Below are 284,623 nucleotides of genomic sequence, written 5' to 3' on the forward strand. Positions count from 1 at the left end.
CCTTCGCGATATCTACGGAACTATTAAAACCATTTTGACTCCCTCTTCATCTTGATTGCTTAAGCTTCTCCGCGCTAGGTGCCATCCCATCCTAAACCCCTTGATTATCGCACAGAAATGGTGCCGCTCTGTCCAAAGATTGATTATCTTTGGAGGACGGAGAAGAGGCAGCTCGATTCGTGTGAGGGAGGTTGATCGAAGAGGTCCTCTTAAATTTCTCATGAGGTGCGTTACCTCTCACTCACGTATGCTTGGAGCTGCTCTTCTCGTCTTCGTCGTTTGACGCCTCCGAGTACTTGCCACTCTGGTGTACCAGAAAAAGAACCCGAGGTACTACCCTTGATATTTGACGTGTATGGTGTTACTTTACCATTGGGGGTGAGAAACAACAATGAGTTTCAGCGAGCCTTTCCTCACATAAAATTAATTGCCTGTGATTGCCTATGACATTGTTACCAGGGAAAGAAGGACATACATGTACACCAAGTTCAGCTGTCATGCAACAGCAGCACCATCACAATATTCAGTTGTTAATCTCTCGATGTGAAAAGCACCATGGCAAACAATTTGTGAATGTACCCATGTTTCATGTATTTTCAAAAAGTGCTGTGATAAATGCCGTCAGCCCCACCTCCAGGGTAGTTTCAACGTAAAATGTCACGATTATCGGTTGGCGATGTTGCCCGTGTCAGCAGTTCCCATCCCCGTCTCCAAGATATACAAGGTGCTGTTGCATAATAGAACCACCGTACCTGCAGCCCCCACCCCTACTCTGAGGGCGCCTCTTAGGGTAAGACGTCATCGTACAGGAAGGGAGGGAACGGTTATAATAGGTAGCTCGATTATATAGGTAGGTAGGCTATAATATGTCCGGCGTATAATTTCTCCACTGCGTCGCAGAGTCCGACGGGAGGAGATGTTGGATTATTGTCGCCCTTGTGTGGACCAGGCGGCGGGTTACCTAAGGCGACGCAGGCGGTGAAGGCGGCTGTCAGTAATGTGGGTTACTCCAAGCCGCGCATAGTGGCTGATGTGGGGGCAGACGGCGTCTTGGAACATGTATCTGGAGATATCCTTCGTTCCTTTAAGGAGATGCGCTCATAGGTGAAACGGGTCGAATAGTGGTTGAAGGTTCCAATAAATTATTTATATATATTTATAAGTATTTGCAGTATTGTGCCTCGCATTGACCGCGGAAGACTCGTCTGGAGCCGAGCAGAGGGTTTAAATCAAAGATTGTTGGGATTTTGCCGGGAAATCGGAGCGGACTTCGTTGATCAGAGGCCTGCCCTCTCATCTTGTCGGGTATCCCTTTTAATCGCTCCGGCGTCCATTATACCGCCGAGGCATCGAAGTTGACCGCGGGTAGGTTACACGAACACATTTCGAGGGTTTAGCGAAGTTCGTAGGGAAGAGTGCGGATCATATATTGGGGAAAGTAAGGTAAGGTCCAGCACTTTTTATCACTTTCGATGACGGGCTATGACCCTCAGATCCCAAAAATAATAGAACAAATAAACGCTTGTGTTAAAACGACATACGAGGGCGGTTCAATAAGTACCCGTGTTAGAAATGAAGAAACCATTTTAAAAAAACATTTTTTTTAATTTTTCAACATAGTCCCCTTTTAGAATAACACACTTCTCCCAACGTTCCGGCCATTTTTTTAACCCCTCTAAACAATAGGATTTGTCGAACTCTCCAAAATACGCCTCTGTCTCGGCGATAACTTCCTCGTTTGAGCTAAATATTTTCCCGCGAGCCATTTATTCATGTTGGGGAATAAGAAAAAGTCACAGGGAGCCAAATCGGATGAATGCGGGGGGTGAGGTAGCAATTCATAACGTAGTTCATGCAGTTTGGCGGTGACAACTCCGGATGAATGCGCTGGTGCGTTATCGTGGCGAAACAGCAATCGCGGCACCCATCGGGCCGACAATTGTTTCATCGCCAACTTATTATGTAAAATAATAATTGCCGTTCCGGTCGACACACCCACGGCCTCTGCTACTTAGCGCACTTCCGTTCGTCGATCTGCGAGAGTCATGGCGTGGAGTTTTTGAATGATTTCCTCGGTAGCCACGTCTGCCAGGCGTCCTAGTCGCTCCTCATCAAAAACAGATATTCGCCCACGTTTAAATTCGTTGAACCAATATCTAACTGTGGTCATAGATGGCGAAGTGTCCCCATAAATAGCATCCAACTTTGCTTTTATCTCCTCGCATTTTTTCCCATCCAAAAACAAAAAGCGAATTACCGAACGATACTGCTCTTTTTCCATCTTAGCGAAAATCACGAAACACGTCTTACTCGAATGGCTGCCAAATCCAAACTAACCTTTAAATCAGTCTGAAATTTATTTCACCGTCGTTTGATAGATGGGATCACACGATGATAAAATAACTTCCCTCATGAACGCCTTTTGTCGTCAAACACGGGTACTTATTGAACCGCCCTCGTATAACCCACGTAGAATCATATTGAAGTCGAAAAATAAACAACTTGGCTTTTCCACATAAAAATTTTTATTTACGACCTAGGTTTCGTTATGCTGTAACATGTACAGGTCTTCAAAAAAAGTCTTTATTAGGAAAAGCCAAGTTGTTTATTTTTTAATTTGAATATGAAGATTTTCCATCAAGTCACGCCAGAAACTGTTTTATTTATCACGTAGAATCATTTAAATTGTTGTCCCGAAAAACAGTGACGATAGTCTTGTGAGTGAATATAATATTAGTGTCTCTGTTAACAATGAATCTTCCAGAAACAGTTTTGAGAACAGAAAACCCTCATACAAAAGGTGGCCGACCAAATAAAAATTATAAAATTAAATTGTCGTAGCATTAGAACGAAAAGTTCGGATATTGAACATATTTTGTCTCTGAAGAAGCGCTGAAGAGGTCCACCTTGTGGTCGAAATACGCCTATCCGCTTGTCACACGATTATGTTTCCATAGTTTTTAATTGATGTTTTGCCTTCTTCCCTTATTTTCCATTTGTTTCTTTCTTTTGACTGAAGGGCTTCATTCCCTGCCATTTTCGGTTTTGGCAACGACGTCAAGCCATCCGGTATTTTATCCACTTCATATTCCGGAGTGTTGGTATTGCTTTTCTGTAATACCTCAGTGAGTGAGAGTAAGTATGTATTATTCCCCCGAAGAAGTTTCCTGGCACCTGGATTAATTTCTTCTCAAACCTATTCGGTCTCTTCCTAGTTAACGTAAGTGATTAAGGTAGCCCAGAGCCGGTCCCTGGCGAGGGAAAAACTTCCCCATAGACCACTTGGGGCAAAAAAGTATAACTGTATTTGTAAGTTCCCAAGTACGGCCCCTGGAAAAGGATTTAATTTCCTTGTTAACTTATTCGGGAAATATCCCCCGTGTAAATGTGAACGTGTTCTTATTTTGAATGCATGACAGATCACTGGCATGAGAATAACTTTCACCTTAAATCACCACACCAATCTCAATATTCCCCTACTTTTTACTTTTACAAAGGTGTAAAAAACATTTTTATGGCTTAAGGAAGTATTATTTAATAAAGTCAGTATAAAAAGAGGTCGTAAGAAGCTCAATTTATCCTTCCCACATCGTGCTACGGTAGAGGTCATAAAGTAAATTAGAGATATTAAGTGTAGAGCATTGAAGATATCATATTTTCCACGAACGATAAGATATCAGTATAATAACGTCCGTTAGCGAGGGAGGGGGAAAGTATTTTGGGTCAAAAGTAGTCTGGTGTGTAAATCACACCTGGCTTGCAGGTTGCTATCTAAAATAATATTATTTTCGCCAATCCGTCGCTCTATTCCCTCCTTCCAACGCTGTAGGCTTCAGGCCGATCTCAATCGCGGCATCCCTTCTCCTTCGGGGCGATGGCATGGGATCGCTCTATGGGCTGCAACCACATTCCGCCCACCACTATAGGGACCATGTTGACTTTGTCCAGGACGATGGGATCTGCCATCTTAGAGCTCACCCTGAACTCGAACTTAGATAGCAACGCAGTGAGACCAGCTTTGGTTTGCATATTTCCGAAGCGCATCCCTGCAATAAATATTGTAATAATGTATTTCTACAATAGTGCGTGCATTAATATATAAGTAAATATATACACACATATAATTTATATATAATTATTAAGGATTAAGTGATCTGCCGGTTAAGGTAGGCTGGATACAACTACCAAATGAATATTTTGTTTCTTCAAACAAAACACAACCCAACATCCTACTCGACAAATCCCTTTTCATCTTAGTGTGTTTTCTTCCTCCCTTCATCCCGTCCAACATCCCTATCCTATACCTGCCCTTTCCTCATTCGCCTAACATTCTTCAACATCCCACTGCCGATCAATATGCTTTTCATCCATTTTTCCTGCCTCCTCATGATTTCTCCCAACAATCCCCTCTCCTCCCCCAACATACCAAGCCCTTCCTCATTTGTGTCCCTTTCCGTCCATTTCACCATCTCCATCCTTTTCCATACCCATATTTCAAAATCCTCCATAGGAGAAAGGAGAACAAATGAGGATAAGCTAGGTATGGTGGGTAAGCAGAGGGGATTTTTGGGAGAGATAAGGTGGCAGGAAATATTAATGAAAATCATACAGATTGGCAGTGGGATTTTGAAGAATGTTATAGAAGGAAGAATGTTAGGGTAATGAGGAATGGGCAGGAATAGGTTGGAGTGTTGGACGGGATGAAGGGAGGAATGAAGTACACAGAGATGAAGAGGGACTTGTGGTAGAGTAGGATGTTGGGTTGTGTTTTGTTAGGAGATATTTCTTCGGTGGTTTGTCCGTTCATTACCTACCTTGACCGGTAGAATGACTATTGAAATATATAAATATATATGTATGTGGAGGGGAACAGATAATAAAAATGTAAAGAGATACTCGCCGATGCATATCCTGGGGCCTTCTCCGAAGGGCAAGTAAGCGAACTGGGGCCACTTCTTCCTCCCTTCCTCGGTGAAGCGCTCAGGGTCGAAGCGATCGGGATCCTCAAAGTATTCCGGGTCGTAATGGAGCCCAATTAACGGTATGTGGACTTTAGTTCCCACTTCCACAACATGGCCGCCATCCCTCGTCTCCGGCTTCCACTCGGACGCGACTGACCCCGTCTCTTGAGCCGAAGGAATCGTCCACTCCTTGGTACACTCCCGGAACAACACCGGCACTGCAGGATACTTCCTAAGGGTCTCTGGAATCAAAATTGTCCCTTTTAGTTCTTTTATTATCTGCTCCACAAATTCGTCTTAGACGCAAAGATTATTTCAAAAGAAAATATTGCGACCCAAGTTCCACACTGTAACCACATTCTCGTTAATAACATATTGGTCAGAAAGAGAGTTTTTTGATTCATTGATTGTCTTCGGGACAAATAATGTTGAATAGCAATGAAAAGATAGAATGAATAACAAACTTCATTTTCTTTTATGTGAATCATAGCGAGAAGTATAAAAACTGTTATTTAACCATAGTGTTCAACCCGAATTTGGATAGCTGTGAGGGAGGAGCTCACCTAGTGCCGTCTAATTGCGAGTGAAATTTACCCATTAACGGGGAAGGCCAGTTCCTTTCCATTCACCATATTAGCCATCAGGACGAAGAAAAATTAGTGAGGAATTCACTCAGCTTAAATACTAACGCAGTGCATATAGAGCTGCGACGAAATGATGATATTTCACCCGTTATTTTGCCTCAAATCCCCTAATATCGACAGCGTTGAATCTCTCATATTCTTTTGAAAATGTTATTACCATAATTGCGTTGAACTGTAAAAATATTTTAAGAGAAGGTCTTTTCCCAGTCACAGTTGAATTTCATCGTATCCATTTCCAAAATAATATGTGATTTTTCCCTTTTTGCTGAGAGAAAGTATGCCTCCTACATCCCAATCAACGAAGTTCGAGATACTGTGCTGTATTGGGAGGAAGGAGGTGCTCGGATTGGAAGAGGGTGTTATTGTAGTGTTGGATGTTGGATTATGTTTTGTTAAGAGTGAGATCAAGATTTGTCGGCCCGGAACAACAACCAACCCAGTGACCGGGGAATTGTCACTGGGCCGGTTGGTATCTTGTGCCCATCAAAAATTTACCTTAACCGATAGATACTGATATTAATATGGAAATACTTGCTTGGAAGTGAATTTTGGATATGCCAAGATAAGAGTTATTGATTGAATGCTGGCTGCCAGTTTCTTAAGAAGTATTTGTGTTGAATAAAGGAATAATATGGGAGATCAAATAATTAGATGAGGAATAAGGAGGTCATGAAAAAATTTAGCTTGGCTTGACCTGTAAAAGAAAAAGATGGAATAAGGATGATTCGCCATTTTGGTTATGTTGCGAAACGATGGAAGTGCCAAATTACGAAACAGATGCATGATAGAAGGGTAAATGGTGTAAGGGGTAGACCAGAGTCTTCGCTTCTGTGGTGGAAATTCACTCAAGACAAGGTCTGTTTAAATCCCACGGAAGAGTAGAGGAAACGTGTATATCAAACTATAAATAAATATGGCGTGAGTGAAAGGAGTGTTAATAGGAGGAAGAAAGTAGTGAAAGGCATGAAATGAAATGAAATAACTAAAAGCTAGGGCTCTTGGCCTTGCCTACCCAGACAGGGAAAGATGTGAAAGGCGAATTCATGTACGAGAACTGCCCCTATTTGAAGAAATAGCAGCTACCAACACAGGAAGAATACTATGAAATCATTACGCATTTTATAATAAGGTGTAATCAAACAATCCCATTAAAGTATTTGATTCTAGTTTATAAGAGGAAGCAACAGAAAAAGGGATATGAGAAGTGAATGAAAAACGGCAATGTGTATATGCTACACTAACTACTGCGAGCTATTTCATTACATTTTCCCATGGAAATGCGGAGTCAAGAGAGGCGACGAAATGTTAATCCTGCGCACATCACACTGGACTTGGAGAAATTCAAGAATATTCTCTCGATTATATCTTCATAGATTAAAGTTTATTTCAATAAAATTAAGCTTTCTGAGAAAATGGAGAAAAAGGCAAATAAAAACAGTCGGGTAGTTTTCGGACACACCCCGCATATAATATAAATATACGGATGTAGTACAATAATAAAAGTTATTACGTCGAATTAGTGAATCGAGAAGAAATTCATGCACACAATTAATAGGACAGATTAAGCACTCAATCGAAAACAAAACGAACTGCTGGCTTCGGCGTTGCATCTATGTAATGATCACTCGCCTCTTCTATGCATTTATGTTTAGTCTATGTATATTAATGTCTGTAATTAGAATTGGTAGTGTATATATTTTTCGATATCCTTCATATTATTCCTTTTATTTAATAGACTCATCTTTTTAACAGCTCTTCAGAATGATTTGAATATACATATCCTGTTAATGAATATTTTTACATGTAAGCACTTTCTTTCGCGTGATTAAAATTTTTCGAGATCATGATGAAACTAATATTTGTGTATAGGTAACATGATGCGATTGTGCATGCATGGCTGGTGACATAAAGCCTCACCCCTTACGGCGGCTTACGGGGTATTGTGTAGATGTAGAGATTTTATGATTAGGGTAGGGTAGGAGGAGAGCAGAGTGCTGCACGACGGCATCTCATTGTGTATAAATCACAGTCGGTGAGGGAGACTCGTCCACGTATTAGGACGGAATGAATGAATAAGGCTGCTCACCGGCGATGACGCAGTCCATGTAGTGCATCTTGGCCAGCCCCTCGTATGTTATCTCCCCTTCGGACTCTCCCAGGACCCGGTCCACTTCGTCCAGCAACTTGCGCTGCACGGCCAAGTCTCTGCTCAACTCGAACAGGGCGAACGAGAGCGTGGTGGCGGAGGTCTCGAAGCCACCGACGTAAAAGATGAAGCACTGAGCCGTCAGCTGGTTCATAGTCAGCTCGGCTGGAAGTGGAAGAAGTGGTCAAATCTGTGTAATCTGCAAATAATCTAAGATATATATATTCCCATTGCTGCCTTGGAGGGACTCTATGGTTGGACGTTTTCCCTGCAATTCACTAACATATGACCAGAAAACCTTAGGGTCAATAAATGAAAAAGAAACACTTTGTTCCAATCCACCACTTTATTACAGGTACGGTTAGTTTCGACGCTACGGCGTCATCCTCACGAGGATGACGCCGTAGCGTCGAAACTAGTCGTGCCTGTAATAAAGTGGTGGATTGGAACAAAGTGTTTCTTTTTCATTTATTAAAATGAACTTCCACAAAGTTGAGGCTGAAACTATTGAAATAACTTGGGGTCAATCTCCAAGTAATCGCGCAGAACCTTTCTTTTAAACTTGATAAGGGCGCTTTGCACGATTTTTTTTGTCTACCTTTGATATGGTAAGTATTTTCGTGCACTTTCAGAAGACGTACCTAGGCCGTTCTTCAAAGTTTATTTTTGTATTTCGAGTGCAATTCCCTTTGTTGCCTTAAAACCCTTCTAACCTAACTGTTGTACCATTGAGGTCCATTACTATCGTTTTTATTTTTGGTAGGGATAAATGTATTTCTCAATTTACGGTGTCTAATTAATTCCAAGAAGTTCTTCCAAGTGGACTCAGTCCCATTTTGCGTTTTCCTAATGTGCGATTGTAGGCGTTTTCTAAGATACGCAGCAAAACCCTCCAAGTTACCCTTCTCGAATAGTTCTACCTTTTGGCTAGATTTTACATTTTTTTTTCGAAGCAGGCAATTGTATCAAAATTGCATTGTGGTCACTTATTCCTTCCGTTACATATGCACAGGCCTGTATGTTAGACCATTTCGGGATGGTTAATGAAGCAAAGATCTCTAGAAGGTTGTCGCTCTTGGTTGGTGTTCAAATTATTTGGATAATTGTGTTGGCGGTGAACATGTTAAGGGTATATTTGAATGAATCTCTGGGTCTCGTGGCGGTTTAAATGCAGTGTTTATTCCAGTCTATTGAAGGAAGATTGAGGTCACCCCCAACTATAATATCGCTGTTCGTGTTCTTGCGGATAAAATGTGATATTTGGTTATTTGAGGCCTCTATCGCATCTGAAGTACTATATATTACCATACAGTACTATATGTATATACTACAATATATATATATACTATTATATATTATATATAGTACAATATATACATATAGTACTATATACTATATAGTACTATACTATATATACAATAGAGTATATATAGTATAGTACATCGTTGCACTTTTTTAAGTTGAATTCGAAAAAATGTGTCGCAACAAAGTTTCATTGCATTAAGGTCATTTCCTAATGCCTAAGCTCTGTAAACTACAGTGTCGTTGACAGATAAGCATATCTTACTATTAACCGCGGAGTCAATGCCAGTTACATAAAGGAGGAATGACCGAGGTCCGAGGATACTTCCCTCGGGAATATTTGAAGTCACTTCTACGCCATTAGAGCTAACACAATCCATTACTACTCTTGGTACGCGATAATTAGCCAATCTTGTATTTACGTATTAATTAATAGCCACCATATAGTCCTTTGACGCCGATAAAGTAGCAAAGGGGCCGACAGGAACGAAGGATTGAAAGCATCGTTCTCACCCTCTTCGTGGTCCTTGGCGGTATCTTCTTGTGATCCAGCCTTCAGGCCGAGAAGCAGCTGCAGGAAGTCTGCCCTCTTCACGTTGTTCTCTTCCCGGTAGGTCACCGTGTCTTTAACGATTTTCGTGAAGAAGTCCTCGGCCACGGGATCCGCGCTTCTGACCCCCAACTTGATGGCCAACGATGGGGCGAATACGAACAAGAACGAACGGATCGCGTTGCTTAACGTCGCCGATAAAATCCTCCGCCCTATCACCCGGAACTCGGACTCAGGGTTGTCGAGGGATCGCACTTCCACGCCGAAGGCGGCCGACCCGATGACATCCGTAGTGTACCTCGCCATCAATTCCTTCACCTCGATGGAACCACCCATCCTCTCCGTTTCGGCGGCAGTCTTAAGGTGGAGAGGAAACAGTGCAGCTTTGGAGTTTATGTGGCAACGACCAATGATACTGAGGAAGGAACTTTTCAACTGTTTACATTTATAACAGATAAAATAGAACCTTCAACTTCTCACATAAACTATGTAGGTTAATATTAATTGTATGCTTCATTTGTTCATGAAGTTTTAGCGAGGGAAACAAATAAATACAACAATTAGCTTTCCTGGTGTATATAGGCTGTATAGTTATTATGTATGTCCACTGGTATTAGTCGTGTCCCTTTTATATCATGTTAGGGCTGAAATTATTAATATAGAATTATATTAAAAGCCAGTCTTCTAATTCATGATCGCTTATAATTATTTTGTAATGTAACATGTTCAAGATACAAATTAGTATGCCGTCGAGTGACAGTCGGTTATTTATCATCGCCTACAATGATGTCTTAAGTTAATAGCCTATACATTTGTTCCTTAGGAAATGTTATGCACTATTAGATCTTTCTAAGGATCCGAGAAAATTACTCTCTTTTTAGACGCATGGATTTCAAATAGTTGCCTGGAAGGACTCTGATTTTAGACAGGCTCTGGTGTACCAATAAAGAAGCTCCGTCAGCCGTGACTTCCGTTGATGCTCACCGTTTTCTGTAGATGCTCTGCGCAGGCGTGCACGATCGGGAACATGTACTTCATTTTGCCGGACGTGAAAGTCGGAGAGAGCTTACTCCTCAGCGAGTGCCAGCGACTCCCGGGCAAGTTGAAGATGTTCCCGCTCATTGGGTCTTTGATTTCGTCCACTGGAAATCCCCGATCGTGGAAGTGCGAGAAATCCTTGATCAACACATTCTTTATGAGCCCTGGGTCTTGCACTATAAGTGTCGGCTCCTTGAGCATGATGAAACCCATGTAGCGCTGACCCTTGAAGCGATCGTATATATTCCTGTAAAATTCTATTATGGATTCCTTCCCCAATATTACTCTGCCAATATTTCCAAATGGGAAGTGAGGCTTTTCGTGAGGTATGGATCGCTTCTTCCAGTGGTCATAATTCCAAGTAAGGTAGACATAGAGTGATCCGAAGCAGAGCGTGAAGAAGATCAGCAGCCATATAAGTAACGGCGGCATTTTGAATTAATGGTGAATCTGAGAGAGAAAAACGAGATCATATAAATATTAATAAGATATATAAAATGAATCGATAAAAATTTACTCTGCGGAATTCAGGCAAGGTACAGAAACAGGTACATGTCTATGGGGTAGTGGAATTTACCCTTCTTACTTTTCAATTCTAATTTGCACGTAATTGGATACATTATTACTACATTCTAAGGTGAATGTTAGTTGATAGTATATGTATTTACAAGAGTGTAAGTTAAAAAGGTTTTTGCATGAGTACATACGCCACTGTGGGTGTAGGTTTGCATAAATATATTAGTTTTGCATATGGTTCTATTCTCTTTTACGGGGGTTGATCTAACACCCCCACCACACGCTCTTTCGGCGGCTTGCGGGGTGTTATGGAGATGAGATGGGATAAAAATAATTTAATCTGGAGTCAATTGGTGGAATTTCTGCACATTAAATAAGCACAGCACTCATTCACGAAAAGTACTTCCAATTTCGTGCGACCCGGGTTTGCTTCACGACACATTATCATCAGGCGCATAGTAACTTTAATACAAGGATTTAATAGTTTCAACAAGGGGGCTTGGGGATTGGGCAGCGGGTTGTGGGTGAGGAGAGGAGCAGAAGGGGCATGGAGGGTTGCGGGGAGAGGGCTCTACCACGCCTTGACCACGATTCCTCTCAATAACTCCGGAATAGACTCGTATTTCGTTATCTCCACAGCGCCGTTTAATTTGGAAATCCTTGTTTTACCCAGGCGTGGAGGGAGGTGGTTGCACTAAGACTGGTGGGTGCAGGAGGGACGGGGTGTGGCGAAGAAAAGGGGCACGCCAACAGGAGAGAGGGTCACACGAAGGGGAGAGGGAAGCGGGGGGAGTGGGGGCAACATTTATTTATCTTTCTGCTTATTTGGATGACAGCTTCCAACAAACGCTTGACGGAGTGAAAACCGGGAGAGCACTGAGTACGGAGAATAAGAATGATATTCCCACCCTTTTACAGTTTTCAATTGGAACAAGCCACTAGCAGAAAGCAGCTCACATATAACCAACAATCTTTAAATGCTCATCTCCAATTACCGAAAAATTGCTTTTAATATCAAATATCCTGAAACTTTCACAAATTAAAACATGTTGTCGGTTATAAAACTCAACTGGTCAGCGGGCAAGCATGGGTGGCGCTATCTCGACAGCGCCGTTCAACTTGGACGCATTTGCTATACCGAAAGATGCCCAAAATAAAATGGCGAGCGTGTAACAGGATATATGGAGTAGTATTCTGATTTTTTAGTCACTTACTTTGCTTAATTTTACGAAACGTACACAAAAACAAGGCTGAAATTAAAGATTTCTATAATAATCACTTGCCAAGGGTTATCATGCATCGTAAGATAGCTCAAATGCAGTAGAGGTCACTTCAGGTGTTACCTCTTTTATCTCTTATTTACGGCAACGACATTAACTCGGTGGTTTACGCAAATATCCGTAGTCCTGACGATTAAGTGGCGTTATCAGATGACCTAAATGCAATGAAGCGCTGGTGTGACGCAGGACAATCAGTTTTAAACTTAAAAAAGTTGCGTAGTGGTGAATATTTGGAAAAAGAGCCCGAGCGTTCCCTCCCGAGCGTCTTCTGCATCGGAAACAACGAGATTGAATTTTTATTTATTTATATATTTTTTATTATTTTAATACCCTGCAAGCCACCGCTAGGATGTGTGGCAGGGGGTAAATACACACGAGATTAATTTTTACTTGAACATGACCTTACCGCAGTTCGACAATGTTATTATGATCCCTTATCGTTCGTGGAAAAAATGACATTTTAATTTTATTGGCGTGATCTCTCCTACTGTAGTACGATGGGGCTAATAATACATTTTCAGGATCATTGCTAAAGATAAATCCTTCCAATTTTTGCAAGAGCTTCACTCTGTAATTTAACCTTCGCTCCGAGAGTAATTCCCAGCCTAGCCCCTCTAATAATTTTGATAGGCTACTCAGTTTATCGCAAAAACGTTTTACAAATCTAGCTCCTCTACGCTGCATGCGATCCAATTTGGCAATGAATCCAACTTCATTAGGATCCCATATACTTGGAGCATATTCCAGAGACCTAACCAATGACAGACAATATTTCTCTTTGACCTTTCCATCATATTAACTCGGTACTCGTCTAATAAATCCTAATATTTTGTTAGCTTATCCACATATTCCCCACATGTACTTCATTCAGGTGAGGGAAGCCATGATCGTTCGCCGTGAGCGAAGGTAACGCCTAGGTATTTAATTGTGTCTACACATTCCATTTCGGCGTTCCCGATGCAGTAGGCGTCCGGGAGGGAATTGATCTTACTCAAACAATTCATCCATACGCACTTTTTTAAGTTTAATTCTTATTGCCAAGTATCACATTGGCATTGTATATCATTACGGTCATATTATAAAGCCACTGCATTCTCAGGATCATGGATATCACGGTAAACCACTGCATCTTCGACAAATAAACGTATCTTACTAGTGATTACGGAGTCAATGCCGTTAGCATAAAGTAGGAATAAAAGAGGTCCGATGACACTTCCCTGGGGAACACTCGAAATAACTTCTACTATATGTGAGCTAAATCCATCTAGTACGGTAACTACTCTTTGAACCCGACTATTCAAAAAGTCTTTAATCCAACCCAGTTTATTTTTCTAAATGCCATAAGCTTATAGCTTTGCGAGGAGTTTACTATGACGTACTCAGTCGAAGGCTTTCTTAACATCTAGAAAAATCGGGTTCACTGGAACATTGCTCTCTCCCGAAGAAATAATATCATGAAAAACAAGAAACTGTGTCGATTTTTCATTATTAACTCCTGATTATCGAGGTGTCTCACAATCGAAATAGCAACGACGTATAGCCTTGTTCCCCTTCCATAGCCTTGCACGAAATGGATACGAGGGAAATAAGTTTGTAATTGCGCGGTTCCTTCTTGTCTCCGTTTTTAAATATTGATGTTACGTTAGCCGTTTTCCAATCTCTGGGAACCTTGTGATCTACCAGCGACTTCTAAAATATTATTTATCTAGAGAAGCTAGATCCTTAAATATACGAGTAGGTATTTCATCGGGCCCGGAGGAATTTTTAGGCTTAATATTTTTCAGCAAACGTTCTATGAGATTTCAATTTTGGGCATCGGTTAACCAGCACGATTTGGTAAGCTATCGGAGGTATTCGGTTATATATTAGTTAAGAGGCTTTGAAAGAAGGAATTCAATGAGTTAGCCTTTTCCAAACTGCTGGTTACTCTTTCGCCTTTATCTTTTTTGAGTGAATTAACAATTAACTTTCCTTGAACTCCTCTGACGTAGGACTAAGATCATTTTTGATTCTCTTTCAAATTTTCCGCTAACCTTTTCCTTTTGCAGTCGCTCAAAGCTTTCAGAAATTCGTTCTTTGCATTCACCCTAAATATATTGTAATCATAAGTGATCTCATTCTTTTTGCCGCTAGAGATATCATCCCCAATATTTTTCATTTTGGCATGACATAGCCTTTGACGTCGCAATGCCTTTCTAACATCCGCGTTGTACCTTATAGGTTCCGTGTTATCTTTTATAAATTTACTGTGAATGAACTTGTTGACTGCTGAGCGTGTGATATCAAGGAAGTGATTCCAAATATCCTCAATGTTTCGGTGATTACTATCTTTCTTAAAACTTGCGAATTGATTCTTTAGCACGCACTTTAGGCCATTGTAGTTCCCTTCTTTCAAGAAGTGAATCTTCCTTTTAGGCTTCTTATTTCGGACCCCAAGAAGTGGAAACTTAGCATATACTGCCCTGTGGTCACTAATTCCTTTTATAGTTTCTATAGTTGAGACTTTTTCGGGGATTCGTTGCTAACAAATGAAGAATATTGTCGCCTTTAGTTGGTGGCGTGGCAAGTTGATGCAATTAGTTCAACGTAAAAGAATTCCATAGCGATTCATGGATATTTTGTCTTCACACCCCGTTTTAAAACTATATGTGCTCTAGTCAATACATTGGACATTGAAATCTCCACCGCTTATAATGTCACGATCGTTCTTTTTTGGATTGGAAACTTTTGATTTGCTGATCTAGTTGTGATCATTGTGTTCGAATATATGCAGACTCGATTAAATACGATACTTAGGCGTTACCCCCACTCAAGAGATCTCCTGGGTGAAACATATACGAGGAATACTATATGTGGATAAGCTAACAGAAAATTAGGATTAATTAGAAGAGTATTTGGTAAATGCGATGAAAAGGTTAAAAAGTAATATTACCTTTCGCTGGTTAGGCTTCATTCAGAATATGCTGCTAGTATATGGGATCCTCATGATGTTGGACTGATTGTCAAATTGGATAGCATGCAGCGTAGAGGAGCTAGATTTGTAGAACGTTGTAATGATAAACTGAGTAGCGTATCAAAATTATCAGAGGGGCTAGGCTGGGAATTACTCTCGGAGCGAAGGTTAAGTTACAGATTAAATATACTGCAGTAGGAGATATTACGTCAATTAAAATAGAGAGATGAAATGTAGAACAGATAGATTTATGATGTCATTTTTTCCACGAATAGAAAGGGATCTGAATAACATTATCCGACCGCGGTTGGGTCATATTCGGGTCAAAATTAGTCTGGTGTGTATTCACCCCCTACCTCACACCCTAGCGGTGGCTTGCAGGGAACTAAAATATTTATCAAAAATATATCTAAGTATAAAGTTAAAACTCGAAGTGGAAGCATGGCTGTCGCTCTAACTCCAATCGCCCTTGTTCCGGGTTTCAGAATGTCGTGTAAATAGTTGTACGATTCCTGTATTTGTTGATTGTCCGTCCTACGTGATAATTAGTGCATTATTACTGCGCTGAATTTGAGCTCGCTCTTTTTAATGGGTTTCCTTATTTCTCTTCTTATTGTAGTCAGTAGGGTAGCCACTAACAGTGTTATATTCGAAATGATTTTCAATGAATTGTGTCCGGTCGACCCGCTTCCATGTGCGATGGCGGGGTGCCATGTGGATGAGGAAATACAATGGTGGAGTCGAAGTAGATTGACTGGTGACCTGACACCCCCTGCCACGCGTCCTTGCAACTGCTTGCGGAGTATTGCATTGATTTAAATCTACATCCTCCACACAATACCCCGCAATCAATCCACAATACCCCGCAAAAAGGGCGTGTGGCAGGGTGTGTTCTTCAATCGAAATTACCTCTACAAAAATATGTTAATCATGCACTCGACTAATTTTAACAACACGGAAGAAAGTGCAGCGGTATTCAATAATAGGATACGTATATTCAAATCATACTGTATAACTGTTAAAAAGATGGGCCCATTAAATAAAACGAATAACATTCAGGAAGAAACATGCAGGATATCGACAGATATATGCTCTACCAATTCTAATTGTCTCCTACGCGATTGCTTTCATATCTATTTTGAGCTCTAATGGTTCGAGGAAATAATGACATTTTCAATCTATCCGTTCCTCAATAAATATCTCTCATTTTAAGCTGGTGATCGGACCTACCATAGTAGGTCGGGGCCTGTAATATTAATGTCGATGCATACATATCATTACATTAAATTTCCGAAGCATTAAAAAAGTAAAAGATCGGATATATATGGTTTTCTAAAAAGGCTTACGTCGCCTTGGTTACTAAAAGATGGCTCACATATTGGAGACAACGAGGTTTTCCTCAAAAATTTTATAATCGGCAGAAAAGACAGACTAGGCAAAGAATGGGCGGTGAAGTACTAATCGCAGTTAACCCAGCACAGCGCATTAACAATTGTTATGAAGGAGACGGCAATGGTATAGAAAGTGATATGTTAAGTATTAATGTCCTATGAATTTTATCTTATTTCATGCTAAAGACCACCTTATTCAAACATACATAAATGCTCAGGGATATTTATTTAGTTGGGAAAGATGAAACAATGGCGATTTCTTTTGACAATGGCGATTTAAGAACTTTTGAAAATATAGGAAACTTGAGCTCTACGGCCTCGTAAATTAACAAAATAAAGGAAAACTCCTATAGGCATAATAAGTAAGCACCACTCGTCCCGTAATGAAAACAAATTTTGCTGTGATGGTTTGTGGGAAAAGTAATCCCACGAGAGTGTTCAACCACAACCTCTCAAACAGAATACCTTTCTCTAGTAGTTTGCGGGAATAATCCTAATGGATTCTTGGGTTTATGAACACACACAAATATTCCGTGACTGTTTACGGGAATAAATTCCGCGCCAGGAACAACCACAGAGCTGACACATTCACGAGCACTCAGGAAAACACTCCCTCACTACTGGCAGAATATTACTCAAATTGAGCAACGTCAAGAGATAACAATGCAACAATTTCAGAGTGTAAAAATCATTCGCCTGTTTTTACTCTGAAATTTTTGCATTGCAATGCATATTAGCGGATGATTCCGTTAAAAGTCACTGTTGCGGCATCTCCCGCAGTTTCCTTGGAATTTGTCAAGAGATAACAACAAAGAGGCGAGGGTGTGCGTCGGATACGCGTATTTCGGCTATAATGTAGCCCTCCTCGGTGAACTGAAGGAAAAAAGGCAGTTGTAAGTGAATCAGGAAACGGACAAACTGTCAAAACATACACTAAGCTGAAGAGGGGGGGGGGGGGTCCACCAATATTTGCTTTTCCACGCCGTACAAAACTACGCTCCACATAACGTTTTGACTAGCCTTTTCTTATCATCCTCACTCATCTTTCCTGTCAAAAATTCCCTCTTTGTGAAAGCTCTTTTGCCTAGCTCTTCTCCTTACGTCCATACCACTTGGAGCATTTTGATCCGAAACACTTCCGAGATACGTAAACTCTTCCACCTGCCTTAGTTTTTGCCATCCTATTTTAACATAGCTTTGACCTTCCTAAAAACCACATTAACTTTTTTTAAATTTCTATTTCTCCTCAGTCCATGCCTATTGCTCTGATCTTCCAATGCACTCAGAAATACTTGTAACTGCTTTGCCGACTGGCAAACTAGAGCTTGGTCATCAGCAAAACTAACTGATTTAACGGATTCCCCGCCGAAAAGTTACCAAGATCGTCGGTTCTGCTTTTATTCCTACTAGTAATAGTCTATAAGTGGCTTGCTCTATGCCTACTATGGTTCTGCCTACCTTCTTGTTTGATATTATTGCCTAGCCTTGCAGGTTCTCTTATCTCCAATGTCTATTACTCCATAATTATCACTCCAGTAATACCCGCTCTCCTTCCATTTCACATTGCACAGACATATACATCTATGTATCCTCTCTCTACATCATTTCCACCATGAAAAGCCAAATAACAGGAATTCTAAAAAATGGCTCCTCTTGAATGATGAAAGCGAACGGCACTTGGAAAAGCAGACAAGAAGGAAAATGAAACTTACTGGCTTCAAGCGAAAGGAATCCCCCGTTATCAGCGACTTCTCCATTCATTTGGCGATAGGTCGATCGGAACTACGCTAATGGGGCGCCACGGACGGGGAGGACGGCGATCGAGCGGAAAGAATGATACCATGCTGGAGGGGCGACTATTGTTTTTTATCTGCACGTGAAAGTCTGCAAGTCCAGAGTCCTTTGCGATATCATCGTCAAGCTTGTTCTATGCTAATAACAAGCCTAGAGATGTTTGGCGAGGCAAGAGTGGATGAACTTGAAATGTTAATGATTTCACCGTAGTCCATTCATAGTGTCACGATATTTTCTTCTGTAAAAATCATTGAAGTTCAACATCCAATCGTACTAAGAAGACGCAATTTGTACAGATTTCCTTACCACGAGATACCGTTTCAGGCTTGATGAGGTCGACTACATCAATCCTGAAAGTAAGGAGAAGAACTATAAATTCCATATAAAATTTTTGCTGAAAACGTGTTTATATGCATCGGATAATCGCACCACGATGAGACCATGGTGTGCACAATAAATGTTCGGTGAAATTTGGATTAATGTCCTTCTTCATCCTTTTAAGAATTTATTTAACGGTGCAAGGACCGTCCTTGGCTTGACTTGAACTTCATCCACTTGCCACATGTCATAGTTTTACAGAAGTCCTTTCGTAATCTAAATTCGATCATACGCTGCAAGTACGTCACGAGATAAGATAAGATATAAGAAGTAAGTTATGACTGAAATATACCCATAAATAGGGACTTGTAGAACTATGCTCGAATGCGCAATGCAATACAATTAAACTCATCTTGTCCAGTTGACTTGTATATCACGCGAGCACACACGCTAAATTTTCTCAAAATCGAGGATTGCGAGGGAAACTTATTTTTACAAATTTTTCATCTAACATGAATTTATTTGCCAAGCATCATTTAGTGGTCACTTTTTGTGTCTCTTGACATTCTTCTCTCTTTTTTTGAAGCTACGGACTATTTTGGCATAGAATTGCCTGGAGAAAAGATTCATCTCTGACAAAATCGAGCCCTTCCTCGGAATTTGAACACGTAGGGCGACTGCACTGTTGGGGAAGGAAATGTCGAGTTTCTAGCGCCGCTTCAAGGGTCAGCGCTACATGGGCTTCTACATGTGCACTATACCCCGCAGGCCGCCGCAAGGGCGTGTGGCGGGGGGTGTTAGGTCACCAGCCATGCTTACACAATCCCAATATTGTCACTTCTAGACAAATATTAGTTTGATCATGCACTCGACAATTATTTATGCCACGAAAGAAAGTGCTCAAATGCTGCAATATCAAAAAAACAGGATGCGTATATTTTAATCATGCTATAGAACTGTTAAAAATATGGGTCTATTAAATAAAGAAAAATAACATACATGAAAGAGCATGCAGGATATCGACAAAATAGATTCACTGCCAATTCTATTGATCTTTGCGATTGCTGTCATGTCTTTTTTGATCTCTGATGGCGTGAGGGAAAAACGACATTTTAAAGATATCCGTTCATCTATCTCCCTGATTTCACGTACGTGATCTGATCTACCATAGTTAGTCGGAGCCTGTAATATGCCTTTAACATCCTCAGATAAGTAACCTGCCTCAAATATACGTCTCATAATGCACCGACCCTAATGGTTCGGTGTTCATCAAATGGCTCTTGGTCAAGGACTTGCCTGGGAGTCGTTCTCACTTGCAACTCTCGCCGACTTCCACGCCTGGCGATATGTAGCAGCCTTCAAAGCGGCCAAATTACTTGAATGTAACTGATTGAACATAAGCTTACGACCAAGAGGACCTCTTGGGTCCAAATCGAGCCTCTCGGCACCAGCTCCCGACACACCTTCCATGATTAACGTGAAATACAGTTTATAACCTCAGTATTACTATTTAGTACGGAATGTATTCATGTTAAATCTTCCAGAGCGCAGATTCGAAATCTAAATTTGCTTCCAAATTTTCCTCAACTGGGTCTCTAGTCACCTGGACCAAATATATAACCACATATTGGCGGAGGATTGTCAGGTACATTACAGTTCTTGCTGTACTGTTAAACAGACTCTTAGAATTGGGATCTCAATATGTGTATATTTACTTACATATCAGAAATTCTTGGAATTCTGAGGTGGATGCTTAAATAATCACGCGGTCTTTTCAGAACACGCCATGTAAATGCCGAATATGGGTACGCGAGGGCTGTTCAATGAAGAGTTATTATTAATTTTTATCCAAATAATTTACTGTGAATACATTTAATGTAATATTAATATTAGCCTAAACATATATGCAATACAAGTTTCATTGATTTTACTCAAGTATGGTTGGAGTCCAAATAATATGTGATGAGTAGGTTTTTATGCAGTCATTCTAAACCTGACTGAAACTCTTAATCCACGAATAAACTCATCTCGTGTCTGATGCCACGAAGAGATGAGAGAGTCGGTGACCGAAGTGTCGGCGGGGATGGAAAACCCAACCAGGTGGAAGACCCAAGAGGAATCCATTCAGCTCTTTGGCCGAGAAAACACCCGATTGGTCTGTCATTTGATGTGTGAACTTCTTCCTCGCTCAAAACTTTTGTTTTAGGTTGCATTTTGGCTTCCTTTATCGACAACAATGTTTATTAGAACACAAGCTATTTTTCTAACAAAATAACTAATAAGAGAGAAAAGATCGGGGAATGGGAAGAAATGTCGACCTGCACAGAGTCATGGGATTGTGTCCATGGAAGGCTTATCTGTTACCCTGAGGATAAAATTGCATAATTGGAATTAGGTTTGATAAGTTTATCTACCTTATTTTCCCTTGTAAATATTAATTTTGTCATTTTATTTCCTCATTATTGGTTTATCATCTCAATAATTGAAATTTAATCTCTATATCTATATGATACCCCGCAAGTCGCCACAAGGGCGTGTAGCGGGGGGTGTTAGGTCATCACCCGTAAAAGAGAATAAAGCCGTATGCAAAGCCAACAATTTCATGCCAATCGACACCCATAAAGGTGTATATATTCATGTTAAAAACCATTATAAGGTACACCCATGCAAATGTATATATGCACCTACGAATATATTTTATGTCTAAGCAGCGTTTGATCTTGTACTGACTTGCAAATCGAATGTCTTACTATTTCTATAATGACTTTGATTTCTTACTATTATAATTCCTGATTGTCCGGGGAAAGAGCAAATATCTGTATATATCTGTACTGGAGTCTATCTCCCTTATCTTATCTTTGTGGTCCGACCTACCTTAATAGTGGGGGCCATAATTCCTTTCGTGATATTTTTAAACTCGCTTGTTCTGAATCTTTCTAAAAGTCGAAGTCTCGATTGCTCTCTTTGCTTCTCAAGCGGTTCCCGGGCTAATTCCTCTAAAAGGCCTGTCACTCTTGTCATCTCAACGAAACAAATTTTGACGAATCTGGTGGATTTTCTCGGGACTTTATCTAATTATTTTATCCACACTTCTCAACTACATCTTCACAATACCCTGCAAGCCGTCGCAAGGACGTGTGATAGGGGGTTGTGGGGCACCAGCCATTCTACATGTATTCCCCTTATTTCCTCATATACATGGCACCCTGCGATCCACCAAAAATCTTTCTCCCAAGGTTTCCATGTACTTGGAGCGTATTCCAAATGTGGCCTAACTAGAGCAAAACAACACCTCTCTTTTACTTTCTCGTTACTCCATTCTCCCTCGTCGCAAGGACGTGTGGCTGGGTTGTTAGGTCACTACCCGTCAAAGAGAATAAAACCGCATACAAAGCCAACAAATTCATTCTATTTTACATCCACAAAGGCGTACACACTCATGCGACATTTAATGATTTAGTCAAACACGCAAATTATTGCATGGCATACGGCTGGTGACCTAACACCCCCCGCCATACACCCTTGCGGGGTTATGTGTTAATATTGATGCAGACAAGTAAAAAATGAAAGCGTGGCACTCTTGTGGGAAGAGCGTTGGGCTTCCTACCGGAAGGCAAGGATTCCATTGCCAGGGATTCCTCTGGGCACCTTCAGATTCACCAAATCTGTGTGATTTCTTGGGTACCACCTCTCCCTAGAAGACCACACTTTGGTACAGGATAAGGAACTGGCCGCCATTGTAAACCTGTGAATGCATTAATTCCACAGGCCACATAGGGCTTCGTATTTAAGTAGTCTCTGCCCTCATTAGCTTACCAATCCAATCTTCGAATGATCAACTTGTTTTTTCAGCGGCAAATTATATTAAAACAGCTATCGACAAAAAACTCCGCGATCCACCAGAAAGATGTGTGACAGAGGGTCCAAGCACCAGGTGGGAAGGTTGAGTGATAATGGAAGATATGGGAGAGGAAGGGGAAAGAGAAATATATTTAGTAAAAATCTATCAAATAAATTTCCAAATCAAATTTTGAAACATAATGGTGGAAAACCAATTCAAAAAAGGGTTGCATCACTTAAAAAGTTAGTCGTTTGTTATGCAAGAAAAGGGAATAAAAATGAACCAACACCAATTATACGATAGGTCTCTAACAAAACAAGACAGGTCATGCAGGACTGGAAGGGTGAAAGGAGAAGCTTGAAAACAAACCAAGCTAGGTAAGTAATACTGTAACAAGTACTATGTATTTTAATGGTAGTCCCTTGCGATCATGCAGGAAGGGTTATGACAACAAAACACATGAGATTAGTGAAGGTGCATGTATTTGAGTAAAATTACTCATTCCCTAGACACTGTCGATGGAAAGTGGGATTTTCACTATTCACAATCCTGCAGTTACTATCCCATATTTTTCGTGGAAAGAATGATTTCTTGAGTCTTGTAGTTCTTGTACCTATTTCCCGAACTTTATATTCATAATCCAAGTGACCAATGTATGTAGGAGTGTGAATAATTTGCGAGACCTCAGCACTGAAATATGGGGCTCTGAAATTACTTAGCAAGTTAAACCTAGCATTGAATCGTCTTTCTTCTAATGATTCCCAACGCAACTCTAGAAGTATTTCTGTGACGATTTTTGTTTTATCTTTACAGTTTTTAACAAAATGGGTTGCCCTGCGTTGAACCTTTAAAATGAGTTGCATGTCCTTGTGTTCGTAGAATTTCCCCTCCTCACTTTTCAATTCTGCATGACCTGTCATAATATGGTGGGAGCCTGTCATATGAATGGTTGTGATTAATTTTTATTCCCTTGTTTCGAATAACAAATTAATAATTATTGATGAATGTAACCCTTTTTTTTAATTATGTCCACCTCCAGCGTGTACACAACTTTGCACGTTAATTGATAGGTTTTTTCTACATTCGTAGGCGCATGTGTATGTTAGTTGATAGTACATGTATTTGTATTTCGTATATGTATTTGCATGCAAGTAACTTAAAAAGGTTTTCACATGGACATGCACCCCTCTGTGGGTGTAGGTTTGCATGAATTTGTTGGCTGTCTCAAAGATAAATGCAAAAACGTTGCATATTATGGAATATTAACATCTTGCACCATGCCATAGTAACTGGTAAAGCAGCCATGATTAACAGTTTATGGGGCTTCTGAGAGATTGTTTTTTAAGCAAAAAAAACAATATAGATGAGAAGATTCATTTTTCATGCGTTAATAAAGTCCCCAAAAATAGTACAAAAACTACATATTATACTTACCGCTAAAGTTACTCAACTCATCCGAAATCCTGGCTTGCTTTCATCTTAGTCGCTTTCTTTATTTGCTCTTATTCTTAACTTGATTGTTTATCTTTGTATCTTATTATAGAATAAATAAGGTTAGTCAGAGGTGTGACGATGGTATGAAAACTTAGGAACAGGTACTCAAAAAAGGTACTCAAGATTTTGTTTTTTTTTAGCTTTTCGGTGACACAACCTTCCCTTTCCAACGGAAAAAGCTAGCAAGGGAGACAGCATGGGAGATGGGCAGGAGGAGAAGACAGAAGAAGGGGAGGTGAGAGGTTTAACCTCCTAGTGGTCAAGTTTCAAGTCCGGGTCCTAGGATGCTTCCCGGAGCCAAATGCGCACGCAGTGTGTCTGAGGGGGAAGGGAGGCGATAATCGTTTTGTTAAAACGGTCATTGAAGGAAAAATTTTTGAGGGTACTTTAATCATGTACATTTATCACTCTTCCTCAATCTCAACCAAATGTTTTACTGATATCTTCCTGGATCCCCAGGCATTTTCTATGTATGTATAATATGCCTATGCCTCAAGTGGTGTTTAAACCAAGTGTTTGATATGATAAGTTGGTCTTCTGTTGAAATGTACAACTTTGTCACATTGTTATTTCTTGTTCCTAAATTGTAGTCCTCACTGCCATCTTTTCCTTCACCTAATGTTGTATTTCACACTTCATCACTATTAAATGTTTTCCTAAACGAACACCTGCAATTATGCCATTCAACTGATTGTAAACCCTGTTGACTTCTTCCTCCTTATGATTGCATGGCAACATGTAGACCTGAACATTGGTCTATTGCTTACTTATCCTAATAATATGGTATCATTCACTTTCCTATTGTTTACTAGGTTCTTACTACCTTTTTCGCTCAATATTATTGTCACTCACTGGTTTTCTTCCCCCCCATTACAAATAAGTCTACTTATCAATCTCCTGCAGTTTCTTGGATTTGAAGTCCATATTCTGACTAGTTTAGCTGTTTTATATGGTTCTGCTATCTCTTTCCTTTATATTGCTATGATGGAAGAGAAATTTTCTCTTTGACAAATGATATTTTTCCTTGATTTCTTCACTCAACCATACCAACCTGTAATGACCCATACGGTTACAGTGGAGCATCTTACGCGGCACAATTTCTTCGATGAGTATCAGTCGGGCTTTTGTAAGCTCTATAGCACTCAGTCGGCTTTGATAAAGGTAACTGATGATATACGCAGATCCATAGATGCAAAAAAGGTAACAGTTTTAGTCCAATTCGATTTGAGCAAGGCTTTTGATTCAGTAGACCACGGCATACTACTGGAACGTATGAGCAAACTCAAGTTCTCATACTCTGTCCTTTGCTGGTTTCGCTCCTATCTGTCTAATCATCAGCAAGCTGTTAAAGATGAAGATGCGAATGTATCTGTTTTCCAACCTGTCCTATGTGGAGTTCTACAGGGGTCAATTCTCGGACCTTTATTATTTACTATTTTTATAAAAGAACTAGCTACCATAATAACTCATTGTAAACATCACTTTTATGCTGACGATCTACAGATATATCTTGAGTCCTACCCCTCTGAATTTAACCATGCCATTGACTTGGTCAACAAGGATATCCAACTCATCTGTGAATGGCTGACTGAAAATCGGCTGAATCTAAATCCCAAAAAGACCAAGTCGATAATCTTTGGAAGCACCGCCAATGTACATATGCTGCTTGCAAGTGATCTCCCTAAAATAAGTGTTTTATATATTCAAATTGACTACTCAAATATAGTGAAAAGCCTAGGAGTTTATCTAAGCAGCACCTTAACCTGGTGCGAGCAAGTAAATGCCATTTCTAATAAAGTTCACAAAATTCTTTACACAATGAAGCATTTCAGACACCTAATCCCTATAACGTTACGCCGGAAGCTTGTCCAAACGTTAGTATTACCACATCTCGACTATTGCTCAGTTGTCTACGCTGATGTGAATAAGGAGCTAAGTACAAAATTACAAAGGCTCCATTTCTTGTCTACGATTCATCTTTAATATGCGTTTTAATGAATGTGTAACTCCTTACTATAAAATGTTGAATTGGTTAAAACTCGATCAGAGGAGAATGCTTCAAAAGGCCTCACAATTATTTAAAGTTCTGAATTCAAAAACCCCTTCATATTTAAATGAAAATTTTATATTCAATTCACTTACGACAAAGAGATCAACCCGCATTACAAAAACATTCCATCTTCCCAAATACCGCACAGCTATATATGAAAAGTCATTCAGTATTTCATCCTGTAAACAATGGAACTGTTTGCCTAATAATTATCCAGGAACACATCCCAATTCAACAGGAAAATGTTTGAATATCTGTCTACCACTCTACCAAAATGACCTTATTACTGTTCTATCAGGCTAAATATTTAACTATTGTTCTTTGTATTTGTATGTATGTATTGTACTATATGTTTCGTTCAACTGATGTTAAATTATGTCTTGTTTCACTAGTTTAGAACCAGTTTCACTCCATAGGTTTCAAAACCTAATGTAACCTGTATTCTGCTCCAAGGGACTTTGCTCCCAGAGCAATGAAAAATTGTTTATATATATAATATTGTCCAGTTATTGTGAGTCCTTTTTGCTAGCAATCAATTCAGATGATTCCACCTACACCCCAAAAACTGTGGCCGTCATCTTGCTGGCCGATTTCCCCATCTTTGCCTTCTTTGGAGCCATATCACCCTTAGAAAGCCGTGTCTCAACTGTACCTTGGTGCTGGAGTATAGTAGTGTATTCATGTTTTGCCCACAGTAATTTATTTGAGTAAAAACAGAACACTTTTATTGAAGTTTCTTTTATTGTGGGGGGAGGTGAAATGGTTGGTCATAGGGAAATGTAATAATGGGGAGCAAGAGGGATATAAATATTCATTTGTCAAAATATCTGCTCCAAAGTTGGTGTGCTGCAGGATCTGTAGTTGTTCTAGTGTATCCAGGGGGTGTCCTTTCTTCTCGGCATGTATTATGCTGGGAGAGAAGTCACCTCCGTGGCTGCAATCGCTCAGGTGTTTGGCAAAGAGGGATGAGGAGATATTCTTCCTGAAGCATGCCTAGTGTTCCTTCACCCTTGACTCAATCCACCTCCCTGTTTGGCCTGCGTAGACTCCGTTGCAGTCACCAAAGTGTAGTTTATATACTCAACTCCTGTGCATGGGATTGAATTTGTCTTCTGTTTAAGTTAGTCCTGTCGTAGAAGGCAGGCTTCACTTTGTCCTTCGACAAGATCCTTTGCACTCACAATGAAATATTGCTTAGGAAAGGATATCTTCTCCATTGAGGTTGTTGTTCTGTGGTATTGCCATAAATGGTGGAGTTGGCTAAGCTGGACTTTTTTCCTATTAAGTAAGTCGATTACATTATCCTATAGCCATTACTACTTGCAATCTTTTGTAGAGTGTGCAATCCCTTCAAGGCAAGTATGATCTCTTGTGACATAGGGATAAGACATAACCTATGTAACATGGAGTAGAAGGCTGATAGCTTCTGAGAGACAGTGTCTTGAGTTATTGTGAATTAGCAAATCCATTGTCCATTATCATCGGTGCTGTTCAACATATATGTTGAAGAAATTATTAAAGAGAAAAACTGGAGGCAGGAATGAAAGTTGGCAGGAGATTCATAAAATCAGTTAGGTTTGCTGATGACCAAGCTTTAGTTTGTCAGTCAGCAAAGGGGTTGCCTGCATTGCTGAGTGAATTGGAAATTCAGTGTGAAATATATAGAATGAGAATCAATATAAATAGAACTAAGGTAATATGGTTTTCCAGAAAGAGAAAGGCTAAGTTAAACATTAAAATAGGAGGGCAAAAAACTAGGGCAGTTGGAAGAGTTTGTGTATCTCAGAAAGGTTTGGACCTGAAAGTAGTGGGGACATAAGGAGAACAATTGTGTTAGGCAAAAAGGCTTTCACAAAGAGGAGGGTATTGTTGACAGGGAAATTAAGGGATAAAGTGAATGATACCAAAAGTCTTGTCAATATGGAGCGTAGTTTGGTACGGTATGGAAACATGTTCATTAAGGCAGGATGATATGCATAGATTGGAGGCTTTTGAAATGTGGTGTGGAGAAGGTGAAGTGAATAGAAAGGAAAACGAATGGGGAAATGCTAGGAATGGTGGGGGAGGAGAGCGGACTACTGGGAAAAATTCTAAGGAGACAGAAAAAGTGGATGCAAAGCATATTAATTGGCAGTGGGACATTGAAGACTGTAATAGAGGGGAGAATGTTGGGCAAACGAGGAAGGGGCAGGAACAGGATAGGAATGTTGAAGGGAATAAATGGAGGGAAGTATATGGAGATGAAGAATGGCTTGTTGCAAAGTAGGACGTTGGGTTGTGTTTTATTAGGAGATACAAGATATTTAGTTGGTAGTTGTTTATCCAAAACCTACCTTAACAGGTAGAATACCTATAATAAAAATAAACCATCAAAGGAAGTTTTTCTAACAGTGTGTAAATAGATTAAGTCACTGTGAATGTCAAAGCTTTTTGACTTTTTTGCTATATTATTATTCAATACACAAATTATGTTTTCTAAATGTTTCCAGGCAAAAAATATGTGGACTCTAAGCTAAACTATTTTATTTCAATATTAGTGCTTTCTTTCACTAGGGTCACCCATTTCTTTTTCTCAACCATCATAAATGTAAATTGCATGCCATTTTGTGTTGTCAATCTTAACCACAGCTGTTTTGTGAAATAAATCATTTACCGCAGCAAAACCCAATCTTCATTTTCCTAATAATACTATCACCTGAGATAGGATACATCTGTGTTCTTCAAAATAAAATTATCCATCTAAGAAACATCACATCATATGCCTTTGCTCACCAGCCAAATAAATACAAGTACTGCCAAATGGTACTTATCCACCATTTTTTAATGTTTTTGCACTGAAAAATTGTTCAAACTGTAAAATATTTGCTTTAATGAATTACAATATCATCCAGCTAGAAGGTGCAGTGAAAAACTTTTAGCCAGTTGGGTTCTTTTATCCAGGAACAACTGACTGAAAGGAAGGCTAGGATTCTTTACTCTGTATACTGCAACCAATACTATTTTCAATCCTCGGACTGAGATATTAATGATACTATTGATCAATGTGTGAGAATAACTATCAAAATCATTATAATTTCTTTTGTTTACATTCTGAAATGAGTTGATTGATGCTGATGCTCTAAAAGAGAAGTTGAGTTATAACCAAGAAAAAAAATTTTGAGCGCTTAGTATTAAGATAAAACTTTCTAGCTCATATGATTCACCCATGAGATATTTCTTGTGTTAATGCTATATTTTTTCTTAGGCGAAACAAGATGTTGATGAATGCAATTTTAATTCAAGTCTACTGGATTGAAGTAAGGTTTTATGTCCATTGTTGAAATCCGCAACCAGCCAACAACTAAGTGTTATTGATCAACAATTAATGTCCTGAATCTTTTGAAAAAGCAGAGCTACACAACTTAATTACACATCCATACAACAGAGAGTACTTCAGCAAGATGACTTATTGTTAACGCTACTGTGTGTTTTAATTTTTAACAAGTTATTGGCTACCAAAATATATTAAAACTATTGGCAAACAATATTAAATTGGGGTAAAACAGTAATCTTGTCACAACACTATCATCCAGGTTTACCACTAACCTTAGCAAATACTTCTATAGGTTCCTAAAATAATGAGAGGGGGGCTAAGATGAAAACAATAGAAGGACCACTGAATCTACTAAAAATTATTTAATCTACAATATTGGTTATATTTACAAAAACATACAAACTTAAATCACTGAAAAACTTTGCACATTTAAAAGAACATTACAAAAATAGCTTATATGCATCATTAAGAGATAACAATAAATAAGCTGTCCAGAAATAACAACATTTTACTCAACTGAGCAAACAATGTCAACAGTAAAATTGTTATGTACATATATATGTGAGTCTCAAATTAGTTAATCTCTTCATTCAAAAAGGCACAAGGTGCCTCAAAAACGAGTTTCAAAAATTTGTGCACAAAGCATATAAAGGCATTGTATGGCTAGTAAGGCAGCTAAAGTCTAATGCATCATAACTTTGAGTATTAACAAACTTGAAGCTAGGCACTTCTATTACATATTTAACCTCATTTTGCAACTACTTTTTCTCAGCTTCATGATCCAAATAACATGGAATTCCAAGCCACTTCCGAAGTGAATTATCCATTAGAAAATGGACACCATGGTCGATCGGCGTAACAATCAGAGGGATACAAAAAATACCTACACCTGTCGCCGTCCACTTTCGAACAATTTTTGGCCATTTTGTCGTCTTACGCAGGAGATATAAAGTTCCTGCGCAAACCCTATTAATGGTGAATCCAGGAATAATAACTGAAGCTAATCCCTGCCACACGAGGGTATCAGCAGAAACTTTTAATACTTCTGACCTTCGAACTGCATCACTTATGAATGGATTCTGCAAACATATTAATACATATTTCAGTGAATGTACTAAGAATCCGGCAAAATTCATTATAAAATGAAATCAACCTTAGTAAAACTAGGGTCATCACTAGATGTAGCATTTTAGTTTGTTACGTTCTGATGGCATTGTGTTGAAATGTTAATTGCATATTTCAAATCACAGCAAAGCCCCAATTGCGTAATCCAGGTCAAAATAATTTCTTCTCACGAATAACCATGGCTATTGATTACAGGATGCTTTACTTACGGAAAGGTAACACCGTAAAAATAAAAGAAATCAGTTTAAACCCGTTATTAAAATGAAATGATTAAGGGCTGGCTTAGCTAAAAAAAACATGCAACTTCCAAAGTTTAACTAAGTGAAATCCGCTGCCTTTCCCCTGAATTTTCCATTAGATCTAAATTCGAAATAACTCATATTAGTCACAGTGAGGAGTTCCTACACTCTTTGCTGAATTTAACATGAAATGGTATTCAAATTTCGTTTTTCCCAAGGGTGCAGCTATGCGTTCACGGGATTACCGCTAATAATTATTGAGACTTTAAGCCCCGTCTTGCGTTTCCAGCGAATAACAGAAAAATTACTGAAATCAGCCATTAAAGGTAACATTTTTCCGTCATTTAATGTCGGGTAATGCCCTAAAACAGTAAGTGTAACATTTCTCAAGTCGCATGTGAAAATTTCCATTTGGGTGAGAACACTAACGATTTAATAACCACCATCTACATTTCATCCAGAATATCACGACTCCGGGTAGTTGCTGTTTACTATGGACACATTGATTAATTAAAAGGCCCGGTTCCCTGCAAACGCCGAAATAACAACACTGAGCTTCACAACTATTTAATGAATGTAATAAGTTACTAATGGGCACGGATTCGACAATCAGCATTACTTTTCCGTAAGTTATTCGATTCCAAAAATAATAGCCATAAGGTTTTCAATTTACATTTAATTGTCCAAAAACGGAACTCACTTTATATGTTTTACCCGCTTTATCAAACGTATCAGCAGCAACGTATGATATGGCTACTCCATAACTAGCATGAACCCATATCTTCTTCACCAATGGTCTGAATGCTTCGCCGATTTCATTGGCATATCCTACAAAAGAAAAATGTGAAAAAAACAAACTAGCTATGCCTAAACTAAGCTTCAGATATCAGTAATGATTACAATCACCTAACAGTCGAACCGGAGTATCCCGGAAGATGTCAACTTCTTTATCCGAGCTCATCGTAAATTTTTGAATTTGAGAGTTTGCTACCACACACCAATTATCATCATTCAAGTTTATGAGTCCAAGAGCCAAATTAACTAATTATGGATCAAGGCGCATACCATTCACAACAGTTACATCACCTTGGGGCCATAGTTACCGCGCCATCACCTATCGCGACCTTCCCGTCAAGTATCGATTTAACCAATACAATCCGGATCCAACAGAGCAAATCGAAATTAGAATCGAGAGTTGCAATGATGGTAATTGTTGCAATTCAATTGCAATGCATTGTTAAGTGATCAAAATTACAAACAAATATACGTGCACACTAGTTTTGCTGATGTTATAAGTTGGAATTTTAACTGTAAATCAAAGACTTGATTTTCCATGTGGTTGTAAGCAATGAAAATAGTAGATTTAATCACTAAGTAGAATCGGCATTTCATTCAGTCTACTTGTTACGGTGAAATTTTGCGATTTGACGGAGATTGTGTTTACATAATGATTTAGTATCCACTACTTTCTATTTGCATGAATTGGTGAACATCAAGTTGAAGCCTGTCGTGTAACTATCAGCGATGGAAGTTGGAGCAGGAGATTCTCCATCCGTGGGCCCACGATGGCAAAACATTAGAAAAATATTGAGAAGAGTTGGGCCATTTTGCCATCCTGATTTTGATGCCAACTCTAACACATTTGAATTTTTACAAAAAGTGAAACTATTAGTGATTGGTGCTGGTGGGTTAGGGTGTGAAATTTTGAAGAATCTTGCTTTAATGGGTTTTGGTAATTTGCACATCATCGATATGGATACCATAGATTTGTCCAACTTAAATCGACAATTTTTATTTAGACTTAAAGATGTTGGTCGCCCCAAAGCGGAAGTGGCCGCGGAGTTCATTAAGAAGAGAGTACAGGGCTGCCACGTTAAACCATATTATAATAAAATTCAAGACTTTGATCAAGAGTTTTATCGGTCTTTTAATTTAGTTATATGTGGGTTGGATTCAATAGCTGCTAGGAGGTGGGTAAATGGTATGCTGTTGTCAATTCTCTCCTGTGATGGTATTGGTGATGAAATAGATGTGTCTACAGTGATCCCATTTGTTGATGGTGGGACTGAGGGGTTTAAAGGAAACTGCCGAGTCATACTGCCCGGGCTAACACCCTGTGTCGACTGCACAATTGATCTGTACCCTCCGCAGACAACCTATCCATTATGCACTCTCGCAAACACCCCCAGACTCCCAGAGCATTGTGTTGAATATGTTAAACTTGTGCTTTGGCCAAAAGAGAACCCATGGGACAGCAACGCAGTCCTAGATGGTGATGACCCGATGCACGTAAGTTGGGTGTATGAAAAATCGTCAGAGAGAGCTAATCACTATGGCATTTCAGGCCTTAATTACCGATTGGTTCAAGGAATTGTTAAAAATATCATCCCTGCTGTTGCATCTACAAATGCGGTTATTGCTGCTGCCTGCACAATGGAGGCATTCAAAATTGTTACTAATTGTTGTTTGCCTCTGTCTAATCAAATGATTTACAATGATGTGGATGGTATATATTGTTATTCATATTCTATGGAGCTGAAAGGGGATTGTGTCTCATGCAGTAGTCACCCCAAAGAAGTTGAGGTTAAGCCAGATATTACCTTAAGTGATCTCATTAAGCACCTTTGTGAGTATCCAAGTTATCAGTTTGTGTCACCGGCTGTTATGGCAAATATTGGAGGGAAGACAAAAACACTGTACATGCCTAATATCCCCAGCATCGAAGCAGCAACAAGAGTAAATTTAAAAAAAACTCTCAACGAACTTGGACTAATGAATGGAAGTGAAATTGCTGTGGCAGATAAGACATCACCAAATACAATTACTTTCTCGTTAAGATATGCAGTTTAGTGACTTCTGCAGTTCATAATTGTATAGTGTTTTATTCTCATTTCTAAAGATTATTACTTTGATTTCTTTTGGAGAAGGTAGGTAGAACTTACATTCTGGTTGCAGATCTGTGGCATTTGAGTAGTCCTCAGTTTTTAAGTGTTGCTTAAACATCATACTCACTGTTAGTATTTTATTTGCCATTTTATTGTGAAATGGTTTACAGTGTCAGAAGGGCTGGGTTCATATGACTGATGTTGTTGCTTGAAAATAAGTCAATCTTTGCCTCCCAATGTATTCATCAGCTCTCCCTCATGTTACACTTAGCTCAAGTAGCCTGATAACAACTGTTCTGAAAGTTTTTTGTTCAATTGCTCATGGCTAATGTTTAATTTAATAGGTCGCAATTAAGTTTGCCCCTGACAGTGTAATGTTATTCATCATGTGATATTTGACAGTGCAGGGTGTAGAACATTTTTCACCTGCATTTGGAATGTATACATTTGACCTTAGCATCGCTTCCTTGTAATCTCATCAACCAAAAAGAAATAAGGATATCTTTTTACATGAGAACTGCGATGTATATAAACATGTAGTTTGCAGGTTCATCTGCATTTCACTTTTTGGGTCTCAATTTGTACAACGAAAGTGGCACATACGTTTGGATTTTTTTACCCTCGTAAATATGCATGTTTGTGGTACAAACTGCATTATATTAATGAGAGGACTTCAAGTTAAATAAATGTTTTTAGGCCATTGCAGATAAGGTGCATGTGGGAGAATTGGAAAGTTTTTTGGTCAGTGCTACGTTACAAATGGGTATTTTTTCAGATACAGTTTTTCTGCTTTAAATAAACTTAAAAAAATTGTTGAGAGAACTTAATGGGTTGTTGTTTTCATATATTTTTAAAGCATGTGTTATTGAAATTTATAATTTTTAATTCTTTATAATGAATTTTTTTTTGATTATGAAATTAAGAAAAGAATTCACTAGTCCTCAGAAGAGGTATGAATGAAATGTGATGTAATATACCTTTTTATATTTGTTGCGGATTGCTAAGCAGTATTTGCAATTGTATATTTTTATTAGAAATGAGGTCTTATGTATTAATGCTGGTATAATTACATCATGAAGTTAGAGTGAGCATTTTTTCTAATTGAAATGTGTGTGTTGTAAGTTTCATCCATAATTAATCCATCTTAGTGGTGATTGATCTGTTCTCGGGACTTTTTCTCTGAAAGCTTCTTTACAATTAGAACATTCTGTACACATTTAAGATGCAAAGCAAAGTGTGATCTGAATTCATATTGTTCTAATGGCCTAAATTCATGATTGTTATTTGACTTTAATAATAACTCCTATTTCTTGTAAAGTAGTTGCAGATAATGTCTCTTCAATTAATCTTTTTTTTTTCAGTATTTAATTTGGGCCTTTTGTTGGCAAAATACATATGGGAATTATTTCATAATATCATCACCGGAAGCCAAAGCCCAATTGATTTTTCAACATCAATTGAATGAGCAGGCTCATATTCATTTGAGTTTCAACTTGAACCTTAACCGAGCCGAGTCCAATAATAGTGACACTGTAGGAAAACTATAGCTTTGCAGATAAAAAGAATAAATTTGTGTAATTGTTAATGCTGATATTGACTAATGCCTCTAGTGAAGACTGACAATACTCTGTGACTTGCTGTACAAGGTCTTGAATATTGTGTGTCCAGTAGTGTATTTTTATTTCTTTCCTGGCAGAATATTATGAATTCAAGAAATAGACTTCATTGGTGTACATCAACTGTGCCTCACCTCAAAGCCTATTGTATAGCTTTATTTATTTTACCTCTTGATGTTTGATGCACCTGCCAGGACTGGTGAAATTCAGGAAATTATACAAAGCATAGTTGTTCTTGAAAATGTAATGTAATTTGAGCATGGTAAGAACTAATGAAGTAAATTTGTAATAACCCTCTGTCTTATGTTTCTGTTTCTACTCATTATCCGGTTAAAAAATGGTGCAATTATGTTGTTTGTTAGAATACATTAATCATGCCCATTCTCTCTTTTACCGTCCATTCAAACATGTTCTATGTAATGGTAACCTATTGCGGTAAAGCGGAGATCCTGGACTTGATATCTATGTGACTTAGAACATCCCATAGTTTCTGTTAATTACACTGGCCAACTTACCCTGAATGTATGGATAACTTCATAAGCCATAGGGCATGTGGAGCCTTGCCTTCAGTTATCCAATGACCATTCAGGATGATTGCTGTTATTTTGGTTTGTGTATGCTGCGTACAAAAATTGCCTATTTGTGAAAAGGTTTTAAAAAATGCAAAAATTGCATAAAACTGAAAATTCTCCAGCTCTGCATTCTCTGATGATGAGTATGTATTAGGTTTAGTTCTCGTGGGAGATGTTCGTCATGCTGGGCTAACTGTGCATGTTGAGCATGTATAACAACTAAGTTCAGAATCATGACTGGAAGGATAAAGAGATATCATCTGATGAATTGCACTCGTGGAGTGAGACTGAATTTTAGCAATGGAAGCAAGAGTAAAGTGTATGTATATATGTGCTTACATTAAATAGTAATTGCCTAGGAATAACCTCACCTAAGTAGTATGTACAAAACTGGAAAAACCAACTACAAAAATATAATAGTTTAAGCATATAGTTTGAGAATAGTAATGCATATAGGTATGTGCATTATTTATATACACACACATATGTGCATTGCTAGCTGTGTTAGTGGGGAAAGTAGTTTATGACCCTAATTGGTGACTGGAATAATTCAGGTATGACTTAAGGCATGGATGCAATAAAGGTTGCGTGATTGGTTGGTTCATGATAAATCAGTGTTGCTATATCAAAGTGGTTGATGGACCACCAGATGTATCCAGAATGCCAAAGAAAATAATATAATATATTACTTGGAAAGGAAAATGCAATTTAGGAGGATAGCACACCAAACCAGCGCCAACCACAAACATAGTTTAACCTGATGTGTGGTAAATTCTACCTGAGACCAGGGGCAATTTGAGATCCTGGAATGGAACAACTATGCCTCATTATTGGTACAGGAAACTGACCACAACAGGAATGAGGTTTAAAGAGATAACTTGTATCATTTGATTATCAAATTTCTTGTTCTCTTTACATTAGCAGGGAAGAATAATTGCAATATTTTAAAAATTGGTAATCTACTGGTCGATGTAGGTTTTGGATGTTACAATTGTATTCTATGTTTCTCTCTATTATGCATATTACTTAAGTGACATCATGTGTGCCTCACCCCTTCCTAAACCCCAACTGATCATCCCCTAAGTAATCAATTGCCTTGCTCTCCATCCTTTTGTTGATGATCCTGAGTACCACTTTAGCTGCATGGGAAAGCAAACTTATTGTTTTACAGTCCTCACATGAGAGAGCCTTTTACCTTTTTCGGACTAGAAACTAACACTGGATTCACAAAGACCTCTGGCCAGATTCCTTCATCATAGATGCTACAAATTAGTCCATAGACTCTTCCTCTTACATTTTCCTAAACCTTTTAGTAGTTGTACAGTAAAGTTTTCTACCCCCATGGCCTTATTTGATTTCATCTCCCAAAATGCCCTTTCTATCTCATCATCGAGTGTGCCTGGACTTCAGCTCTCTTCATCTATAGCATATTCACTTTCAATGTCTAACCTTGCTGGCCCAAGTTCTTTACGTATCATGCAGTTCTCTATATTCCCTCCATTTTTCTTGAATCGTTTGGGTTCAACTAATATTTCCCTGACTTTTCTCTGATTGTTAACACAGATTTTCCCTTTTTATTTCCCAACAGTGTTTTAGCCTTCTTGTTTGGTGAATCAGTTTCACCCTTTCTCTCAAACTTTCATTATCCTTGCACTGAGTCTTTCACCAAGATTCTTTTGCCCTAGTTTTTACCTGTCTCAATTTTATGATTTAACTCTTCGTACTTCCTTCTACCTAGCTCTGTATTTACATTCTTCCATTTCCTTCTCTCATCTTTCTTTTGTAATTATCTCATCCGTGATCCATGCTTTTCGCATTAATAATTCCTTAGTTTCTATTGCGACTTTTGATATCCCTTTTTTATGTACTTATTCCCATTTTTCCTTTTGGTTACTCATCTCATTTCCCTTACTCTAAATTTTCCCTGCAGCCGGCTGATACTCTTTCTTGTCAATACAGTTAATGCTTCTAAATTCCATTTCCTTACCTACCTCCCTTGCCGTTACTTTTTCAATCGGACTCAGCACTTCATAACTTCTAAATTGTGATCAGAGTCTGCACCTGCTCCCAGGAAACTGCAAATTGGTCACGCAGTTCCTAAATGTGTGCCTAACCATAATATAATCTAACTGATACCTTTGTGAGTCACCTGGCATTTTCTATGGAAACCTATACCTTTTGTGGTGTCCAAACCAAGCGTTGGTGATGAGTAGCTCTCTTTCCTGTTGAACTCAATCGCTTTATTCCTGCAGTCATTCCTTGTACCTAATCTGTAGTCCCCCACCTCATCACCATCTCTTCCTTCGCCTACCGTTGCATTCCAATCCCCAATCACTATAAAATATTTCTTGTAGGAACACCCACTATTATATCCTCTAAGCTGATTGTATATCCTCTTGACTTCTTCCTCCTTTTAATTGCTTGGTGGCATGTACACCTGAACAATGACCAAGTTCGTCAGTTCTGCATTTACCTCTACTAGTAATATTCTATCTGTTGCCTGTTCTATATTGACTACGCTCAACATATCTTCCTACCTCTTTTTTTAATACTATGGCAACCCCTCGTTGGCTTTCGTCCCCGCCACTGCTATTCTATAATTATCACTCCAATAATCCCCACTATCCTTTTATCTCACCTCGCATAGACCTAAGATATCTATATTTCCTCTTCCCATTTCTTTCTTTGTATTCTCTAATTTTCCTATCCTCAACATTGTCCTAACATCGCAAGTTCCTATTCTAATTAGTTCGGTCTTCTTCTGCATCTTATGTCCTGCTGCTGTCGGTTTTGCTTTTCAAGGGTTTCGTGTGATGATGACACCAGATATTACACTAGCACTATGTAGTCTTACCTCTCCCGCTGCCAGGCGCGGCACAAAGCCTGTTGGGCCGAGTCCTGTAGTTTCCAGGACTAATTTCACTAGATCATCCATCCAAAAAACCTTGAGTTTAAATAATTGAGGTAGTTTCCTGTTGCCTTCCTCAATAGTGTTTTTAACGGGGTACCATCACACTATAGCCTCCCCACTGAGGTTGGACGTTGTTGCAGCCGCCTCACTGAGGAACAGGTGCCGGGTTATCTACCTTTCTTCTAGTTTCTAACCTTCGACCTATCTGGCATGTGTAACCCTACCAAGAGTAATTATCATTGTTCCCGCCAGCACAGCTCAAGGGTTCATCGGGACGCACAAGCTCAACCAGTGCACAGAGAAAGCTGGCCAAAGGGAGAAAAAAGTTACTCTACCGCATAATATGAAACATGGGTATCGTAGGTAAGGTCCCCATCGGTAAGATAACGCGACAGGCAGGTATACTATATAGGTTCGCTGCTGCCCTCATGAAGTAGATGGAAAGCTTCCGCCGAGTATAGAAGACACATCGAATCTCAGCCTGAGCGGACCTAGTCTATTTTAAATTTGTTTCTTGTAAGCTGTTTCTGCGATTTCTAATATGGAACATGGAATCGACAGTGCAAAGTAAGTAAGAAATTATTAAATAATCGTTGACCTTCAATACTAGGACAAAATGGCATAATTTATGTGCTAAAAATTATAATGAAATTTGTTCAAAATATTTATTCGGTAATGAAAAAGTAATATCATAGTATTTGCCGTATAGTGTAATCGATTATCTTCCTAACTGTGTAAAAAAATTCATTACAAGTACACACGTTCGTTATTTGATGAAAAAAACGAGCAACAAACTACTTTTAAGGCACAGTCAGATACAAAATGCATCGACAGTGCAGTTGCGTTGTGGCTAGGGTTCTCAAATTCCGTGGCTATGGTCACCTATTCCCCTTGTTGCTAATCCTCTCAATTAAGTTAATTAACTAAAAAAAGACAATACTTATTGTTCTACTAAACAAGAATACTATCGATACATTATTAAACTGGCACACGGGTAGAATAACTTTTTTCGAATAAATATAATGCGGGTAATTCAATAATGTTTTTAATTGACCTACAGCAAAAATTTAACCACTCATTTGATATTATTAGTATAAAGTTATCTACCGCTTAAGGTAGGTTTTGAATGGACACCACTACCAAATAAATATTTTGTGAGTCCTAACAAAACGCATTTCATCAACCTACTCATCAAGTTCTTCATCCCTGTGTACTTCCTTCCTCCTTTCATCCCGTCCAACCTCCCTATCCTGTTCCTTCCCTTTCCTCGTTTTCCTAGCATCCTCCCCTCTATTAGAGTCTTCAGCATCCCGTTGCCGATCAATACGCACTCCATTCATTTTTCCTTCCTCCATAGGATTTCTTCCAACAAACCCCTCTCTTCGCCCGCTATACCAAGTACTTCCTCATTTGTTTTCTTCTCTGTCCATTTCACCTTCTCCATTCTTCTCCACACCCACATTTCAAAAGCCTCCAGTCTACGTCTATCCTCCTGCTTCAATGACCACGTTTCCGCCCCGTATATAGCTACGCTCCATATCAAAGTTTTTACTACTCTTTTCTTAATACCTAGTCTTTTCTTAATATACTAGTCTTTTCTTAATATACTAGTATTTTCTTAATATACTAGTCTTTTCTTAATATACTAGTCTTTTCTTAATATCCTTACTCAACGTCCCTACCATCCACTCCCTCCTCCTTGCGAAAGCCTCTACCTAGCGCAATTCTTCTCCTTATGTCCCTACTACTTTGACCGTGTTGGTCCAAAACACTTCCGAGATACGTAAACTGTTCTACCTGCTCTAGTTTTTGCCTTCCTATTTTAATGTTAAGCTTAGCCTTTTTCTTTCTAGAAAATCGCATAACCTTTGTTTTATTAATTTTGATTCTCATCCCATACCTGCCGCACTGAATTTCCAATTCACTCAGCAATGGTTGCAACCCCTTGGGTGGCTGACAAAATAAAGCTTGGTCATCAGCGAACCTAACTGATTTTACGAATTCCCCGCCCACTTTCATTCCTACCTTCAGTTCTTCCCATCCCTCCTTAATCATTTCCTCTACATACAGGTGGAAAAGCAACGGTGATAATGGGCAACCCTGCCTTACACCTCTTCCTAACATTGCCCATCCGGACTCTCCGTTCCCTACTCACACCTGAGCAGTCTGAGAGATGTACAAGTTGCAACAAGCCTCCTGCCCCTAAAATCTACTCCTATTTTCTACAATATACACATTATTTTTCCCAATTCACTCTATCAAACGCTTTTTCTAAATCTAAGAAACAGGCAAATACGTCCTGATTGCATTCTATATTCCTCTCGATAATTGATCTCATTACATGGCATCACGAGTACCTCTACCCTTCCTAAACCCAAACTGGTCATCCCCTAAGTAATCATTTGCCCTACTCTCTATCCTTTTGTTTATGATCCTGAGAACAACTTTAGCTGCGTGGGATATCACACTTATTATTCTGTAGCCCTCACATGATGTAGCCTTTACCTTTTACGGAGTAGGAACTAAAACTGATCTCACAAAGTCTTCCGGCCAGATTCCTTCCTCATAAATACTACGAATCAGCCCATATAGCCTCTTCCTCCCACATTTTCCTAAACCTTTTAGTAGTTCCGCAGGAATGTTATCCACCCCCACGGCCTTATTTGATTTCATCTCACTTAATGCTCTTTCTATCTCATGGTCGAGTATGCCTGGACCTAAGCTATCTTCCTCTACGTCATGTTCCTCCCTCCCCGTCCCTCATGCGGACTATTGACGTGGTGGATGGGCTTGCGCGTTCCGACGATCCATAGACCTGTGACGGCGGGAGCAATGATAGTTGCTCCTGGTAGGATCCCCTATGCTGGATAGATCGAAGGTTAGGAGCCCGACGAAAGGTAGTCCACGCAGCGTCTGTTCCGCAGTGAGGCGGCTGCAAAGACGTCTGACCCCAGTGGGGCGGCCATTGAGTGATGGTGTCACGTTTAAAACACTATTGAGGAAGGCAATAGGAAACCACTTCAATTCCCAAGATTAAAATGAAACACACTACAGAGAATATGAGTCCTGGCAACTAAGGGGCTCGGGCCAGTGTCTCGTGCCTGGCAACGGGGGAGGCAAGGCTTCCGCGATCGTCATCCCACGAAACGATTGTAAGGGAAAACCGACAGCGGCAGGACAGAAGACGCATGAGAAGAAGACAAATTTAGTTAGGTGATGGTGGAGTTCATCCAGTACTAAGCCCGACGGCGTGTGAAATTCACACATCAGGATAGGGGGGCCAGTTCCTTTCCCTGTGCCGGTTATGGTTTCCCTGGAGGATCTGGTACCCGAAAAATCACATAGCTTGGGTGGAGCTGCAGGTACCCAGAGTGGCTTGTTCTACCCCCTGGACCACCGCTTAACGAGTAGTTCAAATCACCGTTTTCGTTCCTGGTTTCTCGTTCTAGGGTTCACTGCCCACTGGAGCCTTGCGGCCAACCAATTAACCCCTTGCGCCTAGTTGATTGGCGCATGCAACACTGCATATCGTATATGCAACTGGGAGAAGAAGGTATTCCAGGATATCACCGTGAAGGAGACTTCGCCCTACCGTAAAAAATTACAAATGTCAGATTGAAGATGATAGAAGTATACTTTTAAAGCGGGACGCTCTGATATTCATGCATGAAATAAACATATAGCATAAAATTCTTAACGTATACTGTACCTAAACGGACTGAATGCAGGAGGAAATCGTCAAAAGGGTCGAAACATGGCGAAATGCGCATTTGGATATGTATTCGGTTTCATCAGAGAAAAACTGCAGTGTTCAGGCTGATGAAAATTTTACTGATGACAAAAGAAGCTGTAAAAGTACCGATGGTGCTTGGACTATGAATGAATGAATATCGATTCCTCCAAGAAGTATCAAACCGTTGGCAAGATCTCCACCTCAGCCCTCAGGTGTTTGTTTTGGTCGTGAAACTACTCGCAAAAACATATTGGTCGAATTTGTTTTGAACCTTTCGCATCATGCCATCTATTGAGTATATGTATGAAGCTCTCAGACTCTTCGTAATACTTTCTATGCATTACAACACACTTTCTATGCATTTCTACTCGTTCAATTCTGAGTAACAATAATAACGAAGAAAACCCTCGGCATAAAAACTAATCAGTGTTGATTTTTCCAGTTGCTTTCTGGAAAACTGCAGTGGACCCATGGAAATGAGGTGCCCCGCTTTGAATATCTTGGTAGCATATCAACTTACCTCTCAATGCTGAGCATGTAAGGTAGACACTTTCCACTGCCAAACTTACCTTCAAGATTGAACACTGATGGTGACTAATTCCTGCTTCGGAAGATAATTTCCTGATCAGGCAAGCGCCTCAAATTACGCAGAACAGAACTTTTCGCATGCGTGTCTCGAGTGTCGAGAAGCGGCATTTCCTTGCTGTCGTTAGCCGAATGAGGCCAGCGAATTTAGAAACGAAAGCGATATGTCAATGTAAAGCCGGCCAGTGACCATTCCCATTCTATTAAAGGCACACGCTGTCTTTTGCTTGATATTTTGTTTTGGATTTTTCAAAGAGCCTTGCACTCTGCTTGAAATGGATTTCAAAGCTTTATTGAATATTTTCATGTTTATTTCTCAATCTCGTGGGCATTTTTTATTCTTTGTTCCTATTTATTCAAAAATCTTTACAATGTTTACGACGGATTTCACGCGCTTGGAGACTTTAAACGAACAGGCTGTGACACGGGATTCGACAACGTAATGAGGTTTCTTTGGCTTAACGTTTTCACATCTCAAGGCGCAGTGTAAAATAGGCCAGCTACCAAACATGTGCTTGAATCCTATTCAGGCTACGTTTCTCAAGTTACGACATTCAATCTGATCAGGCCTGAAAGTGTGTATGGCGGGAGAGAGGGGAAGGACGCGTACAGAGTAAAGGTCTGTCTTTCAGAATACTACTCCAATCGACTACTTGAAGCAAGTAGTACATACACTTCTATGAAGATCACAGTCCCCAAGCATAAGCAGACATCCAGAAACATTAGCAAACACCCTCTTTTCTGCCCGGAGCCCATCGGCCAGGGACGACAGCGTCCCCGAGAGGCACAGCGGGCCGTGGACAGCCAAATAATTTTGCCAATTTGGCGTCCTACGGGGAAACATTGCTTACATGGGAAGGGAATTCAAGTTCGGGGGAAAAAATCACTTCAGTGTTATCCACGATGGTTTAATTGGACTGGTTTATACATTGTGTCAATGACATTTACAAGCCAAACGTTTCGCGGATTGCGTGGATGTCCCAGCATTTTACCAGTCTTCTCCGATCCGTCGAGGGCTCGGCTTTCGCCATCGGTGGGGCTGGGCCCTCATGGGCGCGCCTGGACGGGTAGGACGTGTTGAAAGGGTACCTCCTTCCTAGCAGGCTCCCTCGTATGCCAGCACATAGTCTGTCGAAGATGAAAAAGAAAATGGACAAATGAAGAGACGTTCGTCCCTCGCACCATTCATTTACGCTGGGCATGACCGTTGAAAATCAACCATCCCAATTCTATTCTACAACGAATCAGAAATGTGTCAGTATCAATCAAAGGTGATTATCCCTCTTGCAAATGCGCCCTTATCGAGTGTTTCTCTTGTCTTTCGTATGTTGGAAGCCATCATTTTCAGCCGTACGTGAAAATCAGTTCGAATCCATCGATGAAATTTCACTCAAAGGGTTTTGGTTGGTTGGCATATGGGGAAAGAAATAAATAACACGGGCCTAAAGTAGCACGAACGGATTTCAGAAGCATTGAAACTTAATTGACCAATTATGCCTAAAGGATACAGTGGGAGAAGATAGTCAGGACCGAGCCAGCGACCACTCTCCAACCTCATCGGGCTTCGGGAAATACTACGTCTCTCTCCGCCACACACACTTTATCCTTTGTGCGACGAACGCCTCAACCTGTCAAAAAAAAACACTTGCTACCATGGGTAAATTGTTGTTCTTAAAGAGAGGAGGAAATTTGGCGAATATTGAGACCCTTTGCACTCACGTAGCATTCGAATAAGCAATATCGTGTAATCACTGTACGCGTTACCCTAATGTCGTTTTATAGTGGAATCCTGTATACCAAAGTAACTCTATGAGAAAATGTGTTACATTCATTCAAAGTAATAAAGCTACTTTAAGCTCACCCTTTCGTTGAAATAACGCTGAGAAACGAAAAAGGGCCCATGATATACGTGTCCTCACTAAGACATAAATCTGAATACACAAGTATGTAATATATTTTGTATGTTTGTGAGAGATTGAGTTGAAATTTAACATGATTTGCGTACTAGTGAGACTAGCCTACTAGAGACTAGATGACTAGCGTACTAGATTCTACATCGAAATTTTAATATTTCAATTCCTGGCCTGGGTTCGAACCCAGTCCACAATTTTTTTAAAAAACATTTTACGTGTAGAACCATTTTTATTTACTAATTAAAATATAAAATAATTTAGTTTAAAGCATAACATTTGGACAAATATTCAATTAATAGATTAAAATTTCCGATCCCGTCAATAATTTTTCGCATCTCTATCAAAATTTGAAACATATTTTACTCTATTGTAAATTTTTTACAACATATTAATTCATACTCTTGAGATTGCGATAAGGAGTTTTTCCTATGGCAAATCAGTCTGCAATGGAATTGGAATGATGATTTTTGAATGCCTTAAAAAGCGATTGGTTGTAAATTTTAAAGGCTTCACGATGTTTTTGATACTTTTTTAAGGACACAACAGACCGATCTCTAAAATCCGAGAACTATGCCTTTTTGTACCAATAAGTGAAATTGGCAAGAGAATTTTCAGGTTTGTTCGTAAGGATGTTGCCTTCCCTCTCTCCATCGGAATATCAGCATTATTTCAGATGGAGCTAAATTTATGATGTGCGATTGAAATAAAAAGATATCTAAAAAAAAGATATTTGGGCCAAAGTAAACAGAAATGTAATGGCTATTATTGGTATAGGGTTGGTACGCTAGCATGGATGTGATAGAGTGGTATGGAAGAGAAGGTTAATATTGACAGAGCCTAACTCGATAAACGGGAGATAGGGGACTTCCTTGTCTCTGTACCGTTTTATAGCTTTTGTCCACCCAAAACGAGGTCCGATAACATTTCCCTGGGGAACACCCGATGTGACTTCTACTCAATTTGAGCTAACTCCATCAATGACTACTCTTTGTACCCGACCATTAAAATGTCTTTCATTCAGCCCAGGATATTTTTATCCATATTAAATGCTTCTAGCTTTGTGAGTATTATACTATGAGGTACTTTGTTGAAAGCCTTTTTAAAATCTAGTCTGCTGAAACATTGCTCTCTCCCGAACTAAGGATATCGTGATCCAAATGCGCCAGTTGTGTCTCGCAGGATCCACCCTTTCGCAAACCGAGCTGGTTTCATCAATTTCTTTTGGCACTCGAGGTGTCTCACTATCGAACTAGCAATTATATGTTCCATGACCTTACATGATATGAATGTGAGGGAAATAGGTCTCTAATTGCTTGGTTCCTCCCTATCTCCGTTTTTTAATATTGGCGCCGTTTTCCATGACTGGGAACCTTGATCTGCTAGCGATTTCTTATATGTAAATACGGCGCAATTTCCGACGCCGGTTCCTTCTAGGTATTTGATCGGACCCAGCGTATTTGTTATGGTCAATATCTTTCAGCAGATATTCAACTCTAGAATATGAAATTTTGATATTGGGCATTGGTTGGCGGGCACGATTTCTTAAGCTATTGGAGACGTTCGGTAACATTTGTGAAGACGTTTTGAAAGAAGGAATTTCATGAGTTGACTTTTTCTAAACTGCTGGTTCTATTTCCCCCTTATACTTTTTTTGATTACTGATGGAATATCTCAGTAATTTATCGTAATGTTGAGACATCACAAAATATGACATAGCGTTGTCAATTTTTTTAAAAGTAATCTACCAGTTAAGGTAGGTTTTGGATGGACACAACTACCAAATAAATATTTTGTTTCTCTAACAAAACACAACCCAACATGCTCTCTTAGTGTTCAATTGTCAATATTAAGATATAAAGTTAACTTTATCACTCATAGGCAGAAAATTAACTTGTTAAAATAAAAATTGATTATACTTAATTTCTCTTGAATTGAATGATAAAAGATGGTAAAAATTGACTTTTACTCGAAATATTTTCAGGAAAATTCAGATGCCATCAAGCATGTGTTTGGAACACAAAATATGTTGGTCAATCATAAAGACTTTGCGAAATATAACACTAATTTATTGAAAAAAATCATCAGCTGAATTACGCGAATGTGTCCAAATATAATTGTTTTTATGGGACCTGCAAAATTTGCTTGATAGACATTTTCATTGCCATGTTACCATAACTAAGAAGCATAGGCCACATGTCAATGAAAGAAAAGCGCTCAAAATCACATTCCCTACCGCCTGGCCTGTGGCAATGGACACACTTCGCGAATCGCATTGGCCAATTATGAGAAAGTACGGGGAGGGGGAGACTGCGCATTTTGTGATTCGTTTGGACTACTCTCGCACGATTTAGAAATTACTTTGGATTGATGCAAGGAGTGCGGCTCAGAATCAAACCTTAAAAAAAATTAATAGTTATTAAGTTTTGGGAAAAGGAAAATGAGAAACTCCACGCCGAATACACAATTGGTGAGGTCGAAATACAATATTCACAACAAGTAAGGTACTTGGACATTTTTGGGAAAAGTTATAGGAGAGCACTCGATTTAACCTTGGACACGGAAGAAGTCATGAGACCCCCCCTTATTACATCTGAACTGATTGGACCATTCGGAGGGAGTAGAACACAGCACCAATTCAGATTCTGAGACCTTTATTTCCTTCGTACTATTTATGATCACAACAAAAACAAAGCTAAACAAGGAAAAAACTGTCTAATGTACCTAGCTACGAACCACAGACCTTGAGCACTCATCCTTTCAGTTACTGCAGACTGGTGATTCATACACTCTGCCACAAGCCTCCTGGACGGTTTGCAGGGAACGTCGTAAATGTATATGTAAATACTAAAAATATCAAAGAGCCGAATTTGACTAAAATTCAGTTCAGTTATCGACATATTTAATTGTTGTCATTGTTGATCATATCTGCGTAACAAAAGTGGTTAAAATCGCGATTGTTTTCCCATTTCCTCGCTCTATAAAGTGCGGTAACATGGCTACACCATTGTTGTACTCTCTCTTTATCCCTCGCTGTATTGCATTGACGACACGCTGTGTGACTCCTTCCACTGGTTTTCAACTGGAGCATTATGTAACGAAATTGTGACCATTTTTCCGCGGCGCTTCATACTAGAAAGGGAAATGGTGGATTGAAGCTACGGAAAGCTGAGTTCACGTTTGCGCTATTGCGGACAAATATGTGGGTGTTTTGGCAGAATTGGAATTTCGGAAGTATCAGGAATGAGGGGAGAGGACGGGGGAAACAGAGGAACCAGGCGTTGAACATTAGCCTACGGATGTCGCCAAGGGGTCGCAAACGACGACGGACGGTGTATTATACTTGAAATACTCGAAAATGAATAACAAAAATTAATTCTCAAATATATTTTTGGAAGGAAACTCTCCTCCTCTGACGTGTGCTGCATTAAGGGGAGGGGGTCACCATATTGCATCATCGTGCGCATGTACTGACACGTGTTCCGGCATTCGGACCACATCTCCCTGTGGCATCGACTCTGGAACGTCTTGGGCATGCCGTCGTCACTGATTCCGCACTCGGGGGCCTCCGCCTCCAGGGGCAGCAAGCAGTCTTTCATCTTGGGGCACAGGCTGTCGTCGTCCAAGGGAGCTGCGGAGACCACCACCGCCAGAACCGCGGCGGCAGCCACCAGGAGAACTGCGGCCGAAAGAAGGTTCTCTGTTACCCAGTGCATGGTCACGTGTGCATTCCCATCTCATTTTAACCGCGTCCTCCACCCGCCAAGGCGGGATATGGGAGATTGGAATTGTAACTTCCCGTGCTATGAAAAACACGCGCTAGACATTGCTGCGCGCGCACGTACTTAATAGCACCTGAAGTTTACTCGGTATATGGGGGCTTAGTGTTTTATTTAAAGTCCAGAAAAGAATAATATTTTGCTATTTTGATTCAAAAAGTGTCATAATAAGTGAATTTAATATCTAATATAATAAGAAGCTATCGTGAATCTGGTTGTTCATCATCATTTATGGCTACATGTGTACGAATCTATACATGTATATCAACATCAGATAAAATTTTAAAAATCGTCTGGTTGCGTTCGTTCCTCTGTTTTTTGACTTTTTACACCCTTTCCACCATAACTATTTGAGTTTCTGTATGGTAAGAAATTTCAAGATATAATTTTAAGATATGTGCTATAATTTTAGGATGTAAAAGCAATTTCAATATGAAATTTATTTTGAAAATGAAACGATTTTTGAAAAATTTTGATTCTGCAAGACAGTACCCTTTAAGGTGAAGGACTAAAGAAAATTTGAAGAATTCTGAAGGAATCGGACAATATTGCTTATGAAAAAATAACCGAATGATACCACGAAGCATCAATCGAGACCTTTAAGAGAATGAAAAACATGAGTGCGGACAAATGATTTTGTGATTTCAATACTGCGCCCCATTGCTTTTTACTAAAACATTATATTTGCTGATGGACAATATCATAGTTGCCTGACATAGACGGGAGGCGTAAGTGACTGACCTCACGAGTGACTGACCATGAGTGACAGATCATCTTTCAGAACTAAATATCAAACACAAATGATAATTATCGTATGATAACGTAGTGATTTTTAAATAAAATCTAACACCATTCCTCCATTACTTTTCGGCAGTTTGAAGTCTAGGTTAATCCTATTCTCGCGCCTCGAGACGGTAGATTCATTCAAGTACTTAATTTCCTTTCCAGTGCTAATTGATTCAACAAAAACAAAAAGGTAACGATTATTTTAGTAAACTCCATTTCAGCTCCCATTCGACGATTTTCTCAAAGTCGAGAAATAACGCAAATCACATCAGCGCACTCGAAAACAGTGGTCTTTCCCAGTCCCATTAGACTCCTGAGACTTAATTTTCGCGGACACATTTTGAAGACTCGCTCGCCTTTCGTGGCATAGGATTTCGAAACATGTGCTTTGCTTCGGAGAGGTCTCGAATAAACATGAGGTGGCTAACCGCTGGAAACAGGGAAAGGAAACTGGAACGAATGACATATGTCGATGCATGATGAATGGATGTCGTAGAATAAATGAAAGGTAGAGGGAAATGATGTAAAGTTAAATGAATGTTGAATTCTCTGAAGAAGAAAGAGAACACTGATTAGAGGGTTCCAGATGTCTGGCAAGGACTGCGTCATCGTAACTGCGCCTTAATTGAATGCATATTTTCCCGGAACGGCGGAAGTCGGCGATGAAACCGCGAGGCGAGATACGTATCGTCGAAATGAAATGTTCAGTCGACGTGCTGTTCATTAATGTCCTTATGTTTTAATGAAACCCCATTTTCCCCTCGTTTGGCAATGAAATGAAGGAGGATCTTGAGTTACAAGGGCTTGATAATTATTAACAATTGAAAAACTCTAAAAATCTTAAATGAATTATCCTGGAGGTCGTGTTAATTCGATTCCTTACTTTCTTACCTTAAAGGCCTTGCCAAAAAAATCCTCTCTCGTCGTCCTTTAAGTTTCCTTGGATGAAAATTCTCCAAGTTGAACTTTTGGGTGTGCGAATTGTTTTTTACTCCTTTTGGAAACTCTATTCGGTAAAACATGATATAGGTGGAATATGGAGAGGAATTGTTATTTTGCTTTCGTCCCATTGCGGTTTGCAGGTGGTTTTCCTTGACAATTGTATTTTTTGAGACGAGAAAGAGAAATTATCAGCGAAAGTGAATCACGCAGATTACTTTCGCTCGATGAGTGCAGGGAGAGCTGAGAACGTGGCCTATCAATCACTAAAGGCTTAACTTGGGTCACCCACATACGCAAAATCTGCGGGAAAGGAAATAAAAAATTAGGATTTATTTGACGCATTGTCGGCAGGAGAAACGAAAAGGTCAAGGAATGTTGTTACCACGCTCTGGTAAGGCCTCATTTAGGATATGTATGCAGTGTATGGGATCTGACTGAAAAATACCTCATTCGGGAAATGAAGTGAGTTCAACGGAGGCCATTGAAAGCCCCATCCGATGACCCATTATGCCATCGTCTCGTGAAACCAACCCGCGAATCTGGTATAATGGAAATCAGGCACGATTCATCGTAAAAAAACAAATTTAAAAGCAAATAGTACCAGCAGAAGTGCAGAGGGGAAAATTTTTCTGGAGAAAAAATGTTGTCTTACCGTTATTTCATTAATTGCTGAAAATAACATATTATTGGAAGTGATCAAGAAGTACGTCTTCCAGAATATAACGGCCACGGTCGTCATGAGATTAAATTCTTGGGAAGAGAAATCGATGGCATTATGCCGGGAAAGACAAAGCATTTTAGGACAATGTTGACGCCAGTGAAATTACGTATAAATTTTAAATCGAGAAATGAAGAGAGGAGGCATAGGAGATGTATTAGGGCCATGATGAGAGGTGAGATGGAAGGAGCGGAGTTTACTGCAGTGATAATTATAGAATATTAGAGTTGTATAAGCGGAGGGAAAGAGGTTGCAAGGGATGGCAATAGAATTGAACAAAAAGTAGGAAGAAGTAAATTTAGAATCTATTCTGTAAATATACTAGGCCTGCAATTAAAAACAAAGAGAAAATGACGTAAATGAGGATAGTTTAGATCCAAGTTTACTCAATGACGAGAGAGGAGAGGGTATTATAGGAATTGAAATCAAATAAGACCGTGGGGGTAGGTAATACTCCTGTGGAACTACTTAAAGGTTTTGGAAAATATGATAGGAAGAGTTGGTATTTTGGGTCAATTCGTAGAATTTATAAGAGAGAAATCTGGCTGGAAGACTTTGTGTTTGTTCCTATTCAAAATAAGGGAGACGCTACTTCATGTGAAGACTGCAGAACAATAAGTTTGATTCCACACGCAACTAAAGTTGTTCTCAGAATTATCAACAAACGGATGGAGAGCAGGGCAAATGATTACTTAGGGGATAATTACTTTGGGTTTAGGAAGGGAAGAGGTACGCGTGATTTCATTGCAGTAATGAGATAACTAATCGAGAGGAATATAGAATACAAACAGGAGGTATTTGCCTGTTTTGTAGATTTAGAAAAAGCGTTTGATAGAGTGAATTGGGAAAAACTCTTGAGTATATTGCAGAAAATAGGAAAAGATTGGAGGCACAGGAGGCTAAACCGCAACCTGCAAAGGTCTCAGACTGTTCAGGTGCGAGTAGGGGATGGAGAGCCCTGATGGGCAGTGTTAGGAAGACGTGTAAGGCAGGGTTGTACATTATCACCTGTACTGTTCAACGTGTATTTGGAGGAAATGGTTAAAGAGGCATGGGAAGAACTGGAGATAGGAATGAAAATCGGTGGGTAATTAATAAAATCTGTTAGGTTTGCGGATGATCAAGCTTTCAGCCAAGTGGTTGCGAGCTCTGCTGTGTAAATGGGAAAGTCAGGGCGATAGGTGTTGGATAATAAATGAAGGAAATAAAACTAATATTAAGTTTTTCTGAAAAGGAGAAGGCAAAGTTAAACATTATAATTAGACGTCCTAAACATGAGCAGGTGGAACAGTTTACCGATAATGGCAGTGTTTTGGACCCTGATGATCATAATAGTTCACTCATCTACATCGATAAAATGCCTTAGAAGCCGCTGCTAGGGCGTGTGGCGGGGGGTGTTGGACCCTGGCAATAAACGCAGAATATGTACGCAGTACATACATACACTTGAATACATGTTATTTCATACACAACTCTCGTGCACATACATACCTGCATGCGTCATACAATAAATGTTGCGCTTGAGCAATTTATCAAATTCTAGTATTCCAGTTAATTTTAGCAGTCCAAGTTATATATTATTATTAGGTAATCTAACGGTTAAGGTAGGTTTTTGGATGGACATAATGAGGGGAGAATGTTAGGAAAACGAGGAAAGGGAAGGAACAGAATAGGGATGTTGGACGGGATGAAGGGAGGAAGAAAGTACTCAGAGCTGAAGAAGGACCTGATGTAGAGTAGGATGTTGTGTTTTGATATGGGTCACAAATTATCTAATTAGTAATTTTAGTAGTATGAACCTAAAAAGAAGCATTGTGTTAGGCAAAGAAGATTTCACAAAGAGGAGGAAAATTATGGCAGGGATGCTAAGGATAATATGTGAATTGGGCGATAATATAGACTAGTCAAAACGTTGATATGGAGCGTGGTCATGTTAAGCGCAGAAAAATGGTCTCTGAAGAATGATGATAGGCATAGTAGATTGGCGGCTTTTGAAATATGGCTATGGAGAAGAATGGAGGAGGTGAAATGGACAAAGGAAAACAAATAATGAGTTTCTAGTAATGGTGAGGTGGGGGAGGGGACTGCGTGTAGAAATCATAAGGAGACAGAAAAAATGGATGAAAAGCATATTGATCGGCAATCAGTTGTTGAAAACTGTGGCGGAGGGGAGAATGTTAGGCAAACGAGGGAGGGCCTGGAATAGGATAGAGATGTTGGACAGAATGAAAGAAAGAAGGAAGAACTCAGAGATGAAGAGGGACTTGTTGTGGAATTCGATGCTGGATTGTGTTTTGTTAGGAGGGGTAAGGAAATCATTCGTTGTGCAATCAATGTCCACCGAAAAGCTACCTTAAACTTCTAATACTATTGTAAGACTTCCTAATAATCATAAGAATTCGTAGCGAGCAAATTTCCGTAACTTGTACAATTCCTGTTTAGTTCTCTTTTTTCTTGCGGTAAAATTTCGATTTAAACTCACGAAAATGGTCCTTTTTGCGCTCCGAAAGGTGAAAACACTCTGGAAAATGTCTCCATATAAATTCAAAGTTATTACATAGAAACGCATATTCTGGGTGTAATAATTTATTTCAAGAAACATTGTTATAAAATATGTTTGTGAAATATTTCAAACAAAATTTAGCGCAAAGGAAATACGCATACTATAAAATTAAGCGTTTTAGCGTCCAATCAATGGGAAGGAGTTTTGGATCACATGTCTTACATTTTCAGGGCACATCTCAGTGGGAATTATTGATCTTATTGATCCGCATATATACTCTTTCGCCTACAGCAATTAAATACTAAATTAACCATCGACGTTAACAATCAACGTCCAATCACAGTGATTGCTTTGGCCACAGCTGGCGACTCAAGAGGACCGAGTCCTGACCGAGGGCTGGCTATTCAGTTCCGTCCCGGAATGGTCGCCCTCTGACAGTGCCTTGATTGTGACGTCACGGCCTTGGACGCAACCATTGGGATTCTATGAAGTGGTGACGTCAGACCTGCGCCATTGTCGAGATTCGACAAATTCGTGTTCTCATATAATTGGAAACCCCCGCGTGGCCGTCGAATGCCTTTATGCCGCTGGAATGGATTCAATGACGGAAGGAAAGGCATGGTTGGATATCTGGCCCTCACTTTCCTTGAGAAAAAAGTCATTCTGCGAACAGCTATCCGAAAATTTCGGCGAGCAACCGAGCGAAGGAAACCGAATCGAAGTGAAGATTGAATCGAATCTAGAATTTTACATCGAAGCTTGATCGAGAACCAAATTCAATTTAGAGGAGACGTTCACGTCAAAATCCATGCCGGATAAATTAAGCGTCGAGGCCAGTTTTATATTACCGAATTTTTTCAGTCGTTATGGGGCCAAGTTTTCGGTACATTAAAAAACTGAGTAACTGTTTGTAAAGAAAGAGTAACTTAGAAAATGAGAGCTAGTTAAGTAATTTTGCTTCGTCATAAAAATAAATTGCATTCAATACATGAGATATGGAATATTTTGGTTTAAGTTGTAAGTGACTCCGGGCTTGTTCCCCCTGCCCCAAACTCGCGGGTCCATAGGTGCCTGCGTAGAGGGGAAGGGGGCTCTCGTCCCTCGCTGCGGACTATCAATCACGAGTTTTCATCCAAGGGTGGTCGCCACAGAGACATGTCGTAATGCGCTGGAACGGGGTCGCTCGGGGGTCATCAACTGACCTGCACTATCTGCGTGCTGGGTAGTCTTGGAGGGGTGCACTTGTACAGCGGCCCTCCCTCCCCTCAAGACACAGCAGATGGGAAGGGTGCCGAGAAAAGGTACGGGACCCTGGAGGCATTTGAAATGTGGGAAATAAGAAGGTGAAGAATGGGAAGATTGAAATGAACGGAAAGGAGAAAACACGATGGAATCATGGACATGGTAAAAGGGGAGGAGAGAGAGAGAGAGGGAGAAATTTAAAGAAATCCGTCAAGTGGTTTGCGTTCTGATTGACTGAATGGTGGATAAAAAGCGGAATTTTCTGGTAAGCGAACACGTAGGGGAGGAAATGAATTTTTGGACGCTATGGAGGCCAATAAGTCTGCGGAATCGAAGGAGAATTTAGTGCTGAGTAGTGTGTCGCGTTAAAATCAGGCGTTTAGCGGTGGTGGTTAGTCTGTGTGTTCATCCTAAACCTGCATTAGTCGGTAGACTTCCATTTTAATAATAATATGCGTATGGTGCCTACTTACCTGCGGTCGAGCGTGGCGGCATCTCGGGCGCGGGCGGCCAACTACTCCCTTCCCCAGGGCATTAACGGCCGCAAGGGTGAGACACGAACGCCACTTCTTCTTCCGGCGGAAGTGAGGCGGGAGGTGGAGGGAGGGAGGGGGACTTAAGCTGCTCACCCAGGAAAGCGTCTTCCACCGGACATCCTCTTCCCCTCCCACCCCCCACCCGCATCCTTGTGCAACTGGCTGAGAAAAGACACGCCCATTTCGTCTCCGCGCCCGCTTGCGAAACCGCCCTCAATTCCTTGGAATAGTACATATAGCATGGAGAATGTAGTCTTGATGTTTTCACCCTAATCGCACATATGTTAGCGTACAGACACGTTGGTGGCCGAAGTTAAGAAAGCTATTGCGGCTTTTCATCGCCACGTTGCTTCCCTGTCATTCGAGGATAACTCTCTCTGGCGTATTTCCAAATCCCTTCGCCTCTATTCCAAGCGTACCAACCCCCCACTTCAATTTAATGATGTCTTCATCTTCGATCCCAGCCATAAAGCGGAGATTCAAGCGGCTCACCTGGAGTCAATCATGGCCGCTGATCCCGCTCCCTCTCCTGCTGACCGTAAAATTCGTAAATTCCTTGCCAACAGTCCCCCAAATCCTCCCTCCCCTCCCTTGATTACGTCTGCGACCGAAATGAATGATGATGATGTCCTTGCCTCACTCCCAAACCATGAGGCGCCAGGATTTGATAATGCTTCCAATCGCGAGCTCAAGCTCGCCGCCTCTGTCCCCGCTTTTTCTCTCATCCTCTTAGATTTAATTAACCATTGCTACCTCTCTTCCCATTTCGCTTGTCTATCTATCAGGAATTTCTGCTAGAAAGGGAATTTTGCTCTCGAGCAAAGACTAAGATTCTTGCAAGTTCCCACGTTTATGCAACTATGATTCCAGACCTCGATCACGGTATTACCCAAGGTACTGGTATTGGGGCATAGATACAAGGTCTGTCCAAAAAGTAGTATGACTTATTTTCTCCCGGATAGACGGACGGACGGGCGCGGTTTCTCTGGCTGGGTTCGAGGGAGGGGAGTCTCAGGAAAGGCTGGAGGTCTATGGCAATTAGTTCCCATTCTTTACGGAGTGCGACTCGTCCGTTTGCGAAACCTCTATAACGTGACGTCGTTACGCTCCGTCATGAACCGGTTTTTGGAATGCTGCTACGCCTTCAAATTTTGCTTGTAAATGGGCAAAATCTGGAAATAGGGAAATGGCATGCTCAATTCAGTTTACGGTGATAACGCCATTGTTAGATCGGGTGTTTTTGAGCGACACAATTCGTTTCGGGAGGGTAGAGAAGATGTCGAAGACGCCAAATGTTCTTCGGCCTCAAAAAAAGACAAAAATCTTGCAAGAGTGAAGGTTTTGTTGGACAGGGATCGAAGGTTAATTTTTGGCATGGTTTTTGATGAACTTGGCATCCCTAAAAGGGATGTGGATCGCATTATGACCGAAAACATGGGAATGAGAAAGGTGTATGCGAAGTTGGTGACACGAGTGCTCTCGGACGAAAAAAAAGAAACTCACACGCGGGTCTGCCAAGAGCCCCTCGACCATATGCGTGAGGATCCAAATTTTTTAGACGATGCTCCACCAGACTTCTTCCTCTCTTCCCCCGCATCAAATCCGTGCTGAAAGGACGTCACCACGGCTCGGTGGAATCGTTACAACAGCCGTGACGGAGGAGCTTTCCAGCTTTTCTGGCGACGCTTGCCAGAAGGCGTGCGAAGCGTGGAAAACCGGCTGGCAGCAGTGGGTGGACGCAAAAGGGTGCTACTTCGATGAATTTTGAGTGAGTGTATCATTTATGGAAATTAATTTTTTAAATCGACTCAGTGCTACTACTTTTGGGACTGACCTTGTACTCAGTAACCTTCCCTTGATATGATACCGAGAGGATCGAGATGGTGCGGGGGCTACCGTTCTGGCTTCCCACCCAGAGGGCGCGGGTTCAAATCCCGGCGGTGTTGAATATTTTCAGTGGTATCTCGATCCCTACTTGAGGTACTTTGTGGAGGGCACTTTGAGTGAGCACGCCGTCCGTCGTATGGGATGTTAAGCTGCGGACCCCTTGGCACCTTTCGTAAAGAGTAGGCTTATGCCGACGCCGGGTTTCTCTCCACCCTTCACCCTTTCCTGTCCATCCCCTACGGCGCAAATGACCTCAGCTGTAGGTCGCCTCCCCTAAATACTATTACATGATATCGAGGCAACCTTAGATCCTTGTATCAATGCCCTTTCACCTCCCTTTTGTACCCCACCCGCCCAATCTTTCCATCGCTATTATTCCTTCATCCCCTTACGATGCATCTCCAACAATGACCCACCCCCCAACTACCTCCCACTCACCCTCCTATATATAGTGACTCGTTGAATGGTAGCAATATTGAATGGTTTTCGAATAGGGGTACCCTTTGGAGAAATTAAACATTTATGTACGTAATAGTTAATAAACCAGAGAAAAAGGAGCAATTTACTTATCTGTGAAGTATCGTGGAGGAATATTAGCATGCTAGTGGGTATGACAAAGAGAAGAACAATTTTGAAGAAAGAGACATTCACGAGAAGAAGGGAATTGCTGACAGGTAACACTTAGTAAAGTCACTTAGTGGAAAGTACACTTTGGCGCATACACGTGTGTGATTGACGGATGAATCGGATCTTTTGAAGCAGACCTATTCCATGGACACTTTCTGTATTTTTTCGATTGCATCTATTTTCTTGCACGGAATTGCACCCAATCCCGAGGTAAATCGCCTGCGATAAGATCTGACTGCAAGGGAGAGGCCTTCGATTCGACTTCTCCTCATGTAACGTGTGCGAGGTAGAGCAAGAGAACCTGAGTGCTCAATTAATTTTGAGTTGAAATTCCAAATCGTACGTTGCATGCCGACGGTTTCTCAGCAGAAACCGTCGCTTCCGAAGCGACGCCGCGATCTATGTTGACTTTTCCCGCAAGTCAATCCTCGGCCGTCGTCCCCAGGAAAAGTCGGCATAATACGAGTACGACTATTATTATGCCAACAGGGAATTTAAGGTCGACAAGTGATCTTCTAATCTATCTGGACTGATGGTATGGCATTCCACACTTTCGACAGTCGACAAATGACTTCTTGAAATGGGAAACGTTGGCATAGGTCGTGGGGTCGCTTTGCAAGGGACATTCTCTACTCGATGTAAATTTTTTAATTGCCCCTCGATGGTATTTCGAATTTTCAATGATGGAGTCGTCGTACGGAAATCGTATGACTTGTTTGCTGGGCGTGAATGTTTGAGAGAATCCAACGCTCACACGTACATTACACAATAGAGAACTCTTAGAATGTGGAGAATTTGGTTAGAGGTTTCACGTTTATCATCACTCGAAGAAATGGTACTCAAATGGGGTTCCAAATGCTTGGAGACTTCCTCATAGGAAATCCTTTCGGAGATTTCGAAATCTTAGGCGTGGATAGGTGAATTGTGCGCATGTGCGTTGTAGTCATTTTTTTACAAATGGCAATTGAAGAAGTTGGCATTAATCATCGTTTAGATATTATTGTTACGACAGACTCCAATAGCCGCATCCAGTTAGCGCGTGACTTATTCCGAGTCACTTGATGCGTTTCAAAATTACCGTCGGTGCTGAACCAATTGGAACGCAAAACGGTGCTGTCACCATTGTGGCACGACATTTCGGGGCGCTCGGCGGCAGGGTTATGTGCTTCCCCCTCCCCCTGCTACCTACTCTGATACGAAAGAATTACATTAAGATGGGCCATGATATGAATTTTTTATTCCTCTATTTCTAATGAAAAGTACATATATGTGTGTGGTTGGTTATCTCCAATATATATCTCTTATGATTTGCACAATGGTGTCAATGGATCAGGTGCATAATTATGACTGTGCAAATATTTTCATATCCACCTTCTGAAAAAGGTAAAAACATATCTGCCAACGGTTAAAGCGAGTGTATTATTGATTGCAAAAAGATTACAATTATTCATCTTGGATCGTATTGAGTGAAGGAAGAATAAAAAGCGTGATATTATTTTTTCTCGTTCGCTTTTGTACATGCAGCGTCTTTGGTGCCACCCGTCTCATCTCAAGAATTTTTCACTTATCTCTTTCACTCGTTAAAAATGGTCACCATCAGTTTCTCGCGGAAAGGGAGGCAAGGCGTATAAACCACATATCTCTACCGCCAAATGTTGCGAAATCTGGTCACACTGCTTCGGTGGCAGCACAGTTTTGCGTTCCAAATTAAGACGGCACTTGGTGGGGAATTTCGGGGCATAAACATCGTCTCAAGTGGCAATAAATGTAATCGCTGTTCTTCCATTCGAGAAAAATGAGTGAATTCAGAGAGATACCGCAGGTTTATTGAGACTGGTTACTCGCTTGACGACGATGGTGCTTTGTTAATCCCATTTTCCTCCACGCCCACATAATAAAGTGCATACTATGTGTGCTCCTTTTGAATCGTTTTCGCGTCTAAATTTGTTGAGATGCTGAGCAGGTCGCCGCACAGCGCTGCATGAGCGCACGCTATTCTTGAGTGAGCGAGCGAGACGGAAACGAATGCTCTTCCTGACCACCGCAGGATTTAATAAAAGCCCGTGGAGAGCTTCCTTTTCTAGATAATGATAGAGAGCAGTCGTGCAAAACAATCGTTATCTTTGTGTAAATGTTGGTTGGATATCTTTTCCGACCACTGAAATATGAGAGTGAAATGAACGAGATAACAAGGCAGCGCGCTTTCAATAACCTACGTTAAATAGCCATTTAGACCAAAGTTAAGAGGTTGCGGAGGTGGATAGGGGTGGATAACAATGAGGTATTCTTTGACATGCAATCGTTATCCCGCCGTGCCTGATTTCAAACACCGGAAGGGATATGTGAACAAATGGTTTCAGTGGGTCTTATTTTTCATTTAATCGGGATTGATAGTGCTCTTGGATTTGTGAAAAAAAGAATTTTTCAACTAGAAAATGTGATTTCAGAGTAACGGGTATACGTGGGTAGTAATATATTAAATATTAGTTAGAGAGATTGAAGACATTTTATAGCAACTATTTTCAAATAAAATAAGCGCGGTTCTTGACAATATTTGAAAATAATAGATTAAAAGTGTAAAAATATGCACGTCAAAGGTTAATTCGTCCCACAATATGGGGATCCCCATCCCATAAAAATAATGTTGGGTAGTATCAGTGTGAGGCGAAGGGTTGGAGGCCAAAGAGAGTACGAGAGTGGATTTCAATAAATGGTTCGTCTCCCAGCTTATTCGCAGGGAAATCAACAATAAATACTAATTCAACTCTGTCGGTGTTTATCTTCGTAGTCTAACCTCCCCAACTCTAATCTCCGCATCCGTTATTATTATTTTTTAGCAAATGTAACATTTAAGGATTGGATGGACACAAGCGAAGCAGCGTTACATTCCACAGCCCCACCTAACAAAATACAACCCAACATCCTACTTTACGACAAGTCCCTCTTCATCTCCGTGTACTTCCTTCCTCTCTTCATCCCGTCAAACATCCCTATTCTATTCCTGCCCCTTCCTCGTTTGCCCAACATCCTCCCCTCTGTCACAATCTTCAACATCCTACTGCCAATCAATATGTTTTTCATCCACTTTTCGTGCCCTCTTATGATTTCTCCCAACAATCCCCTCTCCTCGCCAGCACCTCCTCATTTGTTTTTCTTTCTGTCCACTGCACTTTCTCCATACCCACATTTCAAAAACCTCCAATCTACGTCTATCAGCCTACTTCAGTGGCCATGTTTCCGCGCCGTTAAAACAAATACACTCCTTATTAAAATTTTCACTACTCTCTCCTCACTCAACGTCGATCAGAGAAGGGGGAAAATCAACAAAAACATTTCCAATGAGCCCGACTCATTATTAACTTCACGCTAGAGCCATTTCTCTTTTTAATAGTAACTTAAAATGTTGATTAATCTCAATTTATCAATAATCAATACGAGCTTTATTAGGAGAGAAAGGTGAATTCCTTTTTTAAATGATGTGGTTAATACTACGATTCAGCTAGGGGAATAATTTTCTGCTCGAAGTCCAATGCCATCTTTATATTTATTCCGCTGCATCTCCACGTTGGAGACGGTTAAATAAGTCTATGCTGTAGGATTTTTCGAGACGGCGAGTGATTCTATCTTCAGACGCGTCGAAGGCAAAGTCTTCGATCATTAATAATAACAGTGAGATACCATGTAGCCTGAGTGAGTGAGTGTTCACGCATTCCAGTTTTCCTGTGGATAAGTGAGTGCATCAGGACACACATTTCAACATTCCGGTGCCCTCACCTTCACCAAGTTTATGACGAAGCCGATGCCGCGACAAAATATTTTCCCCTGAGGAAAAAAATGATTTTCATATGCTCATTGTGATGAAATAACATCGCATCGTGTCGCAACCTGCTCAGTTTCAATGCTGAATGACTGAACAAATATCATCAAGTGCTGAAGTCTCTGTTACTAATAAAATGCAGGTCAAAGAGCTTAAGGATTTTGAAATAGGGGTCGCGAAACTTAATTCTCCGCGTTTTGGTACCTGTATTAAATGTCTATTGATATTCGTACATCTTCCCAAAGCCCTCTCCTTGCAACCGACAACAACCCCCGCGCGGCCCTGAAATTTCCATCCGCGCAGCGAGATCAGTTCCTTATCAACACGCAAAGAGCTTTCGCCGACAACGTGTGCTATAAATTGCTCAGGACGTAGCCAAATGGAAAATACTCCATTTCAAACTCGCATTGAAGAGGAAAACGGATGCCTCTGAACACCGCCCGTCGACGGGAACCTCCTTGGTGATGCAATGACGACGATTTTCTGAGAAGCGCTTTAGATAACGATGTCTGGGTGAATTCGTTGACCTCAGTGACAGCGCCCTGCTAATAAGTTAGACGAGTGACTAGCTGTTCACAGAGAGACGGATAGATACGAGCGCTTCTCGACCCTCTGACCCCACGATGAGTCTTATGATTCACCCCGGACTCGTGCGTGGGTCGTATTCCTATGAATCAAATCGTTTTAAATTCGAATTCAAATCGAATAGATCCGCTTCACATAGTTTTGACACGTTCAAGTACGAGTGACAATGTGCCAATATTTATTACAAATCCTCATATATCTGGATTAAAATCTACATAATACCCCGTAAATCACCGCAAGGGCTGGTGGCGGGGGGTGCCAAGTCACCACCCGGAAAGCAGAATAAGACCACATGTAAAACTAATAAGTACATTAATCTTAAGGATTCCGCGACGTCTTTCTGATGAATGCTGATTTCGGGAATTACCATCGTGAAGGTTGGATTGTTGCACAATAGTTTGGCCCCCAGTCCTGGAGGCGTCTTCAGGTCCAAGTGATCATCGTTGATTTTTTTTCGATTTAAATGGTTTTATTGCCGTTATGAAAAGATAAGTTGAAAGAAGTAATAAACTATGAAGTGAATGACAATAACATAACAGAAACCCCATTTTAGAATAGACTCCTCTTCGGGGTGGGAATCCAACAGAATTACAATACAATACATAAAGTTAGTGGTGGTGCAAATTGGCCACTATATATGTATGGGAGAGGCTGGCTGGTTTGAGCGCTCTGATTGGCTGCTTCTTGCCGGTAGGATGAAATTGCCCTTTTATTTGTCAAAGTTAGGTTGTAGCCATCCTCACGGTTAAAATTATTTGGATTGTTCATTATTTCGACCACTTCTAATTTTACCTAACCTACTCATAAGAGAAGCGGCAGAAATAATGGAAAAAAAAAACAAATAATTTCAATACAAAACACCCACAGAGACGTATATTTTCGTGCAGAACCCATTTTACCTTATACGCATGCAAATACGAGGTCTGTAAATGAAGTAATGAGACTGATTTGTTTTAATTTTTTCATTCAAATAGAATTATAATTTTATATTGTCACCCTCGAAATAACTTCTTTCTGAAGCCACAAAGCGCTGGAGACAATTCTTCCACTCCTCATAGCAGTGCTGGAACTCCCGATACTGGAATAGCTTCCAGCTGGTCGGTTAAAGCCGTTTGAATGTTTTCGACTGTCCCAAAATGAGTTCCCTTGAGGTGATTTTTCAACTTAGGGAAGAGAAAAAAGTCAGAAGGACTCAAGTCAGGCGAATAAGGAGGCTGAAAAGCCACAGGAATGTTTTTACTGGCCAAAAACTTGTTTATTTAAATTGCTGTATGACAGGGAGCATTATCGTGATTGCAACACCCAGTTGTTCTTGATGTTTGGTCTCACACGAATGACCCTTTTTCAAAGTTTTTCAAGAACCTCCCAGAATAAGTGTTGATTGACCGTTTGGCCTTGAGGTAGAAACTCATTGTGGATGATTCCATAGATATCGAAAAAACAAATAAGCATGCATTTGATCTTCCACTTCCTCATCATTGCTTTTTTGGGTCTTGGAGAAGTTGAAGTGTGCCACTCCATGCTCTGGCGCTAGGTTTCTGGCTCGTACTCAAACACCCAAGACTCGTCACCAGTTATTACACATTCCAGAAAATGAGGATCATTTTCAATCGAATCCAAAATATCAAGGCACCTTTCCCTCCTGATTTCCTTTTAGCCTCGCAAAAGGTTTTTTGGAACCAGTTTTGCATAAATTTTTCTCATCCCCAATTTATTGGTCAAAATCTGATGAACGGTGGTGTGAGTCAAATTCAATTCTTCCCCGATCATTCTGAACGTCAACCGACGATCTGAACGCACAAGACCCCGGATTCTTTCGTAATCGGTTCTTGAAGATGAAGGCCTTCCGCTTTCTGGTTCATCTTCAATCGACTCTCTTCCTTTTGAAAATGCCTTTAACCACCGAAAAATCTGGGCCCTTGACAGAACACTATCTCCGTAGGCCTGTCGATATTTAGCAAGTTTCCGTTGCACTGTGCCCAAGTCTGAAGCAAAACCGGATAGCAATCCGTTGCTCGAAATTGATGTCACTTATTTTTAGAACACAATAGAAAAAACTGTTTCACAAAAGAATCGCAACGGACAAGCAAAGGACTCGAGCGAGTTCAAACCTGTACTGAAGGCGGATCACATGTTTCCCTGCCTAGAGGGGTTTAAGCCCAGCGCCTCCAGTGTTGCCAGATCGAACGCTATGTTGCCAGTCTCATTACTTAATTTACAGACCTCGTATATATACTAGCAACTGATAAACACATTCACACAAGAGACACAAGAAAGAATTTCGTTAAATGGAAAATTTTAAATTTTAAATTTTTCGTTAATCCGTTTCGTTTTCCGTTAAATTTTTCGAAAATTTTAAATTTTTCGTTAAAATGGAAAAGCTTAAATTTCGCAATGTCATAAAATTCATTCTTGTGGATGGATTAATTTCCCTAAGGAAATTCATCCGAAGTTGAAAAAAGTGTACGGGGACTCTGCTCCCTCAACGTCAACCGTTAAAAAGTGGGCAGCTGAATTTAAACGCAGTCGAATATCCCTCGAATTTGACCCACGTTAAGAGAGGCCAAAAACCTCAACCGCACCGGAAAGGTGTACGATATGCGAGTTAAGGTGATTGAGATAGCTAAGGCCGAGGGGATATCGGAGGAAAGGGTTCGAAACATCTTGCGCAAGGAATTAGGGATGCGAAAGCTCTGCGCATGGTGGGTGCCACATTTTCTAAATGCCGATCAAAAGCAAATGCGCAGACGGTTTTAGCAGCCCACCAGGGGCAGGGTTCGTTGTCCCCGAGGTGTCACTCACCGCAGAGGATGAGCCCGGCGAGGCGTTTCCCGGTGCTCCCCGATGCACGGTCATCTTTCAATGCCAATACGATCTACGGCTTTGAATGCACAAAGCCGACAGTTTAAATTCAGCACTTCATGTACACGTTAGGAAAAAATTGTTACCCATACTTCATATGCGAGTAGAAACCTTATATAGAAGGCCGAGGGAAGAGTGTATTATGGGTTGCGGCTTAACAAAGGGGCAACTGCATCTCTGATCCTTACATATTTTTTTAAATTAAAATTTTTCTTTTAAATACATTTGAAGCATGTTTATATTAATTTAAAGTTCAATCTTTTTGTAATAGATTATTGTAGCCAGTTCAAAGCATCTTCTATTCAGGTGTCCTCGCCATTTAAATGATTAATTGACTTCCAGATAAGTTTAATTTAACAATGGAGCATTACAATTAATCCTATTTTCTCAAAATTCATTTGTAATATTTGTACTATTAAACCTTAGTTGGTGGTTAACGACGAGTTCAAAAAGAAATTATTCCTACTCTTTCGTGAACTTCATCCCTATTTAGGTGACATCAATTACGACTTTTCCTTTGACAACTTCCAAGTGCGCTTTATAGGCGTGCGCCTTGACCAATTTCTAAGGGAGGTCAAATTTCTCGGGCAATATTGAATTTTTATCATAATTGCTTGGATTTCTAAAAAAGTCTCAGTTATTCAGTTGTCATGTCTATGAAATGTTCTAAATTATTCTAGTATGCGTAACATTGTTTCATCTAATCGACTTAGCTTTCGGTTATGAGTCACAAGGCTAAAGACATTCTCTTTTTGGGTGTCTTTCGTCACCCTTTCATCGAACTGAACTTCATTTTCTGCGGGTGAAGATACTAAAATGGGAAATATTTAATGGTCATATGGATATCATGTAGAAGAAAAACACTATGGGAAAGAAAATATACCAGCGAGATTACAGAGAGAGAGAGAATATGACGTAGATGATGATAGTTTAGGTCTAGACTTACTCGATTGTGAAATAAATATGACATTAAAACAATTATATTTAAATAAGTCCTAGAGGGAACAATTTTCCCGCGGAATTGCTTAAAGATTTACTTAAGTGCGGGATGAAGATTTTTTATAAAATAATTCGTAGAATTAATGAGAAAGCAATTTGTCCGGAAGGCTTTGTGAAATCAGTGCTGATTCTTATTCCAGAAAAGGGAAAGGTGGTCATATTTGAGTACTGCAGAACAATAAGTCTGATTTCAATCGAGCTAAAGTGGTTCTAAGGACAATCAACAAGAGGATGGAATGCAGAGAATATGATGATTAGGGGATGATCAGTTTGTGTTTAGAAAGGGGAGAGGTACGCGTGATGCCATTGCAGTAATGAGATCACTAATCGAGAGGAATATAGAATGCAAAAAGGTCGTGTTTATTTATTTCGTAGATTTCGGAAAGGTGTTTTATAGAGTGAATTGGGAAAAACTATTGAACATATTCCCGAAAATTGGAATAGATTGGATGGATAAGAGGCTAATCCGCAACATGTACATGTCTCAGACTGCTTAGGTGCGAGTGGGGGATGGAGAGTCAGGAGGGGTAGCATTAGGAAGAGGTGTAAGGTAGTGATTATGGCCTGTGATGTTCAACTTATATGTCGAGGAAATGATTAATGAGGCATGGAAAGAAATGGAAGTAGGAATGAAATTCGGTGGGGAATACATAAAATCAGTTAAGTTTGCTGATGATTAAGCTCTAGTTAGTCAGTCAGCCGAGGGGTTGCAAGCATTGCTGAGTACATTGAAAATTTATTTCCGTAGTTATGGAACGGAAATCAATTTAAATAAACATAGGTAATATGGTTATAGAAAGATAAAGGCTATGTTAAACGTTAGAATAGAAGGGTAAAAATCAGAGCAGGAGCAAGAATTTACTTATCTCAGAAGTCTTCTGGACCAAATTGGTCAACATAATAGGAATTAAGGAGAATAATTGCACTAGGTAAAGAGGCTTTCACAAGGGGTAGGGAAGTGATGACAGGGACATTGAGTAAGAATGTTAAGAAAAGGATCGTTGAAACATTGATATGGAACATATGTACGTCGCGGAAACATGTTCATTGAAGGGGGATTATAGGCATAGATTTGAAGGCTATTGAAATGTGGGTGTGGAGAAAGATGAGAAAGGTCTAGTGGACAGAAAGACAAACAAATGCGGATATGCATGGTGGAGGAGGAGAGAGTATTGTTGGGAAAAATCAAAAAGGGGAAGAAAAATGGATGAAAAGCATATTGATGGTAGAGAGATGTCGAAGGCTGTAATAGAGGGTAATGTTAGCCAGACGAAGAAGGGGCAGGAATAGGATAGGGCTGCGGAGGGAATGAAGGGAGCAAGGAAATATGCGGAGATGAAGGGGCTAATGTTATTGTTTCAATGTCGGGTTGTGTTTTGTGGAGAAAGAAAATGGAATTGTTGCTGTACCGTTTGGTAGCTTGTACCCATCCAAAAAACCCACCTTATCTGGTAGATTAGCAATAATAACATGGCTAATTTGTTGATAGAATTTGCTACACATGGGAAAAGATTTCGTGTAAACGAATCCCTCCGAGGATGGCTTTTCTTTGCTAATACAGGCCTCCACGAATACACGCACTAGCAATACGCACACATGGTGGCTTAGCTGTTTTCTTCTTCGATTGATAAGAGGAACTTCTCGCGGGGAAGAAACATTTTTGCACTGAGAAACAACCCGGGAATGCGAATTTATGTTTCTCTATTAGGAGCCCCCCCCCCCACGAATGACGGTACAGGGAACTTTCGAGAATCTTATTTTGCTATGATATATTCATCCTTTTCAGCGTCCTCCGGTCTCGTCCTTAATCTCTTTTTAAGCACGCTGCCTTGTAATCCAATTGTAAAATGCCACCCTTTCATAATCCTCCGTTAACGTCGCAGCACTATTATAGATGCATTTCTCCTGTATCTAAAATGCGTACCGGGAACTCCTAGAAGGTTCTTCTTACAGATAACGATAACCAGCGATATATCCCAGAATTCCTCGAGCATTAACGGGGGAACTGTTTATCCATCTCATGGTTTTCAAACTGCATCTAGCTCATTTTTAGCAAATTCGCATACGCTTGTACCTTAACCTGCACGAAATCACTCAAGGAAGCGAAGAAAAGACGATCAATTGATACTAAATCATCAAAATTTTTGTTAGCACTTCATCTCCTGCTGTTATAATAAGAAATGCGTCTACGCCTCTTGCCCAATGCTGCTTCGTTGCAATAATATCAAGAGTTCCACGAGTTATTTCCATTTTCGGGCTTTGAGTGCCGGCCGACGGCAGCACTGTCCCTCAACGGTAATTTAAATTTCATGGCTTCTTCCCCTTTCAAACTCCTTTTAAAATATGTCATTGTAATCGTCTCAGCCATGATCAAAATAAAGAAACATTTAACTATTGAAACACAAAGTTTTGTGAATAATCACCAAAATTAAACATATTTAAGGTATTACATTTAGTTTTTTCGATAAATATTGAATATATTATGAAAACATGTGTTTTCGAAGAATTTTGTCTAATTTTAACTTTATTTCTATGTAAAAATTATTCTAATACGTATACTCGTATTTATTTTGAAAATGTATTTCGTTGCATACTATATGACGCGCTTTTCAAAGAAAATGACTCCAGTTAACATAGTATGAAATATCGTGGTATATATGCGATATGTAATGATGATGCTGAATCAAACTGACAACTTTTTCAAAAATTTAGATAGCAAAACCTTTTCATTTCCACATATATTTTGTAGTGGTTTGTAACCATTCAACTTTCGGCTAAACATTTAATAAATTTTCTCCGAAATACAATTTTTATTATGGATGAAGGGTCACAAGGGAATGATAAATACATGTAAGTTTGATTATCAATTAAATTTAATGAAACCGCATCCGGTATTAAATGGGCCATCTTTGAAATGCACCCGCCATCAATCCTCTTTCTCTCTTCGAAGATATGTTCTCCTTCCTCTCTGACTCAAAAGTTCCCGCTATTTATTGAATCTATTGTATCAATCAGATATTTCATTTTGTCACTCGTGGAGGAGAAGCGACTTGTTTTAATTAGCTAAGCGACCGTATGCACACGGTCACACGGTATGCACACCTCTGGTCATTGCCTTTTCTAGAATAGCGGTCAACACTGCCCATTCCTCGTCGCGTCTTCCCAACCATCTTTTCAATGCTGAGTCGATGCTTTCCAAATTCATTTCGGGTTTTCTCCTAAAACATTTCACCTTCATTCACCATTGAGTTGGTACCAGAACGTATATTTAAATTCACTTTCCGTGTATTTAAGGAGGTATCCTTTACACTTATTCATTTAATGCCAACTTAAGGTTAGCATTATGATTCATCGCATGTCCGATTAACGAAAGTTTTTCGGCTCTTCTGATTGCCATTTTAACACTTAAATTTTTCGCACAGACGAGTAATTACACAATTTGGCGTGTCTGTTATGGAGTCTTAACTGCATCGTAAGACTAATTTCTCACACTGCACTGCATATTTCGCAGAATAACAGCCCTGGGAATATATTTGAGAACCCATTGATTGATTTATCATTTTTAAGAGAGGGGTTCCACCTCGATGAATAAAATTTTCACTCCCGGTGCGTTGCATACTGGGAGGATGGCTAAAACCCGCCTAAAATTTGAATTTCTAAGACATTTCATATTTAGTCATGAATTGTTTTTCCCTTCCAAAACTGTTAATCGCTTACTCTGCGTTTCTACTTGGAGAAATCAATAACATTGATGGCACTGCGTCGCCTCATTATGTATCCGTGAGACGGAAAACCTACATATTTCTCAAAAGCAGATTTTTTCATTAAAAATATGAAATTCGTGCGTATTTAACAGAGTATACTTAAGGAGCTGCGAGCCATCAACAAATATAAATATTTTTGGAAGTTAATGGTGGAAACCCTAGCGAGACGCGGGACATAGGAAAGGAGAGAGCCGAGATGTACCTGTAGTTGCCCCGTGGCAAGCCGCAATCGACTCTACAGGCTTATCTCTGCCTTATATACGTTTATGCATGTGATCACCAGATGGAAGATGCAAATGTCCTCGTAGGATTGCCTAGAATAAAACAAAAGTAATGAGGTAATACAGAAGAAGGAGAGTTAAGTTAAACATAAAAGTAATGCAAGGGCCTGGCTACATACGTAGATATACTGGTTCCCTTAAGAATACCGAAGTTAAGCAATGTCGAGGCCGCAATGGGGCTGCATACCCTTATCGTGGTGCACTTGTCCCCATCTGTCTATCTGCATGTGTGGCGGCAGATCAAACATGGGCTGGCACAATGGACCAAGAGGTCTAAGTGCCAAGGGCACCTCACAGAAATAATTATCAAATATTAAAGTAGGAGGCAATATACTAGGGGAACATGTCATATATTTTGTGAGTATTTAAGGGAATAGCAATGGAAAATTAATGAAGAATTGCGTGAATAAAAGGGAATAGCATTGAAAATAGCCAGTAAGTGAGCAAAGGGAATAGCGAGAAGAATGTTTTGAGTAAAAGGGAAAGCAATGGAGAATTAAAGACGAATTACGTACGATAAAGACACATCTTCCAGAAGAGGAGAATTGATGGTGGGTACACTGAACAAACATGCTTAATAAATATGCAAAAGGTAAAATAGGCAAAGAATTTATCATAGACTTCATGGATGGGAGGTCTGGTCTTTGAGGCAATGAAATTACGGGCGTATTTTAGAGTGTTTTGAGATTTTGGCGAAGAATGGAGTCCGCAAATATGATGCTGAGGTTTTAAAGAGGGTGAAGACAAAGGAGGAAGCTGCTGTAGGGGAAATTCGACAGAGACAGAGGAATTGGATCGAGTAAATATGGAGAGGTAGTAATTGGTAGTCCGTGATACGTAGAAGGAAGTACAGTAGGAAAGCGGGGAAGAGGAAGGAAGACGGAAAGCTTGTTTGATATCATGACGTTACGCAAAAGTGAAAGGAATTGGAAGTTCACACAAAATGCATAGATTCGTCAGGGATTGTTCAAAGCATGTTTTTCTCGTGAAGGGCTGATGATAGTGTGTGTGATTCCCAGGTATGTCCCTTGATGGGCCTCCGTTCTCATTCCTGCCCGTCTGTTGCTACAACGGTGCAAAGAGTTCAAAAAACAGCAACGATTATATTCATTGGTTGATTGAGTACGTTGCGAGATGTCCTCCCTGCAGTGAGCCTCCCTTCCACTGACTACGGATTCTATTCTGTTGTATTAGTCTACCTGTTAAGGTGAGTTTTCTATGGACCAAGGCAATCAACACATACTACTACTTCACTTCTATACCTTGCACCCATGACATCGGCAAGACTCTAGAAAACATAAGTGCATAGATCTGTTCTTTGATTATGGAACCTATAGAACGATATTCAAATCTCGCTCACTGCCAATGCCTTGAGGTGTTACGTTTAATTGACGCGGATATTATGTCGGCGAACCCTTTGGCTAGAACACTGGCTCGTAACTAATACTTAAATTAATAATCCGATGAATTTATCGAGACATAGTACTCACACCAACACCGGCGTAAAAATAAGGTGAAAAGCTCCAAAAGAGATGCGCAATCGATGAAAACACCAATGCGAATGGCTAATTATTAAATTCGATTTCGATAAATAATGGAGAGTCAGTACCACCTGCGCTTTCACTATTGATGCGTCATTCTGTCCGATCACATCTCGCATAACAGCGTTTTATTGAAAGACCTTTGACCCCCACACCTGGTTACTCTCGCGGATTCCCCGGGGACGCCGGACGGAAGGAGATCACCCCCCCCCCCCCATGGGGGGGAAGTCCGGAAAGGGAGCGGGGGAAGGAAACGGCAGCAGTCGATGAGGCAATGCACAGGATGATGGCTAGGGTGCACCTACATCCCCTCGCCCCCCCCCCCACAACCCTTCCCCTGCCCTCCCCTTCGCTCGCACAACCACAACCACACGAACACACGCGCGCGCAAGAGGGCCGTCTGCGATCTCGGTAGGAAAACAGGAAGTCCGAATGCCTTAGAGGATTGTTTTGAGCAGAATTTAAATGCCAGAGGTGTTTATTTTGCAACGTTGATAATTGGTACCGGCAATGAGAAACGCATGGGATTCTAATCTCAGATGGCTGCCCACTGGAGTGGGAGCGATGGTAGTTCTGTACACTGGAAGCCAGACTCATGCCTTGATTGTGACGACGACTAACGGTCGCTGGAAATACAAGCTATTGATCAATCATTTGCCTTCTGCGTAAATTAACTAATTAAAAAAGCTGGAATAACCGCGTGGTTCGATAAATCGTTCGTAACGAGAAGGCCAAACTCGAGGGGTTGAGTGATATCAACTCACTGACCATCTGCGACGGCTGAAAGAAGTGAATGTGTGCATCTTGTTCATGTGAAATTTAAAATGCACCCTTTTTTGTTCCTTATTTCCCTTAAAGTCCTAATGTTAAATATATTAATGTAGTCTAATTTTAGGAAAAATATGGGCATTTCATTTCCACCATTGATAGAACTATGATTATTCAATGCTTTTTAATCATTCGCGAATTTTATTATCCTTTGATTTCGAAAAAAGCATTATCATTTATTCTCAGGAGTCTACTGTGTTTTTGAGCTATTATCCTTTTGGTATTCAATATGTCACTTTCGCTAAAGTATTTCGATGGCAAAACTGCCACCAGCATCATTCCGGGGGTGTTTGGTACCCTAGTGCGCCTGGCGGTTGTTACTAAACGGCGTTTAAATTCGAGTGAATCGGAACGCTCACACCTTTGCCCAAGCTCTGAGTTTGTTTCGGACTACAAGATATATGGGTACTTTGGACAACAGCAGGAAGCATAGAGAAAGGGATTGGTCCCGTATCGCCATGTTAATACAAGAATTCCTCATCCGCTGAGATTAGTACGAGATCTTGGCGGATCAAGAGTGGTCATACATTTTTTATTCGTATTATTTCACCATCAGCTCTTCATTCCGAATATTGGCCGCCTGCGCCTACAATTCTTCCCTTTCCCAAACAATAATATACTATAATACCCTGATGTCTCTTCTGTCCGAAATCCCTCATCATTGGACTGTAATTAAGTTCCTTTTCGGACCTTTTCATCTATTCTACCTTCTATTACATATGCTTAATATTTTCGTCTTAGCTCTCAAAGTTGGTGCTCTAACACCATCGCCACACGCACCTTCGGTGGCTTGTGGATTATTCTATAGCTACAGATATGGAAGTGCCCACTCCATCTGGTTCTTCCATACCTCAAGGCCCTCCAAATTTGCCTTTGCCTCTTCCACTCTTCTGTATACTTCTTCATTTTTTGCTCTATCTGTCCGTGTAGACGCCATTATTCGCCTCTGGCACCACGCCACGCTTTGAGACCTCCTTTTCACCTCTAATTCACTATTACTCCAGATCGTGTCTCTAATGCACACACCACGTGAGTGTCTGCTCTTCGCTTCCTGGTTTGCCGTCGCGTCTTTTTCGATCATAGGAGTTGCCTATTCATCATAAACTTCGGCGTTTCGTATGCTCTTGATGCGCCACTGAGCTTCTGACATCCCTTGCTACGGTCCTTCCGAGGGAGCTTCCAATCTGTCTCCTGCTAGCACAACATCTGCTTTACTCTTTTGCAAATTTGGATTTTTGCTTTATTCCTATGTATTTTCAGGCTATATATTCATGTAACACTTGATTCATTGTGTTCAAGGGTGTTTCCTGATGCTTTGAATCATACATTGGTCAAATATTTAATTTTATATGATAATGTCAGAATAGGTGACGGTGGGCAAAGGAAAAGATGATAGCGTGGTAGGGAATTACGGTTTAGGAATAAGGAATGACTTAGGGGAGAAAGCAATTAAGTTCTGAAGATGGCAGGGGAAAATTATCACCAACATTTGGTTTAGACACCATTAAGGGCACCTACGCCTTTTACACCAAGTACATGGAAAATCCCCGTGGATTCAGAAGTACGCCAGTTAGACTATATTATATTTAGGCACAGAATTAGGAAAAGTGTAATTAATGTGCACAGTGTTTCAGGAGTGGTTGCGATTTCAGTTGTAAATTTAGTTTTAACGAAGTGCAGCGTCCGATTTAAAAATATAATACAGGCAAGACGGTTCAGGAAACGGAATATATGTAGAGCCATCAACCGGGACGATGAGGCATTGGAACGACGAGAAAGAAGTATCAGAGAAGTATAGATAAAATCATGAGCGAGGAAAAGAAGACGGATACGATAGTGTAAAAATAGGAGCATTTCATGAATGGGAAGTCGAAAGCCGCGAGCGAAACAATAAGAATAGGTAAACAGGAAAAATACAAGAAAACCATGGATTACAGACGAGATGCTTAGAGAGATATCCACAACCTGTACGCGTCTCAGACTGTTCAGGTGCGAGGGGGGAAGGAGGCCTTACACCCATGAATTTTATTTATTAATTTATAGGCCTATTTTTCCATTATCACCTGTTCTATTCAATGTATATGTAGATGAAATGATTAGAGAGGCATGGGAAGAACTCGAGATAGGAATGAAAGTCGGCGGGGAATTCGTAAAATCAGTTAGGTTACTGACGATTAAGATTTAATTTGACAGTCAGCCAATGGGTTGCAAACTATGCAGACTGCATTGAAAATTCAGTGCGATAATTATGGGATGAGAATAAATGTAAGCAAAACATGGTTTTATATTTGCTCAAAAAGATAAAAGCTTACTTTAATGTTAAAATAAGTGTTCATCAACCAGATCAGGTGAGATCGTTTACATATCTCGGAAGTATTTTGGACCAACATGGTCAAAGTGATGAGGACATAAGTAGAAGGATTGTGTTAGGCATAGAAGCTTTCACAAATAGGAGGAAATTTATGACAGGGATGTTGAGTAAGGATATTAAGAAAAGGCTCATCAAAACTTTGATTTGGAGCGTAGTTACGTACGGTGAGAAAGTATCGTCATAGGAGCAGGATGATTGGCTTACATGTAGGTTGGAGGCATTTGAAATGTGGGTGAGGAGAAGGATGGAGAAGCTGAAGTGGACAATCAGGAAAACAAATGAAAAAGTTCTGGGAATGGTGGGGGAGGACAGAGGATTGTTAAGAGAATTCCTAAAGAGACAGGAAAAATAGATGCAGGGCATTTGATTGGCAGTGGAACTTTTAAGACTGTGATAGAGGTGAGAATGTTAGGCAGGCGAGGAAGGGGCAGGAATAGGATAGTAATATTGGACGGAATGAAGGAAAAAAGGAAGTGTAAGGAGATGAAGACGGGTTTATTGTAGTGTCGAATGACAGGTTGTGTTTTGTCAGAAGAGGTAAGGGGGTTATCGTTGCATGACCTGTGTCCATCCAAAGCCTACCTTAACCGGTAAACTACCAAATAATAATATTAATATAATGTTATCTTCATCAACATTGATTTCCTTAATATTTCAATAGCTGTTTCCTATTGATCGGATATGGGCTCGGAACGGAACCCATGCCCGCAAAAATACGTCTCATTTGTAAATTTTGTTACGAATAACGCGTGACTGCCACCCAATCGAATCTCTTGACGATTCTGATAAAGCTTTTCGACGATCTTCTTTCTAGATGGCAGCAGTGGTGTTGATCTTTACTACCGTAACAGCAGTTACTGGAGCTCCGGGTTCACCAATCCTTTGAAATTGATTATCTCTCCGCTTTATACATTTCTATTGCTTTATTATTGCTTTATGATTATGATTGGTGTATTACTTCGCTTTGGTGTATTACTTCGCTTTACTTGCCGACCCCGGTGGCGGCGGGGTAACGTCCTCGTCTGCTATTCCAAGGGTCGCGGGTTCGATTCCCGCCTGGGTGAGTTTTCCTCCACCTAGGGCTTGGGTGTTTGTAAATGTGATCATTGTTATCGTTGTTAATAGTTCGATGTAAAGGCCAGAATGTGCTATTTTCGGACTTATACTGAATAAATAAATAAAATAAATAAATTTCTAACAATCTTCCAGCTGTTTCATAGTGAGGAAGAGGTTCTTCACGAGTCCCCTGTAGCACACGATGGGTCACGACGGATGATTTGTTCGACCCAAAGCAAATTATTAACGCTATCGTGCTCCATCGATGCCATTTCAGTCCAAAGGAGAGGAATTTTCTTCGCGCTGAAGCAAAATTTATAAATTGTCATCTAGAGTCAATTGCCATTCGAAATCGTGTGAACAGAAGAAGAGAGGAGGCTTTGAAGATTTGCCGAAGGGAGGAAGAATAAAATGGACGGTAAAGAAAAGGAACGATGAGTGCCAGTCACTGCAGGGGAAGAGAGACGGTTTCCAATGTTAATTATTAGAAGGAAATAGGATAAGTTGATGATGCAGGAGCCACCCGAGGCTCAAAGAGATGCTGACATTGGCGATACGAGAAGGGAGAATGTATGCCAAGCAGGGGAAGGGGAGGAGATTAGTTATTTTGGATGGCATCAAGGGAGGTAGGAAAGCATGCAGAGTTAATAGAATTATTGATTTTAATCGGTAATATGGAGTTTAAGTGCCTTTTTATGTCGTGTTATTTTGGACTTAGAATTGCAGAAGCAGGGTCAAATGTCTGGTCCCATCAAAAAACCTACCCAAACCGGCAGTTTATTGCAATAGGATAGAATTCACGTACGGAAGAACTCTCCAATCTGGCAAATTAATTCAGAATATACTCCATAATCTGCCGAATATAGGAATCAACTATTATTTGTCATTATTTTAACTTTTGTTAGGCAGCCATAAACCTGCAATCAGTTGAGTTGGAAATAAGGGCGGCAAATTACCAGAACCTGAAGTGACTTCTCTTTTCTGTTTGCTAAAGGAGGTTTTTCTAAAAATGCGTCTTTTCGACTGCAGTACATTGAATACAAGTGAATACTGCGAGCCGAGTATTGTTCTCGCGTCGCCTGTTACGGGCGAGCCGAAGCTGCCTCCACTTTAAAAGGCCCCCACTCAAGAAGGTGACCGCATGGCAAGAGGCCTACCCTCCATCACTTCTGACATTCGCAGGCTGCGCCCATGATGAGGACCGAGCAAAGGTTTATGAAGGAAAAAAACGCAATATTGTGCACCCCATATATTTTTACTCCACCGGTTGATATACTTACATTATGTTACCTCAAAAGGGCATGCGAACTACAGACAAAAACAGGAAAGGTGGAATCGAGTAAATCACAAGCACAAAAAAGTTTCCTTGACCTGCTCTTGAACTCCGACTTGCCGACCTGATGCTCTTAATCACTTCAACTAGCGAGGAAATGTAAATTACACTGAAATCTGCGGAAGGTTATGCCACCAAGGACACAAATTCTTTGGCCGGGAGATGGCGTTCGGCGGCTATTTCATCCATCGAAGGAGAAATGGACGAGGGCACCAAAGGAAAGGATAGCAGAGAAAGCAATCATAGAATGCCATAAAGGATAGGAACAGTGCGTTTCATGGCACGCATAGCCAGAAGAATGTAATTGGCCAACCACACACTCAGCACGTAAACCCGCCAAATGACGAGCACATATTATTCATTCATATGGATACAGATATAAGGAAAAGGGATAGGAACACAAGACGAATACAGGAAAGGTGATGAAGGTAGAATCGAGCAGACCACAAGCGCGAAACTGCTTCCTTTACCGGGATTTGAACAATTCATATATATGTAAGTGTGCATATATATAGACCATAAAAACAGTAATCAACCCTAAGGTCGGTTTGGTAGGTGATGATAGTTTGTTATATATATATATATATATATATATATATATATATATATATATATATATATATATATATATATTACATATATATATATATATATATATATATTACATATATATATATATATTACATATATATATATATTTTATTTTTGCTTCCTTCTCTAATTCTTACACTTATTTACTTCCTAAGATTTCTGATACCAATTAAAGGGGTGTTTGCTTAGGTGGGAATTTTTTCACAATAAATCAAACTGATAAATGTCCTCTGGTACATTAAGTACATGAGCATCCACATTAGGTTCCGCATGTCACATTGTTTCAAATGTTTGATGCTTAAAAACACTCCTTCTGTTGCTTAATTTTCACTTTAGCACTTCGTTATTTATAATTAATTTTTTCAGTTTTTTATTTTTGATTTAATTTACTTTTCAATTCGGTTTCTCAAAAGAACCTATCCTTTTCCTGCGATATGTTCTGATTTCTTTCCGAATATCTGAGGGTGTGTATGATCAGGGACCATAGAACTAGACCCCCTAGGATTCGTACTTTGTTAGTCAGAGATGATACCAAAATATAGGGAAATGATCATTTTTCATAGACCCCTTGCAATTAGGAGAAAATATCCCACGATAACTAAAGTGCAACAAAATGAGAAGAGTTATTTCTCAGCATTTTGAGATTCAAATGTCTCTCTCTAGGTAAATGACATGAAGATCATTGTGCATCAATAATTTGGCTAGCAATTTATATCACTTGTTGTGATCAGTACACGCGGCACTTAAATCAGCTTTTACTTCCACGGAAGCGAATATAATCAAAATCATCATCTGACATCTATCTGGACGGGAATATTTTCTCCTGCATCATTTGGTTTCACAGTGAATCTCCTCTCAGAATCCGTAGGCATTTCCTCTTTTGGCTTCACACTTGAGCTTGTTGCTTCTTTTTGTTTACAAAAACGACGTTGCCACGCGACATGTGACGGCACGGCTAAGTTATCGTGTAACTGCCACATCGTGTTGGTTTAGAGGGCTCTGCCTAGGTTATGCGTGTCGTGACCGCGTCCACCCTGCCATAGTCCCTTCCTTTCCGACGGACGAGGGCTCCGCCTAGGTTATATGTTTCGTGACCGCGTCCACCCTGCCTTTACCCTTTCCCAGGTAATGTTCTGCCATTTCACCCGCACTCGCGTTGATTTACCGAGGGTCTAGCCATCCATAATTTGCTTATACCTATGTAAATGGTGCATTATGACTGTATGTTGTATAATATACGATTGTTTGGGTAAGACTCGGTGTAGTTATTCTGACTTTCCCCGATACCCTTTGTGTCGCACCATAGAAACGCCCCTTGCGACACTTCACACAGATATTTAATCAAAATTCTAATAAACCGTATCTCTCTTGGTACGATGTTTAGTTTTCGGTCACCTTCGTTGCATGGAAATCCGTTTGCTAGGCATGATTTCAGCTGAATTATATTATATCTACAAATGGAATTGTATGATTTGGTATAACGTGTCGATACTGCTTTAGGGTCAATATGCCACCGCGTACCCTTTGCGTCGCAGTGAAGATCTTTGAAACGGGGCTCCTCCGTGCGAGAGTTCTCTTCTCACCCACCTGCCCACTTCCCTTCATCCGTCAGCTGCTCATGTTATAGGCCCCTCACAATGCGTCCCCTCTACATTTCGTTTAATAATATCGCAATCCATTCGGCAGGAATGTCCTGTTATCGGAGGCTGAGTTTGTTGGCCTTTCGCAAGCGGGGTTCAAGTGGCCTTTAAGCCAAGTAGCCGCCCCGCAGTCGCAGCCGCGCAGTCCTCCACTTCCCTTCCTGCATATTTATCTCCCCTGCGGCGAAGCTGTGTTCACTTCAGTCGAGGTGGGAGGGGCGGGGGAGAAAACGAACGCACCAATCGCACCGCGCTCTTCTCTTCCTCCTTAATTTCCTCGAGTCACCTTCCATTTGCCTCCTCTCCTCGCGTGTGGTCACGTCTTTTTATTTTCTGTGAAGAGGTGGCAGGAATGCGACCTGTGTTTATAGGAGCTCATTATTAGTAAGATGTATCTCCATAATACGAGTATCTTAATAAAGATGCACGACGCCACAATTGGCCTAATGTTACAATATTGGTGTCAGGGCTATGTCTCGCTGTACTGTTTAGCCAGGCACGATCATACTTTCTTGAGATTACTTCAAAATTCGTCGTTTGCATGACCTTAATTTAAATGGCAGAAGTTACAGGCAAAATAAAGTTGATGGTCAGAACCGAGTGCGATGGAGAACTTGCCGTTGAAACCACCCATAAAAGAGTCCCAATAGAGGGAGGGAGACAATAATTTTATCGTTTTAATAGTATTAGCAATAATCGACCCTAAGCCGACCATGGCGTCGCGTGCAACTTCGAGCTTACTTTATCATCCAGGGAAATTTAGCGTTTCATCGTAATCATTGTACGTGTATTATACTCGTACCTATTGAATAGCTAAGATTAGGGAAAATACGACTATTCATTCCTATGCATTCCTTTCTTCGGCACTTTCGCCTTACGTCAAGAAGTAATAAAGCTTTCTCTCTTCCCTCCTCTTCCCTACTTTTCCAACTTACCTCTTCCTTCTACATGTAATGGCCTACCACTCACTACCACTCCATATTTACTCGATCCACTTCCTCTGCCTCTTCCAGATTTAACTAATAACAACTTACTGCACTTACTTAATAAAGACTTTCTGCACCGGTTTGTGACGACAGATGAAACTTTTTTAGGATGCGAAACGAAACGATCGATAGAAAGATAATCTATGAAACGATGAATGAAAGAAACGATGGAAAAATAATATATCTGCTCAATCCCTTTCGCATCCTAGAAAACGAAACGTTTTCTAGGATGCGAAAGGGATTCAGCAGATAGATTATCTGTCCACTGATCAGACAATTACTGAACAATACTACGCTAACCTTCTGGATCAAATATAGCAAAATATAGACAAAAAAAGGCCAGGTTTGGCAAGGAAGAAAGTCATATTTCAACTCGACAATGCACGCTCACACACGAGTGTCGTTGCTATGGCAAAAATACATGAACTAAGTTACGAATTGGTGGCTGACCTGGCCTTATTCGTATGATTTGGCTCCATCAGATTTCTATCCCTTCCTTTAGCCTAAATTTTGGTCTGGAAAACTTTAAAATGTTCTGGAATTTAATTTCAAGATTTCTGCGAACAGCTTGAACGGCCACGGCGCCCCGGTCGAACTGCGACGACTCAAAGATCGGCGAGGGCCCGCTTCGTCCTTTCAGCCCATCTGATCTCCCCTTTGCTCATTTCCGTGCGTGACCTGTGTGAACACGAGACCGAGCGTTGGCTGTCTTCGTCCGAACCGCGTGCAGTAAGGCACGCTCGACGCTCTCCTGAGTTGCCTGAGCGCCACTTGAGGTCAAAGTTCGACCCTTCAATGAACTCCATAAAAATATATCTTTTGGAGTAGTTAGTGAGTGAAACGTTTAGCTACACAAATTTAATGAGCAAGAGCCACCGCATGAATGTAGGTGTTCTTCAAAAAATTTTAAGAATGTAATAATTATTCGTAGAAATAGAGCATTGCTGTTTATGTTTCCACCGTACATCTCAGTCAATCTAGCATTATTTTCCCATTGACTACGATTCAAATACTTCTTAATTTAGGAGTGAAAACTCAATTAGTGCCATCTCCGCACAGAATTGAAATCCCTTCAAATCGAATCTTAATAATAACCACAAAAAACTTCCTGTCGTCGCCACATACCTCTCTTCTCTCTTTTGATAAGTAATTATTGTTATTCACCATGGAACCTCATCTGAAATTATTATTATTAGGTAATCTATCGATTAATGTAGGTTTTGAATGGACACAGCGAGCTTCGATGGCTAGCGAGGTCGCTAGCGATCGAAGGATGGGGGGAGAATGTTTTCGGAAGGTACGCCAAGTCACACGGGGAGGGTTCCCGTAAAACATATCGCTCAAGAGAGCCTCCGACTGAGTGCGTATTCAACTCAGCAGGGAAAAAGTTTTCCTTGAAGTTGAAAACTAGGAGGAAAGAAGAGGAAGGATTTTGCCGGTCCTTGAAAACCGTCAAGCGGCACCGTGGCATTCTAAAATCCTCTTGCAAAGATCGCAAACACATTCCGCTGGACGACATTTCCTTATCGAAATTCTTCATTATCAGCTTATACCTTCAGCCTTTCTCATTCTTAGTTTTACTAGTTCTCTCCCTCCCTCCCTTCCGCCTCCCCGCCGCCGCAGCTTCCTGTGTGTCCCCTCCCTCCGGCGACCTTCGACGTCCAACTTCATTCAAATAGATATCCTCTCCGCCCGCCTCTCACGGGAGGCTATCGGTATTACGTAATTATAACTAAGAAATAACCGAGATATCTGGATAAAATTTATTCTGCAAATCAGTTGGTCCTTGTATACATAGTGTCGTAAAAACATCTAATAATGTTGATCTGTTATATTTTAGGAAATCGTAGATTGAAGTAACTCATGGTATGGAGAAGATAGTGGCTCGCAGTGAGATTAAGTACCTTCATTTGAAAGGTTACAGGGCTCGGCAAAACCACAGTTAAAATTATTGCGCTTTATGAAAACAATAGCCCATTTAGCCCATAGCTGACACAGTTGCGAGGTGAAAAGGGAATTTTCAAACTGCTACATGTCCCTCACAGAAGACAATCCAAGAAGTAGATGACCATCATAGTGGAGGACTCAATCCTTATATTGGAGCGAGGAGTAACCATCCGAATAATAATGAATGAGGCTGATCTTATTTTTGGCAGTGTGTGGCGGAAAATATTCACGAAGAACTGCGCACGTCAAATGTGTCAGCAGGCTGGTTTCCATGGCTACTGGCTCCTTTTCAGAAGCAAACAAGGCGCGACCTGTCGAGAGAGATGTTGAATCTTTTGGATCAAGACGAAGAGAACTTTTTGGTCACCTGATAACACCGGATGAATCTATGGATCAATCAATGCGATCGAGAGAGCAAAAAGATGAGCAAGGAGTGAAAGCACAGCGACTCACCTCGCCCCAAGAAGACTAAGGAGAAGAAGTTTGCAGGGAAAGTCATGATATCTGTTATTTGGGACTGTCGTGGAGTCATCTCAAGAGACTACATGGAGAAGGGTCGGACCTTCACTGGTGCCAATTACAGCACACTGCTAAACGAATTGTATCATGCTCTGAAAAAGAAACGGCGCGGTATGATCACCAAAGGTATTCGTCTTCTTACCGGCAATGCAACTGCTCACTCATCTCGAGGTGCGGTTGAGGAATCAAAGCGACGTGGCTTTGAAATTGTGCCACATCCGCGCCACTTTTCCAAACTCGCCCCAAGTCACTTTTCTTATTCCCAGAGCTCAAAACACCACTGTAGTGTAGATTTGACAACACAAATGACGCCATTCAAAAGATGGAACAATGCTTTCAGATTAAATGTATAGTTCTACAAATGACGGCCTTCAAAAGGTCAAGATACTCTAGGTGAATGTCTAACTTTGGCCGAATACTATTCAGAAAAGTCTCGAGAATAACAAATATAAATTAAACGTCTTTATCGATGATTTTTTAGCAAATAGTTAACAGTTAACGATGCCCTCTCGTATTTCGACTTATTTTATCGTTTTCCGGTCTTTCTGGTTGCCAACGGAGTCGTCATTCCAGTGTTTGATTGCCATTAATTGTTTTCCTGTTAGTACAGACACTAAGCGTATTAGACGTTCGCTGCGATGTGTCTCGAACATTTACCTTGTCCGTCCGGTGGTCACCTGCAGTTCATGTTTATGAGGCCGATTAATGGTTAGCAATATTTTAAAGTGTACGACGCCATCTCGTACATCTACCCATTCCTCTGTCCTTCCAACCACTTACTCGCCTCCCGAACAGTTGCTGGCACTTATTGGTTTTCTCCTCAAGAAATGTTAACTCATCGATCATTGAGTGGTTTACATTTTTTCTTTATGTATCCAACCTACGTCCTCCACATGGTCTGCAACATTGACATGGTGTGAGGGTATCTGCGTTTCAATAACCCCTAGAGCTTTGTTGGCGGGGGCAACGATGATTGCTCCTATTAGGGTCACCTATGCCCGGTAGGTCGAAGGTTAGGAACCAGATGAAAGGTATTCCGCGCAACGTCTGTTCCTCAGTGAGGCGGCTGTAAAGGCGTCTGACCACAGTTGGGCGGCCATTGAGCGGTGCTGTCACGTTAAAAACACTGTTGAGGAAGGCAACGGGAAATAACCGCAATTTTTATCCCATGATTTTTTTGATTGACAGTATAGAAAAATGAGTCCTGGCAACTATGGGATTCGGCCCAATCGATCGTGTGTCGTACCTGGCAGCGAGAGAGACTTGGCTTTCGCTCTCGCCATCACACTAACGCCTTGCAGAGCGGAAGTAAGAAAATCAGGAGAGAAGAAGTCACGGATTAGGTCCGATTCCGTGGGAATATGAGCTTAAAATGCTGGGATGATTTTGAAACCAGGGAAATCAGAGAATATAAAGTGAGAGATGGAAAGATGAAAGAATAATGATTTAGGTCTGCGCGAGGTGAGATGGAAGATAGCGGGGATTACTGGGGCGATACTGATAGAATAATGTACCGTGGAGGGGAAGATATCCAGCGAAGGGTGGCAACACTATTGAACAGAAATGTAGGAAAATGCTTAATAAACATAGAGCAAGGAAATAATATGCCAGGGAAATACCAGGGAAAGTCCAATGAAAATCATCATATGTGGATGAAGAAGAGGGAAAGTGATTACTTAGGGGATGATCAGTATGGGCCCCGGAAAGGGAGAGTCATGCATGATGCCATTGCAGTAACAAGATCACTAATCGAGAGGAACGAAGAATACAAACGGAGCGTATTTGTCGGTTGCGTAGATTTGGAAAATGCATTTAAAATAGTGATTTGTGAAATCTAATGAATATATTGCAGAAAATAGGAATATATTTGAGGGATAGGAGACTTATTAAGAACCGGTATATGTCTCAGAAAGCACATGTGCGAGTGGGGAGAGAGTCCAGATGATCAGTGATAGGAAGAGTGAGTGGTAAGATAAGGGTGCCCATAATCACTTTGACTTGTATTGGCATATATATTTAGGAAATGGTAAAAGAGGCGTGATAAGAATTGGAGATAGGAGTGAAAGTCGTTGGGGAATTCATAAAATCAGTTAGGTTTGCTGATGACCAAGCTTTAGTTCGTTAGTCAGCCAAGGAGTGGCAAGAATCGCTGAGCGCTTTTGAAATTAAGTGCGATAGGTATATAGGATGAGAATATAAATGCAAGCAAAACAAGCTTTTGAATATGTTCAGAGATATGATAAATAAATAAATGCTAAAATAGGAGTTCAGAAACTCAATCGGGTAGAATAATTAACTTATCTCCGAAGTATTTTGCCCTAATATCGAAATAGTAGAGCCATTAAAAGTGCAATTGCCTTAGGCAAAGAAAATGTCAAAAAGAAAAAGGGATTGATGACAGTGATGATGAATAAGGATATTAATAAAAGATTAACATTGAAACAGGATAGGAGGCTTGTGAGATGTGGGTAGGGAGGTGGCGAAGTGGACACATAGGAAAACAAATGGGGAAGTGGTAGGTATGGTGGGGGAGCAGAGGGGATTGTTGGGAGAAATCCAAAGGAGGCATGAAAGTTGGATGCGGAGCGTTTTGGGTTGGGATATTTAAATAGGGTGGGAGATGTTAGGCAAGCGAGGAAAGGGAGGAGTAAGATAGACACGTTGGATGGAATAAAGGGAGGAAGACAGTATGAGGAATTGAAGAAGAGCTTAATGTACGTATTTTTGAGCATTTGTGTTTTGTTATGAGAGGTAAAGAAATGTGTCCTAGTGTCGTTGTCTAGTCTGGGTCAATCTAAAACTTACCTTGGCCGGTAGAATACCAGTAACCATACACTTACGTAATTTTCAGAACCAAATACATTATAAGGTACTAATAGACTAATGACTTTAGAGAATATCCCTTTTTGTTTTCATTCTTTTCTTCTTTTTCTTGGCTACAAGTGCTAACCTACTGTTGCTAAAATATCTGACTTCACCTGTTCTCCATTGTTGATTCTATTTTTTCTTTGATATGTTCTCGCCAATTATTATTTTTGCTTACCATACAAGAACATCTTGGTGATAGATAATTTGCTTTCTTGGTACATCTACCAATCCTGATAGCCTCTTCTCCAATAATCGATTATCCTAATTTTTCGTTGTCATATATGATTGTTTATTTTTGTAAATAACAGTCTTTCATGTACGGTAGGTGACCAAAACTCTTCGCGCACCGCGTACGTGCGGCGTGAATACACCCCTTCACCCCCTCCCCGCACTCCTCGTCGGTGGTTTTGGGGCGGGGAGGGTTTATTTTCATTTACATCCACATGTCGATGTAAATGGATATAAAACAAGGTCCGTTGGGACATTAGCTCATACACAGTGAGACTTGACCGCTCTCCCCGTAATGGTGTGAGCTTGGCAAGAAAGACGATTGCCCGGGTCCGCCTTGCAAGGAAGACCTTGACGGGGCCTCAACTCAACATCGTCCGCGGGACGTCCTGAGCCTCCTCGTGGTCCTCCTCGGGGGCCACGGCCCTGGATGTCCGTCTCTTTGGGCATCAAACCTTCCTTTTCCTCCCTCCGTGGTCGCGCCGACTACGGAGCTAGCGTAGTGGACTGCCGCTCGAATGCCTCGTGACCTCGGAAGGGGGGAGGGGGCGGCGAGTGTCACAAACCGCCCCGAACCGGTCGGCTGGAGGGGAAAGGGGAGGAGGAGTGGGAAACTGCGAGCGGTCGCATTGAAAAACAGGAAAAATGCGCGCGGGGAAGAATTAAGTAACTAAGCTAAAAAAAAGTACTTAAGGAGACCTGTCGAAAAATAATCCGACCTTGAATTTTCCCAGCGTACAGTAGTCGTGATAATTTTAGATAAAAACTCTCTTCAAGTCTTGCGGCCTATTGCCCTGCCGTGCGCCCTAGTGCCGAGTGTAGGATAATATAGGTGAAGTCAATTGTATTTGTCAATTGTCCGTCCGGAATTCATAGAATACTAACCGGTAATAAGTGTCTGAATTGCATATGTGCGTGCCCTCTTTAAATGTTTTTCTTGCTCTCTTTTTGTAGGCACGGGAACAGCTACTAACCACGTAATACTCGTAATGTGTGTAGGCATGTTGCATTAATGCTGTTCGGTCGCCCCTTTTCCACTCGGTTTTTGGCTGGATCGCGGGATACCATGTGTATGGGGAAATACATGTAGAATGGCTGGAGACCTACCACCCTCTGCCACACGTCCTTGCGACGGCTTGTGAGACATTGTGTAGATGCGCAGATGTAGATGTAGTGGAAGAATGTTTTTCCCCGCCTTCGGGTGAGGCAGATGCTGCCTGCTGGTGGCCCCGATTAAGGGCCCTTTGGTCACACACATGTGTCCATCGCTTTTTCTCAAGATTACTGAGCGCATTGAGTAAAGATACTGCATCACATTTTTTCGAAAGCTTGGTGACTCTCAAAGCGAAACAAATCGTGAGACTCAGTCGAAATTCTGAAATTGAAAACGCCATTGAAAAGGTCCCGTTTTGGGAGTGGGGAAGGGATAATGCCAAAGGCAACGACGATGGAGTTTGAACGCCATTCCTCCCATAAGAAGCCTCTCCGAAGTGCTTTCGTTAGTGCAGGGATCGATGGGCCGAGTGTGGAAGTGCAAGGAACTTAGGGGTTTCTTTGAAGATGAGTAATATATTTTGTCAAGCCAAAGGTCGGATACCTTTCAGACCACCCTGGCAAGTGTCATTTTACCTCCATTTACAATCAAGAGTCATTTTACCTCCAAATCAAGGGATGTTTGGACCTCTTCCTCCCTTTTTTAAGGATCCATAAAACGTGAAACCCCTCTTTCGTAATTATCGGCGTGATCATAAATACGTCAAATGGGTACCTAATTCTATAATTACAGTAATCGAATCGAATATAGGTTCAGGTAGATCTCACCCAATACTAAGCCCGACGGCGGGTGGTAATTCACACAGGGGAGGTCAGTTCTTTTCCCCATACCGCTCGCGTTTCCCCAGAAGATCTGGTACTCGAATAGTCACACAGCTCGGGTGAAGTTGAGGGTGTACAGAGGTATCCCCGGGTCCTCTGATTAATAGCCCAGCGCTCTACCAACTGAACTACCACGTCGTTCAAAATGAAAAATAAAATAAAAAATGCCGTTCAAATTTGATGGAAGTGTGTCTCACAATTGATCGGGTGGGTTTATAATCAAGAAGTTCCCCATCTATCTTGAAAGATAACCTATTCTGTATTTTAAAGTCATTATAATATATGCCATGGCATCGTAATACTAACATTTTGGAAGGCACAATAATAATTCACGATACACTGACCGATAATCAAGGGTAACTGAAATTCTATTTTCATAAACAATGGCCATATTTGCATCGTTTGGCAAGTATTCGGGAACCGTCGGAGAAAGTTCAATGAATAAATAAAGTGGTTTTTATGAAATACTTTGGACTTGTGGAAAATTGTTATGAAGAGAAAGTGTTAATGGGGTGACTAGGATGGGAGCATCTATCAAAACTAAGAGGGTAAGATAATAGGGATGATATGAAGGAAATACTGAGTTAACTTGTGACACCAAACGGGAAATTATTAGGGCCCCGCATCATACGAGCGTACTACAGGATAACGGTGGTAGAACGAAAGAGAGACCGCGGCTGCAGCACTGACGCAGATCTAAATGTCTTTTATTTATTTATTTAGTGCTGATGCGAAAACAGCACTTTTGGTCTCACATTGGACTTAGAACAAATGACATAGCATTAATGACAGTTACATACACCAAGCCTTAGGTGGTGGAAAACCCACGTAGGCGATAAACGAACCCGCGACCTCTGGGTTGGCAGACGATGACGTCAGTTCGCCGCCGGGATCCAAGTCATCCCCCACTCCCTCTACTGCCATATGTTCACTATTCATTAGGTTTGTTTGTGATTCCTATTTCAAATACTATTCAGTCCATTCACTCTATTAATACGAATCCTTCAGCAAGTTCTTAACTAAAAATAGAAGAAAAAAATATTTTTTTAGATTTTTATCAAAATGATTTTATTTTAGCTCTATGTACTTTTCCCGGCGTTTCGCCAACTATTTCAAGCCGTTCAAAGAGTTTGAATGCGGAAGGTCATCGAAATAGGCATCCATGTTGGCAATGATCTCCTCGTTCAATGTAAATCGTTGTCCGCCGAGCTATTTTTTTAAGTGTGGAAATGAAAGAAAGTCCATGGGGGCCAAATCCGGTGAATGCAGCTGATTTTTTAATACAGTAATTCAAACATTAATTCCATAATTTTCGCCATCGAAACTGCGGAGGCGTGCACCCATGCACTGCCTTGATGGAAGAGAATTTCTTCTTTGCCAAATGAGGACTTATTCCTTGATTTCTTCGCTCAATCGGTACAATAGCGATGCATAATACTCTCCATTTAATCATCTGCCCTTTTTGCGAGTAATTTATGCAAATGATTCCGTGTGCATTCCAAAAAGCCATGGCCATACCTTGTCGGCCGATTTCACCGTGTTCGCCTTCCTTGGAGCCGGATCGCCTTTAGAAACCACTGTTTTGATTGTTCCTGATGAGCATTCAATGGCGGAAATACCTGGAGCCTTTTTCTCTCTCTCTCTATCCCTCACTCTCTAAACGTGCTTTTACCTTACGGCACGGCTGCCCGAGGTTTCACTCCTGTTCCCTGCAAATTGAATCAGCTTCCAAACTTATTTCATAAAGTGGTTTATTGAGGTGACTTGCGAAGGGATCCCTACCCAACCACCCAGGGGGAAGCCTGGGTTCAAATCCCGGCGTTGGCAGGATTTTAATCCATTGTCATACCTATCCAAATTTTGGGAGCTATGTAAAAAGAGTACTTTAAGTGAGTACGCCGTCAATTGAATGGGACGTTCAACTGTATTACCCGTTGGCGTCTTTCGCTAAGAGGAGGCTAATGCCAACGCTGGGTTTCTCTCCACACTTCCTCCATTCCCTGAGCATCCTTGACCTCAAATGACCTCACTTTCCTGTCTCTTCCCCTAATAACTAGTACTACTACTACTACTATTTTCGTGAATAGCTGTGACTACTCAGAAACACTCACCATTTTTTATCTCCTCTTGGTGTGAGTGTCACCGGGAGAATGGCGGATCGAGAGAGGACTTAAACGTCGAGTACCGATCAAAAAATACAGCTAATCTCAAATTCGTGCGATACGATGAAGAAGTCTTCAGTTCTATGATTGACTTTCCCACTCCTGACCAAGGCGAGCGAATGGTAAATGTGTGACTGCGGTAGTCTTGATACTTGACCTCAGAATAACAACTCTTAATTCGGGATTTCGAAGGTCTCTCTTTCTCTTCTCATAAAGGGCGGCAATTCCCCCCGAATATCCCCCTCCTCCTCCTCTCGCTACACTCGCACGCCATTCCACAACAAGCAACGAGGATCTCACCCACAAAACTGGCCTTCAGGTGACCTTTCGAAGGAGCCATTTTATTCGCAGCGCGTCCCACGAGCCGCTCCAGGACATGGCTCAGTTACGATGGTTCCCCGCCGACTCTCACGAAAGAACTGGGCGTGGAAAAACCAGTTTAAAATCCAATGAGAATGTGAGGAATATTTGGGCGGTAAAGGGAAGGTATACGAGAGATATATATGTTTTTTCACAACGTCACTTGATTCGATACTCTCATCCATCGATGATTTTCAACCCCCCAAGTGACAATCACAACGGGAGATTCAGTCCACACGCGGAGGTCGATAACCTGTGACCACTTGGATTCTAGACCAGACTCCAACTTCCAGACTCAACTAGCTATCAATATTACCCCCGGGATAGATACTTCGATTTTGAGTGACTGCTGATTTACACAATGGCCTTCATCCAAGAGTATATCCGATTGCTTCGAGCAAATCACTTGGATCGAAATCACTAAAAAAGTGTAAGCGTTTAACTACCTACTTGCTCTCAACTCCGAAAACAAAAAAATAACACGTTATTAAATAATCAATGAATTATCTAATTATTGGTTATTTATTTGTGCGCAGATTTTATTTAAGCCGCTGTTAATGTCGCAACCACCGCCCCAATGTTGACAATAGTTATGAACGTGCGCACACGATTCGCCCTCCAATTTGGCATTTGCTTCGATAGAAATCAGTCAGTCGCCGGTCAATCCCAGCGGTTACATTCGCCATTTCGCATACAAACACCTCAGTCAATGTCAAGATGTGTATGAGTGTATCCAATCCGAATTTAGATACTGCTGATGCTATAAACATGACTCCTATTTCGTATTTATAAAGGTCCATTGCTGGAGACATATACCTATCTTTCCATTCCGTATGTGTGATCATATCTGGATATAATTAGTAATTTTGCCCTGTTAGTCCGTCTTCGTGCACCGGCATAATCTTGGCAAATACCTCTCGGCCGCACCGCCCCATCCCCCCTCCACCACGACCCTCGCTCCCGCGATGCGCCGTCGCACGTGGGAAGTGGCCTCTGGGCTCGCGGGTGAGAGAGGGGAAGAAGGGATGGCGGAAGCGGTGAGGAGAAGTGGGGGGGGAGTCGGCGGTCGAAGGAATCGGGTTGTTTCTTCCTCCACGGTGTTTGCTGCTGTGTGTGTGTGTGCGCGCGTGCGTGCGTATCCACCCCGGGAAGGTGACGTCAAAAGAATTGCAATGTTATGGGGAGGGGGGTTGATGTGCGTGCCCTTGGGGGTTGGGGCAGGTGGAGGGGAAGGAGGAACCGCCGGTTCGGAGGCCTCCGCGCAGCCGAGATGGACGGAGTGAGGGGGGAATGGGGGGGAGGATGAAAGGGGGCGCACCTTGCAATTGGTCGCCGATTTCCCTCCACTCCCCCCGGAGTTGGATAAAGGAAGAGCGGAGGTAGAGAGGAAGAGGGTCGTCTCTTCTCGACAGTCGAGCGCCGTCCTCCGCAACCACATATCTCCGCAGCCACCTCTCTTCGAAGGTACCTCTCCTCTCCGAGTGTCCTCCACTCTCGCCGCCGCCTCCTCGCAGCCGTTGCCATGGGGTCGGGGAGCACCCGGAGCCGCCTGGCCGGTCTCATCCTCTGCGGTGAGTGACCCCCCGGGAGACAACGCCCCCCACCCCTGCCTCCCTCCCTCAGCCACGGGGGGAGGTGCCTTCGATCTTGCCCTCCCTTGACCCCCCCACGAGAGCACGTGGGAGGGGGTCACAGCCGGAGGGTTGAGTGTTTGGTGTTTGATGGGATGGAGGTTCAGGTGACCAAAAGTTACGCTTCCTACGCCTCTCGTGCCAAATGTGCGAGAGACGGGTAAGCCCTCGCACGTCGTACACTTTTTCAAGACTGTGGTCCATTCAGAGAGGAAAGGGGTTATGCGAAGAGATGCCAAGATAGGCACTTCGGACGGAATCAGGGGAAGTAACTGGAGTGGAAGGGTTGGTTGCTGTAATTCAGGGAGTGTTTCGTGTCGTGACGGGCCGGGCATCCATCCCGGCATCCATCAAGCACCATAACACACATAAATGGAGCATGATAATCCACCCCGGGCGGTTCTTTCGGTGCGGGAACGGGGGATTGTCACACAGAATGGGGTTAAACTGAAGACTCCAGGTAAAACTTTAGCTCTTGAAGTACAAAAATAAAATTTGGCATTCATACAGATTCGACATTGGCTTAAGTACATTGATTATTTTCTTCTCTTTGTTTCTTGACGCGAAGTTATGGTATTTTTCAAATTGTTTACCTCAAAATTTTCTTCATTACGCTCACTGAATACTTTGATACAGCTTTAAGTCTCGAGCGCGGTCTAATTATCTCCATCCTTACGACTCCTTGTCATTGATCGCTACCTCACTAGATGTAGGTCCCTTACCTTTCGAAGGGGCAATGCGACGACGTCTATCGATAGGGGAGAAGCAGACTCAAGCCACAACACGTAGGCCGTAGCGAAGGCCGGTGGGAGTCGGACATCATCCCTTGTCCAATTTTAGGACATTACCTCAAGAGTCGATTGAGGAAAGTCATTCCGTGATTGTCCCCTAAGTATGCCGGCCGTGTTCAAATCATTTAAATTCCGCCTCCATTTAATCTGCGTTTACATTTTGCCCTGCGGTGCCCTCGGAGAATTGGAAATATTCGCAATTTGCGTGTGTGTAAAGTGTCAATTGGAGAATTAGTCCGGGGAAGATCCGATGGATTAGCGGATAATTATGTTTTGGAGGAATGTTAAATGTGACTCTAGAAAGCGCGACCCTCCGCTGTCGTCGAAAGTCGGGTGGCGGGCAGTCCTGCACCAATAGAGGAATTAAACTCCGGCCTAGACGGAGTTGAATGTGTTTAGTTTTATTCTGCCTTCTCCTTCAAGGATTCGCCAAAACCAGTGTTGATATACGAAGAACTTCGGATCGAGTACACTTGGTTTAGTAATCAGAAAATTATTTGTATTTTGAAAGAAATGGAGATAGAAATGTATTTATCTTGGATATCTACCGACAGATAACAAAATATAGGGTACAGTAATAAGATGACAGCTATCGAATAAATTACTCGATGGCGGGATGCTATTAATGTTAGCAGTTATTCTCTGGTTATGGCAGGTTAGCTTCGATGGGCCGTATTACTGCACACTCACGCTGCGTTTCTAAGCGCTGCCCAAAATGCAGTAAATCCAATGCTATTATTACATGCCAGTTAATATAAATCATTTAATAGCTTAATGTATTTTCTACATCCCTTAACCTGCATCCAAAACGCCGAATTCTTAGTTCCTCCTTCCACCTCTCCCTCCCAACATTCTCCTCTCTTTCACTGTTTTTAAAAATTCATTGGAATTATACATACCCTGCAATCACTTTTCCTTCCTCCTCGGAATTTCACTCCGACCACATTCTCTCCCCCCCATTTCAAGCAATTCCCTTCTTTTCTTTCTGGCCTTTTTTACATCCTCTATTCTGCTCCACACCCAAGAGTCTTCTCTACCCCCTTCTTGTAACCTTCATGGCCTCATAGAAATCTTCTTCTAACGTCCCCTGTGCTCTAGCTTGCTGATGCCATTTAAATGAAGACACCCCTCTGCCCTGCGTTCGCCCTACTCGACTCCCCATCCAGTTTGACGACTTCCTTTTCGAGCGGGGGTTGACCCGGCTTATATCGTTTAAGGAGCCCAATTCATGTGGAAGACTGGACGAGCGATGTCGTACGTTACGGCTATTAGGCGGCTTTTTCTTTGATTTTGATTAATCGTTTCGACTTACAAAATGCTTTGGTAGCATTTTATTCCAAATTATTTGCAGTAAGTGAGAGTTCGTACCTAGGCTTTAATGGAGCAGAGTAGTTCCTACATTCTGAAGTTTCTGTGTCCCAACACCTCCCAAAACACGCCCTTGTGATTGCTTTCATGGTTTCGTGTGGATTTATACGTTGAATAATAAGAAATTTTCAAGGGATTGCATTGAAATAAATAATTCACTTGCCGCAAGTGCGGTAGCGTAGCGGATGGAGCATTGGGTCACCGATCGTAAGATCCCGGGTTCGAATTCCATCTGTTATCCTCAAAACACTCGGTATAAAAACCGTGGGATGCCTTTCTCTAGTCACTAGAACTTCGAGGGACACAGATTGGTGTCGAAAGGGGAAGGAATACCCCTCCCTCTTACCCGTTAGATACTATTATGAGTTGATATCATATGGCTTATTTTGAGATGCCCTTTGCCCGCTCCTCGTAAACCAACCTTCTGGTTGTTTACTGGAACGGGAGATAACTAAAGTGGATACGAGAAGTACTGGTTGGTATGTTACTCACTCAATTATCCAGCTGTTTATGTCTGTATTAAGGCAGTACTGATAACTGTACTGCATTCTGTGTTAGCAGTTTTCACTAAATGCTATGATTGCATTAATATTAGTGACAATATTTTGCATACAAGCCAATTAATCATAAGCTCTTACGTCGGCAATTTTTCCGGTGTAGATTATGCTCTGTCCCTTTCCCTCCCCTTCTCCTTCCCCCTTCAACCTCAGCCGTTGGAATCTCCGAGGCAGGCGGCGCACGAGTTGATATCAACGACCGGAGCAGAAAGCCAAGTGCCAGTGTTAGGCCATATATGTTATTGCATATCGAGTAACCATCTTGTTCTTTATTTCGGAAGAAAGGGCTAGAGGAATCTATTTATTCTGGACATATACCATCAAAGTAGAAAATATAATATTCAGTAGTACCATAACAAATGTAGAATGAATTACTCGCTGGAGGTATGTTATTAATATTAGCAGTTATTCATCAGTATTGATGAGAGCGTGAGCGTTTTAGCTCTTCCTTACGAGGCAGCGGGGGTCCTGTAACCTCCGACGCTTCCCCTCCCACCCGCCGATCTCACTCCTTCCTCCAACCCCCCCCCCCCACTTCTATCAGGGTCTTCCACCGTTCAATCATTACATACATATGACTATACGTCGTTAAAGTCTTTTAGGTCATCAACTACTCGTCCATCTTCCATACCATTGAAGTACTGTTTCTGCGCTTCCCTAAAGTTTAAACTTTTCTGTGCCTTGACCGTTTTATTTTCATATTATTGCTACAGACTCAAATTCGTATTATATTAATTGGTTTAGAAAAAAGTCCATTTCAGTTTTAGAAAATAAACTGAAACTGAATTGAATCTTTTCGAGGAAGCCTGAAAATCGCGAATCCACCCATCTTACGCGGTACGCCAGCGTTCTGCAATCAACTCAAATATGCGGTTTATTCGCGCCAGTTGTAGTCTATTTTTCAAGCTTTCAGGAAAATCGAGTTTAAAAAAGACTTGGTAATAGCAAATCTCCTGCACTCATTAGGGATTTAATAATGATTTAGTTAGATTAATCTCCCTGATTCCAATTTTATTCGATTCTGAAATCATCAATTATTTTTCGTCTAAGGTATCAAGAGGGCATCTCTTACCTTCATCCACGAATGCACTACAAATTTTATATAATGATAAAAAATATTCTTTTACTGGAAAATAATTACAACGAATCGTGGTGGATAAAATTTACTTATTATATCCATAGAAACACCTAGATTTTTTTACTCTTTTGTGAGAAGATACTTAAGGAATGAACATTGTTTTGCACTATGTTATATGCTAAGATTATTACTTCTATTTATTTACGGATCCAATAATTATAAAATTGGCATGGCAAGAAGAAAAATGGCATTTTTTACAGTATCGACCGACATCCTGTGGGTTAAATTAAGTTAAATTCAATAAACTGTTTTCAATGGTTGAATTTAGTAGTTGTTACTTGGATTAATTAACAGGGTGGAAAAGGTGTTTGAAGGTCCACTAGGTCACCGTGTAATCGCATTTAGTAACTAATGTGAACTTGATTGAAATAATTTAATTCATTGGAACTATTACTTATGCATTCTTAACAATAATAATTTTGAATCCCGCATGTCCATCTCCACTAATTTTATCAGATATTAGCGTATGAACATTTAAACTGACACAAGCTTATGACAATTATTCTGTATCACATGTCATTATATACACCACATGTCAAAAACTATGCATTCGCGTATAATATGTATTTAAGTAAGGCAATGAATTTTTTACATTAGTAACCCTTTTTAGTAATTCATTGCCTATAACTAGCTGCTCGAGAACATTATCAAGACAGTGCAGTAGAAATATGAAAGCTAATATCCTGCGATATGATTATCTTGGGGATACTATGAAATACGTAATAAATGTATCAACAGAGCGAGAGTAAGGATAAGAGAATGATGCTGAGGTGTGTGTATTTTTTATATATTAAGTTATTATGTGGACTTTTCTTGACAAGATTCATTGTTGTGAAGAAGGAAACCAGCATTTTAATCGTATGGGCTCATATTCTATCAGCTGATTAAATACTTAACTATTAATATAGCACTTAAAAGTCCACCAAAATATCGTAACAATGATTGAACGAGGAATTAAATTTTCATTGAAACAATAACCTAGTAAATCTATAAAGTAAATCTCATAACCACTCACAAAATGTGAATCACAATGATTTTTTTCAACTTCATCCTCAGTTGCATTAACATATGCATGTATTATTACATGTGTAGTGTTTTTCAACCTATGATTGAACCATTTATCAACCAGACCATTTGTTATGAGTTATTCGCCTAAGAGAAACTGATAATTGAAATCAAAAACAAGAACACAGGAAATTTTTCTTTTACGCTTACACTTCATATCGCCACTTCGCAAAGAGCCTTAAAATATATACTGATCGAACTTGCTTCCTTTTTACTGAGATTGTTCCCAATGTATTTTCATAAGACAGAACAACTCGCGACTCGACTAATTTTCAAAGACGTCGTGAAATTACTTATGTCATTATAACCGTAAATTCAAAATATTTCCTCTAAATTGAGCCCATGCAATGCAAACTGATTGAAACAGTTAAACGTACACCAAACACAAAATGTAATGCCTCAAGTTAACTCAGTACCAACTACGGTAATATTGCCTCGAAGTGAATAAAAACAAAGATACGGTGTGATAAATAGATATCCATGGGTTTGATAATGACTAATTCGCTGAGGAAAGGTTGGTGCTGATTTGGTGGGCGACTGTTTCTGATTGGGTAGAGTTACAGAAACGTCTTCGGGAAAGTAATAGAAACTGGAGTGACTCGGATGAAAATCGGGACGATTCGAGTAGTGTTCAGGGTGAATCGCGATCGGTTCCAAAATGAAGTCCTCAATCGTTTTCGATAACCGTTTTTCGATCGAACGGACAAAAGCGTGGCACGATGACCCCTCGCTTCCCCATCCCACTCCATTCACTTCCTTTTGAGGTCGTCTCGCCATCTCGAAGTCACGACATACGCACATTCGTGCAATCTAGAGCTACTGGCGTTTTTTCCAAAAAAATCTCAATATTTGTCTTGTTACGATTAAAGGAGAGCATTCATATATTTTGACATATGCTTATATGGTGGTGGAAACTTCCACACATTGAAAAAAGCATGTATTAATGGTAGGAACTAAACCCTAAGCAAGATGGGAGCATAATTCTATAAACCTCTGATACTTGCAGAATACTGTTTAGTTTCAAAGACCTACCATGCGATGAAGATAGCAGTGGTGTCTTACTTGTTGAATTGCGCCAATTTAGACTTTGTCCGAACGGGTAAAGCGAACCGCTGCTTCCCATTCCTGCTTTTTTCTGCCGTCACCACTAATTCTCTCTCCCGCCGTGGGCTTTTGCAGGAGCCGCCCTGGTGTTGCTGCTGGCATCCGCCAAGCTGGCCTCGGCTCAGGGCTCTAACAACCAAGACAGAGTGCCGGGGTGGTCGGGGGCCCAGAGGCCCGGAGGCGGAGGCCGGCCTGGTTCGTCATCGGGAGATTTCTGGCCCGGTGCGGGTCCTTCCAACTCCGGCGGGGCCTCGAACTCGGGGGAGTTCTGGCCTGGCGCCGGCTCAAACCGCCCAACGACACGCCCAACGACACGCCGGCCCTCAGGCCCCTCCGGCTGCTCCTGCCCCTCCACACCCGAGTACAACCCCGTCTGCGGGACTGACGGCGTCTCCTACGGGAACCCGGGGAAGCTCAACTGCGCCAAGGCGTGCGGCCGAAGTGAGTGCTTTTGTCGCCAACGGATGTATTATACGAGTACTATAGAGCTCGATTTCAGGTTTTGCTTTTGTTTAGGAGAGACAAAGAAATACATAGTTTTACTATTGCATGGGCTTTTCCCATCCAAAATCTACGATAGACAGTAGAATGCCAATAAATCTTCATAAAATATGCTTTATGAGTTCATATATGAGGATATAATTAGTAATAATAAACTAATATGCATGAGGATTCTGTGTAAGTTGACCGAGTATTAAGGTGAATGAGGTCACACACAGAGGTGGCGGCAGTGGTCACTGTCGTAAATCACGACGCCCTTCAGACTGACTCGTCTCCCTGAATTGGTCTCTCCTATCATTTTCTCCGACAGATGTCAGCATCCTGCACTACGGGAACTGCACCCCGGCGGACCCCAACGCCCCGTCGACGTCCACGGCAGCCCCACCCTCCTCCACGACCCCTAGGCGCCGCTCCAGGACCTGAAGGCGCCGCCCTCTTGTCTGCTGCCTCCCCACGCTCCTCCCTCCCCACGCTCCTCCCTCCCCACGCTCCTCCCTCCCCACGCTCCCCCCTCCCCAATCTCCTGACTCTCACCACGCAGTCTGTCCGAGTGACCTTCGCTTCTAAATAAATGAGTCGCAACCGTCAATATTGCCTTTGTTTTGATTTTCGACTCTACCTTCGATTCCCTCTTCCTACCCTCTCTGTGCCATTCGTTTTCTGTATTTGCATGGCATGTCATGTAAATTTTACTGCGCTTTATTTTACCAGTGCCTCACGCTGTCCACGATTTTTCCATGGTGCCCACGATGGACTAAATTATCAATATTATAAATATATCTAGACAATTACCATACAGGAAGGCCATGCAAGCAAAAATTGTCGTTGGAATGGAATCTCCAAATTCTGCTCTGCCACTGCGATTAAAAATTATTTCTTAATTGGAGTGTGTCACATGCTATGCGGGCACTAAACAACGCCCTCAACGATACTAACATGGGGAATCGAACTGCGATGGTCTCACGAGTACAACGCCCAAATATGGGGAAAGAAGCTCAAAAGGCAGTAATTTTGTTTCACTACCGATTGTAAAAAATCCACACATACATACAAGCACTGGACATAGAGTGACGATTTATGGGGTGAGTATCCGGGGGTCAATTCGCTCCCGGAATATTCAGCTAGCTGCAGAAGAGTTAGCAGGCATACATGTATTACTTCCACGCCGGTGACAACCTCGAGCACCGCACACTCACTACTCTTCACATTTTGGTGGTGGTTCCTTTCCGAGGTGTTCTTGGTACCCTTGTCACAGATTCCCCTTTGTTACACCTCCTACCAGGAGCCCGGCGCATGCGAGGAGCATGCACGCCGTGCCCTGCCCTCACGGACATATTCCTTGGAAGCGGGGAAGGAACCCCAATGCCACGGACCTCTACTTTCTTCAGGAAAAAACCTCTATTAATTTCGTTGCAGTCAATTTCACCGTTCGAGGTCTTAGTAGATGGGTTTTAGCGGAATTGTTTTAAACTCAATGAAAGCAAGCTATACGAAAATATACTGCTTTCTCCGTTAATGTTCTTGGTTCCTGGTAATAGTTGCAGCATCCCAGGCGCAGCGATATCCTTTTAAGTGTCCTCCCCACGGTCATTCCGACACCGCGCTTCCCTCCCTACCTCCACCCGCCGCCATATCCCACTCCGCCCCCGACACTGTCTGCTGTTTTCTTTTTATGCACAGTTTCCATTATTTCGTCTTAACTGATCACATCTGTCTATTCCTCCCTATGAATTTCATTCAGCACATCTTGTACTAACACAAGCTTCAACTAGTCTCCTCCTATTTTTACTTGCAGCATTCCGTCATTTTCATGCTCCACGTTCATTGCCCTTCTCCCGTTTCCTATTGAGCATCTACCTTGGCTATCTAGCGTAATTTCTCCATCCCTTCACTATTTATCACACTCCAATAATCTCCGCTATCTTTCCATCTTACTTCGCATAGTCCTAGCATGTCTATAAATCATCTCCCAATCTCTCGCTTGATGTTTTCGGACCACCATCTGCTCAGCAGCTTCCTCATGCATCAAATCCCTATTTTCTCGGTGGATATCCTCCCTCCTCTGTGCGTCCTTAATATCCGCACCAGGTTGCGCCAGGATTTGGTGCGACGATGGACCTCCGCTCTCTCCGCTCGCCGGGCAATCTCCGCCCGCGTCATCCTAGCCCCGCAGTTGCCCGGGCTCATTTCACTTGGGGCTCCACCGTCATTTCTTTGGATAAATAATTTAGGTGGTTTCCCGTCGCAAATGTGTTTAACGTCACACCATTAATGCTATGGCCGTCCCAAAGGGGCCAAAGGTTGCAAGTATTACCCTTTGACCGTAACTGGCATGCTAACCGGAAATTATCATTGCCAGCGTGAGCACTTTCGTGAGTCATAGAAACACGCAAGTCCTCCCGCCACCAAAGGCTGCTAGTCCTCGGAGAAGGAAACAAAAATATGACCATGAAAACTGTAAAATATATTTTTTAAATAATTTCCGACACATGGACCAGCAAAAAGTGTTGCCAGAGGGTCATGCCAAATGACTATTTTGAAAGAATTGATCGTATAACTATTTTAATTCCATTTTTCTATGAACATGCATTGTAGAAAATCATTTAAATACTGCAAAATTTTAGTTAGCTTTGTTTCCACATTGAAGTTATTTAGTACAACACGACCGAGGTTTCGTTGATCATCATCAGGTCGTGGGAGTACGAAATAAATTCAAAGTGAAAACAAAAGCAACAAATATCTATGTACAGGTAAAATATTAATCTTCACAAAGTTACAATAGGTATCAGTTAGTCTTATTAATAGAAATTTTCTTTAATTCGAGGTACAATTTTACGCACAATCGTAGGCCGTTTATCGATTATAATCGGGCCATCACCAATCGATTAAAAATAATTGACTACGAGGGCCAATGTAACACGAAGATCTTAGGACATCAGCCATGCATGCACTATCCCGATCATGTCACCTCTACCCAAATATTAGTTCGATCATGCACTTGAAAACAGTTAATCACACGAAAGAAGGTACCTACGTAAAACAATATTCAATTACAGGATATGTATATTCATTCAAAACATGCGGTAGACCTGTTAAAAAGATTAAATAATAATAATGACATGCAGGATATTGATAAAATAGATAAATTGCCAATTTTAATTTACTCCTACGTGATTGCTGTCATATCTATTTTGATATCCAATGGTAAGAGGAAAAAACGACTTCATAAATCTATCCGTTCTACGATCGATCTCCCTGATTTTACGCTGGTGATCTGATTACAGGCCCTGACGCTGGCGTGGTACGTCAGGGCCTGTAATATGTCTTTAGCATCTTCAGAGAAGTAGCCTGCCTCAAATTTACGCGGTAAATTTAACCTGTATTTAAACCTACGGTCACCTAGGGGCTTCCATCCTAATGCTTTAAATACTGTCGTGGCACTGCTATCTCTTTCGCAACAACCTAATTCAACAAACCTAGCTGCTCTGCGTTACACTCGATCTATTTCCAAAAGTAGGCCTACCTCGTGAGGATACCATACACCCGCAACATACTAAGGTGAAATAACAAAGCTCCTTGACCTTCTCCTTACAATTCCCATGTATCCTTTTTATGATTCCTAAATTTTTATTTGCAATTCCGCAAATTTCACGAATGTTGTTTTTCCCAGAATATAATCCTTAGTTATCGTTACACTCAAGTATTTTACCGATTCTACGCTTATTATTTTGGCTCCCTGTATGGTGAGTTTTCGGGTGAAATAATTTTCCTTCAAAAAAGTATCGAAACATTAATTCAAATTTAATTCTAGTTCCCATGGCTCGCACCACTTTTGGATTGCATTTAGGTCATTAGTTAATGATAATTTATCTTCATGACTAGATACTTCCCTATACGAGTATAACACTGCATCATTAGCAAATAGACGAATTTTACGGAAAACTTGAGACCCGATGTCATTGATGAATTAAAAGAACAATAGCGGGTCGATTAAACTTCCTTGTGGGACACCCGATGTTACGCTTACTGTGTCTGATGATACCCCATCTATTACGACCCTTTGCCCGTGGCCTGTTAAAAAGTCATTAATCCAATCTATTGCACATTTATCAATCCCGTAGCTTCCTAACTTTTGGAGCAACTTTTTATGGGGGACTTTGTCGAATGCCTTTTTAAAATCTAGAAATATAGCATCGACCTGTACGTTAATTTCTCCCGAGACCAAAATATCATGAGCGAAAAGTGCCAGTTGGGTCTCGCAAGATCTACCCTTTCGGGAACCGTGTTGTTTTTTGTAAATAAATTCTGAGAATCGAGATATTTCATAATAAAACTGGCAATTATCTGCTCTAAAATTTTGCTTAAGATGGATGTGAAAGAGATTGTTCGATAATTACTCGGATCTTCTCTGTTGCCTTTTTTTAAATATGGGATTGAATGGCTATTTTCCAGGCTTTGGGTACTGAGCGATCATTTAGGAATTTATCAAATATTATTTTCAGAAAAGGAGCTGTTTCTGATGCCATCATTTTGTAAACGAGCAGGGATTTGATCAGGGCTTGGCTATTTATTTGGACTGACGTATTTAAGTTGGCGTTCGAATACAAGAGAAGATATGGCAATTTCAGGCATGGGTTCATTGGAGCGATCGAGTAGTGACTTGCATTCCTCTTGTGATGATTATTAAAAACGCTTTGAAAATAGTGGTTTAATGCTTTAGCTTTTTCTGAGCTGGTGTTACATTTTCCCCGTTGTTATTTAGGGATGACACTGTCGACTTGTTTCCCTGAATCTCCCGTACCATTTTGGTCCAAAACACTTCCGAGATAGGTAATTGTTCCACCTGCTCCCATTTCTGACTTCCTAGATTAACATTTAACTTAGAATTTCGCTTTCTGGAAAACCGCATAACCTTCATTCTTCACTCACCATTCAATTTCGTGGAGAGGTATTCATTTTTGCCATTGAGTTCGAGGCGTTATTTGGATGTTTTGTGTCCATTTCCAAAATCAGTTCAATACGTTATTTGCTGTATTTGGCGATACTCCCACTTCTCAAATTCATTTGTTCTCATTTGTCGTTTCGAACATTGATTTCTTTTCTCGCTTGTCATAGTCTTCCATCAGGTAACCTTGTAGCCCTCTCGCCTGAATTACCATTTATTAAAAAAAGCCGCTACTTCTTTCGCAGGGCAAATTTGCACCAAGAATTAAAACTCTTCTTTTTGGGAAAAATAGCTACATTGAGCATCGATTCACATGCAGTGAAAGGTTTTCCTCGCTATCTCAGAAATCGGTAGTTTTTCCTCCATATACTGTGCCTTACCATCAGCATTAAAAGTCAGGGTTTGGCGATCTGGATCAATTCCATAAGTGATTTCCTCCATCGAGTTCGTAAGCCTAAACTGGATTCGTAAATAGCACACTTTCAATTCCACCCCCGCGCTCCCCTCGGCGAGTTTGGCGCCGACGTGCGAGGGGCAGACGCTGCGGGGAGACGCCCTCGGCTGTAGTAATAAGCAAAACCGACAGCAGCAACACAGAAGACGTTGACAGAATTAGTTAGAATAAGACTGTTAGGACAATGTTCAGATCAGGTAAATTAGAAAATATATAGCGATCGAATGAAGGAGGGAATACAGATATTTTAGGTTTATATGAGTTGAGATGTAAGGATAGCGGGTATAGATGGAGTGATAGTTATTGAGTGATATGCAGCGAAGGGGACGAGAGCAGGCGAGGGGTAGCCATAATATTGGACAAGTTGGGAAGAAGTGGAGTCAACATAGAGCAAGCATGGATAGAATATTAAAAGTAGATCAATAAGCAGAACCGACGAACTAGATCATTGTTCAGATACCACCTAGCAATCATGGGGAGGAAGAAGTAACTAGGGTACACGATCAGTTATAGGGTATAATATCGGGTTTTCCAGGGAGGTCGATTGATACATAGCTATGAGGGATTGGAACCCGACGGTTGACGAAGGAAGAGGTTATGTTGAGTCAAGGGACTTAAGCTTTGGGGACCATGAGTTAGCATGTCTCCACCCCCAAGTACAGTAGTAGTTTCCCATTTTTGCTTTCCAATTCTTCATGACCTCTCTTGGTATGGTAGTCGCTCGTGTAGATTGTAGAAATTTTTTTTTCTTGTAACAGGGAAATCTTTTATCGGGTGGAATTGTTTTGAACTAGATTTTCTAGAAGCATCCATTTGTACATGCACATTTTTTCATGTTTTTTTGGTGAATGAATTTTCCCTTCCTCTCCCTTATCACTGGAAGAAGTGACTATAGGTCTCAACCTCGCCCAATTAAGTCGTTAAATAAATAAATCACCCCATCCCACATGACGCTTGCACCCCCCACCCCTCACCTTTTTGGTGGCTCGTGGGGTATTGATGTGGAAGTACAAGTAGTGAGGTGGGGGACTACTGTTTAGGAACAATGATTGACCTTGTGGAGAAAGCAATCGACTTATGCAGGAGGCAAAGGTTAAGCATCCCCAACACTTGGTTTAGACACCACCAAAGGCATATATACATGTAAAATGGCAGGTGACTCAGAAAGATATCAGTTAGATTATAAACAAGGTGTGATCAAAAAAAGATAGGATTGATTTTATAACTTGTTTATTTCAACGGAGACAGCTTAATCGAACTTGTCGCCCTCAAAGTACATGCCTTGGCTGACCTTATCAACGTTTCTTCCAGCTCTCGAACCCTGCCTGGTAAGCCGCCTTAAGGATCCTCTTCAGGTCCGCCGTACAAGTAGTTTTAATGTCCGCAATAGAGTCCAATCGGCGCCCTTTCAAGGTTAATTTTAACTTTGGAAACAAAAAGGAGGCTTTAAGAAACTCTGGACCGGCGTTGGCTCGATCCAGGAGTTCCTGACAAATGTCCACACGTTTTTTTTCCTCTGTTCATCAGTCAGCACCCGCGGGACGAATTTTGATGCGACGCACGTCTTGCCCAAAATGTCTGTCAAAATTGTCTGACAGGATCCAAAACTAATGTTCACTTCCTCGGCATATATCCTTAACAATTAAACGGCGATTTGCCCGCACCAAATCGTTCACCAAATTGATATGTTTGGGGTCTGGTAAAGTGAAAGGCCGCCCCTTTCGCGAGTCTTTATCTGTCGAGGTTCTGCCCGATTTAAAACGACTGCACCACTCAAAACACTGGCTTCGACTCATAGCTTCATTAAAAAAAGGCTTTTAGAATCATTCCAAATGTCTCTGTAGCAGTTTTGCCAAGTTTGAAACAAAATTTCACGTACCCACACTGTTCCTCTAGCTCCTTCATTGCTGCCGTTGAACGCGGCGACGAACAGGTTAAGACACGTACCGCTGCTACTGCGTAATGACTCGACGTAAACAAATGCAACACCTCTCGTTTTAGTCGTCAGATGTGACGCTAGATGGCCCACAGTGTCTCGTTTCGATCCGTTGAATGGTTTGCGCAGAATAAAATCAGTCCGGTCTTATTTTGATCACACCTTGTAAGTGTTATGGTTAGGTACAGGTTTAGGAACAGCGTGATCAATTCGCACAGTTTCCCTGGAGTGGATGTGTACCCTGGTCATGATTTAGTACTCATGAAGCGTTAGGAAATCGAATGTAAGAGAATTAACTGGAATGACAAAGGAGTATCAAAATGATGTAGAGAAAATAATGAGTGAGAGAAAAGAGCCAAGTACTATCGAGGAAAAATGGAAATATATCACAAAAAGGATATCGAAAGCTGCAAAAGAAACTATAGGAATTTCCAACCAACTATTCTTGCTGGAACCATATCAATGAATTGAAGGGTCCTCAACCCACGATTATCGAGGAGAAGTCCACTTACATGAAGAGGACAATTCATAAGAATACACATACTGTTTAAGATCACCACACCACCACCCTGCATTCAAAAGATTGGACAAATGACCTTCCCAAAAATCGCCTGCATGCCTAATGTACCCCTGATTAACCTAATTCAGCCCTACTTAAGGCATAATGTGTTGATTTTCATCCCCCTGGTCTACTGGCTACATATTGGTCAAAAAAATTGACATTGCTTTATTTTCATTTAAATTAAAAAATGTCTTCATAGGGATCGTAAAGCCAAACAGACTAACTGCCAACATGCAGGAAGGAGAGAAAGCCTGCCTTCAATAAGAAAACCATTGACAATATCCAAGATTGAAAATAATGATGTCCCACCTGCTTTCAGATTTATAAACTTGGTGCGGGACTTGCACCCCATTGCCCTTGGATCTACCAATTACCCTCCATTGAGGTAAGTCCTCCAAATAGCAACAACAGTCATGAGAGAGGCAAGAAATCTGGAGTTTCATATGAAATTTATATTTGAAAAAAAATGTTTATAAATTCAGTAATACACTTGTACTCTGTGGCACAGCCGTTTTATCTTGCATTCCTTGTAATTGGTGAAATTAAAACAATACACACATTTTTTTGGCATAAAAACTTTATTTTGTATAAATTACTTTTACATCAAATTTTAATACTGATTAATTAATTCTAATTTATTTAATTAATGAAACTCTAACATTGGATTGATAGGTGATGGTAGAGTTCACCCAATACTAAGCCCAATAGCATGTGCAATCCACACATCAGGGTGATAAGGGGGGGGCCAGATTCTTTCGCTGTGCCACCTAAAGTTTTCCAATTGGAAGACTTGGTATCTGAAAAATTACAGTTTAGCTCAGCTGAGCTGAAAAATGATTTTAATTGCAGCAAGAAAATAACTGATAAATACATATTTCTATTTTTGATTTTTCTGAGATATCATGTTGCAAGAGATTCATAAAGAAAAATGGTCTATGCATTCCTACCATATCTAGAAAAGCACAAAAAATGCCACTCGAATATGAAAGAAAGGTGAGGAGATAAAAAGGAAAGAAGAAAAAATGCACCAAATCATGACATCACATGGAAGGGACGAATTAATTGGCCATTGATTTTTAGTATTTTTAATTGGTAAAAAAGTCCTCACAGAGTATTAAAAGTGAGACTATCATAATATATTGTAAAACATGCAAAATAAGCAATGTGCCAGATGGAAGTGAAGATGACATTGTGTGTGATAAAAGTGACAACCCCAGCAAAAATAACTAAAGAAATGATTTACCAGCAGTAATCACAAATTTCTGGCTTTCTACAGTGAATCAATGTTTATATGTACTAACTTTTTAATTTAACAATTCAATTTTCTTCGTATTAAGTGTTGACATATAAGTACTTGGATTCTTTCCTTATTGATCCAAGCATGTTTTGAAAAGTCTTACATGAAAAATAGCAATGTTAACTTTGCACCAGCGCATCTAATGGGATGGGAAATACAGTATTTAAATTTATTAACAGAAATAACCCTTTTGCAGAAAAAAGTCAAAAATATTTATAGTTCAACAATTATAAAGAACATTTTTGCAGAGGTATCGATTATAGAATGGTACTCAAACTCATAATTGAGAATTCATGTATAATTTTGAAATTTAGAATTACAAAGTTTTATTGTTTAATGCCCGAAAGACATTATAAGATAGTAAATTTATACACATATATATGCCTACATAGATTAATTAATGCAGACAAAATATCACTATTAAATTATATCCCAGATTAAAAAATAGATGAGAAATAAATAATTTGTTTGCAAGCCAGAATAACTAACAAGTGTGAAGGGGGTATTCCATTACAAATGGAATGTGAAGCTGTGAGAATGAACAGTTCTTCATTGATCTATACAGGTTATGAGTCACCAAACAACAGGCTGTTAGAATGAGAAGAGTGGGACTTTATTTACGCTATTTGGTTTCCAGCTACTCTTAAAGGAACAAAAAATATGCATATTCGCGAAGGACATTAAATTCCTATTCCCATCCAAAAATTGGTTACGGAACAAAAGCAAATCATGGAACAGACCAAATTTATTAATGCATGAATAGAAATAGTTAATGAATATTTTAATTTTCTTTATTTAATATCTAAAATCTATGTAAATATGCACTGGTGGTCTTTGGAAAGGGTTTTCCTTCAACATAGGAAGTGTACAAAGTAAAAGTTGCAATAGAAAAATGTCATTAATGTGTCACAGTGAAGTGTCAAGGGTTGAACTTTGACTACAGCTGTGAGATATACAATCGCCCATTCAATGGTTTTGATTGTGAAATACTGAATTTTCTAAAGGCAGAAATGAATTGACATATAAAAGGAAACGTTTTCATGTGACTACATACATAGACTATGCAGAGAGGTAAGAACCTAAAACTTAACAATATCCCAGGTTTATGAAGTATTTTAACATATATAGAGAATACAGAGCATAGGTTTTAGCAGTTAAACTAATTAATATGGCTGTTGAAAGTGAGCTGGTCAGTGAATGTTCAGCAAAGGTTATATTTAGATAGTTAATACAATGTGTATAAATATCCGCAGAGTGTGGGAGGGGAGCACATTTTGGAGTACATTAATTTATTCGGTACAGCATGAACCATTCCTTCCTTTAACTTCTCCTGCAGAAAGGAACCAGATAATTGATGATGTGATAATAGATGTTATTACATATTAATAACATTGGTCTGTCATTAATTGATACATTTTTGCACAAGCACTATCACCAGAATATAATACCATTTTAATATTTTAAAATGCTGATATTCTCAAAATCATTCTTAACATGCATGTACTCCGAACTTCTACCAAATTGTTCCACTTAAATCTCAAAACAACTTAAATACACAAAGTATAATTATATTTGTCGAATGATAATAAGAGAGTTTGAAACGTGTTATTGCATTCAAGAACTACCTCTCATTAATAAGATAAATACTCCACCATAACGGCAAATAGCATTGAAGTATTGGAGAGTAATCGTCATCCCCTTCATGCCTCTTTTAAGTAGTAGCAGTCATTAGGGGAGACAATTGACAGCTAAGGTAATTTGCACCATTAGGAATAGGTGGGTATTTTTTTAATAGTTAAGAATTTCAGGGAAGGTGAAAAGGGTTGAGAGAAACCAGCATCAATAATGAAAGGTGCCAAGGGGTTCACAGTTTAACATCCCATCTGACGGACCACATACTATACCTGAAGTGCTCCTCTTATAGCACCTGAAATAGGAATCAGGATACCACTGAAAAATTCGGCCGACTCTGGGATTCAAAACTGGGCCCTAGGGATGGGAAGCCAGCACCTTAGCCACTGCACTATCTCGATTTTCATGTTTCTTTTAAACATTGCCCGATTTTCATAATGTCGTTTATCCCAAAGCAAAAAACAGAATGCACTCAAATTAATTAAATTAACCCTTATAGTCTATTCAGGGCACTGCTCAGTGATTTTTATGTTGAAGAGAGAATTCTTGGGAGAAATCCAAACACAGCAGGACAGATGGACGCAGTCTATTTTGATTATTGATGGAATGCTGAAGACTAATAGAGGCAAGGACATAAGGGAGGATAAAGGTTTAAATATTGGATTTGATGTTGGGAGATAGAACATACATGAAATTGGATAATACCTTTTTGTTGCGTGGAGTTTCCAGTTTTGCCTCACTAGGCAAAACCAAGAAATATGTGAACGTACAGTCAGTGTCCATCCAAAACCAACATTAAATGATTGGATTTTTTTATTAGGTCCTGGAGAAGTAATATTTTTAATGAGGTAATCTACTGGTTAAAGTAGGTTTTGGATGGACACAACTACCAAATAATTCTTTTATCTCTCCAAACAAAACACAACACAATATCCTACTCTACAACAAGCCCCTCTTCATCTCTCTGTACTTACTTCCGTACAACATCCCTATCCTATTTCTGCGCCTAATTGTTTGCCTAAAACTCTCCCCTCTATCACAGTTTTCAACATTCCACTGGCAATCAATACACCCTTCATCCATTTTTCCTTATGATTGCTCCCAACAATCCCCTCCTCGACCACCATACCTAGCACTTCCTTGTTTATGTATTTTCCTTTTGGTCCATCTCACCTTCTCCATCCTTCTCCACACCTACATTTCAAAAGCCTCCAATCTACGTTTACCCTCCTGCTTCAATGACCACATTTCCACAACGTGCATAACTATAACCCCATATCAGTGTTGACAAGCGCTTTCATAACATCCTTACTCAATGCCCCTGTCATCAATTCCATCCTCCATGTGGAAGCCTTTTTGCCTAGTGCAACTCTTTTCCTTACATCTCTCCTACTTTGACCATTTTGGTACCAAACATAACCAAGATACGCAAACTGTTCCATATTCTCTAGTTTTTGCCCTCCTATTTTTATGTTCAGCTTAGCCTTTTTCTTTATGGAAAATCGCATAACCTTTGTTGTATTTATATTGATTCTCATCCCATATCTATCGCACTGAATTTCTAATTCACTCAGCAATGCTTGCAACCCCTTGACTGGCTGACCAACTAGAACTTGGTCATCAGCAAATCTAACTGATTTTTACGAATTCCCTGCCGACTTTCATTGCTACCTCCAGTTCTTCCCATACCTCTTAAATCATTTCCTCTGCATACAGGTTGAACAGCACCGGTGACAATGGGCAACCCTGCCTTACACCTCTCCCTAACACTGCCCATCCGGACTCCCCGTTCCCCACTCGTACCTGAGCAGTCTTATACATGTACAGGTTGTGGATTAGCCTCCTGTCCCTCTAATCTATTCCCATTTTCTTCAATATACTCATTAGTTTTCCCAATTTACTCTCTCATAAGCCTTTTTAAAATGTACAAAACAGGCAAATAGGTCCTGATTGTATTCTAAATCCCTCTCGATTAATGACATCATCACTGCAGTGGCACTGCACATGCCTCTCCCCTTCTTAACCCAAACTGATCCCCTAAGTAATCATTTGCCCGGGTCTCCATCCTTTAGTTGATGATCCTGAGAACAACTTTAGATGCACAGGAAATCAAACTTATTGTTCTGTAGTCCTTACATAAGGTAGCCGTTACCGTTTTTGGAATAAGAACCAACACTGATTGAACAGTCTTCCGGCCAAATACCTAGATGCTACAGATTAGTCCATATGGACTTCCTCTTACATTTTCCTAAACCTTTTAGTAGTTCCGCAGGAATATTGTCTACCCCCACAGCCTTATTCAATTTCATCTCCCTGAAAGCCCTTTCGATCTCATCGTCGAGTATGCCTGGACCTTAGCTATCTTCATCTGCGTCTATTATCTCTTTATGTCTAAGCTCGTTGGTCTCAGTTCTTTACCATACAGTTCTTCTATAAATTCCTCTCTTCTATAAAATCTCTCTTGGATCTTTTCTGTGCCAACAATTATCTTACCAGACTTATCTCTTGTTAACGCACCGCATATCCTTGCACTGCATCTTATACCACGCTTCTTTTGCTTTATTTATAACCCATCTCAATTTGTTATTCAACTAACTCTTTGTACTTCCTTCTTCCTGACTCTGGGTTTACATTCTTCCATTTCCTTCTCTCATGTATCTTTCTAATCTCATTTGTGACCCATGGTGTCTTTGTCCTATTAACAGTTCCTAGAGTATCTGAAGAAATCTACACAACTGGAAATCTCAAATTAAAGTCAAAGTAATGAAAAAGATCAAAGTTTATGGTGCAACAACTTACTCAGCAATTAAGAAGTTGCTGAAATATATAATAAATATGCAATAAAAATAACACTTTTAAATGATTAAGTAGATATACAGCAACCAAGTTAACAGAATTGTGACAGTTTACTTCATATGAAGGCTGACAGATCTTCCATTGATGAAAATTATATATCTGATTTACATAATATTCAAGCTGATGAGTGCACTCATGAGCGCGAGTGCTTCTACGCTGTTTCCTCTGATTGAGGATTGGTATAACCTGTCTATTTCTTCCTCCTGATGATTACTTGTTGGTACACATACTACTTTTTAATCAAATTTCGAATAAAGTAAAATTTTAAAGGGCATACATGGGGAGAAAACCATTGGAGGGGGATCGATGGAAGAGCAGTCTACTGGCAGTTCATGCTCAAGTATTTAAGAATCAAGGTCAGGAATTTCTCTTTGATTATCTCTTGAGAGATCTTTGTTCAAAATCTCTTTGGGAATATGAGTTGATATATCATTTCAGTCAATATGTCATGACGGTTCTCATTTCATTTATTATTATTACTTTTTATTTGCCCAGAGATCACAATACATAAATACCAGGTAGGTGGTGTATGTACATGATATAAGGCACGTCAAAGAGGAGCAAAGACACAGGCTCAATTGAGATACATAAAAGAAATGATGCTCATAGTTACATAAATGTTTGGCACAGACCCATGAACATTGGTTGTAACATGCACATGCAATATCAAATTCAGAAAAATCATTGATCACCAACATGAATCAGATCATGACCATTGCTAGAAACTAAAAGTATGAACTTACTGGTCGGGAATATTGTTGAGATATTCGTCAACTGAGTAGAACATATTGATTGCGCTGTAGATATCTTTTTAATTTATGCTTGAATGAACCAGTTCCCTTTGTATCCTTGATACTTTTAGGTAGTTTGTTATATAATCTGATGCCCATTTCATTGGGTCCTAATTTCAATGCTTTAGTTCTTATATTCCCATAATGGAAGTCATTCCTGCCTCTGGTGTAATGATGATGATAGGCAGAGTTAAGAGAAAAGTTGCCGATGTTATTTTTTATATATAGAATTAAAAACATAATGTAGATGCATGGGAGTGGTAGCAAATTTAATTCACGGAAAATAGGCCTTGATGGAGCATTGTGAGGTTTCCTGGTGATGATTCTAATAGCTTTCTTTTGCATTTTAAAGATGGTTTGAGAAATAGCAGCTGATCCCCATAATATTATACTGTAGGTTATATTTGAATAAATTTCCCCATAGTACAAATTGAGTAGTACAGTTTTACTTGAAGTTTCATACAGGTGTCTTAATGAGTAGCAAGTTGAACTGAGCTTGTGTTGAAGGGCTTTTACATGAGTATCCCAAGAAATATTTGCACATAGAGAAATACCTAGAAATTTGCATTCTGTCACACACTCAATTGATAGGTCATTGATTTTTACCAGCAGATCATCTGACACGCTCTTATTGCGTGTAAAGTATACTATTTTACTTTTATTTACATTTAAGTTTAGAAGGTTGTCTGTACACCACTTGTTTATTGCAAGTATGACAGAGTAAGATTTTTCTACAAGGCTGGGATGTTTGTGTTGATATTATTACATTAGTGTCGTCAGCATACAACCCTGGTATTATTCCATCATTACTTGGTAAGCAATTAGGTAGGTAATTGATGTATATCAGAAAGAGGAGTGGCCCAAGGGTTGAGCCTTGTGGAACAGCTTTGTTCACTTGGTATGCTTCAGATGAATATTTTGACCTATCAACTGATAACACTACTTTCTGAGTGTGATTATGAATATAGGACTTCATCCAGTTTAGAGGAATTCCTCTAATTCCTTTTCTATTGAGTTTAATTAGCAGTCTATTATGGTTAACATTATCAAAAGCCTTCGACAGGTCAAACAACACTCCAAGAGTTTTGCGTTTAGCATCTAATTAATTAAGTATGCTGTTGATTGCCTGACATATGGCAGTTGTGGTAGACCTTCCAGATCTAAATCCATGCTGAGAATTTAAAAGTAGGAAGTTTTTTTCAAGATAAGATGCTATTTGCATATACATGGCTTTTTCGAATATTTTAGCAAATGTATTCTGGACAGCTATTGGTCTGTAGTTGTTCAAATCATTGACACAGCCATGGTTTCTATAAATGGGCACTACCATTGATTCTTTTAATTGGGATGGGAAAATCCCTTGTATCAAAGATTCATTAATTAAAAATAAAAGGGGTACTTTTATGGCTTCAAAACAATGATGAACAACTTTACTAGGAATTTCATCTGGGCCAGCACTGGATTTGTTTCTGAGTGAGGAGACAATAGTTTTTAGATTGGTTTCAGAACAGGGCTTGGCAAACATTGTCAATGGTGCATTTGCAAAAAGCACATTGGCTGGAGAAATAGTTGGGCAAGGAGCTGATACGTCGTATTTGTTAACTTTATTGGCTAAAGATGAATAGATAATGGCAGTGTTATTTTCAGGGTTACCAAGTTTTGGGAGAGTGAGTTGAGGATTTTTCTTACCTCTACAGTAATTAATTATTTCCCATGCAGTTTTGGACTTATTATTGGAATTAAGTGACTTATTATCATTATAAGTTCTTTTCGTGTTAGAAATCAGTTTACGGTAATACTTTTGAAATTCCTTATATAGTAACCTATGTTCATGATTGTTTGAACTTTTACTGGAGATAGCAAGTTTTTTTAGGATAGTTGAGTAGTAATGGATCTCGTCAGTTAGTCATGGCTTACATTTTGTTCTATGAAATATTTTATGGTGTGTTACTGGAAAACACAATTCAAAATTGTTTTTGAAAATTGAATAAAAGTAATTGAAACCTTCGTCTACTGACTTAAGGTCATAGACGTTCCAGTTTTAGGACTGTAGAAGGAGCAGAAAATGCTGCATATTTCCATGAGTAAGAGACCACCTTGGGTAAGTTTTATCATTTAGGCTCTTCATTGGTTGGTTAGTATCAATACTTATTTTCACCATACAATAGCCTGTTATACCTAGGTCACTAACAGTTGTTAATACTTTTTCTTGGTTAAGGTTGATCACAACGTAACCAATTACGGTGGCGGATGCGGGAGTGACTCTGGTAGGATTATTATTAAAACATTCCATGCCGTAAGTTTCGAACAGATTCAGCAATTCAGATCTGTGAGGGGAGTCAACTATGAGATTACCGTTGAGGTCGCCGTTCAGCACGAGTATCAGGTTGTTTGCATATAAGGAGCAAAAGGTCCAGTTTTTTGATCGATGTATGGAAATCACCATTTGGTGATCTAAAGATGGAAATGAGCCCAAGAATCCCAATGGGGTTTCATGGAAACACACTGCACATTCAGAAGTTTTTTCTTCCTTCACAGGCACATCAATTGAGTAAATAGTACCCTTTATTCTACTATGCACGAATATGGCCACACCATTTTTATGTGGTCCGGCAGAATGAGGACACTAGGGAGTAATTTGAGAGTAAAATAACCATTAGTTCTTCATAGTTTTACCAATGCTCAGTAATACACAATATGTCTGGTTCACACTCATTTATAGCCACTTCCAGCAAGTTTACTTTGTTCCTGAGGCACTGAATATGAACTGATCACATTATGGACTGCGCTTATTAAACCATAATAATATTAAAACACTATAAAAACCATGCATCTGATGTATTATAGCCGTCGAAGTGTCTGGAATTTAACTGGCAAATAATCCATATTTGCAACTAGGAAACTCTAAGTTCCTTAGTTGAAACACTAGATCTTAGTACATTTAAAAAATTGGGAGAACGTTTATACAATCCAAAGTGTAAACAACACAGTGAAACTAAGGAGTAAGCATATTTTTCGAAGGACCTTGAAGTATGTATTCGGAAAGTAGCAACTGTTGCCTAGATGTTTATAAATAAATAAAATTTTATCAACAGGTAACTTTTCAAAAATAGAATAAATCACATTTTGTTAATCGAGCAGAGCACCCCTTGGTGAGAAGCTGGTAATTCGAGAGCTACCGAAATATGTTTAAACTAATACATATATTGGTAGCTTTACTTATAGGTAAATAAATGTATAAACCCTAGAAGCAGTTTTTGTGCCGTTAGCAAGCTGATGGCATGGCTTATAAATGACAATGTTGCTTACCTTCTGCGATCGGAGAACCGGCGTTTTAGCCATTACCGAATAGCTGCCCATGTTTTTCGTATTTACATTCTTCTTCCCTGTAAATTTTCTGGCTCTCATTCCTCCCAAGTCTTTCCCTGTCTATAATCTCTCTTATATATTTTTTATTCCACAATTTCATCAATGCAATACATTTCTCTGCCCCCTTCACCATCTAAAAGCCAGTCAATACAATACATCCAACATCTCCGTCATTTTCTCCCGCCCTAAAGTAGAGTGGCAAAGGCCATGCTACTAGAGGACCTGGATATTATTTTCTATCCAAGTTTAAATATTTCATTCGTAATGAGTATTTTATGATGAAATTTCCGGCGGGGCCATTTTACTATCTGTTATTACTCATGATTGCTGTATAAGTTACTAAAAAGTATTTATAACCTTTAAGCCTTGCTTCAGGACTTCGCTGCCCATTTACTGGGCTTTACCATCAAGGCTGCAATCTACTGAAATTTAATTGACTGAAAATTTTCGAGGGGATAATGATCATAAATTCCACTGAATCTTCAAAATATAAATTTTGACTTTCATCTATTGAAGCGGGAAGTGCTCCTACGGTGCGCATACAGCGTTTCAAGATAGGAATTGCGTTTGGCGTTTTCTGGCAACACTGCTTGAAAATGGAGCCCAAAAATGCAAAGGAAATGTGGATAGTGTAATTTCTTGTGGCACTCATGTTCTTTACAGACTTAATGTAAAACATTTTCATAGCTCTCCGTAATCCAGCGTTACCAGCATGAGTGCGAAAAATAAAGTGTCTTCTGAGTGGAAGAAAAGAGTGAAAGCTGAGTATTTACGTATTCGTCAGTTGAAACGGTTCAAACGAGCTGATGAGGTGAAGTTGTCATGGAATCAGAATCGAAAAAAGATGACAGGTAAGAAGACGTTCACTAGTTCACTCTTAATACCCCAAACTTGATTTCTTGTCTTATTATCGGCATAATATTTAAATTTCAACTAGGCTACTTGATATGATAATGTTGTAACTTAGTTCTTTTATTAACCAGACCGTTTATGATTTGTGGAACTTTAACATTCGTAGCAATCCTCTCGGAAGAACAGACGAGATGGCAAAACAGTCGGGCAATTTGGACTTGCCTTACCGATGCGCCACCCCATCACTCTTGCATGAAAAAGGCCGAGGTGGTGAACATGGACGGTGAAGTACAATCTAGTCCAATAAAAGTTATAAATGGTGTTTCACCAATCCCTACAATGTACACATGGGCACCAATCCAGCAAAACTTCATGGTATGTTTACGCTTAACATAATGACTTTATTCCCCATCGTTGGAATTGTATGCATTTAATAGTCGTTGATTTTTATTAGGTCGAAGATGAAACTGTCCTGCATAACATTCCATACATGGGAGATGAAGTTTTGGATCAAGATGGTACATTTATTGAGGAGCTCATAAAAAACTACGATGGAAAAGTACATGGAGACAGGGAAGCTGGCTTCATCGATGATGAAATATTTGTCGAATTAGTTTATGCACTAATGAAGGTAAGAAAGTTTGGAAATGCACACCCCTGTTTAGGAAATTCACCTATTATGCCTACCATTCTTCACTGGCGGTGAAAAGATTCTAATGTTGGCGGTCAACACATCAGGCTATCCCTTTGGTTAAGCGAGCTAATGCCAATTGCATAGGACCTGCGAATGAAGATACGGAATATTTAGGGGCGTGGTGGGTTATTGGCTAAAACATTTAGCTAATGGCCGGAGTCCCAGGTTCCATTCCAGATGATAAGACTTTTCCCCAACTGTGAAATGTCTCTGCTGTCAGATCTTCCTGAGAATATCGGCTGGCAAAATAGGGAAAGGAACTGGTGTGTGTATTTTACACGCCTTGGGGCTTGACAATACCATCTCTTATCAACCCAAACTTTGGTAGTTGATTATATTGCGTTTTTCTTAGTATTAAGGGGATTTGGTCAACAAAACATCGCTACTCTTCGGGCTCCTTAATTTCTAAACCAACCATTCTTTTGGATATGCTAAGTTGAGTTGGTATTATCTTGGGAGTTGAATGAGCAAATAAAATTTGGAAGAGTGGAAAATGCTGTCGCTTATTTTGACGTGAATTTTTCCCCGCAGGTGAAGTACGATCGAAAGCTATTGCCGCAGCTACCGTGATAGACGTATGATATGTAATCTGACCTTAATATCTGTTATAAAGTTGCCCCAACATCTCTGTAAGGTTCCATAGGCAGGGTTCTGTTAGCATCTTGTGTGTCTTATCTTGTTCATTTGGGGTATGTGGTTATAACAATGTTATTAATTAATGACTTCTACATTGCAACCATTGCTTTTGGTTTTATTACCTTTGAATCACTTCCCACTATTATGTGGAATGTTGAGTCATTTGTCCCAGTCATGTAGCTAATTAGCAACTCTACTGTAAAAATGTAATCATTGTTTTACTATGATGTGGTATTGCTTGCTAAGAGGCCAGCAGATCTACAGGAAACCTTGGAATGCTTTATTGAGGTAAATGTGTTCAAAATTAAAGTAATTTTATCGTAAGAAGAATGAGTGCATAGGTAAATGTCGAAAGAAATGAAAAAGTGGTCGATTTTGTCCACCATGGCAGATTGTTTACCAAAGATTGCATGATTGATAAAGTGACAGAAAGTCGTACTTTTTCCGGAAGAAAGTTAGTAAGTATTGTGTTGAGTACCAAAAGATCTTTGTCTAAGGAGACAGATAATTTTACCTATTGTCTAAGAGTGTAATCCACCATAATTCATTGTATGAAAGTGAAACTTAGGTTTGCAAGGATATGCATAAATATTAAGAGAATTAGGGTAAGTTGATCATGGGGAATTTATATATTGGATGCTTGAGTGGTAGAATAATGTGAAAGAAACGTGCTTTGCTGTTTCAGTCATGTTAAGAGAATGGATGAAAGCTGAAGCAGCACTTGGGGTGTGCGTACAAGGGGAAAAAGAATGGCTCGAGAGAGAGGAGGGAGGGAGGGAGTCAACTTAGAAACTCAGGTGAATGTGATCAAAGAGACTTATGGTGGGAATGCTAGATACGAGGGTCATCCGGAAAGTAGTACCCGTTCGTGCCGCATGAAGTGCTGACGACGCGAGTAGCCGCTGGACGAGGTCAGATAGCTTCAGTGGCTTGTCTGCCTTCTCTGAGCCAAGTTGCGTGACGCTAGCATTGCCTGTGTTGTTTCTGTGATTGTTTACAATGTTTAAAAAAATTGAGAACGCCGCCAGTTGTGAAGTGAGGGCAGTGATTAAATTCCTCAATGCAAGAAACGTTCGCCCATGTGATATTCATCGCCAATTAAAGGAGGTGTATGGAGACAATGTAATGGACGAGTCGTCTGTTCGGCGGTGGTGTCGCAACTTCAACATGGGGAGGGGGAACACACACGACGATGAGCGTTCTGGGAGACCGTCTGTCATTACAGACCAACTGCTGAGCTCAGTTGACGAATTCGTGAGGAACGATCGGCGCGTCACAATTGATGACATCTGTGAGCATTTTCCCAATGTTTCTCGAACAATTGTTCATGAAATTGTTAAACACCATCTGCATTATGCAAAAATTTGTGCAAGATGGGTCCCTCGCGTATCTCAATGAGCTGGCGGCGAAGGACTATGCAGCAGGAATACAGAAACTTGTCACACGTTATGACAAATGCCTTAATTTGCTTGGAGATTATGTTGAGAAGTAGTTTAAAGTATCCTCTTTCAAATAAAATTTTTTATGTTTGTTAATATTTACTTTTGTGTCTTTATTTCACGAACGGGTACTACTTTCCGGATGACCCTCGTATGTCAGGATTGGGAGAGCATGTACGAAACTGTGTGTGAATGCGATATGTGAAAGAAGTGTGTGGAAAAGCAGGGCTATAGAGAAAAAATTAGTAAAATGTAGTAAGTTTTCTGAAATAACCAAGATATAAATTGTCATCATTATTATGGTCTCATGGCAGGTTCTCTTAAGGCTGACCCCTCTATACCTTCCTGCCCTGAACCATTCTCTTCATTTCTTCCCCTTATCTTGATCATGTCCATCATCATATGCTTACCTCTTCCTCCCTTGTCCTCTCTTCCCCTCTATCATTATTATCTCCAATGCTGTCCTCAACAGGCACTCCTTCCTCAAACCTATTGGCCTCTCTTTCCTTGATTATCTTCACCAATTGTCTCTCCAATCTAATCCTTCCTAGCACCACCTCCTCCTCATGCTTCACTCTATCCTCCCACTCTCTACTTCCTCCCACTCTCTACTTCCTCCCCCTCTCTACTTCCTCCCACTCTCTACTTCCTCCCATTCTCCTCCAGATCCACAATTCCAAGGCTTCCTATTCTTTTTCCTGAAAAATGAACTGAGTAAGAGATTGGCAAAGTGTTACATCTGGAGTGTGATGTTGTGCAGAGCAGAGACATGGACTTTGTGTAAAGATGAAGGCAAAAGAAATATATATGTTGTCATTGCTTAAAATCTGGCTTGGGACATGCTAGTCCAGTGGGTAGAGCAAGCTGACTGATTTTCACCGCAGTACCATGGAAACACAATAGTGGTGCAGGAAGAAAGGGATTGTCCCCCAACCCCCTGTTAATGCGTAGACCTTGCACACTGTTGGGCTTAGTATTAGGCATGCCCTACCCTCACACATCCAACAAACTGCCAGGTTAAGTATCGCTGGTTTTTAGAAAATGGTCAGTTTTGACATTGCATACACTGTAAGGAAACAGTGTGAAGGATGTACGTACTATATATGCACACTGTACTGCTCTTCTTGGTTAAGTTAAAGGTCACTCCCTCTTTAATGTCATCTCTTTTTTTATTCATTAGTCATAGGATTCCCTCATGTAGTAAATATGGATCTTTTGTAGAATATTTCATAAACTTCCATCGTGATAAGTTTTGAAATTCCTACAGATTTTTCCGTTTTCAAATATTTTTGAACATTTTGATTTGTTTTTCTGCTTCCATGTTGCATCTAATCCCTTATCGTAATCCTTATTGGTCACTATTGGTCACTTTTTCAGCCTATTGTTGCACCAAACAACCAACATCTATAGCCATAGTTTTTGTGATGTGTTAAGTATGGGCTGTCAAGTAACAAATGATGTGTGTTCCTGGTGCCAAGTAGCTAGTAATGGAGACAAAGTTCTCCAAAATCAGTTATTTAGGTGACCATCTGTAATCCCACACATTTTCCCCCAAATGTAGTCATCTGGTTGGCCAAAACATTGACATAAGAGAATTTTGTCTTCTACTATACCTTTATACTTTAATATATCAGAATATAAATATCTTCCGAAAGTGATCCAATAAAGTACATGGGTATGGTGATTTCCTATTAAAGGCTATTCATTAGAGAATGTCTTTTAATTGATGGTGTCACATGGCAAGTCAATGAAATGGAAGTGGAAGTGTTATGTAAGGGTAGATGTGAAAGCTTTCAATTTTAATTAAATGAAGCACTAAATAAGTGCATCATCTGTGACCTAGTTGTCGGGCATATTTAATTATAGATGGAAGGTTCACAGTTGCTGCCAAGTGTTTTGGAATGAATCAAATACCAATCAAATAATGAACCAAATGAATCAAATACTGGAAAAGTACTTTTAAGGGCTGTCCAGAAAGTAGCCTGCTTTATGCTATAAAAAATACACTGGAATAGATACATAATATTTATTATTTTCATTTCAAAACTAAATATCTCTTATTTTTTCACACATTCACCAAGCATATTAAACATTTGTCATTTCTGAACTAGTTTTCAAATTCCTTCAGCATAAAATTCTGCTGCCTGTGATTGCAGCCGACCAATTCTGAACTGCCCTTTAATATTTCGTTTGCAGTAACCTTGCACTGTCACAGTGTTTGCTGCGTCATCATGCTTACGTTGTCCTTTGTTTCCTTCATGGGTCTTTTGTTGTTTGTTGGTGGCAGGATGACCAAACGGCAGGGGTGAGTGGCATGCCAGCAGGGGTGGGTGTCGGGAGTCAGGAGGGTGGAGAAGGGAAGGGTCGGGGATCGAGGCAGCAGCCAGAGAGGCGTGAGAGTCGAGGGGGCAGTGAAGGCCCCACGAGAGGGTCACAGAGGGTCAGTGGCGCTTCCAATGGTGGGCGAGCAAGTGGTGCCTCCTCCCCCAAACTCCAGGGTTCCCTGGGAACAGCAGTGGCCGTGACCCCTGGTAGCGAGGGAGGCAAGACATTCCCAACGGCTGCCATCTTTGCTGCCATCTCAGCTGTGTTTCCAGACAAGGGCCTGCCAGACGAACTACGAGAGAAGTGAGCCTGTGGTCTCATCCATTCCTCATCTCTCTCATTTGTTTGCCCGTCTGTTGTGCTTAGAGATCACAATTGGAACTAAAAATCTGAAAGCTATCAAGTAGCCAAATGTAGTCAAGTGAAAGATGTTGATGGTGGATTGGACAGTAAAAAATTTATTGTTGGTCACCTAAGCAAATTTCCCCATTGATTAGCAGGATGTATTATTTCATTAATTTTCTGAGTGGCATATATTTGGAGGCACCTATGTGATGCGATACATGGATTTAAATCAGTATAACCAATAGATGTATACATTGCATATGTTACAGAGAAAATCAAGGAACAATATATAGTCATCACCCATTTTAACAAATATTAATGCATGATTTGGATAGCTTCTTGGTTTTATTCAAGCTTTGTGAACAAAGTAGTCTAAAACCAGAGAGTAAACTTCTATACAAAGCAGTTGTCGTAATTTAATTTATAGCAAATATTCCTTGCACCTCTTGATTTTAAAACTCAGGCCTTGATCTAGGAATAATGTTTTTGAAATTAGGGTGTTATTGCATCACATAATTCAAGTTCGTAATTTACATGACCATGAGCAAAGTTCATTGAAATATTTGCTTTTTGGCTTGGTGGTCAGATTAAGAATTGAGGGTGTCTTCACAATGAGAAGTCTTCACTGGTCCTTCATCTCTGATAAATGTAAATGTTGCCATGCCAAGGTGGAGAGTGAGTGAGGAAGTATGAGTATGTTCTCTCACAGGTTTGTAGAGCTGACAGAGCGCCCTGACCCCAACGCCCTGCCTCCAGAGTGCACGCCCAACGTTGATGGACCAAAGGCGCAGTCTGTGCCCCGGGAGCAGACTATGCACTCATTCCACACACTCTTCTGCCGACGCTGCTTCAAGTATGACTGCTTCCTCCACCGTAAGTGGTATCCGCCTCTACTGACCATCCAGTCTCCCTGATGCCATAGGCAGTTGAAGCACCCCCTCCCCACACTCTTAGGATTTGATCAAACACTCAGAGAAGCAGCTTGCATGAGAAATGATGAATTTGCAATGTGCAAATATTAAATTTAGGGTCATTTTCACTTGGCTATTCTTCCAAAAAAAATATCCTTGCCATTGAGCATTTGCGTTTGTCCTGGCATATCACTTTTTTACGGAAAGATAAAATCTCTATTTCTTTGGGACTGCATGAAATTTTTCATTTGTGATAAAATTGCTTCCTGATTTACGGTCTTTGAACATTTGAAAGGAAGGTTGTATATTTTAGCAACCTGACAGTCTGATCTCAATTAAATTCCATTTCGGAAATGGTCTTTCATGCTACAGCTTTCACAGATAAACTTCTGAAGGCAGTTTAAAATTAAATTCGAAAAACTAGGCAATTTTGCATAAGATGCCAGGTTTTATGGAAAAGAAATTGTTGTGGTGTAGTGACTTCCATGTGCTCTCTAGCTTGTTGAGGTGACTTGGTAGAGCTAATGGGTAAAGTTATTGACCTAAGGCTCTCTCAAATGATGGGTAATGCCTTTGGACCATGATTTTATCGATTGTTCACGCTTCATAGGGTAGTTCAAGGGTGCCCATGGGTTGATATCTATCATGATAGTGATACATTTGTGGATTGGATTGTCTCTCTGTGATGTGCTCTTGTTTGTTCCATAAAAGGTCTTCAAGTGTACCACCCAGGGCCAAACCTCCAGAAGAGGAAAGGACCAGACCTGAGGCCCTTCACGGATCCTTGTGGTCCTGACTGCTATGTTCACTTGGTGAGTGGCATGTTAATGTGACGAAACTGCTCCCTGGGGTCCAAGCTGTCTTTTGGGATCAGAAAAAGAGCATTTCAGAATTTGTAATGGGTTCCTCTTTCCTTAGAAGCCCCCTCTTGTGAGCATACTAGGTAGGAGGATCCAGGGTCAGTACATAGGTACACGATGACCCTTGGGATGTCTGCAGGTGGGCAAAGTTAAATCAGAGAATTTTTCTGTGGTGTCACTTATTTTGACAGTGAACAACCAGCATCACATTCTTTGATATCCCTATATAGGGAAATTCCTGGGGACATATTTGATTTATTGCTGCTTTCTGAAATAATTAATTACCTAATGAAAGTACTGCACCTGGTATAGTGTTTCTGAGGATGCATTATTCATGGATTTATGATGAGAGGTAGATATCACATGTACTCTTTGATCAAGTGAGGCCTATTAGAAAAAATATTTACTCACTTGGTCTATTCACACCAAACCTTATACTCATTATAAGGAAGCAAATTTCTATGTATTTGTAAATAAATTATCTATTCATAAAACCTATCTTTTGTAGTGCACAAATAGACATCATTACCTCTTTCAAGATTTGTTATACCACAAAAGTTTTGCCCCATTTTAAATATTGCTGTCAATGTATTGTTTATGTAGGGAGGCTATTTTGGTACCATACTCATTGTCAATGGCCATGAAGTCCCTTTTGCAGTCTGGGGGTACTTACCACGGTCCCTATCATTTTGAGCACATCCATTAGAATTCCATTTGTGGCCCATGTGATGGTTGCATGTGTTGACACACGTCCATTGGTGAGAACATGGACCTCTTTGCCCCAACAGGATGGCATGAAGGAGAAGTTGGCCGCCATGGCGACAGCAGAGAGGAACCGTGAGGAGGGTGTTGTCGTACCGGAGGAGGTGAGTGGGGAGCACAGGCCAAGGAAGATACGCAAGCATGCATCAGTGGACTCGGGCAATGAAGCGAGCTCCGAAGACAGCAACGATAGCATACGTGTCAACGGGAAGAAGTATGAAAAGGGTGAGTAAAGATTATCCTGGGCACCACTTATGCAATGTATCCTGAGGGAAATACAATTCAATTATTGTTTTTAAGCGTAAAACATAAAGCAGAATCTCTGACTTAATGTGCAGCTGAACTCAGAGAAGTGAGAGGTTATTAAGTAGTTGCATATTTGGTATGAAACTTAATTAATGAAGATACCTGAAAACTAGGTTATGATTTAAAGCAAAGAAATAAAAATACTTGAGTAGATAAGTAAATGAAGGAACAGGATTCACGCTTTTAAATTTAATTGAATCAATTTTTAAACTTCTAAAATTAACTTTCTTAGGAATGAAAGTTTGCATGAGGTTACTAGGGTGCAGGGTGCTGTGCAAAAATCAGGACAACTTAAACAATTTTTCCTAACTTTTTTATTACAAAAATTAAATTTTTGTACTAAATTGTTAATGGAATCACAAACAACAAATTTATTTTATGTATCCCCCACTTGCTTGAACGATGGCCTCTATTCACATTCTGTAGCATTAGCAGGCCTGTTTTAAGATGCCATGGTCAATATCAGCAAATTTCATGTCAATAATGGCTTTCAATGATGCGACATTTGGATGTCTGAACTTTTCGACCACGTTCTTTTGAAGTCCTGATCTTTTCGACCACGTTCCACACATATTAGTCCAACTGTTTAAATCTGGGCTGTTTAGAGGGCATATGTTTTTGGACCTAAACATATCGACATTGGACAACCAATATGGCAACAAATGACTTGTATGGGCTGGCAAATTAGCCTTCCAGATGACGGGTTCTATCGACAGCTTCACAGCATTTTCCAGAACACACAAAACTCTTTGTTTCTCTTTTCCCCTTTGTCAAAGAAATGCGGTGGAATGATAGCAGCCACACTGGACACACAACGCCTAACATCTGAACATTCGCCAGAAATTTCGTCCCGGAAACAACAGTGACACTTCATCTACATATTCATCAAGATGATAGGCAAGCCAGTGGTTGATCCTAAGATTGGTTTTAGCATCCACAGTAAAAATTATTTCATCATTAAAAAAATCTGATTTGTCCTGCTGCATTGTTTTTTAAGGAACACAAAAGTAGGTGGCAACATACAACTCGCTTTGCCCTGGCGGCTTTGGAAAGCATATCTTATTTTAATCGTGGAGGTCCTCCTCAACAATTAGATGCTTAGCCTTTTCACTCATACCGGCAACAATTTTTGGATCAATTGCACTGGATGCTCAAAAATGAGCTCCTGAGTCCATTGGATAACGTCAGGCATCCTGACAATGCGCTCCTTCAAGTGAGTTTTCCTTGCCAGTTTTGCAAAACCATTGTTGGATTTTTCTGACTCATTATACTTTGTGGCAACATCATATACGGTTGATCTTAGGTACCCGAAGAAACGAGTAATTCCTGTCTTTGAGCGACGTGTGCACTGTCAATAATGACGTTGGTTATTATCTGCACTTGTTCTCAGTATTGCAATCGTTTTGTGGTTATGACTGTTTAGTGCATATGTCAAGCTTATTTGGGTGCCAATGCCGACCTCTACATGTGGTACAAAACAGTGGGAATTTCAAATGGAATTTTTATTGGCTGCACCCTGTATTTCTTTGAATTTCAGTACTTTCCTGAAGAAATGTATGTACCTATTTATCTTCATGGCTTAGTTACCATTTCCATGCCCACGATTAAACATGAAGCTATCCATTTACTCCATTTGAGTGAATGTTAAGGTGGCAGCAGCAATCATTATGATAATTCTCATTTTAATGATGTGAATTTAATTTGTATGCAGCTGAAAAGTTTCTTCAATTTAAAGTTGGAATATATAGCATTTTAATTTGTATGCAGCTGAAAGGTTTCTTCAATTTAAAGTTGGAATATATAGCATTCTATGCCTGTAAAATTTGTGCAAGGTGAGAAAGTAATTCTTTCCTGGCAGAAGTGTGTTAGCTGGCTTTTCCAATCCTCTCTCGGACTTATCCTCCTCCCCCTTGTTCTTGTACCTTCATTCTCCCAAGCAGCTGACACCAGCTCCCATTTCCAGCTTATTGCAACCCCACACAAGTTTGCTCACCTGCCACAAGTGACCAAGATTCTCTCTCTGTCCCTAGACTTCAAGCGTAGCAACAGCCGGGATTCCTCCAAGGGTGTCTCCAATGCCGGCAGTGCTGAAAATTCATCCTCACTACCAGACTGCAAGGACTGGAAGGTGGGTGGCATGGCAGTGCCACCCTCACTGCAGCCTGAGCCCATGTCATCCACAACCGCATTCAGCCTGCTGGGGAAGAGCCCAGAGGTGGCTGCCGCAGCTGCTGTGGCCACGGTGCAGGTGGACAGCGATGGCGAGGAGTGGACAGGGGCCGACCAGTCCATGTTCAGGGCGCTGCACAAGGTGTTCCTGCAGAATTACTGTGCCATCTCCCAGCTGATGCTCACCAAAACATGCCAGCAGGTGAGAGGGGTGGTCCTTGTGGGGTCAGTACAGCCAGAGAAACAAAGGTTCTAGGTGCCAAGCAAAGGTTCATTTTGTGCCAAGTGGAGCAATGTGGGTCTCCCATACAGTCATCCACCGCATAGTGGGGACTCGCATAGGTCTAACTAAAGGATTCGTGCATTTTTTGAAACCTCTCACGTCTTTGTTGGGGCCAAAAGTTCATAATGCAAGAAATTGTAATGCAGGAAAATAAAATTATACCCCTATGTACATGACAGGTACGCAAATGAACACGTAATCTTGGATTAAATGTTTTATTAATCTTGGATTGAATGTTTTCATAGTGTAAGTGCGCAGTCAGTAAGCATATTTTAAGTACATAAGAGCCAAAAATAGAAAAAAATATTTCATTCAAATCCTTACAACATTCTTTAGAGATAGAAAAAATCATTGGGTTATCGCGAAGTGAGCAAAACTTGAAATTTGTTTTTGAGGGCAGGATGGGGATTGGAAGAACTGCATAAAATCAAGGCATATGTAAAACATAGACTGGGAGGAAAAACATTTGTGTATTTTGATTATTTCACTAGGTGTACAAGTACAAAATGCAGATTTCAGACCACAGATGGAGCACCAATGCATATTATGTCATGAAGATTTGACACTTATGTCATTTTGTTGTGCCATCAACAAGTGTCAGATGCACACGATTGAGAAAATAAAAAAAGTGTTTGCATAGTGTTGTGTTGCTGTGTTAAATTTGTTGAAATTTATACCAAACAAGGAGCATTCATGGACAATATTAATTTTTGTTTTAATTTGAAGAAAACTGTTACTGAATCATACCATTTACTTCGAGAAGCTTATGGTGAACATGCTCCATCACAAGATTCATTTGAACAATGGTTTTGGCATTTCAAAAGTGGTGACTTCAGTGTTGCTGACAAGGAACATAGAAAACCCCCAAAAGGTACGAAGATGTGGAATTTCAAGCATTGTTGAACGAAGATGATTCACAAACACAAAAACAACGTGCAGAGCTGTTGAACATTAGTCAATAAGCTGTTTCCAATTGTCTACCAGAGATGGGATAGATTCAGAAGACTGGCGGATAGGTACCACATGATTTGAATGACAGGCAGATGGAGAGGGGCAAAAACACATGTGAAAATTTGCTCACACAATACAAAAGAAAGTCGTTTTTGTGTCGTATCATCACTGGGGATGAAAAGTGGATTTATTTTGAGAATTCCAAGTCCAAAAAATCATGGGTAGACCCAGGTGCACCATCCATTTTGAGACGTAATCACTTTGGCTATAAGACGATGCTCTGTGTTTGGTGGATTAGAAAGGTGTGGTCTATCATGAGCTGTTAAAACCTCGTGAAACATTTAATAATGAATGCTACCAACAAGAATTGTTCAATTTGAACCGTTTGCTGCTTGTAAAAAGACAAGAATACCAAAAGAGGCAACACAAGGTGATTTTTCTTCATGACAATGCTCGATTACATTCGGCAAAACTGGTTTGTGACACTTAAAAGCACTCAGCTGGGAAGTTATACCCCATGCAGCTCACTCACTAGACTTGGCTCCTTCTGATTATCAATTGTTTGCATTGATGGGTCACGCACTCACTGAGCAGTGCTTTGGTTCTTACGAAGATGTGAAAAAATGGCTCGATGAATGGTTCATGGCAAAACGGAAAGATTTTGCTGGTGTGGTCTGGGACATTAGGCCATAAAGATGGGGAAAATGTGTAAATAGCAATGGAGCATACCGAATAGCGCTCTTTTTATTATTCTTCCGAGTTATTTTTATGTAAAAAATCCTTATTTCTTACACCTGGCATGTATTGGATATCTTACTGGATTACAAATCAAAAATAGAAATTTGTGTACACAAGCCGTTTTTCACATTAAAGTTAATAAAAAGAGTTTGACTTTGAATTTTTCTCAATAGGCTACATCAATTGGGAACCAATATTGAATTTATATGAATAAGGTATCAACATTGAATTTAGCTAAAATGGCCACACTCTTAGTTCATCATTGATTGTTTTTCAGTACCATCAGTGCTCACAAGCCGTTGTTGGTGTGCAAATTCTAGCGAAAGAAGGAAGATGTTTTGCCCTTTGATTTTCATCTCAACTAGTACACACTTCAGGATTTATGAGATAATTAGTGTTTTTTATTCCCCAGCAAAATGGCAGTATGATGTGAAACAGTGTTCCTAGTTATGTTATGAGTCTTGCTTTCTTCTATTATCCACAGATTCTAAATGTTTTCAAATTCTTAGCAAATTTCCTGCGCTCACCTTGAGTCTTTGTTGAATCATCATCTTCTGCTCGATTTTCTCTAAGTTATTTCCTCTCTGCGGTAGATTTGGAGTGTATATCGTTATTAAAATGAAATACTATCTTTCCTGTAGTAATGTCTTCGAATAGTGGTGGTGTTATTTTATATGACTATCAAAAACCTGTTTCCTCCTGAAAAAGAAAGATATGCTTCATGTAATTCAGTTTGTCACACTGGCAGGTAGCATCTCTGATGATCATTCTAAGAATTATTGCACAACTTAATTATACATTTTATTAACAAATATTAATTTTAATGTGTATCATCAATTTTTTCGTGCATGTTAACTATTTCAGGGATGTTTCTGCCATCGTTGCACAGTAATACACTGATATAAACATAAAATCTTAGCAGTTATTGGTGATATTTTGGGGAAAAAAATGTAATAAAATCGACCAGTCTTCTCAGAGGGTTGACGAGAGTTTCCTTAGCTTTTGGGTTCCTAATGAAAATTTGAGGTTTTAATTGAATTGTATTGATTCATATGTGGACCTGTTGAGGCCATAAAAAGGTATGTAAATGCTGAGTTCATCATTTTGAGGTTTATATATGTGTGTAGTGTATGGCAGGATATCTCTCAACCATTATTAGTGAAGGTATTCAAATGGACTTGCATTTAGTGTGATGTTTTGAATTGGGAATTGAGAAAATTATTCATGGTTAAGATGATGATAAATCTTCCTCTGTTTACGTTTTGAATGCAGGTGTATGCATTTGCACAGAAGGAGGCAGCCGACATTCCTGCGGAGGAAAGTATGCGCAGGGACTATACACCACCACGTAAGAAGAAGAAGAAGCACCGCCTGTGGTCCATGCACTGCCGCAAGATCCAGCTCAAGAAGGACTCTTCGTCAAACCATGTGCATAACTTCACGCCCTGCGACCACCCCAATATGCCGTGTGACCAAATGTGTCCTTGCATCAGCTCACAGAACTTCTGCGAGAAGTTCTGCCAGTGCAGCTCGGATTGTGAGTGCCTCTCCCCCCCTCTCAACATCACCTTGTATCTGTTGCTAGGGTGTTCGTGGAATGACCTCAAGGGCAGGGAAATCCTAGGGTTTCTCAAGTGATGAGATGTCTTTCTAACCCATAAGCAATTTATCCAGAGTTGATTAATCCTTTTGGGATGGGCCCTTGAATCTGATTTCATTGCATTTGGTTCCCAAAAATTTGTTTTGGTTGAGGAAAGGATGGGTGGGGCCATCAAAGAACAGTCATTTCAATTGGGAGACAAAAAAAATGTACTCTGTGTGGGATTTCGGAGTTGCTGTAATGGAACCCATTGTTTTTTATGGGCACGGACATTGTTCACAAACCTCCCTACTGGCGCATACATTTCTGCATCATTCAATTTTTCTTGGGTTTAACACCAACCGTAACACTTTCAGAGTGTAAAAATCGTTTGCCTTGACGGTGATTCAAACCCGAATCCCATAATGCCGTGCCGAGTGTTTCTGCAAGTTGAGCCGTCGAGCCATCCTCTTTTAGTCAGAGATTTTGGGGGCTTTAAAGGAACAAGATGTAGCCTCCAAAATCTCATAGTGTAAGTGGATGCCTCAATAGCTTAACTGGCTAAAGCACTCAGCTGGGCATCGAGGGATCCGGGTTCGAATCCTGGTCAATGCAAATAATTTTTGCGCACTGAAATTGTTGCATTGTAATGCACATTCAGGTGATGACTCCATTAAAAGTTACTTCCGTGGCATCTCCCGCAGTTTCTTGGAACCCACAGTAAATTAAGATGTTTATTCTTTGCATTAATGTTTGTTGCAAATTTGGGCCATTCTATCGATGCTGGATACAAGCCATGACTGTATCATAGGAAACCGAGCATCTTAAGTTCCCTCATTGTCTGGCTTTTTCTGTTGTTGTCCGAGACACACTTATTTCGCATGCATGATCATTTAATGAGTAACAGAGTGAGAGACTCATGTGAGTTGATTGATAGAATTTAAAAATGGAGTCTAAAAAGTGTTTTCCCCACTCTGTGCAGTAGTTAGTGCATGATATTCCAGCGACACACTTTTCAAAATAGCACTTAAGTAGTACTGTGTATGTGTGTTTGGTGGTAGTTTCCCCCTTGTTGACACTCTCTCCATTGTCCTTCCTGCAGGTCAGAATCGCTTCCCAGGGTGCCGGTGCAAAGCACAGTGCAACACCAAGCAGTGCCCTTGCTACTTGGCGGTGCGCGAGTGTGACCCTGACCTGTGTGGCACGTGTGGAGCAGACCAGTTTGACGTTTCACGCATAACGTGCAAGAATGTGAGCGTGCAGCGAGGACTGCGTAAGTTGCACATGAGTGCATTGCTGTGCATTCCAAATGCATGAGTTGCGTTCGGCAGTGGTCGAGCTGCAGCATTCTCAAGGAATATCTCGCATGTTAAATGTTTTTATATTCCTCCGACTTCTCTTTACAAGAATCGAGTCTCACGATGGTGCATATGGCATACTTTTCACGGCAAATTTCCAAGGAGATTGCAATTGTAATTTAGCCTCAGCATTTTGTATGAATGAATCCAACACAATTATCATTTATAATCAAACTCTAGTCAACCCCTAATTTTATCAAGGGCTCCAGAAGAAAAAAATTGTTTCACCATTCCTCCCGTTATAAACATTTTTCACCCCTTTAATGGTAATATTCACGCAATAAGTTGTGTTATGTTGTTCAACTTTTACAACCAGTTCTGTGATGAACTGGCAAAAACATTGCATGTATAATTCAGTGAGGCAGTTTCATTCTGCAATGATATCAAATGGATTTCTTGATCATACCAGTCATTTTGCATTAACGAATCAGTATCAAATGGACAGTGCTGGTTTATTTGCTTTTGCAACTATCTCTTTGTGAGTGCTTCTCTCATTGGTATCTTAATTCTAATGACTTCATTTCAATTGTCATATTACTTTCCAGAGACCTTTTTATTAAACTCCTTAATTACTAATGAATATAGGTTATTAATTATTGATTTTAACATTACACATAAAATGGAGCTACGTGTTACAACCCGACATTGTTTTTAACTACTTCCCCTTTAGGCAGGTGAATAATAATTATTAATAAGGGTGTAAAAATTATACATAATTATCAATTAATAGCTATACTAATGTGTAAGAATATCCATTGAGTGGTTCAAATGACCTATGTATTTTGGCTGTGCTCTGTAGATTTCTTTTGCTTCCCTGTTGCAGACAAGCACCTGCTGATGGCACCATCGGATGTTGCGGGCTGGGGCATTTTCCTCAAAGATTCTGCTCAGAAGAATGAGTTCATATCTGAGTACTGTGGCGAGATCATTTCACAGGATGAAGCTGATCGCAGAGGGAAAGTGTATGACAAGTACATGTGCAGTTTCCTCTTCAATCTCAATAATGGTTGGTGTACTTGGCTGCAAGTTTTGATTCTCACTTATGCTCTCTGTACATTCCTAGTCCCACCCTTGTCCCTTGACTCCATCCCCCCAAGATGCAGTGGCTCCCTCTCTTTTCTTCTTCGTGTCTCAGGTCACTGCACCTTTTTTTATAACTCAGCCTTCAAAGCCAACATTTTAATAGTTTAATTTTTCCAATGGCCAATTAGGTTTACATAATTTTCATAACAAGAGGCATGTCAATCTGTGTTTGTTTTATTGAAGGATGTGGGATTGCTATTAGGAGGAATTAAAGTCTTTTTCCACAGTCAATAAGGTTAATGTTTGACTAAAACATATTGTAAACATTATAAGGTCCTAAAGTGCATACCTTATAGGATCCCTCAAAAAGTTGGTTGTGTTATTGTCATTGTTCGCCAGTCACTCAATGTATTGAGTGGTGCCAAGTTGAGGATCCCTATAAATGTTTCATTTGGCATTTGCAGGGATTACAGTATGATATATTGATGAATATAAAGTATCCTATTATTCCTTCAAAGACAAGGAACATAGTCACTATGGCAGCTAACTGCATATCTTAATTTATTAATCCATTATATTATTTCACAATCTCTGAATGTTTGTTATTGTTCGAAAGGGGAATAATGTGGCTTAGTACAGTCATGTAACTATCAAATTATTTTCATTTATCATATTTTGTATTTTTAGGATGCAAAAATTTCAACATTATCTTGCACACACTGAACGTTTGCTGTGCCAGAGCTTTTAGAGGGCCACACTGGCTGGTGGAATATTTTCCAGTTTTAGATGGGCCTAAATAGAAATCAATCAGCTCAACTAGAGATCTCATTTAAACACTAAAAACATTCTTCTGCAACCATCCTCAGCTTGTATCTGTGATGAATAAACTCATCTCTTTGGTGCATCGTGGGCTTATGCATTATCAAGCATAACTTGAAGCAACTAGGGACGAAATAAAATGGAGATTGAAGGAAGAGATGAGTTTTCGAAGGAGAAGATGAAAGGGAAGGAAAACATCCCTGGCCACTCCAAAACCCTGTGTTAATTAATGGTGGGTGGTCACATGGATTTTTATTTCTGTCATTTTTCACGCACATCCTTATTTTTTTGCAGATTTTGTTGTGGATGCCACGCGAAAGGGCAACAAGATCCGTTTTGCCAACCACTCCATCAACCCCAACTGCTATGCCAAAGTGATGATGGTCAACGGAGACCACCGTATTGGCATCTTTGCCAAGAGAGCCATTCAGCCTGGGGAGGAACTGTTCTTTGACTACAGGTATGACGATGCTGGTCTGTCATCGAGAAGGGAGGTGCGCTGGTCATACAAATGCAATTCTCTTGGGACACTCAGATTTTATACATGTACATTTATGCATCCATGGAGGGAAAAACTATTTATTATTTCACCTAAATGGTATTGCAAAATTGCCAATAATGTGGTTATTTTACAATGAATTCTCCAAATAATTAAGATAGCAAGAGCCAAGCTTAGTATTAGTAAACATTAGTTAATATGGAGTTTATTGATAGTGGGGAAAGTGTCAGATATACTACCTTGATCAAAAAGTTCCCGGAATAACCACCGTGTGGCGCTCCCATCGTTCCGATTTGAGTTCTGTTTTTTTTGTTAAATTGGTACATCTGTTGTTGATATTCCCTTTAAATCTTAGTGTCATAACTTGACATTTGCAAAAGTTACGTAGCCAAGAGTACATCTATCTCTGTGTGTGTTGGCGATTTTTTACAATTTCAGAAATGGATTTAAATTTGCAACAACGAACTTGTATTAAATTTTGCGTAAAAAACGGATTTAGTGGCGCACGGACGTTGGAAATGTTGGAAAAGTGTTTCGGCAACGATTCTCTAAAAAAAACGGTCGTTTACCAGTGGCACGAGAGGTTCAGAAGTGGTCGTGAGTCAATCGAAGATGATGAACGCAGTGGCAGACCATCGACATCGAAAGTCGGTGAAAAAATTGATAAAGTAAAAGAAATGTTGGTCAATAACCGCAAATTAACCATCAGAGAAATAGCGGAGGACTTGAACATTGCCTATGGATCCGCCCAAGACATTGTGGTTAATGATTTGGGTTTCCGTCGTGTAGCAGCAAAGTTGGTGCCAAAAGACCTCAATTTCATGCAAAAAAGAGACCGTGTTGACGTCGCTAAAGACATGATTTGCGAGGCTGAATCCGATCCCACATTCATCAAAAGGATCATTACTGGAGACGAGACGTGGGTTTATGAGTACGACACGCAATCCAGACATCAGGCAAGTGAATGGCGTTCACCAAATGAGCCGAGACCAAAAAAACCACGTCGTGTTCAGTCAAAAAAGAAGGCAATGCTGACGGTTTTCATGGATTACAACGGTGTAGTGCATCATGAATTTTTGCCAGAAGGCCAGACAGTAAACAAAGAGTATTATTTGGGCGTTATGAGACGTTTGCGTGAAGCAATTCGCCGAAAGAGACCAGAAATGTGGGCAGAAAACTCGTGGATTTTGCACCATGATAACGCACCGTCGCACAGTGCTATCATTATTCGTAATTTTTTGACGAAAAATGCAACAAATACCATCCAACAGCCACCGAATTCACCTGATTTGGCTCCCTGTGACTTCTTTCGGTTCAATCGAGTTAAAAAACCATTACGGGGAACGCGTTTTAGCAGCCGAGAGGAAGTAATGGAAAAATCGCAGGAAGCACTGATGGACATACCGAAAACCGACCGTAACTTTTGCAAATGTCAAGTTATGACACTAAGATTTAAAGGGAATATCAATAACAGATGTACCAATTTAACAAAAAAAACAGAACTCAAATTGGAACGATGGGAGCGCCACACGGTGGTTATTCCGGGAACTTTTTGATCAAGGTAGTATTCAGGGGCTGCTATATGAAAAAGGCACAAGACATCTAGAAAAAGCTAATGCTGTTTTAATGATACAGGAATTCATTCCTAATGAGTAGGTACTGCAAGTGAGTTGGTCTTTTTAATTATTCTTTAAATGAAAAGGTTCCTTGGAATAATGCTTGACACTGTTGATTCTATAATCATTGTCTAGGCTTATGGCATTGTTTAGGCCATCACCAATAGAATTGAATAGCTTAGTTTAAACAGATGGTCATTTCCCTGTAATTTCATACTAGGTGTTAACATAGTTTTGATGGGTATATTTCAGGAGTTCTGTGATCATCAGGTGTGATATTAGATTTTCATATGCACAATACCCTTACATTACACATATGAGGTTTCCTTTTAGCCAGAATATTATGGGGTCAATGGATGGTCAGTGCATCCACTGAGTGGGTTTGGTTCCTTTTCAGGGAAAAACTTAGTCAATGGCATTCCTGCCTCTGATGGGCACTCCACACTTGGTGGAACATTTAACTGCCATCAATCCTCAAATAATCCTTTCAGTTTTCTTCATTGACATGATCTAACTCACTACCCTTTCAACAGATATGGACCAACTGAGCAGCTCAAATTTGTGGGCATTGAGCGTGAGATGGAATTCTTATGATCACAGCCACCAAAGCTCCCGCCTTCGGAGCAGCAGCCCTCAACATCCACTGGCACCTAAGAGAGGGCAGTGCACCAATTGCCAGCAGACTCTAGGCATCACCACACCATTCCGCACTCCTCACAGCAGTGTGTGAGAGTCAGAAGACGATGCCCTTGGTGGTAAAGACGGCTAAACTACCGTCTGGCACACCACACATGGGCAGATGAGCGCGCCAATCATTTCTTAGTGACTCTCTTCAAGTTCCTCATCTGCATGCCACACTCCCCATGACCCCTGATCCCCCCCAGAGGCCTCTCGTTTCTTGAGATTGTGAGAATGTGAAACAGCATTGGAGGTCTTGAACATCATGTCATCTCGAGTGGTCGACTCATCATTTGTATAAATTATATGTGTGCACATCACTCTGTTATCTGTATTTGTTAAGGTTCATAACAACCAGGAGGACATTTTCATTTGTCAAAACTTGTATTCAACTCTTTAGTGTGGTAGGAAATTATCTTGAAGCTTTAATAAAAATTTCAGACATTTATTACAATCATTAGTTGAAGTCATTGTGCTAGACAAACTGGCTTGTCGAAAGAAGAATTTGAGGCAAGCAGGCAATTTTGATTTTTATTTTAGCCATATTCTGTGAACCATAGTGAAGAGAAACGGTGGCTGAAGTGTGGGAGCGATTTGTAAGGGTGGGCGTGTGAGGTTGCATGTGCTTGCGTGGAGAACGCAGCAGCGCATAACCTGGCAGTGACTGGTGCAGGTGTATGCGCATTCAATTGGTTCCCACACTTGTGCATTTGGGAGGGCTCTTCTGTTGAAGTGTGCAATGTACGTCCCACACTTTATTGTTTTCTGTTGGCTAGCATTTATTTTTGTCCTCACTAGATAAGGGCAGCGTTGCACTAGGGGTGCATAATCGCCACATATTGTTTCATTTTGTGCAAGAAGTGATTTTGTTAATCGTATAGTATACGAGTAAAACATTCTGGGAAGAAAGTGTTTGTTAAAGAAAAGAGATCAAGATTCTAACCACAGAAATATCATATATTGAGAGGCATAATATTTATTTGATGAATTGGCACACATTAAGAGTTTTCACTACAGTGATTCATACTATATATTTAGGTCAGCAGCTACGTGTAAAGAAATTACCGTTATTTCTCAATTTATCCACCAGATTGATACTCAGTAAAAATTCATTTTATATCTTCTCATTTGCTAGTTTATGTAATGAAGAAGTAATAAATATGATTAAAAGTTTCTACATAATATTATTGAATTCCATTGTCATCTATGTGGGGCAGTCAAATGAAAACTGAGCACTCACTACAACAACCAGTCCAGGCACCAACAAGGACATAACCCAACAGCTCTGTATGCCTGTGTTTTATGGCAGGTGGTCTGTTTTCATTTGACTGTCTCTAGTATTTTCAAAATGTTTTTTATGTTATAGAGGCTTCATTATAATTTACTCGTTTTTCCTTGGTAAGCAAAACATTCCAATAAAACGTAGTAAACGCTTTCCCTGCCTAATTTTTGGCCCTCTAAGTGATGAAAGGAAACTTCTTGGGAAATAATTTCCCCCACCTCTTTTAATAATTATCATTTATTTGTGGCCATAATATATTTTTACTATCTGCATTGTACTCTTTCTAAATATAGCTAAAGACTGGATCCATCAAAGGAGCCACATATCACACTACTGCAGAGCAGTTTCTATGTGGCACTGCCTATAATGATAGTCCCATATGCAATGAATTTCCTTGCTGTGCTAAGTCCTAATCTCTTGGATTTTTTTTAGGAGTAAGGCAATTGCGTATCTCACTAAATCATAAGTTCAAAAGCTGTCGTTTGGACAAAGTATTTGGGGCGAAATGGTCTCAAAAGTTGGGCTGAAGTTACTTGAGATTTGCACAGAGGTGGAAAAACTTGTTGGATGTTGGTTAAGGCCAGCAGAGCGGATCATATGACTGTAAGAATGAAGCAAAGAAGTGGAAGCGTAATCAAAGCCACATTTAAGTGGCTATGAATTTCATTTAAGAAGGGAGATTGTCCCAAATACATTAAATTCACTGATTTCCAGGGAACAAAGTATTTTTAGTGAGAGGTAAATTGTTCCATTGCCTTTGTAATCGTGGTAGAATTCTATGCTTATCGATTCCATTTGGTTTAAATGCGGATCATATATGAAGGACATGTTCTGAGCTGAATCTAGATTACGGGAGAAGTCTGGCCAGAAATAACTCCTCCACTCCCAAGTGCTCTCTCTGTCCGCTTGAATGAAGTAGATGCAGGTCTTGGTGTGTTATTGGGAAAATGTTCAGTTGTTAAATGTAGTGATTTGATCCTGGTCTCCATTTTGGGTCACCTTGCTCAGTGTCGGTCCTGTATGTCCTCTTAGATGTGATGTCTTTTAATCAGAGGGTTTAATAAATCACCTGAGAAAGTATTTACAACCGTATGAAACTTCACAACAATCAAAGAAAAATGCAGAGAAAAAAAACCAGAAACATTTTATCTTTGACCAATGGATTGTGTTTGTGAATAATTATCTTCTCAGGTCAAAGCTATGACATAAAGCAGGTCACAGTGAATAACATAATAATAATGCTTTATTCTCCATAGGTTGGATCAGCATGGTTTCATCATAAAGCTAAAAAATGTGCATCAGTTTCGTTGTATACATCACAGAAAGAAGATTATTTGCACTGCATAGGAATATTTATCAAAACAACATTTTAGACTTTTCTTCTCATAGTGCAAAAAAATCATCCACAGAGTACATAGGATTAATAAGTAGGCAAGTAAACCCATTTAAAGACGATGAATAACTGATTGTAGCACTTTTCCCCTCGATAAAATTTATTTTACAACTGGGCTTTGATGTATTACATCATCATCAGGTCTATCATCCTGCTTCCATGCCATACAAAACCACACTCCATATCAAGGTTTTGACAAGCCTTTCCTCAACGTCCTTACTCAACATTGCTGTCATCAATTCTCACCTTGTGAAAGCTTCTTTGGCTAGTGCAATTCTTCTCCTTATGTCCCTACAACTACATTCTGGTCCAAAACACTTCCAAGATATGTAAATTGCTCTAGTTTATAAACTTCTATTTTAATATTTAACTTAGCTTTTCTCTTGTCGACTCTTTTTGGTGAATTAATATAATATACCAGATTAAGATTTCCTTTAATCCTTATTCACTGTTCAATGACTCGCACATCTATACATTTTTTATGATTTCCAGCAGCATATTTTCAAGTTACAATTTTTGTTTGTACTTGTTTACAATGCCATCAAGCATCTTTGCTCACTGTAGGATACAAGCTATGCAATATGTTGTCTCTGAAATGCATTGCAGCTTTGTAGAAGGCTTGTTCATGTCAATCTGATCATTATCCTGTTTTTTCTCGTTCAAAACTCCTTTAAAAATGAAATGCAGCATCAATTTTCTTTAAAGACTGAAATAAAATACTCCTTGCCTTTCTTCGTAAAAGCACCAGTGACTAGCTTGCTCTCTCTCCCTCCCACCTACTCTTTTTTCTCAGATCTTCTCACTTATTTTTAAAAAATCAAAATCAATGAGTGAATTTTTCATTGAAAATTTTCCATTCGATCCCATAAGTCTCTATGGCTCAAAACGGTCTAATTAGGCATGGTCAATTTTGGGTAAGCTGGCCAACAATTAGTGGTGGCTGACCTCATTTGGAGGATCTATTACCCAAGTTTCTTCCCATCTCCTCACACATGTGCCGCCACAGTGTGCATGCTCCAATAAATAGTTGGCATTCAAAAATTGTGCTCACCCGCTCGAGAAGCAATTAGTCACTGTGATTAACTGCTATCATTATTGCACCCCTCAAAACTTACCCTCACACCTTATTGCCCCTCTCTCATGACATAAAACCAAAATAATGTATGCAGTGTGAAATAAAAACTCCCATTTGACCCTCTAAATAATTTACATGGGAGGCCAAATTACTGGAAGGCAGACCCTCTCATCTATGTATAGGTACATTCTTATAATTAGGTTTTAGTATCCTTTACGTACGAAAGGTTTGAAGCAGAGTAATGCCTAATTGCTTACAGTTTTCTGAGCTTTGTGATTCAATCCTGTTTAATGTGTTCTGTTATTCTTCTCATTTAATTTAATCCAAAAAGTCTTACCTTGAAATCTTTCAAGTAATTTCTATACACAACCTCTCAATTCTCAACCTGTCTACCAGTATGAAATTTTCTCTGAATCATGTAAAAGTAGCCATAAATCTCTTGGACTTTAAGACTAATTTTCACATGAATGTTAAGTCCCAAGGCTTTACAAAACCCCGTAAAAGATTAAACTCTCCCATATCTTAACCATGCCTGTTAACAGGGTGCCAGTAAATATTGAATGACTTTCAATAAAATTGAACTTCCTAGCCATAAGTATTAAAAGTACTCCTGGAAATAAGATTACAGAATGGTCCAGAACCAATCCTAATAATCACCTTTGTGGCTGAGAATCCACAAGATGGGAAGGTGGGATTCCATCCATTACACAAGGGGAGTATCATCTGGCACTGTTGATGGATGTTAATAAATTAAGTTAAAAAGTTAACTTTATGATTAACTACTGGTGCAATAATTTATGTTTCAGACATTTTAGCATCATGCTTTAATTTTATGAGAAACTAAAATTTGACTCATTGAAAGTTATTCTTCAGACTAAAGAGGATTATCATTTGAATAATTTCAGGTTGGTACTAATGTGAGGCAAAAGGAGAAAGAACAAGGGGACTACAGTGATCAGACACTTATCTTGTGAGGGAAATGAAACAATTTGTCTTCTTCTATTATAATTTTTTGATATGATAAATGCACAAAGTTTTGTATGAGTTTTTGAGGAGGAAAAATATTTATTAAATTAACTTGAGGGATAACTTAGAAATTAATTATCAATTAAGAGAAATTAATTGCATCAGGCTTTAACTTTTACTTGATTAAACAAGCATATTTTACTTTTAACTTACTGAGTGGAAATTTAAATTTTTAATTCTCACCATCTGAAATTTATGGATAAAATCATAGCATTGCCAAGTCAGAGAACTGTTATTAAAAATGTCTATTAAGTCAACAGACACCTAATCTCTTGGGAATTGTTGACACACACAGGGATAGAAAGTAGAGAAAAAGAACCAATATCCACATCCCATTCAAGTGCGCTGTGGAATCAAGGACTTGATGTAGAGTAATTGACAATTTGCGGCTATAATATTCTAGGCCATCAGCCTCAATGGGTGGTCTAATCATCATGGATGGTGGACCAGTAGGTCTAATTGGAATGACCAGAAGTTCTTTTAATTGTGGTTGTCCTCTTCATGATTATGTACTCTATTCTATCCAACACAGATGTTCTGATCAACATAATGTTCAGTATTCACTGCTAGAGATTTTATAACAATGGGTTTCAATTTTGTTTTCAAACTGCAAAAGCTGCATGCAGTTCCTATTTAGTTTACCAATGTGAATTCGGTGGTTACTCCAGACTTTAAAATCCCACTCTCTGAATGAACTCATTTCTAATTTAGATTTTGATGCCTGAAGTAACATCACATTACATGTGCTCTAATATATCATTTTTGAGTCATTGTATTCTCTAGGAGGAAACAATGAAAACAATTATAAGATTAAAAAAATCACCCAATTGTACTGGGCAGCCTCCAACCACCATTCTGATATTTCCCCCTTCTACTTCCAATGGTCACCCAGAAAGAGGTCTCATGCAAAATATGAAAGATGAAATCTGTAACAAAAACCTTTTATTTCTTTTGCCTTCTAATTTTCAATTACATGACATCACAACAGGGTGCATTAAGAATATCATTTGACATAACCAAATTCTTCCTCCCACTACTCTTGTTAACATGTATACAAAATGAGTTCTCATTTGGCATAAAAAAATTCAAGATAATCCTGCTACAAAATCCATTTTAATATCAAGTACTAATGAGATCAATACATATGTACTTCCATTTGAACCCCTCTCCCACCATTACCACAACACATTCCACCTCTTGGTTAACTACCTACCGTGCTCTTCCTTGATATTCCTATTTAGGCCAATAAATTTTTTATTTATAATACAGTAATATTTTTTAGAGAACATCAATTGGCAGTAGAATTTACTAAAATGTGTAATTTTTTCAATCACTGTGAATTGGTCCTATGAAAAAGAGCTTATAACAATTTCAATCTCTTGCCACTGACTTCAAGGCAACCCTTCACAAATTTTCAGTACAGTCATAAACCACAGCTGCGAGCAGAAAAACTCTCCATCTTACACTGGCTACGAAGTAATTAGCAATAACAGAAATGTTGATGATATGTCAATTAATCTCCACAAGGAGGAAATGGCCAAATGATCAGAGTGCATTGAATGTGCACTGAAATAAGAGATGGCATCACCAACTGGATCATCCGCACCATGTCCCCAAGCAAACAAGGGCACCACAAGGCACGCACTAACTTGCTCTCACATATGCAAGACACTCTCTGCCACCCCCCACCATCATCGGCAGGCCAATTTGCGAGGCACCTGCTTCATGACTTGAATGCACACCTCATCAATAAGTACTGAGTGCCATGCAAATTTTTTACTGTTTGGCTAAAAACTGGAACTGGTGGTAACTCTTATTACATCATTTGACTTGCGTCCCTGTCCTAGAAAACAGAACTATTTGAAGCAAATCTATGCGGAGTTATCACACAAACAGCTGATGAATCTTTCACATCTTCTGCTAAACCAAACTTTTACATCATCATTATTATAATACTGGTCCCAGTTAATAAAAACCACACCTTCCACAACATCGTAAATGCATTTCATGTATTCAATGCAACATAAAGCATCACTACGATAATTAGTATACAATATGCTCAACAGTGTAGTAGTCATCGATGGCATGAGAGTTATCAGGAATTGGGAAATGTAATTTGTACATTTCCTTTTGCACAAATTGATAAATAATTATCAGGCCGAGGACTAATATTTTTATGACTTACTCAAAATGTTATCTTTGTGTCAGTAGAAGTAATGCATGTCACCGTATGAGCTGTAGCTGTAGTGGTAGCTGACACTAGTCTGCAGTGAAGTGGAAAATGAGAACATTATGACCCAGATCAATCAGAAAAACTGAAATGATTATCTGGCTTATTTTGAATTTGTAACCTCAAGCTAATACAGAGTGATCAGATTTAGCACCCCTCTCATCCTATGGTTCATCATGAAAAGTTGCCTCATTTGGCCACGTATTGAATCTGAATTGTACAGGACTAGTGTCACCTTGTCAGTACACAGTATCAGCAATTTGGAAACTCTGTATTTGTACACTGGTCACTCTTTCCCAAATAGCTGTTCTCATTACATCATATGATTGCTGCCCTGTGCACCAGAGTGCTACCTACACCCACATCATTGCAAACATCATTATGTCACAGCTTAACTTAAACAAGTAAATACATGAAGATGACTGCTATTTTTTATTTTGATGCCCATTTATGCTCAATTGGCACAATTAATACAAAGTCACTGCAGGTACAGCATGCAGTAATAGCTGTATTCATGTTGGATAGTCTAAATATGGAGAAAATTAATATTTTATTCTGTCAATGTCTGAGTAAAATGATGTATAAGTAAAATTTCAGGGCACAAATGATAGTTTTACACAAATGATTAGTAAGAAAATCATATCCATTCAACAATAACATTCAATGTAAATAAAATGGAATAGTTCCAATACTTTTCAATCCTCAGGCCAATAATCATTCTTCAAGAGGCACCACTACAGTTTCAATTGCCTTCCTCTGTAGATACACTCTTACTTAGAAGCACAATTCAGTATAATTTTCAGATTTTATGCCAGACCAATGTCTTCCCCTCAATATCTAATTTATGCATTCTCATGACAGGCCATTTAAAACAATGTGGTGGAATCCAAGGCAAGAATATACTGCTGTGAGCTAACATAGTCAGCAGTTCATCCACACCCATTTTCTGAACACACACAGAAAACTAAGAATGGGAAGTTTCTATTAATAATAATGAACTCTGTTCTTTGCCAATCCATTCTGCACCAAGACCTGATAGGGAATCAGTTTCTCAGGGTCACAAATCAATGTATTAATCCTCAGAAACAAAAACATAATAGAATGCTAGCTTGCAAAAGTTACATACTGTGAAATTCTGATAAACAATCAGTGCAGTCACAAATTTTACCATTAACAGAAGAATATGCAAGGACAAACTGAAGGGACTTGAAAGGTGGCTCATCCTAGATATGAGAAAAATACCCCAGATGGCCACAAAACACCTGACTCATCACTGCATCACTCTTTGTGCCCTCTTTGCATCTCTGACCAGCTGGTTGGCCACTCCTACTCCACTGCCCCAACCAAGTCATGCCATCAGAGGGGGTATCCCATCTGTGAGGAGGGGAAGATGGTCATGTCACCTCCTTCTATTTACCCAATTGTGGCCTAAGAGAAACACGCCACTCTCCTGAGGGAGAGGACTGGATGGAAGAAGCAATGTACTACTATTCTCTCACCTCCCTAAAAATGCCATACAATGCAACCAGTTAAAAGTCTTTACAGTGCTTGGTGGACCACAACTCAATTTGGCCTTGATCTCATACTCACACAGGTGCACAGAGACACACACACACACACATGCATGCTTGCCATGGGTCAATTCTCAGTCCCACTGCTCTCAAAGCATGTCAACACGACTCAATTGCTATTTTGAAATGGTGGCAGCATTTCCTTAGAACTGGAGAAGCACAGGACTGCTTGCTGACCCAAATTTTCTCATTTAGAAAAACAACACACCCATCAGTTAGTGGAAGAGCCAGGAATTAAATCTTTTTTTCATGTGCCCCATGAATGCTCAAGCAATGTGTGCAATGCATTGCATTTCACCATGAATACGAGTATTTGAGAGGTGTACTACATTGGACATAGTGTATTCTTAAGGAGAGGGAAAGCACCTCTGAGATAAACTGGTTACACCACTTCCAAGAGTATATTTCACCATTCCTTAAAAGAATTTTGTTTGTACCCACTCTGACATGTGGGGTATGAAGGAGCTGCAGAAAAAGAGATCATAGTCTACATTGGGCCACGTGGTTTCAAGCCAAATTGATTCCCAAGTCCTTCCAAACTAGAGTTTTTCACTTTTTTGATTGTTTGCCAAGAAGGAAGAGGAATTAAAAACCACTATTGTCTTCCTTTCTAGTAGTTCCCATGCTGCAGTGGCATTCCCAAAGCTTTCACCAAAGCCCATGAATGTCAACAAGAGTTTCTGATTGTGGATGATGATCTCAGGAAACATTTGCTTTGATCCATCTCAAGAATTCTATGAATGGCTTCTCCCTTATACTTGCTTCCATTGGCATGCACACAAAAGCAGTGTCCACAAAGTTTATCTTTTCACAACTCACAATTTTGAAACAAAGCAGACATAATTTGGTTTCATTTTTTCTTGCACACAAAAAGTAAAAGGAAAGCAAAACTGAGAGATTCAAAATGCCCTTAATTGAAAGAATGCTACACCTCCACTATTCTCCTTGGAACTCCCTTGGCGGGAATGCAAGCTGTGCGATACTCAGGGAATGGTTCTTGCTTCCCCTACGCAGCATAATTACAAGTGAGAAGAAGTTGGTGGGTGCATCACGAGACTGGAATTATTGGCAAGTTGCAAAGAAGATCATGCCAGTCAGACATGAAAACATCTTCATTGAAGATGAGGGATATGGCAACCCAAGCCTCACCACTCAATCTAGCAACAGTTTAATGGTAACATACAGATGGGACCAATCTAGGAGGCAATGCTGTAAACATGTGTGATAATTATCGGAGAATATGAAGATTCTCATGTTATCCCAATACCCAAATTATCCCTCTGCAAACAATGATTATTCTGAAGAGTAGACTTTGGTCACACAAAAACTAGTAATCAGGATATTTTAACCTTTTCAACAAAGGTGACAATGGTACACAGATAAAGAGAAGGGAATGTTCTTGGATCAAATGCGAAAATCTACTGCATGGCAATTCTCATGCTGACAGTTTGGTATGAAATTTGAAATTTAAATATATACACCAAAGGTGGCATGAATGAAGATAGCACATGATTAGAGAGAATGTCTAACATATAATATATCACAACCATTGCAGGAGGGAGAGGAAGAAGTAGAAGCAGAGGTAGTCTCGTCAAGTTGAGAACAGAGTGACATGAAGAAACAGTGCAAGAGAGATGGCATGCAAACACAAGTATAGAAAAGTTGTGCAATGAAGTCAACAGAGGTTAAGATTAACTTTTCTTAACTAAACTCCAAGATTTTGGGCTCCCACCTTTCCCATCCATAAGCATCCTATTCACAATAACATATATGAAACAATATCTGTCAAACTTCCACGCAAATTCTCACTACCACTGTCACCATACCAGAACCCAGTCAAACCTGCTTATCAAATAAAATTGAACCAAAGCTGCAAGCCTAAGACCAAAATCAATGGCACTAAGCCTATATAATAATCTAGCAAGGAAATACAAAGACATCAGAGACATAACACAGTTAAAAGACAAAAAAATTCTAGCTGGGCAAAATTATCTGTGTCTGAAATTATTAACAATAAAATATGATGAATGTGTAAAATAAAACCTATGAAAAGACCTATCAATATCTGCATATGAATGCTCTGAATGCCCATTTTTAATGATATTTCCTATATTGTTATTGTACATCAATCCCTGGGCAAATAAAATAATTATTTTTAACTATTTTCATTCTCAACCAGTAGAAAGATAAATGTCCAATTGTACAACAGATGATTAATATGGTCCAAATTTTCAAAAGTGTCAAGGGGTAAAGGTGCAAATATGAGAAAATATTTAAACGGTGGGGGAGAAAATTTGATTAAAGTGTAGCATAAGCGGTTGGATTGGGAAGGGCCAGGAAAGTATAAATGAGTACAATATTGAACAAAGACAGTTAAATACTAAGGATCAATTCAATTTCATATACTTAAGTCACCTATCTAGACCACCAATGTAAAAACACATTAAATTTTTCAAGAGCAGAATGACACATAGAGGGAAATTACATATTGGTGTTAAATGAAATTAGACTTGCAGCAATGGCAGCCCACATCTCATCTTCAAATACCAATAAAATCCAAAGTCAAATACGGATTGTTACATTTGTGTTGAAGGCAGAGCCATCCATCCATCTTATAACACTGATTGCTCATAATACTCACAATTTGGAGGTGTACTGCATTTATGGGAGATTATTATCAGTGTAGATGCCCTATTTATACAAGCATGCATTTGGACCATTATATATCGATCATTTCTTGTGAAATATGAACACATGACAGTCATGTTAATATAACATTCTGATTATTTGTCATGATCCTATACTTTGGGAATGTCTGCAGCACAACCACTTTCCCTAATCAATATCAAAACGATCAAATTGAGTCTTGCACTTATGTCCCATAAACCCCTCTCCTTGTACAGAATAGAACATAAAAGAAAGGATGGCATGCTGCCATCATCATTATCAATAACACCATTTGGTCAATTGAAGGGTGCTAACTTCAAACTATAATGTGCATTCCCCCTCATTGTGAAGTAACCTGAACTACATACTTGAAATACGTACTGCCTATTAATACAAAATGATGAAATTTTTAATGCAACTGAAGCATAAAATGTAACATAAGCTAGAAACAACCTGTATGGAATTATCATACAGGGTTTTTACAGAAAAAATTATCCAAATGCATGCATGAACTCCAATTCTCTCCATCATTGGATTGGATGGGGTGTACTTCACTCAGGAGGGAGAGAGAGGGGAGCGAGGGGGTTGGCGGACACCAATACAGTTACACTTTGTCCTAAGCTACATTCACCATTGCAAGCAAGTGTTCTCAAGAGGAAATTCCATCTGTCATGGCAAACACCATCACTTAACGCCTTCTTGGAGTGAGTGGCACATTGCCCTCCAGAAAGAGTTCCCCAACTTATCTCAGTCACTTTCAAGTGATTCCACTCACACAAGGTCCTCATGTATGCCAATCCCCATTCATTTGTTTGAGTGCCAAGGAGATCAGAGGCCAACTGAAAAGGCTACTGTAAAAACAAGCTTCTGGCATGTCTCCTCTCATGTCAACATAAATATTATGGAAATGTTGCACATTTTCTCACTAATAAGTCAAATTAAATGATTTAGCTCACATAGTGGCAAAAAGTGATTGTTGGCCCAGTTATTTATTTTTCTCTTGTGCCATTATTTGCAACAATGTAGGGGAAAATGTTTCAACTACCTAGAAATACTGATCCTGATATGTTGGTGATTTATGTTAGCCCATCAGTGATATTTTAATTTCTACAGTATATTCCTTGTTTGACTTTAAAAACATAAATTTTTATTCAAACCACAATCATGCCTATATACTTTATATGAACTCACAAATATGTACTTAGTCGCTGCTGATGCATTATAATAACTACTACCAAAACTTTTAATGCTTCACGTGGGAATGAATACATGTGACATTTGAATCTTCCAAAATGGAAGAGAGGAATGAAGCATATCAGGATGATGCTGAACGTTAGGTACCACATCACCCTCTGTAAATAACACAATTGTTTTGATCGAGGTAAAAAACAAGCTGTCAGAATAGATATCATATAACCAATGGCTGCCAGCCTCAGTCTTTTATCACTTGCTAAAGGATATTGAATGACATGGTGCCTGTATTACGATTGGTTGATATTACACATGGTTCATTTGATCGTTCACAGCATGGCATAAACAGCTCATTTCAGGACAAAAACAACCATCATAGCCTGTGTGAGAGGAGGAGTGCACTCTTTTACATTTGGGTTTTACGATCTACTGTAGAAGTGGGGCAAGAATCTGGAAAATCAGCCATCAAAATAATAGCAGTGAAGCTCCAGAATATACTACCCATTACCCTATGAACCAGCTCAAGAAAATACTAGCATAGGAACAAAATGAGACTAATTCCCTCAGAATGGAATATCTGCTCTTACTACTGACAACGAACTTTTAAATAATCAAAGTGAACAAACAAGGAAACATGGAAAGAGGATGGTCTGCTATCTGCCAACCCACAGCCTCTCCTGCGAAAGAGATTCTCTTGAATTTTTTTACCACTAAAATTTTTAGTATTGCGAAAAATTTTAGACAATGCATTGGAGCTGTCATTTGACAACTAGAAACCATGTTTCATTGTTTCAACTCATTGCTGAATCAATGAATCAATAACAAAGCACCTACACTGTTTTGACTCAGCCAAATGTAGACAAAAGGCTGAGAGTTTTATCTTGTGATCATAACTTAGAAATTTTAACTAGAGATAGGTGTAATAATAAAAACTACAAGTACAGAGTATGCCAGGTGAAGGCAAAATTCTCAATGCATCTTTAGAATGGTTGATAAATGCAGGGGTGGCAGTCATTTTCAAAGTTTTGTGTTGCATTGAAACAACAATCATCCATCACACACCAACAATCGCACACAATCCACGTTACATAATGACAAATTGATGAAAGAATGAGTGACAAGAAATCACAAAAACAGTGGAACAGATGTCATTTCAGTTTCTTTGCCAGGGTAGGAGCTCATAAAAAGCCTTTGGTAAATAAACTTTATCTACATAAATAACTAAATAAATTACCATAATCTAAGGAATAAACAACAAATATTATAAAATAAATATGCCAAGTCTGAAGTCACCTCTAAATGGACAGTATTGAAATGGAAAGGCATGTTTTTCCTCAGCGGAAACTGCCTCGACATTTAAGTCAATGCCTGAACACTTTCAGATACAATCAATTCCCCGAACCCAATCCTCAAGAGAATCCGAGTGAATGGAAGCACGCAAGTTGACTCTCTCCACAGCGTGCTGCCCATTGTCAAAACTCATGCTCAGCAAAACCCGCTCTCTCCCCCTTTCTTTCTTTCCCCCGTCACTTCTTCATCCATGCACCACCTCTACCGTTGGGTCCATGGTTGCCTCGCCTCACCCCCTCCCCCTGGCACAGGGCCTCCCCCTCCCCCCCCTCCACCCCCCATGTCCACATTGTTGTTGTCCGACTGTGGACGCAGTGGCGGCCGGCGCAGGGCCAGCGAGTGGGGAGGCGGGTGTGCAGAGTGTGGTGGGGGGGCAGGGGGAGGAGCAGCATCTGGGTGCCCTGGGGGTCGGATGCCCCTGGGGGGTAGCGCCGGCCTAGGTGCAATCGGTCCATGTGGAACAAAGTCCTCAAACTGCAAAGGAAGGGAAGACGGGGAGATTTGAAGGGAGTGAAGGGGCAACATGGAATTATGAACAATTCACTGAAAGAATTATAGCTGATAATGTTAGAAACCAATTAAGTCACTGCGATAAGAATCAGAAAATTATATCTGAGAGGTCGTTGCAAATGTACTGAGTAGTAATTTGAGATCATTGATGCTATTTTATAGCAATGGTTTCACTCCAAGGAATTTTCAGGAAACAATAGAAACTGCAATCATAACATTATCATGTATATGCTATCAGTTGGGGCTATCAATTTGACCCATTGAAACTCAAGATCAGCTTATAATTAGTCTGAATGCCATAGTGGACTATGGATGCCCTTTACTATGCACAAGTTAAGTATGTAGGTGTTTAAATGGTGGAGGAAATCTCCAGAGTGTAATAAATGTGACACACTGCCACCACCTCCTGAAAATGAAATTGAGCACTCACCAAAAGACAAGGAAAATAATCGTGGATGTTTTAGTGTTCAAGTGTTTAATTATTTACCTATGCCCAGGGTAGGCGACCCCTTGCAGATCTTGAGCTTTAGAGACAATTGTATCTCAATTTGACATTTCCTATTGGCTAGAAGTTACTATAACTATATATTCCAAAACTTGAACTGTTTGTCATTAATGTGGACCAATGTCTGGACCAAAGGTTAAGGACCACTTCAGGTATCCAACTGAGAATTAAAATTTAATCAGTGCTATACACGGCAGAATCCCTCTCATCTGACCACTAAGGGGGATCCCAGACCCCTGGCCTTAAGAACTAATGATCGGATAATGAGAAAATGCATTAAAAATACTCTTTTTGAGCAAGAAATTGAATAAAAAATATTCACTGAGTTTCATAATATCTATTATTACAAAGGAAAAATGATTATTTATTTTTAATTGATAAGCAACTAAGCCTTTGTACCTTTACTTTCAGAATTATACTCATTCATCATTTTTATGATTCATCCTCAGGAGAAACTGAGATGGAATAAGGCACTGGTCAGTGAAGTTTGAGACGATGAAAGGGAATCTGCAATACATTAATTTTGCTTGATTTACTCTTTTCTTGTGAGTCCAAACGACCAGATCCACAGGAAAGCATTAATGGTTTTTAATGACAGACAAGTAGTTATTTCATAATGGTAGATATATAATGGGGTTTTGATAGTCACAAAGCTAAGCTTCGAGTGCATATACACATCTCAATAAAAAAAATGTTGACTGCAGATGGGTTCATTGCTTTCGTTATGGGTATACCGATAAGTTAGCTCCCAGTACACACAAAAAGCAAATGATAAAAGTGATGTTTGAAGTCGTGATTCAAGGAATGATTGCAAATCTTTTTTTATCACATTGGAGTCAATGCACGCATTTGGATTCCACTTGTTGACCCGATTGATTGTCCCTTGGGCTCCCTCTCTGCCACTCACCCGGGGTCCGCCCACGTACTCCTCCCCTTCCTCCTCTCCCTCCTCATCTTCCTCATCGTCCCTCTGATGGAGGCCATAGTCTGGACCCTGCAACAACAGAGCACAGCACACCAGTAAGTATTCACCCTCCAATGCACATGCATGCACAAAGATGCACCCCCAGAGGACTCCCTTACCACGAATGGCCAAAGGACACTCTAGCAAATCCTCAAGAGGGGTCCCTACATGCCGAGGCACATCTCTTCATGGTGATTGGGGATCCTCATCACCTACTCATTTCATATTACCATTTAAAAATTGACTTAACCATACATGGGCATGACCTCTCACCACCAGGGGTGGCTTCAGGATTTTTCCAAAGTTAGGGGGGGGGTAAGGGTCAGGGCATGACTCTGCAATGCAACACCCAGAACATATATGGTCAATACAAATTTTGTATAATGTATTTCATGTGAACGTTTATTTCTTTTATCACCCTTAATTAAATATTTCAAAATATTAAAAAAACAGATTTGCGGTAGGAATGTGAATTATAGAAAAATACCTAATGATTTGAACACCCATATAGCACATTAGTTAAAGTATTTAAAATTTTTTGATCAATTCAGGGTCAAAATTTTGATTCATTGAGGATCATTTAGGATGGTTTTATTTCCTTTTCAACTTTCATACCTATAGGCTGGTACCTCAAGTGACTCAACCAGATCTGAGAGAGAGAGAGCATGTATCTGGCGTGAAGATTCCACAGAGCACAATGCTTGTTCATCTGTACCATCCAGGTATACCACCACACCACACAATGGGTTAGAGGGTGGGAAAAGGCATTTTTGATTCTGTCAGACCAATATTTCCTAGATGAAAACTGCACAGAGCCCTTATCTTTATCCATCTCTTAACTTGGACACCATTCCTAGCTTTACTTTACACCTTCAGGCTTCACTTTGTGGAATTGTTTGATGTCCATATAAAATAAGTAATTAATTTTCCACAGATAGAATTCTGAGGAAAATTACCTCTTTAAATATGGACACCATTCCTAGCATCTATTTACATAACACTACTAGTGTGTTAGGGAATCCAGTTGTGCAAATTCTTCTGCCTCTGGGACCACGCCTCCATTCTGGATGACAGTTAATGACCATCAACTTCAGGGCAGATGAGTCTAAGCCCTGAAGATAGTGTCTGAGTAAACATTCTAAACATTGGTCAGATTGGAGGTCCTGATTGGATTGAAGACCTGAGAGATGACCCTTATGCAGTTAACATGCCAGGAAAGTACCAGATTTTACAGGTTATTCAATAGCTGCTCACGACATTTGTCTGTTATGTATAACATGTTTACATGATATTAGCTTATTAGCAGCAGGGGAAGGTACACAATGAGAGCACAGCCCGCTAAAGAGAGAAAAGGAAAAAATGAAGTAGTTTCACTAGTCACTACTAATCAGACTTTCCATGTGCTCAATGAAATTCAATAACTAAACAACATAATCCATGGACTTGATGAGAACTTCCGCAGCCCCCAACCTTGGCCTCACCTTGCCGTCAAACAGACCATTGCCCAGGTCCCGGGCACGAAGCTCCGCTATGAACATGGACTCTTGCTCATAGCGCTGCCGCATCTCTTCATGCCAGAGCAAGGAGGATGCCGCGGCTCCAAGCTCATCTAGGCCATCATCCTCAGTGCTGTGGCCCCCAGCAACTGGTGATCCTCCCTCTTCATCCTCCTCGTCCCCTTCCTCAGTCTCAAAGTCTTCAACATGCCAAGGGCAGGAGAGGGGAGGTGACGAGAGAAGAAGACACAATGCCATCATGATTAGATCCAATTGGAGGAAGGATCGTACTTAAGGGTGATGCCCACTTTGGGTGGGATTCGAAAATGAGGGAAAGGATAGTGACCAAAATCGCACATTCAGAGGAGAACTCCCAATATATTATTTGCATTCAGACAAAAATAAAATCATCCATTGGTCTGCCCATGATGATGAGAATTTTCTTTTTAATAAGCATAACTTTGTTTCACATTCAATGTTTAAAAAACATTCTTTCCACCAGAAAATTCTTCATTAGTCAAGACTGCATTTAGGAACAAAGGGTTCCTAAGAATTTTTTAGTATAGAATGATAACTGAAAACACTCATTTCCATTCAGAAGATCAAAAAGGGCTAAAACTAAAGTAATCTTTTGGGAAACGTTTCTCTCTTTGAGTTTCAGAGACCATTTTGCAACCACAGAAATATTTAGAATACTTTCCCCTTCTTGTACAAAAATTCAATTCTAATAGGTAAGAGGCAGGTAAGAATGAAGGATATGACACACATTGACTAATAGAAATATTTGAATGGGCTCATAAAAGGGAATTATGGTTTACTCAATAGTAAGAGGAGGATGACATATATATGCAGCATTTGCAGGCATTAGTGACAAATCTACAAGTGCCATATGAACTAGACAGAAATAGAAAACACAAAGAGAAAACAGCAAATGGAACAGGTATGTAAAGTTACTAATGTAAAGTTATGAATGATATTCACCACGATGCTTTTATCTACACCAATTATGACTGGTTCAAAGGGAGTCATGCATGGTTCTTGTTGTCTGTTTGCTATTGGGAAACTAATATTCCTATTCCTGGATAAACAATACAAGGAGAATGTGAACAGGTAAGAGAAGTTAAAGAGATACATACAAGCATTAAATGTCTTATTAAGATGGAAGGAACAACAAAACTAATAGATATTTTAGCTTAACTAAATTTCATGTAAAAATTACTATACCTCAAAGTTTTCCGTATCTTGAGTTGCCTCAAAAACACTCATATTTAAGATACATGCTAATGGAAATTGGTAAGTTTAAAAATTTTCAGCGGGAATCATATCAGGATACCCTTTCCAAGGTGTCATCCACCATTTGTTGCTATTAAACTGAAATAATATGGCACAGGTGTGAACTATTCACTAAAGTCTTCATTATTTTTTTAAATTCTGGGGTCAAACACAGATTCCACAGATTTTGAGTATTATATGTCAATAATTTCAGAGTCTTGATGGAATATGCATGACGAGAGGAAAACACTGGACTTAACCACAACTAAGGTAAACCAGCTGATGTATATGAATAAATCACTTGCATTTCTATGCAACTTCAAAGCTGGTTTAATCTGAATTCAAATGATGAAATAGGCACACATACTTTGCTCCTTTCCCAGTGCCCTACAAGGTACATCATTCTAGACTCTTAAGGGTGCAATCAGCCATGTTTCCAAAAACTGAAGGCGGTTGAAGAGGAATTTCTTCACTTTGGTTTTGTATTATAAAAGGAGGATTATTCAATGTCTGACCAAAGGTCAAGATGTGGCTGCTATGACAAAGAATTTTCAGCCCTTTACATATAATCCTACACTTTCAGGTCTTGGGCTATTGTCTCTGCACTCCTATAACCTTGGCACCACAAAAGGGATTAATACATATGATTAAATTTCCTGATCCAATGGGTGACTTCAGATGTCTAGGACTGGTTTATGGGGGCAAGTATATGACAATTATATTGAAGCACTCTGCCTATCCATTGCAATAAGGGTTCATGAAAGTGAGGATTGGAAGCCCATCCCCCACCACCCTTTTTTGCTATCATAAAAGCAATGTATCAAGTGGAGTGATATGTCCATTATGCCTAATTGATAATATTACATATACACGAATTAGACATAATTTAAATATTCACACATTTTATAAGAGTTTCTTGGAATGGGGTTTATACACTCAAAATGGAATTTTGTTTACCTCAGAATATGAAATGTGGGAAAAAATGTACACGATTGCATGACAAATTTTTGCAATTAGGACTAAGTACTTATCCATCAAGGGCAAATGGCAATCACTTCATTAATTAATGTGCTCATCAATCTATGACCAGCATGAATTGCGCTCCTGTTTTTGTAATGAATGTCATCAAAAACAACTACCGTAAAATTATTAAATAATTCTAATACAAAATCCTATATTTGTGTTTGGAAAAGATCATTTTTTAATTATACATAGAAAGGTAAGTGTATCCTAAACTCTTCCAATTTATCATATCACAACATGTAATAAATACTAATAAGTATATTTTGGGACTATGTACACACATATGTTAATAAACTGTTGCCATATTTCTAATCTGCACTGAGGGGAGGTGGGCTGAGCAGAGACCCAACTATCACTCCTGTACATGTATGCCTTTAGACTGTCCAAACACATTGACTAGACTTTTGTTAAAAATGTGGTGTATCAGAAAAGTAATGAGCTAAAACCATACATATCCCACAGAACAGTGTTGATATGGCATGTTTTCACTGAAAAATTCCAAAGCTCTTTCCATACAAATGTAAGGATATTAGACAATAAATATGTCAAAGATGCCCTCTTTAGGCCCTGCAGATTGCACATTTGTGATGACATGGTGTTTCAATATTCACCTGTTTTCTTCCTAGAAATCCTCATTGTTCAAGATAATATGTAGAACATAAGCCAACAACACTGCAATTAGTGTCACATGAATTCTAGAGTTGGAAAGAAATCTGCCATTTTAATTACCTGTGCATCAGCCCTTTTTCCTCAAACCTGCTTAGTATGAAAAGAACCTTGAAGTGGCAATGATTGAATAAGCTGACTAGCAGTCACCAATAGGTTGGCCATATGGTTTTACAGTGCTATGAATGACTGATCTGTGCTGCACTGATTAGCAGCAAGCCTTCAAATTATCAATGGCACCAAAACTTTTCCAAAAAACTGAATTTAAATTAGCAGCACTTACCACTCTAATCCAGGTACCTACACTCTTTCAATTGATGGCCCTAAAAATTTAATTATTTGCAGTCTGATAATCATTACTGTCATCTATATCAGGCAGAAATATTTGCCTACAATAGCAAGTTTTACTGAGAAATTGATCCTAAAACTCATCTCTTGACAACTTTCTTCTTTCTACAGTATTATTCACTCTCATTGAGTCAAAATAATTTAATGAGTTACCAGTGAATAAATTCATCTCTTCAAACAAAATATTTACTCCAACTCATCAGTACTATTGTACTAAGGATTTCAGTTCTTGATCAGACAATGAACAGTTTCTGTAAGCATATCTTTTATTGCTACACTGTTTGATATTTTGTTTACACAGGAAGTCCTATTCACAACTCCACTGATTCAGTCTTCGGTCTCTTAATGTTTCTTAAAGCTAGCAATCCTGGCTTTCATTTGAGCAATCAAGCCTTTTGAAGCTTTCATTGTTTTAATTTATCCTGGGAAAAGTGAAAAGGACCTGAATCATAAGAATATTTTTAAGCTGGGCGCCTGCTTATCTAACCTGTTGGTAAACAAATCACGAATAGAAATCTTTCGTACCTCTACTCAGAAAAGTGACTCCTTCAGAGCCATTTATACAAGAGCTTCTACATGTAGTGCATAAAAAGGGAATTGCCTTGATTCCCACCACACTTGATGCAAACTGACAAAATTTTACTTTTTTTTACTAGGGCACAGCATCCTACTGGCGGGCATTTAAATAATGTAGGAGTGAGTAATTGTCAAGCCATAAATAAATCATTTAGATCCTTCATGGTTATCACAATTATCAATACATATACTACCAGTGATGCTAGACAATGCATCCACTGTGGCAATATCTCTCTAAAATGCTACTTCAAAATCACATCAAATTTGTTCCTGATACACTCAATTCCTAAACTGCTATGTATTCCTCCATTAATTAGTACAGATATTAGACACATATTTTTTCCAGTTAGACCTCATACCATTGTGATACTAGTAATACACAACACAACTAAGAATAGAAGACAGAACTTTGAAAAACAATCAATATTGAAAGACTTTACCCAGAGGGCAACTTTTGAGCTGCAGGGAGTCAAATAGAACTGAAGTATGATTTTAAAGGAATGAACTCAAATGGGCTTCACAGAGTATACCAGGTATAGAGGTGGCTGGTACCAGGAGGTGGAGCTGGCGACTGGGAGATCCACGTCTCAATAATGGTCAATTCAAATGCCTTCTCAGCAGAGAAGTTACACAAGCAAGTGTACATAATGCATACACGGGATCAAATCGCCAGTAAAAAGAGGGGAGAGTTGAAGAGCAATGCCCCTCCTCCCAAGCTTCGGCTTCAGTCCTGGTTTTCCTCTCTGCCTCTGGGAATGGACTGGCAACAACACCAATGCAAACAATGCCCAGGGTGCCGTGGTATAACTCAAGGATGGCTGATGCCTTGATTGAGATTGCAGGGGTAAATGCCCCATGACTCAAAATATCCCACACGGGCTTGTTCATATATTGCACAGAAAGATCAATTCCCCTCATGTTAAATATTCACATGGAGTGGTTCAGTGTCTAGTGAGTTATGTTGTCAAGGGGTGAGGGAATGTCTCAAATACAAACACACAAAGGGGTCAAGGGCTGATGTTAAAAGGGTCAAGGGACCACTTGCTCCCATGTGCAATGAGGAGGAGGCGTTAGTGGGGGCCACGAGTGGGGCAGGTGGGTGAGTTGACAGGAGGCAGGGGAGATGGTGTTGTGGCATGCGTACCTGTGGCCGTGGAGACGGGTTCGCCTTTGTCCATGTGGCCCAAGTCGTCTGAAAACAAGAGAAGGACACAGAGTGTGGGGAGAGAGTGGACGGATGGGAAGGGAGGACCCTTCCCCTCCCCCACACCCGATGACTGCCCTGCGCACACAAGGAAATTGGCATGTTGCGCAGGGGAGAGTGCTGGAGGGGGTGTGAACCCACCCGTCAAGAGTCCCTCCCCCCACCAGAAGAAAGAGCAAAACTCTCACGCTGCCTCTCGAAATCCTTCTGCCGGCACGCACGCAACTTGACAACTAAAGGCAAAGACACATCAGCAACAACAAACAAAGAGAGCAAACAAAATGCACATCAATCACAAATCTTCGATGGAACGCCCACTTTCTTCAAGGGGCAAAGATGGAGCTAGTGCATTGCTTGGATGTTGTGACTGATCTAGAGGAGATACTTCAATTGCAAAATTATTTGCTTTGAAACACTCCCCTCTTTATCATTGCTGGTCTAAGTTGGCCATGAGGGAGAGACATATGACCACAGCTCCCTCGACCCATGTTTACTCAAGAACTCAAAGCCTTCAAAGTGACCGACATGCAAATTATCTTTACTGTAGTGCTGTGCTAACACCTTGGAAGTGATTGCAATTTAAAAACTGCCACGAGATGACAGCACATAGGGATCATACAAAAACAGTGCTCAAACTGACCAAAGTGAAAACATTTACATTCATTGCTCTGATGACGCATGCAGCAGATGGAAACAGGTTATAGTGGTCACGGATGCTTCCCTTACTGTTCGGTTGGAGCGATGGCACACACAATGAAGGGGAGATGGAATTTAGCTTGTTCCACAAGAGTCAGCAATTAGATTTATCAAAACTGCTGTAATAGTATAACACCAAGTGTCTCCACACTAGTTTCCAAATAAGGTTGGGAAATGTAAAGGGAGAGAAGGATATAATCTACGATTGAACTCATGCAAAAATTTAAGGTTGTTATTTTCAGCCTGAATAATGAATATTCAAGCTAAGCTTCAATAGGAGAAAACATGAATGAAAAATATGAGAAGCAGATGAAATGGCCCCTGGATTCAACAAGAAGGGTGACTGCATGCTGCAAGAATTCTTTCACAAATGACCAGGATAAAAGGGCAGTATAATATGGAGTGACACTTTGAAAAGCATGGCTATGTTTTAGTGCTTGATTAACTGGTTCACTACAGGAGATTGATTATGTACAGTGTGTGGTCAAGTAAAAATCAATCCGGAACAACTAATTCATATATCAATATTATATCATGAAGAAAATTAATGCTGAAATATCATGAAGAAAATGAACTTCCACAAAGTTGAGGCTGAAACTATTGAGATAAAATTAATGCTTCCAAAATTTAAAGTAATTCTTTCTTCCAGTTTCATTTGTATTAAAAAAAACTGGAACTATATAATAGTACATAAGCCAGGTATATGACAAAATTTTGTAATTCAAAGTGAAAATACAAATAATGCAAATTTTTCATTAATACTTTCTTATGTCTCACAGATAATTCTCTTTGAGCCTCAGCAAATATTCAGTGAACATAATTATTCATGATTTGGTTTTTTGACATTCACTTTTAAAAATATTTGTATTTCTTTATTGCAACTGCATTTTTTATAATTCTCTCTTCATTGGTTAGGTAATGGATTCTAATTACTTATTTTATTTCAAATCCTTTAGCCATGTTAAACCCTCCTGCTTTTCACGAAATCAAAATAGATGAACTTTTGAAAGTTTTAGGCCAAAATCATCTCTCGCCATAACCAACGTTTGCGTTGTTGATGCACTTCATAGGCTCTAATAATCCCCATAAATATTTAGCTCTCATTTTTACCACAGGGTTTTTGGTATTGAACCCAGGAAACCCAAATTTGAAGTTATATCCTTTCAAAGAATATTTTATATAGCCAACACCCGCCAAAAAGTGAAATTTCATTTCCCCATCTTCAAATGCTTACTCTTTTTGAGTGAAATCATGCGTTTAACCATGTTGGAATGTGTCTCACACCAATAATTTCTCCTTAAATGTAAAAACCGTTCTTCTTATGGCAAAAAAATATTGATCCAACAGAGCAAGTTATTTTATATATTTTTGGATAGGATACCAGCTCCCTCCTGATATTTCAATAATATTCACAGAATGATGCTTTGTCACATAAACTACGAGAAGGGGCTAAAAATAGAATCAGCATAACAGTAGTGCATTCATGGACTTATTTTTCAGTTTCATTATTTAATGAATGAGTATTATCATTATCATCATCACTGGTCAAATGTGACATTTAGTACGCCTTTGAAATTTACTCTGTGGGCTTGTGGTGAAGTCCCTTGCCTCTTGTTTGCGATGAGATGCACAGAGAATAAAGGGAAGTTCAAGAAGACACCACACCAACATTTACTAATGTCATAATGCACAAAAGCCCAGAATTCAACCCCCTCTCCATCCATCCAAATTCAGTAATACGAGGGTAATTTGAAAAGTTCTCTGAATGGAATAGAAATAAACAACTTACCTCAGTGAAACCTTTTTTTATTTTCCAATGTAGTCTCCTCGTATAATAATGCACTTGGTCCAGCAATGTTCCAATGTCTTGATCCCATCTTGAAAATTAGATTACTTCAGGCCTGCAAAATACCTGCCTACTTAGGCTGTTGGTTCTTTGTTTGAAGAGAATCTCCATCCACAAAGGAAAGTTTTGAGCTTGGGGAAGAGATAGAAATCTGATGGAGCCAAATCAGGCGAAAAAGGTGGGTGTGGCGACAATTCTTATCTTAGTTCATGTATTTTTGCCATGGCAATGACACATGTGTGAGCATGCATTATCTTGATCGAAGATGACTTTCTTCCTTGCCAAACCTAGCCTTTTTTCATGTATCATTTGCTGTAATTGGTCCAGCAGGTTAGTGCAGTATTTTCCAGTAATTGTTTGACCAGAGGAAAGATAATCTAGCAGCAGAAACCCTTTCATATCCCCGGAAACTGAAGTTATCACCTTCCCTGCCAACTGTATTTGCCTTTGCTTTCTTTGGTGGTGAAGAATCAACATTTTTCCACTGCTTTGACTGCTGTTTTGTCTCTGGGGTACAGTAGTGGACCCAAGTTTCCAGGATCCTTGGTTTCATCTGAGGTCACAAAACAGCTAGGAAAATCTTGTTAGTTGCTCTTAAAATGGGTCAAACACTGTTTTGCAATTTCCAGTCTGATGCATTTATGATCCTCCGTCAAGAGTCATGGCATCCATCTAGCAGATAATTTTCTCATATCTAATTCCATGGTTACAATGTGATATACCCATTCAGATGACATCCCTTACGCTCCAGCATTTCCCCGCACTTTCAGTTGATGATCCTCCATAACCATTTTATGCACTATTGCAATAATTTCTATGGTAGTGGCATATTTTGGCAGACCACTACTACATGGATCATCATCTAGGTTGTCCTGATCAAATTTGAAGTCATTTTTCAACTTGGCAGCAGCCCCTACTAAGGAGCAGAGTCCCTCAGAGCGTTCTGAAAGTCTGCATGAAATTTCTTTGCTTCATACCTTTCGTTACCAAGTATTTAATTACAGCTTGAATCTCAATGTGTTCTATCTTCAAAAATCACTAGATGGGAACAACAACAGAGAGGCTTCCACAAAACAATTATCTTCCCAGAGCACTGATACTTTACATGTATACTCATAGAGGATTACCTATTACTATGCGGGAAACTTGTGCTAGCACTGACATCTGGTGGCAGTACCGAGAACCTTTCAAACTACCATCGTACAATGTTTTTGATGACATTCTTTCCTGCGAATCTTTACAGAAGTTTATTTAACCTACGTTGAATGATGGAAGTTGATAATAACTCGGACATGCATAAAACCTGAGGCCCACACTGTATCCACTATTATGTTTGCCACAGAAATTTGTGGCAGGGAACTGTACAGGGAGGAGAAGGGCCAGATTGAATTTGAGGGAAGAGAGGAGGGGAGAGAGAGGGGGACTGGAGATGCATGCGTGGACAGAGGGAAAAAAAACTATTTTCTTAAACTTATGCTCTGCTGTTCCACGATTATTTGCCCAGGGGACAATCACCCAACTTCTCAGAGCTCTTTGATTGGCAGGGGCTAGATAAGATTGTCAAAACAATTTTTCCATGCCAAACGACCTTTCTCCCTTTTTTTAATAGGGTTTTGAAAGGGTTCTCAAGCCTGCTTCTCCATATTGTCCACCATATCTACCAAGATTTTGTCAAGACACACTGCGCAAGAGGCACACACACTCCCTCTCCCGAGGCCTTAAAAGAAAGCCCCCACCCAATAGATGCCACTCAAACTGAGTGACTGTCTCTACTCGAGTTGACAAAACCAGTTCCTTGGGAGGCCATAGATTGACTCATCAGAGTGAAATGATTTTGCCCACATGGAGCACAGATTGTTCAGTTGGACCAGGTGCATCCAATGACCAAATGGAAAGACATGAGCAACACTCCTGGTCATGCTCCTCTCCAAATCGCTAGGGTAGGTAGCAGTTGAACACTGCCAAAACACCGAACACATCCCACGCTTGATGGAATATGGGAAGCTAGAACTTGGAAGCTTGTCTCTCATTATTAACCGGGGAACATTCAGGGAGAAAACTTTTGGGAATGTATATTTCATTGTTCATTCATTAATATCAATCAATCAATAATCATTTAATCCTTTAACCGATTAGCATTAAGAATGACTCTGGAATAATAATTCTGCATATTACAGTAAATAAAAATTTCAAGTTGTGTTGGTTGGAATCAGTGGCATTAAGGACTCAGTATTAGTCAAAAGTGGAAACAGCATCTGACAATAGGACTGAGGGTTGAGTAGCTCATATACGAGCTACAAAGTAAGTACTCTTTCATCAGGTATCTTAACTTGCTAATTCGCATGTTAGCTGAGTTGTTTTGGGAGATTATTATGGAAAAAGGGTATCTTAAATGCCACAAAATAGTTTTTTGGAAGATCGATGCATGATTTTTCTCACACCTTAAGAAGATTTCAGAGCCAATGGAAGGCACAAGAAGAACATTTATTTAACAGAAGTTGAAATCAAATATGTAGTTATAACTTGCTCACTCACTCCAAACATCTAGTGCTATTCCTGGGAGCAAGGAAAGACTTACGCAACAAGAATAAAACAAACCCAACCCTGTTACCATGTGGAATCACACAGAGCAACCCAAGGCAATGCCACAGGGAAACACATCAGTGGAAATGGGAAGGGGGTCTTGGGAATGTTCATGAGTGGGAGGCATGAATGGTTTCAGGCATATTGTAAAAATATGCACTATCCCCACCCAAAAACCCCTTTGCGCAACAAAATGAAGAGGGCAAGAAGGATAGTGCCACCTTAAAGGAGAGAGCAAACACTTCCATGAGTTCAATGAGGAAATGGAGGCCACTCTGAAACAAACAACACAGACATGCAAAGTGCAAGATGGGGTGACCAAAAAAATCAAGTAACTAAGAAAATAAAACAAGAAGGGGTCTGGTTCTTCCAGCCTGAGGAAATGCCTCACATTGGCATAACACAATCACACACTGAACGGGAAACCCTTCAAGTGCATATTTGGATTCTAAAAAAACAAATGAAGCACATCCATTCTGAATAATTGCATGCTTACACGATATACCACATGGTGAATGCAACCCCCGAAATGTAGTGAGCATCAGAAAAGTGAATGGCCGTGAATTGGGGAGCCAATCACTTTTCCAACACACAAAGCAAGGCTGGTTGGAAGCTGATGACGATTCGTGATGGGAAGGTAATCCAAAGCAAAGAAAGTGTGCCCAAGTGGGGAGTGAACGGGTAGAAAAGGCAAAGAGACAGGGAGAGAGCGGTGGGAATGCTAGCCTTAATTAATAGGACTCAACTCTTCAGACCAATATTAAAGAAGAAACAAAACAGAAAACAAGAGTGTAACAATCAAAAGACTTGGTAAATAATAAACCAAAAAAAGAAACAACTGGGGATGATTGCAATGAGAGAAGCCATGCACAGAGTTGCCTTGATAGATGTGAAACCATGACTTGATGGTATGCATACACATAGTGGAAATAATTAAAAAAATTTGCAATTCCGAGGCAACATATGGCATGCTTTATTGAATGCCAAACATTTTCATACACACTGAATACAATTAGTACAAACACAAATTCATAAACATTTTAAATTAATGATTGGAATAAAAAAGTTGTTAAATAAAGTCAACTGCTCCAATGTGTTATCAGCAAATATTCACACAAAGAATATTCACTTTATCCTGAAAAATAGTTTGTATTTCTATAAATAGTTTAATTTAGATCATGCACTTACATATGCTGTCATGTCCATTGCTTTTGCACCTGTGAACACCACTTCAGGTTCATTTAAAAATACAGTGAAAGCATTTTTGAAAATAGAGATTTGGGCTTGTCTCTCAGCTTATGGGCGTGGAATGAGAGGTGCAGTTCTTGAGTGAACAAAATAATGCATCAGAATATAGCTGTATCAATAGACAGTGCTAAATGATGAGATCCATTCTAATGGTGTCACACAGTAAGTAGAGCCAGCAGCCATTAACGGCAAAGCTAGACATTAATTACAGTACAAACTCAATAATGGAAGAATTAATAAAATGTAGCTGAAATCAATTTCTTGAATGTATAGTTCCACCATGTGCTACAGTCAATAAAAAAAATTTAATTCCAACACAAATCTACTTTATACCGTTTAAAAAAATCAGGGTTAAAACAACAAAGGAAATAGGAATGTAACAAAAACATTGACAATCAAACAGAAAGCAATAGCTGTAACTATACAAAAATACAACATATACAATCAACTAAAACCATGTAACAATCACAATAAGAGGATTATACATACAATCAACTGGAAATGACTTCTTTGACAACAACATAAAAGAATTTACACAGTACTTCAGGATGCTATATGTACACAAGGAAATATTATTTTTAATCCAAACAATAAACTTATATTAGATAAAAGAGAAAGTGTGAGAGTGATAAGATACTCAGAGAGAGAAAGAGCAATCCTAGCAAAAGATATTTAATCATAAATGGGTTCCTCAACCACAGCAAACTTAAGCCTTAGGAGAGAGTTAAAGACAGTAAAATTTCATCACATCCAAATTCTTTCTGACATGTTCATGGTAGCATCTCAATGCTTCCACTTGATTCACCCAAGGTGTGGGGAGGGGTGGGAGCACTAAAGAAATTGGATTGATCAATCTCACCAATGCCACTGGCTCTGGTGGGACTTTGGAAATTTGACAAGAGATAACACTGCCTGTGATTCATGCTCAAGCCATGAATGGCATCCAGATATGGTAAAGATGGACAGCCAGAGCTTCAGGAAATGGTGTGCCCATTGCATGGACCATGTCATGAGTCCATCTCAGAGGCTGGTACATAATATCTCATCACAGCATCCACCAAACAAAGACATAACTATTATACACAAAAACAAGGTGAAGGAAACTCTCATCCAAAGATAAATCACAAAATATACAAATGAAAGTGTCGACCAGGAAGAGTCCATCTCATCACCCAATCTAGGATGACTTGCGAGTATTATCAAATTCTCTCATTCTCACATAACTCAGCAAAATATACGGCCATACTTCTTTTTCCCATGAAAAGAACTAAACACTGACATTCAGTGACACTTGCCAATATTTACCATGCAGATCAAGGTGGTGTTTTTTTATTCAGTACACTCAACTTATTGTGCTGGTCACTAAAGTGGTTCATGCAGTGGAAATCCCTTCCATGAAGCAAACAGAAATCATAATACAGAATATCCAAAAACTAGAAGTAATATGCATTTAAGTAAGGAAGGATTTGCATTGACAAAAAGTAATTACACCTATTTGAAAAATCTTCATTTGAAACAATTAAATACCACTGAAACCACTTCAAGTGTCACAGAAAATGAAATATATCTTGATTATGTTTGCACTTCCCCCTTTACTTTCGCTAAATAAGCCTCCAACACTATTTAATTCAATTACAAATTCATGTTATACATGTGTTGAGCATATCATATTTTCAAATACTAAAACATTAATTAGACATGAGAATAACAGATTTATTTACTTTATTTCACGGCAATTCAAACACAAGATTATTCTTCCAATAATTTATGTAAAGAGCAAACTGTAGCAAATAAAACCAAAACAGCTTCATGAAAGATTATTGACACACAACTAGTTTTTGATGGCAGGCTTACACTTTTTATGAAATTCTCATCAATTCCCTGTAAGTTACCAGGAAAATATTGCAGAAATTTTCCTCTATGATTATATAATGGAAACTATTTCAAATAAATGCCCTGTGTTATCTTCATGTCTGATAATTTTGATGCACAATTATTTGCAAACTATTTGGAAGAAACCACTTTGTTAGAAATAGGCAATGTGCAAATATTAATGTGCAATTCTCACCAAGGAAATTTTTCTTAATAACGCTCATCAGACAACAGCTATGTTTGAATTTAGCTTTGGGAATTAGTGCCATGCGAACACACTCAACTGACAACCACAGTGATAGGCCATTCCTTTCCATCCTCACAACTGATGCTGCTACCAATGTACACAACAGTTTCCCTTCATAACTGATAATTAAAAGTTGGGAAAATCAAATGCACAAAGTTTTGGGCATCATGCGACTGCTTTTTGTGCTATACATTTACATTCAGTGAATGATTGGAGCCCTATTTATTTGAGCTCATCACAAGTTAACTATTACTGTTTATATGTGCACACCACAAGTGGCTGATTAATGAGTACAACCAGTTTATTGAGCCCTCGGCCACATCCCTTCCCTTCTCCTCCTTTGCACAGAGTCTGACTTCCATCCATGTGCATCCCCCCATAAGCAGGAGGCCAAGAACCACACCTCACGATGCTTGGTCCCGAGGGAGAGAGCTCTCCACCCACTCCCACCACCTGTCCAACTCAACAGTGCACCAGCATCAAATACACCTCCAACCACAACCGATGGAATTTACATGACTCCACCATTGACAGGTGAGTCATCAAACCCTGTTACACAATCATCATGGTCTGTAATAAGAGAATTTCAACAGGCGTAGTTTTCTGAGCCTGCTATTCATTTTCCCAGTCTATAATTAGAATTTCAAAATATTCAAAAATATAGTTCACCATTGCTCAAATACTCTTATAGTAATATTTGCCACGTTGTATTTTATGTTAACATTAGTAACAAGTATCCTGAGCCTCCACAGCCTTCAATTTGCTTTGTTAGTCATGTTATATTTCAAATTCAATGAATTAATCTTCATCATGTCATGTGTTAATAGTAGGGTAAATAGGAATGAAATATAATATGACCACACCATACTATCCGTTATTTCTACCATTATTCTCATTAGTTTTGCATCAGCACAAATAAGCATGCTGCAAAATATCATGCATACTAATATTTTACAGTTCTGATTTCATTCAATGTTTCACTCGGATATATGGCCACAGTGCTCACATGGCCATTTTGTAACAATTCACCATCAAATTAAAATTTAGGAGGTTTTAAGAATTTGTTTGCAAGCAATGAAAACTCTTTTGAATTGAAAACTATCATTTGACACATTGAATTTCATGGGGCAACCACCACTGAATACAAGAGAAATGAATTCATTAGTGGTCTAAATACAGCTGACCAGACTCAATGATATTTTAAAATTTTACAATTATGAAAGTCATTCAACCAAAAGGTTCCTGCAAAATGTCACTGGCAATCTTCCTGATTTCAATTAATTAATTAAATCAACTCCTAGTTTGATGTAAATATAATGTATTGCGCAACAAAATACAATATTAAATATAATAATTAGCAATAACAAATACGTTCAAATTCATCAATGTTTTATGAGGAAATTACAGGAACATTTTGATTACCCTCAAATGCACCTACTACAAGTTTTACATCATAATATATTAGCTTTATTTGCCTGACTGCTAATCAAATTATTTGACTCAAATCTATTTGTGTATGAGCAACACTTAGAGAGCTATGGATGTAAAAGGCATAATTGCAAAAATATTTTCCCTGTATTTTGGAATAAACAATGACTAAGCTTCCTTCTGAACTAATTAAGTGGAATGGGCATTTGAGCATTGATTTACAAGGGAAGGCAGCAACACACTGAGCTGCTCCGTTCCACATCCCCTCCATCTCTCAGCAAATCCTTTAGTGAGAGCTTAAGTCAAAAGTCCATGGGACCCACCCATGCAAGGAAGAACTTTAGAACAACTTCCTACAGAGCATTGCTCTTCATCTGCTCTGCCATGTCCAGGCTGGCAACATGCAACTCTTGCCTCATTCCAGAAAGATTCACTAATTCCACACAAATATTCCAGATCCCTAGTTTTTTCTATCCTTTCCTTTCTACCTATAACTAACTACCTTCTTTTCTATCTAGATGCTATTTCAGAAGAAAAAGATGGCTTTACTACCAGTAAATAGGTATCCTCTTTTTAGGCGAAATTCAGAATGCACCGCCTATCTTTGAAAGAAAGATGATGTTAATCTACTCCCATGCAAAAACTACCTCACTGATTCAGCTGATGTTTGGCACAGAAATGGGTGGGGGTCTCACCTCAACATGCACATTAAATAGTAGAGTTAGAGGCAGGAAAAAGAGGGATATGGACCAATATGCACCACAATGTCATTTTTGACCTCATTAAGAACTTGGAAGGGTTGAAATTAGGATTTTCTGAGGAAACCATATGGTAGAAATGGAAAAATTCTAATGCAGAAACCTAACTGGGGTTCTGCTCCCAAGAGAACCATTAGTTAGAAATTTCGCTCTAAGAACTAAAACTTTGCAAAGAAGGGGGAAAGAGTTTGGGTTTCATGCTGCAATGAGTTCAGTAAGGGGATGGTGATTAAAATTTCCATGGGGGAGTGGAATAAGAGGTTCAGCTTTCTTCTGGAATCTACAAGGGTACACCCATAATAATTTAAGGCTAGTGCATTAACTTCCCTAACCACTAAATACTACATACTTTTGGACATCTAGGGGAACACAGGAATCATTTTATGTCCCTTTAAATATCTTTATCAACTAATTCAGAGGCTTCCAATCTACCACACTTCTTTACAACACTTCCCAGGCAGTTATGGATGTGAATCATGACGTTAAGGCAAGTACCAAACAATTTTTCATAAATTTGAACTTTGTAAAGATCTTTCAGATCCGACTGCTTACACGAATTATCCAAAGGAAATTTATCACAAGAAGTGGTGGCACAGGTCTGATGTAAGGCAGAAAACTGATAAAATAAATATTTAGTTTTTATTACCACTATTCTAAAATAGTCTCTTCAGCACTTCTACAACCTAGCCTACTTCTGAATGTTGCCATTGAGAAAAGGAATGATCCACTCAAGAGATGAAAGGTTTTGGTTGTTCAAGTACCATGGGACATTACTGTTATTAATTTGTGAAGGCATTACCTGGAAGTGTTTCCAATCACATTCCCAACCTCCATTGAGATCTCTGTATGTAATGTGTACGTGCATGTTATTCAGGTCTCTTAACCTTCACGGTTGATTTTTCTGTGTAATGGTGAGAAGAGAAAGTACTAGCAATAATTTTATGGACCTTACAATTTTCTGAACTGTGAATGGAATGAATGGATAGAATAGAGGTAGTTATCAGGAGAGGAGACTGGCAGCCGAGGCCATTTGCGCCTCTAGGGAGAAGTGGGGGTAATTTGGAAGAGGTAGGATGAGGATCAAGGAATGAGGGAAAAGGGTTGTCAACATATTCAGTACTACCAAACTTATTTTCTACATTCTGTCATATTCAAATAATTTCAGGCATGAAATTCCTATTGGCCAAATAACATAAAAGAAGGGGGTATAGGAAAACATCGAGCCATTAATATTTTTACCAATCCCTTATTATTTGGTAAGTTGAAATTTGAAGGTCACTATAGATTCTAGACGCACTGGAAAGTGTCTTAAAAAGGTGACATAGATGGGGGATACTTGTCAGTTGGTATATTTGTACTACAATAAAGGGACCCAATACTTAGCTAAACCTTTTCTACCACAGGAACCTACATGATACTCCTGAAATATAGGGAAACAGCCCATTGACATGGAACCACAAAATTATAATTAAACACAATGTACTACAGTGGTAAGAAGGTTTGGGTCCAGTTCTCAGTTTTCAAGGAAGAGGGAGATCCTTAGTCATAGAAAAATCCCTTTCCAAACAACGACTTCCACACACTACATCCAAGCCCATAATACTGATAGAATTAACCCAGTTGAGTTCCACTTCCACCCCCCAGTTTGAATACAGATTTGGTGTCAGTAAAGCACCACTCAAAGCTCCCAAATTAACCTCCTCATACTTTGTGCATGTCATTGAAGAAACATATTTATGCGACCACATAACCACCTGCCTGATATTTATCATCAACTTTGAGAAATGTTGGGAGACATAACGAGCTCATTCTATTCTATTGTTATCAACCCGAAGGTCAGTTTGAGAGGTGAGGGTACAGCTCTTAGATTAGCCCTATACAGCATGTGAAATTCACACATTAGGGTAATAAGGGGGCTAGTTCCTTTCCTTGTGCCACCTATGGTTTCCCAGAAAGATCTGGTATCCAAAAGAGCATACATATTGGGTGAAGCCGGGGGATCACAATGGCTTGGATTCCCACCGAGTCCCGGGTTCGAATCCAGGAGACGGCAGATATTTTTCAGTAGTATCCTAATCTCTACTTGAGGTGTTTTGTGGAGAGCACTTGGGGTGAGTACGCCGTCCGTCAAATGGGACGTTAAAATACAGACCCCTTGGTGCCTTTCTTTAAGAGTAGGCTAATGCCAATGCCAGGTTTCTCTCCACCCTTCCTCCTTTCCCATCTATCCCGATGCCATGCAAATGGCCTTAATTGTCAGTCACCTCCCGTAAAAACTACTACTACACCTAATTTGATTGAAGCTTAGGGTGCCCAGAGGTATCAATCAGAATTTAACGCCGGCCCTCCAGTCAGTTGTCCATTACTCTCCTATGACTCAGAGTACCACACCCCCATAAAGATGTCGTAAATAAATTAGCCTATAAACAAAGCATTCCTCTCCTAATTGAAACCAAAATCTTTTACCTCAACTTTAATCAAGATTTTTATGAGGGATAAAGATTTAAAAATGGTTGCTTATTTATTGCAAACTTGAGAGCAGAAAGCATGGAGGGGAGGAGTTGAATTATATCTCTTCAGGTAACACTGCTCATGTAGTCTAGTTCCCTCTGCATTCGTGTAGTCAAGGCCTTGAGGTCTGATTGAGCGAATACTCTATTATTGCTTCTGTTGAAGTACTCTATGTATGATCAAAGTGAACTGCCCATCTTGATAAGAGACTATTTATACTAGGTTAAAAGCAGACCAACTACCTTAAGGTGGCAATAATTCATATTGTACACATAAGCAAAGCTGGATGACATAACTGAAAAACCATTTCCAAGATAACGTAGAAAGAAATAAAAATACTATGACATAACTTTCCAAACTATTTATATAATGATTATAAATAATTTATGAAGTTTGCACATAGTATAGTTATTTCTAGCCACAATTAGATGGAAGAATCTTCTATAAGCAACCTTTTTTTATATATTTGACACCTTTCCCAATTAGTAATAAGTTAATCCCAGATAATTTTGACCCCTGGTTTAACAATTAGTCTAGTGCACCTTTTCAATTAAGGCATAGTTAATGCTATACCCTATGGCCATTGTCTTCAATAACTTACATCTTTTGACCAATTTGACTAAACACACATTAATTCCTTTCTCCACACACTATAACAGTTGAAAAGGGACGTGTTCTTTAGAGTCATCTGGGCTCTCAGTAATCCAACATTTAACCTCAGACCTAAAATAAGCAGAACTAAATTTAGTTTCGGCAATCACCAGGGTGCTAGCTTTTTACTGCTTAACCTTACACTGAAATGCCAAACACATTTGAAGGCAGAGCAGTAGAGTGGACCATGGCCATTCCAATGAGAATTCATACGTCAGAAATATTTTCCCACCAAATTAACTATATGCTCTCCATTCTTGGGGTAGCATACCATAATTAGGGCTCAAATTTATAATTTGATAACTAGAGATTGCTATGCTTTCTCTGAGCGACGGTAGGTTTAACTACACCCGGCTCCCATTTACATGGATTCTAGTCTACAAAAAGAACTTCAATTGGTATGAGAGGTCTGATCTCTCAGAGTAGTCTGAGAATTGTTATATATTTTACCAAAATACCTTTCAAACGCCATCGAAATTCAGATGAGAGGTCACCTAGTACAGTTATTGTCTGGTATTTCAATTTTTTATGAAAAAATCATGAAAACATTAACCATCAAACAAACATCAAAACCATTCAAGTTCTTGTCTTGGAGTTTAGCTGAGAAGCAAACTTCCAGAAGCACAGGAATGCCCATGCTATGGAGATGCCCCTAAAAATAGACACAAGAACACAATGGCTTAGTTTTCACTGCATCCTAGGAAGGGCAAACCTTAGGCAGTTTCTGAGTATCGTCAACTTAACCAAAATAAATCACAAAATGTTTAACATAATTGTGTTTCTTAGAGTTAAAAAATGTATCATGCATTCTATTTCACAAGATGACAAGAAATGAATGAACACAAGGCATTGTGGTCTTTGATTTGCAGACTTTCAATCATTCCTACTAGAATTACTACAGCTCTACAGATTATTGTTACCAATAACCAGTGCGATTACACATAATGATCAACAAATAACATGAATATTTTCAACACCTAAAAATACCCAATAAAAGTTTTTCAATGATGACAGTTGAATATTTTCCAACTTATAGATGAACTCCATGATTGTGAATTCCCCATAATAAGTGAATTATAAATTTCTGTATCAGACTCTTGACCAAGCAAAATACAGTTCAATCCATGCCATTCTGTAATAACTTGGAGCTGGGATTGGCATGGTATTTGAGTCATCTCAGCATGGATCAAGCGACATGTCATTCATCCCCTCAAACCCACCTCTAGCCTGAATTGTAAGTTTTGATCAATGCTCGGCTCACGGACATAGAATAATGAGAGCTGCAGATGATTTCACTTATGCTTGGCTCCAAACATCATACGACTAAGGACTCGAATATGATAATAACTGATTTATTGTATCTAATATAGGCACTGTAATGGCATTAACAACAGTTGATACTGAAATACAAAATTATATCATGATTTTACATTTTTTTTATTTCCACCAACAAAAATTAAGAGCAAGTCAGGCTCAAAATTATTAAATATAAGGTCACCACATTGGACCACTGAACCAGGAATATGGATGAGTGATTAAATAATTGATAATTATCAATTATATAATAATGAGACATTGGAAATCTCCCTATTCATATCCATCACTCTTGCCTTAATCTCCTTTTCAACATTCCCTCCCTCATTTCATGTTTGAGATAGGTGTTGTCTTTCCCTTTTACTTCTAGTCAGTCCTTAACACCATTCAAATTTTTTTTCCTCTCCATTATTTCCACTCTGCTCTCCAAATTACCTTGGTTTAATTAATTATTTCCCTTTTTTCTTAATTCTCCAATTCCAAGCTATTGTTTCATTTTGTTCATTCTGCAGCATTTTTTAATGTCTTTTCAAAGATATCCCATCCCTTTGTACTACTTCAGAGTCTACTTAACTGATTCCACATCCTTGTGTTATTTAATTTCCGTAAGAGGTTCTACATTTCACTTATGCAACCACTTTCACAATTTCAATTTATTGAGTATCAAGTAATTTAGTTGTTGACACTAAATTAAGACATAACATTTCACCTGTTCTCAGGAAAGGGTGTGGGCTGATGATGATGTTCTACAAGCCTGATGCCAATCCAATTGATGTACCCTGACATTTTCCACCCGCACTTAGGTCTCTTGTGGTGTATAAGCCAGGTGTAGGTTATTACCAAATTCTTCCAACATTGACACTTTATCATTTTCCCACCCTGGCCACTCTTGCTTCAGTAACTACATTCCCCCATCTCACAGCTCCCTTCCAAACCCACACCACTATCAACTGGTTTCTTCCGAGGATGCTTCGAAATTACTTCCTCCAGTTAATTATGTACTATAATATATCAATTGCTTCCTTCCAATTTCTCATGGCAGATACACCTCCACTATGAGCAAGGTTGTTAAACCTGTTTTAATGTCCACTAATAATAATAATAATCTACACCACCCACCTCCATATATGTTTTATATGCTTCTTTCCTAATTTCCTTTTCTGTAGTAACCTGAGCTGACCTTCCTTCACTATACATTAGTTTGAAGCTCTACCACATTTCAGACTACTTCTAACGCATTTAGGTTTATAATATCCCTTGCGATGCAATCAATTTCCATATCATGATTTACCTCAGAACATCCAAAAACTAAAAATGTCCTTTACCTTTTCCAAATAGCAACTGCAATAAAAGATTTTCTACCACCAAAACTCTCAAATGGTTTTATCCAAAATTTCATTTTTTAGTCATTTAATTGCTTGCTTTAAAAAGTTTTACAATTTTTTTGCGCTGATTTCAGACATATTGAAATGAAATAATTGACTTTGTTATTCCACACACTTTATTTTGAAAACACAACCCAGGTTTCGACATTGAACGTCATCATCAGGTGATGATGACGTTCCTGACGAAGACCTGATGATGATGCTCAACATCGAAACCTGGGTCGTGTTCTTAAAATAAAGTGTGTGAAATAACAAAGTCAATTATTTCATTTCAATATGTTATACAAATTCCATAAAGTTACGCCTGAGACAACAAATTTTAATTGAATTAAGACAGTTAAATAAAAGAAGATACTTCCTTTTAAAGTGCTTGTTTTATATTTTTAAATTTGTATCTGAGGGAATATCTACTACACTTCCGAGATACGTAGAACTCTTCTACCTGCTCTAGTTTTTGCCCTCCTATTTTAATGTTCAGCTTAGCCTTTTTCTTTCTGGAACATCGCATAACCTTTGTTTTATTAATATTGATTCTCATCCCATATCTATTGCACTGAATTTCTAATTCACTCAGCAATGCCTGCAACCCCTTGGCTGACTGACAAACTAAAGCTTGGTCATCAGCAAACCTAACTGATTTTACGAATTCCCCGCCTACTTTCATTCCTACCTCCAGTTCTTTCCAAGCCTCTTTAATCATTTCCTCCACATATATGTTGAACAGCACCGGTGACAATTGACAACCCTGCCTTACACTTCTTCCTAATACTGCCCATCCAGACTCTCAGTTCCACACGCGCACCTCAGCAGTCTGAGACATGTACAGGTTGTGGATTAGCCTCCTACCCCTCCAATGTATTCCTATTTTCTGCAAAGTACTCATTTGTTTTTCCCAATTCACTCTATCAAATGCCTTTTTGAAATCTACGAAACAGGCAAATACCTCCTGGTTGTATTCTATATTCCTCTCGATTAATAATCTCATTACTGCAATGGCATCACGTTTGCCTCTCCCCTTCTTAAACCCCAACTGATCATCCCCTAAGTAATCAATTGCCTTGCTCTCCATCCTTTTGTTGATGATCCTGAGAACCACTTTAGCTGCATGGGAAAGCAAACTTATTGTTCTACAGTCCTTACATGATGTAGCCTTTTATCTTTTCCGGAATAGGAACCAACACTGATTTCATAGTCTCCCGGCCAGATTCCCTTCCCATAGATGCTATGAATCAGTCTATATAGTCTTTTCCTAAACCTTTTAGTAGTTCCGCTGGAATGTTGTCCATCCACACAGCCTTATTTGATTTCACCCCCTTAATTCCCTTTCTATCTCATTGCTGAGTATGCCTGGACCTAAGCCATCTTCCTCTATGTCATGTTCCTTTTCTATGTCTAACTTTGTTGGTCTGAGTTCTTTACTATACAGTTCTTCTATATATTCCTTCCTTCTCTCATGGATCTTTCCTCTGTCAATTATTATCTTACCCAACTTATCTCCAACTGTTAGCAGAGATCATCCCTTCTTATTTCCCGATAGTTATTTAACCTTTCTGTATAGTGCACCAATTTCACCCTTCCTCTGCAAACTTTCCATATCCTTGCACTGCGTCTTTCACCATGCTTCTTTTGCTTTGTTTATTGCCATCTAAATTTATTATTTAACTCTTTGTCCTTGCATCTGCCTAGCACTGTTTCAATTCTTCCATTTCCTTCTCTCATTTATCTTTCTAATAATAATCTCATCCGTGATCTATGGTTTTCTTGTCCTTTTCCCATTAAAGGTTCCTATAGTTTGTAAGCGATTGCGACATCAATTTTCAGTAATAAACTTTCCACATTGGCATGATCAGATCAATTAGGTGATACCTCATTACCAGTTATATATTATTCAATGTGCTGCACTCACGACAACAGTGATTTCATTTCCATCAATGGATTACGTGGCTTACAAGAACAGTGTAAATATAAAATGATCGTAACTACAGTCGTGAAGCAATGAAAATAAGATAGCCGAGACCGTAAACTTGATTGGCACAAGGTTTGTCAAGGGGGTGGATAAAAACAAATTATGGGGAAAGATAGGGAGCACACTAGGTCACTTGATGAATACTTCAACCTCACAAAGAAAGCTAAGTTAATAACGAATAAAACGAACTTACAACCACTCGATCACTAGGGTGGGTTAAGGAATAACAGTCACTCTTGTGAATCGCATTTACACACACACTCGGGGTTTGAAAGGATACCACCTATGCCAGGGGCCCGTTGTACTTTCACAAGAATAAAAAACAATAAAAATCAAAAAGGAAAGGCCCAGGTTCACTTTTGCAATCCCTAGGGTGTTAGATCTTTGTTCCCTGTTTCTGAGCACACCCAAGTGAATGAGCGAAAACTTGTTTCCATCCATTTTATTTGTTTTTGCGTGATAGATGGGTCCTTGGCATAGGAGGAATCCTTGTAAACCCTGAACAAGTGAGTCAGTGCAATTCACAAAGATCAAACACACCCGAGTGATTGCAAACATGAACCTGAACCTTTTTGTTGGTTTTTATTCCTGTGCGATTACAACAGGTCCCTGGCATAGGAGACATCCTTGCAAACCCCGAGTGTGTGTGTTTTATTTTATTAATTTTGCTTCTTTTTAGTGTGATCGAGAATTACATGGGTCACTGCTACCCAAACACACCTTAGTGACCTACCGGGTATTCCTTATCTTCCCCCTTACTTGCAACTTTGTTTTTACCTCCCCCCTTGACAAACGAAGTGCCACTCATGTTTACAGTCTCTGCTATTTTGTTTTCATTACAAGTAGAGTTTTGTTGGCACAACTGCAGTTCACTGTGTGAACACTTCTTAGTTAGTTGATAACCATTCATTTGAGACGAAGAGATGGAGAGAGAGAGATACCCTCCACCTCTACCACAAAACCAGCCTCGATCTCTCCAAAGGCACTTCTAGATGGAGGAGGGAATTTTTCAGTAAGCACTAGTTCCTACTTCAGTCCAAAACAACATATCTACTTTTCACACCAGGCATACAAAATATAAACCGAATGCCCATATTTAGTCCTTTTTAAAAGCACTTTGAAATTTCTTATCACGTACAATGGAAAAGAAAGGCCTCCACCACGGATTGAGACCACACAGCCACAAGAAAGAGATGCTATCTCTATTAAGATGACTTTAAGTGGTACTTTCTAACTTTCATTGGCACTGGAAACAAGATGCACAACAGTACAAATTATCACAAAGCTGGAAATTCCAGCAGTTGCTCCCTCCTTTGGGATATGCCAGCCAATGGATTGAAGAATGGTATCTAGCACAAAACATACTTAGGACATTGATTAAGTCAACCAAAAGAAACCTCTCTAGCATTTGCATTATCAGCCAGGCCCTTTGCCTCTGCACCCATGTGCACCATTCTCGTAATTGATTTTAAGAATGCTATTTATGGTATAATTGTAAACAATAAATGTTGGCAATTACATATTAAATTAAAAATCTTTTCAAATAGATGGAAAAATTACCAGAAAATAAATTTGGAAATAATATATTATTTATAAAAACAGAAAAAATGATGAAGTAATTACACAACTTAGGCATCCATCATATGCTATTTTTACTTTCGATAACTATTACCACTATTATGACAACAATAATTATAAGAAAAGTGCTAAAAAAAACTTTAATTTGGTTTCAAATTGACAATTTTCAGATAATTATATTAATGTTCCAAATTGTTATTGAATAATAATTTTTACTCAGAATATGAGGATGCATCCCTAATAATGCATGTGGCAACCTACCAATTTTGGTATCATAATAAAAAACTTTCCACATCAATCATTATTGCCTAATTTCTGATAACAGAAGAAAGGATCATCATTCATTGGAGAGTGATCATTCGGTTCTCATCCACATAAGATATCTAAAGCCTACAATTTTGGAGACTGGGAGTCTTTTATTATATTTTATACATTACCATACAGGCATACCGAAACTTATAGCTGGCTCTGGTTTCTTGAAATTGTGCTCAATTATTTGTTTTTAAAAAAGTAATAATTTGATTCTTTATGATAGAATGATTGATATTTTCCATAAAAAGCACGATGAACTGATCTCTTCACGAGATCTGATCTTGAGCTTATCGATTTCAAGATCTCTAGTGCATCAATTTTAGATTAATAACCAACAGTTATGGAATCAGTGATGCACATCATAAATACATTTAACCTTTTCCATGAAAGAAAATCGTGTTCACTCATTCCGTCATATTTTTGTGTTGTGGTTGGCAGGTTGATTTAATTGCGCAACTGGAGCACAGTTGACCAAATGTACAGTATGGAGGGGAGAGGCAGCCAGGAGTACGGCATGTACCATGAACATGCAAAATATGCACTTGTTTATCATTGACTTATATGGTGTACTGAGATAATATTAAAATCTGAACCCTTACAAATCTGCTTTGCATGGGCAGCATTGAAGAGCCAAATGTGTATCCTGGCATGCCATTCTGTGTTTCATCAAAAATAAAACATTTGACCACTAATACCCAACTTATATATGACACTACATACTAATACAATATACCCATTGAGACAGGGAAACACCACCTTGCTCCCATCTCTCTCTCTCTCCCTCCCTTTACATCTTCGGAAACAATGTCATGACCCACCCCATGGCAACTGTGCAAATGCCCACATTAACTGCATTCCTTGCAGAAATGACAACGCACATTAACAGTTAACTCCAAAAATAATTTGAATAATTTACAATACAAGAGAAAAATAATATTGAGAATTTATAGAAAGAGAAATTGGACATAAAGGGGATCAAGCATATTTACAAATATATATTAGTCATTTAATGCTGAGGTATTGATATAATCAGTGTAATTTAAGACTTCGGTGCATACTATATACGTGAATTTGGCACATAGGAAAATGCTCATAAATTAGAATGCTACAAACATTTCCAAACAAAATAAATATAACGATAAATAGGTCAGTGTAAAGTATACAAAATACAGGGGCTAACACTAAGAAAAGTCAATGGCACAAAGATCTACCAAACTACTGCTACCTACTCACAAGATAGAGGATGACTCATTTGGAAGCATAAATGACATGCAACCACAATAAATGACAAAGAATTTGATTTTGCCACACCCACTCCCCACAAAATATATGAAGCTGAGAATGAGAGACATCCATTGGCTGGGCGATTATCAAACCAAAGCTAAAGTATCAAATTAATTTTATGGGGGAAAGATGAGTGAGGCAGATTACACACACCTATCCCACTTCAAGGCTGTCAAGACCTTAGTTGATTACTCTACACCATGACACTTAAGTGCCAACTAAGGCATGACATAGCATTATGCCAATGCCTGGGTACTCTGCCATTAATGTTAAAGTGCCAGTCCCAAACTGGACTTCTTAACACAAGGATTCACATAAAACAGGAAAGTGAGCATAGCTTTATTCTCTCCTTAGGATGGACGGCATATCAAATACACAGATAATAATGTTAAGGAATTTGGATGGTAGGCATTTCCAATTACAAGGACATTTCCCAAAAGCATCATAAAAGTTTAAAAAAGGGCCAAGGGAATTTGTTCACATCGCAAACCACAGCATGATTTATATAAAAGAAAAAACTTCTGAGAGGGCACAAAAAGCAATGACATGTATCTTCACTTTGCATGAATGCCTTCCTTCATTACTGAATACTGTTTCCTCTAGTGAAAACCTAGCTCTGTTTAGCTAGGATTCAATGGCAATATCCAGATGAGGGGGGATATACGTTTTCACATATGCCTCCTTTGATGCTACCATCCATTAAATGCAGGGGTTTGGTTAGGGGAGAGGGGAGGGGAGAGGAGACCACCTCACTGCTTGTGCCTCTCATGACTTAAGCATATTGCCACTGCCTTCTCACACAGCATGCATTCAGGCGATTGTTCCTAAGTTTGTGGCTGCTGTTCGTATGAGGATGAACGACTTGAAATAAAACCTATTCACGAACAAAACTGAAACACAAATAGGATCTTACACAAATAATTAGCTAAACAAAAACGTTTATTATGCATCATGCAAGTACAGTCTCCACATTTTCTGTGGAAATAAATCATATTTCACATTCATAACATGTAAACATTCACAAGAAATAAGTCAAGTGGTTCACATTAAAGTATACATTTGAGAAAACAAAGTGCCAAACCAAGCTTGGAAAAATAATTTTCAATTTGTAAAATGATAAAAATTAATTAAAAGTTCCAAAATTTAGACAACATTTTATAAAGGAATAAAAAATGCAATAAACAAATCAATTCAAAAATGCCTCAAATATTAGTAGTGCTTTAACTATTCACAAAAATAACATTCTTTACTTGCACAGCCAACAACATACAATGAAAATTAAATTACACATATGTTACATAAATCATATAAATATCTACACTCGATTCATTCTAACCATTATGCAAATGTTTCCTTTGGGAAAGAGTAGTGGGTGGTAGGAGAAGTATGGAGAAAGGATTTGGCATGCAAGGGCGTGATGTTAAGACAGGAATTAATGTGGCACAGCAGGGATCCTACCATTTTGACAATGTTGCTCTCCAACCATATCGGAATTTTGACCACCAAATGCTGCCTAAAACAAATAACATTTGTCAATTTCATCCCAGGATGGTAACTGTTACCTAAAAGCTGAATGTTGAACACCACATGAAGAGAATCAACTTCATTAAAAAGGAATATCATTAACTTTTTCAACAAGAGAGAGACATCTTTGAAAACTGGTTTGAACAAAACTTATTAAGAGATAATTCTCCTATTCCAACATTTTAATGAGTTATTCATATTTAAGTAGGCAAAGGATTAGGTCACCTCCGAGTGCAATCATATAACTTTCCAACTTCTACTGTTGTCCCACATGTGCATAGATTACTTGATGATGTTGATACACGAGAATCACAAACCAATTCCTTCACATGGACTCATTCCACCACATGGACTCACTACACCAATGGTGAGATTAGCCCCCAAGATAACGGTCCGCTTCCAACCAAGAAAATGAACAAAGGCCTCCCTCTACACCCAGCCTTACCCCACACCACCAGCATAAAGCACGACCATGATGTTCACAAGCCACTGCACAAGGCAGTCCATTCCCAAGTTCCTCCTGGCTACTCTGGGCCACTAAGGCACAAGCCAGTATGACAAACATAAGTTTGATGAATATTAAAGAATATTATGAAATAGTCTTATTACTTGGACCCATCTGTGTTTTTAGGCAGATTTTTGTGGATGCATCAAAAGATGTTTCTCAGTCGTTCTTGGCAACAGATAGGGAGGCCACCGAACCTCAATATCTTCCGAGCAATTCATCACAGATTGGACAACTCATTTACAGCTTATGGACCTTCCACCACCAGAGGAGGGATGAAAATGGCTCTCTTTCAAGTTCTTTGGTTCTAAATACACTCTGAAAGGCATACTTCACTGGAGGCAGCACAGCAGACACGACCCTGGACCTTTTCTACTGATTGTGATATTCAGGATCAAAACTTATGGTCACAACAAATGAAGGTCTGACTACTTGTCCTACCAAGGCTTACCCCATCAATGCTCTGAAGGGAATGGCAATATGATCTCAAGACAATGGTAAAAATAGCCCCAAGTGCACCCACATATTTGAGTGAATGGTGTCAACATTAATCTGCGATTCTGTACTGAGTATTCATAAACCAGTGATATAGATGCAGAGGGTCGAAAAGACAACCACATTTTGCATATGGTTCCATTCTGGCAATATTCAATCCATTACTCGGCAAAAGGCGCAAGCTTCTGTGACCGAACTTTTTCAAATATAGGACTCAAGTGAAAAGCTGATTCTGTTTGTCAATATTCACACTTCATTGTTTTTGAGAGAATCAGATCAGTGTTCACTGTGGAAGTGCAAGGCTGTTTCACTTCACATCCCTCAATCAAAAAGCTTCGCAAGTCTAAAGATAGTTTCAAAAAGTAATTATTTGGAAGCTGCTCTATCACAAGAAATGCTTCAAATAATTCACTACTTTCAGTGCTCCACAATGTTGGATATCTTGGTACATCAAGGGTCCCCCATCCATAAAAGGATGCAAGTTCATGTTACTGTACTAGGAGATACACCCTGGAGTAGACACAAGACGCAAACATTCTGACTGAAATTAATGTGGAAATTTTAAGACCATAAGACATCACGTGACAGGAAATGAAAGCAAAATATTACCCAAATAAAAAACATAGCAAATGTTTTGCTGTAAGGATTTTGTGATTATGTGATTTTGTGTGTATGTGATTTTGATGCCCTTCCACAAGAAGAGACAGAGAGAGCTTAGGATTTTTGAAGTGGTGAGGTGTGATGTGCATCATTCCATGCCAAGAGCTTTGTGCCACCCACCCTCCAAATATCAACCATGGAGTTGAGGAGGGGGAGCAGAGAAGGATGTGCACCCGTCAGGAAACCACACTATGTGAGCAATCATGCAGTTGGACTACAAATGCCCATGATCATCATAAATCAGGAAAATGTCCTACAGTACGATTCACTAGACTGGAACAACACAAGGAAGTTTAAAATAGGAAAATCCATCACTTGGGTGCAATGTTACAATCAACTCTGTCAACCACTCCTCAAGGAAGGCACTGGTGTCAACCACTAGTGTGCTTGTTTGCCCGTATAGAGAGAGAGAGAGAGTGACGCAGTCCAAGGCAAGCTGGCTGTCTATTCCATTTGTTCACACTTTGGTTTAGAATCACAAGTTCAACCTACCATTGTTACCAAAACCAAAACATCCTTCCATAGACTACCTCATATTTCAAATAACATATTCAAAGTAAAACTTATAATAATAATTTTGAAAAGTCAAGAAAAACATGCTCAAGCCTCAAACGATTGACAAGAGAATAAAATGAAATACAAGCTACCTCAATTCAAAAAATGCTATCAGGCAAACGAGAATGTAGCACATGCCATTGAAAGTTGCAACACAGAAGGGTGATAAAATCAGAGGAAATGAAACAAGATAAGCAAGAACAGGGAAGAAAATTAAATCTTATAAACTAAATCTTATTGAAAGTACAACTGTGAATTCCAAAGAAACTGCGGGAGATGTCACAACAGTAACTTTCATATTTAACAGTAACATCAGTAAAATCATTCGCCTTGACCGGGATCATTCATCCCGGTCAAGGCAAATGATTTCACTTGATTTTTACACTCTGAAATTTTTGCATTGAAATACAACAGTGGATATTAGGATGGCGCGAACCCGAGCAATCTCCAGGTTGTTGACACCCAATTGTGTGAGCAGCCAGTGATGGAAGGCATGCAGTGGGTGCCAGCCATCACCAGAGCAATGGTCTAAGTGGGAGGAGGGGAAGGAGAAGGTCGGCTCCACATGACTATCACAAGAGTGACCTCCCTCATGGTAAGGAATGAGGCATCCAGGACACCACTCAGCCAACACAACTCCCTTCCACTAACAATCAATTGTGACACAGATGTGAACTCAAACACATTTGAACCATGAAGATGGGCGATGAGTGGATGAGTATTATTGTATTTTCAATCTTATGAGAATGAAAATATAATAATACTCATCCACTTGAAGCTAATTAGCAGCCCAGTGCTCAGGAAAACAGAAGTCACATGATACTGATTCATACCAAAGTTTAAAAGGAAGACTGCAAATAAACTCAATTTACACATTATTTGCAAAACCTTAATGGATGTATTTGAATTTATGAATTGTATATGCTTCTTTAGAAAAGTTATTTACGAAAGACAAAAATTAGATTGTCCCATCCAGTCTCAGCTATCTGTCTTTACCTCCTGAAGTTTAAAGGCAAAACTTTCATCAGGAGTTCAGCTTTGAAAACCTAACCTGGCAAAAACCTACACAAAGGTGATGAGAGGGGGAGACTACAAGGCATGCATCAAACATAACGTGTGCACATAGGGAGAAAGGGATGACAGGCAGCATCCCAAAGGCACAGCAATGCAAGCTACAAACAGAGCTACGAGGACAACAACGGGCCCAGGAGAGGGAGAAAGGATGGGGCTGGCGGACAAGAGGACCTGGTGAGGAGGTGGCTGCATGAGCATGTCGTGTCTATGAGTGGTACTGGGCCCCGTTGTGCACCCCACCCACCTGAGTTGAGTTCCCGGACGAGAGTGGACATGGCATTGGTGACTGAGTCGGCAGCAACAAGCAGGTCGTTGCGCAGGCTGCGGCCAGACGAGGGGGGGCCGGATGAGGAAGGCGTGGGGGAGGTCCCACCGCCCCCCTGGGACGAGAGGAGCATCTGCTGTTGCTGCTGTTGCATTGCAGCGGCCTGCTGTTGCACGTCGGAGGGAGGGGGCGCTGAGGGAGGAGGGGGCGGGGACTTGGTGGAGCGGGGCGAGGAATTGGGCGTGGATCGGGGCGATGACTGATGGTTCTGTGGAGGGGGTGCGTGCATTAGCCGTTTGGAGGGAGGGGAGTAGATGGCAGAAGGAAGGAAACAAGAAGAAGAGCATTTACACAACGCCTTTGCAGTTGCGCATCTGCCCCAAACACCATACCACACCTTGGGATTTTCTGTACTTACATTAAAGAATAAGAAAATGCAAATGGCCAAAGGTGAGTGACAAAGCTGGGGACGATTTCACAAAAGTTTCTTGACTTATATGAGACACATCAAAGGTGCTTCAGAATAGAGAGTCCTACCAGGAAAATTTTTAATTTGTATCAACAGGAATTAGCTATTGTAGTTGCTGAGACTATTGTCTTCAATTCCCTTAAGGCAATGAAGACAAAGATATGCAATAAAGGGATTGAGAAGAATTGTGGCTGTTACTTTACAAGAAAAATGCTAAACTTTCAATTAGTATCCAAGAACCTCTTCAGCCATATTAGTGTCCAACTGGCAATTATTTAAAATAGTGGGAGCCGTAGATTAGCCAGACTAAATGTTCAATGCTCTTGGGAGCACCAATAGAGGGATGTATGGGTTGATGGGTCAATGAGGTCTCAGTAATAAAAATCCAGAGAGAGATGTTTTACTATTAAGTAAAGGCACATATAAATAGCCAGATATTTCATCATGAGTGAGATGGAAGAGGAAGAGAGAGAGCCACAGGAGAGCCCGGCTTTTTGAGTGTGTAAAGTGAAACTGCACACCCTGGTGGGGAGGGGCCATTATTTTGGGGTAGAAAGTGGGTGGGGGCCCAAGGTGAAACCTGGTTCATCAGAGTGTGACCAAGCATGACAGTGCTTGGACTTTGAAAAGTGCCCTAAGGGGGCATTTGAGCTGTGCGTGCAACACACAAGTTTACGATGCACCCTGCAAGGTTCTTTAAATAGTTCCCCAGGCTATGCCACTTGAAGGGTGCTTGCCCCTGGTGGTACGACCTTTTTACATTGGGTCATCGTGACTGCATGCCTCCCATAGAAAAAATAACCTCTGTAGCTGGAACATGCCGGTGGGAACAAATTTCACCCCATGATTCTAATGGAAAGGAGAGCTTATGTGACCACCAAACCAGGCACCTCATTACGCTCAACTTCACAGGAGATTGAGCTAAAATTTAATCAGTATCACACACCTGCGTGTGTGTGGGCGCCATGCATGCATCAGAAATAAGCCAAAAGTTTTTGTATACTTGGGAAATCTACACTCTTAATTTAGGAATCAATAATATTATTAGTATTCCGTCTTTTCCACAACATAAGTCATCTGTTTCATTTGTTATATGTTTTCAATTTACTTGTTTAGTAGGATAAAATAAGACCATATTCCTCACTTTTTAAAATAAGTTGAACAAGTTGAAACTTTCAATTATTACTGGTAATCAAAAAGAATGCCTTCAGCGGATTTCCCTTTGCTAGTAAACCTTTGTGAAAAGTTCATTTCAATGGAAGGGTCTGTATGCACAAGGGCTAACAGAAAACATGAATTAGTGACACAGTTAAAGAAAACACTTTCATTTTAGATTCCAATATCATATTCCTCAAGTGATTCCACAATAAATTTAATGTCTGTTCACACAACGTCAAAACTACTGTTTTCTCTATGGCTGGAATCAGTCTGTGTGGGTAAGGCAGGGATTAGGGAGTGTGACGTGAATCTACAGGCTTTCCACTCAGAGGGCCCGGGTTCAACTCCTGGAGACTGCAGACTTTTTCAGGCAATCTTTTAGATTGGTATCCTGACCTCTACTTGAGGTTCTTTGTGGAGAGCTATTTAAGCTAGTACGCCATCTGCTGGATGGGATGTTAAACTGGGGACACCTTGGTGCCTTTTGATAAGGGTAGGCTAATGCCGATGCCAGGTTTCTCTCCGCCCTTCCTCATTCATTCCTAATAGCGCAAATGACCTCAGATGTCAGTCACCTACCCAAATAACTACTGCTACTGTGGGTAAATCTAAGAACCCCTATTTGGTAACTCATTTTTTTGTTTGAAAGTAAAATATTCATTATAGAAATAATCAGCAGTTTTTATAGAGAAATTATATTTTTTATGAGAAAAAGAATATCAGTTAAGAAGTCAGTTAATGAGGTTCTGCTTTATTTTCATTTTAACTATGTGCATACCATTACTTTGGTAATACAAGCATTAAAACTAATCTCACTCTTATAATCCATTCCATTGATAAATAAAAAGTAAGTTAACAGGGAAATGTCACTGACTAAACCTTGATCGTATCTGGCCTGGTAAATAGCTCTCTCTCGCTCTCTCTAAAGAGATAGACTCACATTTGTTTGCCTTAGTGCTTCACCTATCAAATGACAAAACTATTGACACATACATTTTGTGTACAATATTTCGGTATTTACTTTTTTGTATGATAACGCTATCACAAAATATCATCTAAATAAACCACCAAATATCTTTACATAATTTGAACAAATTTAATGGCATACTCAACTGACAAAGTTACAATATATTATGATGATAATACGTAAACAATTTTCTATGTAATTTTAAATGCATTCATCTGCCAGACTAAGTGTCATTTGTGGTATCACTACTAGGTGTGCCAATGGTAAATGGTTAATGACACTCATCTGATATTGGTGATGACAACAATGAACATCTACCAAAAACCATAATTGTGCCTATTTGACCTACAAGTATGTGTATGCCCTGTGTTGTACAGCCTGTGTTGCATGCATGGACAATCAAGTGCTTGAGCTGGGTGCCTTGTCCAGTGCCGGTCCACGATGACACATGACCAGAAACATAGTAGCACCCAAAAACAATCTACCACAGAAACATTGTGAAGAGCTTATCACTTGTGGGATTTGTAAAGGTGTGGCAAGATTCAGGGCATGCAAGGAAGTAAAGGAGCTCAAATGACTCATGTGTGTCACCTACTTGTTAAATGCAAGCGATTGGGGCAGCCACTAAATAAACCAGAGTCCAAAAGCAATGTCCATGCTGCAAAACTCATTTTCCAAAGGGTTTACCGATGAATTTTTTCAATGTTAATGAACCTCTAAAGTGTACCGTGCTTTTTACAGCTCTCATGCAGAGCTGTGATAATCAACAAACGCAATTAGGAACCTTCACAGAGTAGATGAAACTTTGGACTGTGCCAAGGACTACGAATACATCAATATCACCATGCATCTTTAATAATGCATGGTTTTGTCCCGAGCTCATCAAAGACAATGAAACAATTGCAAATGTGGTAACTCATTCATTGTTTTCCTAATGACACACATTGCTTTACTCCTCCTAAATGCTAGCAGATACTAACATTGCAACTAGGCTATGGCTACTGTTTGAAAATGCGGACCTTCATCCTGAATGTGTACGCATTATATGGTGGGTGTCAGCCATTGGTATTCATGAAAGTCCCATCTCACACATTGAAACCTAAAGGCGGTAAGCCTTGGTCAAATCAGTGTTTCCAGCACCCAAGCAAATTCCCTCAGCAATGACAAGGGCACCACCAAAACGAGAGATCAGGATTGGTTCCTGTGCCCCTTTCGCACCGCTTTTGTCACTTCTCCTTTTACCTATTCCCTTCTCACATTCCAAGGTGTCAAGTGCCAACATGGCTGCCAACTTTGGAATATTTTTGCCAGAAGTGCACACCACTCTTTGGTGTCATGGTGAACATTAGTTTTGAAATGTTAGGAGACAGTAAATAGGGAAAAAATCAACACTTTTCCCATTTCTCTTTGCCATCACCTCTTACTTTTATGAGGTAATTCCCTCCCAATTACCAAATTTCACCAGGCCCAGCAAGTAAATACAATGAAACTTCAAATTTACATCCCCCAAATTTGGATGCGTGTCACATAAATATGAATACTTGATTTTTGCAGAGTCCACATCTGTTTCCAGGTTACATGTCCACATTTTAAAATGTACACAGATTTTGGCCTCCCTCAAGAGATGATGATCCGATATTTATTGTATTTTGTCCCTTTCTTTGCTGCTTAAATGGCATAAATGCTTACGTCAGGTAGGTATCTTGAATATCTTTAGTTTTTGAAACAACTTGAAATAACTTGATTGACCTCAGGGTAACATAATATTTCACTTTCGCGTTGATTAAAATTGCAGGTTGAAAGATTTTTTTGCAAAAATTGAAAATCCAGTGGAAGTTAAAAATTATGTAAAAAAAGATGCAAGTGTGGTAATATTGACTGGAGAATAAAAATTGACATTTCAAACCCAAACCCAATTTAAGGGAGCAAACGAGCTCCAGTTAGACAAAGACAAAGTCGGTCAATACTATCACATAAATCCCAAAAGGCCTGTTAAGTAAAAATGACAGTTAAGTTATAAAACATACACTCATATTTTCTTGGGGAGGGATCAATACTGCAACTGGGGGAGATATCAACTGGAAACTTTCCACAGATTGTGAATTGCTGACTGTGAAGCAAACCAAAACAATGAAGTAATGGTAATCAGTGAAAAAAATGACCGAAATATATTGAATCTTCATTCGTTACAATCATACGGTATTGATCTGAAAATATCAAAATAAGCATTTCGAATTCTATCTCCCTAATCTCTTGACATTTTGTTAGCTGGCCCTTTTAAGATAAAAAAATTGAGGTATTCATGTACACTGCCCACATTTTGCTGTCAAAAATAAAAAATTTATCGTTAACATTTCCCTTGGCATTCAATAATGGAGTGCTCCCCTAATCTAAACTTCAACAGCAAATGGTTTTTTCACCACCTGCTGAACCAACATTTTGAGGTGGGGAACACACTCAGTAGGCGATGTAAGTGGTATTCCTTATCCTTTTATTGCGGAGCCAAAAGATCTGAGCGGTTGGGCAATGGCGGCATATCGAGGCAACTGGTACAGGACAAGTAACTTGGAATTTCAATGAGAGCAGATTCAGAGAGTGGACCATCAAAATAAATCAGATTATGCAAAAAGTGTGCCCACACAGTTTTACATCAAAATGATGAACTATGCTACTAGACAATGCTGCCAAACACTGATAGCTCCTCCCTCACTACCACCAATAAAAGGCAGTCTCAACAGAACATGTTCCCATTTCAATCCTTATGAACACCATTCCAATTCACTACATCCATTGAAAATATTGGAATTGAATAACAACTTTTGCTTGTGACCTATTGACCCATAATGTACCTCGAAAACTATCTTTACATGTAGTAAGGCACAGACAGCTATATCACAGATGTAAAAGGGATTTTGTTGGAATATGGAGCACTCCTTGGTGCCTTTATAATCACCAGAACTGTAATGCAAATAGATGTTAAGAAAGGCATGAACACTTGATTCCCTCCAAATGGAGACACAGTTCAACTCTCCTCCATCTTCGTCAAGATGGAGCGCTGCAGGGGGGGGGGGGGGCGCAAAAATTATGTTAGCCGTCAAGTCAAAAAAGGAATAACAAGAGAAAACAAAAACAGAGGAAATAACAATTTCATCAACAAACAATATCTGCAATAACATTTTCAACAAAATTCATGCTATGAAAATACTGGAGCCTCCTCCCTTTCAATGTTAAGTATCAATTGTTCCCCAGCAACATAAACACATGTGCACTAACCCACACGTCACTTAAGACGAAAAATAACTCACACAAAATCAAAAAAATACCCTAACACAATCGCTTGCGACTTTCTTGCACAGACATTTCATGTTAATACCTCCTAAATGAAATAAAATATTGACTACATTACTCCATGAAATACTCTTTCAAACACTTTTGGCTTCTTTGGCCAATCATAAAAGGAAACTGTAGATGACAGAGCAGGTTGCGCAATTCAGGAGTAATTAGCTTCAGGTTTCCTGAAAAATGTCCACCCTCCAAGACTACACTCGGTCAAGGGCAATTATTCAAAAGACAAGTATTGACATTTTTAGATCATCTCAGCATCTAAGTAAAGGTTACTAATAGTTGGATGACCTTCAATGGGCTTTTGAAGAGTTAATTCAAATTAACATTGGTTTACATCTATTGCATAAATGGCAGATTTTTAATGAATTACCGTATTTTCCCATTGATAACATTCACCTAATGTATAACCCACACCCAGAACTTCGTAAGTATCATGAATTTGAACAGATACTGCATGCCCAGAGCTTCATAGTTATCTTGAACGCATATAGATGCCACGCATCTGTATATACAGGTGTATATACAGATGCGCGGAATGAGCATATATATGTGCGTGTACATATATATGCATGGAATGCGCATACATATGTACATACCTGTATGTAAATATATAGGCGCATAAAATTGTAAATAAAAATACATCTGTATCCATACATCAACAGATGGTAACAACCAATGAACACATGAAATCATAATTGCCTGAGGCTATATCTACTATAAGTATACAGAGGTTTAGAGCCAGGTGATTGAAATCAATTTAAAACAACAGAAGGATCAAAAAATAAACAATGTTTACCAGTGAACACAATATGCCACCTTATTGCTTTTTTGCTATGATTCGTAAGTCGAAATGAGACATAGGTTTTCGTGCCCTTATATTTGCTATAAAAAGTAACTTTCAGCAAATCAAATATTAAAAAAATAAGAAAATGAATGAAATAGAATTTTCTTGTTTTGTTTGCTTTACTTCGCTTTGTTACATAGCATATAGCTTGTAGTATCAGAACTCAGCTGTTCTTGACACCCTCCAAGTTCTATGAAAATGCCGCCTACCAGGTGATTGTTTCGAACCTGAATTGAGTTAAGCTTTAGTAATTTAGATTTTTCTCAAGAAAATTACCCATGGAGAAGAAAGCCATATACAGCAATATAGAAGTCATCAAGTTCGCGAAAGAAAAAGGAAATCGCGGGGCTGCCAGGATTGATCCATTTATAAATATTTTAAATCAAAGTTATATTCTAGTTGGGAAAAGTGGATGATGTCAGGTACAATAGACTATACAGAATCGAAAAGGATTAAAAGTGTGTCTTATGAAGGAATAAGCTGGTGGATCCTGGAGTGTCGGCAGGGTGTCAGAGTGACTTGTGTAAAAAATGGATTTAAAAAAGCTTTAGGCAATATTTCCACACCAGTGCTAGAAGATGAGGAAGAGTTGGTTTTGGTGAGTGAATTCGGTGATGTGCCTAAAAAGATAAGAAATGCACCTAATTCATTTAATTGTGACTAAGGTGACGAATTTCTTGAATTCGAGTGGTCTACCTATCCTAGCATATATTACATGTGTATATAATACACCGTACCCTCTGTATACGTGAAGTACTATGTATTAGAATAAAGAAGTAGTACCTATTAGAATGAATGAAGTATAAAAATTTTATGTTTCTTCTTTTTCTCATGGATTTATGAGCTGAAATAACTGTAACAGTAGGAGATCTATATAAAATGGATTGCAATTAGAAAGGCATGCTTCCAGACTAATTTATTTTTGTGAGACTCTTCTTTAAATTATTGTGGACATAGGTATGAAAATGAGTAGAGTTTTTCCATTTCCATTGCATAATGTGCATCGTCATTTTTTTGATCATCTGAACATTTTTGTATAGATAACTCGTGCGTTATTGATGGGAAAATACGGTACTTGGACACACAAAAGAGATACTTAAGTCTTGCCCACACTAATCTCTCCCTCTTGCCCTTCCTGATCTACGAACTTACACATTCCTAGTTTTCCAGGAACCCTATTCATCAAAATTTAATATAAACAGACTAATCAGTGGAAATTCGGCATTTTCAGCAGATGTCTGCTACTGTCAGCAGTCAAACACACACTACATAAGTGCAATTAACATGCAACAATGATGCTGCAATACTCCTGTGAAAATATTTTAGTAGCAAGTAAAAGTTGAATTATTACAAAATGATAGCATTTTTTTAAAAGTCCTTCACCTCTATTCGTGGGAATTCTAAAGACATTTAAACAATTCCTACTGCCAGTCACTTTTCATGAATCCTTGTTTCCATTCTAAGGCTTTTCGAGTTTCTCTAGTTATGTATGTAGGCATTTCAGATGGCTTGAAGAGTAACTTTGCAATACATTCATATTTCCATACACTTTTAACAGTCAAGTCTAATAAAATCAAATATTAACATCTGTAACACCTAAAGACTTGTAACAGTTCAGATAAAAGGTAAATTTAATTTCCATAAATGTTCCCGACTCACAGCAACCCTGGAAAAAATGATCCTAGGCAATAGTGATAATCATGTGTTTAATTACAATAAGGTATTGATTTTGATTTCGTCCCTTATTGACACATAGATCCCATTCTCAAACTTCCTAATAAAAAGACATGTTTTCCTGAATGTGGAATGTGCTTGTTTATGCTTTGGGACTAGCTGCTAAGAAAAGCAACTGAAGATTGTTATGCCAAGCTAACACCCAAGGCATCAAACTACTCCTCTCTTCTTGGTTACTTAATCTGACAGGTTGTGATTCCCGAGGACTGAAAAACTAAGATTATTTCTTACAGAAAAATGCCTAAGAGTGCCTATGCTGTTTGATCCCATTAAAGACATGGAAACAAGAGGAAAGCTGAACTCAGCCTATAGTGGAATGCTTACTGATCCCCTAACTTCCCAGGCCCAAGCTGACCAACCCATTTATCACATGTTATACTCATTTTATACTACTATGTAGAGTCAATGGAAATCAGCCATTTTCTAAATAAAAATCTTGACAGTTTGGGGAGCACAACAAAGTAGCACACCAATACCTACGTTCATTTTATTAATTTTTGTTAACAAGTTTAATTGTTACCTGATTGGTCTGCAACTGCAATATTTTGCACATAACATAGGCCATAGGAAGTATTTTTAGTGTTATTCTGTAATACCTCCCTCACAAGATCTCTAATTCCAATCTAAATTCATTACACTCAAGGAGACACCTTTGAACAAATGGCATTGTCACACAAATGCATTCCTTAAGTGCTTATTCAGTAAAGATTTCAGTGAGTGTCTGTGCTGCCTGGTCATTAAGCTTCCCATACTGCCAAAGATCCATACACGATCAAGTCATGTTTAAATAAGTTATGTACATGTGTTTAATTATATACAAATGCGAGTGAGTACTCTAACCCTGCCCCACTGCAGGAAGAATGTCCTCCTCTCGATCTAACAATAACATCAAAAACGTCAACAACATTGTTGGCAACAGTGGCTGTGACAGACTACTGTGCACTGCTCGGGTGCCCTTCTCCCGAGTGAGGTGGGTGGAGGATGTGGTGCCCCCCTCCTCCCGACCCCAAGGATGACGATGGCACATAGTTGCCCATGCCGTCCGGCACCCTGCCTGCAGCCGCTGCCCTGGCACCACGCATCATGCGGATGTCGTGGTGGTGCTGCCGCTGGCGCTGTTGCGTTACCTTCAGCATCTTCATCAGTCCCTCCAGCTGCACCATCAGCTGGCGACGGGAGTCCTGCAGTGACCCCAAATGGCTCTCCAGCTCATCCTTGCGCCTCCTCAGCGCGCGCAGTTCCGCCACCAGTGCTGGGTTCTCCATCCCACTCCCTGCACCATTGCTACCTCCCCCGGCTGCCTCCAGTTCCTGTTGCCTCCTGCAGCGAGAGAGGAACAAGACACGCACACACTTGGGATGGGGGCCTCATATGCCTCAACAGCTCACCATGCGATTAATGCAACGGGTAGAGTCCACACACATCCCCTCTCCCCCTTCTCCACATCCAAAAATAACTTCCACACACAATCAATCCTCACAAGTTCGAGCCATCTTATGGGCATTTGTCATGCAATGTGATTTATGGAGCACAATCCATATTTAATCCAAGAACACCCAAGGCTAAATTGAAAGCATACACAAAAATTCACATTTATATCTGCAGATTTTGTTTCCACAAAATCATTCACTCCCTGTATCCACAATTGTCAACAAGTCATTATTTGCCTTATCACATTAGTCACAGATTATTTTGTGAATAATTTATCAATTGAAATTAATCATGAGCAAATATACGAAATGATGCCCGTCTAGAAATATGTAATATGAATCCAGATTTTCTAGTATCACAAAACATTTTCAAGCACAACAGCAATACGAAAGAGGAGGGGAATTCACTAAATTCAAATTGCAGCTTGCTTTCCTTACAGCATCAAAAAATACCCATTGTGTACAGTGAAGTTTTTTTTAAATTAGAACCAGTTGTTCAAGATGGTCACCACCTACTGCACACCTGATAGCATAGGTCATCACCTTCCTCAATACCTGCACATATTCATTAGTCCTTCCTGGCTTCCCATTCTCAACTACGAGATACATGTAATAAATCACCTGTCTAAAATTGATAGGGTTTATTACTAAGACAAATCATCTCAGCTGAGATAAGCCTCATGATGTCTCAGTTATGAAAGTCAGAGAATACCAAACAAATGAGACCTTGCAAGAAATATATATTTCACAGGAGAGAATAAGAAAATACTCATACAACTTTCAACTTTAGAAATCCTTCCATGAGGGCAAATCTCTTTAATCAAGAATTATTCGACATTTTTAGACTTACTGCTAACCCTTTAAGTGCAGCGGGACAATATATCGGTTTTTGCATCTCGGGCACAAAGCATGACAGGCCAATATATTGGCTCAAACTTTAGCTATTGTTTGAATTGCTAAAATTAATTAACTTTTTATTGCATCCTGTGTATTCTTTCTCATATCAAAAATATGACTTCTCTGCTTTAACTAACAGGCTTTTTTTATTTAAACAAAAATAATTCTTGTAAAGTATAAATCTTACAGTAATTTTTACATTGAACTGTTTAAATGAATGGAAACTCAAGTCTAACGCTATACTCTTTTCTTTCTCTGAGTGATCTGTTCACTATGACTTTCCACTGAAAAGCTAATTTGTTTAATTCTACAAACTTTTGAATGCCTGTTGATGAATCTGTTTCGATACAAACTGCTACGACTTGGGCAATACAAAGCTAGTGAAAGCATTACTACACAAACATGTAGGTTTCTCTTGCCTTCTGTTCAAGGTAATCATTGGGGCTCTTTGTAATCCTATGACACGGTAAGCTTTTTTCTTTCTGATAATTAAGGCTGGTTTCTTTTACTGCCTCCAGATAATAAGTACATTGTAGATAGTATGTGAAGAACACAGTTGGTAATCTTTTGGCTTTGATTTTTCAGTGTCCTTTTTCCCTTGCAAGCATGTGGTTTCCCAGCGAAGAGACTTCCTCCATAATGATTGGCAAAAGCCACCCTATGGTTTGGAGTGATTGACGAATCCAAGTTTACAAAATAGTTGAGGCCACGAGCATATCACAAGGTAGTACAGTGTTTTTAGTTTTGCATGAAAAATTGAGTGTAACAACAATCTTGGCCAGATGGGTGCTGTGTTTGCTTACAGTGGAGAATATAAAAAATCATTTGGTCGATTTGGAGGCTGGTTTGGCGCTCTTCTGTCTCATTCATGATGAGTTTCTGCATCGATACACAACAGTGGATGAGGCAATGAAAAAATGCTACTGCACTCCAGGGAGAAACTAACAGTCAAAACAGTGGGGTAAACATAAAGGCAATCCAGCCTCAGGGGCATGGTGTGAAATCAACCAACAATGTGATGGCCATGGTTTTTCAGGATGCATATAGTATCATCTCCATCGATTACCAGAAAATAGGACAAGCGGTAAATGAAGAGTATTATGCGTTGCTATTGCTCCAGCTGAGTGAATAAATCAAGAAAAAAGACCTCATTTGGCAAAGATAAAAGTTCTCTTCCATCCAGACAATGAACCGGTGAATACATGTGCAGTTTTGACAGCGAAAATTATGTAATTGAAGTTCAAATTATTACAGCATCCACCGTATTCATCAGATGTGGCCCCCAGTGGCTTTCTTTTATTTCCCAGCTACATTAAATGAATCGGTGGAAAATGATTTATGTCAAACAAGGAGGCCATTGCCATCACGGATGCCTATTTTGAGGACTATCTGAAATACTACTTTTTGAAAAGCTTAAAAATGTTGGAGAATTGCTGGGAAAAGTGTATTGAGCTAAAAGAAGATTAAAAACCATGAATACAGTAATCAAACCTAAATTCGGTTAGGTAGGTGATGATATAGTTCACCCAGTACCAAGCCCAAAAGCTTGTGAAAGTCACACATCAGGGTATGGGGGCCAGTTCCTGTCCCAGTGCCAGTTATTTTTCCCCAGGAAGATCTGGTACCCAGGATGCGGAACAAATTTCATGCAGATCTTCACAGAATTAAAATTTTTTGGAACCTGCAGCAGAAAAACTTATCTAGTGTGCATTTTTTCCATTAACAGCAATGTGTGGGTGTCACTCCAAGATATCGTCTTTTGCTTTGATAGTGCTCTTCAATGATATTCTCTCACAATGGCAGCAGCAGTGTTAATACTCCCTTCAGTAAGAGTGGCTTGGCCTTCATGTCCACCTTCCATTGAAATTGTACACCCTTTTTAAACATTTCAAAACATCTTGTAGCTGTACTAGAGGGAACATTAGACTCTCCAAAAGACTACTTTAGAATATCATAGGCCTTGTCTTATGGCTTGTCAAGGCAAAAGCAACATTTCCATGCAGCATGGAGTGTTATCTCCATTGCTGAACTGAATTAGTTTCAAATTGCTATCTATGTCCACTGCTCATGCAACACCCAGGTAAAATCAATGAGACTTCTACCAAATTTCCATGACTCATTATGCTAACAATTAAACAAAGTAAATTGTTCAAAATTATGGGAATAAAAATTCGTGATCACCCTTTGAAAGGCCCCCATCTTCCTCCTCCTCCCTAAAAACTATATTTACTGCAGTCCTAGTTGAAGTGCAGCTTGAGCCCCCAGTTTGTATTTTAAGAGTGTCTCCTATTGCATGTTAAGGTAACACCTAGCATGGTTCGTACGATATGATGTGAGCAGGTAAATTGGAATTCACTTAGATGCTTAGGTTATTAATTGTTCATTTTGATATCTTTCGATGTTATTTCTCCACATTTTAATGATGATACTATTTTGACACAAAGGAAATGTGTAAATCCTGGCTACTGACCACATACCAGTACATTATTTGTAGTGACAATGAATGTGGAAAGTTCAACACGAGTTTTGTCCTGCTGCACTGACTACACAGTTTTGTCAGCAGCATTAAAGAGTCATGCAACATAGGATTGTGTACGCATAACTGGCTGTAAGAAGATACATATATTCTTGTAATTACAATGAGTTGCTCATAACACTCGTTTGTGAACTTGGCTATTTACTGCAGCGGTTTGTAACCAAATGTGAAATAAAACATTCAATTTATACATGCATGAAGCAATATATCATTCAAGAGGGCATGATCACAAGTGAAAGTGATTGTGATAGGGTTCACTTTACAATACCATCACAATCTGATGGGTTTGGCAGAATGCATTGGTATCTTAAAGTGGAATCCCACTGTATTCTCACCAGAGAAGATAGAAGGGGAACGATTTCTTGAAAACTTTAACAATGCCATCATGTTTCTCTTCTGAAAAAAATTCAAATTTGACCACTATGCACAGCCACTTTCATTGCAATAGCACACAGAAAAGCATTAACCATTTCTGGGACAGCACAACAACATGCAGGATTAGCAAACCTGTTTCAAGAACATGCTTTAATACCATCAAAAGAAGCAGTTACCACTACAAGATACTGTACTTCCACAGGCTGTGGATGGATCAAAAAGGAATCATTTGAAACATTCTAATCATGGATTTCCCCAAGCGTGGAAATATATAAAAACAATGAAAGATGTCAATTAAAAATTTTAGCTTTACAGAAATTTCAGCAAAACTGCTCCAACTATAAAATAGCCCCACAGTCCACATAAATCCTTTTTTCAAACTAGACACACCATCTGAGGTAATTGCTTTTATAACCTAGGGTAAATGACCATAAAACTCATTTTGGTATCTGGATTACTTAGTTTTTTTCCATTACTTTGCGTTAAATATGGTGATTTATCTGCTAAATAAATAAGGACTTTCAAAATTTGAGCAACGATTTTGCCAGTAGAAAATATTAATTACCCAAATTGCAATTTTTTAAATGTCATCCAATATTTTCTCCCCTTGTTAATTTTCATGAACATAAGGACTACTTGGAAAAATGTCAATGACAGGATTTCTTCACGACGATTCATCATTCAAACAAAAGATGTTCATGTGTACAACATGCCATACAGTCACATCCGAGTATCCTAAAACTTGGTCCATATCTCGACTAATACAATGTGGGCAGTAAAGGTGAAATCACTACTGACTGATCCAAGAAGCTTCCAGGAGCGGGTAACCACCAATTCAGAAGGCTACAAGCTAAAAATCTTTCATCAAACGAACACTTTAAATGTTCATGGTCACACACAGGAGGAAACATATAGAGTGGAACCTTATATAACGTTCCACAATTATCACATTTGTACCAAACAATCCACTCCATCCTTGGCAAAAGTAATGTGACACAGCACCCACCCCCCAATCACACAACCTCCCCCCCCACATTTGGCCCATTCTTACATCAAACTTAGCAGTTATCCATATGTATTCCTGCCGCTTCTGCTGAGGACCTAGGAGGATATGCAGAAAGTTTTACACATGCAAAATTTGCTCTCTGGCGCTTTCACCTGGAGAGGCTGCCACGTGCCATGGATGCACTCTACTTTCAAATTGGAATGCTCATCCATGGGTGTGATATTATGCAGTGACTCGAAGAAATGTGCATTAGGGGAGTCATTGCATATGGATGGAGGAAAGAAGAAGAGGGGAGGAGGGTGGGATGTAAATGGCATGCCAAACAAGCACCCCCTGCCCCCAATAAGCCTGCCCATGTTTTATATAGCTTCACCAGATGTACATATTGTTATAGGTAATCTAATGGTTTGGATGGACACAAACTGCCTAAATACGCACATATTATGCCCCATTAAAACGTTCTCTCTAGATTTGGGGAAAGAGTAAAGGGAGAGCTACGGGACATTGTGACAGTGTTTGAGGGACAGTTAGGAAGTAGCGGGTGGAGGGTCAAGGCCACGCAAAATGTGCCCTACAATCTTTTCAGTGTTTCTCACCATTTTTTGCCAAGAAAATACACAAGATGGTAATGAAAATACACGAGGGGTACGGTCAGTGATTTGCATTATGTAATGAGGGAGAAAATAACCCAGTGTGACTTTGGCCCACATGGGTAATCACATAGCTCGGAAACGTGGGATGCAATTAGTCACATTCATTCTTCGTCAAGTGGAGAACTGGTCTTGTGCCCCCTGGTGCACTCATTAGCCTCAACCTCTGAAGGTTGTTTGCGGAGATCATGGGCCTGCCATAAAGCACACTATACTTCATAAAAGCTGATGCACATTAACACAGCTTGTATTGATTCTCTATCAGAGTTGCCTCCTGCTCACTTGCTCCAAGCACACACAAAATAGATCCTTTCCAAAGTTGCACCCATTCGCGTGGGTGCATTTGAAGGGGGGACTGCCGTATGTAATGCCACCACCTGAACTTGATCCACTGATGAAAATACAGGTTCATCCACATTCATTCCTTCAACACTTCAACATTTTGCCTTTGCACATGTTTAACTACCCTCAGTCTTCTCTTATCAATTTTAATTGAAATCAAATCACTTGTTGAGGAGGAACTCGGCAGATATTCCATTGCATCATTGAAGAGAGATCACAACTTATCCCATCTCCCATTAGCAAACATTATATCTCCTAATGTAGATCTAATTTAGCCAATAATAATTAATATTAATGGAATGAAGTAATTACTAGGCTGACGTTATCCCAACAAGATGGAATTTCTGTGTTTGTGTGGGAAAGGGTGGTTAATACAGAATTTTATAATTATTTTCCCTTCAAAATTTTGAAAAATTCTGCATCATCAAACTTATTCAAAAATTATTCTCAGTTTCTTTCATTTTGTTTCAAAACAGTGAACAGACTGACTCCAATGTACTCAATTAACTTGGTTTAATCCATCTCATCCCAATGTTATGAACAAACAAAATTACACAATTTTAATTGTAACTTTTATCCATTTCCCTGATATGCTAAAAGCCTACTTAAAATTTTATGGACTACTACATGAAATATTTTTGCCACAAAGCCAGTTTGTACATTATTTAGATCATTTAAGGAGCATCAGCACATAATTTTATCTTCCATATTTTCCCTTGAATTGTTTTTAATGTTAACCCTGTTTAATGCAGGAACTCCCAAATTAAATGAAAACTCTATTTCCCATCACATCCTTGCACTTTGCATTTGATGTCATCTCTGGATTTAAATTCTAACTGGGTGCTATGGGCCCTGCATTAAATTTTAATTTGTACACCGAAATTAAAAGCTAAAACCAACTAACAATATAAGCTTCTTAGTCAATGTGTGTATGTAGGAGTGGGGCAGTCCAGTGCATAGGATGCTGGGCTACTGGTTTAAGGGTCCGGATTTGATTCTAAACAACACCCACTGCTCCACCCAAACTGTGTCATTTTTAGGGACACCAGGTCTTCTTGGAAAACTGCAGGTACCACAAGGGAAGGAACTGGCCTCCCATTATTACCCTGTGTGAATTTCACACACCACTGGACTTAGTACTGCTTGAGCTAAACCACAACCAGTCAAGCCAACCTTCTGGTTGATAACTGTGGTACAGGTTACACACACAATGGATTCTTGTGGTCACAGTTTTCAAGGGACTCAGAATTCTGAACTTACTAACCAGTACAATGTACAAACCAGGGTTGGCCTATGGCGAGCAACAATGGCAATATGGGTAGCATAACTTAATATAACATAGGTCAATCATGACATAGAAACTTATTAATGCTCATTCTATAGTTCACTGGTGATGCCTTATTGCAAAAACTTTCAGTTCATCAATACTATGAAATACATATCCTGCATTTGTCATTCCCTAGCTTGTCTCATGAACAACTAAAAAAAACTGAGACAGAACAAGTGTAAGAACAACTGAGTTAGTTGAGGATGTTATTTGAATGAATAAGAAAATGAAAACTGCTTACTTTATCTGATAATTAAGCACACTTAATATGGCACAGCCATATAAATTTGATTTTATTCCAATTGCATAGATACAATTTTAAGGATAATTAGTGATTCACGACTCCCTTCTTCCAACTATGAATTAAATAGCTATTTTAACTAAATAACATCTATGCTGGGTTGCCTTGAATAAGTTCACATTCATAGAAAAAAATTACCCTTCCATTAAGAATTGAGGCTCAATGAGAATCAGATGTTGCTATTAATGTGTATAAAGTCAGCAGTGCATCAGCTGACGGTCTGATGCCATTCTCAGCTCTCGAGGTCAGTTTAAAAAGTCACTGCAAGACATGTAAATCAAGGCACTTGACTCTTCTCTGGGTGCAGTCAGGATTTTAGTGTATTATCCATAGGACATTGATGCATGATGTTTTCAATTAAAATATAAATTTAAATCAAATTTTATACTTTGGGAGAATATGTATCAATTGCATATATGAGTTTGATGTCATTATGATTTATGCATTTTGGTCATTAGTTACATGTACACAAGATTTCAATAAGTCCTTAGGCATAAATAGAAAAACAAATTATTTTGGGTAATGTTTTTTATTTTTTAAACATTATCTTCTTTTAGCTCAATACACTTTTCCCAGCAATTCTCCAACATTTTTAAGCCTTCCAAAAAGGAGTATTTCAGAGTCCTCAAAATAGGCATTGGTGATGGCAATGGCCTCCTTGTTCGACATGAATCATTTTCCACCAAGTCATTTAATGTATCTGGGAAATAAGAAAGTCACTGGGGGCCACATCTGATGAATATGGTGGATGCTGTAATAATTTGAACTTCAATTACATAATTTTTGCTGTCAAAACTGCACATGTGTTCACCGGTTCATTGTCTTGACGGAAGAGAACTTTTATCTTTGCCAAATGAGGACTTTTTTCTTGATTTCTTCACTCGGCTGGAGCAATAGCAATGTATAATACTCTTCATTTACTGCTTGTCCTATTTTCTGGTAATCGATGGAGATGATACTGTATGCATCCTGAAAAACCGTGGCCATCACATTGTTGGTTGATTTCACACCATGCCCCTGAGGCTGGATTGCTTTTATGTTTAACCCACTGTTTCAACTGTTAGTTTCTCCCTGGAGTGCAGTAGCATTGTTTCATTGCCTCTTCCACTGTTGTGTATTGATGCAGAAACTCATCATGAATGAGACAGATAAGTGACAAACCAGCCTCCAAATCGACCAAATGACTTTCTATTCTCCACTGTAAGCAAACACAGCACCCATCTTGCCAATATTGTTGTTGCACTCAATTTTTCTTGCAAAACTAAAAACACTGTACTACCTTGTGATATACATGTGACCTCAACTATTTTGTAAACTTTGATTCGTCAATCACTCCAAACCATAGGGTGGCTTTTGCCAATCATTATGGAGGAAGTCACTTCCACTGGACGTCCCGAACGATGTTCATCATTTGTAGATGTATGGCTACTTTTGAACTCATTCACCCAATCGTGGCAACTGTCTCAAACACAGATAAGAGCAGATGTGCCATGAACTTCATTCAACTCTGATTTGATCTCTTTTGGTGTTAAACCATTTAAATGGAAATGTTCAATCACCACACAAAACTCATTTTTTTAATTTTTCTAAATAAACGAAAGTTCTTTGCGTCAATTGAATATGAAAATGAAACCATGTGATGGATGATGAAGTTGTAATTTTAACAGCAGAGTAGTGTGAGATGAGGCTTACTAAAGGCATACCTTTTCCTATCCTACGAGCACCATCTTTTGTATCATCTATGGGATTATTGAACAACCTTTGTATTTTTACCGATTTACTTAATATTATGACATTCATGTACATATGTTGAGAGATATTTATCAAATGTAAATCATAATTTTCTTCTAGTTTTCATTTACAGAAATAATAAATACTAGATTTTCTGATACGGCTGCTTCAAAAGTACACTCGAACGTAAAAACATGAGTTTACTATGAACATAATCATCAACCTTAGTAAGCAGTAACAGCAAGGCAATAATACTAATTTTCTTTTGAGTTTTTATGTTTGTTTAAAGCCAGCATCAGGGCAAATTTGACAGTACTAAATTATTTGAAACTACACACCTATGTAATTTGCTTTGTGGCATTTATTTTTGAACCCGCCCGATAAAACAAGAATTCAACAGAACAAACACTTTTTTGGAAACCATGAGGTGTTGCATTATTGAGCTTATCCTTCATCACTGGCAGTTGTCTTGATGCAATATGATAGTCTTCTACAGTAAGTATTAGGAATTAAGACTAAGTTAGTGAAGAGAGCATTAAAATTTAGGAAATAATGACACGAAAAAAATTTTTTGGCATTAAACTATATTAGGGTCCGAAGTATATAAACCTAAGTCTGAATCCTTCAATATATATGAAAAAACTGAAAATTCTTGAATATTATGCATGAATGAACTCTATTACTATGAATGAACATGAATGATTAAAAATTAATACCCTTGATATCTAAGCAAACACAATTTGTCAAAGTAGCATTCATAAATTAATTGAATGCCTTCTGATTGTCTTAATTTTTTTCCTAAATGCCAAAACTAGTGATTTATTTTGTTGATATTTTTAATGCAAGCCTTTTCTTCCATCTTACAACAGAGAAAATTGAAGATCCTTACTAAAGCACTTGATACTTCACTTCAAGGTATCACTTGGGGCTTAATGGACTGAACAAGTTACTTTCCTGTTTAAAGGCAATAATTACATGGTTCATAAATATTTTATGCATGTTCTATGTATATTTTACACATGTATACTTTAGTTTTTTATGTATGTCCATTCATTAGCATTACAAACAGCCCATTGGTGACTGCAGCCCTCAATTCTTCCCTCCACCCTCTAGCAAATGTCATCCGTGGCCCTGGAAGGTTTCCACCTAAACATCCCTCATTATATGCTTAATTTATTTGTCCCTTGGTCTTTCTCGTAAGATCTCTCCTCTTTTCCCTTCCATCATGTGCCCCCAACAAATACATTCTAACTCAATGTGTTATCAGTTCTCCTTTTATGTTTACAGTGCTTCTCTTACATTTTACTTTTCCACCTTCTGCATATTTCTTCATTCCTTAATTCATCTGTTTCTTTGATTTTCATAAAATTTATCCACTATTCAATTATTATTTATGGTTTTTCTTAATCAATGAATAAAATTGAATGAGACTGATGATAAGCTGGGACGAATCTCCATTTTTCACTTCATTCTTTCATTTTCCTTCATGTACTACCTTGATCAAAAATTTCCCGGAATTTATTCAGAAAATTAAAAATACAAGTTTATTCATCTAAATCTATATTGTCCCCTTCAAAGTAATCCCCATCGACTGCAACACACTTATGCCAGCGCTTGATCCAATCCTCGAAACATTTTTTATATTCGGTTTTCGGTATGTCCATCAGTGCTTCCTGCGATTTTTCCATTACTTCCTCTCGGCTGCTAAAACGCGTTCCCCATAATGGTTTTTTAACTCGATTGAACAGAAAGAAGTCACAGGGAGCCAAATCAGGTGAATTCGGTGGCTGTTGGATGGTATTTGTTGCATTTTTCGTCAAAAAATTACGAATAATGATAGCACTGTGCGACGGTGCGTTATCATTGCTGCAAAATCCACGAGTTTTCTGCCCACATTTCTGGTCTCTTTCGGCGAATTGCTTCACGCAAACGTCTCATAACGCCCAAATAATACTCTTTGTTTACTGTCTGGCCTTCTGGCAAAAATTCATGATGCACTAAACCGTTGTAATCCATGAAAACCGTCAGCATTGCCTTCTTTTTTGACTGAACACGACGTGGTTTTTTTGGTCTCGGCTCATTTGGTGAACGCCATTCACTTGCCTGATGTCTGGATTGCGTGTCGTACTCATAAACCCACGTCTCGTCTCCAGTAATGATCCTTTTGATGAATGTGGGATCGGATTCAGCCTCGCAAATCATGTCTTTAGCGACGTCAACACGGTCTCTTTTTTGCATGAAATTGAGGTCTTTTGGCACCAACTTTGCTGCTACACGACGGAAACCCAAATCATTAACCACAATGTCTTGGGCGGATCCATAGGCAATGTTCAAGTCCTCCGCTATTTCTCTGATGGTTAATTTGCGGTTATTGACCAACATTTCTTTTACTTTATCAATTTTTTCACCGACTTTCGATGTCGATGGTCTGCCACTGCGTTCATCATCTTCGATTGACTCACGACCACTTCTGAACCGCTCGTGCCACTGGTAAACGACCGTTTTTTTTTAGAGAATCGTTGCCGAAACACTTTTCCAACATTTCCAACGTCCGTGCGCCACTAAATCCGTTTTTTACGCAAAATTTAATACAAGTTCGTTGTTGCAAATTTAAATCCATTTCTGAAATTGTAAAAAATCGCCAACACACACAGAGATAGATGTACTCTTGGCTACGTAACTTTTGCAAATGTCAAGTTATGACACTAAGATTTAAAGGGAATATCAACAACAGATGTACCAATTTAACAAAAAAAAACAGAACTCAAATCGGAACGATGGGAGCGCCACACGGTGGTTATTCCGGGAACTTTTTGATCAAGGTAGTATTCATCAGCCAATACAGTGCTTTTTTAAGGATTTAGCAGATGTACTTCTCATTAATGACTATTTAGTGATTCTTTTGGAATATATCAATCACATTGGTAGTTTGGTATTCTAGGAGGAATGATGTTTGGTAAGCAAACAGAAGCTACCAAGACCAAATCTAGGGAATGCCCGTGAACCCACCCCACTTTGTCCGAACCTTTTTATGCACTAGATCAACATCGGGAAGCCACCGGTGGTACTGAGAGAGGAATTGGCCCTCTAATTTCAATAAGGTGAATTTCACTTGCCATAAGGCATTGCGCATGTTGAACGCTACCCTCACATATCAAACTAATTATTGGGAGGATTACTATGAATGTGTTCTATCGCATTAAAAAATTGAATTTCCAAAACCTTTGACCTTGGGCAAGGCTAAGAGCAGGGTGGGGGAGGGGGTGTGGTTCTTGGAGGGCGGGGGGAGGGAATCAAACAAAGCCCACACAGAGCGGCACAAGCAATACCTTAACCTTGCAATCTCGCGCATTATCTCCCGGTTCTTGGCCTCCAGCTGGCCAATCAGTTCCCTCTGGGCACGACTCGTGTCCAGACCCAAGTTCGCCTCAGAGCCCACCCTTCCCTGCAAGCAACAAAGAGACATCAAGAGGCATTAGCAGCATATTTCTAGAATACACATCAATAAAGGCAACACAAGTGTAGTTTAACCAATAAAGGCAAACACAAGTGTAGTTTAACCAATAAAGGCAAACACAAGTGTAGTTTAACCTCAGAGCATAAACACAAGCAGTGAATCATAAACGTTTATATTAAAATAGCACAACTACATTTCCCACTTGGACACAACTACAGATGTGTAGTTTTGATTACATATACTGAAGGTCTTATTCAGCTGAATTTTAAGTGCTGTTAATTCAAACCATAGGATCACAAGGGGAGATTTGTTTTTAATGTATGTTTTAAGCATGGAGATTGCACATATAGTAATGCCAATTCAATAAAAGGCTGTGCAGACTCCAAAATAAAAGTACAAATTGAATGAGAAGAAGACCACATGAGATTACTAAGATAAAATGGCATATCATACAAGTTCTGGGATGAAAATTTTTTATTTACCTCATAAGCCATTCTATACTTCAAGAACATTCACTTATAAAATATTATTTTCAGTTTCAATTAGCTATTACATAATTTATCACTCCTTTTCAATGACTGTAGTAATGTGCCCTAACTTCTTCCAACCATTGCTATTGAGATTTTATATGAAATTGCTGACTTATGGTAACTTATGTGGATGCTGAGATGATTTCTAGTTGAATAAGAGTGAATATCACTATTTGCATGAAAGAGAAGGGTATTATTTTTTATGAAGACAGACATGTCAAATACATTCAACATTGAAGGATGTGTAAGAACATTTTAATTTGTCAACAAGGGCCTACATAGTGTCCTATTAGCAACACTAAGTACACATCTAATTACTTTTTTAATTGAGAAAACTTTGTGCAACATGTGCACCCTGATGATCCCCAGGACACCATTCCATTATGATGCTCAGGAGACCAAATTAGAATATTACAAGACTTGTAACACCTATAGTGACACTGCGCTAAGCAGGAACCAAATAGTATACATCACAGTGTGCAGTTTAGAATGCAGATTATTAATATCTATATTCCACACACCTGCTTGTTTAACATGTACACCAACCAAATTGGTATTGGATGCACATATAATTCTTTCATTGTTAAAATATGAATTAATATCCTCTTGCAATATTGCCAGTCATAACACCAGTTCCAGACACTAAGACCTTTTCTGTTAAAACCAAAAGCCTTTGACTACTTTTATCATAAATTATTAAGATTGAATCAACTTCAAATATTATGGAATTAATGCTCTGATCATTTTTATTTCTTAATGGTAGGTCTTTAATAAATAACAAAAATAAGATATGTCCCAATATTGATATACGTGGAACTCTCATCCTAATAGCATACGAATCTGATGTATTTTTACAAATTTTGAAGCCATTTGCACTATTTTTGATCTTCTAAATAAATATGATGATAGTTGTGAGGCTTAATTCTGACATCCACTCTATCTGATTTACTCAAAAGGAGGGGATGGTCATCAAAATAAAAGGCACAAGTAAAATCTAGGAACAAAGCAAGAACTAACATTGACAACATAGTCACCGTTAAGGCTAACACATTTTTCCCAACATGTTACAAATTTTTTCATTCTGTCAGTGAAAACCTCATCTGACTTTCTTGAATTCAGGACTTGACAGCTGCCTTCCCCTCATCGTCCGAGGTGTAATGATTACCCCCTTGAGGATTCTCTTGAGTTGAGGTGAAAAATGAAAATCGCAAGGCGCAAGATTGGGGGAATAAGGAGGGTGTGGAATTGGTTCAAATTTCAGGCTTTGCAGAGCCTCTCCAGTTGTGCACGAGGTGTGTGGACAAGCGTTGTCAGGTTGCAAGATCATTGGTGCCAGGCTGCCTTTAACATGACAAACTTCTTCCTTAGTATTCCAATATGGTTTTCGATAGGCCTTTGAGTGATTCGCCAGTCATCTTGAATCAAATCTTCGACAAGTTTGCGATTTTTATCGCTTGTGGCAGTGATCGAACATCCGCTGCAAGTTTCATCAACAATTATGGCTTTTCCAGGCTCGCAACCACAAAATTTTACTACCCATTAATTTACAGTCGACCTATCAACAGCACCGTTAACATAAACAGCCTTTAAACGACAATGAATCTAAGTAGCAGTCACTTTATCAGCAATTAAAAATGCGATAACAGCACGCTGTTTAACCCATGTTGAAATGGCACCAGAACACGTCTCCACACTTCCACTTCTTGAAATATATTGGATGATTGAAACGAACTCAAACCTGCACATGCACGCTGTGGGGGAATGTTACTTCCACATGCCACCAAGAGTGCTTCTGAAGCTCATTTTGATTGGGGTCTACAAGTATGTGTGTATCAGTTTCCAGTCTACCCTAGTAGTTCTCCCTGGAGGATACAATCATTTCAATACTTGATTCAGCTTTTCTGTAAACAATTTGATATTACTAGAGGGCGAGCAATACGCCCTTGGTAAAACAATTTCATAATTATCACATTTTCCAGTTATTAGCTACACATTCAAAATATAAGTCATCAGTATAAGGTACCTTTATCTCATATTCATCCAAAGCCATGTCTTCATTAACAAAAATATTAACACCACTATTTCACTTCGCTCGCGAAAAACTAGATACACAGTAAAAATCGCACATCTTAATAGGACTTATTTCTTCCTTACTTATCCAATGCTCAGATAGGCATAGAAAATCAAGTATATTACCTTGAAGGTGTACCTATAGTTTGTTTACTTCATTTCTGAAGCACTAAATATTCAAGTAATATATCATAGTTGAACTGGCTTTTGTCAACAGTTGAGAACAAAGTACCTTCATAATTTTATAAGGTTATGATTAACCTTAAGAAAGAGTTATTCAAATAATTCTGTTTTACTGGAAATTTTGCAAATCTAAGAATTCAACATTCCAACATGTTAGCAATGTTGTGAGCACACAATGACTATGAACGGATTATGGACACTGCGTACTTTCCCATTGAAGAAATGTCAACTTACAGGAGTGCGGGCCTCCGCGGCAAGCCTCGCAGCATACCGTGCAATGAGTCGATGCTCATCATCAACCTGTGAAGCTGAAGCCAGTGCCGCTGCAGCTGCAGTGGATGTTGATGAGTCAAGAGAAGCATACCGACCCGGGCTCGAGCAACCAGGACTGCAATGGGGTGAAGGGGATCATTTTTAGGTCTTAGCTGATTTGCACAAGGAATCCAAAGGAAAATGACCAAACCGAAAGGAGATTCAATAAGGAAATCCTCCATTACTTTTGAGAGAAGGGGGGGGGGGGGTGGTTGCTCACCTTCGCCCGGTGGAGCGCCCATCTAGGGACCCCACGTCAAATGGGGACTGGAATGTTGAGGCCTCTGGGAATCCATTATGAGACGGGAGTGGAGACGGAGGCCTGCAACAAAAGGGAGGGCACACAACAGTTACTGCTAAGTACTACACTGAATCAGAGATCATGCATGGAAACACAACTTGGTTTGATATAAAACATAATTGGTCCAATTGTCAGTGTTAAAACATTAGATGAATCAAAACCAAAATATTTATTTCTAGAATGGAAGGTTTTAGAGAACGGCCACATTTACAAATATCTTTTGTCATGGAAGACTAACACTTAATGCCACAAATTCTTTTTTCACCCAAAAGAATCAATAAAATTCAAGTTGTTTGAGCAAATACTTTCAATCCTGTGCATAATTTTTGGAAACCAAGGCAATACAGAATTTTAAATCTTGAGGAAAAATACATGAACACAAGGTCCCTATCGTCTAAAAGGGTAATCGCAAACTTGTTTGAAACAGGATGTATACAATAGCCTGGTAAAATGACAAATACAATGCTATACTAAAATACTTAAGTGCATAGAGAAGATAGAATGCAGAATGTCAGGCAAACGAGGAAGGGGAATGGATAAGATAGGATTGGATAGAATGAGGGGAGGAAGGAAGTATTTAGAGATGAAGAAGGGCTTGTTGTAAAGTAAGGTTTTGGGTTGTTTTTTGTTGGGAGAGGCAAGATATTTATTTCGTAGTTGTGACTGTTCAAAAACTATCATAACCAGTAGATTGTGTAATAATTAAATTATCAGCTCCATCATTTATATAGCAAACAAGCTTTTTTTACGGAAAAGCTTATTCATAGTTTAAAGAAAGCATTTTTCTATAAAAATACCTTCTGATCACATCAATCCTTTGTTTGTATTGAGAAAAAGTATACTACCATGGATAAAAACATTATTTTAGGGATATTAGAATGCATACAGTGTCAAGAAACAAATATTTTGAAACCTCTGGTAGATTGATGCTGACAATACAAAAATTTCACAGTTTAAAAATCATTTGCCTTTAACGGGATCCTGGTCAAGGCGAATGATTTTTACTCACTGAAACTGTAGCATTGTAATGCACATTTACCGGATGACTTTGTTTAAAGTTACGGCCGTGATATCTCCTACAGTTTCTTGCAGATTGATACTGCTAAAATAACTCTGAAGAAACAGTTACTTCGGTTAGTATTTAAGTGTGTTCTTTGATGATCAAGGATAATTAATATACATTCTTCACTAAAAATGGCTAATAATATACAATAATAAACCTTATGTTAAATCCTCCTGATCCCTGGGGCCCTTGCACCCAACTGAAAGGAAACAATGAAATGCCACACCCCCAATAACGTTTCAATTCCATATTTCTAGGACAACTCCTTGATTTCACACTTTGCACGGGCAAGCAAGCCCACACGATTGGGGAGACGAGAGATGTAGGTGGGGTTGTGACATTAACCCCTGCCGCCACCGCCACAACTAACACATACACTATGTGCGAGAGATCAAGCGTCCTCTCTGGGCCTTCAGGGAGGCGTGGAATGGCACTGCGTCCTTTCTCAGGGACACAGCGGAAGGACTTGCGCAAGGAATGTCCTATCTGCTTGCTGGGAGATTTCTGTGAGATGGCCAGGTGCAGTTTCAAATTTGAAGGATATGAAATAAATAAAACATTACTTCATCAGCACATGGTGTTAAAGATAAAAACATAACAATAATAACAATCTTGAAAAATTATCAATATTTGATGATTATAGCTAGTTAATTACTATTTCCAAAAGTTAAGTAAAGGGATAAATGACAAGAAGCAACATGTGTTGAAAAACCCCAAATAAAGCTGTCATCTACAACCAATCACTGAATCAATGGAGACAAGTGATAGCAACTGTATGCTTTAAGGTTATCAATGCTTATAAAATATATAATTTTTACATTCATTTTTTTTGTTTTGAAACAAAAATTATAATGATGGCCATAAAATTTTACAATGAAAATGCTATGAACATGCAACCTCTTGAAAATTGTAAATAACTAAATGAAGTGGTGATTTCTTTCAAGGTGATCAAGTGCTACCTTAAGTTGATTTCTACTACTAAATGAATTTATAATGATAATATGATACTTAATTCCAATAATAAGTCTAAGACTGCATCGGAAATAATTAATGATTCCAGAGGTAAGAAAAATCTGCACCATGAATCTTTGATGCAAGGAATTTTCCCATTCCACTTAAATAATTAAAAGTAGTACCCGTATACCAACACGGTGCTATAACTGCCATATATCAGGCAACTGACATCATACTTAACTTATTAGATGCTTAACACAAAACAATTGAGCTATTTTTTGATTTGTCAAAGGCTTATGATCATGCTAACGATGATAGACTTCTAATTTAACTAAATAGAATTGGATTTAGAGGAGGCATCCCTCTACATTGGATGAAGTCTTATATCCACAATCGAACTCTGATGGCAGTGCTATTAGCAGATGGGTTAAGACATCATCCTAAGTATGCCAAGTTTTCTAAGGGCTGCCACAAGGTTCAACCCTGGGGCCACTCCTTTTTCTGGTATACTATGTTAATGACCTACCCAAATGCTTAAAGGATTTTGAAGGAAAAGTACCAGTTTTGTAGGCTGTTGACACTAATATTATACATAACACTAATCCCAGCCTTGTGGAAAAATCAAGGTCCGTTGAACTTGCAATAAACAAGCGGTGTACAGATAACTATCTAAACTTAAATGTAAATAAAAGCAAAATGGTGCATTGTACATGCAATTAGAATGTGACAGATGGTCTATGGGTGAAAATTAATGACCGAACAATTGAGCAAGTGATGCAATGTAAATTTATAGGTATTTCTTTGTGTGCAAATATTACTAGGGAGGATTATTAAGACACCTGCATGACACTAAAAGCAAAACAGTACTATTTCATTTATACTATGGGGAGATGTATTCAAATATAACCTATAGTATAATATTTTGGGGCTCAGCTACCATTTTTCTAGCCATCTTTAAAGTGCGAAAGAAAGCCATCAGAATAATCACTGGGAAACCTGATAATGCTCCATCAAGGCCTATTATTCCAGAAATTAAATTTACTACCACTTCCATGCATCTATATTATGTTTTTAATTCTATATAAAAAAATTATATCGGCAACTATTCCTTAAACTCTGACTGTCCTCATCATTACACCAAAGGAAGGCACAACATCCATTATGGCAACGTTACAGCTTAAGCATTAAAATTAGGCCCAAGGAAATGGGCAACAGATTATAGAAGAAATTACCCAGAAGTATACAGGATACTACGGGAACTACCCCTTTCAAACATAAATTAAAAAGATATCTACCATCTAACATTGTCTACTCAGTTGAAGACTATCTCAACAATATTCCTGATCTTTGAGTCCATACTTTTAGTTTACAGCAATGCTTTTAGTCTAGTTTATATGAATGGTCCCTGACTTTTAAGGGACAACCAAGTGTATGTTATATTTAATGTGTGTGTGTGTTTGTGCTACATTTAATGCAATTGCTAGAACCATATTTTGTACCTCCATTGAGCCTGTATGCATTTTACTCCTTTTTGACGTGCCTAATATCATGTACATACACCATCCACCTAGTACTTTTGTAAAATGATTTTTGGGCAAATAAAATGTATTACTATTATTATTATTCACTGTAAATAATGGAATCAGAACCAAACCCTGAAGTTAGCCACTGAATAGGAACTGGAATTTAAAAGAAAGTTTAACTGACCTATCACTAATTCCTAGTCATTGTAAGAAGCTAGTTCTCTTGTGTGGTGCAGAGATTATCCACCACACTCAACTCCCTTCCCAGTTTCAATGTTCACTTATCAAGAATTTCCATTTTCAATGTTTTCATTTTAGTTCAACCAATTGATAGCTATGGTAAATTGATTTTAAAGTGAAAATAACTTAAGGTTAATGCACAACTTCGGTGCTACTTCATATGATTTCAACTATACTGTTCCTACTACTAAACTGCTTGCACCGAAAAATAAAAACAAAATTTTGCTCGGGTCAGGTTGCCACAAAGGATGATAATATCTCCAATTATAACTTTAAAAATTGATTTACATGTGCTTTGCCACAAAGGATGATAATATCTACAATGATAACTTTAAAAATTGATTTACATGTGCTTTAAAGTTAATTGATTAATAAAAATAGCTTTTAAGAATAATTACAATTTTTAATCCAATTTTGGAGGAATAAAAACAAAAAATAAACACTATGAACTAAAACAGGATAAATATACAGTGAAAATCAGTTTGTCATTTATGAGGGAGAGTGGGATTTTACATAATTTAATGGTTCAAAGCCATTAATGTCAGGATCTAATACCAATGAATAACATAGAACACAGCCCAGACCATATTGAAAATTACATACATTCTAGGATGACATGACTGCTGAGTCCATAAATTCAAGGTTTCACTTTAGGTGTTATGAGGGTTATATCAAAAGTTCTTGGCCTCACCCATAGATGGAATCACTACTCACATTATTTTTTTCTCTTATGTTGGCACTGTACGTAAGTGTAAGTGGGCTCCATTTGAAATTGCAAGCCATATCATCCAGCTGTTCACTGTATACAGTCATTTGAATCAGCTGTGGTTTGTGTGTTGTCAAGAATGGAAAAAAATTGAGCACTGGGCAGTGATTAACTTCTACGTTAAAGAAGGTTTAATGCAGACTGGAATTTGTTCGAGGATTGTGAATGTGTATGGGGACTCTTCCCCTTGATTTTCCACTGCAAAGGAATGGGTGGCCAAGCACCCAAATGTGGCCTTGAAAACCTCCAAGGTGATAATCCATTAGAGGGGCATCAGAAAAGTGAAACCATGCTGGAAATCATTGAAAAAGTCCTCCATATGATTTTGGAAGGTTGGCACATTAAGTTGAAAAACATTGCTTATACTGTAGGGATATCAAAAGAATGCATTCCTTCATTTTATACGAGGAATTACACAAGTCAAAGCTTTGTGCAAGACGGGTGGCTGCATGTGCTCACCGTGGATCAATAATGCATTCAGACAACACTTTCCAAACATTGCTTGGCATGCTTTATGTAAAACAAGGAGTGATTTTCTGCTTTGATGTGTGACAATGGATGAAGCATGAATTAGCCATTGCACACCAAAATCTGAACAACAATCCATGCAGTGGATAGATGCCAGTTCTTCAGATCTGAAGAAGAAGAAGACAGTGGCATTGGCAGGAAAGGTCATGAAATCGTTTTTTTTTAAATGCAAAAGGAATTCTGTTGATTGACCATCTTGACAAAGGCAAAACAATAACTGAGGAGTACCACTCTAGCCTTTCAATGAAACTAGATGCAAAAATTCATGAAAGCAGACTTGGCTTGAAGAGGAAAAGACCCATTTTCCATCGGGACAATGCCTCTGCCTACTGAAGTGTCTTGGCGATAGGTTGAGGGATTTACACTATGAAGCCCTGGAACGTCCACCCTATTCCTGGATTTGGCTTCCACCTCTTTTGACAATTCAAAAGTTTCCTTGCTGGTCCATACTTTTTGTCCAATCAAGAAGCAATCGTGGCTGTCAACGAGTACTTTTTAGCACTTCCGGAAGTACACTAAAGACATGGGGTAATGGCACTGGAACACCATTGAATGAAATATATCAATTTTAAAGGCGATTATTCTGACATATCAAACATTTTAGGAAACATAAATTGTCATTTTCATCATCAGGCCAAGAACTTTTAAGATCACCCTGATATGTGCTATGTGGAGTTGCACTCAACATAGGAGTGCAAAGGGTAGAAAGATGGTCATTCACAACACCTCACGTAGAGATGCAACATGAGCCTTCTCCAAATTCAATCTAAACACCACCTAGCCTGTCCGCAAGACTCACGTGGGTTGCATGCTCCTTGACGTCATGCTCGTTTGTATGTGTGCCAGACTCTCGGCCCCTCCAAAAGCATTCCTGGCAGAGTTGGTAGTTGTGACACTTTTGGCAGCGGTAGCGGAAGCCTGAGAAGCCCTCCTTACCACATGCACCACACTGAACAGGGTGCACCACTGTTGACAAGAGAGAGCAGAACTGGTCAGCAAAGAACTACGGTATAGAGAGTAACAATCTTTATAATGACTCACATTGCATGGCAACACAACTGATATGCAATTTCTACTATGGATATTACACAAACTGATCCCTCAAAAGCACTTGATAAATGTTTTCTTAAGATCTTTGGATTAACCCAAAGAAGGAAGACTCATGGAATGTCAGAAGTGCAAAGTGGGTTATGAAAAAAGAGCACCAGGTTTTGCTCCCTTAGAATGTATTCCAAAAAAACCAATAAGGCAAAAAAATAAGAGGTATACCTCAGCGCTACAAGTTACATTGAATTTATAACTCCAGTCATCTCCGTCTATGAAATGACATCTAATTACCCTTATGGCTTCAGAGTTTTTGCCATTTTGCCAGAAATTCCATCATTTTTCAATGATACATATTATGTAAAATTTAAGAGCCAAGGAGTATTACTTTAATTTGTGGTTTGCCATGCTGCATCACCTTTCTAATTCACCATACCAAGACATTCTGATGAAATAAATGCACGCCAAAAATTGTTGAATTCATGGAACACAAATCTTTGCTGCAACTCACTTCCCCAATTTCAACCAAAGAGATCCCTGGATAGGCCAACCTTGCAACACTAATTGGCATGGGGTTACCTCTTTGAACTCACAGCAAAACCATACCAAAACACACTTATACAAGATTTATTCAAAAAAAGAGAAGGCTGTATGAATGAACACTTGATTTTATTAGTTACCCTTCAATCATGCCTATCACTTTCAAAATACAGCCTATGGCGGCCAATACAATGCTCCAAATGTTTTTTCCAGCTTTCGAATGCCATCTGGAAAGCTTCTTTAGGGATAGCCTTCAAGTCTGCAGTACAATTTTGTAGGATGGCTTCAATAGTTTCAAATTGGCATCCTTTCAAGGTGGATTTCGAATTAAGAAATACAAAAAAGTTTGCTGGAGCAAGATCTGGAGAAGAAGGTGGCTGGGGGATCACCGGTATGCTGTTTTTGGCCAAAAACTCAGCAACACTCAATGATGGGCGCACCAGTGCATTGTCCTGATGAAATCACCAAGACTTGTTTTTCCAAATCTGTGGTCTCTTCCAGAACATAGCATGTCTTAACCTTCTCATTACCCCTATATAGAGCTGCCCAACCACTGTTTGTCCTTTGGGGACGCTTTCATAATGAATAATCCCATTCCCAATTGAAGAAAACTATCAACATCACCTTCACATTCCATCGTGACATCCAAGCTTCTTTGGGTTGTGGGGAAGAATGTCCTGGGAAGATTTCCACTGTGAAGACTGGGCTTTGGTTGCTTTATCATAATCAAAATCCCTTGTTTCTTCACCTGTGACAATTTTTTAAATAAGTTTCAGTCGTCGTTCGAACGATCAAGCAGTTCCTGGCTGATGTCAAGATGTTTTTGACTCTGTTCATCTGTTGACACTCACAAATTTGGATACTACATGCTCAAAATTTCTGTCAAAATGGTGAAACATGATCCAACACTAGTTTTTACTGGATTGGCAATCTCCCTGACAATTAACCTATGGTTTGCTTGCGCTATATCTTTCACACTGTTGATGTAGTCCTCGTTTCTTGACATCGATGGTCGCCCACTTCTCGGTTCTTCATCAGTTGACGTTTTTCCAGAATGGAAGCAGTTGTACCATTGAAAACACTGAGCCCAACTCATAGATTCCTTGCCAAATGCCTCTTGAATCATTGTATAAGTTTTGGTTGTACTTTTCCGAAGGTTAAAACAAAATTCAATGCACACGTTCTGCTTCTCTAACACCTTCTTTCTCACCAACACAAGAATTTGTGCAGCAGGCATATCCAAGGTTGGACAAGAATCACTGTTGCATGGAGAAAAGTCTAGAAAGGGCCACAAAAGCAAGGCAATGTTTTACTTCTCACAGACACCTCTAGAAGGCGACACCTTACTGATTGTGATCCATTAAGCAGTTTGCATGTAGCATATTTTTTGTACAGCCCTTTTATCTCATTATAAAACAAATAGAACATTCAAAAGCAAAATCATGGCAACTGCTAAATTGCCACCACTAGGCTGTACATTTAATAATAATAATAATACATTTACTTGCCCGGAGATTTGGTTAATAGTCACACACACACAAACATAGGACAAGTCAGATATAAACTTCACAATTTTAGGAAAAATACAATATATATATACGTATGCATACCAATATACTACTATATTTACATATATTTGGTTAAATTGAAAGTGCAGGCACTACACCTAACCACATCTATCAACCTTTTCAATTTGACCAAAGGACCATTTGGCCTGGTATGCATGTAGGTGTAGGCATCTCGTAGCAGTAACTATTATATCTTTTTGCTAGACTCACAATGCATAATTGCAGTGTTAATGTCGACAGCATGCCTATTCAAATTTTACCTGAATGATGAACAGGATTTGACAGTACAAGGACTAAAATTACAAGCAGAGGAAGAAAGCACTGAAATCACTTTATTAACAGATCACAATTAGAACAACTCTTTAACGAGTAAATGTGCCCCTTGCTTTCTGACACACAAAGAGCTACACTTAATGGATGAAGTAAAATAACTTTAACATCTTCCACCTTTTTCTATAACAGACCATTGTAATAAATATGATTTCTAAATTAATGAAGTCTCTAAAATGATGAAAATGGACAAGAATCCAAGAATGGACATTACTTCCTTTGACAACAAATACTTCACAATCTTTTTCCCCTCTTCATCACGATTTCCAGTGCAAATTATTCAGCCCTGATTGGCCATTCTACCATTGGTCCAGTATACAAAATATTTGTCGAGTCATTCAGGTCAATAAACTTCCCATCCCATCAAAAATCCAGCCCTCCACTGCTGTGCACAGGGCTGGCTGGCATTCCTTTTTAGAGATATGAGGTGTTTGTAGCATGTCTAAATATCTCAAAAAGGAAGAATCCTGTTCATAATTCACGACTGACTGAAATCAAACACCAACACACAGCTTGATATTTTAAAGCATTGAAGCAAATATCTCCTAAGTATGGAACCATTTGTGATTACACCAAAAGACCCTATCAACAGGATGTATATGCAAGAAAGGTGTCTTAAGCACACCCCCACAACAAGATATTCCTATCATCGTTAAACACAGCAGAGAGGGAATTTTCACGCAGGGGAGAGATGGGAGGTTAGGTGCAACCATCAGGTGCACAGGTTCTCACCCGTCTCAGAGCTGGCCATTCGATGCAACAGAGGGAGCCAAACGAGGCAATGGGGGCCTGGATCGGACATCATTGTATCCATGAAGTCATTGACTGTTATGCGCCCTGACTGAAAGGCAAAAGACATTTCAAATTCTGATCAATCCTGCCCATACACCCTAATCACAACAGCTTCACTGAAGGGTTAGGAAAATGAAATTGTCCATTTCCACAATTGACCTCGCTTGATTATGAACCTCGGGTCTCTAGATACCCAAGAAATACATTTTTGAAAATAATCCTTTCCATTCCTTTTTACAGTTATTGAAACTTCACATATTCCCAGAGAATCACATTTATAATTAAAAATCCACAACAAAAGAATACCTAAACTTAATTATGCAATTCACCCAACTCTATAGCACCGAGGGTCTTCGGGGACCTGGGCTCTGTACCCTACATTGTGTAACTTTTATCCTTCTTTCGATGGGGCAGTTCAAAGTCCACTCATTCAGCACGCCACTGTAATACACTGTAGCTGTTCCTAAAGTCTATACCCCTCAATTTTCAGTTTTCTCATTGCATTACTACTGTTCACATCAATGTTTTTTCTCGCGAATCTTATTGGAATATAATTTTTGCCCATTTGTGGCCATTATTACTTGAAAATAGGAGATGAAACATTTACAAGCGAAAAAGAAATTTTTGCTGAATTGATCCATCAAGAAATTGAAGACAAAGCTTACGAGGATTTTGGAAGTAATAGTGATGAAAGTTATTTGGGATCAGATAATGTCGACACTGAGGTAGGCAATATTGAGGACAAAGTAAGCTTATGATGTGTCAGCTTTTGGGACCATCAATGAGCTTGTGTCCTTCAGTAGATAGTGTACCTTCAGATTAAATATGCCAAACAAACCCAAGGAATATGGAATCAAAATTTGGGTATTGTCTGATGTAGATAATTTTTGCTTTAATTTTTATGTTTACCCTGGAAAAGTTGGCAGTGTGGTGGAGAAGCAACAGTGAGTAGTGAAGCAACTGTGTCAGTTTTGGCATGGAAGTGGGCATTACTTCTCCACTGAAAATGTCTTTCTGAACTTATCTCTAGCAGAAGAACTTGTGAAAAAAATAATAACAACGGTTGGTACTGTTAGAAAGAACAGAAAAGGCTTGCTTCCATCATCAACTTTAATCTGTGTCAGCGAAGGGAATTCTTATATGTTCTCGTTTACCAAAGACCTCACCCTGGTTTCATACATGCCAAAACCAAAAACATGTCATACTTTGTCGACCATGCATCATGAGCATGATCTTCCAGGAAAAGAAACTAGATTAAACCCTTCAATAAATTTGTTTCACATTAAGAACACCATTGGTGTTGATATGTTAAATAGGCTCATTCCCGAGTATTCCTGTACCAAAGTAAGAAGATGGCTGTTACAACTTTTTTAATGTCCTTGATGTAGCAGCCTACAATAATTTTTGCTACGCAAATTTACATTCTTTTACATTTGCATATATAAGTTATATTTATTTATATATTTTATTTCTAAAGTATAAACCTCAAAAAATATATCAATTTCATTTCTATACAAAAATAAGTATTTTATTTTTCAAATATAAACCATGTTTACACTATTTAAGTATAAAATGTTATTCTTATTCAATATTCATTCATTTCATTCATTCTTTGGTAGTAAATATTGTAACTAGAAATCAATGGTTAATGTCTGGGTCCTCTGTGACCCAGGTCTGCATTCAGCATGAAGCCATTAAGGCCCATACTCTTAGAATGTTATCTTAAAGAATACTGAACTATACATAACTGCAACTGACAGAACTATACTAGTTTTTATTCAAGTTGATATATTCATTTAAACATTTATGGTAGATAACTTTGGACTTTGAAGAATATATCTTATGCCATTAATATCATTGCCATATCAAATGCACAGAGAAATCAAATAGGCCAATGCACATAAAAATCAGAATCAAACCCGCCCATTTTGAAATCACTGTGCAGTAGATGATATTTATGCCATTACAAATCAAAACAAATTGATTTAAATTAAATTAACAGCAACTGGCATCACTTGGTAGAATTGCCTCTAGTTAATCACGGCTTTGTTTCAATGCAATATCATTAGGTACAAGGACTCGATAATACATGGTTTATAAAGTTTAAAAAAATTGAGGTGGACAGTGGATTGTGGGGGGAAGTGGAGGGTTTTTAATTGGGGAAGAGGGTGCACTTGCCCTTGACTGTACTGACAAGTAAGGAAGGAGGGAGAGATCTGTTGATGTTAATCCTGGAACATAATTATGGGTGCATTTTGAAGAAATCAGTCAGAGAGGAGAGTGGTCAATGAGAAATAAAGAAGACACAAAGAAGTATTCAAAGCAGCAGCTCTAAGGGAGAGGAGGACCACTGCTCACCACACCAAATATGCTGGCGGCAAGGCCATCATTGTATGCGAAAGTGGGGGACTCGTAGACGGCAGCGGGCAGAGCGAGGACCTCCTGCAAGTACTCATCAAAGCGGGAATGCGCCAAGTTCCCATTCCCATCTGAGATCTGTGAAAATATATCTGTAAAGAAATAGGAAGGTGGAAATTTACACCCTGCCATCAATTGTGTGCCACATCTGAAAACATAATCACAAATCTTCCAACATATTTACCCAAAGAATAATTTCAACAAGAAATTCTAAACAAGAGATCAAGGGATAATACACTCAACTGATAGCAAGACATTAGATACACAGCAGCCTACTGTACATTTCTTTCAAGATTAGTGTTTTAATTAGCACACATTAATATTCTTATCGTTAAGCGCATGCCACCTACAAAACAGAAGTGAGGTTTGATGGAATAGTTCAGCCAAGTACCCTAAAATGAACAGTTAATTCCCATCACTATTTCTGACTATATATCTTGATAATATCTGAGCATGGTACTATGCCTAAACCATGGCCAAAGAATACCTATTGAAACTGGAATTACTGGATGTGTTTCTAGTGGATTCCATACCAGGGAAACCACTGTTCTGTGCCATTAACTGATTAATTTCCACCCTTTAATTGAGAGTAACAACAAAATAATCAATGATAATCACCATTATTAGTCTAGTCCAATAATAATCACCAGTATTAGTTAGTAAAATTAATAGTCACCATTCACAAATGGCTCAAACTGAAACAAAATACCACTCACAGCGTAGTTTATCCATGAGCTTCCCGGCACACATCGTGGCAAGCGCAACTTTGACTGAGAACACTCGTATCCTGCCGACGCCTTCCCTGATCAGGTGATAGAGAACAAGAGGAAACAAACATTAGGGAGACACGCAACAGACACTTTGTTCAACAAACATGGAATTTAATTGACACTGAAAAGTAATAACATGGCCAGGGATGAATGTCCAACATGTGCAAAGGGAACTCAGCACAGAGGCAAAATATCAGTGTGATTGTTGTCACAATTACACTGACTTTTTGCAAAAAGGTAGTGATGACTGCAATCAAGGATAAAAAACATTTCACTAAGGAACACATGCATCAGTAAGAAAGTTTCGTACACAGGAGTGCACAGTACAGTTATGACTCCTTTAGTGCACATTTAACTAGCACAAGTTCACTATAGCACAAAATGGCCTTTCAACACTATCACTTTTTCCACAGATGACACGTATACTTAATAATGATACAATAAATTTTGCACTCACAATATTCATCATATATATAAAATGAATCTGTGCACTCAATAATAATAATAATAATAATACATTTATTTGTCCGGAGATTTGTTGCATATTCATACATACACAAATATAGGACACGTCAAATATAATTTTCACAATTTCACAATAGAAGAGATACAATATATAAATATATATATATATATACATACCAATACACTAGTATAATTACATATCAATTGTTTAAGCCGGAATTGATGCATTGCGACAATTCAAGGTATTCATTTACAGAATAGAACATATTATTTTTTAAAAGGTTAAACAGCTTTTTCTTGAAAACAGGTACTTTTGTTTCATATTTGATTTCATGGGGAAGTTTATTGAATAACCTTAAGCCCATTGCTTTGGGCCCATGGGCAGTATTGTATGTCCTGACAAATGGTTGGTGCAGGTCATTGCAGGCCCTTGTGTAGTGACTATGGTAATTGTGGTTGGACTTGTAATGGGAAATATTACCCTTTGCATGTAAGATGACATTAAATATATATATGCAAGGTACTGGTAATAAACCAAGTCTTTTGAAGAGAGGTTTACATGGTGCATCGCAAGGAGCATTGCTCATAATGCGTATAATCCTCTTTTGGATTTTGAAGATTATGCCCGCATGGGGAGAGGAACCCCAGAAGAGGATACTGAAAGTAACACGAGAATAAAATTCACCATAGTAAATGGATAGAAGGACCTCTAAATTTACAGAATACCTAATATTTCTAATAAGGAAGCATAGGGAGCTTAACTTGCTGCGTAATTTGAAAATATGTTCCTCCCAAGACATGTTTTTCTGCAGGATTACTCCCAGGAATTGGGTACTGGAATTTTGGGGAATGCTCACACCTTCTACATCTACTGAGATTGCAGATGAAACTTTCTTTTTATTAGTAAAATAAATCAGGCTGGACTTATTTAAATTGGGTTTTAGAAAGTTATGAAGACACCATGCATTGAAAATCTGAGCTACTTCGGCTGCTCTTTCTGTCAAGCTGTCTACTGAGGAGGCTGATACAATGATATTTGTATCATCAGCATACAGTATTGGGTCTATCCCCTTAATGAGCTTAAGATTGTCTGGGAGATCATTGATATAGATTAAAAATAAAATAGGACCAAGTACAGAACCCTGGGGAACACCCAGTGTTACTTCTCTACCAGGGGAAACAAATTTGGAGCCATTTCTTGAGAGCTCAACATACTGATGCCGTTCACTTAGATAAGATTCAATCCATTTGTAGGGCGTGCCTCTTATACCATAGCATTTCAGTTTATATAGGAGTAACTGATGATTGACGAAGTCAAAAGCTTTACTGAAATCGAAAAATAATCCTAAAGTTTCAGTTCTATTATCCAATCCTGAAAGTATTTGATTCACCATGTGATATGTGGCTGTTGTAGTGGACCTTGTTTTCCTAAATCCATGTTGAGATGTGGATAATAGCTTATATGTCTCAAGATATGATACAAGACGTTGATAAAAAACTATTTCAAATATTTTCCCCAGCTGGTTTAACAGGGATATTGGTCTATAAGAATTCATTGCCATTTTGCAACCTTTCCCTTTGTATATTGGCACAATTTTTGCTGATTTAAGAGGGCTCGGGAAAATTCCAGTTTTTAGGGATTCATTAATTAAGAACAGCAGCTGATCCTTAATAGCATTAAACGACCTTTTTATGACTATCCCTGGGATGTCATCTAATCCAGGACTAAATTTGTTAGGTAATTTATTGATTACGTTGGTCAGTTCCATGGCTGAACATGGGAATATATATAATGAATTGCATGAGTTAGGAATATGAGAATAATTTGCTGAATTGACTGAAACTGTGGGATTTTGATGGGATAGATAGAAATCATTCAGGATGGAGGCCATTTTAGAGTAATCTGATATAGCATTACCAGCGGAGTCCTGCAGTTGAAGATCTTGTACATGATGTCGACCCTTTGATTCGTTAATAATTTTCCAAATCTCCCTAGATTTATTGTCTGCATTGGTAAGTCTAAGGTTGTTGAAAGATTTTTTGGCATGCTGTAAGGTTTGGCGATAACTTTTCTTGAGTACTGAGTATTCTTGGCGATCTGCTGGATTTGATTTACTTTTGTAATACACTGCGGCATCTTTCATTTTCTTTGAAAGCCAACGAATTTCATCAGAGACCCACTGACTTTTGTAGTTAACAGAAGAGCTTTTGTTTTTTGTATGCTTCAGGACACGGGGAAAGCAGATTCCAAAGTAATGTAGATAGGTGGAATAGAAATATTCAAAGCTAAGGTCAAAGGACTTCAAGGAAAACAAATCGGACCACTCATGGGAATTTAATAAGTCACAAAAGGCGATCATATTCTGATCAGAGAAATACCTTTTGTAGTATTTTTTACTTTCTTTGGATGTAGACACAGCAATTGTAGAAAGAAGTGGGTAGTGATCAGATATGTGGGCATTAATGGTATTTGTTTGTACTAGATCAAGGTCGATATTAGTTAGTACATTATCTAAAACTGTTTGCGAACTAGCACTCACTCTAGTAGGTTCACTGTTAGTAGCATTGATGTTGAATGACGTCAGTAAATCCATGAATTCCTTTTTAGCTTTCGAATCGGCCATAAAATTACAATTAAAGTCACCTGTAATTATTATGCAAGGCTCATGGATTGACCTATGGATTATTTCCAAGAGTTTCGTCAGTTTGGTCAGGAAAACGCCTAAGTCACTCTTCGGCGAACGATAAATAGACAGCACATAAAAAACAGTAGTATCCATTTTGAAGCAGGAAACACAGCATTCAAATGATTGTTCTTCATTGAGAAATTCGTATGGGTAACCAATGGGAATATGGGAAAAACATTCAGACAGTAGGATTAAAACACCACCATCTTTGTGAACAGTCCGGCAAAAGGCACTAGCGATGACATACCCAGGCACATGAAGAGAGTCTAGTTTACTCGCATTTAACCAATGTTCGTTGACACAGATCACATGGGGTTGGTACTCGTTTACTAGAACCTCGAGGTCCAGTAATTTATTACATATGCACTGAATGTTTATGTGCAAGAGCTTCAAATAACGGGTTATCCTTCCGGCGCTGGTGGGAGGCGTGGCTTCAAAAAAGAAAAATTTCCCACGAACACATTTTTAGGCCAAAAGGCGGCATTACAGAGGGTATCGCGAAAATCTTGGCGTATGGATACCCGAAACGATGTATAATTTCCGCGCGTTACCTTAAGTTGTTCGATCACCAGTTCCGTTGAGGTATCAATCTCCGGTATACTCTCAATGCCATATTGTCAACAGTATATGGACTTAGTTTTATGGGATGTGAATGCGTGTTTGTGAAGTCAAGGAAAATTGGGTAAAAAAAGTATTTTGAGTTCATAAAACAAAAAATCCCCTCAAAATCTAAAAAAAAGGCTTTTTCATTAAATCAGATTCAGTAGTAGTGTCTTGTGTAATGGTGGGAATTACTGTCCTACTTAAACTGGTACTGATAAACATGGTACTGGTAAACATGGCACTGGTAAACATGGTATTGGTAAACATGGTATTGGTAAACATGGTACAACTTCTTGTTGCAGGAATTGATTTGAAGTAGTCATTTTGTCATCCAGGTTGTGCATCAAATGACATATAGACTATAATATACTTAACACCACTACCCCTGACAACAGAGAGAAAGGTTAGTGAACCCCGAAGGCATGGGTTGGTACCTCAATTATTTTTTAACATTCAAGTGAAGTTATGTTCTATGTAAAAGCACAGGGAAAGAAACAAACATTTTGGCCTGCCGGCCGAATTGATGCATGAATGGGCTACTGAAAGATCTCGGTCATTGGACTATGTACTGATCATTACAAGTGCTACATCAATCAATATACAGTATACTCTCAATTATTCATCTGCAGATCATCCATACTGTTCTCTCTTCCCAGCACCTCAAAAGTTTAGTAAAATCACAATCATAAAGATGACAGAATGCTCTTGAAAACATTGATGAATAGCTTTTTAAATAAATACCCAGGTTTAAAAAACCTCTGCTTTCTTAAAAGTTTTTAATTTCACAAAATCAAGAGTTGTTAACTATGTTTAATTATGGAAATTCCCGGAAGAAGAATGAATTCAATTATGTTTAATGTTTGAATTTAAATATTTTGATGCTAGATGTAGTTTTCCATTGTCATTTCCCTTGCATTCATTAGCCCTAAGAATTCCATAGCCTCCTTTAAGGTGAGCCAATACATAGCTTTACTATCTAATAAATAAGTCATCGATACTTGATGGTACATTGTTTTAATCAGTATTCTACAATAAGTATCAATCCATACAAGCGATCCCTCTTTTAAAATTCATCCTTGGCCAGTCATTTGTGTTTTCCTGGTTAAGTGATTGATTTAGCTTTTGGGGGAAAAAACATTCTGCTACTTTCACTTGATGGTAGTGTTGTGTTATAGCAACTCTATAATTCCACCCTCATGAAAATAGCTGAAAAGTGGAAACAATTGTACTTTCCATTGCTCAAATCTGCAAAATCACATGGAATGAAAAACTGAATAACAATCATATTACGTGTAAGTGAGCTAGCGAGATAATGGAATATGAGCTAGTAGTTCAAGATAACTGGCAGTCATTAGAGCAGGTGTACAAGTGTTGTCCAATGTTATGTTGGTACATTAATGACTATTGGCTCAAGGTTCTATTATCAGCGTGAAATAGAGAAATATCTGTTTGTCAAGTAGTGGTAAGGTGTATCTACAGTTCCAGAAGTATCTTCATGAACTGATCACACAGGAATTGGGTTTAGTGTGCCAACACTTTCAGGAATCCTTTCGAACAAAAGTAACATATGGATGACATAATATCTGAACTTTCTATTGACAGATGAAAGATGTGTTATTTTAGATTACCATAGTTCCAGGCTCATTTGAAACACTTTTTTACTCCAAAATGTGCCCTAAAATCAGCCCATTCACCAAAAAAAACACTTACTACTACATATTTGTTACAGCATCAGGCTAAGAAAATGGTTGCCGTAATTACAAGTGTCGATAATATCAATGATTTTAGTCCGTAGTAAGCAACTAGAGTTTTAATATTTCATTAAAAGTACTTATTAAAAAAATTTCCGAATAAATTATAAATAAGTACAATGTAGGGTGCTTAGTTTCATCTATTTCGCATGTAGTGTGCCTGCTAAACTTAATGCACCTAGTGCTAACAGGGATGTCACCCCTCTGTTAATACATATGTACAGTGTATCTCTACCGATAAACTCAAGAGTCTACAGGCATTCACCATTAATTAGTCGGAGAGTTTCAAAAAGTAATAGAAAATGTTTGCTCTTAATACAAATTTCAATAATATCAAAATAATGACAGAAACTAAATGTCACATAAGAAATTAAAACTGTGATAATCTCATGTGATCTGAAGAGAGAAGATTGTCATAAAGTATTGCAGCCAAACTTGAAGTCTAGAATTACGCTTCAGAACATGGAAACAAAACACCAGAAAGGCATTTCTGTCCTGAGATGACAAATTTCAGGGATTCTGCGATGAATACAGGGTTTGTCCCAAAAATAAGTAGAATAATTTTTTGTCACCAATGTAGATGGCTGGAGTGAGAGGATTTGTGGTGGGAAAGGTAATAGGAGATCTTGGGAAAGCAACGTGACCCATAGCAGTCAACTGTGGGCATTTACAGTAAGCAGACTGCAGCTAGACTGGACCTCTGTTCGACAGTCATGTCATGAATTCACGATGCTACTTTTCATGAAGCAATGACGTACGATAAAATTGTACAATAAGCTTGGAAAATTGGGTTCATTGGGCCTTGACCATTTTTAAGGATGCTTTTGGAGATGGAGAAATGTCCCAAGGGATGGTTTCCTGCTAGCACGGGATTTCTGGGAGGGTAACAAGGAGGTTGATGATGAGGAATACCCTGGACATCCATCAACAATACAAGGTGATGAAAATGTGCAAAAATTGAGACATTTTTTTGGTCACAAATGAAGTTTGCATTCTCCGTTTCTTCTTTCTGTGATAGAAAAGAAGATGAACATGATTCATGATCCTAAACAATGTATACATTATTTTCCTTGAATAAACCTTGAACATAATTTACTTTTTTGGCCCAGAGCCCATTAATGCATTTTACATTAATTTATATGGGACAAATTATTGCACTAAACAAGTGTTTTGCTTTACGAGAAAGAGGTCGGAACACGTGAAACTCATTGCACAAGATTTCACTATGTCTCACTGCAGGTAGCTTGAATGCAGGGCATTTCCCATTCTCACAAAATTTATATTTGTAAAACCAAATATATGTTCATTGTGGGATCAACACACACAGTTATGTCCAGTTTTGAGGTTTTCCTCAAATTTCATACTTCTAAACCTCTCATTTCCTGATATCCATGCTTTTATTGTAAAAGGGATTCATCACCTCTTGCCTCTATCAGGTTCCTGTGCCACCATTATCTCTAATGCAATTTAAGAAGAAAATTAAGAATATACCACCTACTATTACATATTTTTTCTACACCAGGCATAAAAAATGGTCACCTTTATCACAAGTGTCAACAATATCACTATTTTGAGCCAATAGAAAGCAATAGAGATTTAATATTTCCTTGAAAGTACTTCCTAAAAAAATTCCAAAATAATTCCTAAAAAAATCCTAGTGGATATTGCCCTCTCTTAATACATTGTATCTTTCTTAATTAACTCGGAGTAAAGAATTTACATTCATGTGCTCCTTGTAAATGGCCAAAGCTTGAGGAATATGTTCAGAACTGCATATTAAATCACAGAAGGAACCCAAGTACTGTTTTGAGAAAAATGATTTTAACTGAAGCAAGAAAATCAACAGAAAATATTTTTAATGCAGATTTTTCTGGGAGAACGTTAAGGTGCGAAAGATTCACGATACAAAAAGAGAAATGGTCTGTGCATTCATACCACTACTACAGTATCACCAAAACTGCCACATGAACACGAAAGATACATTGGTTACAAGGCACCTACCAATGGCATCTGACTGATGGGAAGAATGAAGCTGCCATTGATTTCTAGACATTGTGAGTGGGTGAAAAAGTTCTCGCAGAAAGTTAAAAATGAGACTATCATCTTCGACATGTCTTTTTAAAACTACGGAATTAAAGATGGAAGTGAAGATGACATTGCGTATGAGGAAAATAATGCAGAAATGATTTGGTAGCAATGATAATGAATTTCTAGGACCCTATAATGAATAAACACTTGCATAGTTGCTAATTCTGCGCTATAAAAATTCTGTTTTCTTCATATTAAGTGCTGACATGTTAATCCTTTGAACATTTTCTACCCGAACCAAATATTTTTTTTATATTCTAACCAGAAAAATCAGTCTGCCTCATGGGCAGGGAAATTTGGTAATATTAGAAAATAAATATTTAAGAATTAGTTATCACAAAGTAACAACTATACACAAAACGCACTCAAAAGTGTACCTGAGTGAAATGCAGGCCACATGCTTCTCATAGTTGCTATAATACAGCAACAAATACACTTTATTATATTATATTTAAGTAAAATATTCCATAGGTAACTATCAATGTGATGAATATGAATGATCACTCACTAAGAGTGATATTTTAAATTTGAATCCAAATGAGAGCAGTGGTCCCCTTGAGCAGACATCTAACCGATACATCTTTTTCAAGAGAAAATACTTCTCACTACCAAAAGGTATGCCAACTCACACGCCATATGCTGCAAGAAGCCAGTCAAGTAGGAGTGCAACAGCTGCATCCAACCTAATCTGCTGTGCAGGAGGCAGTCGCTTGTTCAGCGCATGGAACAAGGATGACAGCAGAGCCTCCAATCGAGCAACACCCAACTCCGAGCTGCTCTCCAGCGCATTCAAACCATTCTCTCGGAATGCCTCAATAACATTCCAGATGTCCACAGCATGAACTGGCGGAGGGCAAACAACACAATGAGTTAAAATTCTACTTTATACAAAAGTGAAGGGAGAATGTACGCCTCTTTTTCAGCTATCCTTTGCCAAATACTTTAACTCATAATAGTCAACCAGATGGTTGGTTTGATGGGCAAAGGTGGAGCCCATCATGTACAAAGCCCTTTAAGACATGCAAAATTAACTCATGGTGGGAGGAAGAGCAGTTCCTTCCCTCTGCCAAAATTGGTTTCCCAAGAAAAATATGGTAAACCCAAACCATTATAGCCAGTGAAGCAGAGGATACCCCGAGGAATCATGCAGCATGAAAACCAGGACCACAGCTCAGTGTTTTGCCCTTGTCAATGTTTACCAGCTGCAATTCTGAGTCCAAATGACGAGTTAAACATTAACTAATAGCAGCTAACTAAGGTTCCACAAATTTATAGATTACAATGATGCCATTAATATATCTGCACCAATTTGTCCTATCTAATTTTCTTCTCAATATCAAACTTTTTACTATTCATCATGTCACAAAGGAGAATAAAATTTAGTATATACTTGGATGTAATTAATGTATTAAAAACTTTTCTTTCAATGCATGAAGAATTACACTGATAACATGAGATTACATACTTGCTAGCGAATTTAATAGCCTTCTTGAAATTCCCCAAGGCTGGAGAGTTGGCCTGAACTAGGATGTACACATATCAACTTTATATTGGCAATAAAACACAAAAGGAAGAGCCAAACACAAACAATTTAAGAGGACAAAAGAAAAGAAGAACTAACGGTTGGTTTTCTTCTGCACAAAGCGAAGTTTGTTGGCCGTGCGATATGAGGCGAAGCGTATCGTGTCAAAGTCTTGGTTCCTCATTTCCTGCAACAGCGCCTGTCGAGGGCCCCCACCCACTCCCCCCCCATCCCCCTCGCCATGCGTTGCAGCCATCGCCACCTCCTGCAACAAAAGACAAATAACAGTGTCACATACAACAACTCCATCACATGTTAATCACATGAACAGCAAAGGGGATAAGTAGCAGATGGTGAATACAATGCAACACATACATGCAGAACAAGGCTACAATGATGGCAGCAAAGATTAATATGACACTAGTTGGTTAACAATTCATTGGTACAGAACTGTTTTTCAATAGGGGAACTAATTTGAACACAAGAGAATCATATACTTTTTAAACCACATATGTTTACAGAAAAGGAAAGATAGGCTTTCATAGAAATTGTAGAAATGAATAACATACACTTTTGGATTTTGCAAGTACTTTCATGCACAATAGTCGATGAAAATCCACAAAGATCTCAAAACTAAAAGGAACATCACTCCCATCAGATTTCCTGATTTTTATTTCATAATCATAATCTGAATATGAAATTCCCCAAGATTATTTTGAAGAGCATGAGTCATTCTTGACTTGTTCCAGAATTTCCCAACTTAGTGGTCAACCCGACAACAAAATTACGTCAGAAACAAAAATAGTCAATCTGCTTCTCTCATTGCATCAAAAGAGTGAAGTCAGTGACATTTCAACTTTAACAGTGTGCTGAACCAATCTTGATTAGCTGCTGAAGTAAAAGTCACGCATGACTACGAATGCCTGTGATGGTATTTTGTCACAACATCTTGTTCCTTTATAGCCCCCAAAATTTCTGAGTTTAAGACAACACCTCGATAGCTCACTGGCTAAAGCACTGGGCCGGACACCGAGGGATGCGGGTTTGAATCCCAGTCAAGGCAAATGATTTTTACACTCTGAAATTGTGGCATTGATAGTTTCGACACATCGTCGTCATCCTTGGGTACCTCAGATAGTGAAAGCATTGAAGAGTGCATTTTATGATATTAATTAGGCAAGATTTAAGATGGCTCCTAAGTTGAAGGAGATTCAGAGTTTCTTGATCTCCATCCAGGATGATAGGTATAGGGTGAGCATCAAAGCTAAGAGAACAAAGATAATAAGGTCGTCAAGAAATGGGAAAACTTCACAGGACATAAAAGGGAGGGGAGGGGCAAAAACTAGACTCGCAGGTATGACGCACTTAGGAATTACTTCAGATGAAAATGGGTAAATAATTAAAAACATTGAGTGGAGGATTGCACTAGGCAAAAGAAGCTTTATGACAAGAAGGAGTTAACGACAGTGGGCTCAAGTATAAATAAAAAAAAAGATTGTAAAACACAATAATAGAGCATAGTTTTGGAAAAGTCCTGGTTGTTACGGCAAGAGGGCATGCATATACTGTCGGTTTTTGAAATATGGTTATGGGGAAGATTAGATAGGTTGAAAAGGTGAAAAGGAAAACAAATGAAGACGTATTGGGTGAATTACAGGGGGGAGGGAGAGAAAGGGAGGCAGAAAAAGAGTGGTAATGGAGGCGGCAGATTGCTGGGTACGTGAGGTAGGAAGATGAAAAGAGAATAGGCATGGTGGATGGAATGAAGGGAAGCAGGAAATAAGACGAATAGAAGAATGGTTTACTGAAGTGTGCGGTCTAAGGATACCGACTGTTATGAGCGGCAGGGCTCAGAATTGTATCAGTAGATAGTCCATGGAGATTCCATCAAAATCCTAACACTTTATATGGAGCTAAAGTAGTGATGAAAGGGTAGTATTATTAACTATTTTATTTTTTTTTCTTTTGAAGAATCTTCAGCTGGTCATTTGCCTTATATTTATTTAGGGTACCACAACGACTATGCTTTGAGATTCCCCCATTAATATTCACATACTTTGCTTCAATTTTATGTAGGACTCCCAGTCATTTTTTTAATTCTCCATTTGATGAGCTATCGTTAAAAGCCTTCTTCTACCCCATATAGCCATTTTAAATTGCTAAACATTGCATTTCCTCCATCTTTCATGTCACTCAAATTTCCATATAAAGGTATCATCCAGTTCCTTAACACTAATTGCTTTTAGGTTAAGTGGAATGAATTTTCCTATGCTTCAATATGGGTTCTAAAATAAAACTTGGAACAATCTCTTGAGCAAAATGTTACCGCTGCAATCTATACTTTTAGGCTGGAGCATAAATGTTCAAAAGAGGCTTTATGATTTATTAATAAAATTGGTGACTGACACAACCAAAGCTATCGATGAAGTCTACTAGACGATGTTTACTAGATAAACTAACAGTCAGTGTTAAGCCACCTAGTTGTTATTGGCTATCAAATTGAATCCACATTTCTGGATCAATCTGATGATAACTATTACCTTGAAGAGTTCTGCACTCAGATTTACAATCTCACCATATATTGGTATTCTTTTCTCCTAAATTTCTTGACACTGAAATATGCTGGCATCAACTGTTGTACATCATATCATTGTTAGATTTAATTCAGGAAACAGTGATTGCTTACTTGATGGGCATCTTTATAAAGAGGGTCATTGAGTGGCAGCAAATGTTAAGACCTAGAGCAAATCTTCAGTCAAAGATACATGGTGGGAAGTAAAACAATTTTCCACTTCCTCTAAGTGCATTCAGGTGCCTTGTGGCAGTAATGTCGTCGAGCAAGTGGCATGTTGCTAAGTTTACAGCTTTCACCACTTTTTCAATGTAACCATTGTCTAAAAAATCTGTTTTATTTTCTTTCAGCATTTAGTTTGCCTAAAGCCAAGTTTCCTGTTTGCTCATGCTGTGCATTTCTACCAGTTCCCTCACGGTATAAATAAAACACAACCTACTGTTCCTGCTGCATCAAAGATGAATATAGAGAGGCTACCTATACTGTTATTTTTTGGCATGGTTTGGCTAGGTTTTTCTACTTAACTGATATTTGTTTGGTTACCTTTTCAGTATTTTATACATCACATTGAGCCACATCGTCAACCAACTACGAACTCATGATGTATGATATTGGAAAGATGGAGGATTAGGAATTTGAAATTCATGTTTGCAGCATTTATTTTCCATATGGTTCAAAAGAGCTTCTGGGTAACTTGTCAACAAGATGGGACAATGGCATGAATTTTAAAACATAAGAGTCTTATAAATTTAAGAGTGACATCTGAATTGCTCAATAGAGAGAGAGAGGTCTGATTACTAATGATTTTTAGCAGGCAACAAATCAAATGCCTTCAATTCATGTCAAATATCCTGCCCCCAACCCCAGAGTAATTCAACAATTTATCAAAACTGTTATGAATCATAAGTACATAAGAAAAGCTCACCCCCAGTTTAGTCACTCTTCATCTGGGGTTATTATTTCTTCTTTAGTCCAGGAGGTTTAATTTGATAAATTATACTCCCTAATCAACAGTTTTGCAATATGTGAAAAATAGAGCCTTTGGATGTGAATCTGGTTCAATATACAAAAATCCTCTAATCAATGAAGTTATAACCACCTTAATATGTAAAAACTAACATAAGAACATGAGAAAATTTAATGTGATCAATATAATAAGAATGATGACAATGAAACCTCCACACACTAAATTTGTGATGGAGAGTAAAAGAAAAAACGACAATCACTGTTACCATTAAGAGCCACAGCCAGACAAACCACTGAGCATAACAATGAACCCTAGAAGTGTGGGCCAACAGAATTAGAGAAAATTTAAGAGATTTTTTCACGACCTTAAAACCACCATTATAAATAGCAAATTTGTTTCACAAGTAAAATTATGAATATTAAGAATGAACAAAATATTTGCTTTCCAATGCAACATTTCACCTAGTAATGTAATTTTAATTGGGTCTATATGTATTACGATATTGAATAATATCTTTGAATACCTTCATTCTGGCTAGTATTAACATTTCACAGATTTGGTAACATTGCGTCCAGAACACGGAAAAATTAAATGAAATATTATCAATCGAAGAGCGAAAAAGGAAAACATGATGACTGGGGCAAAAACAAATTGGAAAGGTAATAGTGAAAGTTCAGGAAGTGGATGGGAGTCCTTGGTGTAAGTGTCGCAATATTAAGATAATGAACCACCAGTCTGAATCATACAAAACTTACTACTTCTATTGTGATAGTGATTCACAACTCCTCCGTTATATCAATAAATACCCCGAAAATGGATAAATAGTTTACGCAAGGCACAAAGAGACTTTTCTCTAACAATAAGCGCCAAAAGGAATGTAGAATAAAAATCCTAATCCACCCATTAAACTCTGCCCTTTGGATCCACTATAATGAGAAACGTATAAACATCTGCTTCATAGATTTGACAGTGTACCCGACTACATACCTATTTGTCCCGCGAGTTGCTCGAGGAATCGGTCATTCGATTTTTGAACGAAGTGATTTTTGAATTGATAAAAATAAGCAAAGACATATCATATCAGGTAAAACATTAAATTAATTTAACTCCATAAAATCTTGCACAAAGTCATTACAAAAATACGGTAGAGAACCTGAAGGTATGTTCCATTTACGTTATATATTTTCGAAAACCTCACGATCCCAAAAAATGACGCAATTTAAAAATTTGGAGGAATGGATACATGACAGATACACAGGCATTTGAATACACGGTCGGAAAAAGTGTCATAACAACTCTAGGGTATAATGTGTGCCGCATAGGGGTTAAATACTAATCAGTCGATCTAGTTTTCCAGATTTTTACCTTTGAAGCAATGTGAGCAGTAATCAAATGTTCTACATCATATATTACTATTCCGACACGGTATTGATCCAACGGAATTCGAAAACACAAACTCTTTCGAGTGAGATAAAACACAAAAAATTGAAATGAGAATGGTCCGGGGTAAGATGCGCCAAAGATGGAGTATGATGGGGGAGGTTGAGCGTATGTGAACGGTAAGAATTATTATAGGCCACTGTCCCAGGAACTTCCAAATATCCTTTCCATTATACTTTGTTCATTTTCATTAACTTACAAAACTCCTCCAGATTAGTGAGTCACGGTGAATGGAGAAAGAATGAGAAATGTATTTAAGTTCGATAATCTAAAAATGAAAGTTGCCTTTGAAACCACAGTTCATCAATTCATGTAACAGTTTTGCTGTGCAAAGAAGAATGATTATAAAAGAACGATTTATTTAACTAGGGCACCATAGACGTGTATCGTATTGAGTAATTACAGGAAACTTAAATCCAAGCAATCTTCAATCTAGGTATCAAAGGGATCAAGAAAATGCCATTTGCGGCGACAGGCATAGCTAACTTTGGCAGGTCAAATGGGCAAAAATACATGTCAATAAAAACATAACAAGGAAAATATTCAATTTGGCAAAAATGCACTGCTGAATCACAGTACAGTAGGTATAAAACCATTAGGCGCTTCAAACACGAAATAATTCTACGACAAATGTGTGATTAGCAGTAAACAGTGTTCGCAAAATAATTGTGACAATAAAATGAAGTTGACACGACCATTTTTTAACAACCGCGGCCAATAAGACTGCACATAAAAAAATAAGACAGTAATCATTTTCCATACCTTTTCTTCGGATTAATGGAACATCGGCTACTTTACACCTTGGGTCGACTAAATTATTCCAATTGCTTACAGTCAATACCGTCAATACACACACGTCAAAGTGATCCTTGCTGTTTATTGAAAATCCAACAGAGGGCAGACCAAGAATGTAACACGATCAGTTCTTTTTCCTGTCTGTTTCCCAGAATTATACGGTTAATTCCTTTTCTGCGGCTTTAAGTTTTCATTATTAAAACTTTAACGCGTACCTTTAAGCTCATTTACGAATCTATTATAGGTAGCAATGCACTCTATTGGTTTTTCATCAAATCAAAAAACAATTGAGTTATCAAATCATGACCGCGTTTTGAATCTTGTCGTCTGTGGGACATTCTACGCAATGTATACATGTTAATTATAGTAATAATTTGAACCTGTGAAAATGCGCTCTGATTTGACGTTTTCTGATCTGTTAATCCAACGTCAATTAATATGTGTTTTCCATGTGTTATAGGTGAAAAAATGTCATAAACCTCTATCTCATCAGTTTTTATTCTTAACACTGAGAGACATGCTTCTGAAAGCACGTAAATGACTTCGACCTCATCTTTTACTCCACTCTGGAGTATCAAGGAAACATAAGCACGTGCCCATACATTTTAAATGGTGAAGTCAATTGAAATCTCACGTAAGCTGTTCGTTTGAATGAAAAATAAACAAATGCGGATGATCACGAGAGAGAGCGCCAACAGAGATACTCTTATAGGCATACCTGGTTCCCAGGTAGAGGGTCCCAAGAACCTCTTACCCAATATCTTCTGATAAGTCTCAAGTTAGGAATCACCACAGTGTTTACATACACTGGCATACGCATGGGATGAGAAATAATCATAAGAAAATGAAGGTAATGGGATTCCTTAGGAATTTAAAGGCGAAGATAATTGTTTTTGCGAGAGAGCATAGAGTAGAACGTGCAAAACTGTTCATTTATTTGAGAAGAGTTTTTTATGAGGGTAGGCAGAGTGGTAGTGTCATAAAAAGAAGAAATTCAGTAGGTGAATAAGCATTTACAAAGAGGTGAATGTTGATTATAACCATCTTAAGTTAAGGTATATGGAAAAACTTCTGAAAACTTTAATATGGAGCATAGTTCTTAAACTTAAATCATTGAGACAGGAGGGTAAGCATAGTTTGGACATGTTTGAGATGTACGTGTGGAGGAGAATGGAGAAAATAAAATGGACAGAAATAAAAACCCACGAAGAAGTATTAGATTTGGTAGGGAAGAGAGATAGAATTTTGAATAAGACAGGACAAATGGATGTAGTGATAGTGAGAGACAAGGGGATGCTGGAGATGGTAAAACAGGGGAGAATGCTGGGTAATTAAGGTAGAGAGAGTAAAAATAAAGCATTTGTTTAAAGCATAGGGATGTTGGACAGAATGAGGGGAGGAAGGAAGTATGTGGCAATGAAGAGGGGCTTATTTGTAGTGTTTGTTGTTGGGTAGTTTCATTACGACCAAGAGTTGTTCTGCATACACCAGCCACAAGTTCACCCTTGTTAGAAACTAGGGATTTTCTTCTCTTGTAAATGTGATATGCGTGATGTTGATTGAATGTCCTCCAGTTCGCTTTGTCCAAACCATTTTCTTTTGGCAGTTTGCAGCTCCCCGTTGTAACATCTATTAGCATACATTCCTTCCTCTCTCCCTCTAAAAGCCTCCTCTAAACATTATTCACAAAGTCTGTGGCATAATCAATTTCCTTTCTACTCATAACTAAGTCTATACCGGGGTACCACTCATCTCCCACCCTCCTATTCCTCAACTGTTCTCCACAACTACATTTCAAGATTCTCCAAATGTCTCATTTCTTCTTTCCAACTGTCCATGTTTCAAACCTATGCGACAATGGTTTACATATAAAACAATCTGTTTTTCTCTTTCTTAGCCCAATAGAGATTACTCTGTATGTCGGCAATCCTTTCGCCCTCACCAAGCTCAATTTCCCATTGATACCATGCTTTTCATTTCTGCTTCCATTCCAAACCACAGGCCTCTCAAAATCAAATAAATCTTTCTTAGTTCAGCTTTTTCCCTTCCAGCATTCCCTTACTTGCACCTTCTGTTCCATTTTTTATTATTTTTGACTTGGGATGTTTACCTTCATCCTATCCCTTGTCGTTATCCTCAATTCGGCATTCCTCTTTGGTCTCTCTTTTTTACTGCCATCTGTTAACTTGTTCAAGGAAATCACATGATGGCAACCACTGAGGCCTTGCATCTTCCACTGTCAGGCATGGCATTCAGCCTCATAGTTCCCTTTCCATAGTTCCCAGGGCTAATATTTTATGAGCTTCCATCACAGTTTGGTGGAGAAAATAATTTAGGTAGTTTCCTGTTGCCTTCCTCAATAGTATTTTAAACATGACACCATCATCCACAATGGCCACCCCACTGAGTCAGATGTCTTTTCAGCCACCTCACCAAGAAACTGATGCTCAGAGATCAATATTTGGCTTGGCTCATACCCTTCAACCTATTTAGCATGGGCTACTACTAGAAGCAGTTATCATTACCATACCCCTACCATGACGTCTCTCTGGGTGATAGGAACACAAAAGGGATCGAGATGGTGCGGGGGCTAACGTACTGGCTTCCCACCCTGAGGGCGCGGGTTCAAATCCCGGCGGTGTTGAATATTTTTCAGAGGTATCTCGATCCCTACTTGAGGTGCTTTGTGGAGGGCACTTTGAGTGAGTACGCCGTCCGTCGGATGGGACGTTAAACTGTGGACCCCTTGGCGCCTTTCGTAAAGAGTAGGCTAATGCCGACGCCGGGTTTCTCTCCACCCTTCATCCTTTCCTATCCATCCCCTATGGCGCAAATGACCTTAGCTGTCGGTCGCCTCCCCTCAAAACTACTACTACTAGGAACACAAAAGCTCTTAAACCAAGTCAAGGTTATAGACAATTGGGAGGGCTAAAAATATAGTGGTAATAAAAGAAAATAATAAAAATTGCAAACACACTTAGCACACTTTCTTTCCATATTTGGCTAATATTCTGGCTTCTCACCTCGAAGGGACCAAGTTCAAATCCTGGAGATGATAGTTTTTTCAGTGGTATCCCGATACCTACTTGAGGTGCTTTCTGGGGAGGCCGTCCGTCGGATGGGACATTAAACTGCAAACTCCTCATTGCCTTTCATTAAGAGTAGGCTAATACCAACGCCAGGCTCCACTTCACCCTTCCTCCATTCCCAACCAATCCTAATGGCAAAAATGACCTCAGCTGTTAGTCACCTCCTCACATAACTATTACTAATACAAATAGAAAAGAAAAATCAATAAAACAAATTCTTTATCATGCAGAAAATAAAATATATTTAAAAACTGGGGAAAAAACATGGGAAGAAATTACAACCATCAATAGTTAGTGGAATGATAAAAATAAATATAACAAATTCATGCATGTAATAATTAAATTTTGTATAATTCAATCTACAAATAGTTATTTATCTATTAAAAGGTATTGCAGTGAGCCCATAGTAGTCACTTGTGTCATGTTGACTTCCTCCTGTTTACCCTACATCAAATCCTTCTTTAGGGCTGTGTACTTTCTACCGGTCTTGGTGCTGTCCAAAAAACTCCTTATCCTGCCTACCTAATGCTATGCCTTCCATCATATCCTTATCTGTGTCCCCCATCTCCTCTCCCGATTTCCTCCTTTGGAAGCTTCCCAGCCAATTCCTCATTCTTCCAATAGATTTAACTTCACTGTCAATCTTTCTCTCTAGTCAACTTACGATTTCAATTTTTTAATGATTAAGTGAGGAATAATGTAATATTTAATTTATTTTTCTTTTAATTCACTGAAATTAAAATCCTTCAGCAAGAGTTAAATCAACTTAAATATAACATTTTCAAGTTTGGGTTAATTAGGAATAGATATATTTTAGCAAATTTTATACAAGGGCAGCTGCATTTTGCGGCATTATTAATATCAAGGTTCGCCTACTCTCATCAATTTAGGAGATGACTGTTGGAAAAAAAATCTGCATTGGCCGTTATATATTTATTGAACATAGAAAAATTGATTAAAAAAACAGATAAATTAATTGATTTATAAATGGACCTCGTATTTCAATGCACATTTATACTATAAAATTTTATGAAAGGAATGTCAGTTTTTGTTGGATGGCACTGAAATCTTCCAAGGTTGCATATGTTGCATATTTCCTTGGTACTTGGTCTGCAATGCAAGGATAACTGCAATAAGGGATTAGACTGCGATATTGCAAAAAATATTGGCCAATATTACTCATGACCAGTCTCAAAAATGAAGTATGTTGTTAAAAATGCATGTTAATATGTACAGTATTTAGTCAAGACATGTTAATGAGACAGGTAAAGCTAATATATATATATATATATATATATATATATATATATATAAATTATATATATATATATATATAAAATTATATATATAATATATATATATACTGCCAAGTATATATATATATATATATATACTACATAATCGCTAACCTCCTATCCTACAAAGGAGGGTGGCCATTTTTCTTTTCCAGGAGTTCCCATGGCTTGATTTTGGTAGGAGCTTATTTGCATTGAACCCCAGGAGGACTCCGATTCCTGATTGCCAACATTAATTCTCTTGAGTTGGTTGCACATTATCCCATTCAAGAAATCAAAAGTAGAATCCACGCCCATTAAGAATTTTGCATTTGCCAACCCATCCATGCCTGAAACATGTGCAACAGCAAAAGAAAGATATATTAATGCTGAAAAAAATAAATATTTAAAAAAGCAATTATCTTCATAGCTCACCTCTTCAAATTAATGCATATACTCCTGAAGCACCATGATGACTAAATACTTTTGCAGCTAAGTTTACACACGTTTTCCGGACTGAGGTTGTGGACAAATGAGCCCATTTAAATGAAATATAATGAGGCATATTAATGCATCACACACTTAATAATTAATTCCAAATTATGTAATTATTGAAACACATAGCCAATCTTATGGTCAATTTCGAACCATGATAGTGTAAATATTAAGCTGTGTAACTGAATTCAAGTGTTTAAACGCTTTCTTAAGATTTATGAGAAGGATAATTGAAAAATGCGGAGGAAATTTAAAAAAGGAACCTCTAGCTCCAACATTAATGATAACATGTGGGTCTATCCATTTCAAAACTGTAAAAACGGGAGAATGTATGTACATATATGCAAATTATTAGAAATAAAATCATGTTATGACCCACTGTTAAAGCTTTCAAACTGCAAAGTAAACAGTTAATATTGTGACAGCAATCCACCTGCAGAATTATTATAATAATTAAAACGACTACAAATTGAGAGAATACGCGAATTCTTTCATATATCACTAAATGTGCCAACCAATGACACAAAGCCCATTGCAGTGGATGTGTTGGTAGGACAATTTTGGAAAAAACTGCAATAAAAACTATTTTCCCCTAATTGACATCCTTATGTGTACCACACGATTAATGTACATATGAAATAGCTCTTGATCGTTACTAAAGCTACAAGTGATTCCAAAATTGATGGATTGGCAATGAGTTCGTTAGATGTGAATATAAATACACAACTTACTTCCCGCCAAACTCCCTCGAAAAATGTAATTATGTACCTCCTCTTAATTTGCAGCCAAAAATACATCTTTCAGGCTCCACAGCTGCATTTGGGAATGTTCAACAAAAAAGAGCACAGAAATCTCAATGTTTTTCAAACCTACTATGGCTATTTCAGTTTGAAGTGAAAACGGCTCCCTCCCTGGAGTACGGTAGATTTGAGGAGGGGGGATAGGTTTGTCTGCTTCTTTAGTTTGAAAACCCACTCGCAGATGGCTTAGAATAAGGACGATTAAGTACGGAGTGGTAACACTGGCCTGGTTCGCGCTATGTCGCATGTTTTCTGTCGCATACTGAAGGTTTAGGAATGTCAGTGTTTATAAAATTGTAAGTGTACATCGCACGTAATTTGCCCTTTCGTGATATTTATAATTTGAAAGGTAGATACTTGGCCGAAATGTTTACATTTTTAAATGATACAGTATACCTTGCGTAACCGACATCAGATTATAACCCTTAATTTTACATTTGCAGTTAGGCTAAGAACGCATCGAATAAATAAAAATGAGTTCAGGATTTATTTCGGAAGCAGAATTAGAAGAACGGAGACGATTCAGGCAAGAAGAATGGGAAAAAGTGAGGAAACCGGACGAGCCAATGGGTAGGTGAATTTAAAAATGCTTCATCCACGTTTCTATCAAACCTAATCGAAGTGTTTTTACTGTTTACTTGTACCCCTTTTAATCAAATATTTTGAAATCTCAGAGGCCCCAGAGGAGCAGTATGATCATCGTTCCTTATTTGAGAGGCTCCAAGAACAGAAGCAGAAGAAAGAAATGGAATATCAAGAGTCGATTAAGCTCAGTGAGTCGTGATTTCTTTATCCTTCTATGTTCGTAATTTTCTGAGGTTTTGTTTGAAAATCGTTTGTGATTAATTTTCAAAACATTTAAGTCTAATCTTATTTCATTATTAATATGGCGTAGCTTACCAATGTATTGACCAGATATTTGTGGTGGTAGTAGAGAAGATCAAACGATAAAGTTTTGAATTGAGATCGCATGTATTCTCGGTTAGAGGCTAACAAATGTGTCTCATTATTTTAGAAAATATGATAAAAGGCCTGGATGATGAAGAAGTGGAGTTCCTGGATTTAGTAGAGCAGAGAAAAGCAGAAGAAGAGAAGCGTAAATGGGCCGAAGAAGCCAAGGAGATACGTGATTTTCGCGAGGCGGTGGTTACTCTGCAGGAGCAGAGCCTCACGGAACGGCTGACGGCAGAAATAAGACTCCCTTCCACCCTTGGGGCAGGGAATTCGAAGCAGAAGTCGCTGTCGATCGGATCCAAGAAGAATTCCCAGCACCGCCTCCTCGCGGGTGCCGTTGTGAAGAAGAGGCCCCCAACAGAAGGACTGGGATCTTCCGAGAAGAGGCCTCGCCTGGAGAGAGTTAATCCATGTGAGAGGGCAATATACTAAGTAGAAGTTTAAGTTGTTGGGGAATATTTTTGATTTCAATCCTTTGTTTCTATATGATCATTTCTTAGCAACACTTATACAAATCAAAAGCCTGTGTTACCAAGATACCAGAGGTTGTGGGGAGAGAAAGTAAAAGTGATCATGAATGGCATATGGAGGGGAGGTTAGAGAAGGGAATCAGGGACAGTAAGGGAAAGTAACTGGAGGAAATGTCAACAACAAAAGCATATAATTATCTCGTGGAGATAAAAAAGGCCATTTACACCGCGCCTCATGAGTTCTTGTCCATGCCACATTTATTCTTCCACCAGTCTCACATTAGACCAAACACTTTTAAATTGGCCAAGAAGGGTCTCTTTTACTGGAAGTAGTCCGCACATGAGAGGTCTCCCCTCTTAAGTCTGGGATTTTCCTCTGAAAACGAGCCCATTGCCTTGATGCCAAAAGCATTGGGTTTTGTCCATTATTGGTACTCTAAAGTTCCAATTTAAGTTGTGGCAATTAATATATAGTGGGATTACTAGTACCCAGCATGATTAAGAACCATGTTTATAATACTGAATTATTTTTAGTTTTTCAGACTTTCTACCTCACATAATACTATCCAAAATTTCAATTATCCCACCTCCTCCTAACCACTTGCTTATCCAACATACCCCTTTTCTCTATCTATAATATCCCGTTGCCTCTCAGCAGCATAAACATTTCAAAATTCTTTAAGTAAGACTTTTTCTTCTTTTATTTGCCAGAATACAATTACAGAATTGTGAGAATTGGAATCTCTTCCTAGACCCTCCGGTATTAAAATCCTTCCATCTGTCTACTCTCCTTATCCAGATTATCTCAAATTCAGTTGTTTTTCTCTTCCATCTGATCCATTAGCTACGTGCACGCACGCAGGGAGAACTGGTGGTATGAAATCTCATCTTCAGGATTATCTTTCAGTTTTTAATGCTTTCAGAGATGACTCAATGAGGAATGAACAAATGTAGCAGTGACTGCTTGCATAGGTCACTCACTTTTCCTTAATGTTGTGTAGGGGCCTTTCTCTTCAAACTGCATGCCCCTTAAAGCATGTGCAAGCACGCCACTGTAGGATAGATCCTTAATATATACACTGGCTGCTGTGAGTATCACTTCTCTAAATAAGAAATCTCTGAGAGAATAACATACTGGCACATTTTTTAAGAGTATCAATTTGTTTGTTTAAGTGACTTTAATCAGTATCCTTACTTAGCTACCCTGGTGCTCACAATTTAGCACCACTAGAATCTGTGATTCCAATTGTCTTGATGTGTATTGATATTTGCTGTCAAGGAAATGAGTACTTGAGGTAACAAATCCCATGCCAATCTTACTCGTATTGTATGTCTGAATACCTCAAGGTCAAGCATAGGTGTCAGTTTATAAACAATGATTGCTCGCAACTTTTTTCTATTTATACCCTAAATCTTTTGCCATGGCTGAAAGAACCTGGTGACTTACAATCTGGCAAATGTTTTAAATTGAGCTGTGTCTGTTATTTTGTATGTTTTTTTCAGTTTTTCTTGCTTGTGCTTGTTGTATTTCTAAGGTTCAGCTATCTCTTGCTGAATTATGACAATGGTTTGCTGGATGACTATTTCCTAATATATGGGTACTGTGTAGTAGTCAATGGTTTTTAGTGGTTGTCTCATCAGTATATTGCAGAGAAAATACATTTTTATGCTCCAAACATTTAATTTTTGTTAAATATTTTAAAAAACAAAAGAAATTTTGGGAGTATTTTAAAATACAATTATTAACCAGTTTCTTTTGAAATGATGCTAGGGAACTCACATACACTGTCACTAATTCTTTTTAGTCTTATTGTAGAGTGAGCATGCACTTATTTTCCAGTAAGTGCATGCAATTATTACTCTTAGGAATTGTGCTGACACCTAAAACACAGTAATCAACCCAAAGGTCGTTTTGGTAGGTGATAGTAAAGTTCACTGAGCACTAAGCCCGACAGCGTGTGAAATCCATACATCAGAGTAGGGCCGCCAGTTCCTTTCCCATGCCCGTTATGGTTTCCCAAGAAGATCTGGTGCCTGGAAAATCACATAGCTTGGGTGGAGCTGCAGGTGCCCAGAGTGCCTTGCCCGGGAATCGAACCCGGGACCCTCCGGTCAGTAGTCCATCGCTCTACCCCTGGACTACCACGACTCCCCTATAGACTCACAATGTGTTCATTCGTAGATAGTACTTGACTGACTCACAACCATACTTGCTTATAACATGCGATTTTCATTTATGGGGCCTTGCTTATTATCTAACTGGGCTCTAAAACATTGCAGATAATTTTGAGATGCATTGTATGAAAGCTACCCATTTAGTGTGAATCATGCATTGTATCCAAGCTACAGTGTGTCCCCAATAACCTGGCTGACAATCAATAGTCTCCTGTATGGCTGACTAGTCCATCTTTGACATCAGAAAAGATATGCATGTTCTGTGCTAAGTTAGCAGTGGTGTGGAGGGGATGAGGGAGTATCCTATAGGAAGGTGAGAATAGGAGTGGTTGGTTTTGGAATGTGGCGTGTCATTGAAGAGCAAGTGATGCTGCAAAACGCTTTTCGTTGATTCAGGCAGCTTTCAAGGACCAGTCACAACGTGCATTCATGGTGCATATTTGTTTCATCTGGTGTGGCCCTTCCAAGCACCCAACCTCCTCCCTCAACATCCTTCCATTACTGTGGCTTATTCTCATGTGCCAAGGTTCTTCCAAAAAAACTGGTTTGGTTCTAATTTTGAGCCTTGCCAATGAACATGATGTATATACTTATTTATCAAAGCTATTAATGTTGAAATTAAACAGTCTGGGTGTCCATATTTTGGCATTGTTGTTGTCAATCTTAAAGGTTATGCTGAAGGATTGAAAACCAGGCAATGCAGCATTTTACCATGTGTAGTTTGGTTTGTAATAAAATATAATATGAATAATAATAATATTGGGATGCATAATAAAACGGAAGTAAATACAAAAATATGATGCCCCAGAATTTTTGGAAATAGTCACCAGCGAATGCTGGGTAAAAGGTGTTGTGTGGTAATGGGTTTAGAACAATGAGGACTCATGCATCCATTTGTTATTGTGTCTTGTTGCTGATTAGGTGTGGAAGGAGGTACAGAGGCATCAACTGCTCCCTCGGATGCTCCAGTGGTCAGTGATGCTGTGGGAAATGGCAAAAGGCAGCACCCGGGTGATGTGGGAAACAAGGGGGAGGATGGGGTTGTTTCAGACGACAATAGTGGTGGCGGTGGTAGCCTCCAGTGCATTGGTATCCTCCCTGGCCTGGGCAGCTACCCAGATTCCAGTGACAGTGACCAAAGCTCGAACACGGACGAAGATCTGCCCAGCATGTTCTCCGGCTACGACCTCTGCGGGAGGAAAGTTGGTCCAACTATACGCAAGGCCAAACAAGAGGGAAGATAGTGTGACTGAGTCCCGTGCATTCCACTTGGTGCGAGTATAGTAGAACTGTCAAAAGGATTATACATTATGATCAAATATCCAGATGTTCTGAAATAGAACATCAGGTTTCCCAGCAACTTCTCAGTGGTATATTTATTCAAATAGGTAATGTTAAAAAATAAATAATATAACAGTTTATCTGCATTTGCTATTTATTGTGACCTCAGTGTGAGAGGAATGAATTTTTATCAGTAAATATTCTATGAGACGCCTGAGTAAACACATTAAATTAATTCTATTAGGGGATGAACTTATATTACTTATCTGTTAAAGTGCTATATAAATATGAGTGATTTTTAAAGAAACATCTCAATTATTCAATCCCAGTTTTTCTTAATGGTTGGTTTTCGGAAGGTTTGAATATGTAATGTTCTCTTTATTTTTCTTTACAACTTTTATTTACCATAGTATATGGGAGGAGGCACCCTGGGCTCAATCCTATTGTCTTGATTGGTTTATCAATCAGACTACTTTGCAATGAAATTCCTTCGACATGCGTGAATTTTTCATCTCTTCAATTCATGCCACCCGACATTAATATCCCCCCCCCTTTTCCACTGGAGTGGCTATAGTTAAGGCGAACACAAGAGGAATGACCTCAGATGTGCGCAAGCATGAGAAACATTTTAATTGATTTTATTTTCCGACCCCCAGGATAAAATTTAATTTTAAGAATTGGTCAAAATTAATACCAGCATTCTTTCTGGCAGCTCTTCATGATTCGTTGTGACGCAATTAAGTGCTTTTGATGTAATATTTGCAAAATTAATAAATATCTCTGGCAGTGGGTGGCCTAGAAAGTGTTATTCAGTCTTTTAAAAGAGCGAGACTGCAAGGTTCCTGTGGTAACTGCTCTACTTCTATGGGGTAATTCTATTTCTTCAAACCTGATTAATGTCTAGGGAAAATTTGATTCACCCTGGAGCTGGATCAAGTTCCTAACTTCCAAAGTCAAACCCTAAATTTTTCACAATTCTTTTTGCATTCTGTTTTCTGGAGAACTTAGTGCGAGATGAAAACAAATTGCTAAGTTTTATTCAGTGACCTTTTTTGCCAAAAATATGGAAATCACAGAAAAGCAATAACAATGAATGTTTTTAAAAGTTTAATGTACATGCGAGAGATGAATGCTTCTGGAGGTCGGCAAGGACAACATTCTCCCACTGTGATGTTACTTGTCCCTTCTCTCAACTTCACCCAGAGCTGTTTCTCAAAAATTCGATATTTAAAGGGACTTCTAATATTTGCTGTTAAATTAGATGAATTTGGAATATGTCATTGTGACAATGATGGTTTTCCATTTTAACATTACTAACTTGTTAACAAAGCCCCACTAATTAGTAATCAACCTAAAGATAGGTAGGAAAAGTGAGGGTAAAGATCACCAAACCATTATAGTCTGTGAAATTCATGCAACAGGGTAATGGAGAAGGTACTTCCTTATCCGTTACCCATTTCAGGGAGCATATTCTGGCAAATTAGTGTGTGGATCTAAAATACATCGACATTATCCATCCTTCCTACCGTAATAGTATGTATGCCAGGGTTGGCACCCTAGCATACATACTATTTTATCACACTTGCATTCTTGTTATATGCTAACTATTAATGATTTGCTAATTTTGTGTCAATTAAAATGTATGATGCATAGGAGCACTGGAAAAAATGATGGCCAAAAAAAAATAATGTGACATCCATCAATGCACATAGTTGGAAATAATGTTCAGTTTAGATGAGGAAGGTAAGTGTAACAAACAAAGCATGCATGAGCCCTAATTCTGCTATATTCAGTAAGAAAATTGGTAAATATTCAATTGTTCCCAGCTCAACTGTGTGGAAATTCATTTTAATTAAATGAAATTGGTCTTTAGGCATTTACAAGAAATTCAACGGGACCCTTTCTTTGGCTCAATGATTTATATTTATTAAATGGTCAAGCTTAATAAATTCAATGACTTATCACTTTCCTCACTGGCATAAAGAGAGGTGGGAATGAGGAGGTGAAAAAGGGAATGTAGTGGGGCAAAGGCTAAAAAATATTCCTTAAGGATGTCTGAAGAGGTGATAAATTGTGAGTTTTTCTGATGAATTTTTATTAAGCTGAGTCGTGATATAATGAGTACATGCACAATATGTGCTCAGTGAGGACATAGAGTATCAACGAAATGGACTACATAATAGTAACTTGCATTTTTCTTCAATTCCAAATGTTCTGACTTTTTCCCACCTAAATATCACCAGCAGTATGAACAAGGATCACTGTAATTAACGGCAGAAGTAACTGGATTTCGTAATTTTCCGCGTAGAATTGGATTTCCCCCTATCGGTCCCAAACGAAACTATGATTTTCTTCTTCGGCCTAATTTCTGAAGCAATTGTCATGTGATCGATCGTCGACGATAGCGAAAATGGCCAGCCAAAGTCAAGGGATTCAACAGCTTCTAGCAGCCGAGAAAAGGGCCGCAGAGAAAGTGGCAGAGGCCAGGAAAAGTATGTTTAAACAATTATGCCATTGCATGTAAGAGCATGGATTGTGTGTAAACAATTATACTATGGTGGTCTGCATTACTTCACGGAGTTGATTTTTCTTCATAGAAAAGGCTCGTCGTCTAAAGCAAGCAAAGGAGGAAGCTCAAGATGAAATTGAGAAGTATAGGCAGGAACGTGAAAGGCAGTTTCGGGAATTCGAGGCTAAGGTAAGTTTGCATTCGAATACGGTATCCGTTTGAGAAATCTTGGCTTCTCACGATAATTTTCTTCAATGTTAGCACATGGGGTCACGTGAAGATGTTGCTGCCCGCATAGAAGCAGATACTAAAGTCAAGATAGAAGAAATGAACAAGGCCGTAGTGATGCATAAAGAAGTGGTGAGTGTAGTTGTGTAAATACACGACTTTGAGTTTAGTTCGATGGTGAAATACTCACTTCATCGACTGACTTGATTAAAAATAAATAACTGCCTATAAAAATGAATTTCCGGGGTCAAAAATATTATATTTGTCTGACGAAGTTTCTTGATTAAAGTGGGACCCATTAGTTTTAAATTAGGTTGATATGGTTTTGGCCGAAATCTAGTTTTTCTGGACAATTCAAGGTCCTTCCGAATAATTAATTGTTCAACAACAGCAAAATTTTTATTACAGGTCATTCAGCGTCTCCTGCAGTTAGTTTATGACATCAAGCCGGAACTTCATAAGAATTATGCTGCTTCCCTTGGTGGCCAGCACTGATTCACTGGAGTTATGTAAAATTTGCATTTGGTGTTTGTATCACAATTCTCTGTAATTCCATGGAAAAGTTAGGTAAGGGATAAATGAGACTAGATTGGGAATTAGTATGAATAATAATTATTTAATTAAATATAAAATTCTTGGTGTATCTAACACTCGGCATAATATTTTTGTTTAACCATTGTTCAATCTGAGTAAAAGGCGCACTATTTTTTAAATCTGTATAGAATTATGCATATTGCAATTGACTTGTGTTATTCGGTAATTTTTCAGAACTGAGTGAATGTTGCCAGTTGTGTTCTTTGAAATATAAAGCCACGTTTTGTAAATGGTATCAAAAGCTTTAGCTGCGTCTTGCATTGTAAATAAGTGTTGTAAATCATGTAACTAAAGTATTTTAAATGTTCCAAATATATAATGGTTATCGCTGTCCATTGTTTAATAATGAGTACGTAAGTTTCCAGCATTTGCCCAAACACCTGTAACCCTTGTTGTTCATCATGCATGTGAGCACAAGGCTTATGCATGTATGAATTATCTTCATGTATATCCTTCATTCTGATTGCTGCCAGCTGGGTTAGTCAGGTGAGTAAGGGACTCTCGTGCTAACCCAAAGGTTGAAAGTCCCAACCTGGGTATAATGTCAATCACCTGTGGTGGTTTGACCCCTGAAGCACACCGGATGACAAGCCAAAGTATTATTGGGATCCCCATGGGTATCCAGATAGCAAAAAGATTGGAGGAACATGCACCATAAATGAATGGAATTCTCTCTCCATTGTACCTGTGTTAAAGATTTCAAATTACTAGGTAGTTAAAGGTGTTTTTTCAGATATATGCTTATTTAATATCTTTTTTGACACAGCAGATGTGTCATCTTGCATGTGGTTTCAGTCACTTGATGGGGGAAAAGTATTCGTCAACTTCACTAAATGAACCTTCAGAGTATGGCCCAGTTGTGTCTCTAAGCACATCAGTTTTCTGTGCATGATCTATGAAATTTATTGGTCGTCGAGAATGGAAGTTCATTTAAGATTTGAAACCCTGTAAGCAGTTAGGCATGTTCAGTTTAAAGTTAAAAAAATATAGATTTCTTGAATTTTGTTTTATGTATATTGGTATTGTTTTAAATGTGAATTGAATTATGGCAATTTAAATACATTATCTCAGTTGAAGCAGCTTACTAAAATTTTCTTAGAACTGTGTGTTGACATTCAAGTTTTGGCTTATCAGGAAAAAGAAGGTTGTTACCTTCTTTGTGCCAGGTAGGCAAGGATAGGATTTCACTTGAGCTATTATAACATGAGCTGTTACATGATTAGCAGCAGCGAAGACCATGTTAAAGTAAATTGGTAATTTTAGGCTTTACTTTGTGGAATTTACCCATTATGGAAAGCACAAATGTCAACTTCACAAATTCCACTTAATGCTAATAAGTGGATTTGAAAAAGTTCTAATATTTTCTTTCCTTCATGTAAGTTTTTAATTGTGGGTATGAGACTTTTTTTTGCACATCATGGGCACATGGTAAGTTTTTGAACTGCAGTAATACACCAATGGCATCAAGTGAATGAGCTGAGTGCATTAGAGTGTAAATGTTATTCAATAAAAAAAAAAAAGACCTCATTTGTTTCTACTGAAGCATTATTGTGGTAGCGCACGGCCAAGGTGGGTAATAATTGGACTCAGACTAACCATTGATGCACTCTTCTGTCTCACATTATGCAATGCATCCTATACTGCAATAAACATTAATATGTGCTTGCTTTCCTTTAATTCTGCCTGACATACCCTCTCCCCCCTCGGCCAGTTGCTTAAAATTCTCTCATCTGTGCATCCATCTTCAATCTTATTCTCTCCAGCTTCCTTCCGGAATTCTACCTCTAACAAACAACTTTTCTCAACTAAGTCTAGAACTACTTCATCAGTCTTCCATTCTGTACTCGTTTCATTCTCCACATCCGAAAAGCTATCATCTCCATTTGTCCTGCCTGAATGAGCCGGCAAAACCACACACTTATTTCAAAGTTTCTACTGATCATTTAAAATTTTGTTACTTTGCTGTACTGCCAAGATCCCAGTTATCAACTCCCTTGTCATTGCAGCTCTTTTTCCCCGGTTCAAATTCTTATGGCCCTAAGACCAGAATCATTTATATGAAAAAACTTATATAGATGAACTGTTCAAACAAGTTTATGCCCTCAAATGTTAACATTCATCTCAGTATTCCTAACTATCAAGAACCTGAAGACTTGTTTCCTATGTAGATTATTGCTCATGTCATATTTGCAATCAGTAATTTTCGCAGCAATTAACACAACTTAAGCTGATAGGCTAATTAAGGCTTGACTGTACTAAAATCTGATTGGTCCAGTTCCTCACTTACCCTTCCTTGAGCCCTCCCCATGCTTGGCCCACCATTGCCTCTGCATATGTGTACATGAAAGCATAGTGAATAATTCCCAGCCATACTCTCGCTTAGAACTGCCCACCCAATTATCCATCAGCCTCCCACGTCTCCACTACGGTCTTAGACATTCAAATAAGTCTCATATCCCTCCAGCTTAATGTAGGGTGTAGCAACATAACTTCCTTTTTTCCTAAGCAAATTGTATTTAAAAAAGGAAGTTATGTTGCCACCCCCTGTACTACCTTCTGCAATACATTCATTAATTGTACACAATCCACTCTATCTTAAAATATGTGGTTCAAACAAAGTGCCTGGTTTAATAACTTTATAATGGTGGCCTAATTCAGCTCTGGCATCACAGTTACCCAACACCTTTTCAAGCCCAAACTGATCTTTCCATAACTATACATGCGTACTCAATTTTTTGGTTGATAATCCTAAATACTTCCATGGGTGTGGAGAAGATCAAACTAGTACTCCTATAGCAGTCCTCAAATGCTGCTGTTCCTCCTATTCTTGGGGTAAAGATTAATATCAATTTAAGTAAGTGTTCACATAAATTTTCTCCATCTTAAATGCCACAATCCAGAAAAAAACTCCTTTATTTCCTAAACAATTGATTCATTTTGAAGGGATGTTATCTATCCCCACAGCTGTTCCTTTCAATTTCACCATCATCAAGTAAACCTACACAAGCTTGATGGCAATCCTTATAAAGGTATTCTTTTTCTGTCCAAACTGGTCTAACATCAGTGGCATATCTTAGTCCTTATTCTACCTGATCTGAATATCTGCTTCAAGCAATGTCTCCTCTATTTATGCATCTCTAATGGTTTGAATGGGTCTTCATTTCTTGGCATTCCCCTGACATACTGGATCATAACAATTTTTTCCTGTTCACCCTGAGCACATTTTATTCATTGAAAAATCAATTGGCCCTGTTTGAAAGAAAAGAATAAGTTAAGGATAATTATTAGCAAATAAAATAATAAATTTACTTCTCAACAAATTTACAGAAAGACAGGTATCCAGTATGCCAAGTGCAAACACAACTTTAACATTCATCTCCAAAGAGCTTGTATTTAAAATTGCATACCGCTTCAGAAGACACTTCTGTCATCACCCTGATGACCACAAACAACAGAAGAAATGAAAAGAGATCAAAAAGTCAAGAAATGGTGATGATGACAAGCTTATTTTCTTAAAAAAATAAATCTTTTGGTCAACAGCACTTTCCATATACCACCAGGAGAGGATATTTCGGTGCAAAGAGTTGAATCACAGGCACAGTTTAATTCATTCAAATGACAAATTCTCTCTTTCCAACTACTTGGAGCAGCTTACCCATGCCTCAATCAGTACATTTTCTTGTCAAAGTACAAATTAGGGTGGCGGTTATTAATAGATTACAGGTTATTAATATATTCAAAAATACATTTCAACGAAATGCATACAAGAAGAGAACAATTATGCACACGGCCACAACAACACCCAAAATAGCAGCGTCTCGTCTCTTGCGCAGCATTATCCTTTGGGAAATACTATTTATTAAAGGAAAGCGATTTGATAGGTCATTCATTTTTGTCTGGAACTTCTTAAATGTCAAACGTTGTGACATTAAATGCTCTCTTGTCTCAACTGCTATGCTGATTTGGTCATCAAGCAACCTCTCTGAGCTGAAATGAAAGGAACATGATGTTTGAGATCATTAATATCGTAATATCCTTAAGGTTAAATATATAAAGGCTTAGGTTGTCAGTTGATTTGAATGCCAAACAAGCCTTGTAAGCAGTGTTGGGCTCATTGCCCACTTAAGACAAATTTCATAATTTCTCATTCAGAGGATATCAAAAAATATTTTAAATTAACTAAATTGTAAACAGCTTCAGAGTATAAGTTGCCAGTCTTTCTCTGAGATTACAGTGGGGCATGATTCCATTGAACTTAGAGAATATAACAACCTTTCGGTGGTTCCAATAAGAATACTAAAATAATCAATGCCATATTAAGAACCTCAGCCACACTTAAACATTTACAAAAGACAGATAAAAGTGAGTGAGGCCAGGCAGACTTTGAGCATTACAGGCAATAACATATAGAATATGAGAGTAGATGTCTTATTAGATGAAACATCACTTGTCCATGCATATGGAAATCTTCAAAATGCCCAATTTTGGGTTTTGAAAAATCCAATAACCATCCACAACCACATTTGAACTCTCCAAATATCACCAAATGGTGTAGGTCGCCTTTTGTGCAACAGGCGATGAACTACTTTTCTCTGCAAAAGCTAACATCAATCTCCAGACAACTTGAATTGGACCAGAAACATTGAAAATAATAATGTCTTTGGTGCATTAAACACAGCTTGAGAGCATTTAAATTTCAGCACCAGGAGCGCATGTAGCACATCCTGTCATCCAAATCCACGTGAATACCAAGTAGTGGTGACTCAAGAACCACCAGCAGCACTGCTATCAGGGACATAACTTAACTATGCACTGTTCAAATAAGCATCAGTCTGTGTATCCCCCGTGCGTCAAAGACAAACCAACTAAAAACAGTTCTGGAGGCTTTGCGATTCAGAAGGAAAAGAATAGTGTTATAACTTGATCCTTATGCATCACGAAATAATTCAAGGATCTTAGCCACAATATCACCCATAGCATACTGTCACCTATCATGCTCCAAGCAGTCAAGACTTTTAAGTGTATAGTGAATGCAAAAATTTCAGAACAATAGGAGAAGACAAAGGGATTAATATATGGATTTAAATGATATTCATAATTACATACATAAATTATTTCACTTGTTCCCCAAATACCATACCAAAGTCTCTTATAATTCCAGGTTTTCCTGGCTTTTCTTTAGCATGTATGGTATATCTCAGGCACGAAATGACATCCTCTGCAGTCTTCCCAAGTGAGCCATGTTTGGCCCATGTCTTTCATATTATTCTGTCGTGTTCCAACTCACAAAAGGTGGCCAGGGAACACTTTTGGGAAGTAACCTGAAATTGTTGCTCCAGAAGCAAAGAGTGTTTTTAATGACCATGTCAATGCCTGAGCAGAAGGAGAAGGCTGATATGTAGGATTGAAGAAAATGGACCAATTCACATGGACAGTATGGCACCATTTCAGTTATTACAGGGATTGGTGATCCAGGTAAGTTTTTACATGCCATACTGAGAGGGGGCTTCCTTGTCCATGTTATGTCTGGAGAGGTTGAGCGGCACGAAAAGAAGGCCACAAACAAACACACCCAACAGCAACTTCTTTTAATGTAGTCAAAGAAGGCATTTGAGTAAATACTTTTTCATGTTACTTTAATATGCCTTGACTGTGCTTAAAGCTAACTAATGCTTCAATGTATCCTGGACGTACCTCCAGCGGTCAGCTATGAAAGAAGCCAGTGAATAAGGAGCCATGAACAGAAATCAGCAGCTCTCGACAGGGTGTGATGAGGCCTGTCCTTGGATACGATAGAAGTATCAAACAGGACAGAATCTAGCGAAGGCACCATAAATAGGGGGCTGAAAGCTGTCAATAAATATGCTTTCAATTACCCAATGGAGAGGGAAGCCAAATTTCTTCTTCATACAAGTAAAGATGAGACCACAGAAATTGGTACAGCAATACCCTTTCAACCACAGGCACAGTAACTATTACATTAACAGCTATAGTGCTGTGAGGTGGTAAGCAATGAGAAGACATGTTATTACTCTAAAGAACAGTAGCTCATAACTCTTTTCATACTTTTGTTTACAAAAGTCGAGATGGAACTCTTTTGAATAGAATATGTATCATAGAACTATAACATTAACTAACAAACAATTATACCAGAAACCAAAAGTTAATTCCTCCAATGAATCGGTTTGACTCTTCATTTATCATCACATTGTGCAAGAGCTCCAGTTAATCTTATCTTTTTGATGTGAGTAAAGAAATGGATTTAAAATATATATCTTATACAGCACTTTACAATGGGGTTTGGCTCCTTAAGAACATGTAACTAAGTGAATTGACATAAAACAAGAAAGAATTTAACACTTATTGCTCTGATAATGTCATTGATGCATTAATTGAGAATTACTAACACTAACATGGATTTGGATAAATGTATTTCACAAATTCTCTGGGCATTGGTAAAAGAGCGTGGCCACTCATTCAATAGATTCCTACTCTCATGGTTTCCACAGAGAACACGCCTACCCCTTTTTGCAATATATGGGGTTTTGGGTCTGATTAGGTATATTCTGTTGACCATTCCTCATTGCTTCAAGAGCCCATGGCATTCTCAAATTAGTTGACTTTAATTTCAATTCTTATTTCTTGCACATGAGGTGGACTAGGGGAAGCATGAACTAATCTCACAACTGTATAGACTGCCGATCTCAAAAGGCTTTATGCCCACTGATGGGCCTCCCACGGCAAGGTGAAATTGCGCAGAGAACTTTCATTAACACTTGTCCAGCACACAGCGCTGTAAGTAGACCCAGACCACCAGTGATTCAGAGTATCAAAAAGGCATTTGCCCATGGAACAGTCACATTGGAATGTGAAACATTGCTATGGTCTAGAGACACATCTTCACCTCATATTAACACTAATATTACTTGAAACTTTGTATGCAGCCCACCTAATTTGTGGAGGTGCATATCACACAAAAGCATAGCACAATGCTGGAGATGAGTCATTAAATAATTAGAGAGGGAAGTTTGATTTCATTTGTTATTATGAAACAATGTAAAAAGGAAGTGATTATGAATTTTTGCTTGTATGAATTTAGATTAAGGAAACAGCTGTTATTTGAGGTATGACTATATATTTTTGAAATTGCACTAAAAGGGAGCATTGACGGTGGAATGAGAATCAAACAGGAGCGAGAAGAGTAAAAAGGCTCAACAGGATATATTGTTCATTATCATTAGAGAATAAAAAGAAAATGGTCTAACAAGTATAAATACCAAGAAAAGAGGAGGTTCCTCACATGCTACAATAACATAAACATAAAAAACCCTCCTAGATAAATATAAAGACAAGGGGAAAATATTTCTTTGCTGGAGGATAATAAAACTCTCCTGATAATTAAAATATTTAGAGCTATATAGCTTTACATGGTTGAGTCCCAACAGTTTCTACAAATGGGGTGCTTCATGTATTTTTCGCTAGATTTACAGGTCATGCAGTTAGGAAATATTATATCATCTCAAGAGTTCCTGACCTGAACCAATTTTGATTTGTTTACCAGGTAAAACATGTGGCTTAATGGTAACAATAAGGAAATCTCAAAAGAGAAATTGTGATCAACCTATAAAAGGATAAATAATTCCCTGGGGCTAAACTTTGCCAAAGAGTGTAAAGCATTATTAGTCATTAAACATCACATTTTTTCACAGAGTTTTTATCATCATTGATTAATTTCAATGGCACCGCATCAGTTTCAAGGTCAACAACCATTTCGTAAATACACAAGTACAATTATATCACCGCTATTAAAAATGTATACGACAAACGTTTTACAGTGGACGTTTAAAGGAATTTTGAAGCTATGAAAATCATTTTCAACAAATGTGTTAACATTAGATGATATAACTGAGTTTCTATGTTTACCACTATTACCAAATGTTTTACATTCAGTGATCCTTTCACTTCCAACTCCCACTACACAATAGCATACACATGCCATCCAGAGGCCACATCATCAGCACAGGTGAGTCACTCTATTCCTTTAAACCCACCACCCATCCCTCACAAAGTAATTCACCTTATCAATGACCATTTCAAGGGAACTGTTGTAATTCATCTTGACCAAGACACTTCACGATGCCAAAACCCATCAGATGCAATAAAAGTCGACTTAAAAATGGCAAACGACAATGGGAACTCCTTTAAATCTGGATACCAGAAATTCTTGCTGAATTGCGGACTGATGTCGCATGAAAACTGGAAATGAATTGCACCAAGACAATCATGGCAAAAAATATGGAAACTAATAGATTAATATCAAAACTTTGTTTCGTCACTGATTTCTGTGAATTCATCATACAGTACAAATGTGATTTTTCTATTAATCCACAAAACAACAATTCATTCTCAGAAAAACTGCAGAAAAATTCCTATTCCAGCAAGTGACATCTTGGATTTTAATCTAAAAATGGTTAACAAATTCATCAGCAGTTAAAAGAAAGGATTAAGATGATTCATGTTCCTAAACAATGCAAGGGTGCGACGCTTGAATCCGGATAAATTTCAATTTGAATTTGCCGCCATATTGTAGTTCCCCTGGAGGTCGTGATTGGCATTCTTGAAAGCTATAGGCATCTAGTAAACAGTCATAAGCTCAAAATTGCTGAGATGTTACGTACAAGTGCGGAGTACAATCAAAGAGCCGCTATTATTGAAAGTGCTTCTGCTGGGCGTTCTCCCAGTGAAATTGTTAGATTCTTCTGGTACCCCAGATCAACTGCTTGCAATATTTTGGCTAAGTAAAATGTTTCGGAGAAGTCTGGGGAAGGTTTTGCTAACCCAGCAAGGAAATATCATTCAAGGAAACTCGTGCTGGTCTGGATTTAAGCGCTGCACCCTGTATATATATTAATTCCTTTCGATAAACCGTGAAGGAAATTTATTTTTTCAGCATGGAATGCATTTTCATATGTTATATCAAATTATGTCAGAAAAACTGACCCACTTAACGAGCGTTTTGCTTTACGAGAAAGATTCTGAAACAAATCATGCTCGTTCTCCGAGGTTCCACTGTATATGAAATATGTAAAAGAAAACAAAATAAAATCATCATGGATAATAAGATAATGTTCTTCTAATCACCAACTTAAATACAAACTCCTGCTAACTCATTATAAAAAGGGGATCAGGATGGTATGGTGGCTGATGTACTGGTTTCCTACCCAGATAACCCGGGTTCAAATTATGGAGAAGATTTTTTCAGTGGCATCCCAATCTCCACTTAAGGTGCTATGTGCAGAGCACTTTAAATGAGTATGCCATCCGTCGGATGGGACGTTCAACAGTATGACCTCTTGGCACCTTCCATTTTGAATAGGCTAATGCTGATAAATAATGCCAGGTTTCTCTCCACTCATACCCTGAAACATTCTACCCCTACGAGATTACCCACATCATTCCCTAATGGCACAAATTACTTCAGCTGTCAGTTGCCTCCCCTAATAACTGCTGCTACTACAACTACTGATTGTAAAAAGCAAAGGTGGAAGTTAAATGCCCCTAAATATTTAAAATGACAGCTAACCAAAGTTATGCATGAATGACACTTGAATATTACCAACAAAATAAAACAGAACTATTTATCCTCAATGTATGATGGTGATTACTGATTCTTCTTTCATGGACTAAAATAGAAGTGGATGGAATGGCTATATTTAGATAAGTCCACACAGTGACCATAGCCCTTGAAGCATGGCTTATTATTAAGAAACAGCAGTTGATAATGGCTTGATCATTTGCCTCTCAATATAATAGAAATAGACTCTCTGTGATTTTGCCGCGATCAGTCCTATTACAAACACGTAGAGCACATATGGAGTCATGGATGCATTAGATTTCAGCTACAGAACTGTTTTTGCTAATAGAACGGTGTTCAATTCAAAACAATGTTATTATTAGGTAATCTACCGGTTAAGGTAGGTTTTTGGATGGAAATAATTACTAATTAAATAATTTGTGACCCCTAGCAAAACACAACATCCTACTCTACATCAGGTCCCTCTTCAGCTCCGAGTACTTTCTTCCTCCCTTCATCCTGTCCAACATCCCTATTCTGTTCCTTCCCTTTCCTCGTTTGCCTAACATTCTCCCCTCAATTACAGTCTTCAACATCCTGCTGCTGGTCAAAACCCCCTTCATCCACTTTTCCTGCCTCCATAGGATTTCTCCCAACAAACCCCTCTCTTCACCCACCATACCAAGTACTTCCTCATTTCTTTTCTTCTCTGTCCATTTCACCTTCTCCATTTTTCTCCAAACCCACATTTCAAAAGCCTCCAGTCTACATCTATCCTCCTGCTTCAATGACCACGTTTCCACGCCGTAAATAGCTACGCTCCATATCAAAGTTTTTATGAGTCTTTTCGTAATATCCTTACTCAACGTCCCTGTCATCAACTCCCTCCTCCTTGTGAAAGCCTCTTTGCCTAGCCCAATTCTTCTCCTTAGGTCGCTACTACTTTAACCGTGTTGGTCCAAAACACTACCGAGATACGTAAACTGTTCTACCTGCTCTAGTTTTTGCCCTCCTATTTTAATGTTTAGCATAGCCTTTTTCTTTCTAGAAAATCTCATAACCTTTGTTTTATTAATATTGATTCTCATCCCATACCTGTCGCACTGAATTTCCAATTCACTCAGCAATGCTTGCAACCCCTTGGCTGACTGACAAACTAAAGCTTGATCATCAGCAAATCTAACTGATTTTACGAATTCCCCGCCCACTTTCATTCCTACCTCCAGTTCTTCCCAAGCCTCTTTAATCATTTCCTCTGCATACAGGTTGAACAGAAACGGTGATAATGGGCAACCCTGCCTTACACCTCTTCCTAACACTGCCCGTCCGGACTCCCCGTTCCCCACCCGCACCTGAGCAGTCTGAGACATGAACAGGTTGCGGATTAGCCTCCTTTCCCTCCAATCTATTCCTATTTTTGTCAATATACTCTTAAGTTTTTCCCAATTCACTCTATCAAATGCTTTTTTGAAATCTACGAAACAGGCAAATACCTCCTGGTTGTGTTCTATATTCCTCTAGATTAATAATCTCATTACTGCAAAGGCATCACGCGTACCTCTCCCCTTCCTAAACCCAAACTGATCATCCCCTAAGTAATCATTTGCCCTACTCTCTACCCTTTTGTTTATGATCCTGAGAACAACTTTAGCTGCGTGGGATATCAAACTTATCGTCCTGCAGTCCTCACATGATGTAGCCTTTACCTTTTTCGGAATAGGAACTAAAACTATCTCACAAAGTCTTCCGGCCAGATTCCCTCCTCATAAATACTACGGATCAGCCCATATAGCCTCTTCCTCCCACATTTTCCTAAGCATTTTAAAAGTTCCACGGGAATGTTATCCACCCAAACAGCCTTATTTAGTTTCATCTCCCTTAATGCCCTTCCTATGTCATCGTCTAGTATGCCTGGAACTAAGCTATCTTCCTCTATATCGTGCTCATTTTCTATGTCTATCTTATTTGGTCTAAGTTCTTTACTATACAGTTCTTCTATTTATTCCTTCCATCTCTCCTGGATCTTTCCTGTGTCAACTATTACCTTACCCGCCTTATCTCTAACTGTTAGCATAGATCTCCCTTTCCTACTTCCCGATAAAGATTTAACTTTGCTGTACAGCGCACCGATTTCACCCTTCCTCTGCAGACTTTCCATATCCTCGCACTGCGTCTTCCACCATGCTTCTTTTGCTTTATTTGTTGCCCGCCTCAATTCATTATTTAATTCTTTGTACTTCATTTTGCCTAACTCTGCATATACATTCTTCCAGTTTCTCCGCTCATCCATCATTGTAATCATCTCATTCGTGATCCATGGTTTCCTAGTCCTTTTAGCGTTAATGGTTCCAATAGTGTCTTTTGCGGCTTTAGAAAACCCTTCCTTGATACTTTCCCATTTTTCTTCGATAGTACTTAGCTCTTTACCATCCCCCATGATTTCCTCTATCGCCTGTTGGTACTCCTTCCTTTTCAAACCATTTAATGCTTCTACATTCCATTTTCTAACTCGCCGCCCCTGCCTTACCTTTTTGAAATGGATGCTATATTTCATAACAACTAAATTGTGGTCAGAGTCTGCATCCGCTCCCGGGAAGGTGTGCAAATTTGTCACACTGTTCCTAAACCTGTGTCTAACCAAGATATAATCTAGCTGATACCTCCCTGAGTCACCTGGCATTTTCCATGTATACCTGCGTCTTTTTGGTGTCTGAACCAAGTGTTGGTGATGACTAATCCCTGTCTCATGCAGAACTCAACTGCTTTCTCCCCTCGGTCATTCCTCGTGCCTAAACAGTAGTCCCCGACCTCATCACCATCTCTTCCTTTGCCTACCGTCGCATTCCAATCCCCCATCACTATCAAATGTTTCCCTGCAGGAACACACGCGATTATGCCCCCTAATTGTATATCCTATCCACCTCTTCTTCCTTATGGTTGCTCGGTGGCATGTATACCTGAATAATAACCAAGTTCGTTGGTTCTGCTTTCATCTCTACTAGTAGTATTCTATCCGTTACCTGCTTTATGTGGACTACGCTTCCTCCTACCTCTCCATTTAGTATTATGGCAACCCCTCGTTGGCTCTCGTCCCCACCGCTTTATATTATTCTATACTGATCACTCCAGTAATCCCCGCTATCCTTTCATCTCACCTAGCATAGACCTAAAATATCTATATTTCCCCTTTCCATCTCTCGCTTAACATTCTCCGATTTCCCTGTCCTCATCATTGTCCTAACATTCCAAGTTCCTATTCTAACTAATTTGGTCTTCTTCTCCTGCGTCTTCTGTCCTGCTGCTGCTGTTTTTCCCTTGCAGAGGTTTTGTGGGATGATGACCGTGGAAGCCTTGCCTCCCCTGCTGCCGGGCACGACACACGGCCGATTGCGCCGAGCCCCATAGTTGCCAGGACTCAAAATCTCTGTATTGTCCATCATATGAATCTTGGGAATGATAATTGAGGTGGTTTCCTGTTGCCTTCCTCAATAGTGTTTTTAACGTGACACCATCACTTCCTGGCCGCCCCACTGGGGTCAGACGCCATTACAGCTGCCTCACTGAGGAACAGACGCTGCATGGACTACCTTTCGTCTGACTCCTAACCTTCGACCTATCTGGCATGGGTGACCCTACCAGGAGCAATAATTATTACTCCCGCCAGCACAGCTCTAGGGGTCATTGGAACGCACAAGCCCTTCCACCACGTCAAGGTTGTAGTCCGGGGAAGGTCAAAACAATGTTACCTACCATAATATTATGTCACTCCTGCAGTCAAACTTTAAATATATAAATTACACAATGGGGTGAGACATTCTGCTACACCCTGCAATGAAGGAAATGTGAGAATAATGTCAAGTACATGCATTACCTCCTAATGTGTTCATTTTCCTTTAAATACAGGTCCATTCTTCTATTCAGCCCTGACCGGTAGTTGCTAAAAAGAGAATGAGGGAGAGAAGATATATAATTAATTGAAAGGAACAGACAAAACAAAATGATGACTAGTAAAAAGCACAAGCAATGTGGTACTCATGAGGAAAGTGATATATCTGAGTGACCCACCACCTAAGACATAAGTCACCAAAGAATACAACTAACTCCAAGCTTGTAACATGCTTGGATTTCATAAATACTGCTTTCAGTAATCACTATAGTGGGATAACATTTGAATGTACGATTAGGTAGCATAAATAGTTGCACACCATATTGATGTTGTGGATTGCATTTCAGAGAAAAGTTTTTGAAAGTGCTTGAAAATAAAGACGGCTGTAATTTTTTATCCCTTACTAGCTGAAATAATACCAATATTATATTCTGCCCAATAAGGTATTAACTAAAATTCATTTCCACATTCTTCATAAAATAAGGTCTCAACTTTGTATTGTGTTTTCTGACTGTGGCGACCTTGCAAAGACATACCTTCATAACGTTTAAATTGCACAGGGCCAATGAGAGGTTAAATGACAGGAAATAAATGAAAATCATTAATACTTATCAAGAACCAGGTGAATAAAATTATCATAAAATGTTTACATAATACATATATACTGGAACACTATCATATGGCCATTCAAAAAATGATCAACAGTGAAAGAAAATATATTTCAATTTTTTCTTAAGCAAATATAGCACCATTGATAGGTTTTACGGTTTTGGTTCTCAGCATGACCAATATTTCATACTCGGATAATTTTAATGAAAATTCTCAAGCCAATAACTTTTACTTACTCGATGTCCTTTCGAACACTGTTTAACAGATCTTCTCGTTCCCTTCTTGCTTGAAAATTAGCTTTGGTCTTTGTGAACTCCTGCTTGTAGTCTTGTAGGACTTCTTTATGTCTTTGTTGGGTGTAATGTTGGGTTTGCCCAGAAGAAAATTCGCCCATTTGTTCATTAATGGAAGATAACTAGAAAATAACGAAGCGAAGATGAAAGATAAATGGAATTAAAGAAGAAAAAAATATTTTTTATTAAATTCATACTTTCGATAGGAGTTGCTCCAAATCTGTCTGCATTTCCTCAAATGTGTCATCCCCAAGAAGTGGTGTAGTATCGCTGCAGCCAGGAGAGTCAACATTATTTAAAAATTATAAGAGTTGTGAAATAATACCACTTAATGAGATTTTACACACACACACATATATATATAATATGAAATAACTATGGACAAATGCAATAGGGATTCTAAAAAGAATCACTGATACTTAAACCATTAATGAATACGTTGGAGTAAACTAAATGTTACAATTTGATTCAATCACCACACAAATTCAGAATAACAATAGAGTATTAAATGTATCATTTGCCCACACAGCACACTTTGACCACTTAGAATGTACATTTTGATTTGCGATGTACAGTTCCCATCATGAATCATAATGAAATTCGGCTAGAAATTCTCATATCATCAAAAGGACATACCAACATTTACCAATTATACATCATATTTACCCTTTATAAGTAACATACATCTTTTTACAAGTGATATGTTTAACTGTTTTTATCTTCAGGTAAAAAACCAATTTTTTAAAAAACCAATTTTTCTTAAATCTTTGTTTGTATGAGCTCCCACATATCCTACTTTCCTGTTGTAATGTTTCTAGAGGAGGGAACCTCTTATTATACCTATCCATATTTGCTTCTGTCCATGTTTCTTACGCACATAATAAGATTTAAATATTGCATGTAGTTCCAAAGACAGTCTTCCTTTCATAATTACTACTATTTGCTGATTTAACCTGCAAAACATAAACCACTCATGTTCTCAGGACAGACACTGACAGCAACATATTGCCTTTTCCATTCTTTGCTCTTCCCCTCCTTTCATTGAAATGGCTCAAGTAAACTGTAAATTGCCTTAAATAGAAATGGGTCTTCTGGCAAGGGAAATGACATGCAAGTTTGACATCATGGACCCATGGGAGAAAATACTATGAGATAATGAGGGAGGCTTCATTTGGCATTTATTGTCCATACTAAAAAGACTTAGTTCTTTTCCGCAGATGTCTATTAGGTAAAATGCGTTTCGCTGACATGCAGCATCTTGCGGAAAAAACCAGTCTTCTTAGTATGGCTATTAAATAATTCCAAAAAGTGAAGCCTGAAACAGAAGAATATATTTATTGTGTTAATGGATGATGATGAAATGGTAAAGATAATTCCACCAAAGGGTATGGTTCCAATTTACGCTCGTGTTTCACAGGAGATGTCTGAAAAGAATACTGCAATCCCTTGGTTAGCCAAGGGTGAGACCATTTCATCATTAAAAATAATTATTTTCTCAGGGTATGTCAGTTTCTCCCAAAGGACATTTTGGTGGTCCACAAGAACATGCATATTTTGCATCACCAGTTCTGAATTAAGAAAGAAATGCTGTTCAGTCAAACTGAGAGAAGGTTTTGACCTTTTGAATTTGACTGTGACTTCGGAAACTTAATCATTTCAGACCATTTACACACAATCTCCGTCCTGTATATACTGTCATGGCCACTGACAGATTCGACCATCAGAGTAGAAAAACATATACACATCATAATAATTTCCCTATCCTGTCTTTCAGCAAAAATTATTTTAAGACACACAGTTTCAGGACATTTATTTTGTTAAGGTGAATTAATTCCTCTTCAAACTCCAACCTTGCGGCGTCTTTCAAGTTCCTGCCCTCTCTAAGAAATACTCTGGGTACTACATAAAACGATTGACTACCCCATTACTTTAATGCTGGCGAGTTAATTTGAAAAACTTATCATTTGACAAAGTGTCTCATAGTAAGCTACTCTCAAAGTTAACAGTCAATGTGAGAAATAAAAATACCAAATGCTTGATTATACTCTTTGTAAATAACAATGTACGAAGGATTGTCATAGATTGTGTTACTGGTAATGCAGCCATTTACATTAGGTGCTACCAATCACACTTTTTCTCCTTCTTACAATAATGACATTAACAATACGGTCAATTGTACATGTACCTTATTTCCCAGCAGGGTAACATCCTTCCCTGCCAACCCAGAGGCGATCTGTTTCATCCCAGCCATGGTGGATTTTTCTCAACCCAGAGCTTGGGTGTTTGTAAATGTTTCTATTGTTATATCATTGTTAAAAGCCCAATGTAAAGGCCAAAGTGTGGTTTTCAGATTAATACAAAATAAATAAATAAATTTGCTGACAATGCAGTTGTTTACGAAGCAATTTAGCAGAAAATTAAGATTAATGATAACAAGTGAGTTCTAATAAAACATGAAAAGAGTGAAGGTAAAATGGTGACACTATCTTTTACTAGTCAGGCCTCAATAAATATTTACCTCTAGTATTTAGGATCCTCACAAAATCAGTTCACCCGCCAAATTATATTGTTTGCAGTGAAGAGAGCTAGATTTATGAAATATTATCTTAGTAGGCCTAGAAACATGACTAGATCACTGGAGGAACAAGGCTGGACAACACTCACATGCCATTAGTTAAATCACGCATTACATTTATTTCATAGATCGCTAGAAGGTCTTATTTGCAATTGTTAACATGCATTAACAATCCCATCACACACTATAGCATGAAAGAGATCATGAAAATAAGATGAGAGAGATAAACTGCCCAACCAACAGATTAAAATAAATATTTCCCCGAGACTAAAAAGGGATGTAAAAATTGTCTCCATTACTTGAACTATCTCACATTTCTATTAGTAAGTATCATTTGCACTTAGTTTTGATGTTCCATGCCTGAAGTGGAATCATCCTCTGCCACAAAACCTAAGCGTGGCTTAATGGGTAATATGCAGATGAACTCCAACATCACAGTCGAGATTCTTCCCATCCGGAAATTAGTCGCAAAGGAAAATAAATAACACACTCTTTTTCCTGCCTCTTATATCGACTTCTTTGGTTGGTGTTGACTTTCAGGTAGGTACATCATACAGGTAGTTTAGATGCCACACACACAATGTGGTCATAGAATAAGAGCTAGAACACACAATCAATCCCATCCAAGTTGATGCTTTCAACTGCTTTACATACTTCCATCATTTGTATCTTTCTTATTTAATCCCCTTAATATTTAGAATCTATCATTCAGCAGCATGTGGAGTACATAGAAAAATATTTGCAGAGGTGCCAAAAATATAGTTTTATAAAATCCCCTGAGACTACAGCAGTATAGAAGGGAAGGTTATGCATTCCATAATAAAAATCTAATCTAATAACTAAATGCTGCGGCAATGGAGTTCTTGAGGAATTTATGCGGTAAAATAGCGAGGAATGAGTGGGCTATGTAAGAATATGCTATGCTGGCTTCGTGGAACTATGAGAATGGATGATTGTCACTATAGAAATCACCCAACATAGAGAAGAGAAGAGAAAATGGTTTGACCACTCGAGTCATGCGGGTGATTTGTTTCATGTTTATCGATAGGGGGATATTAGGAGTAGCTGGAACAGAGCAGGATATATAACAGAATGCTTGAATCTGGCAGAAAAAGAGTAGAGTACGAACAAAATTAGAAAATGTTTAGTAATTTGCCTGACAACCTAGAATAAACTTTTTACTAAGCCCAGCTATAAAGAGAATGATGTGGAACGTAACTAACATTTTAAAATGAAATTCGAATATTTAATACGGTTTCATCAAGCGCTTGAATTAAGTGACACATTTCTACACGAATACCATTAACACAAGTGTATCTCTGTTTGCTTCTAATAACGAGTTGAAAATTTGGGTTGGGGTCGAACCAATTAACTAAAGTTATGGATTGAGTTCCCCATGTTTGGGTGATATATGACAAAAATTTCTTCAAAGTTATACAACCAGGCTTGAAAGAACTATTCAAGTCATTCATACCATCTAAAATTTCGGAAAGGTAATAATCCGAATTTCACTCACGACTTCGGTTTTTTGTGGAAATACGTTTGTTATACGTAGTATACTTCATATTCGCACTAAAAATATTTTCAATATTTAATCCTAATATTCATGAAATCTGTATTCTTCCTGAAAAAGTAATACAAGAACTGTCGAAACTGGGTAATCGGGACTGCAATACACAGCATGGGACCCTTGAAATAGCCTTGGTGATAGCTATCCAATCCTCATCGATATACGCTAATTGATCCTCACCAAATCCTTTTCTAGTTCCTGTGCGTCGTCTCTGTTATACCGACCGTAATATTCCACTTGCAACTTCTTAGAATGGCCATGGAATTAGTCTACAAAATCTAGTCAAGAACATCATAGGGAAATGTTGAATCCTCAGCGGATTTACCTTTATCTACAGCAGATTCTATATTTCCCCGAACACTTCAGAGGAAGTACATAGAAGTTCCCAAGAATACATCTGGGTAAACCCTTTAATTATCTTTGGTCACTCAATTGCTGTGTGGACTCTATTCCACTAATTTAGAAGAAATGGCAATTGCTTACGTGGAGTAACTAAAACTAAATAAAAGGTAAGTACCGTATTAAGACATGGAAAAGGCGTTACCCTCTATTACCTTCCCGTTTGATACGACGCTCCTCGATGTCCAGCACCCAATTTACTGAAGGACACTAGTTTTAGGTCGATCTCATTTTCAAGTTGCCTTGCTATTTTTCTTAGCTCTTAGGAAATATAATGATAAAAACATGATTCAACGAGGAATTAATTCGAATTCAAATAACAAAAGATTAATTCACAAATGTCAATATGAAACTAAATTGGGAAATATAATTCCTTTTATTTACCTTCCCAAGACATTCTTTCCCCTTGAGAGGTCTCCATAATTATTTCGTCATACGAAGTCCTTTCAGTTAGTAAGCTGCATTAAAAACTTAATGGAGAATGTCTCATTTAGCAGCTACACGACCAAAGTAATTTATCAACTTAAACCCTAAACATTTACCTTTGAAATCACATGAACATTCATAAATTAGTGACAAACATACAACTTCTCATTCCGATCTTCAACTGTCACAGAATAGTTTTAATACGGACCCAATGATCGCAACGCCAATGTTCGTTTGGTAGCGGTGTCATTCGAATTTATCCCAACGCTTCTGAAAAAATGAGGCCCGATACCAGAAGTATTTCATTTACTTGGCATGCAGGTATTCAGAACGTAGAAAATGCGGCCAATAATCACCGTGTCCGAAGAAGAATACAGGATTGTTTTGAAAATGAACAGTCTACCCCATTCAAAAATGAGCGATCACTGAGAAGTGCCATCACAAACTTTACGTTGCCGTCAGTAAGTGTGCAGCCCAGACAAGCCATTCGTGAAGGAGCAGAAAAACTGTCAAAAACGTTCAGAGAGGTCCGAACTACATTTGGAACACTTTCTCAGGTACGTAATTTGCTGGTTCTGGCAATACTTAATTGATATTCATTCAAATTATTTTATTAATTAAATGAGTGACGTTAATTGTTTCAGAAACTGAGAAGGTCGACAAGACGTCGAGTTCCATTAAGGAATGAGCAGTCTCCCCGTACACCGTTCAATACTCCTCAATCAAGATCTCGCGAAATGCTCGGTCGGACACCGACGAAACTCTACAGTCCATTTGACATTGAATCGCCAATACGTTCTTTCCCAGATAATAGTGTCAAGTTTTGTGAACACTCACGAAGGTACTGCCAAGTAATTTAAACGGGTGGTTTAAGTTGGCGCAATCCACGAAAAATGTGGAGTTGTTTGAAATATTTAATATATCTTGTTCGATTGCAGGAGAACTCCTCTGAGAAGCTGCCAGAACACTACTTCAGTTGATTCGAGACTAAACCATACTGCCAACTCACGACATGCATTATTCTCGAGGAATAAGTCTCCTCGAATGCAGATTTTGTACAATAACGAAGTTCGACGTTGACCCTTTTTATTTTCTTTACAAGCCAAAAAGTATGTATAGGCCGATTTTGTATTATTTATCCAAAGAGGCAGCTGTACTGTATCTGCAGCTTCCAGTGACAAGACTATTATATGGCATAATTTTACTACAACAGTAATTGTATTACACTTGTCGTATGCCACGTTTCAGTATTTATTTTATATCATTATATGTTATATTGTAACATCAAGTAAAGGCATCTACCCTTGCTACATTGTCATCATGTATTCCAAAGACAAAGCATAATAAAACACGACTTGCAGTTCATAATGTTCATTATTTTTTAATCCATAATACAATATCTCGTATTTATCTAGCACAAGTCAACAGGAGCTTTTATTTACAAGAAATGACAAACTACCTGAAGGCACATTTAGTAAAAGTACCGAATCATCTCAGGTCCAGGAAACTGCCCAAGATTTCTTCCTGTTCATTCTTGACCACAACTTGTACCAATATTGATATAAGACACTCCCCCCTCCCATCCACATCCCTATCCCTCGTTTTTCCGCCTTATTTTCAGCCTGTAATAACTTTTTGTAATAATTCTTGTAGTATTTATTCTGGGCCAACGCCAAGTCAAATGCTGACACTGAAGCAAATCCCAAGGAAACTAAGTTTAACCCAACATCATTAGTCTGAAAATAATACCACATCCTCTGTTAATATTAAAAAAAAACAAAATTGTCTGTAATAATTTTGTTGATATACCCGAATACTTCCTCAAAAACTTACATTTCTAGTAACGATGCAGTGGACAAAATTTGGACTGGCTTTCATCAAAGTGAATGACACTTCTTTGCCAACTAATAAATAATGCATCCATGCTAGGCCATTGGGTCCAATGTCGGTGCCAACGGGCTTAATAGGCAAGCCTGATTTAGAATCTTCAGCTCTTGTCAATGATATTATCGGGTTGTGCTCCACAATCAATATCGGTGAATCACTTGTCGGTTCAACTCTTATGACTCTACCACTGAAGCACATGTTTTTTTCGAGAAAGCTTGAAGGAATGTCTCGAGGAGTTCTAAACCTAAGAAACTGATGTGAACAAGTTTCATTTAGTGAGAACTATGAACAATAATTACACTAGGAATTCATAGGAATACTCACTGGTCTCACAGTTTTCAATGCTAATCCCAGGGTAACTAATCCCAAGGAATAAAGGCCAAACTGAAAATATAAGTCACTGAACTGTAAGTAGATCAGGGAAAAAATTACACAAATGTCAGCCGGTATCTAGCAAGGACTTAGCTTCATACTTCAACACCGTAAGTATTCCCTTCCCATAGTGCCACGAGCGTTTGAAAACGGCTACCATTAGGACTATTATATCCATTGGTCTGCTTCGAAGTCATTGTTTTCCTGGATCATAACACCCACATATCGAGAACGAAATGACTAAATTCGATTCGCTGAACGATCTTCTTTTACTTATGAAAGGACGGAGACTGCTAAATAGCGGTAGTTTCAAACCTCGTTACTCACGTAGGAACCACATAGTCCTAGACCTATTCCACTTTTACCAACGGTGGGCATGTAATTCACTGTATATAATTTGATTGTAGTAGTTGATATGGGTATACCATATCCATTTGATGATAATTGATGCCAGAAAACTATAAACCAAAGGGTGTTATAAGAACTGGAAACCAGAAAAGGATTATCGGTTAATGTAAATCCCGTCAATCATCAAATCTTCATTTACCCCCCGCTAATGACATACCTCGACTCGTCATAAAGTTCAAATTAGCGCCTTATTGGATTGGTTCCCCCTCGTTGACTTAAATATCTTAATGTGAATTGTAGGATACCAATTGCTAAGACAAGTTCCTCTCGTTCACTCGCCCATGCCACGTAAAAGAGGTGTTTAAAAATGTGCCAGAGATACTATCTATTGATGGAGACGTTAAAGCAACGCATGATTCTTTTTTATTTCCCCCAGAATAAACAAGTTTAACATCAGTTAATTTGTTTATTTATAACATTAGTAGATGTACACTGAACTTCTAGTTTCTGCCTCCGGTTTCTCTTTTAGTCTACGACTAACTGATAAAATAGTAGCAATAAGGTAATGACAAGATGGTTGTGAGAAGTTCGGGTCCCGGCGCATCACTGAGAAGGGCCAGAACTTTCCTTGGATCCCGAGTTCCTTTGTATTGTCATGGATGAAAGAGCTATAATCTACATTCGTGGGCATACTATTACAAGCAGTAGCATTTTACCCAAAACGCTGATACCTTTCCGAGGTTACGGTTCAATGAAGTATTTCGATAACATGCAAAGAAATTTTAATATTCAGATTACAAAATATAAACAATTTTTAACATTTTTGTACAGTAGTAAAATAATTAAAATGTTTCAAGCCCTGCGTCCTAGTTCTTGTTTCCATGCGCGATTCACTTTCTTCCCTGCTTTTTCTTTAATGCTGTCAGCCGCAATAGCGACGATAAGCGGCTTGTGAACTGTAAGAGTGAATCGTATGAACCGCCTGCTCGAGTAATAATATATAATACATGGCGTTAACGTAATCAGGGACCGTACAGGCTAAATGCCAAATACAAACTATCGTGACCATCTTGTGGCATCCACAGCAGTTCTCTACGTAGGTAATATAAATAACAATCTGCCCCATGGGGTCAGATCGTATGTATTTAGCCACCATGAAGTGATATATGGAATCAGACCATAGGTATTTATTTACCACCTTACAGATATTATTAATATAACTTTTTGGAAAAATAATATTTTTATTTGACTGATGATCGTTAACGTACGACTCACACGACGTATAAGATGCGTGAAATTGCATTAATTATGTCCATCAACGACAAGATGGCTTTTTGTTTTTTTACCTACTCTCGGCCACTTTCGTTTTTTTCTCGATGAGTTTCCCTTTCTCGACAGTAGTTGGCACAGCGTGCCATCTCTACGCACTGAGAAGTGTTTTCCAAAATGGACTTAATCCATGCGATTTTCCCTTGAATTTCGAATGGAACAGATGAAAAGTTGATTCAATACATAATTACTGTGAGTATACATAAGAAATCAGAAAGTGTCCGTAGTGATCGTTATTTATAGAAACACCGGCAGGTGTTGATTAGTTTCTGACCCATATTGACATGCTATAGTTATTTCTTATCCAAAATATCCTTCTGTTGTTTGTATTATATGTACAACTATATTTTAGTTCTGACATCATAATTTTCCAAACGAAGTTGTATTAAACTTCTGAAATGTGATATTTTACTATGCGACCAATCAATTGTATTAATTCGAAGAGTAATTCTGTCGTTCATACCTGTCTTTCTAGGTCCATATTTCCAACTTCTCAGTCAAATTCCTACAAGATGGTTAAGTATTTCGAAAATTCTTTCATATTCCAATTTAAGTGGGACCAAGTGGTTCAGGGATTTTGGAAACGGTATCCAAACCCAGAAAGGTGGGTGTAAATGCTTCGTGTGGATAAGGTATTCAAGTATTTATTCTCTCATTGTTGCAATTTTATATTTTAGTAATCACGTCCTAACCGAAGATACGATTTGTCGGGAGATTCGGGGTTATAAACTATTTTCAAAGAGGCTTCTGACCAAAACGAATCGCGTGCCGAAATGGGGGGAACACTTTGTCGGAGCTCGTATTGTACGAATCATCGAGGAATCCATCGTAGATCCTAAAAAGAAAGTTATGGTTACATACACGAGAAACATAGGGTACACTAGGGTAATGGTGAGTCATTTTAGCGGAGACATTGACATTATATGAACATGTTATTCATTTGGTATCCTCACTGGTTAATTATTCACTTTACAGAGTGTGGTGGAAAAAGTGGTGTACCAAGAAAGTCGAGAGAATCCACAGTGGACTGTTGCCAAACGATCTGCCTGGGTTGACTCTCAGCTATATGGATTCAGAAGTGCGATAGAAGCATTTGGACTTGAGAGGCTCAGAAAAAATTGCCGAAGAATGAATTCGGGTTTTGAGTACATTCTGAAAGCACTTTTTTCTGGAAATATTACAATAAATAATGGAGTCGTTATCAATGACGGACCTTCTCTTTCCGAAGGGCCTACTAAGTTCGGGGCTTTGAATGACGACAGGAAGGGAAGGCTCAAGGATGCGGCCCGGGAAACTGCGAAGAAGGCAGCTGAACTTGCTAAGTCAAAAGCGAGGCCTGTTTTCGCACAATGTCAGCCTGGTGATGCAAGTTAACAAGTTCAAATACAGCTTTCTTTGAACAGCATTTGTTGTATTCCAATAATTTGATATTCTGTTGCATCAGTTGCGAAAATGTTAGCTTAATTGGAGTGGAAAGTTGTAGATATAAATTTGGGACGATTAAAATATTTGCCTTCCATGTAGAGAATGCAATTATTGAATAATTTTTTTTTAATGTACATAGTTGTTTAAAGAGTGAATATTGAGTTGATCTCTTGGGTATGTGACGTTTGTACCATTTGCTGAAGTCGCAGCAATGTCTTCGTTAATAAAATTCCTTTTAAAGTGTTATGTCTGAGTGCTTTAATGGATTAACACTGCTGTTTTTGAAGCAAGTCCATAATTTTTATTTAAGTTAAAAATTCTTTACCTCTTCAATCCATCCAGAATTTGTGAAATTGATGTATTGGAAACAATGTGACCAAAACACTAATTTCATAACGTGTGGAATATTAGTTATGTAAATATATTGCGTGTGCAAACAAGACTTAATTGTCTAGGATTTAATGGAGATAATTTTCAACGGATGGCCAAGACATTTTTTGGAAACGACCATAATCCAGTCCCCTATATCTCTGGTTTCCTCCACGGTGTACATCTGTAGAAGACATGTTAATAATAGAGCCTTGTAGCGTTTTTGGGCATTATAATTCCCCTAAGGAGTCATATGTGATTAAAACGCTGACCATCACTCTGATGTTTTTTCCAGACTTAAGGGCTCAAGAATGAGTCCTATATGCTTCAGTGGCAGGACATTTCATGAGGAATAAAGCCTACGATAATAAATAATTGTCCTGCTCGTTGATATTTCACTATCAATGATTGGCAAGTTGAATCCCAGAGTCGAGCATGTGATAGTGCTGACAACTAGCTCATGAGATGCCGAGAAAAACACTTTAATAACCAACTTCATCCATTTACTTTGTTCTAGCAACACGAAGAAACAAATTCTCCTAAAATATCAATGGGACACATAAAATCTTTGATTTTTTTAATGTGAGACCACTCTGTCTCATGAGAAATTGAAACTCTCTTGGCTGAGTGGCTTTTACTTCTTAAATTGGAATAGCCTAGGAATTTACATCATGGGAAAGTCGGGGAATTTCAAAAATTAATTGAAAAATTAAATTTGATATCATAACACAAAATGCAAGCACCAACCAGCAAAATAATTAACGAGTATTTTCCTCTATCAAACTTAGCATAGGTGTAACTTAGAGCTAGTGGCAAAGTTTTACAGTGTTCTGAACCTGCAGAATAATGGTTTTTATATTTCAAACGTATTTGTTCAAAAACATATTTTTATCAATCCCCCTAAATTGCTGACTTGTTCTTCTGAAATTTTTGACCGCCCATTTTTCACAACATTCCAGTAAGCCACGCTTGTGAACCGCCCATTGGGCTGCGGCACCAGATATCAAGCAATGTAAACCCCAAAGTCAGGACTGCTTCTTCTTCTCAACCTTTGCATTAACCAATACACATGTACACTGTAAACAAATCAATTCAACTGAAATTATCTAGTTGTAACTCTCCCCGAGCATTAGGGCCAATGTGAAAAATGGGTTACTCAAGAAAACGTAAATTGTGCAAATAAATAAGTAACAATGTTTGAGTGATTCAGTATGTGATACTGATACATGACATACAATGTTACTTTTACCATTTTTTATTCTCAACTGACAACAGAATAGTTAAATCAAACCAAGCTGAAAAATAATCCATAATTTGAAAAGAATTCTTTGACCTACTTCATCCAAACACTAAGAAACTCCTATGAAGATACAAATATTATATTATACAAAAGGCTGAATCATGATTGATCAATATTCATTACTCACTACATTTGCAACAGCTCTTGAGCTGCAGCAAAACGAAGTCTATGAAGATGGAAAATAATGACTTTTAACTCTATAATTGGTAACAATATCCAACAAGTAAGATCTGGTGCTTTCCCGGCGTATTTGATTCGTGAAGGATTCTCGGGTCTTCCACCGGGTCAAGGGTTCCATATTGGCCGACGTTTCGATGCCCGACTCGTGCATCGTCTTCAGGGTTGATGGCTGCCATTCCGTATTTGGCCGTCTTATATACCTGAGCTCCCGCCTCAGGTGACCTGTGATTGGCCCGCGGAGGGGGGACCTCCTGATTGGTCGCCGGGCAGTTGTGGTCTGTTCCTTCCTTTCTTTACTTGGTTTAGCACCGGTTTCCATGCATTGCTGAGGGAATAGCCGGAATCCCTATTGAAATTATGTCCTGCCATAATACGGAATGGCAGCCATCAACCCTGAAGACGATGCACGAGTCGGGCATCGAAACGTCGGCCAATATGGAACCCTTGACCCGGTGGAAGACCCAAGAATCCTTCACGAATATCCAACAATGCAATGCATAGCTTAAGTCTACTATGTTTATACCAAATGCCCTTCTTACATACTCTAGACCATTCCTGCATTACAAGCATTGATAGTATTCACCCACCTTTACGCTCTTAAAAGTATGTATACCTACTGTGTTTCTGGGATGACAAGTTGTGATCCATAATTGAATTTCAAATTAGAAATACAGGAAAAAAATTAACAAAGTTTACCGGTGCATTCCAAGGAATCTGTCAATAATGCTGTGGTCCAATTTTAAATGTCAATTATTTCAGTGTTGAAAAGTATGCATCTGTTTCTTATATAGATAAATACATCACATGCTATTCAAAATGGTTTAGCAATCTAAAAAAGACCTATAATTTGCCAAGAAGTACTCTCTCAAAAAGAATACATTAAATGTGTCCTATGCCATGGAAAATGTTGTGAAAGTAAATGTGCGAGTAAAATAATTTCTAGAGGAAGCTACAAGACTTTACATGCATTCCATTGAGGTCTTTAGGAAATCATAAAAAGATTATGGAACTATGTACATTCACTATCTTTAACTATGATGCTGTTTCCAATTTGCTTGCTGAATATTATGAAGTCTTTAAACCAGCCATTCACTATTACTGGCTGTAGTCTAAATTACTTTCATAACTCTCAATCTGCACACTCTCTGTCTCAGAGGATGTACTCATACAAATGCAAACATTAACAATGCAATATATCATTCCTCCTCTCTTACCAACTACCCAACTAGTCACTCATTAAAATATTTAATCAGCTATTAGAATCTGGTACTTTCCCCACTTAATTAATGATCAGTTCAAGACAGTACGTAACTCGCAAAACAAGTCTCATCACTATTTATAGACCAATTGTAACTATATATAATAACAACAACAAAGTTTGGAAAGTTTTTAGTAACTATGTGCATGTTACATACAGCCCATGTTCATGGGTTTGTGCCAAACATTTACGAGCATTATTTCTTTTATGCATCTTAATTGAGCCTGTCTTTGCCCCTTTTTGACGTGCCTTATATCATGTACATACACCACCTGGTATTTTTGTATTGCGGTTTCTGGGCAAATAAAAAGTAATGATAATATGGTTCCCTAACTTTCAAGAATATCATTCTACTTCAACAGCATAGGTTTACCTCCCACTCTGCAATAAGCCCCTCTTTATCTCTGTACACTTTCTTCCTCCATTCCATCCAACATCCCTATCCCATTCCTGCCCAACATTCTCCTCTCTATCACAGTCTTCAACATCCTTATCCTATTCCTGCTGAACAATCTTCCCTCTATCAACATTCCACTACCATAAATCTCCCTTTCATCCATTTTCCTTGCCTCCATAAGACTTCTCCCAACAATCCCCACTGCACCATACCTAGCACTTCATTTGTTTTTCTATCGGTCAATTTCACTTTCTCTATCCTTCTCCACACTCACATTTCATAAGCCTCCAACCTATGGCTGTCATCCTGCTTCAATGACAATGTTTCCACACCGTACATAATTACACTCTATATCATAGTTTTAATGAACTTTTTCATTACGTCCTTAAAATTTTTCACTGGGAATACAGTTGACTTCTTCCATGGTTTGGCAAATCTTTTGTAAAGATAACTTTAACAGGTTAATGTCAATCAAAGGTCTTCAATCTTAGAACAAGTTTTTAGTACAAATTCCCAATTATCACCTTGTACCTTTTTATCCATGATAATGATTGAAAATGTCAACTTGATTTTTTAATCCCTTCCGAGTACACTGGACCCACTCCTCATACAGCATAAATAATAATTATTATTATTGAGTATCAAAGACTTACCTGTACAAAAAAATAGTCACTCAACCCTTTTCTAACACAATTCTCACCAAAACAGCTTGTGCCTAGACTAGAAGGGTAATAATATGATGAAATTTAATCTCTAAGCAAAACTGATCAGTAGACCATACCACATAATAAAATTGAGACAAGCAGTTTGCTCACAAATAGGGAGTTAAATTTAAGCTGAAAATTTTGTCGGGTATTTAGAGGTGAAATGAAGCCTTAACAATCTTCTTGCCGTAAAGAATAAACCCATCAGATGCACTGTTGCATTAGACACCCTGATTTTTCAGACCAGAATTTACGAGAACTACTTGGGTCAGATAACAAGGATACAATTATTTTGATGTTAACACAATATGAAGAAAATTGAATAGCAACATTGCACAATTAGAAACTGCAAGCACATAATAGAATCCAGGAAATTTGTCATCACTGGGCCAAAACATTTTTCAGCTGCACTGACTCATAACAGTAATATTTGAGACATTTTTAATACCCACAACCCTTCCTATACCTGACGCAGGGACAAAATAATAATAGTATTTTTCTGGCGAATCAGCTTGTTCTTATTAGACAACGTCATACCAGTTCACCTCCATAGGTAAGATGCAGACTGGTTTTAGAGTGCATTTAGGAGTAAAAAAAAGAGCATCTTATGGGAAAGGAAATATGGTAATTGCTTTTTTGGCGAGTATGCCAAGGCATTTGTGGAATGAAAATTAAATCCATAAGGATACACAGGGTATTCTCTGTTCATGCAATTCAAGGCATATCAGAGTAAGTATTCTTAATGTATTTTTATCGAGGTGCCAAAGACATATTTTCCAAAATCAGTCCACTGGCTCTCCATGGTTATTACTTTAGTGCCATAAGTTTGGAACTTCCTTCCAATATGAAATAACCATTAGTGGTTATGAGAAACTTACATTAATAATTCCCAATAAATCATGGATTCAGGTTATCGCCTAACTGAAAGTATGAAACAGAGTCGGAGATTCACTCATCGTTTTATTTACAACCTGTGTACATAGACGCTGTACAAATTCAAAGAAATGTTGGCCAAAGGAAAGTTTCAATCATTAGCATGTCACACACCTCAAATGAGAGATGTGAACCCTGCATACAAGTGACTGAATACCGAGAGACTAATAACCCACATGCTCTCTACCAATTAAATGAGCAATGCACTCCTCAGCCACAGAGATGCCTCTAACCTGCTACACAATAAAGTTTTAGGAGGTAAAACAATGCAAACTTGCCCAAGGGAGTTGCATTTTTGCTTGCTTTTTCTTTACATATATTGTGGATAACCATTAGATTTACATAAGCTTCAAATTTTGTCAGGTTATCATCATTTGACAACAATTCTTGTAGCGCTGCCCACTACTGGAATGCATTTAATCACCGGAGTATCTTCAGGCAGTTGGCACTGAATTCTCTGATTAAGAATAACAATGATTTGTGCACCAGGGTGACTTTATAAATTTGAGCCTCACGAAATAAATGTCCACCCAAAGACAATTTCACAATAATAAATGGACAAGGCAAAGCAAAACATAACCAACAATGATGTGAATGTTTATGTGGTCTTCTTGGCCACTCTCTGCATCCAATGCTTTCACCCAAACCCAAAATGATATTCATAAAATATGAAAAATCACAACCAGTTTTCTTGAGAAGGTAAATATATGCTCTACAGATTTTATCATAGAAATTAGAAGGTTATAAACACACTGCTCTAATTCTAAGAAACATAACTAAGAT

The 284,623-nt window shown here is 38.9% G+C and overlaps 11 protein-coding genes across 14 annotated transcripts; 6 read left to right on the forward strand and 5 right to left on the reverse strand.

The window, feature by feature from the left end:
* Window positions 1–3,843: 3,843 nt before the first annotated feature.
* On the reverse strand, window positions 3,844–11,073 carry LOC139693528 (probable cytochrome P450 6a17). Its single transcript, XM_071591722.1, has 5 exons — window positions 10,588–11,073; window positions 9,567–10,038; window positions 7,692–7,916; window positions 4,901–5,203; window positions 3,844–4,046 (listed from the first exon to the last, which is right to left on the reverse strand). The coding sequence occupies exons 1-5, from the start codon at window positions 11,071–11,073 to the stop codon at window positions 3,844–3,846; spliced, it is 1,689 nt and encodes a 562-aa protein (XP_071447823.1).
* Window positions 11,074–29,934: 18,861 nt separating this feature from the next.
* Window positions 29,935–32,079, reverse strand: LOC139693759 (mitochondrial fission process protein 1). Its single transcript, XM_071592031.1, has 3 exons — window positions 31,862–32,079; window positions 31,656–31,783; window positions 29,935–30,670 (listed from the first exon to the last, which is right to left on the reverse strand). Exons 1-3 carry the CDS (start codon window positions 31,914–31,916, stop codon window positions 30,350–30,352), a joined length of 504 nt encoding a protein of 167 aa, XP_071448132.1. The 5' UTR covers window positions 31,917–32,079; the 3' UTR covers window positions 29,935–30,349.
* Window positions 32,080–32,165: 86 nt separating this feature from the next.
* Window positions 32,166–35,753, forward strand: Uba3 (Ubiquitin-like activating enzyme 3). 2 transcript variants are annotated; one of them, XM_071592456.1, is made up of 2 exons: window positions 32,166–32,296; window positions 32,453–35,753. In XM_071592456.1, the coding sequence occupies exon 2, from the start codon at window positions 32,480–32,482 to the stop codon at window positions 33,803–33,805; it is 1,326 nt and encodes a 441-aa protein (XP_071448557.1). In that variant the 5' UTR covers window positions 32,166–32,296; window positions 32,453–32,479; the 3' UTR covers window positions 33,806–35,753. The 2 variants fall into 2 exon arrangements, with proteins under 2 accessions (XP_071448557.1, XP_071448558.1); XM_071592457.1 differs by having other exon boundaries at window positions 32,166–32,265.
* Window positions 35,754–92,163: 56,410 nt separating this feature from the next.
* Window positions 92,164–99,544, forward strand: LOC139693974 (uncharacterized). The gene is made up of 3 exons (XM_071592350.1): window positions 92,164–92,371; window positions 98,530–98,895; window positions 99,266–99,544. The coding sequence occupies exons 1-3, from the start codon at window positions 92,323–92,325 to the stop codon at window positions 99,376–99,378; spliced, it is 528 nt and encodes a 175-aa protein (XP_071448451.1). The 5' UTR covers window positions 92,164–92,322; the 3' UTR covers window positions 99,379–99,544.
* A 17,841-nt stretch (window positions 99,545–117,385) lies between these two features.
* On the forward strand, window positions 117,386–138,813 carry E(z) (histone-lysine N-methyltransferase E(z)). The gene is made up of 13 exons (XM_071592163.1): window positions 117,386–117,648; window positions 117,816–118,024; window positions 118,104–118,280; window positions 122,706–123,046; window positions 123,798–123,961; window positions 124,711–124,811; window positions 125,648–125,846; window positions 127,958–128,298; window positions 131,341–131,605; window positions 132,750–132,920; window positions 133,829–134,011; window positions 135,142–135,307; window positions 137,496–138,813. Exons 1-13 carry the CDS (start codon window positions 117,510–117,512, stop codon window positions 137,554–137,556), a joined length of 2,517 nt encoding a protein of 838 aa, XP_071448264.1. The 5' UTR covers window positions 117,386–117,509; the 3' UTR covers window positions 137,557–138,813.
* On the reverse strand, window positions 137,782–242,367 carry LOC139693529 (dystrobrevin beta-like). The gene is made up of 18 exons (XM_071591724.1): window positions 242,248–242,367; window positions 234,463–234,628; window positions 233,471–233,684; window positions 225,194–225,279; window positions 224,418–224,569; window positions 222,000–222,108; window positions 218,585–218,751; window positions 214,151–214,278; window positions 212,631–212,732; window positions 212,333–212,486; window positions 209,188–209,303; window positions 196,391–196,583; window positions 186,726–187,014; window positions 159,930–159,977; window positions 154,886–155,100; window positions 153,348–153,434; window positions 151,659–151,899; window positions 137,782–137,969 (listed from the first exon to the last, which is right to left on the reverse strand). Exons 1-18 carry the CDS (start codon window positions 242,365–242,367, stop codon window positions 137,782–137,784), a joined length of 2,775 nt encoding a protein of 924 aa, XP_071447825.1.
* A 3,640-nt stretch (window positions 242,368–246,007) lies between these two features.
* LOC139693699 (PSME3-interacting protein) lies at window positions 246,008–251,466 on the forward strand. Of its 2 annotated transcripts, none has more exons than XM_071591950.1 (5): window positions 246,008–246,091; window positions 246,239–246,365; window positions 246,470–246,568; window positions 246,811–247,161; window positions 250,316–251,466. In XM_071591950.1, the coding sequence occupies exons 2-5, from the start codon at window positions 246,269–246,271 to the stop codon at window positions 250,636–250,638; spliced, it is 870 nt and encodes a 289-aa protein (XP_071448051.1). In that variant the 5' UTR covers window positions 246,008–246,091; window positions 246,239–246,268; the 3' UTR covers window positions 250,639–251,466. The 2 variants fall into 2 exon arrangements, with proteins under 2 accessions (XP_071448051.1, XP_071448052.1); XM_071591951.1 differs by having other exon boundaries at window positions 246,037–246,144.
* Window positions 251,467–253,035: 1,569 nt separating this feature from the next.
* Vha13 (V-type proton ATPase subunit Vha13) lies at window positions 253,036–254,339 on the forward strand. The gene is made up of 4 exons (XM_071591909.1): window positions 253,036–253,167; window positions 253,273–253,373; window positions 253,446–253,544; window positions 253,821–254,339. The coding sequence occupies exons 1-4, from the start codon at window positions 253,086–253,088 to the stop codon at window positions 253,905–253,907; spliced, it is 369 nt and encodes a 122-aa protein (XP_071448010.1). The 5' UTR covers window positions 253,036–253,085; the 3' UTR covers window positions 253,908–254,339.
* Window positions 254,340–257,590: 3,251 nt separating this feature from the next.
* Gos28 (golgi SNAP receptor complex member Gos28) lies at window positions 257,591–273,512 on the reverse strand. The gene is made up of 7 exons (XM_071591998.1): window positions 273,455–273,512; window positions 273,297–273,382; window positions 273,068–273,173; window positions 268,566–268,638; window positions 268,312–268,490; window positions 267,452–267,517; window positions 257,591–257,993 (listed from the first exon to the last, which is right to left on the reverse strand). Exons 2-7 carry the CDS (start codon window positions 273,331–273,333, stop codon window positions 257,756–257,758), a joined length of 699 nt encoding a protein of 232 aa, XP_071448099.1. The 5' UTR covers window positions 273,334–273,382; window positions 273,455–273,512; the 3' UTR covers window positions 257,591–257,755.
* A 1,191-nt stretch (window positions 273,513–274,703) lies between these two features.
* Window positions 274,704–275,847, reverse strand: LOC139693799 (protein C3orf33). The gene is made up of 4 exons (XM_071592079.1): window positions 275,699–275,847; window positions 275,550–275,609; window positions 275,172–275,477; window positions 274,704–275,074 (listed from the first exon to the last, which is right to left on the reverse strand). The coding sequence occupies exons 1-4, from the start codon at window positions 275,792–275,794 to the stop codon at window positions 274,832–274,834; spliced, it is 705 nt and encodes a 234-aa protein (XP_071448180.1). The 5' UTR covers window positions 275,795–275,847; the 3' UTR covers window positions 274,704–274,831.
* Window positions 275,848–276,943: 1,096 nt separating this feature from the next.
* prel (preli-like) lies at window positions 276,944–278,945 on the forward strand. Of its 2 annotated transcripts, none has more exons than XM_071592064.1 (4): window positions 276,944–277,128; window positions 277,750–277,878; window positions 277,952–278,165; window positions 278,250–278,945. In XM_071592064.1, exons 1-4 carry the CDS (start codon window positions 277,112–277,114, stop codon window positions 278,646–278,648), a joined length of 759 nt encoding a protein of 252 aa, XP_071448165.1. In that variant the 5' UTR covers window positions 276,944–277,111; the 3' UTR covers window positions 278,649–278,945. The 2 variants fall into 2 exon arrangements, with proteins under 2 accessions (XP_071448165.1, XP_071448166.1); XM_071592065.1 differs by lacking the exon at window positions 276,944–277,128 and adding an exon at window positions 277,344–277,466.
* The last annotated feature ends 5,678 nt before the right edge of the window (window positions 278,946–284,623 follow it).

Source organism: Hetaerina americana, unplaced genomic scaffold (assembly GCF_022747635.1).
Source record: "Hetaerina americana unplaced genomic scaffold, ioHetAmer1.1.p SCAF_5, whole genome shotgun sequence".
Lineage (NCBI taxonomy): Eukaryota > Metazoa > Arthropoda > Insecta > Odonata > Calopterygidae > Hetaerina > Hetaerina americana.

Excerpts from the sequence above, each read along its gene's own strand:
- LOC139693528 (XM_071591722.1), bottom strand. The coding sequence starts at position 11,073 with ATGCCGCCGTTACTTATATGGCTGCTGATCTTCTTCACGCTCTGCTTC. Across the intron at positions 10,039-10,587 it reads CAGAGCATCTACAGAAAACG|TTGAAAAGTTCCTTCCTCAG; the intron begins GTGAGCATCAAC and ends AAATGTAAACAG. Across the intron at positions 4,047-4,900 it reads AGGCCCCAGGATATGCATCG|GGATGCGCTTCGGAAATATG; the intron begins GCGAGTATCTCT and ends TATTTATTGCAG.
- LOC139693759 (XM_071592031.1), bottom strand. The coding sequence starts at position 31,916 with ATGAGCTCGGATAAAGAAGTTGACATCTTCCGGGATACTCCGGTTCGA. Across the intron at positions 31,784-31,861 it reads TACTCCGGTTCGACTGTTAG|GATATGCCAATGAAATCGGC; the intron begins GTGATTGTAATC and ends TTTCTTTTGTAG. Across the intron at positions 30,671-31,655 it reads AAGCGGGTAAAACATATAAA|AATCCATTCATAAGTGATGC; the intron begins GTGAGTTCCGTT and ends ATATGTTTGCAG.
- Uba3 (XM_071592456.1), top strand. The coding sequence starts at position 32,480 with ATGGAAGTTGGAGCAGGAGATTCTCCATCCGTGGGCCCACGATGGCAA.
- LOC139693974 (XM_071592350.1), top strand. The coding sequence starts at position 92,323 with ATGGGGTCGGGGAGCACCCGGAGCCGCCTGGCCGGTCTCATCCTCTGC. Across the intron at positions 92,372-98,529 it reads GGCCGGTCTCATCCTCTGCG|GAGCCGCCCTGGTGTTGCTG; the intron begins GTGAGTGACCCC and ends GGGCTTTTGCAG. Across the intron at positions 98,896-99,265 it reads CGCCAAGGCGTGCGGCCGAA|ATGTCAGCATCCTGCACTAC; the intron begins GTGAGTGCTTTT and ends TTTCTCCGACAG.
- LOC139693529 (XM_071591724.1), bottom strand. The coding sequence starts at position 242,367 with ATGCAAGGCCTCAGTGGTTGCCATCATGTGATTTCCTTGAACAAGTTA. Across the intron at positions 234,629-242,247 it reads CGACAAGGGATAGGATGAAG|GAGGTGGCGATGGCTGCAAC; the intron begins GTAAACATCCCA and ends CTTTTGTTGCAG. Across the intron at positions 233,685-234,462 it reads TGTGCAGAAGAAAACCAACC|TTCATGCTGTGGACATCTGG; the intron begins GTTAGTTCTTCT and ends GCCCTCCGCCAG.
- LOC139693699 (XM_071591950.1), top strand. The coding sequence starts at position 246,269 with ATGAGTTCAGGATTTATTTCGGAAGCAGAATTAGAAGAACGGAGACGA. Across the intron at positions 246,366-246,469 it reads GAAACCGGACGAGCCAATGG|AGGCCCCAGAGGAGCAGTAT; the intron begins GTAGGTGAATTT and ends TTGAAATCTCAG. Across the intron at positions 246,569-246,810 it reads TCAAGAGTCGATTAAGCTCA|AAAATATGATAAAAGGCCTG; the intron begins GTGAGTCGTGAT and ends TCATTATTTTAG.
- Vha13 (XM_071591909.1), top strand. The coding sequence starts at position 253,086 with ATGGCCAGCCAAAGTCAAGGGATTCAACAGCTTCTAGCAGCCGAGAAA. Across the intron at positions 253,168-253,272 it reads AGTGGCAGAGGCCAGGAAAA|AAAAGGCTCGTCGTCTAAAG; the intron begins GTATGTTTAAAC and ends TTTTCTTCATAG. Across the intron at positions 253,374-253,445 it reads TTCGGGAATTCGAGGCTAAG|CACATGGGGTCACGTGAAGA; the intron begins GTAAGTTTGCAT and ends CTTCAATGTTAG.
- Gos28 (XM_071591998.1), bottom strand. The coding sequence starts at position 273,333 with ATGGAGACCTCTCAAGGGGAAAGAATGTCTTGGGAAG. Across the intron at positions 268,639-273,067 it reads GCGTCGTATCAAACGGGAAG|CGATACTACACCACTTCTTG; the intron begins GTAATAGAGGGT and ends TCCTGGCTGCAG. Across the intron at positions 268,491-268,565 it reads TGGAGCAACTCCTATCGAAA|TTATCTTCCATTAATGAACA; the intron begins GTATGAATTTAA and ends GTTATTTTCTAG.
- LOC139693799 (XM_071592079.1), bottom strand. The coding sequence starts at position 275,794 with ATGACTTCGAAGCAGACCAATGGATATAATAGTCCTAATGGTAGCCGT. Across the intron at positions 275,478-275,549 it reads CATTGAAAACTGTGAGACCA|TTTCTTAGGTTTAGAACTCC; the intron begins GTGAGTATTCCT and ends TGTTCACATCAG. Across the intron at positions 275,075-275,171 it reads ACTGCATCGTTACTAGAAAT|ACTAATGATGTTGGGTTAAA; the intron begins GTAAGTTTTTGA and ends TATTATTTTCAG.
- prel (XM_071592064.1), top strand. Across the intron at positions 277,879-277,951 it reads CGGTATCCAAACCCAGAAAG|TAATCACGTCCTAACCGAAG; the intron begins GTGGGTGTAAAT and ends TTTATATTTTAG. Across the intron at positions 278,166-278,249 it reads TAGGGTACACTAGGGTAATG|AGTGTGGTGGAAAAAGTGGT; the intron begins GTGAGTCATTTT and ends TTCACTTTACAG.